The 228,794-nt window shown below is 44.6% G+C and overlaps 8 protein-coding genes across 12 annotated transcripts in view; 6 read left to right on the top strand and 2 right to left on the bottom strand.

Annotated features, from left to right (window-relative positions):
- Window positions 1-28,998: 28,998 nt before the first annotated feature.
- On the top strand, window positions 28,999-30,676 carry CLDN5 (claudin 5). The gene has a single exon (XM_077745857.1). The coding sequence runs from the start codon at window positions 29,339-29,341 to the stop codon at window positions 29,993-29,995; it is 657 nt and encodes a 218-aa protein (XP_077601983.1). The 5' UTR covers window positions 28,999-29,338; the 3' UTR covers window positions 29,996-30,676.
- A 2,580-nt stretch (window positions 30,677-33,256) lies between these two features.
- On the bottom strand, window positions 33,257-69,209 carry CDC45 (cell division cycle 45). Its single transcript, XM_077745852.1, has 19 exons — window positions 68,951-69,209; window positions 68,759-68,818; window positions 68,034-68,126; window positions 65,350-65,487; window positions 64,229-64,375; window positions 58,295-58,350; window positions 56,144-56,192; window positions 54,495-54,556; window positions 52,550-52,600; window positions 51,106-51,225; window positions 49,343-49,474; window positions 48,972-49,070; window positions 48,228-48,389; window positions 42,168-42,306; window positions 42,001-42,084; window positions 39,602-39,720; window positions 37,003-37,079; window positions 34,978-35,044; window positions 33,257-33,360 (listed from the first exon to the last, which is right to left on the bottom strand). The coding sequence occupies exons 1-18, from the start codon at window positions 68,999-69,001 to the stop codon at window positions 34,980-34,982; spliced, it is 1,704 nt and encodes a 567-aa protein (XP_077601978.1). The 5' UTR covers window positions 69,002-69,209; the 3' UTR covers window positions 33,257-33,360; window positions 34,978-34,979.
- Window positions 69,210-69,760: 551 nt separating this feature from the next.
- UFD1 (ubiquitin recognition factor in ER associated degradation 1) lies at window positions 69,761-92,974 on the top strand. The gene is made up of 12 exons (XM_077745875.1): window positions 69,761-69,895; window positions 73,115-73,247; window positions 73,631-73,663; window positions 76,406-76,527; window positions 78,595-78,725; window positions 81,056-81,128; window positions 84,488-84,556; window positions 86,099-86,164; window positions 86,431-86,478; window positions 87,234-87,322; window positions 89,088-89,169; window positions 92,855-92,974. Exons 1-12 carry the CDS (start codon window positions 69,893-69,895, stop codon window positions 92,927-92,929), a joined length of 924 nt encoding a protein of 307 aa, XP_077602001.1. The 5' UTR covers window positions 69,761-69,892; the 3' UTR covers window positions 92,930-92,974.
- Window positions 92,975-95,596: 2,622 nt separating this feature from the next.
- Window positions 95,597-100,815, top strand: CUNH22orf39 (chromosome unknown C22orf39 homolog). The gene is made up of 3 exons (XM_077745953.1): window positions 95,597-95,635; window positions 95,771-95,938; window positions 98,373-100,815. The coding sequence occupies exons 1-3, from the start codon at window positions 95,612-95,614 to the stop codon at window positions 98,499-98,501; spliced, it is 321 nt and encodes a 106-aa protein (XP_077602079.1). The 5' UTR covers window positions 95,597-95,611; the 3' UTR covers window positions 98,502-100,815.
- Window positions 100,816-102,674: 1,859 nt separating this feature from the next.
- MRPL40 (mitochondrial ribosomal protein L40) lies at window positions 102,675-105,643 on the bottom strand. Its single transcript, XM_077745904.1, has 4 exons — window positions 105,488-105,643; window positions 105,118-105,201; window positions 104,133-104,291; window positions 102,675-103,088 (listed from the first exon to the last, which is right to left on the bottom strand). Exons 1-4 carry the CDS (start codon window positions 105,538-105,540, stop codon window positions 102,764-102,766), a joined length of 621 nt encoding a protein of 206 aa, XP_077602030.1. The 5' UTR covers window positions 105,541-105,643; the 3' UTR covers window positions 102,675-102,763.
- A 798-nt stretch (window positions 105,644-106,441) lies between these two features.
- HIRA (histone cell cycle regulator) lies at window positions 106,442-186,310 on the top strand. Of its 5 annotated transcripts, XM_077745950.1 has the most exons (25): window positions 106,442-106,556; window positions 124,900-124,962; window positions 126,971-127,081; window positions 128,331-128,421; window positions 129,734-129,828; window positions 137,068-137,163; window positions 138,327-138,487; window positions 140,319-140,486; window positions 142,142-142,255; window positions 144,167-144,237; window positions 144,895-145,000; window positions 146,970-147,185; window positions 148,131-148,216; window positions 152,606-152,803; window positions 153,950-154,111; window positions 165,323-165,527; window positions 165,922-166,026; window positions 167,281-167,429; window positions 168,651-168,812; window positions 169,406-169,464; window positions 169,828-169,933; window positions 171,327-171,449; window positions 171,950-172,113; window positions 174,244-174,332; window positions 185,432-185,647. In XM_077745950.1, the coding sequence occupies exons 1-25, from the start codon at window positions 106,520-106,522 to the stop codon at window positions 185,546-185,548; spliced, it is 3,054 nt and encodes a 1,017-aa protein (XP_077602076.1). In that variant the 5' UTR covers window positions 106,442-106,519; the 3' UTR covers window positions 185,549-185,647. The 5 variants fall into 5 exon arrangements, with proteins under 5 accessions (XP_077602076.1, XP_077602073.1, XP_077602074.1 ...); XM_077745947.1 differs by lacking the exon at window positions 174,244-174,332 and having other exon boundaries at window positions 185,432-186,310; XM_077745948.1 differs by lacking the exons at window positions 124,900-124,962; window positions 174,244-174,332 and having other exon boundaries at window positions 185,432-186,310.
- A 16,713-nt stretch (window positions 186,311-203,023) lies between these two features.
- On the top strand, window positions 203,024-204,887 carry LOC144216516 (small ribosomal subunit protein uS12-like). Its single transcript, XM_077745905.1, is given in 2 exon segments — window positions 203,024-203,245; window positions 204,687-204,887. Coding segments are annotated over 2 exon segments (423 nt in total).
- Window positions 204,888-228,513: 23,626 nt separating this feature from the next.
- The window catches only part of CLTCL1 (clathrin heavy chain like 1), a 102,430-nt gene continuing 102,149 nt past the window's right edge, over window positions 228,514-228,794 (top strand). The window contains exon 1 of the mRNA XM_077745871.1: window positions 228,514-228,563. Within this exon, the coding sequence (XP_077601997.1) occupies window positions 228,522-228,563 (42 nt within the window). The 5' untranslated portion in view covers window positions 228,514-228,521. The remainder of the gene's footprint in view (window positions 228,564-228,794) is intronic.

The raw sequence follows: 228,794 nt of genomic DNA, 5'->3' as shown, positions 1-228,794 counted from the left end.
GCTGCGCATCCCCCACCTCCTCCCCCTGGGCGAAGGTTGTGGACCCACCAGGGGCTCTGAGCGCCCTTAACAGGATGGGCGATGCGCCCCTTGGGTGGGGGTGCTGGGCGGGAGGCGGGAGGCGAGCGGGCTCCTCAGCGGGAAGTGGACCGAATGCGGGTGGGTGGGGGAGGGGCTGTGGAGAGGGGAGAATGACGGAGGAGTGGCCGTCAGGATGCGCGGGGTCTCCCCCTCCCGCACCGTCGGCAAAGCAGAACGACGACGAACCGAGATTTGTACTTTGTTGCTCCTAACCATGGACTTCCATGTTCATATTTGACTTAGCCAAATACGCAGCTAAAACTTGAGCTTTGTGGGTACAGTGGCCTTCTGTCTTTTCTACGTGGAAGGCAGCACAGGTGGTTCCTGACATTGTGGACCTGAGCCAAACTCGCAGAGTCACATTGCAGCTCTGTGGTTCATCAGCCCTGAGCCGTTGGCCAGTTTACCTTACCTCTTCTGTGCCTCAGTTTCCTCAGCTGTAAAAACAAAGGAGGGGGGAGGGGTTAGGGATCTTACTTCACAGGCCAGGCTGTTGTGAAGATCAAATGAGTTAGTGTAAGAATGAGATTGGTGCCTGGAAGGCACTATATGAGCGTGTGGGTGTTATTATTACTGTTTTTTATTAGAGCTGTAACAGGATGTTTAATGGACCTTTTCCTGTTACCCTAGAATTTATGAGTCAGGGCACAAAGTTGACCCAGGGGTGTTTAGTATCCCACACAGTAAAGAGAATACCGGACATATAAGCAGAGCTTATTAAAGGGCAGTAGAACCAGACCTGCCAGAAGAGAATATGGGAGAGTTTGAGGAAGGTGATGGGAATGTTACATATCTTGATTGTTGTGGTAGATTTTGTAGAACTCTAAAGAGTGAGTGTCAGTTGTGCAAATTAAACGTCATTAAGCCTGAAGAAAATTAAATTTTTTAAAGACCTGTTAAGACAATGAAAGGCGAGCCACAGACTGGGGGGGAATCAAAACACATATCTGATAAAGAATACATAAAGAACTTAATCCTGTAATAAAACTACAGATAGAACAAATAGTCCAACAAAGAAGTTGTACAGATGGCAAGTAAGCACATGAGGGGTACTCCCTCATCATCGTTAGGGAAACACAAAGCCACAGTGAGACACCACTGAACTACCACACATCTACTCAAATGGCCAAAATTGAAAAGCCTGACAAATCAAGTGTTAATGAGGATGCAGAGCAACTAGAATTCTAATATGTTGTAGGTAAGAGTGCAAAATGGTACAATTTGGAAACACTTTGGTAGTTTCTTATAAAGTTGCCATACACCTTCCATTCAGCACACCAATCCTATACCTCATTTACCCTGCAGAGAAGAAACATGTCCACGCTAGACTTGTAGGTACTAAACATTCACAGAAGCAGTATTAATAGTCAAGGCTAGAAACAACCTAAATATTAATTAGTGAATAGGTTAATTTGTGATAGATCCAAACTATAGGCCACTTCTCAGCAGGAACAGACTACTGCAACATGCAACAACATGGACGAATCTAATTTGTGAGGCTAGATGCAAGAAGCCAGACACCAAAAGGCTACATACTGCAAAATTCCATTGATCATGAAATTTCTAAAGACAAAACTATAGTGACAGCAGATCAGCAGTTAAGGGTTGTGAATCAAGAGGAGACGATTCTCTGCAAAGGAGCACAAGGTGAACTCTGGGAGTGGTAGGAATATTCTACATCATAATTGTAGTGGTGGTGTTTATTGGACTTCATTCGTCAAAACTCATTGAATTACACACCTAAAATTGGTTAACTTTGTTTGTAAACAAAGTATACCTGAATTTTTTTAAAAAGCCAGTTAGTGTTGGCCTGAGAGGAAACTACAAACTGTGGCCTTTAGGTAGAGAGAGCTTTACTCTTTTCTGTAATTCATTCTCCATGACAAGAGAAGCAAGATCCTAAGGCAAGTGGGGGGTAGAGATGGGTAATCAAGAGGCAGCTACATTCTACTCTTCCTCTTAAGGTTCTAAGCCATAAACCCAGCTGACAGAGTGGGCAAAAGTTTACCTTGTATTCAAGATCGAAATAGCTGGACTTTACATAACTGCTAGGCATTGGAAAGTTATACATTCTGCCCAAAATATGATTAAGGGGAAATGTGGGAAATTTAATAGGGATTGATTGAAGGCAACACTTAGAGAAAGCAATTTATATACCTCGGGAGATGAGAGAGTTCAGTCATTGGATTGCATACATCATTAAGTTAGTATAATAAACTACAGAACATATAATGTGTGACTCATCATACATAATAATGTATCGTTAAATAACAAGGTTCAATAGAGTAAATTTTGAAAATCTAATTGGCTTTATTAAGTGATTCAAAATTGAGCACAATCTCAGCTAGCAAGTAGAGGGGGGCTCCAACGGGCCACAGAAAGGGAAAGGTTTTTAAAGGCAGGACGAGGAAGTCATAAACAGAAAAAAGGATTATTTCAAGTGAGATCACCTTCCTTTGGGGAAAAAAAGGGTCTTAGTTGGATTACTTCATCTTCCTTTGGGGGATGGAGAGGGCCGATAGGACTGGTTACCTTACTGGTGCTGCAGAAAATTCCTGATGGACCAGTGAAGACTACATTTCTGGGAGAGGATGCAACTGCAGTTTGGTTAGGTATGTAAGCCCTGGTTTGGTGATGCGGCCTAGCATAAGTGACTCCATTTTGGGCCTGTGGTTTTCTTTTTAATAGTTTTTTTCAAGTGTATGTAGGCACTGTTGCTGTTAATAAATACAGAATCACTTAAAATATTACTGAACTCATCCTTTTGTCATTATTTTCTTGATCAACAGGTACTCAAAGTATAACTGCTATAAGGAGGAGCCCACCTCCCTCAATTTTGTCTGTAAAAAGGAGTCCTTGTCCTTGGGAGCACTGGTACAGGAAAGCCATCCCAGTCCTTTGGGAACAAGAATGAGAATGAGAATGAGAACAAGAATGAGAATGAGAATGAGAATGGATCCAGCTGGACACTGGAGATATCAAGCAGGAGAAAAGAACGAGGATAGTGTCATGTGGACATTATAAATGAAGAACTTTTCAAGAAATTGGGAGTTTGGGAGCCTAGCTGTGATTCTGAGCACAGCCTGACCTTCCATCCTACCCATGGGGCCCAACATGTTGACCAGTCTCTGTGGCCATACAACTGTATCACCATGCCTAGAACACCAGAAAGTGCTTGGTAAATATTTGCAGGTAAATAAACAATGTTATGAGGTGGGCACTACCATCCCTATCTTGCATGTAAAGAGACATGCTCACCAAGGCAAAGAGAATTGCACATAGCTAATAAATGGTAGACTTGAGGGTGGAGTTGAACCTAGGTTGAGAACTTGAGAGCCCAAGTTCGTAACTACTGTGCTAGCGGCCTCTGAAACATGCGAGGTACTGAGATGAGAGGCACACAGCAGTGTGGCTGCTGCTCTGTGGTCAATGATACGCTTAATGTAGAAGTGGCAAGGACCCAGGGTGGGAGGGTTCCCTTAGAGCCAGGCTCCTAGCGGGCAGCCATGTGATGATGGCGGGTGTCTGGGGCCAGGATACAGAAAAGGAAGATGACTCGCCATCACCAGGGCCACACACAAGCTTGGAGAGGAGGTTGAGTGGCAAAGGTTTGCAGCTGTCAGTATTCCAAGACCACAGGGCAGCTGCAGACCTGGTTCTACAAGGACTCTAAGGGGAAACCAAGGCTGTACATCCATCCACCAAGCACAGGACAAAAGCTGGCTCCTCCGATACAACCCAAAGACCACTTCCCAGCCAGTCTCCACTCTCCCTGCAGGCTGTGTGGCTGGGTTCCCCACTCGGAGCCACTGTGAGGCACACGTGCCACTTTTTAAATGAGATGAAAAGGTCGGCCATGACTTTGGGCATACTTACCCATAACAGTTTGTAGAATGTTTGCTCTAACTTGCCCCAGGGACACTCTTTAAGAGGGTTATACAGTTTTGAACAACACAGGTTCAAACTGCATGGTTCCACTTATATGCAGACTTTTTACAAAGCAGTGCTGTAAATGTATTTGCTCTTCCTTAGGATTTTCTTAATAACATTTTCTTTCCTCTAGCTTACTTTATTGTAAGAATGCAGTATCTGCTATGTATAACATATACAATATGTGTTGATCAACTGTTCATGTTATCATCAAGGCTTTCAGTCAACAGTAGACTATTAGTAGTTAAGTTTTGGGGGGAGTCAAAAGTTATATGTGGATTTTCGACTGCACAGGGGTCAGTGCCCCAACTCTTGCCTTGTTAAAGGGCCCACTGTATATGAGAAAGAAAAATGAGCAATTATAAAAATATGCTTTTACTTCTACTTTCTTTGCTAATTCCCCAGCACATGGTTCACCAAAATGGACTTAACTGAAATTTAAAACTTTTAAAATTAAGACTTGAAAATATGATACAATGAAGACAAAATCTTGAATCTGAGAGCATCCTACTTTTGCCTTTAATTTTCCAGGACTCCCCCATTCTTCTTTACTATGGATGCTAATCTGCTCCCTCCACCTTCTGAAGGCAACCCCTCAGGCATGTTTCTCTTCGGTATTGCTGAGATACAGCTCCCTTTGTTCTAGTGGAGGCAGTGATGTTGGGAGATGGCAGCCATGCCCTACCTCCACACTTCCAAATCGCTACACCACTCGGAATACCCTGCTCTTTCCCATTGTTAGGAAAGACTTATGCCACCTTCGTGCCCAGTGCTGGTTTTCTCTTTTGGGTGGACAGCAACAAGGAAAGAGAGCTCCTACTTGAGATAACTTTTTATCTGAAAGACCAATTTGTTTGGCAGGACACGCATCTAATTACCAAACGTCTGCTCTTCTTACAGTCCTGCGAATTACCCTCCTCCCTTTTTTAATATATGTATATGAAAAAATTTTTTTTACTTTGAGAGAGAGTGTGTATGAGGAGAGCAGGGGAGAGGTGCACAGGGAGAGAAAGAGAATCTTAAGCAGGGTCCATGCTCAGAGCAGAGCCTGACACAAGGTTTGATCCCATGTCTCTGGGATCATGACCTGAACTGAAATCAAGAGTCAGATGTTCATGGGGCGCCTGGGTGGCTTAGTCGGTTAAGCGTCCGACTTTCGCTTAGGTCATGATCTCGCGGTTCGTGGGTTCGAGCCCCGCGTCGGGCTCTGTGCTGACTGCCAGCTCAGAGCCTGGAGCCTGTTTCAGAGTCTGTGATTCCCTCTCTCTCTGACCCTCCCCTGCTCACGCTGTCTCTCTCTCTCTACTAGAAATAAATAAAAACATTAAAAAAAAAAAAGAGTCAGATGTTCAACTGAATGAGCCATCCAGGCGCCCCTACCCTCCTCCCATTTGAAACCAGGCCACTATACCATTCTTTAGCTCAGGATGGCAAATAAGCCTCAATTGTGCTACTTGCCATTGAGTCTTGTGCCTGTGGGGCTCCTGTACGTATGAAATTAAGTTTGTTTTTCTTTTGTTAGTCTGCCTTATACCAACTTAATTACTAGACCACCCAATGAACCTAGAAAGGAAGAAGGGAAAATTTTTCCACCTTTGCAGTGTACACATTGTTTCCAACTATCTGACATTTTTATTCAGATCTCCAATTATGATATGACAGTTGTAGTTGGTCACATTGACTCAAGCACTTGTTACCATTTGTTTTTATTGTGGCTCCTGAGGACACGTTGGTATCTTTCTATTAATTTCACTTGTTTCCCTTGCCATTATAGTAACAGTCTATTTTGTGCACTGGAGGTTTGTGGATACTCATTTCCCTTCTTTGGTTAGATCCTGACAGTGCCATTCCCTAGCCCCATGTCATGTCACTGTGTCCTCCTCTCAGTGGGTGTGCTGATAGCTGTGCCCAAGGGTTAGAGAGTCTGTGATATTGTGATTTATAATAAATGTTTATTTGGTCTTCACCTTCTTCCCAGCACAGAGCTCCTAAAACTCTTGGAATTTTGTAAATAAGAAGAGTACCAAAGATGTCTTTTGTTATGTTACGGAGGTGACTTTTGGAAGCACCTAAGGATGGGAGCTGGTTGCCAAGGGAACCAACCCTGTAATTAGAGGGTTGGAACTTTTATCCCCACCCCCCCTGACCTCCAGGGAGAGGAGAGGGATTGAAGATTGAGCTCAAGCACCAATAGCCAATGATTTAATCAGTCGTGCCTGTGTAATAAAGCCACCATAAAACCCCAGAAAGACAGGTTTCAAAGAACTTCAAGGTTGGTGAACACAAGGAGATTTGGGGGAAGTGGTGCATACGGAAGGCATGGAAACTCCATACCCTTTCTCCAGACCTTGCTCTGTGCATCTCTTCCCATCTGGCAGTTCCTGATTTATATCCTTTTATAACAAACTGATAATCTAGTAAGTATAATGTTTCTCTGAGTTCAGTGAGCCACTCTAGCAAAATAATCAAACCTCGAAAGGGGGTCATGGGGACCTCTGATTTATAGCCAGTGGGTCAGAAGCATAGGTGACAATGTGGATGTGTGGTTGACATCTAAGATGGGGGCAGTCTTGTAGGACTGAACCCCCAGCCTGAGGAATCCACCTGTCTCCAGGTGGATAACGTCGGAATTGAGTTAAACTGTAGGACACCTAGGAGAATTGCTTGGTGGTGGGGGAAACTTCATGTGTCAAAATTGAGAGCAGAACCAGAGAATTGAATATATGCATCGCTCGGAACAGTGCCTGGTGCATCGTATATGCCAGGTGAGTATGCTTGTGGCTACTGTCATCATTAAGTCACTGGCCAGTCAGCTCAGATGGGTTTTGGCACTGTGCTGTGCTAATGAAACCTGGGATACACCTATAGGTCCATTTTGCAGGCATATAGAGAAGCAGGAGGTGGAAGATGCCGACTACAACTTCTGAGAATTGAGGAAGAGCCAGAGCTGTTCTCACCATCCTCAAAGCCAGGGGGGGAGAGCAGAAGAACTAACATCAACAAAGACATGAATTCTTCTTAAAAAGCATAGCATTCAACTTCTTACTCAACACATCCCCAAAAGCAAGGGAATCAAGAGCAAAAATAAAGGATTGGGACCTCATCAAGATTAAAAGCTTCTGCACGGCAAAGGAAACAACCCACAAAACTAATAGGCAACCAACGGAATGGGAAAAGATAGTTGCAAATGACATATCAGATAAAGGGTTAATATCCAAAATCTATAAGGAACTCACCAAACTCCACACCCGAAAAACAAACAACCCAGTGAAGAAATGGGCAGAAGATATGAACAGACACTTCTCCCAAGAGGACATCCAGATGGCCAACAGACACATGAAACGATGCTCAGCATCCCTCCTCATCAGGGAAATACAAATCAAAACCACACTGAGATATCACCTCACGCCAGTCAGAGTGGCTAAAATGAGCAAATCAGAGAACTCTAGATGCTGGCGAGGATGTGGAGAAACGGGCACCGTCCTACCCTGTTGGTGGGAATGCAAACTGGTGCAGACCCTCTGGAAAACAGTAGAACTCCCCTATGACCCAGCAATAGCACTGCTAGGAATTGACCCAAGGGATACAGAAATGCTGATGCATAGGGGCACATANGGGTGTTATATGGAAACCAATTTGACAATAAACTATTTGTAAAAAAAAAAAAAAACAACACAAAAAAAGCATAGCTTTTGGGGGCACCTGACTGGCTCAGTTGGTAGAGCTTATGACTCTTGATCTCAGCGTCATGAGTTCAAGCCTCACATTGGGCATGGAGCCTACCTTAAAAAGGGGATGTGGGGTGCCTGCCTGGCTCAGGAGGAAGAGCATGGAACTCTTGATTTCAGGATCCTGTGAGTTCAAGCCCCATGTTGGGTGTAGAGATTACTTAAATAAATAAATAAACTGAAATCTTTTAAAAAATGCTTTAAAAAGAGAAAAAGAGAATTTGCCTTGTGGACTGGGAGCTGGCAGGGGCCTCTAGTAGGGGCCCTATCTGTTGTTGCCTGTGGGGTTCCCCTGGCCTCCCTGAGCTCAATTCAGGAGGCCTGTAGAGCAAGAGTCAAGGTTGGCCTGAATGGCAAGCCACGTCATGTCACTATATACCTTCCTGCCGGTTAAAGTAGAAACATTCCTCTCCCTTCCTGCATCCAGAGCTTGGCTGCCAGGCTCAGTTTATGTGGTGTTTCTTCTGAGAAGCCTCTCTGCTCCAGTGACCCTGCCCGACTTCTCACGGCACTATGGGAAACCTCCAACACTAACTCCTCAAATCTGTTGCTTAGCTCATCAGAGCACAGCGTCACCCTGGCTGGGAGTACCGGAAGGCTCTGGTCCCAGTCTCACCTCCCATTGATCCCTCCCTCCCCATCCCCGCTCCTGAGTGGACTGTAGGCTCCATCAAAAAGAGCTTTTGACTTTTCTGTTTGGAGGCACTTCCCACGCTAGCACAGGATGTTTGGGAAGGGAGAAACACCTCCACCATGGAAAGGACAACGAGTCTCTGGCATTTGCTTTGGACCGGAGGGCTTTGGGCTGGATAGTCTAGATAACCTTCACCCTGAAAACAACTCTGCAGAGCAGGGGTGCTGAGGGAGCCACATCCCTCCGCTGTGCAGGGGCACAGCTGTCATCGCCCATCCCTTCCCCAGAAGCAGCCATCCCACTTGGCTCCCCAGTGTATCCTGTCAGGTGGCCCCCTGCCCAGGCCTCTGAAACAGTTGGCTGGTGAATTCATGGTGTAAGCTAAGCCAACTGCCCACGGCAGCTTCCAAGCAAAGTTTGTTTTTGATTTTATGCTTATGTTTTTAAGCTCAGAGGCGACTGGTTCTGGGAAGGACTGGGTCACAATGTGACTTTGGGAAGGTCCTTTGTAGCCTCTGTGACTCTAGGTTGTAACTCTTGGCTTCCTTGAATCATGGTGTTCTCATCTTGTTGGCACGCACTTGCCAGCACCGTTTTCTCTGAAGCGAAGTGGTGAGGGCATGGCCCGTGCTAAAAGAGAGGAACCCTACTTCATGGCACTCTGTCTACGGTGCCAGGGCAGATGGTGCAGCTGCAGCCCCTGGCCGAGGGATCGTGGGCAAGACTGGGCTGGTCAAGGCACCAAGAAGGCAAGGCAGAGGTGTTGGCCAGTAAGTAGCCCCCTTCTACTGACTTCCCTGTCACTTTTGTTTGTATCTGTTTTATTATAAAGAATGGCAGCTGCATTTGAAAAAGGAAGATCAGGGGCACCTCGGTGCACTTATTCATTCGGTAAGTGTCAACTTCAGCTCAGGGCATGATCTCACGGTCTGTGAGTTTGAGCCCCGCATTGGGCTCTCTGCTGTCAGCACAGGGTCTGCTTCAGATCCTCTGTTCCCCTCTTCTTTGCCCCTATCCTGCTTGAGTGTTCTCTCTCTCTCAAAAATAAATAAACATTTTTAAAAAGTTCAAACTGTAAGGGAAAAAGTCAAAGTTGTCCTGTTTCACTCCAGCCCCTCCCTGAAAGCCGCCTCCCTTCACCATTTCTGTTTCCAGTTCTTACTATGGTTACCTCCGAAACTCTAACAGTACACCCATTTCTTGATTTCTCAACTTTAGATCCTTTCTCTTGGCTGTGATCTATGAAAAATATGAAATGAACACATTTACATGACCCCTCTTCCTCTTTATCTTCCAACTTGTTTGTTATTACTTTTCATTCTTTGAATCCAGTGCTTCCCAAGGACCCATTGAATGCCTGCCTAAAATGCAGACTCCGAGGCCTGGGGCAAAATTATCTCAATGTGTGATGGAACCTGAGAATACACATTTATAATCATCACCTCTAGTTAATTCTTATGTACGTTACAGTTTGAGAGCCATCATCCTAATGCCTACCTCTATTACTAAATACATCTCTTGTCAGTTGGGATGCTTTTGTCTACTCTCTCAGAAACCCAACTAAGAAGTGACATCAGCAAAAATGGAGAAGTAGGGAACTCCACATTCCTTCATGCCATAAAACAATGATAACATAGGCAGAATTTCAGGATCAACTTTTTTGGAATTCTGAAGATTAACCAAAGGCTTGCAGAAACCTTGGAAAAACTTATTCCAGAAGAATAGCTGATGGAATGAATAAGTCACAAGGATGAAAGGAACAGCATACGAAATATAGTCAATGGTACTATAATAGCATGGTTTGGTGCAGATGGTAGCTACACTTGTGGTGAGCACAGCATAATATATAGAGTAGTTGAATCTCTATGTTGTACACCTGACACTAATGCAACATTGCATGTTAACTATACTTCGATGAAAAAAATCAAGGCTGAACTCTTCCCAAATTTGATGAATTTTAGTTAGTAATCAAAAATGTCTAACCACAAAAAAAGTCCAGAGCCAAATGATTCTAGTAGTGAATTCTACCAAATGGCAGTACTTACCAAATTGATCTTTAGATTCAGTGCACTCCTATCCAAACTCAACCTTAAAAACAAAACAAAACAAAACAAAACAGACTGATTCTAAAATTCATTTGGAATTGTAAGGGATACAAAAGAGTCAAAACAGTCTTGAACAATGTTAGAAGAGTCATACTTTCTGATTCCAAAACTTAATACAAAACTACAGTAATCAAGACTGTGTGGTACTGGCATTTAGACATATAGACTAAGGAACAGAATTGAAAGTGTAAAAATAAATCCATACATATCTGGTCAGTTGATTTTTAACAAGGCTTTTAATGGGGAAAAAAAGAGTCTTTCTAACTAACAGTGCTGGAACAATTGGATATCCACATACCAAAGGATGAACCTGGACCCCTACCTCATACCATATACGAAAATTAACTCAAAATGGACTACATACCTAAATGTAAAAGCTAAATGATAAAACTCTCGTAAGAAAACAGGTGAAAATCTGCATGGCCTTTGATTAGACAGCAGCTCCTTAGACATGACATCAAGAAACATAAAGCCATCAAAGAAAAAATAGATGAATTGCACTTCACCAAAATCAAAAACTTTCTGTGCACCAAAGGACATTATCCAAAAAAAGTGAAAAAACAATTCACAGAATGGGAAAAATATTTATAAATCACGTATCTGGTAAGTGTCAAGTGTACAGAATATAAAAAGGTACACTTCCGGGGCACCTGGTGGCTCAGTCGGTTAAGCGTCTGACTTCAGCTCAGGTCATGATCTCACGGTTCGTGGGTTTGAGCCCCGCGCTGGGCTCTCTGCTGATAGCTAGATCAGAGCTTGGAGTCTGTTTCGGATTCTGTGTCTCCCTCTCTCTCTGACCCTCCCCTGATCAAGCTCTCTCTCTCTCAGAAATAAATAAAAAAAATTTTTTTTAAACTTAAAACAAAGGTACACTTCCAACTCAGTAGAAAAAGACAAGTCAATTAAAAATGGGCAAGGAGCTTGAATTGACAGTTCTCCAAAGAAGAAATGCAAATGACCAATAAACACATGTAAAGATGCTCAACATCATTGATCATCAGGGAAAGGCAAATCAAAGCCATGAGACACCACTTTACACCCACTTGACCAGGTAAAATAAAAAAGTAATGACAATAACAAGTGTCGATGAGGATGTGGAGAAATTGGAACCTTTATACATAGCTAGTGGGACTGCAAAAGGTGCAGCTGCTTTGGAAAAGTTTAGCAGGTCCACAAAAAGTTAAACATAGAATTACCATATGACCAAGCAATTTCTCATCTAGTTATTTGAGAGAAATGAAAACATATATCCACACAAAGACTTGTACACAAATGTTTATAGCAACTTTATTCATAATAGCCAAAGTGTAAACAAACCAAATTTTCATCAACTGATGAATGGATAACAAAACATGGTATAGAAGTCCCCCATTATCTGTGGTTTTGCTTTCTATGGTTTCAGTTACCACAGTCATTTGCATCTAGAAGCAGTAGTGTCAGAGGGGCAATAGTTGCCTAATGCTACGTCACAATACCTACATCATTCACTTCACTTCATCTGGCCACACAAGCATTTTATCAGCTTATATCATCACAAGAAGAAAAGAGGTGAGCATAGTACAATAAGATATTTGGAGAGAAACCACATTCATGTAATTTTTATTATAGTATATTGTTATGATTGTTATATTTAATTATTAGTTACTGTTATTAATCTCTTACAGCATCTAATTTATAAATTAAACTCTATCATAGGTATGTATAGGAAAAACCATAGTGTTTATAGGGTTTGGTATCTTCCACAGTTTCAAGCATCCACAGGGGGTCTTGGAACATTTCCCCCATGGATAAGGGAAAACTACTGTATTTCCAGAGGGTAGAACATTTTTCAGCCATAAAAAGAAATAGATTATGGACACAGGCTACACGGTGGATGAACCTGGAAAACATGACGCTAAGTGAAAGAAGCCACACACAAAAGGCCACAGAGTATATGATACCACTCATATGAAATGTCCAGAACAGGGAAATTCATAAGAGACAGAAAGTAGATTAGTGGCTGCCAGGGCTTTACTAGTATTTCATGTTGTCAAGCTTTCTAGTGTTTGCCTTTGTTCTCTCATCCGGCTTCCATCTGAGACTTCCACATTGGCTGTACAGTCATTGCGGTGGCTGGCATGGGTTTCCCTCGTGGTTTTGCTGGTCTACCACTCTCAGCGGCTTGGGCCCTGGGTGGGAGGGTGGCCATGCGATGTGGGGATCCTGGGTAGGGCCAGGCTGCTCTGTAGGATGCATGGTGGGGCTCTGCCCTACATCATCTAAGCCCAGAGAATCTTTCTTTTATCCTTTTTTTCTGAATGTTTATTTTTGAGAGAGAGAGAGAAAGAGAGAGAGAGAGACAGAGCATGAATGGGGGAGGGGCAGAGAGAGGGGAGATAGAGAATCCCAAGCAGGCTCTATACTGTCTTGCAGAGCCTGACAAGGGGCTCAAACTCAGAAACCATGAGATCATGATCTGAGCCGAAATCAGATGCTTAACTGACTGAGCAACCCAGGCGCCCCTTGCCTTTCTTTAAAAAAAAAAAAAATGCTTTTTTATTCTGAAAGATAACATTTAACATAAACAAACAGCTTCACAATTTATTATAAAACAGACATTCATGTAGTCACTCCCCAGGTATCACCTCAGGGTCTCCAATGTCCTTCCACTCACCTTTCCCCAGAGGTAAAGGCTATCCTCACTTTCATGGTAATCATTTCCTTGTTCCTTATAGTTTCACCATGTGTATATGCATTCCTAAACAATATGGTTTAATTTTGCCTGCTTTTAAACTTCAGAAATATAATCTGGTTATCTATCCCTGTGGAGCAAGTATCTCAAATCTCAGGGGCCTGAAACAGGGATAATTCTATTATTCTCTCTCAAGAGCTAGAGTTGATTGAGCTCAGGGTGGATGATTCCTGCTCAAGGCCTCGCATATGGTCATGGGGGCTTGGGGCACCTTTGGAATGCCCTTCCTCTATCCCTGGTAGTTCATGCTGGCTGTTGGCTGGGTCATTCACACATGGCCTCTATGTCTGGTCTGAGTTTGTGAAACACACAGCACCTGGGTTCCAAGAAGGAGCTGCTGAAGGGGACTGGAAGGAAGCTGTGTCACCCTTTGAGACCTAGCTTGGAAGTCACACAGCATCATTCCTGGTGTGGCCTTCCCAGATCCTAGGGGAAGAAACATAGACGCCCCATCATTTAATGTCGGGGGGGGGGGGGGGGAAGTCAACACCCTGTACAGGAGCATGTGTGTGTACACACATGTGCATACTGGCATATTTCAATAGCCTAACGATGGAGGCAGCCCAAGTGTCCATTGATGGATGAATGGGTGGACATAATATGATCCATCTATACACTGGAATATTATTCAGCCTTAAAGAGGAAGGAAATTCTGACACATGCTACAACGTGGATGAACCTGAGGGCATTATGATCAGTGAACTAAGCCAGTCACAAAAGGTCAAATACTGTCTGATTCCATGCATATGAGGGACCTGGAGTCAAAGTCATAGAGACAGAAAGCAGAATGGTGGTTGCCAGGGGCTGGAGGAGGAAGGAATGGGGAGTTATTGTTTAATAGGTATAGAGTTTTGGTTTGAGAGGATGAAAAAGTTCTGGAGATGGGTGGTGGTGATGGATGCACAATGTGAATGTACTTAACTTTGCTGAAATGCACACCCCAAAATTTAAGATGGTATGTTCTATGTGGATTTTACCACAATTTTTTAAAAACTAAGTTAAATTTCAGGGTGCCTGAGTGGTTCAGTTGGTTAAGCATCTGACCTCAGCTCAGGTCATGATCTCATGGTTCATGAGTTCGAGCCCCACATTGGGCTCTGTGCTGACAGCTCAGAGCCTGGAGTCTGCTTCATATTCTGTGTCTCCCTCTCTCTCTCTGCCCCTTCCCTATTTGCACTCTGTTTCTCTCTCTCAAAAAATAAATGCATTAAAAATGTTATTAAAAAATTAAGTTAAAGTTGAAAAAGGAGAGAAGTGTGATAAACTATATCTTTGGATATCCCTGCATTTATGGCATCTTTGGAAAATATAGTCTGGCACAGAACATATAACTTACAGTTTGGGGTCTTGTATCTCTTACCCAACATTGAGTCTATAAAATTCCCATGATTGTGTGTTGCTAAGTTTTTGAGGCTGCATACGATTCCCTCATGTGGATATGCCACAATATTTATCTCATTTCCTGTGGATGGACATTTGGGGGCACTCTAGCTTGGGGCTAATAAAAACAGTGCTGCTACAGATATTCCTGCATGTGGGCACTTGTTTCTCTGGCTCATGGGATAGGTGCTCATTTAACTTTTTGAAATAGTAGCAAACTATTTGCTGAGGTGATTGTACCAACTCACACCTCCACCAGCTATGCAAGAGGGTCTGTTTCTTCATCTCCTCCCTGACACCCTAGGGGTGCCAGGAGACATTTAACTGACCCCACTTGGTTTCTTTCTTGGCAGCGCCTGCTTTTCTCACCCCAGCTGCTCAGGGTGCATGTACCTTACAGAGGTGCATATCTGCATCCTTCCCAGCCACAGCCCACCCTGGGGGGGTGTGCTCCCAGGACAAATTGGGATACACCTGGGTACCGCAGGCCTCTTTCCTGGCTCATGGCTCCTGACTGCACATGGGGTTGGCATTTACTTCCATTGTAGTTTTATCCCTCCATCTGATCCCATCTCCTTCCTCTCTTCCAAAAATTTTTCAAAGTTCCTCAAAATTTCTGGTTCACTGATGGAATTTTAAATTATTTTGCATATTGCCGTTTGTTTATTAGCTCTCAATATCATGACTGTTGTACACAATGGGACACTATATCATGGGAGGGAGGGGAGTACGTGGGTGGGTTCTGTCTGCTGTTTTGACCCCCATCCTCAGCCTAGGCCCTCTGATTCACCCCTGCCTCTTGGGCTCTGAGCTTGGGAGCACTCAGAGCCCAGCATTCAATGGGGATGGTCGCTGCCCCCTGGGAATTGGAGGTCTACTGAGTTTGCATCTACTCTGCTGAAAGACTACATCTCACCTTTTCTGGCAGCTAGATGTGACCATGTGACTATCGTGGAGCGGAAGCTTCTGAAACCCTGGGTCCTTGGCTTTATTCCCTTGAGTTCTCTTCCAGGCACCACCCAAGCCAAGTCCAGCCACGCAGGTTCTTCCATTATTCTACTGCTGTTTCTCCTAGCCCACCTCAGTGGTGCTTGTTACTTCTCTGTCTCAGGGTCTCCCCTTGCCCAGAAAGCTTATTCCCATCTTCAACCTAGCAAGCTCCTACTCATTCCTCTAAACCCATGTAAAGGGTAGCTCCAGCTTCCCAGGTAGGTGCTGCGTCTCCTCTGCCCAGCACTTCTCCACCCACTGTTGCTCAGTTTATGGGGTCTGGGGCAGTGTCCTTGACTTGTGGATGTTCGCTAGGCCAGCATGTGCTGTAGGGATCAGGCCCAGCTAAGGCCATTCACAAGACAGAGAATCCCCAGCTCTGCTTCTTGGGTGAGAGTATGCAGAGAAATGGGTTGGCAGGGGGCAAACAAGGGCAAATGAGGGGTTAATTTGCATGCTCCAGGCCCTATCAGACTCCCTGGGCATGCTGGGTAGCAGGCAGGCTGGGAGGCACCACATCCTCCCAATCCTGGGAAGGCGGCAGGCTGGGAGAGTGTCCCCATGTCCTTGGCATGGTCAGCATGGCCCTGGATGTCCAGCTCTGACTCACTCCTTGTTTGGGCAAAACGCTGGCTTGGGTGCCAAGTCCCGAGAGCTTGACAAAGGCAAAGGGAGTAACAAGATAGGATCTGAGGGCCAGCTCCTGGGAACAGTGTGGGTACCCAGCCTGTGTTTACAGCTGCTTCCTGCTCTGGCTCTCTGTCTGGTGAGCTGGGTGCGGCCACTGTCTGAGGAGGTGGGGGACCCTCTTCCAGCCCTCCGGGTGGACCCCGCATGCCAGTCCTGAGTGTATGAAACAGTCACAGGGCAGCGAGGACAATAGCATGAGAGCTGGTGGCAGTAACAGGGTTAAAACATTCTAAGGTTTTGGTGTTTGTTGGTGGGAGGAGAGCAAAGATAGCAAAGATACTAAGTTTATTCCCTTCAGAAGGTGATTGCTGAAATAGGCAAAGAAGGTATCATTTGCAAACAAGTAAAGGAAAAAGTATGAAAAAGACAAAAACAATTACCTCAAAAGAAGACAGAAAGGAGGAGTAGAGAGGGGGATCTGGACATAAGCTGTTACAAATAAATCCAAATATACCTGTAATCACAAAAAATGTAAAGGGACCAAATGCTCCAGATACAGAAAAAGATTGTCACATTATATGAAAAACAATCCAGCTTTCGGCAATTATAGGAGAGCCTCCTGAAGCACAAAGAAATACAATATTGAAGGTCAAAGGAGAGAAAGATACACCATGCAAAAACTAACCAAGAGTGGACCTGTGAGCTATGTCAATATCAGATGAAATATAATTTAAGGCAGCAAAGCCCAAAGTTGCTTTGTTGGAAATAAATACATAAAGCTAAACTTCTGGTAATATTAACAACAAAAAGAGAAGGCACTGATTAATAATAATAATAATAATAATAATAATAATACTAGTAGCAAAGAAAAGGAGACAACCATAGATGCTCCAGCAAGTAACAAAAATAATAAGGGGCTACTTGTCAACTATATGGCAAAGCATTTGAAAACAGATGAACTGAATAATTTCTTGGAAAACACCATTTTCCAGAATGGAATCCAAAAGAAATAAAAAACTTGAATTGTCTTAAAATTAAAGAAATGTAATCAGTAATTTAAAAGCTACCCCTTTGCCCTAAATATTTCAATAGCTTTATAAGCAAATTCTAACTTTCAAGAAATGGATCATTTCAATCTTGTACAAACTACTTCAGAGAATAGAAAAATAGGAAATGCTCTCACCTCATTTTTACAAGGAGAATATAAGCTTGTTACACAAAATTAATAAGATTAGGATGAGAAAAAATTACTAATGATTTACAGTAATCACTCATGAATACTAATACAAACTTAATCTAATGATGTATCAAAAAGATAAATCATTGGGCACCTGGATGGCTTAATCAGTTGAGCATCCTTCTTCAGCACAGGTCATGATCTCACGGTTTGTGAGTTTGAGCCCTGCTTTGGGCTTGCTACTGTCAGCCTGTCGGGGCAGAGACTGCTCCTGGCCTCTATTGTGGTTCATTCCCATATGGTGTGGGCCACTCCAACTATGGGTCCCACAAGCCCTCCTCAAGGCCCAGGCAACCTTCACCCTAAATTCTCTCAAGTCTAATCATTGAGTGATGAGACTCTGGCCAATGGGATAAGACTTTCTTTGGCTTGATGTTGCTTCAAGTAAACGAATTCAAAATAAAAAATTTTCTCCACTTTACTACTATAAGACATACTCCCTTGTCCTCAAAGAGGTTTCCTGGGCCAGGCTGCTTGTTGTGGCGAAGTCCTCCCTGCCAAAGGCCCCCAGCTGCCTGCTATCTTTCGGCAGAGAAAGAGAGCTCTCCTCCTCCTGTGAGAAGAACCAACTAATCTCCTTTGATGGTGTTATGAATGTGCCAGGTGTTATCAGAGGACCTCCCATTAGCTCCAGTGAATGAGCTCACCTTAGTTGTCTTCTGTTGCTATGTTGGGGGCTGGGAAACACCAGATGTGTGTCACCTACTTCTGGTGGGCGGGGGACATACAATTCCTGCCATTATGCTGCTCTTTCAGTTCTGGATCCCCAAACCACTTTCCTCTTACTACCTTTTGGAGTTCTCCTTTGGGTGTCTCTTGAATTATTTCCAGAGTTTATCATTGTACTTGGTGGAGAAGAGTAGGGAGAGATGAATCTATGCCATCTTGTCCAGATCAGAAGCATCTTTTTACTTTGACCTATTTGCATTTTCTATTAAAAATTTTTTTAACCTCAAAAATAAATAATTGAGAAGGGATAGGGCAGAAAGAGAGGGAAACACAGAATCTGAAGCAGACGCCAGGCTCTGACTGTCAGCACAGAACCCGATGTGGGGCTTGAACTCACAAACCTTGAGATCATGAACTGAGCTGAAGTCAGATGCTCAACTGACTGAGCCATCCAGGTGCCCCATGTATTTTCTACTTAGAATTAGTTTCTTGTAAAATGTTCTTTTAAAAACATTTTATTTTTGAACTAATTATATCTTCTTAAGAACTTACAAATAAAATATAATAGAAAGGTCCTGTGTACCCTTCACTTAGTTATCCCCTGTGATTACATATTCCATAATTATAGTGCGGTAGCAAAATCAGAAATTTGACAGTGGTACAATGTGTGTGTATGATCCTATATCACTATGTATACCCAATGTGTATATATAATTTTATACATGTAATTTATCAGATGTGTAGATTCATGTAACCACTGCTGAAATCAAGATATAGACTACTGCAGGGGCGCCTGGATGGCTCATCCGGTTAAGCATCTGACTTCAGCTCAGGTCATAATCTCACCGTTCATGAGTTCCAGCCCCACTCTGGGCTCTGCACTCTCTCTCCCTCTCTTTCTGTACCTCATGGGATTCTCTCTTCTCCCTCTCTCTCTGCCCTTCACTCACTCATGTGCCCTCTCTCTCAAAAACACACACACACACACACACACACACAAACAGAGAGAGAGAGAATACTCCATCACCACAAAGATCTGCCTTGTACTGGGGCACCTGGGTGGCTTAGTCGGTTAAGCGTCCGACTTTCGCTTAGGTCATGATCTTGCGGTTCGTGGGTTCGGGCCCCGCGTCGGGCTCTGTGCTGACTGCCAGCTCAGAGCCTGGAGCCTGTTTCGGTCTGTGACTCCCTCTCTCTCTGACCCTCTCCTGCTCACGCTGTCTCTCTCTCTCTCTCCTAGAAAGAAATAAAACATAAAAATAAATAAATAAATACAAAAAAAAAAAAAAAAGATCTGCCTTGTACTATCCCTTTATAGCCATATCTACCCTCTCTCTCTGCCACAATCCTAACCCCTAGGAAACACTAATCTGTTTCCAGATCCATATTTTTGTCTTCTTATAGAAGTGGAATCAGAGTATGTAGCAAATTGGGGTTGGCCTTTTTTCACTTAATACCCTTGAGATCAAAGTTGTGTGTATCAGTGGTTTGTTGGTCTCTTATTGCTGAGTACTATTCCATACCATGGTTGTGCCATAGTTTTTTAGCTACTAACCTATTAAGGGACTTCTGTGTTGTTTCCAGTTTGGGGCTATTACAAATAAAGCTGCTATTAACAATTCTGTACGGGTTTTTATGCATTCATAAATTTTTGTTTCTTTGGAATAAATGCTCAGAAGTGCAATTGCTGGACTATATGGTACACATTACCATATAGTCCATGTTCAGTTTTTTAGGAAACTGCCAAACTGTTTGCCAGGGTGGCTGTACCATTTTATGTTCCCACCAGCAACATGTGAGAGATTCAGATTCCCTCCATCCTCACTAGCATTTGGTGTTGTCATTATTTTTTTTTAATTTTGGCTGTTTTAATAATTGTAATGATATCCTTAAATAAGTAATGATCATGCCATACTTAAAATTTTAACTTTAATTTAATTTAATTTTAATTTCCCTAATAGTGATTTGAACATCTTTTCATTTGTTCACTTGTCATCCTTTTTGGCAAAGGTTTCTCTGTGTCTTTTGACCTATTTTTTTAATGTTGAGAGAGAGCACATCAGTAGGAGAAGGGCAGAGGGAGAGGGAGAGAGAGAATCCCAAGCGAGCTCTGCGCTGTTAGCACAGAGCCTGATGCGGGGGTTGATCCCACAAACTGTGAGCTCAAATCAACTGTGAACTGAAATCAAGAATCAGAGGCATAACTGACTGAGCCACCCAGGTGCCTCTGCCCCATTTCTAATTTTATTGCTTGGGTTTTTTTTTTTTAATTAAGTGTTTCCATTTTAAGAGAGAGAAAGGGCACAAGTAAGCAAAGGGCAGAGACAGAGAGAGAGGTGAAAGAATCCCAAGAGGGGCAGGAAGAGAGAGAGAGAGAGAGAGAGAAAGTGGGACTCACCTGAATGTGGGGCTCAAGCTCACTCTTTGTGGGACTTGAGCTCATGAATGGTGAAATCATGACCTGAGCTGAAGTCAGATGCTTAAAGACTAAACTACCCAGATGTCCTTTTTAAAATTTATTTTAGAGCAAGAGAGATAGACCATGCACGAGTGGGGGAGAGTGGCAAAGAGAGAGAGAATCTTCAGCAGGCTCCATACTCAGCACAGAGCCCAAGATGGGGCTCAGTCCCACAATGTTGGGATCATGACCTGAGCTGAAATCCAGTCCAGTGTTCAACTGACTGAGCCACCTGGGCACCCCTGGATTGCTTGGCTTTTTAAATGATGAATTTTCAGTTCTTGACACATTGTAGATATTAGCCCTTTGTTGAATATGTGGAATGCAAATATTTTCTCCCACTGTGTAGCTTGTTTTTCATCCTTTTAAACATATCTCCAGGTGCCTGGGTGGTTCAGTCAGTTAAGCATCTGACTCTTGATTTTGGATCAGGTCATGACAGCAGAGAGCAGCATGGTATTCTCTCTCTCTCTCTCTCTCTCTCTCTCACTCTCTCTCACCCCCTCCCATATGTGTGCATATGTTCTCTCTCTCTCAAAATAAATAATTTTTAAAAAGTGTCTCAGAAAGAAAAAGTTAATGTTGATAAAGTTAATTGATCATTTTCTCCATTTAGGAGCATACTTTTGGTATCATGTCTCAAAGATTTTTTCCTGAGTTACTTTCTTTTTTCCCCCTGAGTTACCTTCTAAAAGTTCTTTAGTTTTACATTTTACATTTAAATTGGGATTCATTTTGAGATTTTCTTTTTTATGGTTTGAGGTTTAGGTTGACGTTGGATCCCTGCCCCCTATTGATATCTAATTGCTTTGGCATATTGTTGAAAAGATTCCTCCATTGAGTTCCTTTTTATTTTATGGTGGTAAAATTTACAGTCACATAAAATTCATAATTTTAACAATTTTTACAGTTCAGTGGCATTAAGTACATTCATATTGCTGTGTAACTATCTCCACAATCCATCTCCAGAACTTTTTCAACTTCTCAAACTGAAACTCTGTCCCCATTAAATAACTCCCCATTCCTCCCTCCCCCTGCCCCTGGCAACCACCATTCGGCTCTCTGTCTCTGTGAATCTGGCTATACTAGATACTTCCTGTTAGTGGAATCATAGAATATTCTCCTCTTGTGTCTGGCTTAGTTCACTTAATGTAATGTCCTCAGCCATGCTGCAGCATGTTTCAGAATTTCCACATTTTGGCTAATAATGCTGCTATGAATAATGCTGCTATGAATATTTATTTGTGTACAAATATCTGTTCAAGCCCCTGCTTTCAATTATTTTGGGCCATTGAATTGCTTTTGCATGCTTGTCAAAAATCAGCTAACTGTACTTGTGTGAGGCTGTTTCTGGGTTTTCTGTTCTCTTCCAATAAGCAATGTCTCTGTCCCCTAATAAACTATATATATATATATATTTTAAATGTTTTATTTATTTCTAGGAGAGAGAGAGAGAGAGAGAGAGAGCGTGAACAGGGGAGGGTCAGAGAGAGAGGGAGTCACAGACTGAAACAGGCTCCAGGCTCTGAGCTGGCAGTCAGCACAGAGCCCGACGCGGGGCTCGAACCCACGAACCGCGAGATCATGACCTAAGCGAAAGTCGGACGCTTAACCGACTAAGCCACCCAGGCGCCCCCCTAATAAACAATATATTAACATCTATATCTTAAGTCTTGAAATCAAGTAGAGTGATTCTTCCTGCTTTATTCTTATTTTTCAGAATTGCTTTAGCTCTTTTAATTTCCTTTCAAGTTTTAGAACAATCTTGTCTATATCTATAAGGAATTTTTCTGGGATTCTGAAAGGAATTGCATTATAACCATCTTTATCATATTGAGCCTTCCAATCAATGAACACAGAATGTCTTTCCGTGTATTTAGATCTTTGATTCTTTTCACCAGTGTTTTGCTGTTTCCAGCGTACAACTTTTGTACATATTTTGTTAGATTTACATCTCTGTGTTTTGGTTTTGGAGTCATTGTAAATGATGTTGTATTTTTAATTTTGGTTTTCATGTGCTCATTGCTAGTGCATAGAAGTGGTAATTGATTTTTATACTTTGATCTTGAATCTTTGTATTTTTCCGAGTTCATTTATTAGTTCTAAGGCCTTTTTTTAAAAGTTTGTTTATTTTGAGAGAGAGCGAGCACATGCAAGAGCAGGGAAGAGGCAGACAAAGAAGGGGAGAGAGCCATGAGCACAGAGCCTGATGGGGGGCTCAAGACCACAACCATGAGGTCATGACCTGAGCCAAAACTGAGACTCAGATGCTTAACTGACTGAGTCATTCAGGCACCCCTAGGTCTTTTTCTTTTTTTAAGTTTATTTATCTTGAGAGAGAGTGCATGCATAGCAAACGCAAGCTAGGGAGGAAGAGAGAGAATTTCAAGCAGGCTCTGTGCTGTCAGTGCAGAGCGTGAGGTGGGGCTCGATCCCACGATCGAGCTGGAGCTGAAATCAAGAGTGGGAGGCCCAACCAACAAAGCCACTCAGGCATCCTTATCTAGGACTTCCCTAGCTAGAGAGGAGGTTGTTGCTTTTTTTTTTTAATGACTCAGAATATGGTCTGTCCTGACATAGGTTCTCTGAGCACTTAAAAAGAATGTATATTCTGCTTTGTTGGGTAGTGCTATATCAATGTTGATAAGATCCTATTGTTTAATAGAGCAGTTGAGTTCTTCTATCTTCTTTCTGATTTTCTGTCCATTTGTTCTATCAATTGTTGAGAGAGGAGTTTTGAGGCTTCAACTATAATTATCAATTTGTCTATTCCTCCACTCAGTTTTATCAATTTCACATTATTTTCCAGCTCTTTTATTTGGTGCAAATGCATTTGTGGTTGCTATGTCTTCTTGACACATTGGTCCTTTCATAAGTAGGTAATATTTTTCTCGGTTTTTGGTAATTTTCTTAATGAAGTCTACTTTATCTGATATTAATATGGCCACTCTGCATTTATTGGATTGATGTTTGCTTAGTATATCCTTTTCTATCCTTTTGCTTTCAACCCACACATGGGATTGTACTTGAAATGAGTTAATTTTAAATAGCATATATTTAGGTCATATATTTTTGTCTGCTCTACCAATCTCTGTTGTTTGATTGTATTTAGACCATATACATTTAAAGTAATGTAATTAGAGGGGCGCATGGGTGGCTCAGTCAGTTAAGCCTGTGATTTCAGCTCAGGTTAAGATCTTGTGGTTCGTGGGTTTGAGCCCCACATCAGGCTCTGTGCTGATGGCTTGGAGCCTGGAGCCTGCTTCAGACTCTGTGTCTCCCTCTCTCTTTGTCCCTTCCCTGCTCGGACTCTGTCTCTCTCTCTCTCTCAAAAATAAATAAACATTAAAAAAATTTTAAATAAAGTAATGTAATTATTGATATGATAAAGGTTAAGTCTGCCACTTGATATTTGTTTCTGTTTGCACTCTCTTTTTGTTTCTGTTTACTTTTCCTGCCTTCCTGTGCTTTACTTAAATATCTTTTAGAATTCTATTTTTAATTATCTATAGTGGGTTTTTTTTTTTTTGAGAGAGACAGAGACAGAGAATGCAAGTGGGGAAGAGGGGTAGAGGGAGAAGGAGAGGGAGAGAGAAAATCTTAAGCAGGCTCCATGTCCAATGCAGAGCTTGACACGGAGCTCAGCCTCATGACCCATGAGATCATGACCTGAGCCAAAATCAAGAGTTGGACACAACCAACTGAGCCACCCAGGGGCCCCTGTAGTATTTTTGCCTGTATCTCTCTGTATAGTTTTTTAATGGTTGATCTAAGATTACATATTATACACATAACTCATCTAGACACCAGTCTATTGGTGTCAATATTTACCAGTTGGAATGAAGTATAGAAACCTACCTCCCTTTACATCCCTTTATCCTCCCCTAATTATAGTATAAATATCTAGATATCTCTTTCTACATAGACCGAAAACCACTTTAGGCAGTGCAAAAATTTTTGCTTCAAGCGTCAAACACAGCTTAGGAAATTCAAGAGGAGAAGGAATCTATTACATTTATCAGGATTTTGCTGATCATCTTCTTCTTTCCTGATATTTCAAGATTCCTCCTTTTATAATTTCCTTTCTGTTTAAAGAATACCCTTTAGCCATTCTTTTAGGGTACATCTGCTGGTGATACATTTCTTAGTTTTCTGCATCTGAGAATATACTCATTTCCCTTGCATTCCTGATGAATATATTCTGATATCGAATTCTGGGTTGACCTTGTTTTTCTTCCGGCATTCAAAAAAAAAAAAAAAAATTACTACTTATCCTGTTCTCCATGGTTTCCAATGAGAAATCTTTGGTCATTTGATTTGTTTTCACCCTATAGGTGAAGGTGTCCTTTTTCTCTGATTCCTCTTAATATTTTTCTTTGTCTTTAGTTTTCAGAAATTTAATTATGATGTGTCTTGGTGTTAATTTCTTTGCGTTTAAATCCTGTTTGGAATTCGGGCAACATCTTGAATCTGTAGGATTTTTGGTTTTGTTTGTTACATTTAGGAAGTTTTAGCTATTATTTCTTTGAGTACTTTTTTTTTTTTTAAAGCCCTACCCTCTTTCTCTACCCCTTTTGGAACTACAATGGCATGGATGTTAAATCTTCAGTTATCATCATACATTTCCCTAAGGCCTTTTTAAAAATTTTTTTCCAGGGGCGCCTGGGTGGCTCAGACGGTTAAGCATCCAACTTCAGCTCAGGTCATGATCTCACGGTTTGTGGGTTTGAGCATCAGGCTCTGTGCTGACAGCTCAGTGCCTGGAGCCTGCTTCAGATTCTGTACTCCCTCTCTCTCTGACCCTCCCCTGCTCATGCTGTCTCTCTCTCTCTCAGAAATAAATAAAACATTTAAAAAATTTTTTTCCATTCTACATTCTCTCTCTCTTGTTCAGATGAAATAATCTTATTGTTCAAATTTACTTATTCTTTCTTCTATCCCCTCCATTTTGCTGTTGAGCAAAACTCTAATCTCCCCTCCAAAGTTGCAACCTCTATTGTGAGGGCTTTGTTACCAATGCGGAAAGTAAGACGAGGAGAGGCCAATTCACTAGTCTGAATTGTGAATTCACTAGCTGTTTGTCAAAGGGTGCTCTGCACATCATCACAGGCCCCTCTGCCCCTTGTAGGCCCCCAGAGCAGGGCCGGATGACGTAGACATTCATGCCACTTCTGGAAGCACCCAGAAAGGGCACCAGGAGGTGTTATGTGATCTGACACTCTACAAACATCTGCTGCACCGGAGGAAAACATCCTTAACTATTTCAAAGCCAAAAGATAGAAGGAAGGTTGTTTTTCACTTCCTCTGCAGTTAAATTGGCTACTAGGAGCTTCCCAAACCCCAGTCCCCAGGAATCGGGAGCCTAAATTTAGACTGTCCTTGGAAGGTCACCAGATCACCCCTGGCGCTGGGTCAGTCGGCAGCTGCTCAAGATAAACTTTGCTTTCTGCTGACTCAGGCCTTTCCCTCATACAATTAATGAGATCCTGCCTCACTTCCCCTGGGAAAGCAGAACAATAGCTGTAGATGAGCAGGTGGCCTTGGCTGACGCGCTGGCCTGGGAGCCCCTCTCCAGAGATCTGGGATTCATGGCCCTGCCTAGGCCTGGACCCCTCTGACCTCAGCCTTCAGGCCCTGGCTCACTGTCTTGCCCCAGCCTCACCGTGCTCCATCTGCCCTCCAGTTACTGTGTCCCTTCCCACCTCTAGACTATTGCATGGAACTTCTTTCCTGGATCTTAGCTGAACTGTCACCTCCTCAGAGAGGACTTTATCACTCTGCATCACACTGCCATCTCTTTATCCCATGGCTATGGGCACACCTACAGTAACCACAGTTACTGGTTGAGGGCAGGACCTTGCTGGGTATGTTCTCCACCCAGAGACAGTGCTCGGGTTGCAGCAGGTGGTCAGATGACCATGAGTGGAAGGAAGGGCAAGGTGCATCCTCATGCCCCTTCTAGGTCTGGGCTGGGTCTCTCTCTGGTGGCTCTGGTTTCACTGAAGGCCTAGGCCACAACCAACACAATGGTGTTGGGATAGAAATCAGACTGCGATAGGCAGAGACTGAAGCTTTTCCAGCAAGTGGAAGCTATCCTCAGAGAAACAAGGGTTCGCTGGGGCCGCCCTGGGATGCCAGGCCGGAGGTGGACCCTGGGATAGCCCCATGGTGAGGGAGGCAGGTTGGCAGGCAAAGAGAGGGGAGATCCTCATGCCGGCTGCAGCTCCAAGCTGGCTGGAGGGGGCGGCCATGGCCAGAGGTTAGCCACAGATCACAGGAAGCACCTTGCCATGGACAGATGCATGAAGATGGCCACTGTGTGCAGGCTCAGTCCTGGATTCTGATGGGAATACCAATAAGCAGATGGACAGTTCCAACTTGGGCCTCTGAGAGTAAGGCTAGGGGACAAGGGTAGAAAGGCATCCAAGACCAAGTGATCTCAGCAGCACAACTTAGAAGATGAGCAGCCCTTACCTGAGGGACAGACATTGCAGACAGAAGAGGCCACGAGTGAGAGCAAGACCAGCCTGAGAGCCCAGAGAAAGGCAAGTGTGGATGGAGCATGGAATATGTGCAGCTGGACTGGCCAGGCCCAAGGGAGGCAGGCAGGCACGCATCATCCAGGAGTCAGCACTTTGTCTGTGGGTAGTGTGAGCCGTGATGCAGGTTTCAGGCAGAATGCGACCCAGGAGAGGGGCCTGCAAGCATGGTCTGCCCTGAGGAGAACAGACTGAGTGGGCAAGATTGGGGCCCAGAGGGCCTGAGGAGGCCACAGCAGTCACCCTGGGAGAGTAGCGTGGAGCATGTTGGGGGACCTTGGGCAAAGTCCCTGGACTCAGGCCCAGAAGGAGTGGGATCGGGAGGGTGGGATGGGTGGTGCAGCTGGGCCCCCTGGAGTGGACAAAAGGAGAGGATGTCCAGGAAGGTCTGCAGGGAGAGACGGGAATGGCCAGGGAGTCTGCAGGGGGAGGAAGCAGTGAGGTGATGGCTGGGAAGAGGCAGTGGTCCTCAGAGCCGCATCCTGTGCAGAGATAAGGAGGTTGGGGGGTGTGGAAGGGGGTAAAACTCCTCCCCTCCCCCCACCTTCATACACAGAGCCCAGGAAACTTGCTTTGGGTGTCTCTCCATGCTGGCGGAACAGGGTATTGGTCTTATCTCAGAGCCATATGAGGAGGGAGAAGGAACAAGGTCCCAGGAAGGACAGATTTATCAAAACTCCTAGGCTGTAGCTGACCTCAATGTCAGGCCTTCTCTGTGGAGGGCCCTGTCCAGCAGAGCCAAGCACCTTGGACCAAAGGAAAGAACCCAGGTCTCAGCCACCTCAGTCCAAGACAGATTTTGCTGGAAATAAAAGAGCTGATGGGATGGGGAGGGAGCTGCCAGAAAAGGGCCCCATGGGGTTCTGGGCCGCAGGGTCTGGTGCCCCCACCTGAGTCTCAGGGGGGCCCAGAGTCCATCCCAGCGGGCCTTTCGAGAAACGGCTGGGCCATTGTGCAGAAGAATGCCCGGAAATCCCGAGCCTCCCGCCTCCAGCGAGGATGGGGGCTCTTCCTCCTGGCCAGGAAACTCCAAGTTAGCTTCCGGAGGGTGGCCTGGGGCCTGGGGTGCCAGGGGTACCACTGCCACTGGTGAGAGGGCAGAGCGCAGCACTTCTATGTCTCTTGTGTTTCTCCTCTCTGAGGGCTAGAGGACGCCCCCAAGCCTGGGGCTATAGGCTGCTCCGAAGAGGACAGTATGTTTGTTGAGTCACTGGAGAATACCGGGGACTTCCTGAAAATGGTGTCGCCTGAGCTGGGCCTCAAAGGATGGGGGATGGGAAACATCTCAGGAAGAGCAGCAGCCAGCACAAAGGTTGGGAGGTCCGGGAATCCCCGGCGGTAGGGGCAGAGTGGGGGTCTCCGGAGGCGGTGGAAAGGCCCCCGTTCCACCTGCTTCATACAGGGGGAGGTGAGAGGGTGGGCAGTGGCGCTGGGCAGGACCTTGGGCTGGCGACCCACACACGCCTGCCTGGACTCTTGGCTTCTGGGAGACAGTGCCAGGACGGAGAGAGGGACTGCACAGTAAAGGTGCGGAGAAGGGGCTGGGGATGCGACTGAACTCCAGGGCGAGCTTCCTGGAGTAAGAGAGCGAGCTGTCGGTGGACAAGAGTCCCCCCCCACAAGCCTCTGCAAGGCGGTGATGGTGAAGGGTAGAGTGGAGCTGGCTTGGGTGGTAGAGACCTTCAGGCTCATTCCTGGATGTAGCGGGAGAAGTTGGTGCAGTCACGCAGCTCCCTGAAATGGAGAGGCTGGGACACAGGGAGTGGGTGCCCGCAGAGAGCGAGCCCAGCTACCTCAGGTCAGTCCGGAACAAGCTCTGGACAAGAGCGGGTAAAAGGCTCGGGGGCGGCGGCCTGGAGAGGAGTGTTCCCTCGCCCTCAGCTACCCCCGGGGGCTGTTGTTTCCCTAACTCCGGCTGCCGGGGGCGCCTGTGATTGGCTGAGGGTCGATGGCCGGCGCACGGATTGGCTACTCGAGGACGAGGGGCCGGGCCCGCGGGGTAGAGTCCGTCCCCGAACCTTCAAATGGGAAGCCCCCACAGAGGCGCCCGCAGTTCTGAGGCGGTGCTGTAGACTTGCTGGAGTTGTGGACTGGAGGTGGTGAGCCGGCAGTGAGCCGGGCGTAGAGGCACCAGGGCCCTCTCAGGGCACAAAGCCGCTCCACCAAGGCATCGCCGCGCCCTCCTGGAGGCCCGGGTGCCGTCTGGCGTCCATCTCGCCTCTAGCCATGGGGTCGGCTGCGCTGGAGATCCTCGGCCTGGTGCTGTGCCTGGTGGGCTGGGTGGGCCTGATCCTGGCGTGCGGGCTGCCCATGTGGCAGGTGACTGCCTTCCTGGACCACAACATCGTGACGGCGCAGACCACCTGGAAGGGGCTGTGGATGTCGTGCGTGGTGCAGAGCACCGGGCACATGCAATGCAAGGTGTACGATTCGGTGCTGGCGCTGAGCACCGAGGTGCAGGCGGCGCGGGCGCTCACCGTGGGCGCAGTGCTGCTGGCGCTCGTCGCGCTCTTCGTGACCCTGGCGGGCGCGCAGTGCACTACCTGCGTGGCCCCCGGTCCGGCCAAGGCGCGCGTGGCCCTCACCGGCGGCGCGCTCTACGCGCTCTGCGGGCTGCTGGCGCTCGTTCCGCTCTGTTGGTTCGCCAACATCGTGGTCCGTGAGTTCTACGATCCGACCGTGCCCATGTCGCAGAAGTACGAGCTGGGCGCGGCGCTTTACATCGGCTGGGCGGCTTCCGCGCTGCTCATGTGCGGCGGCGGCCTCGTGTGCTGCGGCGCCTGGGTCTGTGCTGGCCGCCCCGACTTCAGCTTCCCGGTCAAGTACTCCGCTCCGCGGCGGCCCACGGCCAGCGGCGACTATGACAAGAAGAACTACGTCTGAAGGCGCCAGACTCGGCGGGACCCCTTACGCCGGCCACTCCTGCAAGCGGGACGAGTGCCCAGGGGAGCCCCGCATGGGCGGCAGCCTATGCTAGGTGGCGCGGCGCACAGTCTCTGCGGAATGGTCGGCTCAGTGCCTGGACACGGCGCACCGACCGACTGAGACTTCACGCGCCCGCAGCCCGTTCTCTTCTACAGCCACTAGCCGGGCCCTGGGCCGCGCCCTGCCCTGAACAGGAGCCACGCACTTGGGGAGGACTTGCTCAGTTTCTTTTTCGTTGTGCAGAAATTGCTCCGATGTGAGTTGGGCGTGGGTTCCTTAGGCTGAATGGACAATGGACCGAAATGCCACTTTCCTCCCCGACCCTCAGGGTCTTGGATGCCGCCATCCTCCCCAGCGGCTCCTGCTGATTCCAGCCGGGCAGATGGAAAGCCCAGGGACCCCAGCCTGGACTGCCGGAGGGATGTATACAACCTGCCTTTACCCTAACAGCGGGGCCTGAGCCGAAAGACTCAGGGGGGGGGGCTCGAAAGACTTGGCCTGGACCTCCCTGTCTCACCCCAGCAGTTCCCCAGGAGAGGCTAATGGGCACCAGATCCTGCGCGGGGAGCTAGGGCCCTGCCCTCCTTTAAGCTTGTGGGGAGGGTAAGAATTTGCTTAGTAAATGGTTTGAATACCCTCCCACCTGTGTCCTGTCCTCTGTCCAGTCACTGCCAGTGCCCAGCAGCACCCCTCATCCACCCACCAACTCCTCCCTGAAAGGCTTTTTTGGAAGACCTCCAGGGCTGTCCCTGGGACCCAGAAGATGGATGGCCTTATCCCTCCTCCTCCCTGCCACTCAATCACCTTCCCACTGGGTGGGAAACACTCAGCTACAGCTCACCGCAACCCAGGAAGGTGAGATCTGTAGTCAGAAGAGCCTGGGGCAGGAGGCTGATGCAGACCCCAGAAGAGGATGCAGGTTGGAAATCACTCCCCCACCCCAGGTCCCCCAGCCACTAGCCAGAGAGTGGCATTTTCAGATGCAGGAAGTGCTGAGGGTGGGCTGCCAGGCTACTGGCTTTGAGAAGAGGCTGGGCTCCATGCACCACCACAGGTTGGGTGTTTTCCACCTGCCTTCTCAGGGCTCACCTGTGGATCACAGCAAATGACCAGACATCTGTAAAATACAGACTGGGACCTTTCCAGCCAACAGTGTAGCAGGAACTGGAGAATTCAGGATGTGTGCTGGGCTCCAGCAGAGCTAGCTGTAGGTCCACAAGCACGTTGCTATGGGGAGGAGGCACTTGTGCAGGTTGCCCAGAGAGTGCCCGGGCCAGGCTCCAGCCCCTTGTCTTGGCTCTTCTGCCAATCTGTGCAGGGTCTATGCTCATGTAGCTGGCCTGGCGGCCAGCCCAGACTTGTGCTGACCATTAGCACAAGTGCCAGCCCCTGCTGGGAGCACCCTGTGTAACCTTCCTCCTGTGAGTGGGACCCCCTGGAAGCCAGTGCTGGCCTGGCCCAGGAAGCCAGGGATTGGGGGTCACAGGAGAACAGAGCACACCAGAGTTATCTGTTACAGTCACTGAGAGCTCCTTGTTTCCAGCCCCACTCTAGGTGCTTTGAATGAATGCAGTTTTACTTCTGCCAAAGGCCAGGGCAAAAGAGAGCGGTGGATGGGGGTGGGGACTGTAGGGAGGAGCTCCAAGCCTAGCAGCAGGAAGGCTTGGCATCTGCCCCCAACCCTGGCCTTGGAGACCCTGTCCAGAAATGCTTGGGCCAAATCCAGTGGCAAGGCGTCTCTCGGGCCTGGCCAGACTCCCCACTGTGGGGAAGGGGAAGAACCCAAGGATATGGGCTCAAGATAGCTGTGACGGAACACTGCCCTGAAACCCAGGGTTTGCAGCAGAGCCAGTGAGTTGAGTTTCCAGGGAGAATGAACTACTAGGTGGCCTAAGCTCCTTGCAGTGGGATGAGCTGCAGTAGAATGGGTCCCATGGCATAGAGGTCCTCAGCAGCCCCCCTGGGCCTGGGCAGCCAGAACCACAAACAACCCCCAAATGCAAGAGTGTGTGATCCTGGGGTCTTGGCTATTGGTGGGGCTGCTGGAACAAAGGTCCTTAAGTCCTGGAGCCAGCCAGGCTGGTGTTTAGCCAGTACAGGCCCAAGGCTACATCCCACACAAGCCCAGAGCTTTCTGACTCCTTTGGGCCCCAGGCATCAGCACAGTCCCAATGAGGTGAATGGCCAAGGTGGGCAGCTTGAGGGCCCTGGGGAGTCAGGCTGCTGCAGCCGGCCTCCAAAGCAGCCAACCCCAATGTGCCCACTACCCCTTCCCAAGGTTAACCCTTAGACCTAGCCCCACCCATGTCCTCAGTTCCAGGCCACTAGGACTTTCTACCAGCTTGAAGCCTACCCAAACCACTCTGCTTCCTCCTGCCCAGGGCCCCAGGCACCGCACCCAGGTGGCTGTGTCACTCCAGCCAGGCGCTTTCCTGGCACCCTCGCTCCAGGTAGAGCAGCCAGATGGCCTCAGCCACTTATATCAACAGCTCTCTCCCCTCCCAAGGGCAGGAATGGCATCCTTGCCTCCAAATTCCTTCAACCCTCACCAGGGCTCTGGGGACATCTGGGAGACTGGGACCCCAGCTGATCCCACAGCTCTCCGGACTGAAAATTCTTGGTGTTCTGAAGACTCTAAAAGTTGCCAATGTCCTGTCCAGCTCGAACCTTCTGTGACCTGGATGCCAGTAAAGCCATCTCCATCTAGGGCCCCTCAGCCAGCACCACCCTTCCCAAGTAGGGACTGTGCCCCTGGTATCTGCTTGACTTTCAGCAGCCTAGGGGTGCTGTGTGCCTGTGGGGGTAGGCGGGGTGCCGGGATAGGAGGTGCTGGAGGGTGAGATGATGGCTGTGGGAGGGTGGGTCTGGGAGGGGGACACAGTCAAGAGATGCTGCCAAGGCCAGTAGACAGGAAGAAGCGGTGGGAGAGCAGAGTGAGGTCCTAGCTGGCATTGCTGGGCAGTGGTCAGCGCAGGAAGTGTGTAGAGGCCAGGAAGTGTGTAGAGGCCCAGGTGCCAAGGCACCGACATCCACCCCCCTGCTGTCCAGGAAGTCTGTAGGCCACCCCCCATGCTGATTTACTTCTGGGCCTTGAGGTTGCCCAGGGCACAGGAAAAGGCGCCTCTGAATCCAAAGAAGGCTCAGGATAAAAACAAGTGCTAGCCCTGTTACCAGAGCCAAGATTGAGGCACCAAAGCTAAAACAAACATTTTATTCCATTAAAAACCAACTGTGGGCATCTAAAACCATGGCCATAATTTAGTCTAGTAAAACCCAGTTAATATAAATAAGGAGAAGGAGGTCACATCGGAAGAAATCAAACTCTAGAAAAGAAAAAAAAAAAAAGTAAATTTCAAACAATTCTGATCTCTCTCCAAATTAAGCGAACAAAGTGCTCAGGCTTTGCCTCCGACATGCTGGTCTTGCTTCTGAGTCGCCTCCACCACTCACACAGGTGAGGAGTGGGGACCATGGGTGGAGGGCCACCCTGGAATGACCGAGGTACCCACTGGCTGCTCCAGGCTGTCATTTGCTTGAGCACCTCCATGGCCTCAAGGCCCTCCACCACCATATCGCTGTGGGCATCTAACTACCCTGCCAGGGCCCTGTCCAGCCTCAGCCCTGTGGTGCCTTCACAAGGCTTCTCCCCTGGCCTGGAATGCCTCCTCATACTGTCCCCCCACCCACCTTCCCTTCCTGGCTGGCTCACCGCACACACTGTCATGGTGGCAGGGCAAACAGCAGCACTGGCGTCATCACTGAGCAGGCTACAGGGGAGGGGTATGTCTCAAACACCAGCCCCCGCCCAAGAGTCCCCACGTGTAGCCTTTGATTTGTGTCATAAACATACACCCTGCCCCTATTTGAAGGCTCAGTGCTCACTATCCAAGGGGTGTTAGCCCCGTTTCTGATGAGGAAACCACCATAGCCTGGTGAGGTACCCAACAGACCTTGCTGAAGACCCAAAGGGTCTAAGCCCAAAGCTCTTCCCCAACATGAGCCCCTTTATGCCCTAGCCTACCCTGAAAGAGGGGCTGTGGGGTCCCTGAGACCCCCTATATCATTCTTAGCAGAGCCCACTGGATCCCTGACACAGGAAGGACACCTGCCTTCCACAGCTTCCAGCTCACTATGGATGGTGGGGGAGTAGGAAGACTCTGGGCCGGAACAAGGGGACCCCCTACCTCAGAGCCTTGACAAGGCCTGTCTACCCCAGCAGTGGCTCCAGCCCAGGGCTCAAGGAGATGCGGGACTGGGTGTGGGCATCTACTGTGCAGGGGGCCCTTCAAGAGAGATGGCATGAGTGGCAGTGGGGAGAGTCCCGGTTGGTGAGCATCACTGTGAACTTCCAGTGACAGCCTCACATGGGTGTAGGCCCACACAGACGACATTTTATAGTTACCGATGAGTGGCTGCCAACAGCTTTGTTTTCTCCTAAGTCAAGCACACAAGAGACTGGATAGAAGCCTCCGTGGGCTCTTGCCTAGGGCCTGATACAAAGCTGCAAAGGCAGCAAGGCTCCAGGTGCCCCCCACCAAGCGGTCACCCTCTTTTCTGGCAGTGCCAGGAGGCCTGCGTTTTGCTCACTGATGTCTAGCCCACTGTGTGATCAGGAGAGGGTAAATGCCAGCTCCTGCTGAAAGAGTCCCAGGAGCTTAATGAAATTAGCTCCTTCAAAAATGCCCCATTGTGGCACTGCCGCCAGCAGACAGACATCCTCGGGAAAAATGTGTTGGTCCCAAATCTCGGGAACACTGGTTGGGTCTGAAACCCAAGCAGAAAAGCCTGGCTTAAGGCAAAGAGCAGACAACTCAAAGCAGGGAATGAGGGGCCCTCTTTACACTTCAACAGGGCTGGCTTTGTGGCAGGGCCACCCCCCCAGCCTCCTCCTCTGAGCCCCCCTGAACTCTCCAGCACCCCACTCCACCCCCACATCTCACCGTCAGGACAGGAGGGAAACAAGTGCATCCAGAAACTTGCTCCGATCCTCTGCTTTCAGTTCAATTACTGAAGTAATGAAAGAAAAACACCTTGTGAGGTGGAGGAGTAGGGCTGAGGGTGAGGGAGCATTAGGAAAAACAAGTCAGGGTGTTGACCTCCCTCTTCCCAGTCATCCAAGATGGGACCCACCCTCCAGCACATTTCAAAATGTACTCAGCTCCTTGGTGGCCTGGAAAATTTTGAACTCAGAGGTTGTACTTCTGTGTATTTAATCCTCAGAAACTGCTGGCTGCCCTGTTAGTGAGGCTGAGATTATAGTCTATGGGGATGACTCTGGGCAGCTAGGGGATCGGCACTGACCGCTAATAAAGGGGACATGGGATGTGACGGTTTAGAACAGATCTAGGCAGAAACAGGCCTTCCCATCCTGCTGGATACAGAGCCCTGCCCCATCATGGGTTGCAGGAGGCCCTGCCCACCTGCAGTCTTGTTCTGACCAGTCTCTCTGCTTCAGGAACAGTGTTCTCTTCTGTACAAGGGGGACATGATGTGAACTGCCTCCATTTCTCGGGGGCTATCAGACACAAACAGGTGGACCCTCATCAAACAGGGCAAAACTTGGCCAGCCTGGTCCTATGAGCCATCTGGAACCGCCGGCCCAGAGTACCCAGGGGGGTGATGGCCTGGCTCCCTCTGCCGTGCCCCTCCCCTCTGCTTTCCACCCACGGGGGAAGCCGAGCAACTCCCAGTCCACAAATCTGTGTGAGAAGCTGGGACATCCTGCAGGCCAGCCAGCACCAACCTCTTCCACACCGTGGGTGCTGCTCCTGGCGGTGAACCCCACCCCACACTGAGCTGCAGTCCGAGTGGGCCCAGCATGAAAGAGCTGGGGTGACTGCTGGGTCTCTGATGGCAGGGACTCGTAACAAATCAGCTGATGGTGATGAATGACACTGTTCTTTCTAACAGATGGGGGTTATGAAATATATTCTCCCCCAAGTTCTTACATGGAAGGTCTAGCCACCAGCGCCTCAGACAGCATGTGCTATATTTGAAGAGGAGGCTCTTGAAGGTGTTTAGGTTCAGTGAGGTCATGTGGGGGAGCCCTAATGAGTCTAACTGGGGCCCTTGTAAGGAGACTAGGACACAGATGCAGAGGGACGACCATGTGAGGGCACAGCCAGAAGACAGCCATCTGCAAACCAAGGAGAAAGGCCTCAAAAGAAACCGACCCTGTGTACACTTTGATCTTGGACTCCAGCCTCTAGAATGGTGAGAAATACATTTCTGTTGTTTAAACTCCCTAGTCTACGTATGTTGTTGCAGCAGCCTGAGCACACTAATACAGAGTGTGAGGGGTCGCTATGTGTTTTACTTAAAAATCTGTCAGTGAGAATAAAAAGCAAATATGGCCAGATGTGACCCATGTTCCATGCTGGCCTGTGGAGAAACCGTGCGGTGTTGTGGGGAGCACTGGCCAGGCTGCAAAGCCACCACCTGGACTGCGCTCTTCCATTCTCTGGGTTCATGCAACCTAAGGGTGGAGCCAGTACCTGGGTTGTCACAGGACAACGTGGTCCACGTGGCAACCGCAGGCAGGACCCTTCACAATAACACAGACAAGAGCTGCTGGCCGGCAGTAGTGGCCGGCACAGTCTTGCAGGCAGTACACTTGGGTTGCCATAGGCCCTGCTGTTTCCATACCCACAGAAGGGGCAGGTGACCCTGATGGGTAAGGCTGGCCCAGGAGACTCTAGAGGCCAGTCCTCAGGACTCCTTGGTGAAGTGGTCTCAAGGGCTGGACTGTAAGGCCAAAGCCTGGCCTATGGCTCTGTGAGCAATACCTGTTCCCTCTCCACCCCGGGAGCCCACCAGGGGCATCCTAGAGCTCCCTGGGCCGCCTCGTCCGGGGATGGCTCCAGGACAATGAGAGGGCTGCCGGCAAGGTATTTCTAGCAATGCCAGCTTCCCTAGTTCAAGGCCAGCACTGACCTTGAAAGGGCCCCAGTGCAGCAAACTCTTACCTGAAAGGTCAAAATGGTTGTGAAGCGTCCGAGAGTTGGTGCCCTCTGCCGCCTTCTCAAACGCCCGCCCAAAAAAGCTGCAGACATATAAGAGGCCTGTTGGGCACCCATCCACTGTAATGGACCTTCCTAAGTCCCCGGGGACAGACATTAGTGTTGACCCAGACTCTTCCCTGGCTGTGGGTTCTGCCTGTTGGCACTCATACTCCTTCCTGAGCCACTGTCTTCTGAGGTCTCACCCACACTCACTAGACAGTCACCTTTTCTCACTGCTATTCAGCAGCCAGTTGGACTCTGCTCAGTCCTCAGGGCACAAGTGTCCCTGGGCACCTCCCAGGGTATGCCCTGACTGTAGCCTTTCTCGTACCTGCCACCATGCTGGCAGCTAGGACAGGAGAAGCAGAGGCTGAACGGGAGCTGTGCTGGGATGGGAGTCTCAGGCCGAGACTGGGTCACACACAGCAGGGTGGGGATGGAAGGAGCCTGTAGGGCCAGGCTGCAGTGTGCAGCTGCAACTCAGGGGGCAGGAGCATCCCAGGGTGTGGCCTAGCTGGGCTGCCAAGGGCACAGGTGTGGGGCAGGGAGGCACACCCACCCCCTGGGGGCTCAGGGCTGCTGCAGGTAGTAAGGGCTGGCAATGGAGGGAGAGCACCATAGGGAAGGGACTCGTGGGCTGGTCTCAGTCACGGAGAACAGATAGAGGGATGTGTGCTTCAAACCTCTATGGAGACTCTCACCGAAGACTGCATACCAGCCAGAGTGAACCATTGACCACAGCCACATACAGCAATAAATGGATGGCTAGAGTGAGGACGCAGGCAGCTATGGTGGCCCGTAGGAGAAGTGCTTGCTGGCTGCCTTGGGAACATGGGCCAGGAGCCCCTCGCCAGCTCCACCCCATATGACTGAATCCAAGACCCACGGCATAGCTTTGGAAAGCAGCCCAGCAACATGGAAGCGCTTGTCTTAAAAAAGTCCATTGTCTCTCCCAACTTGCTACCTAAATGACCTTTGCAGACACAGAAGGAGGTCAAAGCTCACAAACCAGAACCAAGTGATCAAGATCCAAGACCAGTGTCTTCATTAGCAGAGGCCAGTAAGAGCTAACTGGGAAAACTGAGGGGCACAGACACTAAGTGGTCCTTGGCCTCCAAGCTGCTGCACTGGGAAGCTAGGTGTCTTGCTGCCAGCTGTCACTCAGTGTCTGACTAAGGTCACCTCTTGGGATGTGTTGGGGAGCACAGAGACTCTGCCAGGGAGGCAAAGGATGGTGATACACTGCCTTGGAATTAGTCACAGGGCTCTCTGGCCATGCAAAGCATGAAGGGGGCAGCAGGGAGAACCGGGGAGCCCCTCAAGGTCCTGCCTGCTGGCCGACACAGGTGTAGATGGGGTGGAAAGGAGAAAACCTGCCCTTGCTGCAGGAGAAGGGTGAGAACCCAGTCCAACAGACGCAGGGAAGACATTTAGAAGATGGTGGGAAAAGTTTCTTAAAAGTGCAGGTTGAGCCTATGCATTCACAAACCCACTGGTACATTGTCCATAATAACAAAAAGTTAAAAACAGCCTGAATGTCCAATAGGAGATGACAGGTAACCTGTCACCTTCATTTAACAGGTTTCCTACTGCTAGAAGTCACTTTCAAAAAAAAGGGCATAAAGGACTGATACTCAGTGAGAAAACAAAATGCGGAAGTACACCACTGACGAAAGTCTAAAACGTTTCCTAGACGATAAAGGAAGAAAAGGTTGAGGGAGGACAAGGAGCCACCGTCCCACAGTCTGGTTAACTACAGCAGTTCTGCAGGCTTCTGCCAGGGAAGGGGTGGGTGCTGGATTCTCCACCTGCTGCCCAAACCATGGGGGTGTAAGTGAGCTCAGCTTTGGAACGGCAACCCACTAGGCAGTCTGGGTGTGCACGCCCCTGCACACACACTCTAGTCAATGGTCTTTGGTATTTCAGCTCTTATAACTAAACCTTTAAATGTATTTGGCAAATGCCTGAATTTGGGATTTAGTGAGCAGTCAATCTGACTCACTGGGGTGGGAGTAGGGATGGGAGACACTGCCTGGCTCTCCTCAAAGTTTAGTGAGAAGCCCAAACAAGATGGTGATCATTCATGAGGGCTTCGAAGGCACTGCACAGAGCTGGTCTCAAGGAACCTTACAGATGAAGCCTAATTTCTGGGGTGGCTAACCTGAAACCCCTCAGATTTTCAGTATAAACTGCTTGCACCTCAGAAGAGGGTTCAGGCCCAGAGAGGGCTGGGGATCCCCCCCAAGGCCACACAGAGCCAGGATACCTTATCACACCTCACTGTGGGTGTGGAGCCCATTCTGGCTCCTGGAGAAGCCAGACACCCTTGCTTGGGAGGCCTTGAACAAACTAAAAGAATTCAAAAGTCCAGTCAAGGGGTAAGGCAGAGGCTCAGTGGCTAACCTGTAGCCCACATATTTAAACCCTCATAGTCCTACCAGATGGTGGAAAAGGCTGTCCTTGGTGTAGTGTTGAGGGCAAAGATGACCCAACTCAGCAGAGCCCATGGGCCAATGACACCCCTTGGACTCCCAACTCCCAGGACATGCAGAACCCGGCTCACTTCTTTCTGTCTGAGCTGTCGGTCTCTGGGGGGATGCCCACCACAGTCACTGTGCCCTGCTCCACACTCAGGGGTGCAGCCATCACCAAGGGCAGCAGCTTGCAGCGCCGGTTCTTTGTCTGCGGAGGTAAAATGCACCCTTAGTCATGGCCCCATAGGGTGAGCACACCACTCGGTGCCTAAAAGTCCTAACAGGGCCAGCCACCCAACTTCCCAAAAACCTCCAGGGGCTTTCTCTCACCACAGATGCTCAAATCCCCATGCAACTGTCCCCCAGGCTGTGATACCCTATTCCCAGCCTCCTTCTGTGTGAGCGTCCCTTGGCTGTTCCCCCCATTACTTCCTTTAGGTCCTGAAGCAGTTGTCACCTTCTCTAAGAGGACCCCCTGCCCCCAACCAACCCCTCTCCATCATCCTGCTTCAGCTTCTCCATGGCTGTGTCACCATCTGACATCACACATAAACTTTCCTCATCTGTGCCCTTGCCAGCATGCATCCGCCTTCAACATGGACTCAAGTGTTTACTTTACTGCTGTACTCATTGCACCCACACCCTATGACAAAGGTGACCAAATGTCCTGATTTGTCCAGGACTGAAGGGCATCCGAGGACACAAACTAGGGCTGTCGGTCATCCTATAATATCAGAGCCTGGCTGGTGGTGGTTGCTTAAGGAATGTCTGATAAATGACAGATCCTGCAAAGTGGATATTCATTCACCCATTTTAAGATGACGAAACTGAGACTAGAGGTCAAATAACTGACCTCACATCACAAAACTGGTAAACAAGAAGGCTGAGATTTAAAAGAAGCCTAGACAGGGGTGTCTGAGCGGCTCAGTGGGTTAAGCGTCCGACTTTGGCTCAGGTCATGATCTCGTGCGTTTGTGGGTTCAAACCCTGCGCTGGGCTCTGGGCTGACACCTCAGAGCCTGGAGTCTGCTTCAGATTCTGTGTCTCCCTCTCTCTCTCTGCCCCTCTGCCACTCATGCTCTGCCTCTCTCTCTCTCAAAAATAAAAAAACATCAAAAAAAAAAAAATAAAAGAAGCTTAGAAGACTTTAGAGGTCATGTTTTATCCCTAGTCCAACTTTTGTCATTATTTGACTGTCTTCAGATAATATTCAGATAATCATTTTATAGTTCAGTTCAGTGTTATGAGATAATGTTAACCTCCTATAAACGTTTTGTTTAAAGTAGCCCCCAGTGGCACCCTCCTACACTGTTGGTGGGAATGTAAACTGGTACAGCCCCTCTGGAAAACAGTGTGGAGGTTCCTCAGGAAACTAACAATAGAACTCCCCTATGACCCAGCAATAGCACTGCTAGGAATTTACCCAAGGGATACAGAAATGCTGAGGCATAGGAGCACATGTACCCCAATGTTCATAGCAGCACTCTCCACAATAGCTAAAACATGGAAAGAGCCTAAGTGTCCATCAACAGATGAATGGATCAAGAAGATGTGGTTTATCTATACCATGGAATACTACATGGCAATGAGAAACAATGAAATCTGGCCATGTGTAGCAACATGGATGGACCTTGAGGGTGTTATGCTGAGCGAAATAAGTCAGGCAGAGAAGGACAAATATCATATGTTTGCACGTATAGGAGGATTAGGAGGAACTTGACGGAGGAACAAGGGGGAGAAGAAGGGCGGAAATGGTGGGGGAAAGGGAGAGAGGCAAACCATGAGAGACTCTTGAATGCTGACAAAAACTGAGGACTGATGGATGTGGGGGGGAGGGGGGATGGGCATGGAGGAGGACACTTGTGGGGATGAGCACTGAGTGTTTGTGGAAACTAATTTGACAATAAATTATTTGTAAAAAATAAAAAAATAAAAAAATAAAGTAGCCCCCGGTGTAAACTGTCATCCAGGAAGCACAGTAAGACTTTGATTGTGGATATGTGTGGGATCACCCCTTTTGTGATCATATCCAGGGGATATGTTAGCCTGATGTTAGCTGGGTAGGGGTGGGTGTCCCAGGCCAGAGCAAAGAAGGATGTTAGGACATACAAAAGATGGAACCACACATGGAAAAGGGAAAGCCAGCCCAGAAAACAAACTTTTACTGGGAAGCAACTCTGTGTTACAACCAACTTCATCTCTCCCTGATCTGTCACAGCTGAACATAAGCCCTAGCCTCACATTCTCCATGAGGTCCCTTCCTGCTTGTCCAAGTGACCAGGATGGCCAAGTAACAAAATCAGAGCTTGTAGGAACTGGAAGATCCTAAGGGTCAGCTGAGGAAAACACAGATCAGTAAAAGTGAGAGTTTTTCCCAGACCCCACAGCTGGTGCATGGCCACCAGCACCTTAAGGCCAGCCTCTAAGGCCTAGTCTAAGCTCTGCTCTGGGCATCTACCTTCTGGCACCCAGCCACCCAGCTCCTCACCGAACACACAAAGGACTTGAGCAGGTGTCTGCTGAGCAGGCTCAGGGATGCTGGCTTGGAAAACAGCACAATATCCGGAGTGCCCTGCAGGAGGAGGACACAGAGACGGTCAGACAGGGCTGCTGGCAGGCATGGCCTGGTGCCCAGCCGTCCACAGGAAGCCTGACCTCCATGAGGGAGCAGTAGAGGAAGGGCCCCTGGGAGATGACAAGGTTGGTGCAGAGGCAGCTGGCAATAATCTGCTGTGTGGCTCGCAGCTGCTTCTTGGCGAGTTCCAGGCCATGGTAGAGCTTATCCAGGTTACTCCTGTAACACGGCAGACACACAGCTTCAGCACAGAGTCACAAACAGAACACTTGGTTCCTGGGAGGGTCTATGGGGATGAGAGTTTCTTTCTTTCCCTCCCGAGTTCCCTTTCATACGAAAGGAAGGAATTAAACATTTATAAACCCACAGTAACAAACACAAGATGTGGGAGGGGTTGCTGGCATCAGAAGACAGGAAACTGAAAGCCAACAGAGGGAAGACACTGCACAGCAGGCCCTTAAAGGTGCCTAGAGGGCTCTGCCAGAGCGGCCACGGCAAGGGCCACCTGACCCCCCCCAACCTGACAGATGGACTTTTACCCTTCCCTTCCAGAAAGGAGGGTTTTCCTCTAAATATATTAAAATGAACTCTCTGTGGAGAAGTGTACCCAGAAGTTAAAGGTCCCAAAGTGTTATATTGGCTCTCCACCTGCCAAGATGAAGCAATGCCTTCTAGCCTATAGGCTACGCCCAAAGACCCACAGCCTCACCAGGCTTCCACACAGGCCCCCTCTTGATCATGAGGACCACCAGATATTTAAGAAATGCCCGTGCCCTGAAAAAATGACCCTAGATGAAACACAGATAATTTGAAAAACAAAAGAAAACTTAAATTCTAATTACAATCTTCAAAGAAATCTGGGTAACTAAGGTATTTATAAACCAGGAACAGGGTGCCATGAAAAAGGAACAGTCAGAAACTCAAGATGTTTATGGAAAGTAAAGTGATTGCAAAAAAATTAAAAATTCATTCAGAAGCTAGAGGATAAAGTCAAGAAGCTTCCTTAACACCAAGAACAAGACAAACATGGAAAACATAGGGCAAAAATCAGAGACAGAGCACTATTTCAGGAAATAAAGAATTAAAAGACACTTATGTATGTATGGGAGGAGTAATAAAGAAAGAGTACAAAAGCATTCCCAAGCTGAAAAGCTCTGGATCGAAAGGGCTCTCCTAAGAACACAGTAAAATTCATGAAGCAAGATCTACCCTAGACGCATCACTATGAAATCATAGAACACTGAAAATAGAAGAAAAAATCCTGCCAGCTTCTTTAGGTGGGGCAGGGGTACACTGATAAAGAAACAAGAACTAAGATGGCTCAGACCTCAATTAGCACCACTGGCTGCTGGAAGACAGGGGAGCAATAGAATCTACATTTTACAGGAAATTACCTTCAACCTTGAATTGTATATAAGCTATACCAGGGACCAGATGAGGGTAAAATAAAGATATTGTCAGATGTGCAAGAACTCAGAACATTTACCTCACATGTGCTCTTTCTTTAAAGAAAGAGGGGCACCTGGGTGGCTTAGTCGGTTAAGCCTCTGACTTTCGCTTAGGTCATGATCTCGCGGTTCATGGGTTCGAGCCCCGCGTCAGGCTCTGTGCTGACTGCCAGCTCAGAGCCTGGAGCCTATTTCAGAGTCTGTGTCTCCCTCTCTCTCTGACCCTCCCCTGCTCACGTTCTCGCTCTCTCTTCTAGAAATAAATAAAAATATTAAAAAATAATAAAAATAAAGAAAGAGAATTGTGCTCTAGCAAAATGAAAGAGTGAAAAAACTAAAGACCAGGATCCTAAGAAACACTGGCTCTACCCCAGGGCACAGTCAGTGCCTGTGATTGGCATAGTCAGTGCCAAAGATCAATGGTGGCAGCAAATAGGCCTAGAGAGCTGCAGAGCCAGGCTGGTGTCAGAAGACAGAACCTCAGTCTCTCTTAGACAAAAGGAACTCAAGGAATACCTCCTGGAAATAGAGCTGGAAAAAACTGGATATGATAAAGCAATAAGAGCTCCAGGAAAAACAAAGAGCAGTATCAGAAAGTAATATAATCACTGTACATGAGTGCTTCTGGAACATTGATTTTCATCTTTTAGAATCAATCTATAGTCAAGGATGAGATGACTTGCAGTCTATTCTCTAACCAAGATTAAGTGTTATTAACCCTAAAAATGTAAAAGCATAGATTTCACAAAGTAGAAATATGGGGGAAGAGAAAAGTAAAAATGCTAATAAAACTTTTTCTTACAAAATAGGGAGATAAGTGACAATGGTGATAGAACAAGATGTAAGTATGTTACAGTTACAAAGGAGCTAAAAATAGTGGCACAGGAGAGGAAAAGAACACAAAAGAGGAATAAATGTTCTGTCATAGCAGGAAGTCAGTAAACAATGTCTAAAACGGCTCCATCAACTCTGGGATGAGGGCATCAACAGTTGATACTATAGTTTTGGGATTTCCTCATATTTCTAGATAAAAATAGATAGAGCAACCACATTGTAAAACCAAAAGTCTAGGACTCTTCACTTACACCAAGAGAATGAGGGAACACTATAGACCTCAAAATATAAGCAGGGGGAACAGACCATAAGACTGGGTATCATTGAGAGTCAGTGAGGGAGGAAGCAGAGAAACAGCGAGAGCTAAGAATGATTAAAAACTCCAGGCAACTGGGGAACAGTGGTTCAAAGTGAGAGTTTTGCCCTGTTCAAGAACAGGTGAGTGCAAGGAGCTGCGATAAAGTGCTAGGGGCCATGGTAAAGAATAGGGGGCCAGAGCAGTCTAGCTCTGACCAGCCAGAGCTCCTTTCCACACTGGGTCCCTCACTGAGGAGAAACTGCCAAGAATGGAATAAAAATTGAGTAAGACAGAGACAATATGAAAAAGATAAAAGAAGGTAGAGATAAAAACGCACCTGGGTTTGAGTGGAGGTTCTAGCAATTAGGTTGGAAAGGAAGAAGTAAAACCATCTCTATTTGCAGATAACATAATCTTGCATGTAAGAAATCCTAAGGAATACACTAAAATCTATTACATCTAAAAAGAAAAAAAAACCTTTAGAGCTAATAAACAAGTTCAATACTGCTGCAAGACATAAGATCAATACACAAAAAAACAACTGTATCTCCATGCAATAGAAATCAGTAAACAAAAATAAAATTAAGAAAACAAGTTCATTTACAATACTGTCAAAAATAATAAAATATTTAAGAATAAATTTAACAGGGGCACCTGGGTGGCTCAGTCAGTTAAGCACCTGACACTTGATCTCAGCTCAGGTGATGATCTCAAAGTTCATGAGATTGAGCCCCACATCAGGCTGATGGTGTGGAGTCTGCTTGGGATTCTCTCTCTCCCCCTTTCTGTTCCTCCCTTGCTTGTGCATGCATCTCTTAAAATAAACAAACATTTTTTAATAAAGAATAAATTTAACAAAAGAAGCACAAGAAGAATTTATTCTCTGAAAAATATAAAACATTCTTGAAAAAAATTAAAGAGGATCTGGGTTAATGGGAAAACATCCCATGTTCATGGACTGGAAGACTTCATATTGTTGAGACAACAATACTCTCCCAAATTATCTATAGGTTCAAAGCAATCTGACTTCTTTGCAGTATCTGACAAGCTGATTCTAAAATTCATATGGAGCTTCAAGGAACACAGAAAAGCTAAAACTTGCTATAAAGCTACAGTATTCAAAACCATGTGGTACTGTCACAAGGACAGACATAGCAATTGATGGAACAGAACTGACAGTCTAGAAATAAATTTCCATATTTATCGTCCACTGATATTCAACATGGGTGCCAAAATGATTCAGTGGGGGAAAGGAGTCTTTTCCACAAATGGTAATAAGAACAATTTAGATGTCCACATGCAAAAGAATTAAGTTGGAGCTGTTCCTTGCACCAGACACTAAAATTAACCTCAAATGAATCATACACCTAATGTAAAGGCAAAAACTATAAAACTCTGAAGTGGTTTCTGAGATATGACATAGAAAACATAAGAAACAAAAGAAAAAAGATAACCTGGATATGACTGAAATTAAAACCTTGTGCTTCAATGTGGTTTATCTATACCATGGAATACTACATGGCAATGAGAAACAATGAAATCTGGCCATGTGTAGCAACATGGATGGACCTTGAGGCTGTTATGCTGAGCGAAATAAGTCAGGCAGAGAAGGACAAATATCATATGTTTGCACGTATAGGAGGATTAGGAGGAACTTGATGGAGGAACAAGGGAGAGAAGAAGGGGGGAAATGTCGGGGGAAAGGGAGAGAGGCAAACTATGAGAGACGCTTGAATGTTGACAAAAACTGAGGACTGATGGATGTGGGGGGGAGGAGGGATGGGCATGGAGGAGGGCACTTGTGGGGATGAGCACTGAGTGTTATGTGGAAACTAATTTGACAATAAACTATTAAAAAAAAAAAAACAACCTTGTGCTTCAAAGAACTGTGTCAAGAAAGTGAAAAGATACCCCACAGGATGGGAGAAAATATTTGCAAACCGTGTATTTGGTAAGGGATTTATATTTAGAACATAAAAAACAATTCTTACAGCTCCATAATAAAAAAGACAATTTAAAAATGGACAAAGGACTTAAATAGACAGCTCTCCAAATGAGATCTACGAATAGCCAGCAAGCACATGAAAAGCTGCTCAATATCATTAGCCATGAGGGAAATACAAAGCAAAAACCTCAATGAGATCCCACGTCACACCACTTCACACTAGGATGGCTGTCAATGAAAAAAGATTGACAACAAGTTTTGTTGAGGGTGTGGAGAAATTCAAACTCATACACTCTGATGGGATAAAAAATGATATAATCGCTTTGGAAAACAATTTAGCCGTTATTCAAAAGATAAAACAGACTTACCATATGTCCCAGAAATTCCATTCCTAGGCATATATGCAAGAGCAATGAAAACATGTCCACAGACTTATGTATGTGTATTTATGGCAGCATTATTCATAACAGTCAAAAGGTAGAAACTACCACTGATCAATCGATGAATAAAAAAGTGGTATGTCCATACAACAGAGTCTTATTTGCAATAAAAAGGAAGGAAATTCCTTCATGTTGCAACATGGATGAACCTTGAGAAGATCAGTCTAAGTGAAAGGAGCCAGTCATAAAAGGACCATGTATTGTCTGATTCAGTTTATATGAAAGGTCCAAAATAGCAAAACTATGAAGACAGAAAGTAGATTAGTGGTTGCCTAGGGCTTGGAGAGATGGGAGATTTGGGAGGTGATGGCTAAGGGGAACAGGGCTTCTTTCTGAGGCAACAAATATGTTCTAAAATTAGGTAGTGGTGATATTTGCACAACCTTGTAAATATACTAAAAGCCATTGAACTGCACATTTTAAATGGGTGAATTATATGGTGTACAAATTATAGCTCAGTAAAGCTGTTTAGAAAAAGGATGCCAGAGAACAGGGCAAGAAACCCCAGAAGGCAGACCCCTACGTTTTTTAACACTGCATAGCAACAGAAGGGACAGTTCTCTGAAGTTAGAAAGCTGTCTGAATCATGCCTCTTCTGAAAAAGTCAAGGAAGCTAAATTTACACACACATACACAAATGAGCAACAGACAAGGCCCAAGGTCAAATCCTCTCAAAGTTACTATCAGAACAAAGGGAATAGGGGGCAGAATAGCATCCCTACTGACAATGAAAGTACTCTAGAAAGATGTGCCTCCAGAAGGTCAACACTGCAATGTTCTGTTTCAAAGCAAGCTTAGAGACATTAAAAACAAAAAATGGAATGAGATATCTCAGGAAATAAGAAAAGACAAATAATAAAAGGCAAATAACTGATAAATGAAGATTAAACTAGGAAAAAACACACAAGAATGAATAAACACCACAAATAATGCCTGAAGAGGTAAAGGTGAAAAATGATGATTAAAAATCAAAAAGAAAAGAGAAGGAAAGGGTTTGGGAGGAAGTGACACAAACTGAAGATGGACAGGAAATGTGTCACATGCTCCACAGGCTCTGGCAGACTGTGATTACTTTCTGCAGGACACAGTCACCCCCATGCCCCTGGGGTCTCTCTGACTTGCCTCCTTGAAGAGTGTTAGGATGAGGGACAGTGGTTCACAGTCACACCCACTACCTGGAGAGACTGTCCAAAGCCTGGATGAAGTTATCTGTCCCTGAGCCATCCTTCTCAGGGCTCTCCATCAGTGACATGGTGGCAAAGACCACATCGCTGGCCAGGAACTTATGCTTGAACCCGAAGTGAATGCTGAAAGTCTGCACGCGCATGTCCTTCATCCTGCATCGGGAGGAAGCAACATTGCTGACATCTCTGTGTGCATGTGGGAGTGCTCTCAAGTTGTGAGTAAGTCCTCACTGCCTGGTCTGGCTAGGCCAGCAGATGTACTGCTGTCCCTCCCTGCCCCTGCTAATGCTCATGGCAAGACCACTGTGGTTCAAGAATGGAGGGGGGAAGAAGACCTGACATACTAGCCTTGTAACCTGGGGCACTGAGCACCTTGTCCAAAGTTGTTCCAATTGTTGGGGGGAAGAGCAGGGATGTGTGCACGGCCCCTCCGGCACCCCAGGATGCTGGAAGCAGCCATGGGATCCTCTACGCTGAGTGTGCCTGAACCTGGACTCAGTGGGCCCTTCCCTTGGCTGTTTCCTGTGTCCAGTCAGGGATTGACCAGGTCGACCTAGAGGTCTGCACCTCAGCCCCAGGATGTAAGGACCTGGACCTACTTTTAACCCAAAGAAAACTCAAAACTTTGGGAAAGGCTAGACAGGTCACATTTGTTTCTTCATTCTTCTTTTTGCATTATTTTAGGTTAAAGCTGAAGACTGAATGAAGCTTAACCCCGAAAAAACACGCGTTTACCCAAATTTATTTGCAGACTCTTCGATCATCTCCCGCAAATTCTCCTTCAAGGAGACGTCCATGGACTGGAACTTCTGCTTCACCTGTTTCAAGGGGAGGCTAGAAAGATGACAAGCACCAGTCACATGAGTGATCTGGCTTCAGATGACCTGGCCAAGCACCAGTGGGATGGAGAGCACCCTACAATGGGTCCCAGTGTGCACAAGAAAGGGGCCTTCAGATGTGGGCCTTTGGACAATATTCTGGGGTCTCCAAGTGAGACACTTCAGGTAGACACAGGCAGCCTCTGGATGTTGGTCACAACAAAGGGGAGGGAACTTTCCCCTGCTGGGAAGAGGAGTAGGGGCCTCTGGGCCAAAGTGGTCACTCACCCCACATCTGCGAGGAACTCCTGGAGCCGCTTCTGCCCGTGCACAGACCAGAGCTTGAACCTGGCTGCGGTGTAGCATGTGTTGCACAGGCTGTCGTGGAGGGACCAATGCTGGTAGAGTGCCAGGCGGAGGCTGGGTGTAGTCAAGGAGGCCGTGGCTGGGCAGTGACCCGTGGCTGGGCAGTGCACGGCCCCACCCATCCCCAGACAGCCTGCGTACATGACCGGTTATCCCATGAGCAACCTGGGGTTCTTTGACCTCCTTAGCTTCATTTGACCCATATAAAGAGCTTATAAGGGGGTGTGCGCACACCATTATCACCGTAGGACACACAGGGAAACTGAGGCGCAGGGGTTCTGAAAGTCTAGGTACTGTGGTGACAGGGAGTCCTCATGGAAACACAGGGCAGTCCAAGCTGTCACAGCATCTCTCCCTGTGTGCTACACCTAGTTTGGCCCTCCCCCGCACCCGTCACTCTGCTGGGCCCCCCTGAACAAAATCCCTTCTTCTTAAACACACTCTATCACTGGTAGGGCTATAAGGACAGCTGTGTGTGAGGGCAATCCTGTCCCCAGCCCCTGCATGCTTCTTCTTCCCCATCCCAAGAGTCTAAGCAGGATGCCAGGCTGGTTCTGCCCGCCTCCCAGTGTCATGCTGGTGCCCTGACACCACTTCTGCCAGCACACCTGCCCCTGAGGCTCGGCCTCTGGGCACATGATGGGCTCTGTCCTCAGTGCTGCCCTGCCTGATGGGTGAGCCCTGATCCCTGGACGTCCTGTGTCAGGTCCTGGAGGGCTCCCCAATCCTGGGAGCTCAGATGCCTCACATTTAGTACCCCTTCCTAGACGTGACCTCCTACTCACTTGTCCAAACCCATGTTTATTGGTCCCTATCCATCCCAGCAGGCACAGGACAGCATCATTCCTGCCATCACTACCTACCACTGAAGCAGCAGGTCCCAGCCACACCTTGTGCCTACGGTTGCCCGTCTGTCTCCCTGCAATCAGCAGCCCAGGGACCTTTTAAGCATAAAGAACTGAACTCCCCAACCTCCTCAACCTCCCACTGCCCTGGGCTCTCTGACCTTCAGACCCCACTTATCTCTCCAGCTCCTTCCTCAGGGTCTTTGCACAGCCATAGCCTTGGTCTAGGCTGTCCTCCCTCCCATTCAGTGTGTTTGAGTCTCAATCTGAGATGTGGCCTCCCAAAGGTCTTTCCTGAGTCCTGCCACCCAACAACCCCCTGGTTACTCCATCAATGCCCCACCTTCTTCTCATGAAACATTTGTGCTCTGTCATCACATGCTGGCTTAGTGCTTCCTGAATGGCTTGGCAAGAGTCTGTGCTCATCATTAAATTGCCTGCACTGCACAGGTAGGCCCTGCAGTGCACTTGCCCACATGCACCAGGCCTACAGTGAGCCATAAATAAACAGATAATGCTTCTAAACATAGAACTGGCATTTAGGAGCCAAAGCCACACAGAAGAGCCAGGACAGAGCCTGCTCCCCAGTACTTGGTGCTTTGCCCAGCCTGGAGAGCATACCAGGGCCCCTTTCTCAAAACCTCTTGTTTCCTCTACTGCCTGCCTGGAGACACAGTAGCCACAGCAGTAAGATCCAGGCCTGCAGCGCCTCAGCCACAACCACACCACCCCCAGGGGGATGTGGGCTGGGCCTGCAGAGGTGGTAAAATGGTGTGTGGCTGAGCAAAACTGAGGGCAGGCGTGCTGTCTGCGCCTGGCAGGCCTGAACCACAAGGATACTCATACTCGAAGGAGATCCGTGTACAGTCCACGGAGAGGGAGTTCTCCTCGTCCTCATTTCGGTGGTTGTGCCGGGACACGTGGCGTTGCAGGATGCCGACGTCGGTCACGTACTTCATCCTGGAATAAAAGCACTGCCAGCTGGCTGGGTGGGTGCCTTCCTCCCTCACGTGCAGCCAGGCCACGTCCCTCCTTCCCTCGGGGGTCCCCCCTCACAGGCTAAGGGGCTAGTCCACCAGACAGGCTGTTCCTGTCAGGACTAAGGAAGGTACACCACTTCTGCAAAAGTGGGCCGGTCAGGGGCATGTGAGTAGACAGAGCTGGGAGGGGTGGGCTCTGGCCATAGCCCCTGCCACCTTGCACTCTCCTCTGGGTGGCAGCTGTCCTCCCTTTACTTATTTGAGGCCTCCTTAGGGCAGGCACCGCGGGAGGCCACAGCCCTGTCCAGCAGTCATGGCCAAGTGGACAGACTATGTAGTGACAGTAATCCACAGCAGGGGGTGTGGATCCTCTCAAGCACACCAGGAGAGGGAAGAGCCCAGTACAGGTCCACCTGCAAGTGGCCACTGAGCAGGATAGTGACAGTGGAGCCTCATGTGAGGGGCTGCTACAGGCCAGGGACAGTGCCTGGCACTGCACATAACCCATGCCATCTTTAATAGAGAAGGGGGAACAAGGGCCAGCAAGGCATCCATGCCTGTGACACTCAGAACCGGCTTGGTCCCTAGGCTGTACCACAGGACTCAGGCGGCCACAGTGGGGTAGAAAGGCAGGAAATGGGGGTACAGGGGCCTCTGTAAACTGCACAAGGAGTCCAGTGACACAGAGAAGCTGTGCCAGGTGACAGGCTAAGGTGTCCTTGGACAGAGTTAGGGTAGGGGTTCCTGTCAATTCTTAGAGTCCCCACCTGATGGCCACCAGAATGGGGATGAGAGGGGGTGCCAGCACCCCATGCCTCCCAGGTATCTGTATTCTGGGGGAGCCCTTCAGCTCTCCATCAGGAGTGATGGGGAGCACTAAAGCCCATTCACCAAGGGGCAAAAGAGAATTCGGCTCCATGCCAGCCCTCCTGACAGTCCTTGCCAGCCTTCCCATTGCCTTTGAGGTCACATCTACTCTCCCTGGCAGGACTCCTAGGGTCCTCACCTCCTCCTCCCAGAGACCCCATGTCTACTGTGCAATGACCACATGGAGAGCCAGGAGACTGAGCTCCCTCCTCTCACCTCTGGCTCCACCTGCTGGGCTCCCTGAGGGTGGACAAAGCATCCACACAAGGCCTAGTTCTAAGCCCTTCCTGGGTGACAAGGATCCAGGCCCAAGGCCAGCACCCTCCTCAACAGGGCTCTGCCACCCATCTTCCCCAGCAAAACTGGGCTGTGGCCAGGCTATGCGTATGGCCATAGCACAGGCCAACCTTCAACGGCCTGAGAAAGTGCATCCTTACTGGGTGATCTTGTCTTGTACCCACTGGTCCGTCAGTCCAACGATGGCCCACCTGAAAGACAAGAGGGCAACAAAGCTCACAAGACCATCCTGCCAGGTGTGGCCTGGCCCAGGCCCACCACCCAACAGTCAGTCTCTCCTCTGCAGGGTAGAAGGTTACAGGCCAACTCAGGGCTCCCAGCATAGCATCACTGTAGTGGGAGCTTTTGGTCCACAGGAGGGAGATCTCCCAGGGCAAGGATGAGAGGCCTGCCGTGGTCTCTGTGAAGTGGCTGACCCCAACACTCTCCACCCTCATCTTTTGGGAGTAGAGCTGCAGCTGACTCCATGCTCAGGTGCTGGTGGATCCTGGCATGTCACTCCACTTCTGAGGCCCTCATGTCACCTGCCCCTCTGCATTACGCCTTGTAGTACAAAAGGCCCTCATCATGTCTGTGTCTGTTGTTCTGGTATAAAATGACAGGACAAAGAGTCACAGAATTTAGGCTTCTTAAGAGCCTTCCAAGGTCCTGTCTCTAAGCTCATCTTTTGTGGATGAAATGACGGAGGCCCAGGCTGGCCTGACCTCCCAAGGACCACAGCCAGATGATGGCAAGAGGAACCAGGACCTCAGGCAAGTATCCTGTCAGTCCCCAGGCAGTGTCCTTTAAGAATCCCCTCTGGGGTCAGAGCCAAGAATAGCCAGAGATTCTGGGAACAGTGAGTTGGAGGAGGCCCTGGAAGGTTCATGTGGGGGAAGGGCATTCAAGCATACCACCATATCTGTCAGGGCAGTGAGCCCCTCATCAGAGGGTCCTCTTCAAAAAATGCCACCCTGGGGCATCTTCCCCAGCCTACCCTTTCCTCCTTCCAACCTTCCCGTACATATATTTTGTATCAGATTCTTTTGTATTTGTTCTTGTGCCATTTCTGGAGTTTTCTGGAGGCATTTCAAGGGGGCATATTCTGACATCAATGATAAACTGGAGGTGCTTGTGAGTGGGCCATCAAGGGTGCCCCCAAGCACACAGCAGGTGCACACCAAAGGCTCCCTGATGCTGACGTGGCAGTCACATGCTGTGGCTACAGGGCACAGTACAGGGTTCCCACCTGGCCTCCCACGATCTCTTGATGCATAGCTGGCCCCTGTGCTAGGGAATGGGAATGTCAGTCCACACCACACAGGGGGACCTGAGGCTAAGAGAGCTGAGCCAATTGCCTGAGGGTGGCAGGTGGGCATCTGCTTGGGGTGATGACAGAGCACCCTGGGGCCTAGGTATGGCCAGGGCTGTGGTCCTGCTCCAGCCCCTGGCTGTCATAAAACCCTGATTCAGCAAAGACCATTACAATCCTCACCATGGGCTCAGGGTTTGAAAGAACATCCCCTCCTCATCTCATAGAGGAGAACCCAGAACAGAGCAGAGGATCAGGGGGGTGGTAGAGGCCAGACCTATACTTTCTTTCCTCAGAAACTGGGTTTAGGTTTTAAACCAACCTGCATACTGCACCCTAGTATGTTGAGTGTTCCCGCTTGCAGCCAGTGCAGTAAACTCAGAGGTGGGCTAACAGTTATTCCTGTACCAGATTTCATGGCACACCAGGGAGGTCAAGCTGCCTGGCGAGAGCTGCCTTATTCAAATCTCACGCTCCTACTGTTACCTGAATTCATCAGGCAGCAAGGCTGAGTGGCAGGGTGGGAAGGGTAGAGCTGCAGTCAGCCCCCATCCTCTGACGCTCTGCACCCAACAATGCTCCCTACATTTCCCCTAGGAGTTTGTATGCAGACATAAGCCTCATAGGAAGAAAATCAGGGCTATGCCCATTCCCAGAAAGGGGTTATGTCCAATGTTCCTGGCGGGGACCACACAGTGATGTCTTCTTCCAGACCCTGTTCTCACTGTGGCAGGACAGAGCTACTGGGAGAAGGAAGCCCCACACAGCACAGGTCTTGACTAGGACATACATACCACAGCATGTCGTTCAAGTCCTTGGACATCATCCATGCCAGGTCGAACATCACCATGGCTGACTGAAAGAAAGAAAGAAAGAAAGAAAGAAAGAAAGAAAGAAAGAAAGAAAGAAAGAAAGAAAGAAAGAAAGAAAGAAAGAAAGAAGCCTGAGGTCCAAGGCAACTGTGCTCCTAGGAAGGGTGCACACTGAGGCTGGGCTGCCCAGCCCAGGATCCCAGCCAAGCCCCTGAAGAATGAAGGTTTTCCCAGCTAGGGAAGGAAACATGGGTGGATTCCAGGCCAAACCAAGGGAGGAAGACAGAGTAACTCAAGTGATCTTCACTGTCTGCTCTGCTAACTAGTCATTTCTACGTGTGTACTTCATCATGCAAGGGAGAACATCTGAGAACAGCATTGTGCTAAGGTCTCTACACATCTCACTGGGTCCCTTGGTGATACTAGGGAGGCACTAAGCCAGAAGGTTAGGGACCTACATCCACACACTCCTCCTGGCTGGCTGGCAGGCTTACACACTCTCAGGAAGGCTGGATGAGGTAGGGCCTTGGATCCTGTTACCTGGACATTAAAAAGGAAGGGTGCCTCAGGACCTCTGTGAGAAAGATCTTTCTAATAGGGCTGTCTGCTTTCCCTGTGGGCAGAGAGTCTGGGTTTTGGTAGGAGACAACAAGGGGTATTAGCGTCTGACCAGAAGGCTCTAACGTCCCATTGGCTGTGCAATGCTGGGCTGCCCACCAGAGATTGCCAAGAGAATGGTTCACAAATCTGGAGGGAGCTGGGCACCCGCTGCCCCACCCACCTCCTACTGCTTAGAATTTCCCATGTGCTGGGGCAGAGCAGAGAGGGCAAAAAATGATCCTTCAAAGGGCAATGAGACCTTGAGAGTAAAAGGGATGCTGGCAATATGGCACTCAGAGTTCAAGGCCCCAGGGCCAAATGCTAATACTGAACACATGATATATAACTGGAAATTTATTTTCTAGGGATCCTTAAAGCCTTGAGCTCTGCTCAACACTATCAGAGTCAGGGGCAGCTGGGTGGCACAGTTGTTAAGCATCTGACTCTTGATCTCAGCTCAGGTCATAATGTCACAGTTCATAAGTTCCAGCCCCACATCAAGCTCTGCACTGATGGCGCAGAGCCTGCTGAGGATTCTCTCTCCCCTCTGCCCCTTCCCTGCTTGTGCGTACTCTCTCAAAATAAATAAACCTAAAAATTTTTTCTTTACGTTTTCTTTAATTTTTCTTTAAAACCCTACCAGAGTCAACACAGTAGGTTTTCCATGTGAAATCCTGTTCTGTAACACATGCAGTGATGGGTCTCTGTAATTACAAGTACAGATTTGTTCTGTATTTTTGATGGTGAACAAAAATAATAGCTTCTGTCCTTTGGACATCTACTGGGTGTGCAGGACCATCCTAACAACTGCCTATGAAGTGAGGGTTGTTCTCTTCCTTTTATGGAGGAGTAGAAGTTTAACTTTCAGAGAGGCTGCCCCACCTGCCCTAGGTCACACAGCAGAAGTTGAGAGGTTCAGATTCAAACCAGGCTTTTGTGGTTCTAAAACCTACATTCATTCCTCCTCACGTTTTAGGACACTGACTCCTAGATTCAGAACTTTATGGTAAAGTACACCTTCCCATACATACCGATGTCCCATGATATTCATACTGTTCATAATCAAAGAGGATGTCTCTTCTGTAACGACATAAAATGCAGTTCTTCATCAGGAAGCAGTGCAGGGAACACAAACATTTGGAAAATGCTAAAACTTGACAGTTCTCAAAGAAACACTTTAAGTGCCAGTACTCCTTATATTCGCTTATAGGGTGTTTCAGAGTGCACATGTGCAATGCAGGAAAGGGAATATTGACATAAAAGGCTGTAGCAATGGAAGATGTAAAATGACATAGAACAGTCTTAGAATCCCACTTCTATCCTAAGACAACAATTCAAAGGGATAAGCAAGACAACACTATGTGCACAAACAAGGTTGTTCATTGCAGCCTTATTTGTCATGGCAAAATACCAGAAGTAACCTCCAGTTCAAAAAAAAGGAGATTGACCATGTAAGTATAATGCAGGTCATAAAAGTGGTTTGGAACTATAAAAAATTGGTTAGATTCAGGGCACCTGGGTGGCTCAGTTGGCTGAGCATCCGACTTCGGCTCAGGTCATGATCTCACGGTTCATGGGTTTGAGCCCTGCGTCAGGTTCTGTGCTGACAGCTCAGAGCCTGGAGCCTGTTTCAGATTCTGTGTCTTCCTCTATCTCTGCCCCTCCCCTGCTCATGCTATCTCTCTCTCAGAAATAAATAAGACATTCAAAACAATGGTTAGATTAAGTAAAAACAATGCAAAATTAGGTGCGTGTTATGATCACATAAAATACGCACAAGTACAGATACCCCAGGAAGATTGATTCAAAGCCAGAATGTCTTCCGATCAGTGAATATGGATTATATTCACCTTCCTTTTCCTTACACTTCCTGAAATGGTTTTTCATTGTCCTTCCATGAGGGGGTGGCCAAGTACAACACCCTCAGCTGGAACAGCAGAGATTTTCAGGGACTGGATGGAATAAGGAATATTCAGCTCAATGGCACTGCTACACGGTCACCTCAAGGTACAATAATCTTTCCATTTTTTTTATTTCAGAGTGCTTCGATTTTTTTTTTAATATTTTTATTTATTTCTAGGAGAGAGAGAGAGAGAGAGACAGTGTGAGCAGGGGAGTGTGAGCAGGGGAGGGTCAGAGAGACAGGGAGATACAGACTCTGAAATAGGCTCCAGGCTCTGAGCTGGCAGTCAGCACAGAGCCCGACGCGGGGCTTGAACCCACGAACCGTGAGATCATGACCTAAGCGAAAGTCGGACACTTAACTGACTAAGCCACCTAGACGCCCCTGCTTCAATTTTTTTTAATGTTTATTCATTTTTAAGAGAGAGAGAGGGAGTCAGAGCGTGAGCGAGGGAGGGGCAGAGAGAGAGACATAGAATCTGAAGGAAGCTCCAGGCTCTGAGCTCTCAGCACAGAGCCCAATGCAGAGCTCAAACCCACGAATGGTGAGATCATGACCTGAGCTGAAGTTGGACACTTACCAACTGAGCCACGCAGGTGCCCCTAGAGCACTTCAATTTTTTAATTTGCAATATGAAGAGGAATTTTGGATAATTCAGTTTCCTTCTCATACGCATTTTTTTCTATGAAAACTTTTATACAATTAGCATCTATCTTATTTAGAAAGAACTTACACATAAAACTATATTTGGAAAAACAACAAAAATAAAAGACACACGGCTGTCATCCCTAACAGAGAATATGTATTTAGAAGACCTCTGGGCCCAGTCCTGCCACTTATGAGACCACAGCATGATACAGAGGGTATCCAGAGGTCTTCTCGGATACAGGGAACACATGCTCACTCCTGGAGCCACCAGCCCAGAGACTCTAAACTATATGAACTGGGGTGATTGGGTGGCTCAGTCGGTTAAGCCTCCGACTCTTGATTTTGGCTCAGGTCACAATCTCACAATTCGTGAGGCTGAGCCCCGTGCTGGCTCTGCACTAACAGCAAGGAACCTGCTTGGGATTCTCCCTCTCTTTCTGCCCCTCCCCTGCTCGAACTCGTTCTCAATCTCTCTCTCTCAAAATAAACGTTTAAAAAAAACCAAACTAAATGTATTGTCTTCAAATGGGGAAAAAAAAACAAAAAGTACCCAGTCATCGTGGAAAACATAGGTAACCCAGAGGGATTATGGGCTCTGTGGCACAGGGTGCTGCCTGAAGTACACACTCACCTCCGGGCCTCCCACTCTCTCCGCTGCCTCCTCTTCATGGTTTGTGCCACTATCTCCTGATATAGGGACAAAAAGAACAAAAGGTTGAGCAAGTAGGGGAGCCTCGGTGGCTCAGTTGGTTAAGCATCTGACTTCGGCTCAGGTCACGATCTCTTAGTTTGTGAGTTCAAGCCCTGAGTTGGGCTTTGTGCTGACAGCTCAGAGCCTGGAACCTGTTTCAGATTCTGCGTCTCCTTTGTTCTCTGCCCCTCCCCCTCTCACGCACTGTCTCTCTGTCTCTCTCCTTCAAAAATAAACATAAAAAAAAAAAAAAAGAGGTTGAGCAAATAAGCCAAGAATGTACCCCTGTAGCCTGAGAAGTTTCGAATCAGGCAGAAGCCACTGGGCATGGACCCCTGAGGGAAAACATCAGTTATTCATACCCATGTCCTAAGCTCAGTCTGGTCCTAGAAGAGAAGAAGTGAGATGGGGGATGGTCAGGACCCTATACAGACACGATATCATGGACAGGAGCAGATGTTTCCCCAGTGCCTGCTCAGGGTACACTCTGTCCATCTGTTCCATCTGTCCACTTCAGCCTTCCATCGTCCCCACCACTGTGTGATCCAGAAGTGCACAGCCACTTCATACTGGCTTCCCCACCAGATCAATAGCACTAATGTTACCTATGTCCTTCCCTGTGCCAGCTGCTATTCTAATTTTACAGGCACAATCTGTTTAGTTCTCACAGCAAAGGTATGAGGTAGTGTGGCGGTTTTAAAAATCCATGGTCCCAAGGATTTTTGCTTCCAGAAAAATGGAAATTTCCCATCTAATTTTCCATATGTGTCCACTAAATACACTTAAACACACTGTCTATATGTAAAGCAAACAAAATAAAACTCTGAAAGGTGGAAAGAAAGGCCAACCAGCTGGGGACCCTGGGATCTAAGAAGCGACAGGGTGATGAGTTCCCTGGGGTTTTTTTGGTTTTTTGGGTTATTTTGACTTATAGATCCCAGACGTGAAGATGAAGAAGCCAGCAACCTGGAAACACCCACAGGCACAGAGAAAAAAGTCCTCAACAAAAGCCAAAGGTCCCTAAGGAGCAGCCCTGAAAGAAGAAAACTTTTAGACAATAATTGGTTTAATCCAGGCACCACCACCACCAAAAACAGTGGCCCCACTCCTATCAACCCAGCAAAGATGAAGCAGAAGCCTAGATTGCCACCCTGGTGAACACCTCCCACCTGTAACACTTCACCTTTCACCTGTAATGTCTCCCAACATGCTCACTGGGGTGGTATCAGAGGGGCCAAGCAGTGAGCCTGGACCTTCCTTGCCCAGTGGTAACAAGGAGCCACTTCTCTTGGTGGTTAATGGAGGTCTAATATCTTTAACTTCTATCTCCACCTGGCTATAAAGAGACATGATGCCCACCTTCTCTCCTTTGTCAGAGTGATGTCAGAGAAAGCAGATTAACACAGAAGGCTTAAATAAGACCCAGAATATCAAAACATAATATAAAAATGTCCAAGTTTCATTTGAAAAGCACTCATCATACCAAGAGCCAGGAAGATCTCAAACTGAACACTAAAATAGGAAATCTATAAGTGCTAACACCAAAATGACAAAGATGTGAAAATTACCCAACAAATATTTTTAAAGCCGCCATCACAAAAATGCTTCAATGAGCAATTAAAAACACAGTTGAAACAAATGAAAAAAAATAGGAAGTTTTAGCAAATAAATAGAAAAATGAAGAAGAAACAAAATGAAATTTAAAACTGAAAATGACAACTGAAATAGAAACTCAGTAGAGGGGCTCAAGAGCAGAATGGAGGGACAGAGGAAAGAACCAGCAGATAGAATGATAGAAATTATCCAGTCTGATTAACAGAGGGGTAAATGGACTGGAAAAACAAACAAACAAACAAACAAGCAGTAGCATGTGAGCCTACAACAAAAGACCTAACCTTCGTGTGATTGGTGCCTTGGAAGGAGGAGGGGAAAGGGTAAAAACACCCTGGAAGAAATACGGCTCAAATTCTGGCAAGAGACAGAAACTTACAGATTCAAGAAGCTGACTGAAACCCAATAGGTTAAACCCAAAGATATCCACACCAAGACACATTGTAATTAAATTTATGAACAGTAGAGCCCCCATTTTTTTTTAAATCTCAAAAAAAGCAAAAGAAAAATGACATCTTATGTACAGGATAAAACAGTATGAATGGAAGCAGATTTCTCAGTAGAAACTACAAAGGCCAGAAGAAGTAGCATAACATTTTCAAGCACTGACAGAAAAAAGCTGTTAACTCCAAATCCCACACCCTGTGAAAATATCTTTCAGGAATGAGGGGAAAAGTCAAAAAATTCTCAGGAAAAGGAACACTAAGAGAATTTACTGCCAGCAGATTGTCTCTAAAAAAAAAGTTAAAGGACTTCAGGAAACAAAAAGAAAATGACAAAAGAAAAAACCTTGGAACGTCAGGATGGAAGGAAGAACGTGCTGAGTAAAAATTGGGTAAATACAATAGGCTTTCCTTATGCTCTTGAGTTTTAGAATAGAATCATGTTTGTTGAAGCCAAATTTATACCATTGTAGACGTAGATCTAAATGTACACAGAGAATATAATTAAGAAACTCGCATAAACAGAGGAGAGTAAGGGAAGTAAAGTAAGGTAATGTTTCCACATTTATAGCCTATTGTCTCTAAATCTCTTTGAGTGTACACTCTTATTAATAAAAATGTTTCTGAGACTATACCTTGAATCCACGTAGATTTACAAATCATGAAGATATAATTACCACTGAAGTATTCTCAAAGGGCTAACTCTTACCAAAATCAAGTATGTAGTCCTAAACCTGGATTACATAAAATGCAAGGATAGAGGTGCAAGTAAAAGTACTCCACGAACAAGTGATAAATACTAGAGAACTGGACTGGCCTCCAATGTCATTCCAAACAAAACAGAAAAAAAAAGAAAAAACAAAAAGAGGTAGGGTCCTGGTCTAGGTTAAAAGACAATTAAGAGCGGGGCGCCTGGGTGGCTTAGTCGGTTAAGCGTCCGACTTTCGCTTAGGTCATGATCTCGCGGTTCGTGGGTTCGAGCCCCACGTCGGGCTCTGTGCTGACTGCCAGCTCAGAGCCTGGAGCCTATTTCAGAGTCTGTATCTCCCTGTCTCTCTGACCTTCCCCTGCTCATGCTGTCTCTCTCTCTCCTAGAAACAAATAAAAATATTAAAAAAAAAAAAAAAAGACAAGAGGGATGCCTGGCTGGCTCAATCAGAGAAGCATGCGACTCTTGATCTCGGAGTCATGAGTTCTAGCCCCATATCAGGTGCAGAGATCACCTAAATAAATAAATATTAAAAAAAGAGAGACAAGAGAAATAGCTAAACACAAATGTGCCAGCCCTGGTTGGATGACATTTCAGAAACAAAAGCAGCTACAAAATCTATTTTGGGGGACAAATGAAATTTGAATATGGGTTGAATATTAGATGATGCTCTTAACTGCTTATGTATGATAATAGTATTGCATTTACATAGAAGAATGCTCTTAGAAGATGCATTTTAAAGTTTATTTATTTAGGGGCATCTGGGTGACTCAGTCAGTTAAGCGTCCAACTCTTGATTTCATCTAAGGTCATGATCTCACAGTTTGTGGGATCAAGCCCCACATCAGGGTCTGTGCTGACAGTGTGTGGCCTGCTTCGGGTTCTCTCTCTCTCTCCTTCTGACCCTCCTCTGCTTGCATGCATGCATGTTTGCTCACGCTCTCTCTCTCAAAATAAAAACATTTTAAAAAGTAAAGCTTATTTATTTATTTTGAGAGAGAGAGAGAGAGAGTGTGTGTGTGCATGGGAGGGAGGGGCAGAGAGAGAGGAAAAGAGAGAGAATTCCAAGCAGGCTCCACACTGTCAGCACAGAGCCCAATAAATAAAGGTTTGAACCCATGAACTGTGAGATCATGACCTGAGCTGAAATCAAGAGTCAGATGTTTAAACGACTGAGCAACCTAGGTGCCCCTGCAACTTCGTCTCAAATGATTTAGCATAAAACAAACACAACAACAAAAATATATAGAAAGAAGGCAAATGTGCAAAATTGCTGAATACAAGGTATATGGGTATTAATTGTACAATCCTTTCAACTGTTGTATACGTCAACATTTTTTTCAAAATAAAACGGTGGGAAATTATGCATGTTACATATGCATAATTATGCATGTGAATACTACAGAAAGCATTCACAAACAGAGACTCTAAATAGATGCATTAAGCATGTCAATGGAGGCTCTGACATGTTCTGACACCTTGTCAAGACCAATGACATTCTCTTTACTGCCAAACCCTCCCATTAGTTCTAGCCTGACTCCACCTCCCTAAGAGCTCTCGTGTCTGTGGACACTGCGCTGGATGTACCTCCTGGGGATCCTTCTGCCTCTTTGCTTCCTCATCAGGTCAAGTGTCCATGGCCATCTTCATAAAAGCAGCCCATTCCCTGTCCAGCCTGTTACCTTGCTTTATTTTTGATAGGACATAGCTCTCCATCTGAAACCATCCTTGACCTGCTCATATTCCTTATGTCTCCCCCACTGGAAAGGAAGCACAGAGTAGGTGCTGAAATATATTTATTAGTCAGGATGGAGAATTCCAAGACTCTTATCTGCAGAACATGAATGTTTCCAGGGAAAATCCCACCAAATACCGATATATGGAGCCTGATGGAAAGCAGTTCATCAATAGTTAAAAGAATGCTACAAAAATAGGAGCATCAGATAACAAAATGAGAGCTCTTAGAAATCAAAGATTAGAAGATAAAGACCAGAAGTTGGCCAGAGAGTGGAACAGATAAAGAGCTGGACAAGAGGAAAGGGAATCTAAGAATGTGTCTGAGGTCCCTGATCAGACTGCCCAAAACTCTAGAGAAATAATTGCCCAAAGGCAGGGATGGTAAGGAGAAAACACTCCTACCTTAACAGGACACATTCCCAGATGGACAGTGTCCTGAATGTCTGGAAAATGGCTCAAAAGAGCTCTGCTAAAGCACCTTATTGGGAAATGTCAGGCCAAGGATGAAACATTCCAGAAGCAAATTTCAGCATGTTCACCCAGCACTGGGAATCAGAGGGCATCAACTTCTTTCACACCACTGAACACTAGAATAAAACTTGGCCCTCCTATTAGAGGAACAACCACCTCCCACATTTAATTTTTCATGTAGTAGGAGCCACCAGCGTTGGGCCCCAAATCGGGTAACCATCTCAGACCCAAGACTCACCAGGCTTAAACAACTCTAATCTCTGCACACAAGATGCTTCCTCTGGAGTGACCACTGAGGACTGAGCCTGCCTGAGGGCTATGGACCTATGTTGTTCCTTCACAGTGACTGCAGAGAGTGAGTCTGGAGGGGAGTGGGGCAGGGAGGGGATGTTTATGCTATTTATTGTTTCTCTGTATTGCTTTTTTTTTTTTAATGTTTATTTACTTTGAGAGAGAGAGCACATGAGCAGGGAAAGGGCAGAGAGAGGGAGAGAGAATCCTAGGCAGGCTCTGTGCCATCAGCGCAGAGCCCAACATGGGGCTTGAACCCACAAACTGTGACATCATGACCTGAGCCGAAATCAAGAGTTGGATGCTTAACCAACTGAGCCACCCACGTGCCCCTTTCTGTACTGCTTTTTAAAAATGCCTGCTGTCTAAGCGAAGAACTGAGCTATCCTAAGTTTCAGTTCATCTGATGAAATTCTACTGTACAGACAAGGATGTCAAAGCTCAGAGAAGTTCAGTAACCTGCCTGAGGCCATGCAGCCAAGGGATACCAGAGTCCAGAATCAATGCCCATGCCTGCTGAATCCCAGCTACCCCTGGGCCCCGAAGGCTCCAGTCTAAGCTCGGACTTCTGGGAATGACGTTACTCAAGACTTAGGTGAGGCCGAAACCCACCTCTTCTAACCGTGTGCGCTTTGCAGAAGGCTCTGACGCATTGTCACTTTCATCCTCCAAATGCTCTTCATCCTCTTCTTCATCCCTGAAGATATCATCATAGGCAGGAACTTCGAGGTCATCATCTTGTTTAATGAGGAGTTTGATCTAAGATTAAAACAAAAAGCAATCAAGGCTCTTCTCTCTCATTGACAGAAAGCTCTCCATTACACGTTTTCTCTTGCAGAATCTTAGTTCCCAAAGAGCTAACTCATTAAGGTTTCTGTACAAAGAGCCACCTGTTTGAGAATTTTTCAGACTTTTTCTCAAACATTTTCTTGTTTTCATCTCCTCTCACTGAGGCATTGGAGTTGTACCATGTGATATGCGAAAATTCTGAAAATTAAAAACCTTCCACAGTCCTTTAAGTCTGGGAAAAAAGATTTCCTCTCATGCCACACTCCAAGCAAACAAAATGAACACCCTGCAACTTGGACTCTGACAGAAGACAGGGAAGTGTGTGACCCCTACGGAAGTTAAACTGCTGTCTCTAAAAGCAATTCCAGGCTGACTTCACTTAGAGCCGTCCTTCACATGAGAACTTTGAGGCCTACACTTTGATAACATGAGTGGGATCAACTCAGAGAATGCTTAGGTGGCTGCCCTGTGCCAGGCTCCATGCTTGCTGCCGGGGGTTCAAAGAGGAAGCACAGCATAGCAATTTTAGGCTAACAGTGGTCTCTTACACTGTACATTGTCTTACAGGTCCTCACACTACCCTTTGGATGGGCAGGGAAGGCCCTTGGCCCACTTATAGGGCTAAGGCCTCTAGATCTCCTGATATACAATGACACCAGGCTGCGCCTGAGCTCTAAGGGCAGGCTTGGTACAGGGTTCTGGTCCCTATACTTTTAGGTTAAGTGAATTCCAAAATGCATTCTGAGCACCTTCAAGACTTAGGTGCTGCATTTCTCACCACAGATAAGCAAGACCAGATTCTTGCCCTCAGGCTGGTCCAACTCCTATAGGAGAGGTAGATATATGCCTTGCTTAGAACATCAGGTGCGATGTTGCCCATAGCATAAAAGGTACAAATCGATAGGAGAACTCGGAGGAGACACGGGCCCCAAAGGCCAGGTTACCTGGGTGTCGTTATAGACATTCACGACGTTAACTGGCCTGTGGGTGTCACATACAAAAAATATGGCATCTTCATCGGGCTGAAGGATATCCAATAGGTCTACATTAGCTCCACAGTTTATGAGGATAAAATAATGGAACTGAAACAAAGAGAGAGACGTTGGGAAGTAAGTGCCTTGAGTAGGTCCTTTACCTTCAGCACACTAGGCCTCTGAGTCCTTCTGCTGAGACACTTCAAACCCCTGACATCAGTGAGGCCCTGATGGCAAGGGGCTTTACACAGCTGGCCTGGGTAAAGTACTTTGATGTACTCCATATGCTATTTCATTTCCATTGATGACACCTTGAGATAGGGCCCATGGTTGGCCCTGTGGCGGTCTCTGCTTTACCAAGGAGCACATGAAGACTCAGCATGGCTCGGGGTCATGACGCACAAGGTCAAGAAGCTGATGGGGAGCAGAATAAGACTTCAAATGCATAAATGGGCCTTGGCAGGGGCACGTGGGTGGCTCAGTTGGTTAAGTGTTCAACTTCTATGTCTGTCTGTCTCTCTCTCTCTCTGCCCCTCCCCAACTCTTGCTCTCTCAAAAATAAACATTAAAAAATAATAATAATATGGGGCATCTAGGTCGCTCAGTTGGTTAAGTGTCTGACTTCAGCTCAGGTCATGATCTCACTGTTCATGAGTTCGAGCCCCGCGTCAGGCTCTGTGCTGACAGTTCAGAGCCTGGAGGCTACTTCAGATTCTTTTTTTTTTCTTACAAATAGTTTATTGTCAAATTAGTTTCCACATAACACTCAGTGCTCATCCCCACAAGTGCCCTCCTCCATGCCCATCCCTCCTCCCCCCCACATCCATCAGTCCTCAGTTTTTGTCAGCATTCAAGAGTCTCTCATGGTTTGCCTCTCTCCCTTTCCCCCACCATTTCCCCCCTTCTTCTCCCCCTTGTTCCTCTGTCAAGTGCCTCCTAATCCTCCTATACGTGTAAACATATGATATTTGTCTTTCTCTGCCTACTTCAGATTCTAGGTCTCCCTATCTGTCTGCCTTCCGCTGCTCATGCTCTGTCTCTCTCAAAAATAAATAAACATTAAAAAAAGTTTTTTAAATAACAATAAATAAATAAATAAATAAATAGGCCTCTGCAGATCTCAGTCACTCTACTGTGTTGTGCTGCTTCTCTGTACTAACAGGTCGTACAGGTTTAAATTTGTAACAAGTCTTGGGCACCCCATACTTAATGAGCACCTAAATATTAATTTAAGCCTTACTATATCCTATCACTATAGAAAACTTTTTCCTTATAAATATCGAGGTGGCACAAGTAGTCCCTTCCATGATGACAGGAGCTCCAGGTAAGGATTTCTCTCTGCTGTACAGTCCTAAATGTTGCCACAGACTCGAGACCCTCTTCCCTACTCCAGTCCCACCCAGTGGGATCTAAAATGTCCCATCCGTCAGCATAGCCCCATACAGAGGGGGTAAGAGTCCTGGCCTCTACTGTTTAAGGAAGATATGTTCCTGGATTACCAGTTGGAACCGGGATGCTTTTTCTTGGAGAGATAATGTAAAATAGCCACCTTGTCTAACATAATTTTAACTAGGCCATATCAAAATTGAACTGCTAAGACACATGAAACGATGCTCAGCATCCCTCCTCATCAGGGAAATACAAATCAAAACCACACTGAGATATCACCTCACGCCAGTCAGAGTGGCTAAAATGAGCAAATCAGAGAACTCTAGATGCTGGCGAGGATGTGGAGAAACGGGCACCCTCCCACACTGTTGGTGGGAATGTAAACTGGTACAGCCCCTCTGGAAAACAGTGTGGAGGTTCCTCAGGAAACTAACAATAGAACTCCCCTAGGACCCAGCAATAGCACTGCTAGGAATTTACCCAAGGGATACAGAAATGCTGAGGCATAGGAGCACATGTACCCCAATGTTCATAGCAGCACTCTCCACAATAGCTAAAACATGGAAAGAGCCTAAGTGTCCATCAACAGATGAATGGATCAAGAAGATGTGGTTTATCTATACCATGGAATACTATATGGCAATGAGAAACAGTGAAATCTGGCCATGTGTAGCAACATGGATGGACCTTGAGGGTGTTATGCTGAGCGAAATAAGTCAGGCAGAGAAGGACAAATATCATATGTTTGCACATATAGGAGGATTAGGAGGAACTTGACGGAGGACCAAGGGGGAGAAGAAGGGGGGAAATGGTGGGGGAAAGGGAGCGAGGCAAACCATGAGAGACTCTTGAATGCTGACAAAAACTGAGGACTGATGGATGTGGGGGGGGAGGGGGGATGGGCATGGAGGAGGGCACTAGTGGGGATGAGCACTGGGTGTTATGTGGAAACTAATTTAACAATAAACTATTTGTAAAAAAAAAATTGAACTGCTAAACTCTAAGCATCTTACATTGAAATATCTGTAACACAAATTCAAAGTTAGAGAGTGTCCACATTCACTACCATTTTTGGTTATCAATTCTGTCTCTACAACTTGAGGACAAGCCACTCTGTGTATATCTCATTTTTTCTCTATCATATTGGCTAATACAGTTGATACTTACACATACATGCAACCTACTGAGGACCTAGAAAGAATGCTAGTGTTAAGAAATTGCACCTGAATAAAAAGACTAATTACTTTAAAATGTTTCTTTCATACCTGTTCTTTATGCTCAAGAAATGCAGTTTCAAGTTCTTGCCACCCAGAAACTGGAATCAGCGTATACTGCACGTGATCACATTGGAACAGAGCCTGAGAGAGTATTTTTGAAAACTATCATATTTAGGCCGTCACTATAACATTCTGTGAACTTTAATGAATTTTTGAAAATCACCAAAAGAAAACATTGTGGGGGGAGGGAGCTTATCTTATTTCTAGGTCTTCTGAGAAGTAGTTCCTGACCCAACAGCCTAACCAAAGGTCATGTAAAAATTGCACCATATTCAAAACCAAGCCAATGATCTTCCCTAATAGAGAAAAGAATTCTGTATTTTTTATATTGCTTATGACACCACTGTGCCCTCAGTTGCCACAGACTCCTCTGTCTGAAACCCCACATTTGAGAATCCACTCCAGGTCTAAGGGTCTCTCCAATGCAACCATTTTTTTGGCCTAAGTTATTGCAACTGCCTTTTGTCGAATCGTTCTCTAAACCACCCAATACTATTGCCAGACAAGCGACCTCTCAGAGTCCCTCTCCCCAGATTTCAGTTGCTCCAGCCCCTATCCTAGCCTGCGCTCTCACCAGGGGGGTGGGGAGAGGGGCGGTTCCCGACAGAGCTCCTGCCCGACTCCCAGCCCATCTTGCACTCCCAAACTCCTCCCGAGGCCCCACCAGCACCCTTTGGCCCCGGCCCTTCCCTCCCAAACTACGCAAGGCTTACCTGAAGGATCTTGCAAGCGCACAGAGCGTCCACGTCCGAGGCCACAAAGAGAAGGACCCTCTGTCAGGAAAAGAGAGGGCCAGTTGAACGCAGAGAAACGAACACTAGCCGCTCATGCCCTCCCAGGGCCGCTCCCCCTCATCCCTCCCCCTCCCCCCTGACAAGGCCACGAGATCTTAAAAAAAGGGTCACCTGGTTCTGAACCACCTCGTAGAACTCCTTGCGGAATTCGGATACAAACATGGCCCCGGCGGCCGGACCAGAGCTAGCGCTGAAGATCCTAGAGCTTTGGCTGCGGTCAAGACTCCCGCCAAACCAGGACTCTTCCGATTGGCCCAGGAGCCAACCAATACCTACTTAGTTCTCAGCCTTTCCACCTTTCCGATTGGGCCATATTGGAGGCGGGCATAGCGCTCCGCCATCCGGGTTGGAAAAGTTAGGCCCGCTCCTAAAGGAGCGTCATCCACAGGTAAGACGCAAACACTGTTGCTCGCTTCAATGCTGACTCCCATTTACCCACAAATCCAACGTTTGGTGGACATCTTTACTTTGGGAAGAGAAGCCTATTGCCTCCCACTGGGCCCTCCAGGAAAAGAAAATCTTAACGTAAATTCAGTTCCCTTATACATCGAACGAAGTTGTCAGTTTACGATTTCAATAAACTCTCCGCGCAGTTCGAAGAAGAATGTGTAGCTTACTTCCGCCAGCATCCTCGATGGCTGACGCAAAGGCCGGAAGGTCTACATGCATTCTGGGTAGTGTAGTCGATAAAGAGAGTGGGCCTCCACTGAATTGGTCTAGAGGGGGGTACCATAAAAAATGTAATTTAAAGCAATTACCCAAATTACTCTAGAGTGAACAAAACTTAGTAAAGAGTATTTTAGTAGATACTACAGGGAAATTTTAGGCCCTAGATACATTGCTTGGCCTTTTCTCCTTTGCAGCCAACCCTTATCCTCCGCACCTACCCCCGGGTCTCTGGTCCGGCACTTCCGGTGAGCCTCCCGGGGCGTCTGAGCGGAAGCGGCTGCGGCGGCTGGGGCGGCTGCGGCGACTGTGAGCTGAGCGGGTCGGCGGGCACCCGTCCTAACGTTCTCTGGGCGAAGCGGCATCTGCCAGGCAGAGGTGTCCACCATGGTGAGTGTGGCCTGTCAGGGGCTGGGAGCTGGGGCTGGGGGCTGGAGCCAGGGGCCGAGGCTGGGCCCGGCTGGGCGGACGGGACGGCCACGGAGATGCCGAGTCACCCCGGCCAGGCGAGTGCCGGACCCTTGACCACGAACGGCCTCGGCTTATCTCTGGTGGTCCTGGGCGTGGTTCGAATTTCCTCTCAGTTGGACTTGAACTCTTTGAGGGTGAAAAGGAGTCCTCTACGTTAGTGTCCACTCACGGGTCTCACAAGTGCCATACAGGTGACAAATTTCCATACCACTAAATTACTTGAAAGGTTGTTTGGGAGTGAAGAGCAGAGTCAGCCCCCGTCCCCCCCGGGAGAATGCTTGGGGGTCATTCCCGTGGGCGGGAACACTCAGCCCTTGCCCCACTTCCTCCAGCGCAGTACTTCTTGGTCTTGGCTGGGTTGTAATGATGCCTTTGGCTTGTTTAAGCGATTCCGTGAAGATGACAGTAGTAGCTAGTTTTTTCTGGCGCTTTTTCTCTTACACTTCTTTTGACACCCACAGTCCTTTATTACACTTTATCCCAGTTAATCCCCACAATGCTCTTGGAGGCAAGGACGATTACTATCATTTCAACCCTGAAAAAAAACAAGGTTTAGAGAAGTAGTTTACTTCTGATCACAGAAGTGGGTAGTGGAAATTTAAAGCCAAGTCTGTCTGGCTGTAAAGCTTAGTCTCATTACTGTTGCACAGCATGGCCTCGGTGTCACTTCTTTATTTTGGCAAAAAGAATTAATGACTATTGGGTTTTGTCCTGAGTATTTCATTGTTGAATCATATTTCCATTCTCAAGTGCATCATCCACTTAAAGACCTTGAATACCTGATAGGTCTAGGCAGTATACTAGACATTGGGATTGTAAAGGAAAGTAGGACTTGGGGGTAGGAAGCAGCGGAGAGGGGCAGAAGACCAGGCTCATGGGTGGATTGAAGGCAGATTATTAAGGGTATTAAATACTTTATGAGGATTTTCCGATTTAATGAGGAACGAAAGCAAAGAGAAAAAATGGCTTGGATGGGGTGGTGTAGTGAAAGCCTCAGGGAATCCCCACTACTCTGCCACCACATATGTTATGCTTCTGGCCAAGACTTCGCTGAACAGAGTTCTGCTTAAAGGAAGGAGAGAAAAAGGTTTGAAAACGACTGATAAAGCCCCAGGGATTGAAGAGCCATTTGGGAATTTAAGTAGTAACATGCAGTGTTTGCATTTTAAGAAGACTGCAGATTCATCTTGCTAATTTTGGAATTGTTAGTAAACTACCTAATCGGGCTTTGCCTTTACTTAATGTATATTTGGAATCAAGTCAAGAAATATTTGTCTATTGTAAAATATTTTTTAAAACTTGTAGTGTTAAGTATAGTCACATTGTCACATACTGGATCTCCAGAAGTTTTTTATCTTGTAAAACTGAAACTCTACCTGTTAAACAATTCCCCCCATTTCCCCTCACTTACATGCTGGCAACCAACATTTTAATTCTTGTTTCTATGAATTTGATGACTCTAGGGACCTTCTTGGATTGTTTCTACCTCTTAGCTAGTATGAGTAGTGCCACTATGAGTATGCGAACTTCATACAAATACCTTTTCAAGACCCTGCCTTTGATTCTTTTGGGTTTATGCCCTATTGTGCAATTTTATATTTGGTTGGGAGGACCTCATGGTAATTGCAGTACTTTGAGAAGACTCCAAATTGCTGTGTAACATGTTTTCTAAGCCTCACAATAGTCTACAAGATAAGAGCTGGGATATTACCTTTTTGGTGGCATCATGTCTTGGTTCTACTTATTAACAGGAGGGAGTACCATGGCGTGACATCATGAGAACACATTGGAGGGACACCATTCCAAACCCTGGCAAAGCAGGGAAGGTTCCTAGAACCAGGAAAGGATTGTCATGGAAGCCAGGGGAAGGGGTTGGAGTGCAAACACTGGTGCCTGCTCTTGTTGTCTGGAATGCCATTCCCTGATTTTTGCCTGGCTCCTTCCTGGCACTCAAGTGTCTGCAGAGTCCCTTCCTGACCACCCATTTAAAATAACATTCTCAGGAGCTCTCTGTCCCTTACCCTGTCTTGTCCTCAGAACATCTATCAACATTGGACATGGAAACATTTTCTCTTACTTGATTCCCTTGTTTTTTTTTTTTTTTAATGTTTATTTTTGAGAGACAGAGCATGAGTGGAGGAAACGTAGAGAGAGAGAGAGAGAGGGAGACACAGAATCCAAAGCAGGCTCCAAGCTCTGACCTGTTAGCACAGAGCCCGACGTGGGGCTTGAACCCACAGACTGTGAGATCATGAGCTGAGCTGAAGTCAGACGCTTAACCGACTGAGCTACCTGGGCGCCCCGGATTCCCTTGTCTTGAATGTTGGCTCCTCCAGGGCAGATGTACCTGCTTTGTTAGTGAGCAGACATCATTAGAGTGATGTTTTGCTAGTGCCTGACAGAGCCTGGCAGATAGTGAACACTCAATAAATAGATGTTTTGGGGGGCATCTGGGTGACTCAAGTCTGTTCAGCATCTGACTTCAGCTCAAGTCATGCATAATCTGACGGTTTGTGAGTTCGAGCCCACGTACGGTGAGCTCACGCCCCACTCCGAGATTTGCACTCTCTTCCTCTCTCTGTATCTTGTGGGATTCTCTCTCTTTCTCTGTCTGCCCCTTGCTCATTCTCTCATAAATAAACAAACAAACATATTTCTTTAAATTAACGAGAAGAGGATAAGTGTTCCGGTTGGAGAAACGAGGTATGCCTGGTATAGGAGACTGTAGGGCCGTCAGTAGCCAGTCCCTGAGGTATATGTGAGGTCTGGCCTGGATCCTTGGGGAGCAGAGGCCTGGGAGACTGAAAGAAGGTAATGACAGGCTTGATCTGGCCAATCATATATTTTAGTAAGATTGCATTTACTAAGAAAGCGGTGGACTGTAGACTGGAGAGATGATCCTGGCCATGGCAGAATGCTTAGAAACAGATTTGAAATTCACTGTGCCCCCGGAGAGTGCTTCAGGCAGACGACTCTGGGCCATCAGAATTGCGGTGTGTCTTGCCCTTTACAGACATGCCGCAGCATCAACTACCCTGGCCTGTTTGGGCTTTGGAGGTGAAGAAATGTACTTTTCTTAGAATGTACCTAGTTAGAAATGTTCTGTTCTAACTTCAGCATCTCTTTCCTTCCTTGTAGTTCTCCTTCAACATGTTTGACCACCCGATTCCCCGGGTCTTCCAGAACCGCTTCTCCACGCAGTACCGCTGCTTCTCTGTGTCCATGCTCGCAGGGCCTAATGACAGGTCAGATGTGGAGAAAGGAGGGAAGAGTATGTGCTCGTTTTTATTTTGAATAGTAACCTTTCCTGCCCTCAGCATACAGTGCTTGCAGTCTTTAGTGGCCCTTGTTTTGCATGTGTAACCAGAAGCTAGTTACAGTGAGAGTTTTGCTTGCCCCAGACTTGCCAAGGGGGGGCCCTGGGGATGGGAGGGAGAGTTCTAATTATGATTAGATTTATGGCTAATAGCCGTCTGGTGCCCCACAATGAATTACAGCAAGTAAAATCCCTTAAGAAAGATCATTATGAAATTCTGGCTACTTTACAAGTTTTGTGTAGTACATTTTAAAGATATGACAGCAACCAAATTTTGGCTTTTGTGCTGACTTTTTAATTTTTACTTTCTTAATGTTTCTTAAATGTTCTTTCCACAGTAATTATGCCGCCCTCAGCCCTCGATCAACTCAGTAAGTATTTTCTCCGTGACTTAGGAACTGAGGTCATTTAAATATGGACATCAGAAACTTGGGTACATGTTCTTTAGTATGTCCAGACAGAGGCAACCTTTATTGTGTCTCGTTGGGAATTGTCCCTGGAAGGTGCACACTGGGCTGGAGTGCTGGGCCTGCGGATGCTCTGGTGAGGTGGTGGCTGATGGCGGCCAGCTGTCCAGGTTGGGGGACTGTCTAGGTTCCTCTCCTGTGAAGGAGGGTCTAATCTCCTAATGGCAACTCCCCACTGTCACACATACACTTTATCCAGATCCCATCAGGACTGAAGGAAGTTTGAGCCCCAGTGCTTTTCTCCCTGCTGAGGCAGCTGATGCTGTTGGCTGGGTTCCCTAGGTTTTTTTCCTAAAGCAGACTGTCAGCTCCTAAGAGGATGCTGTGCGGCAGGCTTCTCATCTTCTCCCCAAACATGTTTCCTCAGCTCCAGGCCCAAATTTCTAGCCTCGTCTGCCCCATTGCATCTACAGCACATTATCTTCTGCCCCAGAACCTGCCTCTCTCATCAGGTTCTGTGTCTTACAGCCAGAGCCAGAAAGTCCCATGGGTTGTGAGAATGGCCACACTTCCTCTTTCCTCATTCCCTGAGAACAGCCCATGGAGACCTCATGCCCCTGACCACAAGTACAGTCACTGCCTTTTGAGATTCGGTAGTGTTTCTGGTGTGAATTCCTCCCACCTGAGGGAGGACGGTGGAGGCCACCAGAGGGCAGATCCACACTTGGTGTCTGCTGCCTCGCTTGGCTGACCTCGCTTGGCCTCTGAACTTCAGTGTTCTCATCTTTAAACAGAGGCAAACGGCACCTATCCATCAGAGCTGCTATGTGGCAAGAGTGCCGCCTCCTAGCTGGTGCCCTGTGGTGCGAGTGCATAAACAGTCCAAGCCCATGTGATGCCAGTCAGAAAGCAGGAGGTGGCCTTTAGCCAGCATGGCTTAACCAATGCCAACAGTGGCAGTGGCCACACCCATTGGAGGCCTTTAATTCTGGCATTTGCTTAGCCAGCGTGTAGATAGAACCCTCTGGGGTTCATAGCCCTCAGGCTGTCATCATAGAGGAGGGAACAGGCCCCCCGAGAGCCTGCCCTTCTATTTGAGCTGACCCAGGAGCTGACTGCCAGGAGTGACATTTGGTACAAATGTCTAAGAAGTGACTTGGATTGGAACAGTAGGATTTAGTTCAGTGTTCAGATCTTTTAAGTCATGGAAGAAATTTTGTCCAATGAAATCTTACAGGGAGTCTTAATTTATAAAAGGGTCACTGCTCAATTTGGAGGAGGTGAGGGGCGGCAGAGGGCTCAGAGCCTCAAGGTACTTCTCTAAATCAGGAAATGCAGTTTGAAAACTGCTAGACTGAGGAGCACAGAGGTTTCCTCCAACCACAAGAATCTTGGATTCTTGGCTAGAGCCTGATCCACTTCACCCAGACTGACCACGGTTCTGCTTCACGACTCCACAGCTGAGAGGTGCCCTGGGGACAGAGAGCCTGGCCTCTGGGCTCTTAGCCGTTGTACTCCAGCATCCAAGTCAGCCTTGGTGATGGGGAGGGGAGAGAGACCTACACCCACTGCTGCCACCTCTAGCCACTTCTAAAGGTTCTTCTCCCCCATCTGTGGCTTCCTCCCCAAGCTTCTTATTTGATCTGCATCACCAGAATTTTCAGGAAGATCCTAGGCAGAGTCTACCACACCTCCTGCTGCTGAATGGAACTTCTGTTGCCATGTTTGCTCAAACCGACAGGCCAAAGTGGGCTTTAGTGGTTAAGCCCCAGACTCGGGCCAGCAGCCTGGGTTGAATCCCAGCATGGTCACCCCTGCTGTGTGATCCCTGGCTTGTTGCTGACTGGGCACATTATTTCCCCACAGATGAAAGGGGTAATGATTGTCCCTACCTCGCTGCTCTGGGAAGAGTAAGTGAGAGCCTGGCACGTGGCAGACAGTGTTGCTTGTCACTGCATCAGTCTGTCCCAGAGTCCTCCCACAGGTCCCCAGCTCCTGGGTTCTCCTGCTTCACATTGCCCGCACCTCCTGCATTCCTGGGTCAGCCTACCAGGTCCTATTCGTCTGCCTCTGGCCGTCCATGTGGCCTCATTTCAGGACCACTAGAATGAGGGGACAGATGGACTGTGGCGGGGCCTTGCAGAGAGCCCACATTGCTGAATGCTCCCACCCTGCATACTGTCTGGCCCAGCCTCCCTCTCCCCCTGACCGCACTCACGCCCTGTTCTCGTGCCCCAGCCTCACCCGATTGCCAGTCACTCGCAAACTGGCTGGGCTCTATCCCTTTGCTCAGGCTGCTGCCTCTCTGGCATCCGCTCCCTGGCCCACCTGCCCATGACCCTCATGGAGCACTGAAACATTGGGTGTGCGTGTTTTTTTCTTTTCTACCCTTCTAACTAGAAACCTTTGCAGGCAGGGATTTTTGTCAGCACATGGGTGGCACTTAAATATTTATGAATGCATTAGTTAACATCGCTTTTTAAAATTGTGTACCTGGGTCACCAAACATTCCTGAGCTCTGGGCCGAGTGATATGTGTCGGGAGTATGGGGTTTGCTGGGTGGGTAGGCACCCAGAGGCCTAAGCACCATGTGGGTTCAAGTTCCTGCTCTGGGGAGCACCCAGGGAGGCTGATTTTCAGAGGAGCGCGTTTGGGGAATAGAACTCCCTCACAAAAGCTTGGCCTTGGCCTCTTTCTCCTTTTCAGGCCGACTCAACATTACCTACCCCATGCTCTTCAAACTGACCAACAAGAACTCAGACCGCATGACACACTGTGGTGTGTTGGAGTTTGTGGCCGATGAGGGCATCTGCTACCTCCCTCACTGGGTGAGTGGGACTACGCCAGTCTCTGAGAGTCTCAGGGTTGGGGCTTCGAAGTACGGCAGCCCCCAGCACGCGGGAGAGCCTTGCCCCTGGAACAGTGACACGGCTGTAGGGAAGGGTTTTGGAACAAGGTTCTGCATGCTGAGGGGTGGCCTTCCTTTGACAGTAGACCAAATGGTAGCCTAGAAACCACAGCCATGCTGCTTACCTGCCGTTTCCTCGGCAAGGCTTTTGTAAAAACAATGAAGCAGGAGTATTTTTGTTTTGTTTTGTTTTGTTTTTTAAATGTTTTGTTTATTTCTAGGAGAGAGAGAGACAGCGTGAGCAGGGAAGGGTCAGAGAGAGAGGGAGTCACAGACTGAAACAGGCTCCAGGCTCTGAGCTGGCAGGCAGCACAGAGCCCGACGCGGGGCTCGAACCCACGAACCGCGAGATCATGACCTAAGTGAAAATCGGACGCTTAACCGACTAAGCCACCCAGGCGCCCCGAAACAGGAGTATTTTTGAAGTGGTCTGCATACAGAGTTTTAGGTTTTTATTTTTATTTATTTTTTTCAAAGTTCATTTATTTAGAAAAAGAGAGAGCACAAGTGGGGGAGGTACAGAGAAGGAAGAAGAGAGAATCCCAAACAGGCTCTGCACTGTCAGCACAAAACCCGATGAAGGGCTCAAACTCACAAACCATGCATGACCTGGGCTGAAATTAAGAGTTGGATGCTTAACTGACTGAGCCACTAGGGCACCCCTGGAATTTTAGCTTTTTTTTTTTTTTTTTTTTTAATGTTTTATTTATTTCTGAGAGAGAGAGGCAGTGTGAGCAGGGGAGGGTCAGAGAGAGAGGGAGATACAGAATCCGAAGCAGGCTCCAGGCTCTGAGCTAGCTGTCAGCAAAGAGCCAGACGCAGGGCTCGAACCCACGAACCATGAGATCATGACCTGAGCTGAAGTCGGACACTTAACCGACTGGGCCACCTAGGCGCCCTGAATTTTAGGTTTTTAAACGTTTGTTCCCCAAGTCTAATTTCTCCCCCAGTTTGTCACATCATCGTGTGTCTATACGTCTTTCCAAAGTCTCTCTTTTTTGCATTCAGACTTTCTCTTGAGTCTGGGTCCTTCCTTAGGCCCAGGTAGCCTCTTCCCCACAGGAGCCTTGCACTCCCATCTCGCCTGCTGCCTGGCCCCTCTTGTGTTGTTTCTCAGCCTTAGTCCCAAAGGAGCTCTTACTCATGCCTCAAAGCCCATACTCAACTTGCTTCCTTGCTCAGTTGCCCTTCCCAACACTTGCCACTTGATACCTTATTGTCCTGTGGGTCTGCGGGTACCCCTCCTGGGCAGGAGGCCTTGTCTCACTCATCAGATAGAGTGATGTGGGTGGCTGAAATGTTGGGCACTGACAACTTCCCAGGGCCGCTCTGTACTCACAGGCCTTTGTTCATATCTCTCTGCCTTGTTCCTCACCCAGCATCCACCACCCTGTGTGGATAGAGGTGTAGGGTTGTCTTATCAGTTGTATGTGACCCCCTGTAGCAGACACCTCTGGGGACTTGTCACCACCCTGTGCCTGCCTCAACCATAGAGCCATTCCACATGAGGTAAGCCCACCTAGTGCCCTCATTACCCTTCCCGCGTTGTAGCCCTGTTGGCCCCGAGGCCTTGTAAGTTGGGTGTGGGATAACTCAAAGGTATGGAGCATAAGCTTCCCTGGGGAAACACTTTGTCCCTAGGCGACCTGGAGCTGGTGGCCATTCCTTTCAGGGGACCCTTGCAGTGGACCATCTTTTCTCAGAGGCTGACAGAGACACATTGCCAGCTGCAGCCACCTAGGTAGCACCCCGAGGCCTTCCTTTCATGCCTTTGACTCGCTTGCTGGCTTGCTTTTTTTCTCTTTCCTGACATCAAATCACAATTAAATTAGTGTCCCCAAGTCCTCATCTCAGGCTCCTCTTCCCGGAACCCAAGGAAGAGGCCATCAGAGTGCCAGACTTTGGCCTGCCGAGTGTGGTTAGATGGTGCTCATGCTGGTGGCCACTTGATTTCTAGGGGCTTCATGTTCCCTTCTTCTTCCTTTAGATGATGCAGAATTTGCTGTTGGAAGAAGGGGGCTTGGTCCAGGTGGAGAGTGTCAACCTTCAAGTAGCCACGTACTCCAAATTCCAGCCTCAGAGCCCCGACTTCCTGGACATCACCAACCCCAAAGCAGTGTATCCTTTTGAGATAAGGGTTCTTCTGGACAAGGGAGGGGTGTGCTGGCAGTCTGTAAACAGCGAGCTCCTTGTTGAGCATGTGCCTACTTTGGGGACCACACATACTTGTTTGTGATTGGAGTTGTGATTGAGAATAATCGTGTTTAGCATGTCCGCCCTGGCCTGGACCTGGACAAGCACAGTGGGCACTCTGTGGGCTTCTTCTGGACGCTCTCCAGACACTTCCTCATGAGGAAAGTGGAACCCTTCTTCCAGGTAGACTGGGGCACCTGGCACAAAGCTCAGGGTATTTGGTGGAAGGAGGCTGGCTCGTCTGCCTCTGAGCCCTAACCCCTCATGGGCCCCTGGTGCCCCAGCTCAGCCATGAACGCTACTCAACCTCACCTTTTACCCAGGGTTAAAGGTTTCACTCCAAACCAGTGGGGAACACTGACACAGTCCATAGCAAGAGGAAAGAAGAGGTTTTAGGTTTTAATAGTTTTGACATATTCTCTGACTGTAAGCCAGACATGAGTGTTGATAATTTAAAGAGCAACTGGTGTGGGCAAGGAGCATGCTGTGTGTGCTCTGTAGCCTAGACCTCTAGCATGGAGGCCCTGGCTAGGCTTGTTGATATCTTGTTATAGGGCAGCCACTCCACTGCTTTTAAAATGCTTAAAAAAACACAGTTGAACAATACAGACAGGTAGATAGTTTAAAAAAAAAAAGAAAGAAAAGCTGCTCTACCCTCCCTACTTGCACACTGTCCCCAAGCCCAGAGCAGGTTGATGCTGGCCATGTCCTGGACATGTGGGCTGTGTTAAGTCTCCTGCTGACTGTGTCTGTGGACCAGTGTATTGAATCCCCTGTGACTTGGTCCTGGACACGGTGGGGGCTTGGGGAGCACCGTCCTCATTGTTGGAGGCTTCCTCTCTTGCAGGCAGGGTGACATTCCGTGACCAGGTCTGCTCATCTCATGGCTCAGAGCGCTGCCTTGGAGGTGCTTGTCTGGTGGTCAGTGCCCAGGCGTGTCTGCCTTGGTGATACACCCCCTTTTGATCTAGAATTTTCATGTGTTGCTGTGCAGACTTTCCAGATTGTTTTCAGAGACTGTTCTGTTGGCATGGTTAACTTGTTAGTTCGTGGAGAAAGTGTCAGTTTCGTCAGCGGAGAGGCAGCCTGGTGCTCCCAGGTCTGGCTGACAGGCACGATAAAGGCATTCTTAGTAAAGGCAGACTCAGCATAGGGCCGAGAATGGTGGTCACGCGGAGCTGTGATGCAGAAGCCAGCTACACCCCCAGAAGCCGAGTGAGCTGGCTCTGACAGCTGGGTTGGCACTAAGGGAAGGGCATCCCAACAGCATGGCATGTCATGCAAGGAGGTGGAGACAGTGTGCACACAACGCCCTTTTCACAAAGCTGTTCTCACCTTGGAAGGCTGTCTGGCCGAGAGAAGGGATCCTAAACAGGCTGAGTCTTCTCCCCTCAGACTCTTGAGAGCCTCACCTGTGTGCAATGTTCACAGTGCTGGGTTCTGGAGTTACGTCATTTGTGCGATCATTCTATTTAAAATAATTCTCTGAGTTGACAAGGATGATGTGGTTAAAATATTTCCTGTGATTAGGCATAGCTCCCTTGCCTGGGCATTTGGGTTATTCAGTGTTAAAGAAACTTATTATTTATAATTAGGAAAAGGGTTTACAGGTTATCTTTTCCTCTTTAATTTTAATTTTTTTAGTTTTTATTTGGGAATATGCTGCCCTAAAGTTGGGTTACCGAGTTACCACCCAAAAGATAGCAAGAACAAAAGTATCAGTGAGAATGTCTTTGTTTTTTGAGGAACTTTTGAGGGGACCTATTTATAATTTGTTCAGTCTTTTTTTCTTCCATGTTCCCATAGGATTTTTAAGATCAACTTGTTGAGGTGTAACTTACATACAATAAAATGCACTGTTTGATGAGTTGACAAACGTGAATGCCCATGTAACTAGAACATTTCCATCTTCCCAAAAGGTCCTCTGTGTCCTTGCCTGCCCATCCTTACCTGACATCCAGCCCCAGGAACCTCCCTGCTGCTTCCCACCCCTCGGGGAGCTGCCTTTCTTGAGGGAACACTCAGTGTCAGGGTCTTTCCCTTGGCAGTGTTGGCAAAATTTGTCCATCTAACAAGTTCACCCTCTCTTATTGCTGAGTAATATCTCACTGTATCAAAGCCATGTGTTTTAGCACCAGCCCAGTATATGCCTGTCTGCTCTACTTTATGACAGTGACCATCTAAACCCTTATGGAACTTGTTTCAGATTTAAGGTATCCATCTTGCCATGTTGCCTTAACAGTGTGTGTCTGCAGATTAGAAAACGCATTAAGAAACTTTGCCTGCCTGACCACAGGGGATGTGATTGCCATCAACTACAATGAGAAGGTGAGTGTCTCGACCATGGGGCCAGTAGGGCTGGGAGCCCAGGACAGTGTAGGTCATANGGGTCTTTATTTATTATTATTATTTTTTAAATATTTTTATTTATTTTTGAGAGAGAGAGACAGCAGGGAAGGAGCAGAGAGAGAGATACAGAATGCCCCAATCATGAGATCATGACCTGAGCCGAAGTCGGTTGCTTAACTGACTGAGCCACCCAGGGACCCCCATTTTTTTTAAGTTTACTAATTTATTTTGGGAGAGAGAGAGCATGTGGAGCATATACACATGAGTGGGGAAGGGGCTGAGAGGGGGAGAGAGAATCCCAAGCAGGCTCCCTGCTGTGAGGCTGTCAGCACAAAATGAATGGGGGTTCTTTTTAGGCAGGGTATGCATGGCTTTTATTGTGATTGCTGCCTACCATTTGCTTTTTAAAATCCACCGAAACAAAGTAGCCTGGGTCCTTGTGATTCCCTCCCTTGGACGGGCCCTCCAGGAGCTGGCCGTGCACGGTGCTCCAAGAGCAATGGGACACAGGGGAAGCAGAGCCTGTCTTTGTCTGGGGACAGTGTTGCCAGACACCCAAGCAGAGTCAGAAAGGCAGATATAGACCCTTAAGGAAATCAGTATTGGCATTTTCAGATGCAAACATAAAGTACTTACGTATAAAATGTTCAAAGAAATTTTTAAAAATGGAATCATAAAATTTAGCAAATAAAAGACTACCAAAAATAACCAGGAAGTTTTAATAAATAGTAAAAAGAGTTAAATAACAGCTGACAAAGAATTAATGAAGTGAAAGCTAAATCTGGAGAAATGCCTTAGAATTCTACACAGAGGGCCATCTGGATTGCTCAGTCGTCCGATTCTTGGTTTCAGCTCCAGTCATGATCTGGACACTGACAGTATGGAGCCGCTTGGGATTCTCTCTCCCTCTTTCTGCCCCTCCCCTGCTCACTCTCTTTGTTTCTCTCTCTCAAATATAAATAAGTTAAAAAAAAAGTCTACACAGAGAATCAAGACACTGAGCATAGGGGGAACTGAATTATTGGGGATACTGAGAAAGTCACACACAGTCAGTGAAAATTCCAGCAGGAGAGAATGAAGGAGCGACAATATTGTGAAGAGATAGTGAATGAAATTGTTTTAGAGCTGGCTTTCAGCCCACAGTAACAGGGAGTATAGTGTGTATCAAACAGGGTGAGTTGCAAATACCAAATAAGCAGAGAGAAGGTACTTACAAAAGAACGATAAATAGCAAGCCTTTAAACAGCAACTGTTACAGCCCAAAATAGCAGAATACAGTTGGCCTTTGAAGAATATGGGGTTAGGGTCACCGAACCCATGTATAACTTTTCACTCCCCGAAACTTAACTACTGATAGCCTACTCTTGGCTGGAAGCCTTACCAAGAACATAAACAGTCTATTAACATAAGTAGCATATGTTATATGTATCATATAATGTACTGTTGCAGTATAAAGTAAGCTAGAGAAAAGGAAATGTTGTTAAGAGAGTCCAGAGAAGGGGCGCCTGCATTGCTCAGTCGGTTGAGCATCTGACTTCGGCTCAGGTCATGATCTCATGGTCCATGATTTCAAGTCCCTCATCAGGCTCTGTGTTGGAGCCTAGAGCCTGCTTTAGATTCTGTGTCTCCCTCTCTCTCTGCCCCTTCCCCGCTCACAGTGTGTGTGTGTGTGTGTGTGTGTGTGTGTGTGTGTCAAAAATAATAAACATGAATAAAAAAGTCACAAGGAAGAGAACATACATTTAAAGTATTTTACTGTAAAAAATCTGCATGTAAGCAGGCCATCAGCAGTTCAAACCCGTGTTGTTCAAGGAGCAACTGTATCTTCAAAGGCTAGCAGAAAATAACTGTCATCAAAATCTTTAAAGAATGCAGGTGAAATCAAAATATTTTCAGATAAACCAAATCCCAGAGAGATTATTTATTAATTGAACTTCGAAAGCATGTGCTTTAGGAGTAAGCATTCACCTAGAAGGAAAGATCAGCATGCCAGAAGAAATGGTGAACAAATAAACTAGCAAATATGAAGTAAAGTTTTGGTAAACATCACCATATAAAGCTGTAATAATATTTAATATGAGAGCTTTGAGCAAGGACATATAAAATACTGGAAAAGAATAATTCTGAACAGTTGTTCAGAGTGAAAGTATTCTCTTGTCTGTAATCCAAGAAAAAGTTTAGTCAATAAAACTAACTGGAAACTCCACATACATGTTGAATGTTTTAAGAATAGTGAAAAATTAATTGTTTTAGATATAGCATGACAATACGAAACAGTAGAAAATGTCACAGAAGTATTTAACCTTACCACACACAACATATTCTAGTATTTCTATGGGGCTTCTTCCAAGATTTTTCTATCCCAGCTCTGGTGGCAACACAGTTGGTTTTTTAGTCTACTAATCTGATGTGACCTGCAGTCTGAAAGAGCTACTGTAGCAAAATGAGAACATGTTCCTCCAGAGACAGGGGCACATATACAGATTTCATAATAGTTTTGGTGATAGTACAGTGATGCCAAAACCATTGGAGTCAGCCCAGATCTTGACTGGAGAAATCGGTTACAGCCATACAGTAGCTTGTATTCATTTCTGTTCATCTTCTATAAAATAATGAGGAAACTTTAAAAATAGACTGGATGGGCACACGAAACCTTCTCACTTTACTTTGGGGATCCTCCCCATAATTTTGAGACTTTTGTTTAATAGTGGGATTCTCCAGACTGTTCCAGGACATCTCCAGGTAAACAGAAAACCAAAAATAATGCAGGAAAAAGCAGATTCTGTCACTTTCCGTCCTTCCCCTTCTGGATGTCCTTATGTACGTTTTGGACACACACTTGAGATCATCTTGGACACACAGCAATATGATTTTTTAACTTCTACTGGCTGCATAATATTCCGCTGGTGTCTATAATTTATATATATGGGAACAAATATTAATCCTTTAACCAATCTATTGATAGGTGTTTTGAGAATGCACTATTATTAGCAATGTTGGAGTGAACATCCTCAGAATTTTCTCTTTGGGTATTTAGATAGTGATTTACTTAGAATAAATTCCTAGAAGTGAATTTCTTGGGAAAAAGGTTGTGTCTTTTGCAATTTGAGACATAACTACCCTGTCTGATTTGAAACATTAATGGGCATGGGCATCAAAGCTGCCTACCCCCACAAAGGCAGCCCACTTGTCATAGCAAGAAGTGCAGCTGGGGAAGAGTGTCATGGAGGTGAACGATGGGTCTGTGAGCCTGGTAGGGAGCTGCAGTAACAAGAATAGTGACAGCTCCCAATGCTGCCATGAAGCTGTGAAACTGATTTTTGTGTTTTTCCCCACAGATTTATGAACTGCGGGTGATGGAGACCAAGCCTGATAAAGCTGTGTCCATCATCGAGTGTGACATGAACGTTAGTACCTTTGCTGCTTATGGTGCGCTTGGGGTGGGGGAAGATGGGCAGTTGATGGCCCCTGTAGGCCAGGTCCCCTCGAGGGTGTCATGCAGCCCCTGGGACTGTTTGAGTGAAAGAGGAAGAAGATGATGCCAGAACTTTGTAAGGAGGCTGCTGACCTCATGGATCCTTCTCAGGCCAAGGGAAGTGGCAGAGTTGTAGCCAGTTCTGAGATGGCTGCACCTACCAGCATCTGAGACATGCTAAAGGGTGAATATTCTTTTTCTCTAATGTTTGTTTCTTTTTGAGAGAGAGTGTGTGAGTAGGGGAGGGGCAGAGAGAGAGGGAGACAGAAGATCTGAAGTGGGCTCTGTGCTGATGGCAGAGAACCGAATACACAGCTTGAACTCATGAACGGTGAGATCATTACCCTGAGCCCAAGTCGGATGCTTAACCAACTGAGCCACCCCAGCGCCCTTAAAGAATGAATATTCATAAAAGCTAAGGAAACTTGGGGCACCTGGGTGGCTCAGTCTGTTAAGCATCTGACTCTTGATTTCAGCTCAGGTTGTGATCCCACAGCTTCATGGGTTCAGGCCCTGTGTTGGGCTCCGTGCTGGCAGTGGCAGGGAGCCTGCTTGGGACTCTCTCTCTATCCCCCACCCCCCACTTGCACTGTCTCTGTCTCTCAAAATAAATAAGTAAATAAATAAACTTTTAAAAAAAATACTAAGGGGGCGCCTGGGTGACTCAGTCAGTTAATTGTCCAACTTTGACTTGGATCATGATCTCATGGTTTGTGGGTTTGAACCCTGCATTGGACTCTGTGCTGACAGCTCAGAGCCTGGAGCCTGCTTTGGATTCTGTGTCACCTTCTCTCTCTGCCCCTCCCCAACTTGTGCTCTATCTTTGTCTCTCAAAAATAAATAAATGTAAAACAACAACAACAAAGCTAAAGAAACGTAGCTCCTGTGTAGGAAGCAACTCCTGGTACACACAGCAGCCTGGTGGGTCTCCAGGGAATGCTGCCAAGCAAGAGGGGCCAGTCCCAAAAGTTTATATTCTGTCTGGTTCCATGTGTATTACATTCTTGAAACCAGCAAGACTTTAGATGTGGAAGGCAGAGTAATGGTTTCTGGGAGTTAGGAGAGGAGAAGGCCAGGAGGGGGCCGTGTATGGTTGTAACAGGACAACCCGAGGGGTCCCTGTGATGTTGGAACAGTCCAGTGTCTCATCTGTGGAGGTGGAGACATTGCCCTACCCTTGTCATAAAATTGTGAGGCCTTAACATACAAACCAGTCAGCCAGTGTAAAACTGGGAAACCTGAACAGGAGAGCGGGATCATGTCACCGTTACTATAACAATGGTGACACTATATGTAATTTTTCTAAAATGTTACCATTGGGAAAACTGGGCAAAGTATACAGGGTGCATTTCTGTAGCATTTTTACAGCCACGTATGAACCTACAGTGGTCTCAGTTAAAACCAGAAAAGCTAAGGAAGTGAAGCCTAAGTGCTGTCACGTCTCAAAACTCTGCTTTTCATCTTGGCACCACAGGTAGACTTCGATGCCCCACTGGGCTACAAGGAGCCCGAAAGACAAGTCCAGCATGAGGAGTCTGCTGTAAGTTGTTTTTCCAGCATCCCTCTCCAGCCCCAGTACCATTGGGTAACGGGGCTTCTGTGGGAGGGCGTTTGTCCTGGGTTTGTCCTGACAGCTGACTCGCATTTGGCCTCTGTCAGTGCTGATATGGCCACGTGCCCTGCTCCCATGGAATAATGTGTCCCAGCTGTTGGGGTGCAGGGCTGGCAGTAGCAATGAGAGGCCCAAGAGAAAAGCTGGGGTATCCGTGTTGAGAGGCTCATCGCCTGTTTCCCTGTCCCTGTCAGGAAGGCGAAGCTGACCACAGTGGCTACGCTGGAGAGCTGGGCTTCCGTGTGAGTACCAGGCCACACATTTTATTTTCTGTGCTCCCACCGTGCCATCTAGGGACCTCCACAGGGACTGGGCCTCGGGTATCCATGCATGCACATATCTGGCATTTTATACCCACTTTTTCCTGGAATCCTCCTAACAGTTCTATAAGGCAGACCCCAGTTTTTCTTCGTTTTGAAAATTTCTAACTTACCAAAAAGTTAAAATAGGACACACATACTCTTCTCTTAGATTCACCAGATGTGACCACATTTGCTCTATCCCTAAGAACATGACCTCTGTGAAAGGAAGTTGCAGCGTGACCTCCCTGCTTTGCTGCCAGCCAGCCTCCCTTGGGAAGCAGGAGGAGATGGCCAGTGTTGGCACCAGGGTTCTGGGAGCAGCAGAGGAGACAGGACTAGAAAGTAGAGCTGTGGAGCATTGCAACAGAGGCCTTAGCCCACCCCAGCCCTGGGGCCCTGGGCTGGGTGGCCCTGCAGAGGCTGGGGCCACACCTTTCAACCTGTCATTAGCTACTGGCTGCCCCCATAGGGTGGCTGTGTTTGGGCCAGGAGGTTCCTTTCATCTCACTGTAGTCCCTTGAGGGCCCAGGTGGAAAGTTCTTGGCTGTCTGTACTCCAGCAGCTAGGGAGTGAGGGCCTCAGTCCTTAAGGGGTCTGGGCAGCCCACCCCCAGCATACATCCCTGCAGCGATCTCTGGGCAAAGGGCATGTGTGTGCTCATTAGCTCTTGCGCACTTTCCTGCTCACCTGTCTAGGCCTTCTCCGGCTCTGGAAATAGACTGGATGGGAAGAAGAAAGGTGTAGAGCCCAGTCCCTCCCCAATCAAGCCTGGAGACATTAAAAGGTGGGTCTGCCCTGGCTCTGCTCCTGCCAATGCTTTGTCATCCTCTGGGGATACTCTGCGCCAGATTCCTGGGGCGGGGCCCCTTCACTGGAGCTCTAGAGACAGCCCTGGACCAAGAAGCCTGGGGTATGGATGGATGGCCCCTGCCTGCGCTCCTCAGTGGGCCAGAGCATCACCAGAGCCAGTGTTTCTGGGGGATGGGGATCAGGGAGGGTGGGTATTGGTGCCCTTCCTCAACTGCCCAGCCTCTCCCACAGCCTCCACTGGTGCCTCCAGTTCAGCCTCCACCTGTTCCCAAGTGGTTCCTGATCAGCTTGCTTTCCTGTTTCAGATCATTGTGCTACCTGTTTAGTAATCTCCCTGTTTTCCTGTTTTGTGACTTCAAATAATTGATCAAGTCACATTAGGTAAACTTCCCTCAAACAGGAGGCAGGAGGTACCTTACTTTCTGTGTTTCTGTTGTTTGGCCCAGGGACTCTCAGAGCAGTTTCCCTGCTCTGGTGGCCATCATGGAGGTGGCAGGGATATGCCACTTGTCTACTCTGTGTGTTAGAGCAGGAGGAGAATGCTGGCGGTGTTTTTACCTGGTCTCTTAAGAGAGCTTAAAGAGTGCAGTGTGAATGTAGCCCTTGCAGGGTCTGTGAGGCTAGAGGACAGAGATGATGAGGCCCCCAAGCCTCTAGGTGACCCCTCCCTGCAGGCCAGGCCCCAAGTCTACAGGTTGCTGCCCCAGTTGCCTTCTGGTTACTTCAGGAAGGATGCTGGGGAGCACCAGAGGGCTGGCCCAAGGCCAGAGTGGGTACAGTGGAGTACCCTAGAATGAGAGTCGCCGGGAGGACACTTGTCTCTTCTGCTTGCCTTTCTCTTGATTGTCAAAAATGAATTTTAGGGGTGCCTGGGTGTCTCAGTCAGTTGAGCATCTGGCTCTTGATTTTGGCTCAGGTCATGATCTCGCAGTTTTGAGATGAAGCCCCATGTGGGGCTGAGCTTGAAGCCTGCTTCGGATTCGCGCGCTCTCTCTCTCTCTCTCTCTCTCTCTCTCTCTCTNGCGCGCTCTCTCTCTCTCTCTCTCTCTCTCTCTCTCTCTCTCTCTCTCTCCCTCTCTCTCCTCTCTCTCTCTCTCTCTCCCTGCCCCACTAGTGCACATGCTTTCTCTCTCTCAAAATAAAAAAATAAACATTAAAAAAAAAAAGAACGGGGGCACCTAGGTGGCTCAATCAGTTAAGTGTCTGACTCTGGATTTTGGCTTAGGTCATGATCTCATGGTTTGTGAGATTGAGCCACACGCTGGGCTGTGCACTGACAGTGCAGGGTCTGCTTGGGATTCTCTCTCTCCCCTCTCTGCCTCTTCCCTGCTTGTGCGTGCACACACAATCTCTCTCTCTCAAAATAAATAAACTTAAAAAGAATGTATTTTAATGCAGGGCACCTGGGTGGCTCAGTCAGTAAGTGACTGAGTGTTAAGTGTTAAGTCGGTTAAGTGACTGAGTGATTAACAGTTAAGTGACTCTTGGTTTTGGCTCAGGTCATGATCTCACAGTTTGTGAGTTTGAGCCCCATGTTGGACTCTGTATGGACAGCATGGAGCCTGCTTGAGATTCTCTCTCCCTCTCTGCCCCTGCCTCACTTGTGTGTGTGCGTGCTCACTCACTCTCTCTCTCTCTCAAAAAATAAATAAATACATAAATAAACATTTTAAAAAAAAGAATGAATTTTAATGCTTTTTTCTTTTGGAACTAACACTTCTCCTCGCTCTCCTTCACAGGGGAATTCCCAATTATGAATTTAAACTCGGTAAGATCACTTTCATCAGAAATTCACGTCCACTGGTCAAAAAGGTTGAAGAGGTGAGTTTATTTCACTGGTAATGAAAAGTTTTGTTTGTTAATGATGACTAGAGAGTTCTTTCCATTCTGAATAAGGATGTTTTCTGTCATATTTTCCCCCACGCCTGGGGCCCTCCTCTCCCTGGCAGCCTGATTGTCCCGATGAGACTGTGTGGGGTGTGTGTAGGCCACACCTCTGTTGTCACCTGGCACCAGATCGGTGCAATACCAGCTCACAGAGCCTTGACCAAGTGCCAGGCCCCATGTTGGGTGCTTTATACTTAACTATTTAATTCCCAGCCCTATCCCTTGAGGTGGCTGCCGTGATTATCTGCATTTTTACGGATGTGAGCGTGAAGATATGTGGAGGTGAGGGCACCCAGGGGCAATTTGTGTTAATTCTAGAACACCAGCACTTCAGACTCACCACTCTCCGTGTTCCTTTTCCAAAAGGCTCAGTGTCTTGGGGATCTAGAGTAGGCAAGAGGCAGATATTCTGTGAGCCCACTTAGGATCCTGGCTGCAGGGCTATCACCAGCCCCTTGGCCACTGAACTCTTCCCCTCTTCTTGTGGGGTGGTTGGAGATAGAGACCACTACACCATTTACACATTTCCTACCCCTTTACATCACACCCTGGTCTTAATGTTCCTTGAATTAACACAGTGTTGGGAAACTTCCAGGCTCAGAGAAACAAGTGTGGTTGGTTCCCAATGAGACCTCACCCTCTGACTCCTCCTTGAGTGCCTTTCCAGGCCTTTGCCTGCTATACTCTGGGGCTTGCTGCCTCCGGCCTGGAGGCCTCTGCAGGGGCCATCCTCAGGCTGACTTGTGACTTGATTGCTGAGGATACAGGAAAGGGAGGGTGAGCTGTTTAATTCATAAGTATTTGAGAAGTATATGGCTGACGATGGGCTTGAAGGCACATGCTTAGCTCTACCCCATCCTGAACCCTCATGAAAGCTGTGGCACAAGGTAATAAGGTGATAAAGACATTGAGAAGAGGATGCAGCTGCTACAGAACTTTGAAAGCCCCAGAACAGAAGGGGGAATAGTAACTAACCTCACAGGCCATGGGAAGCTGCATTGTGAGCCATCTGTGGGGAAAGCCAAGAGGCAGATTGGTTTGGATAATAGAGCTCTGAAAGGCATCTCTGGAAATGGGGAGCCTAAGATGGAATGTACGTCACAAAGAACTGAACCACAGCACTTCCCCTCCCCCCCCCCCCCCCCCGCCATGTCCCCTCATCCTGCTGGGGCCACGCCTGCCTGAGCCCAGGAGAAAGCTGGAGGTTCATCTTCTGGAAAGGGCATCATGGCAGGTCCCTAGACTGGGGCTATCAGCATAGTGGATCCTAGGACTGAACTAAAAGAACAAGTGACAGTTTGCATCCTGAATGTTGTCACCCTTGATATCCTTCCCTTGCTTGGCTTACACACTGGCTGCCAGGTTTGCTCATTGCAGTTGGAGGAGGTTTCTCTGTACAGTCTGATGAGCCCTGAGGAAAGTGCCAGCCAGCTCACCCCAGGGTGGAGACTGCAGTCAGAAAGCTTCTACTGCCAACCTCTAAATCAGAAGAGTTCTGAAAAGAGATTAGAGAAATGAAAGAGGCAGGAACCATCAGGGAAGTAATGTCCCTAGATGGAAAGGCACAGAGTTTACAGATTGGAGAGCCCTCTGAGTGTCCAACAATGTGAATGAAAATAGCTCCCTATTGAGGCAAAGAAGAGATCCTAAAGCTTTCGGAAGGAGGAAAGTGGCTGTACCACAGATCAAAAATGGTATCATCTTAGCAGGCACAGGAAGCTAGGAGATCACGGAACAGTGTCTTCAAAATCCTGAGGGAAATTTTCTAAAAAATTCTGTACCCAACTCTTACGGGCTGAATTGTGTTCCCCCAAATCCTGTGTTGAAGCTTTAACCCCCAGCACCTCAGAATATGACTGTATTTGGAGATAAAGGTTTTTACAGAGGCAGTTAAGTTAAAATGAGGCCATTAGGGTAGCTCCCAACCCAATCTGACTGTTGCCCTTATGAATTTTTTTTTATAGTTTATTTATTTTTGAGACAGAGACAGAGCATGAGGGGGGGAGGGGCAGAGGGAGAGGGAAACACAGAATCCAAAACAGGCTCCAGGCTCTGAGCTGCCCGCACAGAACCTGATGCGGAGCTCGAACCCACGAATCGTGAGATTGTGACCTGAGCCGAAGTCGGACGCTTAACCAACTGAGCCACCCAGGCACCCCTGGTGCCCTTATAAAAAGAGAAAAGTTAGATGTACAAAGGAAAGACCACGTGAGGACATTGCAAGAAGGCAGACATCTGTAAGCCAAGGAGTGAAGCCTCAGAAGAAACCAAACCTGTCAGCACTTTGATCTTGGACTTCCAGTCTCCAGAACCATGAGAAAATAACTGTATGTTGTTTAAGCCACCCAGGCTGTGGTATTCTGTTATGGCAGCCCTACTAATCTAACACCAAGCAAACCTATCAAGGAAACGTGAGAGCAAAAAAAGCTAATTTCAGACATGTAAGATCTCACAAGAAGGTATTCCTCAAGCACCCTTTCTCAGGAAGCATTTGGAGGATGTACCCTACCAAAATGAAGGAATAAAGTAGAAATAAGAAAGCCTTAGATCCAGAAAACAGGGAGCCCTGAAGCCATTCGCAGCATCAAGAGGATAGCCAGTCCAGGTAGGGCAGCTTAAAGGCCCTATGAGAGGCACCTTCAAACAGACAAAAGCTGCGGGATGCCTGATGTGATTGAATGTATGCAGAAGAGAGAAGCCAGACACAGGGACAGCAGGACAGAGAGAAGGCTCTGTGGGAAAGGAAGGCTGAATGGTTCAGCTATGACTCAAATTGACATGGTCGTCAACCACACAAGCGTGTACAGGCCCCGCCAGGGATACACTCCTGCATGGAGGTCAGGAGGGGCTGGGCCACGTGCTGTGGGGTGTGAAGTCCTCTTGCACAGATTATGCCTCCAAGTGACTAGCAATACAAGCTGATGAGAAGATCCCTGCTGTTTTCAGGAGTTCAGAAAAAAACAAGCACTCTTTTTTTTGGTGGGAAAATAGCTTGACTGAGTGTTTCTGAGGGCTGGTTAGTAACCATAATATTAAAAGCCTTAAAAATACATGCAGTCCTTTTATGGAAGAACAATACTTATAAAAAAAAAAAATCAAGAGTGTGTGCAAACACTAAGTTGCTCACCACAGGGGTTTACAATACCACAGACCTGGTAGTAACAACTAATGGTGGAAGACTGCCTCTCCCACAGGATGGAATTCCTCTGTAGCCCGTACTAGAAAAGAAATTCATTGACTTGAGACTCAGGAAGTATGAGAATAGGTCACATAGGCATATATAATAAAGTGGCTGGAAATTTTTTGGGTGGTGGTATTACAGATGACTTTTGGGGGGTGTATTTTATATTTTTTACATTTTTACGGTTTGAAAATGTGATGCTTCTGCAAAAGGATGTACATTCAACCTGAGAATAAAGGCTGTGGTAGAGGCATAGCAGTGATTCTGTGGCTTTGTTTCTCGGTGCAGTCGATTATGATTTGTATTTCCATTTCAAAGACATTTCTTATTGCGTATCAAGTGGAAGTGAGGAAAATGGGGGTGGCTGGCACATGAATAAAGCATTTATTCTAAGCCTCCAAGGAGTTTCTGAAAATAGTATTTTATCTTCACACTCAGGATGAAGCTGGAGGCAGATTCGTCGCTTTCTCTGGAGAAGGACAGTCGTTGCGTAAAAAGGGAAGAAAGCCATAAGTCGGGACTGTTGGCTGATTGGAAAATAAAATAATTGCAACATGATGGCTTTTAGTTAATGGCTCTGATGGGATGAGACTGTTGCAGAGGATGCTCTGTCACTTTGTGTTTTGTTTAGAGTTACCTAAGAATTACTGAGTCTGACCTGGAAGTGGAACAGTCAGACTTGGTGGTTGATTTTGGGAAGGAGAAAGCTCACTCTGAGGCCCCATAGGCAGCCTCCTCCTTGCCCCTTCTCGCTTTCAGCCCATGGGGGGAGGTGCTCCCACTGCCTTAGCCAAAGCAGAGTTCCCCAATTCCTGATAAAAACCAATGGAGGGGATTGGGTTGCTCTAACTTGAGTTGTCGTTTCTCTATTTTCACTTATCCTCTCTTTTTCCAGGTGGATAGCTTAGAACATTGCCTTTGGCCTAGAAAAAAATGGCTAGATATGTGCTCTATAGATAGTGGTTATCCCAATACTCTGGCTGCAGTTTAAGTATATGAGGAAAGGTGTTTCTATTTTTATTTTACTTATTGACTCTTTGTTTCAAAAGAACCATCCTTCAGAAGGTGGATTCCTGATCTGATTACGTTTCCACTTGTATTTTGATTTCATATGAAAATAACTAGCTCCTAAATGAATCTGTTCTACAGTAAAACAACTTCATGATGAAGCACAAATACAAATATTAGAATAAATACGTGCTAAAGGTACATTCCTCTTTCTCCTTTCCTACCTCCCACTCCCAGTTTTAATGTATTAAGTTATCCAAGGTTCTGCGGGCCTTTTATTAGTGTTAATTTGGTATCAGATCACTTTATATAATGTGAGATCTTTTGACATGTTAACCTAATTTAATCTCTTTTGTTCTTGAAAATAATTTTACATCAAGAATTTCAAATAAAAACGGGCAATGACTAAAACCTGGATTGCCTCCAAATGTTTGATTAGGTACCAACATGGGCTGGTTGGACTCCAGAAGTTGGAGGAAGACTTGCTTGCAGGTGTCCCTTGTTCCATCCTGCCATTAGAAAAGAGCTTCTCTGTGGGGCTCCTGGAGAATGTAGGGAGAAGTGAAGCTCTCTGACCCGTGTTAGGATGGCCAGCCCGAGAAGGGTCTCCTCTTGTACCAGGACTCCTGCTTGAAAACAGAAGGGCCCATCTCTGGACAGAGCTCCTTCAACACTCAGGAGAGGATCCCCCTTCAGGATGGTCACCCCAGGGTCCACCCACATGTCATCAGATCAGTAAAAATAGATGATTGTCATGAAGACCAGGACTGGGCTATTGCCCAAACTGTTACCACTGATGATGGACAAGATATTAAGAGGCAGGAAGCACTGCTGTAACGTCCCTGACCCTCCACTTAACGAGGTCTCTCTTTCACTAGCTGAAGTAGAAGCCCTCCTTGGTGGGTAGGCAGCCCCCATTTGCAGGATCACATTGGCTGTGTCATTTGATGCATAATGAATGTTACAGTAAGGCTCTGGCCTTGGGATTTTGTCTTTCCTAAGCAACAACTATGGTGTATGCATTGAAACCACTCCTGGTCCTTTGCTGGAGCCACACTTCTTCACCTGGGCCAGGGGTGGACTCTGTTGGTGGATCTTCTGGTGATACAGAGGGGAGGGGTCACCAGGGGGTCACCTTGTCATTACTGCTGCACCTTGGCCTGCAGGCTTCTCTGTCTTCAAGCTTGGTTTATGAGCCATTTTGGCAGGACCCCTGGTAAAATTGCAGCGTTCTGGCACACCGCCAGAGCCTGACCCAGTCTTATTCCTGGGGTGGGCCCAGCAACCGCGTTGTAAGGGGCTCTCCGGCAGATGATTAAGTTTTCTACAGTTGGAGAACCACTGTATAGGTATTGCAGGGCTCCTCCTCTGATTCACTAGCCTCTTTGCTTTTATTGCTTCTTGTGCACCTCTTTTGTTTATAAACGTTCCATGTCTTCCCATGTCTCAGAGTAAAGCCTTTGTTCCTAATCAGACATACAAGCTGCCCCACACTTGCAAGGCTTCTCTGCCCCTTGTCACACACAGACAGCCTCCATGGCTTCGACCAGCCTGCCACTATGCTGGAAACATCCTCCACTTGTCTCCACTACCAGCCTGGGTTTCCTCGGGAGATCATCTGACTCCCCAGACCCCCGTCCAATCAATCCAGGTTATTTTGTGAGTTCACCCTCACCCTCAAGTTGGACACTCAGGCGACACTACTGTAGCCTCAGTCTTGGCAGCTTCGCCACGTGGAGTTGATGCTCAGTATGTGGTTATGAAAATGAGCCCTATCTTTTGAGATTTATGAAAATAATAAAACTGCTAAAACCTGGCCTGGAACCCGTGGTTTCAGAAATAGGTAACTTAAGGTGGCTGTGCAGCCTGGGTTGCCGGCCAGGCACCAGACATCTGTCATCCCATTGGCTTCCCAGGCTGGACTCAAGACTTTCTTACCCGCGGGACACGCCCCCTACCGCGCCGCCCCCTTGGCCCTCATGGGCCTCTCCTTTCCACGTGCCACCGCCTCTGGGTGTTACTGGCTGTTCAGCCCGATGTTTACTGGCTCGTGTCAAGGAGGTGGGTGAGGAGTTATCGGCATATCTCAGTTCATTGATTCGTCAACCCGTCAATCACACGGTGCCGGCTTTCTTCAATCTTCATTGGCCTGCGAGTTCAGAGGCGGGATTCGGCAGTCGCCTGGAAATGGCGGACGGTGGCAGCTGGCGGGTAAGTGCTAGGGACGCCCGGGAAGTGGGGGAACCTCCTCGGACCTTGTGACCGGATTATCCGAGCTTTCTTCCAGGGAGGAGGCGGGATGGGACTCTGGTCCGGCCTCCCACTCAGGCGAGCTTCTCGCTCTAGCCGCCGCGCCCTTGCGAGGCCTACCGCGCTGAGTGGAAGCTCTGCCGCAGCGCCCGGCACTTCCTGCACCACTACTACGTCCACGGCGAGCGGCCAGCCTGCGAGCAGTGGCGGCGCGACCTGGCCAGCTGCCGCGAGTGGGAGGAGCGCCGGAGCGCGGAGGCCCAGGTGTGTCAGGGAGCCAGGGGTGGCGCTGGGCCGCGAGGGTGCATTGCCGGGGCGTCTGAGTGCACAGATCACCACCCTTCCACTTTCCAGTCCCTGGGACGCTGGAGAGGAGTACTGACTGGGTTCTCCTCTTTTTGTGCTTCCTTTCTTTTGAGAAATATCAAAAATCAGTATGCCCACGGGGCTTTCATACATTGAAGAGAAAGGAGAGTTTAGAATTTGGAGGGCGAGGAGTGGTCCCCTAACAGCAGGCTTGCAGAGAAGGGGATATTGGTGAGGCCTGAAAAACCAGAAACCAGCCTTAAGACCCTTCACCCAGGCCCAGGCGGGTCACGTCTGAGGAACCGAAAGAAGGTCCAGGTGCTTGGAGCAGAAGGAAAGTGGGCTGTAGAGAGGTAGGGGATGAGGCTGGAGAGGTACTGGGAACCTGGTGGGCCTTAAAAAAGGGTTTAGATTCTAGCGTAAACGTGTGGCTTGATTTATATCTTTAAAAGATGAGTCTGACTGCCGGGCCGGGAGAATGTATTATGGAGGGGCAAAATGACCAGTGAGGAGGTAGTTCTAGTTTTCCATTCATTCAGCAGATATTTATCATGGTGGGAGATCTTAGAGATACAAGAGTGCTGAAAATCTGCCCCTGCCCTTCTGGCACCTTTCCCGCGTTGGAGCTGTTGGTTGGGGAGATGGAGAGAAGCTTGAAAGTACAGTGCTCATGGGGAAGGGGGAGGAGGCCCAGCAGGAAGGGGGACTGCTTCAGCAATGTTAAATGTATGTGATTATTGAAACAGATAAATAGATGTGGAAACTAAGCTCCTGTATAAAAGAAAATGATGACAAATCCATAAGTGGAAATAAAAAAATTGAGAACAATAGCTTATAGCCTATATAGGAAGAGATTAATGACTTTTTTTTTTTTCCCCCGTAGAGAGAGTTAATGTATCAGAAAAAGGGGGAGTGCCTGGGTGGCTCAGTTAAGTGGCCGACTCTTGGTTTAGACTCAGGTCATGATCTCACGGTGTGGGTTTGAGCCCCAGGTTGGACTCTGTGCTGACAGTGTGGAGCCTGCTTCAGATTCTCTCTCCTACCCCATCTCTGCCCCTCCCCTGCTCGCTCTCCATCTCTGTCTCTGTCTCTCTCTCAAATTAAATAAAGAAAGAAAAATAGGGGTTAGTTCAGAATACAAAAGTTTGGCAAAGGGCAGGAAGAAGGAATTCATTCAAAAAGAAAATAAAATGGCCTGGTATACAAGGTCAGATGACCAGTGGTTTCTGTCCAGTAAAAAATCTGAAGTGTCTGTAAGGATTTGGAGAATCAGGGGTACTTGTGCAAGTGTTTGTGGAGTGTTATGTGTTCTGATTATCCAACTGTCAGATGAATACCTTTTGACCCCCTAGTTTTACTTCTGAAAGTTCATCCTAGGGAAGTAATTGGGTAACAGTGCACAGTTAAAAGTTTAAAATATCCATTGCATTACTGTTTGTGATCGCACAAAAACCAAAAGCATCCTAAATGCCTCTAATAGACATTTAACCAAATAACTTCCTCCAAACAGTGGGGTATTACATAGCCATTAAAAAGAATAGATAGCGAATCTGTCTGGGCAGGGAAAGGAACCTGTAGTATATTGTTTAGTAAAGAAACCAAGGAAGTACACTAGCCCGTAGATTATGCCATCATCAGGGAAATGTGTAGCACTAAAATTTGGGTCTAAAATTGTGTTAGGGAAGCTGTTAATTTCACCTTAGGGACAGAAGTCTGGGAGATTTTCCATGTTCTTTGCATTTCTGATTTCTTATTAAACAAGAACAAAAACATTGAGACAGCTGAGCTCGAGCAAAGACAATTAGAGAAGGTGAAATTATATGTGTAAAAAAAGCCAGTAGAACACCTGGTGCCTACCAAGTGCACCTTTCTTGGTGGTACGGTACTGACTTGTGTTTATTTGAGGGAGAGAGGGAGAGTGGCAGAGAAAAACCCGCTGGTTGAGTGGCACCTATTGTCTTTCATCTGGATTCCTCTTTGCCTGTCCAGGGCTCCCTGCTCATGTGGCTCTTACCTTACCCTCCCCACTCTAGCCACTCTTTTGAACTCTTATCTCTGCTCTAAGCTCAGCCTCATCATGGTCTCAGCAGGTAAACCTGATTAGGTCGACCAAAAGCATCAAGTCCTGAAGCTCAGAAGACATTTTAAAATTTACTCAAACTATGGTGAACTGCACAATAGTTTTTCACAGTAGCTTGGGAGAAAGAATGATCTATATCTTTGTGTTCTAATACGGAACAATCACCAGGGTTTATTAGGTGGAAGCAGTCAAATTTTGGAGTAGTAGGTGTCATATGCTTCATTTGTCTGACTTGTGTTTGGGAGGGTGCTGAGGAGGAGGGCGGTTCAAGGGCCATATGAGCCAGAAGTGACTGGGGTCTCCTTTGCACAGCGGTCCCTCTGTGAGAGTGAGCGTGCGAGAGTCCAGGCTGCACGGAAACACGCGCTGGTGTGGGCCCTGAGGCAGAGCCCTCCTGCAGACTGGCACCTCCCTCTGCCACAGGAGGAGAAAGACCAGTGATGAACACTCCTGAATGGCTTTCCCTGATCTGTTTCAAGTGGAGCTGTTGCAGGACCCTAAGGACAGTGACTGGCCCAAAGAGTCTAGTGGGTCCCTGAGAGCTTCCATCGCTTAGAACACAGAGCCTGAGGTCTCCAGCCCTATTTGTGCACCCTCTCCAGCATTCAGAGTGCCCTGCCGCTGCCGTGCTCTGAAGGACAGTGTCACCCACTGCACAGTTTCCAGGATGCCAGACCCCACTGCCGATCCCAGTGAGCAGCCGGGTCAGGCTGGTTCATGTTCCCCTCTGGGGACAGGAGCATTCTCAGGTAAACTCTTGAGTGGTAGCCCTGACCCAAGTGGTCATGTAGGGGGATCAGAATGAGGCAGATAAATGGTTGTGCTGTGGTGAATGCCTTTCCTGGTCCTGGCCTGGTGAAACTGCATTGCCAGCCCCTGGTGCCTACAGAGAGCTGCAGCCCACTCACTCAGTTCCTCTGTAGATCCAGGGAGGGTGTTTCTCCTCCTAGGAGATAAGCCTCTTGAAGACTCTAGGTTTTAAGAAACGCACACAGGTACAAAATACACAGGCTTGCACTAAAAGGGTTCATAGACTCTTGGCTAAGAAACCCAAGCCCAAGACACATGGAATTTTGGTCTCTTTCCTTCAAAATATCCCTTGGTTGTTTTTAGAAAATGTAGATTATATATCAAAAGCCATTTCATACATTTGATTCCAAACAAAAGCTGAACATTAAATCCACAATTTAATAGTTGAGATTGTTAGATTTAGCACCTGACGTTGTACTGGGAGAGTTTTGGAATTTTGTGTGTTTATACTCTTGTAAATGTTTTTAAAATACATGCATATGAACCAAGAACTCTAGTTCTTGAAGAGGTCTTTTTATTACTAATGATAACAATTTCCCATCTTGTGGCTGCATAGTAGGCCTGATTGTATGGTGCTGAGGGGGAGGCTGGCTGTGTGCCCAGCACTCTCCCTCCTCCTTCCTGGCCAGTGCGGCCCACTGCATTTTAGTACCTCCCTCACAACTGGGCCCCAACTCAAGACATCTTTTAACACATTCTTTGGGGCAAAATAATCCCATCACTTCAGAAGGGCATACATTAAAGAATAAACTTTGCCTTTTCATGTGCATTTTCTCCTATGCTATGCCAAGAGTCCCTGTGACTGCATGTACGTGTAAATGTTGGGGGATCAGCACATAGGTCCCCAATAGCCTTTCCCTGTGTGTGTATGTAACTGAGTGGTGGTGGGGAGGTGCACACAGGTCCGCAGCGGTCCTTCCTTGTGACTGTGTGCCTGGGAGTGCCTGTGTGAGGGGAGTGCACATAGGTCCCAGTAGCCTCTCCCTGTATGTTTATACCTGTGAGGTAATGTGGGGGTGGGTGGTGTGCACATAGGGTCCCAATAGCCCCTTCTATGTGTGTATGTACCTGTTGAGTGGTGGGGACGTGTGTGCACAGGTTCCCTATGGACCCTCCCTGTGTGTATGTCCCTGTGAGTGGTGTAGGTATGCACATAGGAGCCTAGGAGCAGATGTAAGTATAAAGAGCCCATCCCAGGATGGGGTGCCTTCATATCTGAGTCAACCAGAGTATCTTTTTTGTGGCTGTGGCTACTTTCTGGAGCATTTCAGGCCAAGGAGGGAAGGCTGCTGGGGATCTACAGGCATTCTCTTCACTCTGAAACACAAGACGGGACATTTGAATTTTGCAATCTGCCTGTGATCCCTTGGGGTTCCTGGGGCAGAGCTGCAGTAGCAGCCAGCAGTCCTGAGGGGCTCACCTCAAGGAATCCATGCTCTATGTGGTTCTTTAGGGTCAGGGGCTGCCTGCCACAGACTGCTCTGTTAGGATGTCTTATTCCTTCTCTGTTACTCAATGAGTCCCACACTGACAGAAATCATCATTGCACAGAATGTTCCTACATCTGGTCCTGTGTTCACCCTTCACAACATCTGAGCACCTGCTACATGCCAGGGCCAGGAGGGCTCTGAGGCTCTAGGATTGCAGTCTTGAAATGGGCAAGTTACTTCAAAGAGTTACAGTTACATTTAGGAGACAGACCTAAACATTTAAACATCATTAAGTCTAAAGTGCTGTGAAGACAATAGAGCAGTATCTCTTAAATTTCTTGCATGAACTCTGTAATAACAAGGGTTTTATGATCTATACATACTTTATATATGCTGCATATATGGTTGAAACGTTTCACAGAACAGTCCTTGTATAGTGTATGGTACAGTGACATTTTCAGTTCTGTGCCACTGAAAATAAACTGCTGCACATGCAGCAACTTGGGTGGGTGAAACTTAGGGAAGCTATGTGCAGAGTTAAATGGATACATATGATAGTTCTATTTATGTAACATTGGTGATATGATGTAATTATAGATGGAGAGTGGTGACTGCTGCCAAGGGTGAGGGATGGGAGGAGGACGTGGATGTGGCTATTAAGGGACACACAAGGACATCCTGTGGTAATGGAACCTTGACTTATACAGAGCTGAATGTGTGATGACATTTTGTAGTGCTAGACATACACACAGGTGAGGGCAGACATAGTGGGAAACCTAAATACACTCTAGGCTGTACCTGTTAGTCTCTGGGTACACACTACTTGGTGTGTAAGATGTTAACACTTGTGGAGGCTGGGAGAACCACACACAGCCCCTCCCTGCAGCTTTATTTCCAACCTCCTGTGAATCTGTAACTACTTCAAAATAAAAAGTTAAAACTGCTGGCTGTGACCCTATGAATTGACTATACAACCTAATGGACAAAAACTACTGTTTGAAAAGCACTGCTACAAAGCACCTGCAGTGGGCAAGGAGGTGGGGAAGGCCTCGGCATCAGAGCCCAGACTTGGATGAAGAGGCCTGAGCCTTGTAGAGAAAGGGGCACACAGGCCACAAGGAACAAGTAAGTGCCATGTGCTAATGGGGAGGTTGGTTGGGGGGCGCTGTAAGGTGTGATCATGAGTGGTCAGGAGCCAAATGCCTGACTCAGCTTGTGCTTCACAGAGCCCTCTGGTTGCCCTGCATAGGAGCTTGGCAGGGGCAGGGGGAGTGCCCACATGGCGGGATGAGCTGGCTGCCCCAAAAGGCAGCAATGGCGTGGACCTCAGTGGTAGCAGTGAAGTGAAAAGTGGCTGGATTCAGTGTTGGCTCATAAGTAGAGCCAAAGAACTTAGAATTGTTAGTGTTCTTATCCAGTGAAAACATTTATCTAAGTAAACCAAAAGTGAACCACACACTAGGAAAACAACCTGAAGTCTTTCTCAAATGTTTCCCTGGTTTATCTGCACTAAGATGGTGAAGAACTCAAAGCCTTTCTGAGGTAGCAGTGTAAGTCACTAATAGGCTCTCTTTGTTTACTTGACCTTCACTATGGGCTGAATTGTGCCTGCCACCCCCCGCCCCCATTCCTATGTTGAAGCTTTAACTCCAAGTACCTCGGAATGGGACTTTACAGACAGAGTGCTAAAAGAGGTAATTAAAAGTGAGGTCGTTATAAGTGAGCCCTAATCCAGTCTGACTGGTATCATTAAGAGAGGCACAGGGATGATGACCCTATGAGGACATGGGGGCGGCAGCTCTGCAAGCAAAGGAGAGGTTTCAGAAGAAACCAATGCTGCCAACCCCTTTGATCTTGGAGTTCTAGCCTCCAGAACAACTCTATTCAAGTCCCGCAGTCTCTGGTACTTTGTTCTCTCAGCCCCAGCACATTAATACGTTTACTGTTCCAGACAAAGAGCACTTCAGTAAGAGAGGTCCACGCGCTCCTAGGGGACACAGCAACTTTAGTGTGTCCCAGGCTTGCTCCACTCTCTTCAGCCTCCCTCCCTAGCCTAAAACCCAAAGCTGACCCTACCAAAGATAGGAGGAAACTCAAGTGCTCCATCTGCCCCAGTGAGAAGGCCCTGCCTCTCCTGTCTCCACAGACATCCCTTACAGAGTACACAGCCTGCACATCTTTCACTTCTCCTTGAGGTACTTTGTGCCTCTTGCTGGTGGCGTCTGCCCCACAGGATTGGAATCTTCCTTTTTACTGGGGAGCAGTGGTCGAAGTCTTGGCCATTCATTCCCCAATACCAGACAAGGAAGGGCAGCATCTCTCACCCCCATCCATTCTCAGGTGAATTAATTTGGACTCTAACATAAAACAGAGACACTGATTAAACACATTTATTCACAACATGCTTGAGCCCTGTTCTGGCTCTAAAGGCAGAGTGTGTTCTGTGGACAGCTGCCTGCAGCTCTACCTCTTAAACTCCACCTGTGTATATACCTTGGTGATGTCATGGTACCTGCCTTCAGGGGGCTGGTAGTTAGAAACTGGTGGTGTGTAATCTGGCCCTTCTTTTTCAAAGGGGAACAAACTGGGGTCCCGCTTGGTGGCCTCCGCATGTAACTCTGGGGACAGGAGTTGCAGCTCCCGCAGAGCTTCCTGTTGAGCCTCAAGCAGGGACCTAATGGCATCTCTTTCCATCTCATGCTCTCGATGCTTGTACAAGGACCATTTTTTCAGAAGTAGAGCTCTCCGCTCGCTCTCCTCAAAGGGTAGGTCCATGTGAGGCCGCTGTCTGGGAACACACAAATCCAAAGGTGTGAATCTGGGGAGCACCAGCCTCACTGGCCAAGTAGTCTGGGTGACTGCATATGACCCAGTCCCCTCCCACTGCCAGACACAGATGAGACTCAGAAAAAAGCGGAAGTCAGGGACAAATTAAAGAATGGAATGTTGATGTAACAGCTGCAACTGAAAGCCATTGCTATTTTCTTTACGTGGATGCAAGAAACAGTGGTGCTCTAAGAAACCTGGTTGCACTTCCTCTGCCCCAGGCTGAGTCTACCTTTGGTGAGAGGTGACTTTTCAGTGAAGTTGTGTTATGAAAAGACAACCAAATCCCAAGGAGTCAAGAGCCCAGATCAGCCCCTAGCATACCAAAAAAGCACCTGCCATGTCCCACTTGTACAGCAAAGTGTGACTTTATAAATGGTATACCCTTTTTACAAGGCAGCACACAACATGTGCCAACTATGAGCATTTGTATCAAAAAGCTAGAAGCTAAGGGTCGAGATGGGGCAAGGACTGCAGACCCAAGACCCAAGTCATCAGTCACAGCTAAAACTCCGCTTGCAAAAAAAGGCAACAACATGAACTGGCTTACCAAAGCCAGTTATTCTGAGTTTCTTTCCCATTTCAGCCATTCAAGAGCACCACCCAAGAATGCTTTTGCCAACTGAGGCACCTGCGTGGCTCATTTGGCGGGGCATCCAACTTCAGCGCAGATCATGATCTCGCGGTTCGCCAGTTCAAGCCCTGCGTTGGGCTCTCTTCTGTCCCCACGGAGCCGCTTGGATCCTCTGTGCCCTTCTTTCTCTGCCCCACTTATGCATGTGCTCCCTCGTGCTCTCTCTCTCTCTCTCAGAAATAAATATTTTAAAAAATAGGGAATGCTTTTGCCAACTCCCACAAGACAGTCAAGGAGAAAAGGACTCAGACTAGGACCTAGTTATCCCACACCGACTCACCCTTCCTGTCACAGGCATGAAATGCAGACAAAACTAGCCAAAGATGATGGAACTCTTTTGTCCTGAGAACCGCAACCCTAGAGAACCCTTACCTTGCTTTATCCAAGAGCTTCACAGGTGTTATAAAATCCTCAATGGGGATTAGCTCCTGGCTAGCTTTCTCCAGTCGTCTGATCCTCTTTTTCAAACGGTCCTTTGCTGCTTGGTCTTTTTTAGGATCTACTCTTTTCTTCTTTCTCAGAGGTTCTGCTCTAATGGATAAAGCAAACATTAGACGTTTTCCTCTTCGGTCTCACAAACATGCTGAGAGGCATGACACTAGGTAAAGTGCCCTGAACTTGCACTGAGCTCTCCACTGGGGAAGGAACTATGCATGGGTCTAAACTCACCAGTGGAACGTGAAAGGGACACATGGCCTCCAATCCAGTATCCTTGTGAGAACTATGGGCACTGTCAACCCAGGAAGGGCTAGAAAAACTTCATAGGACATCAGGATATAAATTAAAAGTACTCATCTTTAGTGTTGGATTCAGGTGTGCCTTGGGGTTGTCCCTATTTACTTTTCAGGATTTCTTAACAAATTTCCCCACCATAGAGCATTAACAGAAGTCTGATGTACTCCTGAGGACACATATCCTATGGTGAGACTATACTATTAGAAACAATTAAATTCTCTAGCATCAAGACCGAGCTTTGTGAACCAAGTCCCTAGAAAGCATCCCAACTCCTAGGTGGAAAATCTAATCCTCATGCCTCTCCCGACCTCTCCAGAGAACCAGAAATGGAAAGCCCATGGAGAAACAAGTCTGTGCTGTGTCCTTTAAAACATACAAGAATCCCTCTAAAACTAATTTTTATTTAAACCATTTTTAAGTTAAACCTTAGTTTTCTGATTACAGACAGCAGTACCTCACATACAGAATGCTGAAAGAAAAGCATTTGCCTACGTTTTACTGAGAAATTTTGCAGGCAATTAATTTTGCAAACAAAATGTCCAGTGGTCTTGCTTTCTTCTGTTCATATACACAACAATCTCCCGCTAACACCCTCAAAGAGGTCAGGCCCACGGTAGTTTACCTCATGGGAATGAGGTCCCAGAAGGACAATAATGAAGCTCGTTGGTGGGTGTCTCTAATCTGTGTCTGCCAGGTTCCCAGAAGCCTGAAAGAGATATGAAGATATATAAATGTCTGATTCTCCCCACTGAACAGGAAAAGAGGAAAAAATATGATACTCTCAAAATCTGGGGCTCTTGTGACTGTTGGGAGTGAATCCCCCATTCACACTAGAAAGCACTTGGGCAGGGTCCCTGCTCGCCAAGGTCCTTGGTTTTCCATCCGCAGGAAGAGGCGCCATCATCTAGCTCCTCCCGAAGATAAAGTGGTCAAGAGCGGTCACGGAGGGAGCGCGGACGAGGCACCCCGAGACTGCTGAGGTCCGCACTCACCAGCTCTGCGAGCGCAGAGCGCGGGCGGAAGCTCCCAGCGCCGCGACAGCCATGACCCCTCCGGCAGCCGACCGGCAGCTTCCGGGCGCACGCCGCTTGGCTGTCCGGCCAGCCGTGCCCCAAGCAAAGGTCCGACCTTCCCGGCGCTCCGCGTTCCCGCGTTCCGGCTGAGGAGGGCTGGGCTGAACCGGGCCCGCCCCCGACGTGGCCCCGCCCCGAACGTCCCGGCGACGCGTGGGCAACCCCCGAGCGCCTAGCACCTCAAGTGACGTCTTCCCTTCCTTCTTTGCTTGCCGCTGAGAGCCCTCCCCAGTAGAGGGCATGACCCCGCCACGGGTTCCCCTAGTTAGTCGGCCTGCGCCTGTGCGAGGGCCAAGACCCCACGGTGCAGCCGGAGTAGCCGAGACGGTGTTCTTCTGGGTCCAAGTGCCCACGTCTGTGAAAACGGCCCCGATCTTCCGTATACGCGTTCGTCTCGGCATCCCCTGTGACCCTTCCCCCACATTCGTCCGGGGCCGCGGCCCCTGTCTGCAACAGCATCCCGGCTCTGGCACGTGGCCTGGCGCTCTCGAGGTGCCCAATAAACGCGTGTTGATGAATGACGGAAGCTAGCTAATTAGTCGGACTCGGAACCAGCGAGGTAGATAGCTGGAGAGAGGCCGTTCACGTCATCCCGACCCCGCCTGACTCCGCTGGCCCGGTTTGCAACTCGAGGCCCCGTTCGTCCGCCTCATTCCCAGCCGACCCCCTCGGTGGCAGCCGCGCCAGGGCGGAGCCACCCTGCCTTGCCCCTGCCCAAGAAGGAGCCTGGCGGCCCCGTCCGCGCGGGGAGCGGTTTCCCGCCGAGGCGATTTGGCAGGTGCGCGCCGTGACTTCCGGCGTTGCCCGGGAGCCGCCAGAGGAGGAGCGGCGCAGGGGATGCGGCTGTGGCGGCGGCGGCGGTGGCCNGGAAGCAGCAGCGGTGGCTCCATGGCCCGGGCGCGCTGAGGGACACGGCTCTCGCCTCAGCCCGGCGGCGGCGGCGGCCGAACAATGAAGCTCCTGAAGCCGACCTGGGTCAACCACAATGGTGAGTGCACGCAGTGGTCGCGGAAGGCCGAGCCCGGAGTTGGGTCGGGGTCTAGAGTAAGGTCAGCGCCGCGCGCAGGCCGTGCCCCCCTCGCCTCCGACGCGCCCGGTGTCCGGTACCCAAACCGCGGGGTCGGCGAGGGCGGACTTTGTCCTCGGCACGGGGAAGCCGGCGAGCACGGGCACGTGCTCCGCTTGTCCTCGGCAAATCCGCCTTCACCCCTGGCACTTGCACTGAGCCCTCGGTCGCCCACCCGTGGTCCGTGAAGGAGCCGCGGCCTGCCTCCGGGGAGCGGCCCTGGGCGCCAGCCAGCTCCTGCCACTCGTCTGCATCAGCCAGGATGTGCTCGGATGGTCCAGCGTGTGAAACTGTGGCCCAGTCCCCCTTGTGGCCTTTCAGTGGCAGGGTGAACATCTGAAATATGCACGTCTCTGCCCTGGTGAAGGGGCTGTTCTGCCCGAATCTGGTGACAGTGCCCCCTTTTGCGGGACTGTGTCTCGGGCCCCATGGTCCCACAACTGAACGAACCACGTTTATCCTGTACTGGGACATCAGGGTGACTTGAGTTGGAGTTCATAGGGCAAGGGGTGATCCAGGAGAGGGCTTTCCTTAGCCTTGTGGCAGAGTGGCTCCAGAGCACACCCTGGGGGAACAGTCCTCCAGTCCTTTGGTTGAGTACAGATAAGCTCCCAAAACCGGTAGCACAGTTTGTCATAGTTGTACTTTGTTGGCACAGCTGCTCCAGGANCCCCCCCCCCCCCCCCAATCTCCCTGCTGACAGCACTGAAGCCCAGGGAGCACTTCTCCAGCCAGAGGCCTGAAGCCCTGATTCCAGCCTATCTCTACTGACAGGAAAAGGGTCACCCTGATTCTGTCCTGTTCCTCATTTCTACTTTGCGATGCGACTAGAGGGAGCTAGTGTTTTCTTTGAGAGCAAGTAGAGGCCCCTTTTTAATACATGAGTAGCTCTTTAGTTTTGAACTTAATCCCAGGATGTTTTCTACTATGGCAGCTGAACTGAACTGATTCTGTGTTCTTACAGTCAGAAGTGCTCTCTCCTTCCATCTTCTTATGTGACATCTTTCTCATTTTTCAGTGTCCACAAGAGGTCACCTTTTTTGTTGTTGTTGCCATTCCTCCTGTTTTATTCCACTAGTGCCCTGCCCCTGTGGGTGTACTTTTCGTATTACCCCCACCAGACCCCCACCCCTGCTCAGGACCTCATTCCCTTCTGTATTCCCTGCTACACTCAGGAGTACCTCCCACACAAAGGGTATATGGTAAATATTGGCTACACGAGGTATGCTGAGGTTTCCATAATTTACAAAGACACAATTAGGTTTACTGTGCATGAAAGCAAAAGTGGTGAACTTTAGTTTCATTTCTCCTGTGCTGATCTCCAAGAGCATTTCCAGGTGTGTAGTGCGTAGATCTTTACCTGGAGAATTGGACAAATATTCAGCAATTATAAAGTATGGTGCTTGTGAGTCAGGAAAGGAAGAATTTTGTTATGACCTAGTTTGCTGTGTAAGTGAAGATCTGAAGGAATTTTTATTTTAAAACCTTTTATCTAGATCAATTTTTGTGTACAGTCTACCCTTGAGTCTCTTCTTCTGCCTCTTGCCATATAATTTCTAACTTTGTGATAAGCTCCTTTGTAGGACACAAGTTTTATGCTATGTAAGCATAAGTATGTCAAGATGTTTAAGCGATTAGGTACAAATGAGTGAGAGTCTGCAACCAGGCCAGCAGCCAAACATCCCAGCCTGGCAGAGTGGGCAGAGCAGTGGGCTCTGGCCTCTTTTGCTATATAGTCTCTCTCTCCATGGTCCTAGAATGGAACAGGATGATATCTGCTCAGCTTTCTTCACAGTACAAATGTGATCTTTGGTTGCAAGGGTAGACACAAAGGTAGACTATAAAATGCTTTAGAAATCTAAGAGATAAAAGAAATTGAGACCAGCAGGATAGGATATAACTTTCTTTTAAAATACCCTGAACTCAACCTCTGTCTTTTCAACTGTTCAGGACTGTCAGGGTAGATTACCACTATCTGAAGGACATGATAGTGATCCAGATCACTAGTGAGCAGTCTTTTAAAGACTAGTGAATAGTAGTTGCTGCTGGAAGACTAGTGAATAGTAGTTGCTGCTGGGAACAGGGGCTGCTTAGCCAGAAGCCAAAGTTGTGGGTGTTGCCAGTAAAATCACGCTTACTTTGGATTAACAAACCCAAAAGACCATCGTGCTTTGGAGAGTGCATCATTGCACTTTCTGCCTTCCTGACACTGCATTCATGTCTCCTGACTCATTATGTGGCTTGAACATACTTTTTCTGGTGTCTGAGAGTCCAAAGAGGGAAGGAGCAGAGAGCCCAGCATATTCCCTGTAGTGGCAGAGTCCATTCAGACATGGTGGAGAGGACAGCTAGAATAGAGCAGGTTAAAGGCAAAGGAAGAAATATCTGTTGGAATGTAAGCATACTTTCGGTCTCCATTTTCTGCCTAATAATACTAGTAAGACCTTTCCTCTAAGCTAGGTTTCTCAGCCTCAACACTATTGACACTTCGGGCCACATCATTGTTGTGAGGACCATACTGTGTGTTGTAGGATGTTAACATCCCTGGCCTCAATCCGTCAGATACCAGTACCACCACTACCCCCAAACACACACACTTCACTTGTGACAACCAAAAATGTCTCCAGACATTGCCAGTATCACTCGGTGGCCAGAATCACCCCCAGTTGAAAATCACTGCTCTGAAGTGATTAATTGATAACTAATAAATCTTGAAGTTTGTCATATCACAGTGAAATGAGCCTTGAACATGGAATCAGACTGGATTCAAGATGCCATCGTTTATTACCAGTAAATTTTTAGGCTTGTGACTCCACTTCTAGGCCTTGAGGAAATGTAAAGATTTGTTCTTGTTATTTCATCCTGTACTCAAATACGAAAGACTGTCTTAATTTAAGGTATATAATAAAAGCTAATAGTATTTATCACTTATATCAGCCACTCTTTACACACATACCTGTTTTACTCTTTGTTCTTGGATATAGTTTTCCATATATATTTAATTTTATTTTAGGCTTGGCCAAAATAAGATTCATGTCTAAGTTAGGTTAGTTTATGTTTTAGAAAATTTCACTGAAATTCATGGTTCTTGGGGTGACTGGGGGCGCTCAGTCAGTTAAGCATCCAGCTTTTGATCTTGCCTGAGATCATCATCTCATGGTTCATGGGATTGGGCCCTGGATCTGGCTCTGCGCTGACAGCACAGAGTCTGCTTGGGCTTCTTTCTCTCCCTCTCTGTCTGCCCCTCTCCCCACTTGTGCACACTTTCTCTCTCTCTCTCTCAAAATAAATAAACTGAAAAAGAAAAAACGAAATTCATGGTTCTTCCCCATCCCTGGGCCTTTGTTCCTGAGAGTTTGTGGAATTTTTCATTCCTGAGCAGACATCATTCATTCTTAGCTCTCCAGGGAAGCCTATTCTAACCAGAAGGGCCAGAACTGAAAGAACTCTTGTCCTCCCTTGGCCTCTGCCTCACACTTCAATGGCATTGTTGTAAAAAGACATTTGGCAAATTTTCAATACTGGGATAATTTGTCAGTTAATCACATTGCTTTATGGTGTGTGTTTTTCCTCCTGCCCTTTAATTGGATTATCTTTCCCCCTATCTTATGTCCTTTCAGAAAGGATTTCAAAACATCTTCCTGAGACATATACTGCATCTGGGTGAAAATAAATAAGTCAACTTGAAGGAGAAATGCAGGCAGGATAGTATAGTAATGCAATCAGCAGTGGGTGTGGAAAGACCCAGCACAGCTGCTAGAGGAGCACTGCAGACTTATCTCTAAGAACAGCCTGGGAGGGATCCTAATGGTGATATTATATGATTGCAGTGGTCATTAAGATAAGTTTTGCAGTTTGTTTACATCAGGGGTCCTCAAATGGGCCAATGTCTGGAAACACTTTTGGTTTTTACAACTGAAGTGGGGGTGCTACTGGCATCTAGTAGGTAGAGTACAGGACTGCTGCTGAACACCGTACAGCATGCAGGACATTCCCCATAGTAAAGAATCATCTGGCCCAAAATGTTAGTGGTGCTAAGGTTGAGAAACCCTACTCTAGATAAGAACTTTTTTTTTTAATATGAGAGAGAGCATGCAAGTGGGAGAGAAAGGCAGAAGGGAGGGGAGAGAGAGAGAATCTTAAGCAGGCTCCATGCTCAGCATTTAGCCTGATGCAGGGCTTGATCCCATGACCCTGGGGTCATGACCTAAGCCAAAATCAAGAGTTAGTCACTCAACCAACTGAGCTACCCAGGCACCCCTAGGTAGAACATCTTTATTGTTACTTGCCTTTTCATGTATTTGTCTCATGGTTCCAACTGGATTGTAAGCTTCATGAAGACAAGAATTTTACCATTTATTTTGGAGTCAGATAGTCTTGTTCTTGAATCTCTGTGCTCTGCTGCTCACCAAATATGTGTTACAGAAGGTTCTTTTTATCTCATTTCCTGATTTATTAAATGAAGCCAGTAACACTTGCCTCATCTGCTACCTGTGAAGGCTCGGGAAACCCAAGCTCTCTCCGTGCTGGCTCTCACTGCGTTATTCCTTAAGATAGTAGGTTGATTCTAAAAAAAGAACTAGAATACATTTGAAGAAGATTCAGAAGAAAACAGAGTGAGAGTTTGCCTTAGATAATAACACATGGATCTTTCACTTATTTATGGATGAAACTTTGAACCATTCATGGAAAGTAGGTCCATGGTGATCAGAGGTAAATAAAGCTACCCCTGTATATGGAATGCTGTGTAGCAGATGGGAGAGAAAGACGTACGGACCACATTCTAGAATACAGGTGGAAACCAGAGCTACATGAATAAACCACAGTAGTGCTAGGGACGAGGGCCTTGTTTGTGGGTAAGCCTTGATGGGATTGGATTGTGGTGGTGGAAAAGGCACTACTGCTGTGGAAATGTCAGAAAGAAAGGCCTGGGGAGAGTTAAGGCATTTAGGAAAGGGAGTGGTTGAAATGAACAGATAGCAAGTGGTTCAGAACACCTCTGGCGAAAAGAAAACCCATTTAGGTCAAACCTTGCTGCTTTTCTTTTCTTTTCTTTTTTTTTTTTTTTCAAACCTTGCTGCTTTTGAAAGCAATACATGCTTTGATGCATTAACTAACCTAGGACAGACCAAGTCACAGGAAGCTGCCCTGGCCAGAGCTACTGTAATGAAGGACAAACAAGAGAGAGTGAGCCCCATTTGAAGGTCAGGAACAGACCTTCATAGGAGCAGTCTCCAGGTCTGCTGCATCATCCATCAGAAGGTCCTGCACATAGGGGTACCTGGGTGGCTTAGCTGATTAAGCGTCTGACTTTGGCTCAGGTCATGATCTCATAGTTTGTGAGTTCTAGCCCTGCATTGGGCCCTGTGCTAACAGCTCAGAGCCTGGAGCCTGTTTCAGATTCTGTGTCTCCCTCTCTCTCCTCCCCTCCCCTGCTTACTCTCTGTCTCTCAAAAATAAATAAATATTAAGGGGAAAAAAAGGTCCTACAGAGAGGCACTCAATGAATTCATCCATTCAGCAAATAATGAGCACAGATTGTGTGCCAGGGGCTACGTGCTGGAAACGTAGCAGTGAACCAAGCAGCATAGCAGGATCTTTTGAGGAGCAGAATGTGATGCATTTTAGCCAGAGAGACCAGGAGGGCTATCTGCTGGGGGCGTCCTGTCTAAGCATATAGGGAGAGGGAGGAGAGGAGCGCACGGGGGAGACAGCAGACATCATAAACAAGAGCAGTTGCAGAGAACATTAGATGGGTGAGTGTGTGGAGAAGCAAGCTGACAGATGAGGAGCGCTGTGATGGGGTGGAGGGTGGGAGATTTTTTTTTTTTTAACGTTTTTATTCATTTTTGAGAGACAGAGAGAGACAGAACACTAGCAAGGTAAGGGCAGAGAGAGAGGGAAACACAGAATCTGAAGTAGGCTTCAGGCCCTGAGCTGGTAGCACAGAGCCTGACGTGGGGCTCAAACCTAAGAACTGCGAGATCATGACCTGAGCCAAAGTCGGACACTTAACCAACTGAGCCACCCAAGCGCCCCGATAATTTTTTTTTTAAGTTCCTTTATTTATTTTGAGAGAGCAAGCACCAGCCGACAAGAGGCAGGGGTGGGTGGTGGGGGGAGAGAGAGAATCCCAAGCAGACTCCGTGCTGACAGCACAGAACTCAGGGCTCAAACTCATGAGGTGTGAAATCATGACCTGAGCCAAAGTCAAGAGTGGGATGTTTAACTGACTGAGCTAATTAGGCGCCCTAATGGTGGGAGAATTTTAAGTAGGGTGCTTTGGGAAAGCCTTAGTGCAAAGGTAATGTGAGCAGACTGTCGCAAGAAATAGACTCTGAGGGGAAAAGGCTTGCATGCAAAATTATTAAGGAAGGGCATAAGCACTTAAGCATCTGGCTTTGCTTCAGGTTGCGATCTCGCAGTTCATGGGTTCAGGCCCCCCATCGGGCTCTGTGCTAACAACTCAAAGCCTGGAGCCTGCTTTGGATTCTGTGTCTCCCTCTCTCTCTGCCCCTCCCCTGCTCACAGTGTCTCTCAAAAATGAATAAACATTTAAAACAGTTTAAAAAAAGAATTTTGGGGGAGTGCTGGAAGCAGGACTGGACAGGGAGAAGGTGAGCTGAGATGCAAGTGCAGTAAAAGCTGCAGCTGATCCTTGTCAGCTCTGCAGCTAGTCCTTGTGAATTGTCCTGAATTGAGACAAAGTGCCATGTCTATTGCCACATCCACAGTCATTGGGCACAGGCTCTCTTGAGGAGGGGACCTGACCTTGGTCAAAGCAGTTCTTCCACTGAGGTCAGGTACCCCTTGGAGAAGGTCTCAGCTGGGAGCTTTCACAGGCTGCCAACACTCCCACAGCTGGGGGCAGGTGCTTCAATCCTGAAGGGAGGGGGCCTAGCCAGGTACCACTGCATCTGTGACAGGCCTGTTGGAGGTGAGGAAGGCAGCTATCTGAGGGAGGAATATTCCAGACAGACAGTACTTGCCTGGCAGGTTTGCGGAATAGTATGGATGTCTTATGATTGGAGCTGCACATGGGCAAGAGCACCAAGGAATGAGGCCAGAGAGAGCAGTGGGCTGACTGGGAGGGCCTGCTGGCTGCCGGGTCTCAGTTCACAGTGCCTTGTAAGCAGAGAAGTAACATGGTCTGACTTGGGTCTTAGAGATCCTCCCTATTGCTGCAAGGGGACTAGGAGGGATATGGGGGCAAGGGAGGGAGCTGAGAGACCCATTAAAAGGCAGTTGCAATGATCCAGGTAAGGGATGACTGGTTTGGACCAGGGTGATGATTGAGCGGTGAGGATGGAGGTAATAGTGCTGATGAGAAACGGTTGGATTTTATGTGAGTGTACATGTATGTTTTTTGGTATAATTTATATACATTGTTTTATAAAATTATAGTGAAGTGTACAGACTATTTGTATACAGACAATTGGATGAATTTCAGCAAATAAATACTCTCTCTAACTCATTCCCAGCTCAAGATATGGAACACTTGCACCTTCCTAGAAAGTTTGAGTTACAGATATATTGTGAAGGTAGTCACCAGGGCACAATGTGGGATGTGAGATGGGGTGACTCCCAGGCGAAGGGCAGGGCTGTTGTCCACTGAGATCAGTAAGGCTGTGAACAAGGCAGAGAGGAAGAGCCAGGATTCAATTAGACGAGGTGGACCAAATGAGGCCACCACACAGGGCCTTCTCCAAGCACCCGTTTAAGTAGCTTCTTTATCTCCTCCCCCTCCCCCTTTTTTTTAATGTTTTATATATTTCTGAGAGAGAGAGCGCGAGCAGGGGAGGGTCAGAGAGAGAGGGAGACACAGAATATGAAACAGGCTTCAGGCTCTGAGCTAGCTGTCAGTACAGGGCCCGACGCGGGGCTCGAACCCACGAACCATGGAATCATGACCTGAGCCAAAGCCAGACGCTCAATGACTGAGCCACCCAAGCGCCCCTATCTTCTCCCTTTTGAAAACACTGGAGTTCCATTCTAGAGCTATTATTAAGGAATAGGACAAACACCTATATCTTTGGCTAGTTGCCATATATAATTATACTAGGATACATCTTATGGTATATTAGTGTTTCTAGATAATGACGCATTTTGTGATTGGGTACTTTTAATTTGTAAAATTACTTTTTATCACAGGTTCAATTTAGGAAAAATTAGAAAATGCTTTTACATTGCTGCAACTTTTTAAATGGTCTTTGAGACCATTTAGAAAAAAATAACTGGGTGGCTTGGTGCTTTTTAAAAAAAACACACATTTTATTTAGTATACATACCACATTGTAAAAGTGTCTGCATTCTTTAGGACCTTAGCCAAATCCCTGATACCACAGCAAATTCAGTATTTTTATTGTGTAGCCTCCATTCAGACCTTGCATTGCACATATAACTGGAATAGTTAAAATGTTGCTGTGCATTTTCTACTTAAATAATTTGTAGGTTTGTTATTGTTATTTTTATTTTCCTTTTTTAAATGGAGGTATAATTAACATATGGTGTTAATGTTTCAGGTATACAATGTAATGATTCCATATTTGTATATATCACAAAATTATAGCCATAATAAGTCTAGTTAACATCCATCACCATACATAATTACACAATTTTTTTCTTGCAAAGAAAACTTTTAAGATTTACTCTCTTAGCACTGGGTGTTATATGGAAACCAATTTGACAATAAACTATTTGTAAAAAAGAGAAAAAAAGAAAAAATACTGCTACATAAAAAAAAAAAGAAATAGACATCTTACTATCTATGTGGGCAAAAAAAGGGAGAAGCCAAGATCATTACTGTTCATATTCTTGGAATAATTAAACTTTTATTTCAAAAAAAAAAAAGATTTACTCTCTTAGCAACTTTCAACTATGGGATACAGTAGTAACTGTAGTGTTATTTTCTTTTTTTTTAATATTTATTCATTTTTGAGAGACAGGGTGCAAGTGGGGGAGGAGCAGAGAGCAAGGGAGAGACAGAATCTGAAGCAGGCTCCAGGTTCTGAGCTGTCAGCACAGAGCCCGACGTGGAGCTCAAACCCACGAAGTGTGAGATCATGACCTGAGCCGAAGTCAGACGCTTAACCGACTGAGCCACCCAGGTGCCCCTGTAGTGTTACTTTACTGTTAAAGCTAATGTTTTCCACCCTATGGGAACATTGTTTTTAATTGCTTTTAATTTTCTGATGGAACTGTGTAGAAGAGATGATTATGTTTATAGAAATCCATTTTGCAGATAACTTTTAAGGAATAACTGTTCTGCATAAGTAGAGAAGAGTATGAAGAAATAGATAATGACTGTTACCAAAACTTCCTTGACTGTGCATTGGCAAATGGTACAGAAGTGAATGAAATACCTGTCACACTTTTCTTTAGTTTGTGGCAAACACACGGGTGCGCGCGCGCACACACACACACACACACACACACACACACCAGTTACATGATTGCTACAGCTTCCTTCCTGTGCTGTGTTTTGAATCTTTCAGCCACCTGATACCTATGAGATGTCATTATGGTAGTGCTTGCTTAAGGAGACTGGTGAAGTTTTTGTGGTCAAAAACGGTAGAGATAACAGCAGCAGATGGCTTTGTGAGCCAGCCAAAACTGTACTTCCACTTGCAGGTGCTTGTTGACATCTGAGTCCCCACTTCAGAAGATGAAGAGCCTGCCTTTCAAAGATTGGGATTCTAGTGATACTGAACGTGTTTTTGAATTTTGGGCCTCTGCTGTAGGCTCTCTCCAGCCATTAACAAGTACTCATTGAGTGCCTACTGTGTGCCAAGCTATAGCTCTAGGTACCACGGTGACTCTGAAACAGACAAAAATCGCTGAGCTCTTGGTGTTTACATTCTGGTGGTTGGGGTGAACAAACATGCAATAAAGGAAATTATACACTATATTTAAAATTGCTAAGAAAAAGATGAGAATTGGGATTGGTTGTGCCAAGTTGAGGAGTAATACTTTCAAGTAGGGTGTTTGGGGCAGGCCTCAGTGAGAGGGCACCATTGAGCAAAGACTAAAAAAAAAAAGGTGAGAAAGGATTGTGTGTGTGTCTGGGAGAAGAGATTCCAGCTGAGGAAGGAACCAGTGCAGGGTGCTGAGTGGAAGCACGCACTTCACAGTCTAGGAACAGAAGGGAGGCCATGGCACTGGGCCAGCGACTGGGGGAGGAGGCAAAAGATGAGGCCAGAAAAGTCGCGGGGGTGATGGGACCATTGTGTTGGGCCTCTTGGTTCCCCTGTCCCAGGCATGGTCTTAGCCGATGGGCAGATGACAGAGCGGGTTTGAGCCAGAAGATCAGGAGTTCCCTTGTGGAGAAGGTGAAGATGTGATGTCTGTAGACAGCTGGATAGAGGAGCTAGCTGCATATTATGAGTGCTTAGGGGCAGAGACATGGCTGGTTGCCGATGTAAATGTGAACATTATCACCTGCACAGGGAGTCAGTTTTATTGACAACCACTGATGTTTTGATATTTTACTTTTATTACTTTTATATTGCTACACACACACTTTTAAAAATATACCATATATATGTTTATTTATTTATTGTTGAGATAGTTGTAGATTCCCACACACTCAAATGAAATAATACTAAGAGATTCTTTGTACACTTTGCCCCGTTTCTCCCACTTTTGTAAAACAACAGTATAATATCACATTGACATTGATATTGACACAGTCCACCCCTTAATCAGACTTTTCTACTTGTATTTGTATTCATTTGGAGTGGGGAAGAGGGGCTTAGTTCTATACAGTTTTCCACCTGTATGGGTTCATGTATCCACTGCCATAGTAGTGTTCATAGTAGACACTGAGCAGTTATAATTAATACCTATTTTAACCCTCTCATGCCCCTGTGCCTTACAGATAGGTACATAGGTAGGCAGGCAGGTAGAGTTATACAGATATATAGATACATAGGTTGATTTGATTTGGTTTGGTTTTAGTTAGCATTTTTTTAAGTTGTGGTAAAATACACATAGCCAAATTTACCATCTTAACCATCTTTCAAGTGTATAATTCAGTAGTGTTATGTATGTTCACGCCATTGAGTAATAATCTCCAGAACTATTTCATCTTGCCAAACTAAAACTATATACCCATGAAGCAACTACCCCATTTTCCCTTCTCCAGCCCCTGACAACCGTCTTTCTGTCTTTATAAATTTGACTGCTTTAGAGACCTCATATAATTGACATCGTACATTATTTGTGTTTTTGTGACTAGCATATGTTAATTAGCATAATATTGTCAGGGTTCATCCACCTTGTACAATCCATCAGAAACTCTTTCCTTTAGGCTGAATAATATTCCATTATATATGTACACCACAGTTTCCTTATCCATTTACCCATCACTGGACACTTATATTGCTTCTTAGCTATTGTGAATATTGCTGCTATGAACATGGGTGTACAATATCTCTTCAAGACCATGCTTTTAGTTCTTTTGGATAAATACTCAGAAGTAGAATTGCTAGATCGTGGGTAGTTCTAGTTTTAATTTTTTAAGGAAATGTCCATACTGTCTTGAAAGTGGCTGTACCATTTTACATTCCCACCATCAATGCACAGGATTACAATTTCTATGAGCACTTGTTGTTTTCTCTCTCTCTTTTTTAATAGTAGTTAGCCTAATAGATGTAAGGTGTTAATCTCGTTCTGGTTTTGATATGCATTTTCGTAGTAGCTAATGATGTTGAGCATCTTTTTATATGCTTATCGGCCGTTTGTATATCATCTTTGGAGAAATGTCTCTTCAAGTCTTTTGCCCATTTTTCAATGGGTTTTTCTGTTTTCTGTCTTTGAGCTTTCTCTATATTTCTGGACATTTAATCCCTCATCAGCTATGTGGTTTACAAATATTTTCTCCCATTGTGTGGATTGCCTTTTTATTCTGTTGATGGTATCCTTTGGTGGGCAGAAAGGTCTTAATTTTCAAGAAGTCCAGTTTGTCTGTTTTTTTCCTCTTAATTCCTGTGTCTTTGGTATCATGTCTAAGAAAACATTGCCATATCCAGTGTCATGAAGCTTTCCCCCATGTTTTATTCTAAGAGTCTTATAGCGTTAGGTTTTACATTTGAGTCCTTGATCCATTTTGAGTTAATTTCTGTATATGGTGTAAGGTTCCAGCTTCATTCTTTTGCATACAGATGTTCATTTTTCCCAGCACCATTTGTTGATAAAACTGTCCCTTTCCCATTGACTGGTCTTGGTGCCCGTGTTGAAAATCACTTGACCACAAACGCAAGTGTTTATTTCTAGGCTCTCTATTCTGCCGCACTGGTCTATATATGTCTTCATGCCAGTAACACGCTGTTCTGCTTACTGTAGCTTTGTAGTTGGTTTTGAGATGAGGAAGCATTAAGACTCCAACTTTGTTCTTTTCCAAGATTCCTTTGGCTATTTGGCATCCCATGATATTCCATAAGAATTGTAGGATGGGTTTTTCTATTTCTGCAAAAATGTCATTGCAATTTTTTGTTTTGTGTTGTTGTTGTTGTGTTGTTGTTGTTTTTTTCCAAGTAAACTACCCCCAGTGCAGGGCTGAAACTCAAAACCTCAAGATCAAAAGTTGCACACTCGACCAACTGAGCCAGCCAGGCACCCCTGTCATCGCAGTTTTGATAGGGACTGAATTAAGTCTGTAGAACTTTGGGTATTGTTGACATCTTAATGGAATTAAGTCTTTCAGTTTATGAACACAATATGTCTTTACATTTATTTCTGTCTTTAATTTCTTTCAGCACTGTTTTCTAGTTTTCATTGTACAGGTCTTGTCGCCTCCTTGGTTATGTTTATTTCTAAGTACTTTTTTATTCTATTTTAAATGGAATTGTTTCTTGGTTTCTATTTTGTATTTTTCACTGTTAATGTATAGAAATGCAACTAAGTTTGTTGATTTTATGTCATTCAATTTTACTAAATTCATTTATTCTGTGGAATCTGCAAGGTTTTCTATATAGATGATCATGACTTTTGCACCTACCTTATATTTTAATATTGTTTTGTAACTTTTTTCACTTAATAAATGTTTCAAACATTTCCCCATGTTTTGTTTTTAGTTACAAATTTACCAGAATTTGTTAAAACCAGGTATTAATGGGTATGCAGGAAAGAAGTGCTTCCAGGAACAATGTGCATTGGGCAAAAGCCTGAACTTCCCCCAAGCTTCCATTCCAGCAGGACATGCTCACCGATGTTACATTGGATCTACACAGTGAGCTGTCAGAGCATAAAGGCCCAAAGACAGGAGCCTAAACCAAAAGTCTGAAGGCCACCCAAGAGGGCCAGCTACTCTCGTTTGAGCCCTCCCTGCTTCTCTCTGACCATTGCTTTTTGTTTGGACTTTAAGTTGCACATGTGGGCTCCTCCAAGAATCTTTTCCTCTGATACGAGGGAGGAAGATTCTACCTGACCACACCCGGTCAAAATCCAGCTTCTGAAATTAACTCTCTATTCCTGCCAGATGGAGAGTATTTGTGCTGTAGTCTTCAGATCAGCAACCCCCAGGCAGGGAACAGTGCCCAACTGCCGTGGCTCTGTGAAGAGAGTAACAGCAAGGTGCTGTGTGTTGTCTGAGAAGGCATGCAAGGTGTCCAGGAGGGGTGACCTGGAAGCAGAGTCCCAAGGAGAATGGACTTTGGTGGGTGTGCAGGAATAGGATGCTGGCCATTGTCGTTCAGAGCATGTGAGACTGCTTGGCAGCTCTAGGAACCAGGGAATGGATTAATTTCTCTTTTGTCTCTGTCTCAGTACAAAGAAAAATCGAATGCAGGAGGCAGTTGGGAGTTCATCTTTATCATTGTGCTGTGCCACAGGGTTTTCTAACTAGTCAAGCCATAGGTCCTTTTCCTCAGCTGTACCTCAAAGAGGCTTATAGAAAAAAGGAGGTCTATTTCTACTGAGGGAATGTGAACCACTGTTTTCCTTGGAGTGAAGAACCTAGTGCTAAAAGGAGGTAGGGAGCCAGCACTATGCTGGTGGCTTTATGTAGGTGCACTACTGTATTTCATCTGCTTTGTGGCAGATCTCTACAAAAGGAAACATGGTGCCCATTACCCCAGTCACACCTTTCACCAAAGCACATCATGATCTCAGAAATGTTCACATATGAAATCTGTGTGTCTTCGAAGCAATGTGACATGGCATCTTAATCTCTCTTAGAAGATGCTTCTAAGGGTGACTGTGTCTTCCCCATTGTTCAGATTAAATAATTGATGAGTGACAGGGCTGAGAATTCCACCCAGGTGCATTCATTGCTCTAACCCAGGCCTATTCCCAGCCCTTAGTTGTTGTCTTCCCCTGGAGACTTAAGGCTCTTCCAGCTTACCAGTTCCCTTCCAGTCTTAAAAGCCCATGTTCCACACAGTTTTGTGTGGCTGAAATGTGAATCTGGTCGTGGCATTCCTTTGCTTCAGAGATAGCTATAGAGGAAGGTCTGCTTTCCACAGTGGTGCCTTGCTGGGCCCTGCCCATCTCCCGAGCCTCCTCTCTCCCCACACCCTGCAGCAGCTTGTCAGGCTTATTCTGTATTCCGTGTCATGTCCCGTCTACCTTACATTCCCTTCCTTTCTCTTCTGGCTAAAGACTTGTCAACCTTTAGGACTCAGTTGAATTGCGGTTTCCGTAATTGCACTTAAGTGATTTTGATGTATTTCTTGAGGGGACATACAATGTCTCACAGACTTAAGGAACTGAAAAGCACTCCTATAGTCCGATGGATATTCCTTCCTGATGGCCTTCTCAAGACTGATGCTGAATCAGCTAGAACTTTTTTGGTGAAAATGACAACTATGCAGATCCAGTTACCTTAGGCATAAAAGTGAATGAAGTGGCATTTTGAGTGCTCTCTCGTATAAAAAACTATACAAAAACCTGCTGGCTTAAAACAGTAACTTTTATTATTTATTTTTGATTGTGAAACCTGGCCAGGCTCAGCAGGGACAGCTCATCTTAGTTCTGCACAGAATCTGCTAGGATGGCTAGAGTAGCTTGGGACCAGTACATTTCACCCTGGGTCCTGTGTCAAGGCCCTGATTCTCATTGTTGTCTGGGTTCTTTGACCCTTTTCATGTGGCCAGCTTGGGGGTCTCAACATGTGGTCTTAGGGAACTTTAACTTCTCACATGGCAATAAGCTTTCTCCAGAGGGCAAAAGTTGAACTGCTTGGACCTGTTTGAGGCTTAAGCTCAGAACTAGAGCAGCATCACTTCAGTTGCATTCTTTTAAAACATCAGAGAGCCAACCCAAATTCAAGGAGAGGAAAACACACAGGGGCAGGAGTCCTGGGAAATGTGATTCACTGGAGCCTTACCAGATAGCTGTCTCCCCCATCCTGTGGGTCTGAGGTGTCCGGGGCGATCAGTGCTCAGTATAGCAAGTCCAAGGCTAAGCTCAGGTCATCAGGACTAGTTGCACACATGTGCATAGCTCTCACTCTGGCTTCCTACTTCACCTTTCACTTGTAGGCTTTGAATCAGTTCTCTCCAGGCAGCGTCATCCCAGCATCTCCAGAAGTATTCCCCGTGGAGGGGAAGTACATTTCCATACTTCAAGCTCAGGCTCTGGAGAAGGCAGCTGTGTGGCCTTGGGCAACTTTCCTAACTTGTGTGCCTCAGTTTCCCCCTCTGTCAAATAAGGATGTTAGAACTATCTACTTCAGAGGGCAGTGTGAGAGTTAGAGAATATCCTGGGCTGTGCTGCCTGCAGGGTTTGAGCAGCACATCAGATGCTCATTAGAGCATGTCATGGACTGGGAAGAAGAACTCCACAGGGCTTACCTCAGTGTGACTCTGCCTCTCCTGGAAGGAGTAGCTGGCTGGCACTTCCAAGGACTGGCCCATTGCAGCTTCTTGGGAGGTTCTGAATAGAGAATGTTGCTAATGGGGTTGACACTTCTCGCTGCTGTCCTCCCCATACTGGGAGACATCTGCCCTTCTGAATTTCACAAGGCTCTTAGTGGTGCTAATCGGTCACCTTCCTCTGGTGTCTGTCAGGACACTGAACCTCAGTCTCAGCACTAGGTACCATGGTCTGTGCAGTTCAGGCCTGGGCCCAGAGCCCCAACTGTCCTTTCTTGTGTCTTGAGGCCTCCCCGTTAGGCACTTGTCAGGCCCAGATGGGCAAGAAACCCACCTTCTTGCTACTCCTTCCCTCCCAGGTCCTCAGACTATGGGAAAGTGTGGCACATTCTCAGCACCAGCACGTCAGGCTCTCTGGCTTAGCACACATGGCAGCCACCTCACCCAGGAAGGGTGTGGTGTGCCATTGTAGGTGTGAGTGCACAGGCACAGGGGCACCAGTTTGAGCACCCCCAGTTCTTCTCACCAGTGTTCTCAGCACCTGAAGATGAAGATGGGGCTAATTAATTAGGGTCTGCCCATCTGGACTATGGAAGAATAACTTGCAATAGCCCTCTCTCCTCATGCCCCCCTGAGTGTGCTCCACTGCTGGTTCTGGTTCCTTCAAAGCTATAAGAGTGCCGAGCTGTGTTGGGGCTTTTCTTGAGAACCCTTGAAGTGAAGGCTCAGAGCAGACCAGGACTGAATTTCCTGTATGTTTGGGACAGCTTTGAGTATCCATGTGCTCTATCTAGGAAGGTGATCAGTAGCCACTTGGCTAAATTTCACCTTTCACTGTAGAGCTCTGGCTCTAGCGTGTGTACCTGGAGGTGACCGAGGGTCTCAGGGACCAGGCTGGAGCTGCCAATATGATGTCAGAGGCTTGTTGTAGCAGCCTGTGTTGTTTTGAATTTCAGTAAGTAGTAGAGATGAACTAATATGTGATTTCCAACTTTCCTAGGTTTCTCCTTGTTCTCTGATACAAAATAGGGCCCTTGCACTTGGGACACCTGCTTGCTACTGGCCTTGCACAGCTGTTTCCCCCACTACCACATAATGACAAGTAAGAAGGAGAGCACATTTCCCTTTGTTTTGTAGAAGCTCAGGCTCAATTTGCCTGTAGGGGTATGGCTCTCCAGAAGAAAGTAAGGTGAGCTGGCTGTTGCTTGGGGCTCATGCTGGCCATTGCCTTTTTTGAGTACCAATATTTGATTTCCCATACTTGGACACTAGCCCTAGCAGGACTTTCAGCTCTTAGGCAGCCATCACCTGCCCCTGCCCCACCCCACCCTGTCTGCACTTGCCACCATGTGATTCTAGAGTGGTAACCCTCGTTCTGGTGTCCATGCCAGCTCCTCTTGGGTTAGAGAGACAGCGCATCCTCAACTAAGAGACTCCTCAGCAATAGCACCTTCAGTGTATCAGTGATTGCTGGTATTCATTATGCATCTAATTTGTCACTAAACAAATGTTACTGACCTATGCTAGAAGCTGAGGATGTGGTGATGAACACAACAACAATGACATGCCACTCTTAGCATGGAAGCAGATGAGGGAGCTAGACAAATGCCTACAGGGCCCAGACCCCGGGAATACTTCTAGTCTGCTGGGTTTAAAGCGGTCATGACACCTTTGCCAGTCTGGTCCACCAAGCTATAGCTAGCTATCTAGCTTCATGAGCTCCTGGTGTGGGTGTGCACCCTACACTCTAGGAGCTAGTAGCTACAGTCTTTGCCCCTAGAAAGACTGAACATCCGGTTAAAAGGGCACATCCTGTGGAGGAAGTTCAGCCAGAGGAGATGCTGAGAATGCTGACTCTCCACGGACTTCGATGTAGCACGAATATAGAGGAGGGCTTTGGGAAACAGAAGCATGATGAGGGAAGTGATGCCTGTGATTACAGTCAGCTACTAGTCCTACCCAGCTGTCAGCCAGGCAGAAAGGCCAGGGTGCTTATGTGTCCAAGGCTGCCAGCCAAGTGCAGATCCATGGGATGGGGAGATGGCTGGAGGTATAGCTGCTGTGACTCAGCTGTTGTCATGACCTGCTCATAGCCTTTACAACTGTGTTCTCAGAAGGTGGCCAGCTCTTATCCGCTGGACATCTGTACAAGTGCCCAGGCAATCTGTGGACTCAGTTGTTCTAGTGACAGAATGCTTTGTGCCACTTTTAGACTAAGCTATTTAATGTCACTTGGAGAGCCTTCCAGCAGTTTATACTTTAACTGAAACTGTTAGATCACTCTGCTCTTACAGTTAATTTATCAGCAGCCTATTATTTTTTCCTAGGAGCAGTGATTAAAGATTACTCAAATAACCACTATTTCAAAATTTTTTACTTTGTTGCTTTTGTCCAATGAATATAAGCCAAGGTAGATGTTGTGTGTGTGTGTTTTTTTTTCCCTTTATTTCCAGGCAAGCCAATTTTTTCAGTTGATATTCACCCTGACGGGACCAAGTTCGCAACTGGAGGACAAGGTACGTTCACAGAGTAACAGAGGGAGCACTCACAGCCCTGCCACCTTACTCTGCTTCTGATTGCCCACTGAGCTGAAGATAAAATACTTCTGTTTTTCAGTATGGATAAGTTTCCATTTAAAATGTATAATTATAATCTGTTATCTGAACAACTTAAGTGAAAATTCTTTTTTGGCCCTAGTGCACTTGCTCTGTATAAATAGTTTGGTAGTGGGTGTATCTTTTTAATTCCAATTCATTGGGCTAATAATTAAAATCAGTTTGCATCCCCAAGCCCCAGCTTATTGAACGTGGAGAGTGACAGGCAGGTGGTCCCATGGAAAGAGCCCCAGCCCCAAAGGCTAAGGTTGGTTCCTCATCTTTGTTCTGGCAGCACTTGGTCATCTGAAAAGGGGGAGGAGGTGAACTGAACTATAGAAGTAGTTGTGTAGTTATTAGGCCCGTTTTCTGGGTTCAGAGAAATTTGGCTGAGAGAACACTGGGCAAGTAAAATGCCCATGCCATTTGAAAATACAGTCCGTAACATTGTCAGTATATTTCACCCAGTATTGCAGTGCCACAATAATAGCCCTGCTTAGAAAGACAGTCCTTTATCAGGCCAGTACACCAAGATGTATATGTGATGCCATAAAATAGCATTCTCATAACCCAGTCCCTGATAGCTTCACCAGGACACTGTTTTTGTCTGGCAGGCGACTCCCTGCATAAGAGTGTTCTCTGAATTCCAGGTTCTCAGGCCAGGTGCTGCAGGGTGGGTTTCTGCTGCAGGGGTATGCAGGGAGGTCTTGATCTCCTTCCTGCATGCTGTGGGCTACACCCAGGAGGTGCCCACTGATGTCACTTACAGGCGCTGGACTAAGCTGAGGGACTGGGTTTTTTCCTCATCCATAAGAAAGGGCATACCTTCCTCCCCTTCTCAATGTAGTAAGGTCAAGAAGAGCTGTTTAGAAAATATTTTTACATACTGGCCAATAGGCAGTTTTAGGTATGCCTTATGTAATTCTGATCTGTCCATTTGTAGGTGCTTAATGGTTTTTTGATTCTCTAAAATAGTTAAATGAGGGACTAGACTTTTGTTAGTTATCAGCAATGGAAAGCTTAGAAAAATCTTTGCCAAAAGGCATATATAAATTTTTTAGCAGAATACTGTATCACCTTATAACCCCAGGAACAGTAAATGCCCTCTTTTCAGTTGATCTCCCCATCTGTAGGTGACGGCAAAGGGCAGATAAGGTAATGAACCTTTTTTCTTATGTTCAGGGCACATTTCATTCAGCCACAGACTCAGGCAGCACCTAGAAACGGACTGAAGTACCGGCAGGGATGTGCTGTTACCCTTGGTTGCTAGGATTCTTGTGTACAAACCTGAAAGTATCCTGGGACATCAGCTTTTCTAGCTTTTCATCTTACAGATGAGGAATCTGAGTCTTGGACAGGGATGAGGACCTTCTATGGGTCTGGAGAGATCTGTGTTAGAGGCCATACCAGAGCTCGGTGCCCTCCTGTTTTTTAGTGCAGAGTTCTTTTCTTTTTTCTTTTTTTTTAATTTAAAAAAAATTTTTAAATGTTTATTTTTGAGAGACAGAACATGAGTTGGGGAAGGGCAGAGAGAGAGAGGGGGAGACACAGAATCCAAAGCAGGCTTCAGGCTCTGAGCTGTCAGCACAGAGCCCAATGTAGGGCTCAAATACATGAACTGCGAGATCATGACCTGAGCTGAAGTTGGACACTTAACCTACTGAGCCACTCAGGCAGAGTGGCTTTTCAAAGTCAGAGTTCTTTTCAAAGTCAGGTTGGCCTCAGCCTACTACTAAATTCACGTGGGTTTTGATCCCCCATAAACACTTATTTTCTTCATCTTTTCTGTAATTTATATTAGTAATGCAAATTTAGTCTCCTCACATCTAGTCCATTATGGTTTATGAAAGCTAAATGAGAACTATGTCTCAGAGTTAATATCAAATTTCTACTTCTTGAGCATTGAATTATTTTTGCTCCTTCATTCCAGGACAGGATTCTGGGAAGGTTGTGATCTGGAATATGTCTCCAGTCCTCCAGGAGGATGACGAGAAGGATGAAAATATTCCCAAGATGCTTTGCCAGATGGACAATCACTTAGGTATTACAGAGTGGCCCTTTGCAGGCTTTGCGTGTTGGCACAGTGCCCAAGGTTAGCACATGTGTTTGTAATTAGAAAGATAAGGCCCCGTGCGGCGGTAACTCCCCTCGGCCTGCTGTCTGAAGGCACAGATGTTGGCTGCACACCTGGGTGAGTTATTCGGCAGAAGACTCGGCCCGCCCACAGAACCATCTTTGGACAGTCTGCAGGTACCTCTGGTGATTTCCTGCTCATGAGTCGTTAACTGCCTGATTCCATGGGGCTTTGGGGCCAGCAACCTGGAAGCAGTAGGGTTCTGGGGAAGGGTGTATTAATATTAAAGACAACTCACCAAAATGTCTCAGATTGCCACTGTGTCACTCTGAGGCCCCCTGCCACGACCCTTTTGTTGGTCGGACAGTGTTGTAGTTTCGTTTCCTACGTTTAGTGCCTTAGTTTCCTGCCTCTGAGCATCAGGATTGTACGTGGCTCTGGTTTCCAACCTAGTTGCCTCCCCTGAGATGCTCCATTAACAGCTATGTCCCCTTCCTTAGCTCTCTTGTGTTCTTGCCCTCCCACCATGTCTCTCCCTGCCCTCCGACCTTGAGCACAAGTCACAGGCAAGCCATTTGTGGGCTAAACTTGGATAGTGTCCCTGGTATTGCAGGGCTTCCAAAGGTCCAGCTGTGAGTTGCTCCCAGAGGCTCTAACCCATCAGGGGCCAAGGAGGCATTTCTGCTGGTCTTAATTTATAAGTGCAGAACCAGTCAACCTGCAGTGCTGACAAGTTTGGAAAGTCCAAATTTAAAAGGGCTACAGATGGAATGAAGTGAGAGTTTTATGCTTTAACAAGCTGCCCCCCCGAAAGTTTTGGGAAGGGCATCTCAGCCTTTCTAGTACTTGCCCTCATTTTAAAAATTCTCCCCGTTCAAAAACATTATCTCATCATGAGACAGCCCTTTTGAAATAATGAGATTTAGTTATAGTTTTCATGGAAATTTACCTCCTCCTATTGACTGTTTGATCCAGCACTAACACTTCTCAGATTGTGTACAGTGTCCCCCACCAAACTATCCTGGTCATTTGTTACTACAACATAAGTAGGATAGTATTTGAACTGTATTGTTCTTCTGGGGCTCACCCACAGTGGATGCCTTGAATAGTTGAGAGAGAGTAGGTTTTATAAACCCTTTGCATCTTGCCAGACTCTGCATAAAGCAAATGGGCATGACTATTGGATTTTCATCACCCTATTTTTTTTTCTTCCCAGCATGTGTGAACTGTGTGCGGTGGTCAAACAGTGGGATGTATTTAGCTTCTGGGGGAGATGACAAACTGATTATGGTGTGGAAACGGGCTACGTAAGCATCATTTTCCTTTCTTCACGTTTTATTTTTAGAAGCTTCTTTGCTGGTCTTAATCATAGTCACCTTTTCCTACTTTGGCACTGAAGTCCCTAGAGCTCCAACTTCCTGAGTAGCAGGAAGCACATGTAGGCCAGGAGCAGCTGGGGCCTGACCAGGGACGGCATCAGGAGGCCACCTACCCGCTTGGAGACCTACTCAGTTGACCCTCTTACAGAGCTGCAGAGTTTCTACCTGAAAAGCTAATCCTTTCCGTTGCTGACATTGGTGGCTCTGTTTGTTTTGTTTTCCAAATGAAATTTTCCAACATGCAACATAGGTAAATGTCAAGGTGCTCTGATGGAATTTGGGGGAGGGGACCCAGAGCCCACCCTCCTTGCCATTCACCTCATTCTCTGTCAGCCTCACCCTAGGACTCTAAGGAGCACCCCTTCAAAGTCCTGCTCTGTACCCATAATGAACTAACCATCATCTAGAAAACTTTTTCTTTAAACCTAGGCTGTCTCTCAGGGTGGGTCCTGGGACTCTGCTTCATAACCAGCCCCACAGATAACTCTGAGGGCTAGTTAGACTAGGGAACCAGACCCTAGTCTGCTGCTTAGCCAGAGGGATCCCACGGACATGGCCATGGCCATGAGAGCAAAGGCATGCTGTCTCCTTTTTCTCTGTGTCTGTAAGAATTCTGTGGGAGCAAAGGATGTTGACAGAGGCTCTGTGCATCAGTGGTGTTAATACCACCTCCATGGGGACCCACCCAAGTGCTCACGTGATAGGAGCTAGTACCCCTGCTTTAAGTCTTTTGCAAAAGGGCTTTAAAAAGACGGTTGGTTTTGCTGCTTTAGTCAACATAAACAACATACATAATTTGGAAATCTGAAAAAAACATATAAAAGAAAATCACCATCCCACCACCCGAAGAAAGCCATGGTTAATATTTTGGTTTTGTGTGTGTCTTATCCATTTTCCATGCATAGATGATATCCATGTTACATGTATTTTTTTTTCTTTACATGGTGGTATCTATCGTTGTATAAGATCTGCTTCTTTCACTTCATTATATATGGTGAACATTTCCCCATGGAGCAGATAAGTCTTTTACCACAAGATTTGTGATGGCTATTTAGTATTTCATAAAGTGCATGGAACATACTTACCCAATCAGCCCCTGCTATTCAACAATTCAGTGCTTTCCAGCCATTGTCTGGTTTTGCTTTGTTCTGTCTGCCATGATAAGCTGTGCTGCAGTGAGCATCTCTGTGCAGTGCCTAGAGCATGCCTGGAGTGCCTTTCTGACTCCTCTTTCACACAGGTACATCGGCCCCAGCACCGTGTTCGGCTCCAGTGGTAAGCTTGCCAACGTGGAGCAGTGGCGATGTGTCTCTATCCTCCGGAGTCACTCAGGCGGTGAGTGGGGCTGCCTGTTGGGGTGGGCAGCCCTGGCAGCTGTCTGAGGTCAGCAGCAGCACCTCCATGGCCCCTGTGAACTGTTTTGGTCCTTAAAGCAGCCTTGCATCTGGGCTGTCCTTCCCCGTCACCATCAGTCACACCCTGCCTGTCCCTCAAGGTCTGTGTAGTCACCGTCCCCACTGCCTGCCTCCAGCTGCATTCAGTGCCCCCACTCCTGCCCTCATGGGGTATATGTTTATATCTTCAATGTAGAATCCCCACGTTCTGCTGTTTATCCTGGTGAACTGAATCACTACCTTCATCAGTGGATCACTAAGTCCGTAAGCACACTTTATTTATTCCACAGAAACCAGCACACATGAAAGGGGGCTCAAGGAAAAGTTTTTTATTTGACCTTGAGTAATTTCGCAAAGTGTTTAATAGATTTGCAATGAAAAGGGACACGTTTTACAGATTTGGACTGAAGAGGAAGAAGGACGGTCAATAGCTGTCAAAAGCCATGTGCTGTATACACTCAGATGCCAGGGATACTAGAGTGACCATACCTCAGAAAACCTGTGGTCTTGCCCAAGAATGGCCTGAAGTGGGGGAACAGTAGAAGCCAGAAACACGTGGCATGCATGGTGGGGGCGACCGCTGGATCTTTACATACAAGGCAAGGGAGCACCGTGGGGTAGGACTGGCTGAGTGTCAGGAACCAGGACACGGAAGGTTCATGCTCCCTGTTAACGAAGGTGCCCTTTATCATGGAAGAGACAGGAGCCATTAAAAGCTTTGAGGCGTAAGAGAGGAATCATTCTGACAGGTATAGAGAAGAACCTGTTTTAGGGGTTCAGATGAAAACTGCAAGGGCCTGACCCAGGCCTGGGATAATTGAGAGAGAGGGGGAGAATAACTTAGGAATTTCTTAGGACAAAGCAAGTGAGGAATGAAGGAGATTCCTAGCTGGTGCCTACATTGCCGGTGGTGTCTTCTCTAAGACCATAATGATAGTGGGCTTACAGGGATGGATACCAGTTCAATGTAGGATATGCTCTTTGGGGTACAGGGATGGAGAAGAATGTCACAAGGCTCATTGGAATTGAGCCTGGAACTCTGGGAGAAGATGGGACAAGAGTGAGAGGTTTGGAAGGCATCAGCTATCTACTAACAGTATATGTTCTGCAAATACTCAACAGACATGTTAAAGGTGAACAAAGGTGAACACCTACCTCTAGGTGACCATAGATTAATTCTGCATTTTTGAAAGCTGACAGAGTAGCATTGTGTAATTGTTGATAGCCATAAAAACGTGTAACTTAACCTCACTTATTCAGTTGCTCACAGCAAGGTCTGTCTAGTTGGGCTCCTCTGGAACTTGGAGAAAGTGTCCATGTGAGTGTTCAAGTGTGGGATAAGGCCTAAAGCCTTTGATGGCTTTCCTAACCTGAGACTTGGGTTGAGCCATAATCTCGACTTCTCTCCAGGCCCACCACCCCAGAGCTCTCCTTTACCAGGCAAGTAGGGTTGCCCACTTTCAGCAGGGTACCCACTGCTTATTCAGTGGTCCTGATAGCAGCTGTGGACAGAACTGTTAAAGAAGAAAAATCAGTGAAAAAGCAGAAGTAAATAGAAAGCACTGGATTTTAACATAGAAAGCATGAAAAACATACACTTGGCATATTTAATAGGGGGATAGGAAGAAAAAAACTAGATGAAGTTAGAAGTAAAGGGTCTAGAAAAACATTTAACCTAGAAGGGAAAAAAATCATCAGAGTACAACATAATGTTTTTTAAACTAAAAAAAAAAAAATAGAAAATATAAGTTTTCAGAATTGGTACCATAAGGTTAGGAAAACTTACTAAAGTAGTAACCAGTGAAGAAGTTGGAGTCTTCAGAAATGATGTCTAATCCTAAATTACTTGTTGACTTGTTAATGCATTGTTTCAAACTTTTAAGAAAAATTATTCCAGAATGTAGAAATATTTATTCTTCAAAGGAGGCTGTAACTCTGGGTTTCTAAAATTTAAGAGCACACACAAACTCACAAAGCATAGCTGAATATGATAAAAGAAAAATCAGAAACATAATGCAGGTGAATTTGGTAACTTTTGAAAACAGTAGTTCATTTTGACTAAGTATGATTTATATTGGAAGAATTCTATGTAAAGGGAATCTATTAATCTAACATACTAGGAGATTAAGAAAAGATAGTCAGGGAACCTGGCTAGTTCAGTCTGTAGAGCATGTGACTCTTAATCTCAGAGTTGTGAGTTCAAGCCTCACATTGAGCATGGAGCCTACTTTTTTTTTTTTTTTAAATTTTTTTTTTAATGTTTTATTTATTTCTAGGAGAGAGAGAGACAGCGTGAGCAGGGGAGGGTCAGAGAGAGAGGAAGTCACAGACTGAAACAGGCTCCAGGCTCTGAGCTGGCAGTCAGCACAGAGCCCGACGCGGGGCTCGAACCCACGAACCGCGAGATCATGACCTAAGTGAAAGTCGGACGCTTAACCAACTAAGCCACCCAGGCGCCCCTAGCATGGAGCCTACTTTTAAAAAGACAGTCATCTTAGGAGATGTTCTGAAAGGAGCATCAGTTTCTAAAAACTTTTTTAAATGATGATAGGAAATTATTTCCTTAACCTGAAGTATCCTACTTATGTCTTTCTCAAACCAATGGCAAATATAGCTCACAGTTATTAGAACTTAAAAAGCATTTAAAAGCACTTAGAACTAATAAAAATTAGTCATTGAATTGGTCTCATGTAAGAAAATTTTTAATTATTCATCTTTCATTAGTAATGGCCAATTAGAATATCTAATCATGAAAAGAGAACTCTTATATAGCAGAAACAAAAATTGTAAATACCCAGGAATAATCTTACCAAGAAATATATGAGGTCTGTAAGACTTAAACTACAAACCTTTTTTGAGAGAGATAAAATGACTACTTGATAAATGGAAAGACTGAATAAAATAAAGACGCTATTTTTCCCCAAATTCATTTAACAGATATTTATTGAGCACTCAGTACATTCTGGGTACTATTCTATCCTCAGAGAGTTTACGTTCTTTTAAATGAGTCAGACAATAAACTAGTCATGTCAGAAACTAGAAGATAAGTGCTGGGGAGAAAAATAAGGGTTCCCCAGTAGGCCTTGCTGAGAAAGTGACATGCAAAGAGAGGGAAGGGTAAGGGACAATTGTATGTACATCCAAAGAGCTTTCCAAGCTAAAGGAATAGCCAGGGCAACAGCCTTGGAGTATGGATGTATGTGCTTGGTGTATTCAGAGAACCACCTGAAGCTAGGACACAAAGAGTGAACAGGGCAGGAAGGCAGGGGCAGGCCTTCTAGGCCATTGGGAGGGGCCCTTCTCTGAGTGAGAAGGGAAAGGTCAGTAGAGTTTTGAGCAGAGAAGTGAGGCCTGTGGCAGCTGCATGGACTATGGGTGGCACTGGAGAGACCACTGAGGAGGCTGCTCACATCTTGGTGAGAGACAGTGGACCTGGGTTGTAGCAGTAGAAGTCAGGAGGAGGAGGAGGAGGCAGAGTCCCTGGTGGATGGGATGTAGGGTGTGTGAGATAAACAAAGGAATCAGGACGGCTTCCTCCGACTGCGGCCTGGAGGGTGGTGAGGATGCAGTTGCCATCACTCTATAGAAAGTGTGTAGGTGGGACCGGAAATGTTTGCTAGGGGGAATGTTTAGAAGTTGGCTTTGGGGCATGTTTGGTTTGCATTGCCTAGCAGGGGTGTAAGTGAACCGTGAGCTTTGATATGTGAGAGTTGAGTACACAGGAGAAGTATAGGTGGGACTGGAGACCAAGGGTAGAGGTTGGGCTTCGGGGTATTGAGGAACCAGTGAAACAGGCTGAGTCGGAGAGGAAGCCAGTTTGACAGTGGAGAGAGCATTCAAAGGAAAAGCGATCAAGCAGTGCATCACATGTTGCCTGGGGTCGGGTGAGGATTGAGGATATTGACCATTGGACTTGATGGCATGGAGGCTCCCCATGGCCTTGGCTAGTGCTGTTTGTTTTGGTGTTGTTGGATGGAAGACTAGAGCTAGATTGAACCAGGCTGGGTTTTGTCAGGCACCTGTGAAAACCCAGAAGAGCAAAGGGTTATGGTGAACTCTAAGCTGAGTAAGGAGACAGCAGAAGGCCCGTAGCACCTGGAAGCCCTGTTGGAGTTGAGAGGGAGCTGGAAGCACTGGGTTGGTGGTACGAGTGTGCGAGGAATGGAATTAGACCAGGGAAGAGTTGCAGTGATCTGTCACGAAGGGTCTCTAGGCATGACTGGGAATGAGTGCCTGAGGTGGTAGAAGCCAAGGTTACTGGAGGAGTCTGTGAAGTTTAAGGACCCAAGAGCCTTGTGTTAAAAAACAAAACAAAACAAAAAACAGATTATTCCTCCTAGAATCAGCAAGAATGATGATGAGAGTTTCCAGAATGACAGTGACCAGAAACTTAACTCTTCAAGTGCAAGAGGGTGTCAGATATGTGTAGATGTGCAATGAGAAGGAGAGGGAGTGGTATAGTCTGAAGACTGAAGCTCCAAAACTGGAAACCCAGGAGAAAATTATATCACGTATGTGGATTTATGGCATAACTCAGCAGTGACTCCAAAGGGCATTTGGAAGAATAAGGAAGGTTGTTGAAGAAAACAAAGCTGCAGTGACTTAAAGCGTCATGGGTTTGAGGACAAAACTTGCCAACATTGAAGTCAGGTACATGTACCTAAGAACTTGGTGTGTTGTGGGGCGCCTGGGTGGCTTAGTCGGTTAAGTGTCTGACTTTGGCTCAGGTCATGATCTTGCGGTTCATGGGTTCGAGTCCCGCATCGGGCTCTGTGCTGACAGCCAGCTCAGAGCCTGGAGCCTGTTTCAGATTCTGTGTCTCCTCTCTCCAACCCTCCCCTGCTCACGCTGTCTCTCTTTCTCTCTCAGAAATAAATGAAACATTTTTTAGAAAAAGAACTTGGTGTATTGTGAAGGAGGCACCAGTTATCACTGTGATAGAATAACCATTATACAGTTTGTAGATGAGGAGAGAGTAATATAGAGCTTCACTAAATACAGCATGCACTGAAATAAATTCCAGATGTTAAAGAGAGAAACATTCTAAATAATTAAAGCAGAATAAAACAGAATAGAGTATTTACCAATCCTCCAGCAGAGGGAATATTTTTTAAGGTTAACAGGCAATAAAAGACATTACTAAGGAGAATAACAGACTTTACTTCATAAATCGCCTGCAGTATTAAACTGACAGAGTTTGCAACTAATGCCTGTATTATCAATAGTCTATGGAAATTGCTAAGAAAATGACATCTCCTTTCTGGAATTCTCAGCTGACTACTTCTCTGCTCTAAGACTTAGGTACAACAGTGAAATATGCCTAAAGGTCTGCCCCTCCTGGCCTCTCAGTTCCTAGAGGAGGTTTTTATTCCTCATTTTTATAGGCACTACATTTGTGTTTATTAGACCCGCTGCACAAAAAAACTCCCAACAGACAAGATAGGAGGAAAATTGTCTCAGAAGACAACTTTAGACAAACGTGAAAAGTCTTCACTTTCATTATTAATCAAAGTGACGTTAAAATATAAAAATGGACTTTATAAGTTAGAAGGGAACAAAATCATAACCCTCTAGCTAATAAGAGAATTTGCAATGGACATTCTGCTTATAAAAGTGTAAAGTTCTAGAGGTCTTTGGAAAGCAGTCCACAGAGTCAGGAAAGACTTGGGGAAACCTTTAGGCATTCTGCCCAGAGTCCCACTTTGTGGTATCAGTCACAAGAAACCAGGGTGTAGAGAGTGGTATACACCTGTGTGTTCATTAACATGAAAGTCTGTTTATGGTAGTGAATGCTCTCAAAGACCAAGGATGCAGAGCAAAGCAAGAGAAGCCCTCAGGATCCCAAGGGTATTAGAATACTAAATGCATGGGGCGCCTGGGTGGCTCAGTCAGGTAAACATCTGACTTGATTTCGGCTCAGGTCATGATTCAGGAGATTGAGCCCCTCATTGAGCTCTGCTGTGACAGCGCAGAGCCTCCTTGGGATTCTCTCTCTCTCTCTCTCTCTCTCTCTCTCTCTCTGCCTCTGTCCCTCTCGCCTATGCGCACTCTATCTCTTTCAAAATAAATAAACATTTTTTTAATTAAGAAAAGAATACTAAATGCAGCACACTAATGTGTATGCTATGTGAAATACAAAGTACAATACCATGTGGAAAAAAATTCATTAAGCTATCCCTAAAGATTTTTTAAAAATAGAAAAAACAAAATAGAACTTTTGAATATTTTACTTACACATTTTAAAAAGCCCTGTGAGCACTGGGTGTTATATGGAAACCAACGTGATAATAAACTATTTGTAAAAAAAAAAAAAAAAAACTGCTGTGAGGAGACTAGAAAGCTGTTAACTTGCTGCCATGTTTCTTTTTCTTCACCTCTCACCAGCCATTCTCTGTACACCTAGCACTGCACCAGGCACAAAGGTTAGGAAAAAATTACAACTGCACAGCAAGATGGGCCTGGTCATTGTCACTGTCACAGCTGATCTTTACCGATGCCTTGGTGTGTGCCTGGCACTGTGCTATAACAGTTTCTTACATTTGATCCTCGTAATAACCCTCTGAGCCTAGTTTGTGGGGTTTTTTTTAATCTGCATTTTACAGATGAGAAAACTGAGTCACAAAGAAATGAATATGAGTCGTTGTGTTTGGGGGCTCTGGAGGGGAGGGATACTCTTGTGGGGTCTCAGAGATGAGGTCCAATTGGTGAGAAGGGCCTAAAGATGGCCTCCCACTTATTTGGCAGCTATTGAGCTGTTGAGCTCTGTGTGCCAGGCATTCTGCCACGTGCTGTACCTGTAGTGCTCAAAGGGCTCTCAGGCCCATTTGGGGTCAGAAAAGCAACCTTGGTGAGCCTGAGGCCACAGACCTAGCAGGTGTAAGAACCAGGATTCTTATACTTAGTCCCAAGCTTTCAGCTATGATCCTCAGTTGCCTCATCTGTCAGAGGGGTTGAGCAAGGTCACATAGATACTTCAAATGTCATGACCAGTTCAAAAACATTAGCAGGGGAGTTTTGCAGATTGGTTTTTAAGAAATAGTCTAGTTATGATCTCAAGTTTCCTCTGACATGAGATGCTAGGGGCTACTGGCCCACCTGGCACACAGGTGTTGCTGAGTGCCCCCCTAGCCAAGTCTGTACACCAGGTAAGAGACTTAACTACCAGCCCTCTGTCTTCCAGATGTAATGGATGTAGCATGGTCTCCCCATGATGCCTGGCTGGCCTCGTGCAGCGTGGATAACACTGTCGTCATCTGGAACGCTGTGAAGTTCCCAGGTCTGGGCCTCTGACTGGGTGGTGGCAGAAATGGGCCGCTCATCTGGAGCATGGTGGGCTCTTGGTCTCCTTAGGCTGATGGCAACAGTGTCTCATAGTAGATGAGGATCCATGTGTCTTGTCTGAGACTCCGTTCTTTTTTTCTTCATCATTGACGTTTGTTTAAGATTTTAAAAGAGGTTTGTGTTACAGAAAATAGTAAATGAGTGCTAGCATGGATGTGCCACAGATCATGAAGCTGGTAGGGTGGCATTGCATGCACTTGGGCACCTGACACTCCCACATACACATATGCCCTGAGGGTACACCTTCTCGCCACTGGGTTCTAGCCTTCGCTCAGTTGCCATCCACTCTCTGAAGCCCTTGAACACAGGCTAACAAATCCAGTTTTGCAAAAGATTGTTTCTCTTTATTAACATGTTTAAAGTCACAACAGGTGGCATAACCTGGCGTATCACTACAGTTCATAACTAGTAAGATACTTCTTCTCTTTCTGCTGGTATCTGGAATATGTTTTCTTCATGGGCTAAAAAGCATCCTCCATGAACTTGATCCAAGTCATTTTCTCTTTATAAGCCACCAGGATGTGTAGGTCCATTTTCATCCTGGTCACAGAGGGCTGGGGTTGTATTTAGATTACAGATCCCTAGGACGTGCTATCGCACACACCTTTGTCTCAGTGATGACTTACAAAGGACTTCAACACAGTGCCCTCTACCCCGAGCTGTCAGGCCTGCTCTTTATTGGGGAGCTGCCAGGGAGGTTCACATCAGAAATGCTCATGTTACAGCCCAGGTGCACATGGTTTTCTGTTCAGAAAGGGAAACCACTGGCAGAGATACCAACTGCAGACAAGTTGAAGGGACAGAATTTGGCTCTACCCCAAGCCTTTGTCCCTGCTTGCCTACCCTTTAGGGGGCTTATGCATAGTGACTGCCTCCTGGGTACAGTCCTTCCTTCAAGTTGTTTTGCCTTGAAGCAAAGACATCAGATTAGGGGGCTCTTCTGCTTGTGCCCAGGGGTGGGAACTGATGAAGGTAGACTCCTGAGGTCCCCTCTCTTGGCTAGCCATTCCATAGCCCATGGATTGCAGCTCATGTTTTAGATAGACTCATCATTTTCCCCTAGCTAATGCCTTTCTAATCTCTTCTTTTCCTCCACAGAAATTCTAGCTACTCTGAGAGGCCATTCTGGCTTGGTAAAGGGGTTGACCTGGGACCCTGTTGGGAAATACATTGCCTCTCAAGCTGATGACCGCAGCCTGAAGGTGTGGAGAACGCTGGACTGGCAGTTGGAGACCAGCATCACCAAACCTTTTGATGAGGTAAGGAGACAGTCCAGGGAGCTTGGTCCGTCAGCCCCCCTGGCCTCAGTGTACAGAGGAGGAACTGGCTGGGGTCCAGACCTCATGGTGAATGCAGAGTTCCAGGGGCCTGAGCAGACTGGTTAGGGTTCTCTGGGGCAGGCCCTCTGCCCCAAAGAGTCAAATGTTGAAAATCTTTCATTTCTCAGATGGTATTAAATGTCCAACTTTGAAGTGAGAAAAAGTGAAGAAAACCTTAGCGATGCTCCCACACCGTTGTGCCACACAGGTGGAGGAGGCCCTCTCTTTCATTTTTCCTGACTGTGCTGTGGCTTTACTCATTGACTTGCACTCTGCAGGCCAGCCAACGTCTTTCTAGGGTAATGTTACCAGTACAGTGTGCAGAATGTCTCGAGGTCGAACTGCAGTGACTTGAGGATTTTACTGTCTCTTCCTTCATTTGGGTTCTCATTTCATATGGAATCAGAGCCCAAGGTCTCCATTATTCATTAGATATTTCTTAAGTGTCTACTATGAGAAGGGCAGCACTAAGTAAAGGAAATGAAAGTGGACTGAGATGGAGTCTCTCCCTTGAAGCTTAGAGTCTGGTGGGAAAGATAGACTTTCACATTAGTTTGAACATAGTGACGAAGTTGTCCGGAATGTGCAGAAATAGCCCAGGAGTGATGATTGCATCAGGAAAGGCTTTTCAGAGGAAGGGCTGTGAGCCGAGTTTTGCAGGAGGAATACACGTTCACCCACACCTCAGGCCTGGCTGCAGAAGGAAGGTGGAAATCATGTATTCCATTTTCTCCAAACCAACAGCACCACATTAGTACTGTTATTCACCCTACTTAATCTTGCCCTCCTTGGCTATAGCCCGGAAAAGGGGACATGGGCCTTCATGCCTTGTGGAGCTCCTCCTCAGGGTTCCAGTGACTAGTCAGTGGAGTCCCACTAACAGGGCTCCTGGGGGCAGTTGTGGGAGATGGGGAGGGGTATTTGGAATCCCAGTGGGAGCTGGCGGGACTCCTCAGCCTCTGGGGTCGAGCTGTCCTGTCTAAGTATATGGAAGTTGAGGCAAGTGTGTCACTACCCTCAGGCCCCACCTTGTCTTGCCTCCTCTGGGGCCATGAGGCCAAGATCCTGACTCTTAAGTCTTTAAAACTGCCCTGGGTCAACCTTGAGCTTTAGGGGGTTGGTTTTCTGGCCCATTTCATCTTACTTTGCAGGAATAATAATGTGGAGACATGCCTTGCTTCAGCCCTAGACCAGGTCAGGGGAACATTTCCTTTCTGCTATGTATTTTATGATTTATATGGACTTTATGAAGCTCTTCTTCTTTGCTAGTAGCACCACCAGGCTTCAGTTGAGGAGGCAGGCTCAAGAGAGCACATAGTGGCTCATGGTTACTGGCTGCATCATAGAGACCGGCTCCTGAGGGTCCATAGGACTCTTCTTCCACGGAAGTGAATGTTCTGCAGACCTCATGTGGCAGGGTTAACATGCTTGGCAGAAGACAGAGGTCAGTGACCAGATAAATTTGGCCCATGCAGAATTGACAGTTAAAAGAGGTAGTCCTCTTGCAGATCCCCTCAGGCCTGTGCCTCTGTGTTATGTTCAGCTCCCATAGGGGAGTGTAGGATGCTGCAGCTCCCAGTCTCATCTAACAGCACCTTTTTGTTAGATCATCTGGAGAAGCTGGAGTTACTCCTGTTTGTGTAGCCAGAAGCTTGGGTACATGCTCTACTATCATACGTTTATAGATCAAAATTCAACTCTATTCTTGAGGTCACAGTTTGAGTCACACAATTGGCTTTGAGCACCTTCCAAGTGCAGATGTTTCTTTCAGTGTGGAGGGACAACCCATGTGTTGCGGCTCAGCTGGTCACCTGACGGGCACTACCTGGTGTCTGCCCACGCCATGAACAACTCTGGCCCTACTGCCCAGATCATTGAACGGGAGGGCTGGAAGACCAACATGGACTTTGTCGGGCACCGGAAAGCTGTGACTGTCGTTGTGAGTGTGCTTAGCCTCAGGCTGGGAGGTGCCTTGTCTCAAGGCTGGGTCACGTGGTGGACTGAGGTGGTGGGCTCTGAGAGTCAGCACATGCCACATCCCTGTTTCATTTTAAATACTTAGGTTTTTACAGTTTTTAAAGTGATTTTTCAAAGCCATATATATTCACATTTTAATGAGTATCCCCCAAATCAGTCTGTGACATTGGTCAGATCACAGTGTTCAAGTATGGTGGTCCCGACAAGTGCTTCCTCACTAGCCAGACTCTAGAGCACAGGTGCAGTCCATGTGCCTGCTGAGCATGTGTGACTGCACCCTAGCCCTGGCCATCATAGCTGTGAGGCTCTGCTGTGGATCACCTGAGTCTAGAGCTGTCCCACCCAGTCTTGACAAGGAGGATAAAGGGAGCCAGCAGATAGGGGCCACTGTTAACGAGGATTTTCTTAGCACTGGGCAACCAAAACAAAGTAAATACGTTGGTGGGCTAAGGTTGATAAAAGTAAAGGATCATCCAGGACTCTGATCTCAGTTTTTTGCATTCCTTAAAATGGCCTTATCCTTACCATTGTTTAAATTAATGATATATATTGTGATTTAAAATATATATAACTTTTATATAAATAAAATATTACTTAATTTTTTTTATATTGGAGCCTATGTAGAGGACTTTGTTCAAAGCCAGTCCTTGTTACTAAAATGTTTGAAAATCACTGCTTCAGATTAGCATAGTGCTTCCACATGACACTGTCAAGTGGTCCTCACGGTCACTGTAAAAGGGGTTTTGTGAGATCATGGTACTGAGTCCTCTCAGCCAACCCAGGGTAGCCAAGACTCAAGCCCAGGATGCACGCCTCCAGGTTCTGTGTTTCCCGTCTCTGTGCACCTGGCCATTCCTGCCTGCCCTCTGGAATTAGAACCCCTGTGAGCCAGGCCAGCTGACACCAGGCTCCCAGGAGCCACCCTTCCTCTTCGATTGTCCTGGCATGGGGATCCCAGCTCTGACTCTAGAGTTCCCACCCCTTTCAGTCCAGAAACGTGGCAGGGAGCTGTCTCTGTGCTTCCAACCTTGCCAAAAGTGGCACCTGGGTTACACTGAGGATAAACCCCAGAGTGCATTTTAGCATGACTTAGCCATCGTCCTGGCCAACTGAGATCATGCAGGGATGATCAGTATCCTCTATTTTGACTCTGAGCAACAACTACAGTGAAGGGGAAGGGATTAATGGAGTAGACACCTCACAGTCCCATTGACCTCTGTCAGGACTTTGCCCCTAAAGCCAGGTCCTGGAACTGGCCTTGCCCAGGCCATGAGAAATTCAGAGAGGAAGTCTCAGTAGCTCCCATGCCATCAACCTGGCCACAAGCCCAGAAATGAAAAGTTGGTAGAGCCAACTTCAAATCCTTGTCTCACTACTTACTCATTGGGTGACTTGGCCCACATTTCCTGACCTCTTTGAGACTCCATTGCATCCTCAGCAAAATGACTCCTGGGTAGTTAGGAAGATGAAATAAAGTATGCCGAGTGCCTGGGGCTGGGAGAATGTCAGTGTGGTTTCCCACCAATACGCTGGAATTGTGCTATGTTTCTGATACGGGGCCTGGGGTTTGTGCTTGATGCTTGATTAATTATTTTAACATTTGTTATTTGGCTTTAGAAATTCAATCCAAAAATCTTCAAAAAGAAGCAGAAGAATGGGAGTTCTGCAAAGCCCAGCTGCCCATATTGCTGCTGTGCTGTTGGCAGCAAGGACCGTTCTCTGTCTGTCTGGGTGAGCCCCTCTTCTCCCCCAAAGAGCTTTCATGGCTCCAGCAGGGTGAAGGAGAAGGAACTGATGAAGGAGGGAGAGACTCCCCTACCCCCCAACTTTCAATGGTGCTCAGTGTGTGGTTCCACCCCATATCTGGGGTCAGGCCCTCTCATTACCCCAGGAGGAAGGAAGTGCTGAAGACTAGACTTGGGGCCAGCTAGGAGAGGCCACCCTGAGCCCTAGTCAGAGCAACTCTAATGTCCAGATTCAGGGAACACCTTCAGTTGGCATGCTGTGTTTGCTTCCTTTTAGAAAACCTTTGTATCCATATATAATTTACAGCAGATATATTCACCTGAAGTATACAGCTCAGTGCATTGTCATACATGTTTACACCAGTGTAACCACCACCCCAGAACCCCTCATCCCTGCCCAGTCAAGACTCCACTTTCCACCACCCCTTGGCCAAGGCAGCCACTCCAACGATGTCTGTCACATTGATGCGCTGTGCAGTGTTTACTTTTTTGTGTCTTGCATTGTTTTCACTTGGCATAATATTGTTGAGATTCATGTGTGTTGTTGTATTTAGCATTAGCATTTAGCTAATTTAGCTAATTAGTTTATTCCTAATTAATTATCAAGCTCCCCATAAGCAGAGTGGACTAAATAGTTGTAGATTTGAGGTTATCCTTTGGTTGCCTTTATTACAATTCTTTGTCACAGAGAAATTGATTGCAGTGTGTAAACTGATTTTTTTTTTCAGGCCCGTATTCATGTGACATTTCAGAACCTGAATCCCAGTGCCATCATGGGCAGTTCCAGGCATGTTCTTCCTGGACTCCTTCTGGCCTGGAGTTTCATTTGTGATGCTTTACCCAAAACATCACTGATCATGTACTCATTTTCTTAGAATGCTGAGGTCAGATGTTCATAAAGTTTCCAGATTTCTGAGTGGTCTGTAGGCACATTTTTGGGAGGAGACAATGGAGATCCCAAAAATATAGGAGACTATATTTTTCTGGAAGTGGAATTAGAGTAAGGGCAAGATTCTTCTTGTGGATTCCAGGTAGCTCAGACTCCCTTTCCTCAGGACTAGGGTGGCCACAGCAACTCTTCCCCTATAGACACAGCACCTGATAGGAGCCATGTAGAAGGTTTTCCCTCCCACCCGCCACACTGTGGCCCCAGGACCTTGTCAGCAGTGTGGCCAGACACTAGCATGTGAGCTGTAGGAACATGGAGACGGCACATAGCCCAACCTTTGAATGATTAGATATAAGTATGCACAGGGTAAATGTTGTACAGCCATCAAAGACAGGTTTTTTACAGGGTGTTTAATGACATAATGTATAAATGAAAAAGTAATCCTGTATCAAAGAATGAAATAGTGGTTAACTCTGGATCTGGAATCAGGGCAACTTAAACTGTTTTTGGTGTTTCTGGACTATCTGCACACACTTTGTAGAATGAGAGCCCATGTGATGTATGTAACCGGTTATACCCAGCTTTGCTTACATATGTACCAGAACTCCTTGGGCCCAGAGGACATGTGCTGGCTTCTGTCTGAGGCTGCTTTCCTGTCCTGGGCACTACTTTTGCTGCCTCATCTCTGCCTAGGCCTCAGCATCCCATCTTTTGCTTGTAGATTTCTGCTCAGGTCGTGGCCTTTCTAGAACCCCATTCTCCATTCTTGATTGTCCGTGTATAAAGCCACCTCCCCAGCCAGACCACAGCAAGCCCTTCAGGCAGAGACCATGCTAAAATGCATATTTTGTCAGGTTTTTATTTCCATTGGTTTGGATCTTGCTGGTTGCTATTTGAATAGAGTCGAATATGCCTTGTATGTCAGCAAAAACTCAGACTCAGCTTCTAGGACTTAATACACAAAAAGCAGTTTTTGTTCATTTTTTTTTGCTGCTTCTTTCCTTCCAGCTCACATGTCTGAAACGGCCTTTGGTTGTCATCCATGAGCTATTTGACAAATCCATCATGGATATTTCCTGGTAAGATGGATTCTTTATTACAGTGCACAGGTTAGAAGAAGAGAAGCTACACATAGGAACATGAGGCCTCCCAGATGTGATTAGGGTCAGCCAGCCAGGGCCACCCCCTCTCCCCAGGTGTGATAGCCAGAGCAGATGATTCAGGAAAGGTCAGCTTTGGCCTGCCATTGGGAGAGTGTCAGCTGCTATGCTTCTTGCTCTGTTGGCATTTGCCCCTGGAAAATACTTCCTCAGGCAAACTGACGTTTGGGGAAAAAAGAGTACTGTGATCCTGGTTTCATTTCACTCTGTCATTGCATGAACCAGATTAGCATAAGTATGGAGACGTATTTTCTGCTTCTCAATGACCTCGTTTAGATGTATATTCCCTCATATTTTTTTAAAAAATGGTTTCAAAAATAAATAAAAGTGAAATTCTTACAAAATACATGGTGAAAGATACTTTGTACATGTGCATAGGACTAAAAGGCACCAGAACCTTCTGCAGCATGGTTGTCTCCCCTGCCCCCACCCCACCAAGGAATGCTATAGAAGGAAACGAGGGGTTTCTGGCATCTGCAAAGAACCCTGCATGCTTCCCTCCCGGTCCAGCCTTGGAGGTGTAGGTAAGCCCCACAGGCACTTGCTCCCAGACTGCTAATAGCTGTCGTTTTCCAGGACTCTGAACGGGCTGGGCATCTTGGTGTGCTCCATGGATGGCTCTGTGGCGTTTCTCGATTTCTCCCAGGATGAGCTTGGAGACCCCCTGAGCGAGGAGGAGAAGGTAGGAGAACAGTACACCTCCAACTGGTGGGCTGAGTGCTGCGCTTCCTCTTGGGCCACAGAAATGGCTACCACAGCTCTGAGAGGCCCCTTTGATTGGACCCTCCCCTTAGGACATACATGGACACATTGTTTCTTAAAGTATTCTTGGGTATTGGTCTCTTACAGATTATAATCTTTATTATTTTACAAAATAGATTAAAGATGAGGCTCTCATTCATGTCAGAAATCAGTTCTAGAATGAAGAATAAAACAGCTTTGGGCATCTGTTCTTGAGTGCTAATTAGCCACACACTGGGAGGTTTTCACCATGGGAGATAGCAAGTGTGACTTCTAAGGGTCCCTGCTCACATCACTTTCTCCATGGTCTCATACAGACACAGTTGCCACAAAGCAGTAACATTGGTCATTTCTTAGCACATGCTGCATGCCAGACTCTGAGCCATGTATTTTGCATGTATTATTTCATTTGAATTCTATAAAACCCTTCAAGGGAAGGCTCATTCATTCATTTTATTAACGAGGTAACTAAGCCTCAGAAAAAAAGCGTGGCCCTTTGCCAAAACCATACACAACCCTTAGGTATGAGAACAGAACCATGGGCCAGGCCCATAGGCTTCCTGCCCTTTGTGTTCTCTGCCCAGGACAGGCAGGACCCATGTGCCCTTCAAGGACTTTGGGAAAAGCCTACTTTATGGCACCATAGACTTTGAAGGCAGACATTTCTACTGATGGGCCTTCGCCACCACTCAAGTCTTCTGAAAGAAGACTTGTGAAAGCCCAGAGCAGGTGGGTGGCCCTCCCCTTCGAGCTGCAGTTACTGGTAGAGGCTCCCTCATAAGCTACTGTGTGGACCTCCCACTATGAAGTAAACCCCTTGGGCGTCTGCCTTAATGACAGCACCTAAAATGGCCTGGCACCCCAAGAGTCACTTGTCAATGAAGGGGTGAGTGTCTCAGTGGCCTCAGGTCTTTCTACCTTGTCACTGTCGTCAGGTAACCTGGGATCCCTGTGCACTCCCCTCCGCCTTGGAGACTCGGGGGCGGGGGTACAAAATAATGTTATCTAGTTTACCTTTTCCCAGATGGCAGGCAGAGACCCCATGTTTGAGAAATACAGGTAAACATCTATCAAACTCTGAATTCTGCCTCTAGATTCCAGGGGACAGATTGACCTCCCCCTGCCCAGCATCCTCTGCTATGAGGCTTATGTCCTGCTGGCCTCCCTGTTGGTTATTAGCACATCCTTGTGAGTCTACTTCTCATAACACCAGTCACTCTAATGTGCTGGGGGTGGTATCCCTGCCAATGTGGGGTCCTGTCTGGCTTGTTGTAGCATTGAATTAATGAAACCTGGGAAGGTGAAGGGAGGAACCCTGTTCAGAAGGGTCAGGACATGTTGGGGAATAGGAGAGACAGAGAAAGATATCCCCAGTTTGCTGTGCCAGGCCTTCCCTTACTCTGAGACACTATTAGCAGCTTCATGGCAACTTCCATTCACCTGGAACTAATGGTGGCGAATAAGAATGGTGTGACAAGGCTCTAGACTTCAGCATCTGATTCCCAAAAAGTGTTTGGGGTCCTTGGAGTGATTTAAGAACCTTAAATTAGCAATTTGAGTGTCTTAATTTCAGTTCAGCACCTGTTTATTGCCCTTCTTTCTGTACCACACCATGCATGTGGTAGGTGTTTGGTCAGTTACTCATTTACTTTCATCGCCAACTCTAGATACACAAGAGGCTCTGAACGTCTAGAGAGGGTGTAAGACTTCTCCAGAGACATCTAGTCAGCCATAGGCAGGAAAGGGTGAGACTTGAGGGCAAGCTGGCACCCAGGACCCTGGGAACACTGCCCAAGACCTTTTCTACCCTCAGAACTAAGAGAGTCAACACTCAGCTCACCCACTGGTGGGCACTAGCCACCACTTTGCTACTCAAGCTGGTCTGTTGAACTTCTCTCTGCTTCCCTTAGAGCCGCATTCACCAGTCTACCTATGGTAAGAGCTTGGCCATCATGACTGAGGCCCAGCTCTCCACAGCCGTCATCGAGAACCCAGAGATGCTCAAATACCAGCGCAGGCAGCAACAACAACAGCTGGACCAGAAGAGTGCCTCGGCTAGAGAGACAAGTTCAGCTACCTCAGTTGCTGGTGTTGTCAATGGGGAGAGTCTGGAAGACATTAGGAAGGTGAGGGCTTGTCTCCATAACCCTAAGGACATGGGTACACACCCAGGGACAGAGCAGGCGGAACAAGCAGTCTGAACAGAGCACAGACACAAGTAGTAGGTAAGCAGGTGTATGCTGTGCCCTAGAACAGGACCCGTGGGTAAGCCAGCTTGGGGCCACGTGGCCCCATTGCTATCAGCTGCATGAGGGAGTAATGGGGCCTAAGGTTCTTTATCAAAGGCCTCTTTGTCCCAAGGAGTTCTAGAGGATGTCATCTCTTATAGGAGCTTCCAAACCTCACTTCTAGCCTTTCTAGGAAATTCTAGATACTGAAAACAGTGGGTGTCAGGTTCTATCTTTCAGAGATCTCTGTGAGTTCTCCCTTCTTCCTCTGGAAGCCCATGTCTCACTGGGGGGAGGGGGTGGAGATGGGGCAGAAACGGGAGGAAATGTCGGAATCACCTGGGGAGTTTAAATGATCTCTAGGGGCTACAGAGGGTGACAAATCTGTGATTTCGACACAGTGTGTGACTGGGAACCTTCGTTTTATGACCCTTCAGTGGAATAAATGACTTCGATGAAAGAAGATTTGCAAATCACAACTTAGAGAAAGAGTGGCTTACGGGTGCAGGTTTCATTCATTTGTGCCCTCATTGTGCCCCATGGCTGCTGGTTCAGAGTAGCAAATGTTCACTGCTCAGGAAACCTGGCCAGGCCTGCAGTGCTGGTGATAGAGAGCAAGGTGCTGGAGCCAGTTCAACTGGGAGCTTTCTGTCCTTGCTGCTTTACTGTGCAGGAAGTTGAACACACAGCCTGACAAATACGCTTGCTCAGTGGCTAAGTTTAGTTGGACCAGCAGGCCATAGAAAAGGAAGTTAAAATTCGTTTCCTTAGAAGCCTTATTTTTTTAAATGTGGAGGTGCTTGGCAGAAACTTGTCCATTCATATATGTCACTATTTTGCCAGAATCTTTTGAAGAAACAAGTTGAGACTCGGACGGCAGATGGTCGCAGAAGAATCACACCTCTCTGCATAGCACAGCTGGACACCGGGTACTTGTTCACTCATCGAACTTTCTGTGGCTTTATCTGGAGAGTTCTTCTTCTCTCCTTTCACCAGTTAGCACTTTCATAATCAGGATCTTCACAGGCTCTTGGTCAGTCTGACCCCTAGAATCTGGAAATGGGAGAGTAGAGCCCAGTTTCCCACCAGGCTCAAAGCCTTGTGCTTCCTACAAAGCCCTTATGCACATTTGACTCATGCAGAAGGAGGGCTGGGAGGAGCCTGTGACACGCAGGAGGGCAAGGGCACCTTCACAGGGCCAGTGTGTCCACATGGCCAGCACTGCTTCATTGTTGGTGGGGCATTGAAGACACCAGGGAGAGAAGTTGGATTGATTTTTTTCTATTTCATTTTGCCCTTATATACACATTGTTGAATAGTAAAAACTCAAAGAAGGATATAAACATTACCCGTAATGTAGCCTTTCAGATATAATTACTGTTAACATTTTGGTATCTGTATCTCCAGTCTTTTTTCCCCCCACTTGTTCCTGTATCTTGACCTTGCATCCATTTTAATAAATAGTCCTCTGAAGCATTGGCTTGCTTATTGTCCAGGTTCCCAGGCTGTGAATGCACCATGATTTCCTTGACCAGCCCCTTAACTGTAGACTTGTAGTTTGTGTCCAGTGTTTTGTGATTGTAAATTAATCTTTGAGCACACCTATGACTGTTACCACAGGATACTTCCCAGAAGTGGAATTACTGGACAGAGAGTAGGGCTCTGAGGTACATTTCCTTGAGGAGGCAAAGTAGGGGGAAAGTGGACTCAGTCACCATTTGCTATCGTCTCAGTGTCTGTTGTCAGGCTTGCTGTGGTATCAGTCATCCTCCACAAAACAACATACATTGATTCAAAGGATGATAAGGCCCTGTGTGAAAGAAATAGACCCCCACTGTTAAGGTGATTCATTCAGGTTTTATACTCATTCAGCCAGTCTGCTCAGGACACCATACACAGTAGCCCTCTGCACTTTGCAGTTGTTCATCCATAAGCTGTTCTAAATCTTCCTTGAAGTCTGAAGAGACCTTCTGTCATATGATGTGCTGACCTGTTAGGGGGTGTGGGCTTTGAGTCCCTAGAGGTCAGAGACCTGACCAAATGGAACCAAGTCTCCTGATTCCTCCCAGAGAGTGATTTTCCTTTGATTAAGCCTTTTTCCCATTGTTAATCTACCAGTGGGTAATGCCACATGCTTACTTTATTTTAGGACCAAATAAGACAGGTATATGTGATTGTGCTTTGCACATTGTGAAAGGCTTGTGGAAGTGAGGGTCGTGGAGGTGGTGGTGATGGTGCCACTTTTCTTCCAGGCATCCTTTCACGCCCTACCTGATGAGGAGATAGAAGTGGTAGGTGGCTTTCCTCCTGGTCTTAAACCAGCTTTCTGCCACACAGCACATATTTCTGGTACCAGAACTTGATTCTTTTGGTCTTAAAGGCTTTTTTGCCCTTTTGATTCTCATGTTAAAACAAGTAGCAACAGAATAAGTAATGATTAGCTTTGCTAATCAAGCAAGAAAAGAAAAGGCACAAATATTTGAAGTAGAAATAATCACAGATAAAGAATAAAAGGACAAGACTTCTTTACTGAATTCTATGTGAATAAATTTGAAAGTCGATTTTGAGGAAAATAAAATTATTAAAGCTAAAGAAAGTCTATACAAATGAATTATTATAGAAGAAATAGAGGGCACTGTCCCAGAACTAACTTACCAAAAGCCATCAGACTAAGAAGGTCTCACAGAGAAATCCTAAGAAAGTTTCATTCTCAAAATTAGAGGAACAGATCATTCTAATACCATTGAAAGTAACACTAGTGCATAGGAAAATAAGGAAAACTTGCAAAACCTTTTTTGAAATGGACACGGTATTTATATGAAAAACATGACATAGGTGGAACATAATAAATTACTGATCAATTTCATTTCTGAATGCCAATGCAAAAATGCTAAATAATAACAGAAACTTGCAGTGTGTTAAAATGTTAATATGCTATGACCAAGTAAGATTTGTTTCAGGAAAGCAAAGTGGTTCAAATTTGGGAAACTTAATTTGCTTCTGCATATCAAAAGATCAAAAGAAATAAATATGTGGTCATCTCCATAGATGCCTAAGAGACATTTTATTAAATTCAACATTGTTCTTATTTAAAACTTAGTTAAATAGATGGGTACTTCTTTAACTTGATAAAAACTACCTTATTTTAAAGTAAATTCAAAAACTAAACAACCATCTACTCTGGTAACTATAATTTAACATTGTCCTGGAATGTCTTAGCTCATACAGGTAGTCAAGAGAAAGAATAAATTGGAAAGAAGGTGGTAAGATGTATCATTATTTAAAAGGTGGTGTGATCTACAAGAGAATCAACTGGGAAGACTGCCATAGATACTAAAAGACAATAAAGTGACTGGATACAATCAAAACAATGAGATCCAAGTAGCAGCAACTACTTTTAGAAGATCACTTTCACAAATGCAATACCTAGAACATAACAAGAAATGTAGAAGATCTTTGTGAAGAAAAATTTAAAAATCCTACTGAGAGACCTAAAAGAAAATTCAAATAACTAGAAATAACTAGAAATGCATATCCAGTTCATCCCTAGGATGATCCAACATCATAAAGATGATAGATCTCTCTCAACATCAGCCCATACAAATAACCAAAAGGAGTTTTCAGAATCAGACAGGCTGGTTCTAAGCTTACGTGGAAAAATCACTGAAAATATTTCTGAAAAGGGAAATTAATCAGGGAAGACTAGCTGCACCATAAAGTAAAACTTACAAACTATAATAAAATGGGTACTAACATATGAATAGACAGAGTGGTAGAATACAATAGAAAACGCAAAAGTAAGCCCAAACATTTGTGGGAATTTATGTAGCATTTTGCATCAGTGATGAAACGTCAGCTAATGTAATAAATAAGAATCAGGACTACTTACCTTTAGAAACGAAGTTAGGTCCCTGCCTTACAACTTAAAATTAGATACATTCCGAACAACTGAGGATTTTTAAAATTTTTTTGTTGTTTAAAATTTTAGAAGATTCCCTAAAAGAATATTTTTATGATCTATGGCACAAAAGTTAGTCCACTCAAAAACAACATTTTGGGGGCAAGGAAAATTGTGCTATAAAGAGTCAAAACAGCATTATGGGGACACCTGGTTGGCTCAGTTGGAAGAACATGGGGCTCTTGAGGTTGTGAGTATAAGCCCTCTGTTGGGTACAGAGATTAGTTAAAAATAAAATCTTTAAAAAAAGACAGCATTCAGGGGAAAATACATCCTGCTCATGTAAGGAATTTATTAGATATGTAAATAGGTCTTGAAATCAATAATAAAGACAAGTAATCAGGACAATAAATAAAGAATATAAACAGTTCACCAAAAAAGAAAATCAGATGCTTCCACATGAAAAACTTTCAACCTCATATCAAAGTAATTACAAATTATTAAAACTATAGTAAGGTACCATTTTTCATCAGATTGTCAAGTATCAAGAAATTAGGTAAAACTGTTGGTGAGGGTTTGGGGAAGTAAGCCCTCTCATACACAGCTGGAATTTAAACTTCCAAGGAAGGCAGTTTAGAAGTTTATCAAAACTCATCAATGAACATTCCATCTGCTTCTGAAATTCCACTTCTAGGGATTTATCCCATGTAATATGTGAAACCGTTGTACTGATGATTCTGACAAGGTGCACCTTTGAGCAGCTACTATGCCTTCTAAGTGTGTGCTACACTAACCACGTTAGTCCGGGCCTCAGCCTTGGGAGGGTTCTGTCACTTTCAGTTTTGCAGATAGGAACCTGAAGCACAGAGTGGTTGAAGTGCCCAAGGTCCCAGAGTTTGTGCATGGCAAAGAAGTGAAACCTAGCCGCATTGGCCCAGGGACCTTAGCCTTAACACTGCAGTATCTTGCCTCCTCTGACAGCAGTGTCTCTTACAGAAAAAGCTGGGAGACAGCCCTGGCATTCCGCAGTAGAGGCTGGTTAGGTAAATGATGCTATATCCATACAGCCTATAATGAAAGAGAGCCCTGCTCTGTGTGCTGCATTTCATGAGTTCTGAGACACGTGTCTGTACATTTTAACATCTGTGAGATTAAGGTACATCTTATAATCAGGGGCTTCTGACAATTACATTTGGTAGTAATCTCTTCTTTCTTAGTGGCACATAAAGTACCAGTTCATCTTAGATTTAGTTACATGTAGTGTATGATATAATTTTAGTTTTCTTTTTACTTTTCTGTGACTTTGCACATTTTCTTCCATGAAAATACTTCACCTTTGGACCCAGAAAAAAATCACTTCGAACATAGAAAGTACGTGATGTGTCTGATTTCCCAGGCTAATTTTTGTTCTTAACAACAGGGACTTCTCCACGGCATTCTTTAACAGCATCCCACTCTCGGGCTCCCTGGCGGGCACCATGCTCTCCTCTCATAGCAATCCACAGCTACTGCCACTCGACTCCAGTACCCCCAACTCTTTTGGCGCCTCAAAACCCTCCACAGAGCCTGTGGCAACAGCTGGTGCCAGGCCGGCTGGTGATACTGTCAGTAAGGACAGGTGAGTGGGCATGCCAAGGCTTGTTCCTTTCCCTGGGGAAATTGGACACAGTTACACAGACACTTTGTGGCTCCTTCAATAAAAAAAAGAGGTGCTTGATTTTTGATGAGGGCCAGTTTGTGGGGGAGACCTTGTTCAGGTGAGTCTCTGATGCACAGGGCCATGAGGACTTCACCTCCTGGGCAAGATGCTGTCCCAAGATGCACTCCTCACTCCTAAGGGTGCAGACCAGCCAGGGATGCATTGCCTACCACAGGATCAGCCCCACCTTCCAGCAGTTCTACACTGGAAGTGGCTTAGGCCCCCACTGCACAGTCAAGATCATTGCCACACCAGTCATCTTAGGAAGGGTGTCTGAGGAAGGACAGACAGCTCCAGATCTGTTAGACATTTTAACAGTTGGCCTTGCAGGTCCTGGGAGAGGAGGAGGGAACTCCAGGATGCCTGCCCAGTATCTGGTGTGGGGTCCAGGTGGGTGGTTGTGGTTAGTAGGAGGCCCAGTGGCTTTGGGACTCAGCATGTGTGGTTGTGCTGGGCATGAGGGGAAGCTTACAGGCTCATGCCTAGGCCTCTTCTCTGTGGAGAAGACAAGGGCTATGGGATGACCACTCGGAGGAGAGTATGAAGATTGCGTATTACTGACATGAGATGAGAAGGCCTGCTCAGGCCACAGTGTGTTTGGCTGAGCATGAAGGCCAGGAAGACAGTGGCTTCAGGACCCTGGGCGGGGGCTTTTCTCACTAGACCATTAGTCAAAGCAGTAAGAGCTGATTTGGTTTGGAGTGGTTTGGGTTGGAGATGTTGTATTCAAGTTGTAGAGGTAGGGCTGTATGGTGAGAAAAAAAGGTTTTAAAAGCCACTTTCTAGGCATCATGCTACCCCTAGAATCTCTCAGAACAATACAGTGGGGCAATTGTGAGTGCGTTTGCTCATGACCTTCTCAGATAGCCAAACTTTCTGATTTTTACAGATGAAACTATTGGAGTAGTAAATAGGAGTAGTAGATTACATCTTGGAATTGTATTTATAGAAGTTTGATATTTGTGGCCCTTTTATTTGGCTCCAAGTAACACAAATATAGGACTCCCAAATGTTTGATAGATTGTACTTGACATACTCTCTCATCTTCTTACTCCCCACCCCCAGTGTGAATGCTACCTCTACTCCTGCTGCATCGTCACCCTCCGTGTTAACAACCCCGTCCAAGATCGAACCCATGAAAGCATTTGACTCCCGATTCACGGAACGGTCCAAAGCCACGCCAGGTGCTCCTGCCTTGACCAGTGTGACTCCAACAACCGTGGAAAGGTAGGTGGTGGCTCTGTGGGCCCCTGAGAGACCAGGGAGGATACAGTCTCAGCCAGCAGTGCAGCATCCACTTTCCCACCAAGCAGCCTGCCTTCCCATGCAGGAGCACACTCTGGTTCCCCTGGACTCAAGAACCCCCAGGTCCAAAGAGAAAGGAGCAGGTTTTCCAACTGGGAAAATGGTTGGAAGAAGCCATGGGGGGTACAGAACAGGCATAAAGGACATCAAGGGCCATGACACCACAAGGGCTAGTCAGTGCAGAAGCTATGTGGAGTTCAAGGTCATTGTTTGAACGGAGCCGAGTTTACCCAAAAGAGGAATGGGAGATTGGGTGGGGAAATAGAAGGCTCTGATACTGTGATACCATGGAAGTAATGGCCTGCTCAGACACTGACCAGGTGTTTGGGAGCTGAGATAAAAACAATAGAGAAGAGGTCTTTATGCAATTATATAAGCTTCTGAGGTCTCACAAGCTCTGTGGTACTCTCCCCATTCTCTGCATTTCTCTTTGCACACAGCAACCAAGTCACATGGGATATAGCCTATTTCTTGGAATTACAGTCTTCCTAAAGTGTCCAGAGCAAGTGTGTTTGTTGGCACAGAGCTTTTCTGATTCCTGGAGAGTGTGTCGCCAGCTCCATGACCACAAGTCCAGCACAACACAGAGCTCACTGCATAGCCCAGTGAGGTAGGGGCTAGGGAAGTTAGAGGAAGGCTGGGCCAGCTTTCTACAGAGGTGTCAGGGTCTTAAGTGATATCCTCTTGAGGTTGCACCCCACCTTGACACGACAGACTCAAGAGCCCTAGGCAGATGCACCCTAGCCTTTATCACTATCAGCTAAATGCAAGGACATTTGTCATAGACTCTTGCAGTTACCACACAACCAGCAGATGCTCAATGAAGGGAGCATTTGTGATAAGACCTGACCTTGCAATAGACTATGTCTTGGAGCTAAAGCTCTAGTATGGTGTCCCCAGGACTTGACTCATGATCTCAAAATTGCTTGTCTAATCTGAATTTGTTTTCCTTGGAGAACAGCTTCTAGAAACCAGCATGGGTTCTCAGGTCCTGTCAGCTATTGCATCGATGACCTTGGTGCAGGACGTTGTATTTTACTCTATAGTGTGATCATGCCTGTTTTAGTATACAGATATTCCACACAGTCTTTTCATCTAGCAGCTTCTCTGTCCAGCAATATGGAGGATCTGAAAACCTTCCTGCTACTCAGTACTTTGAAATGTGGATGAACTGCAATACCTATTTCTAAAACATGTAACCAGTTCATAAGAAAGTAAGGGAAGTCCCCAAGGAGCCAAAATCTGAGAGTAAATAAAACAACCAGCACAGTGGGCAGGACCATACTGTGGGTGTTGGGCTGGTGACCTTAAGTTTTAATGGTCACATAGATTCAAGACAGGGCCTTGGGCCTGTTCCATGTAGTGGGTTGGAACTAAGACACTAACAATAAGTCAAACTGCTTGACAAAGTACACCTCCAGTGAGGGAGAGGACAGAAAAAACCTGAAGGGCAGCATGAGAATATGGCCGAGAAGTTGAAAATGTCTCAGCCAGTCCTCAGGGTTAGGAAAACAGACTGTATAGCCACAGGCCTACCCTCCTCTGGATTGTGTTTAACACTACCTGGGTCATCTCAAAACCACCAAGCAAAGAAATGAACACAAAAGGAAATTTTGGACTAATTAACACCCAGAGGCCCTTGGCAAAACCAATGCAAATCCCCACTGCCAGCAACATTTCCCTAACCCAGGATGTACAGCATTCCCACTGACCAAGCACTGCCAAAGAGGGACTCAAAATCCAAAGTAACAAAACACATGAAGAAACAGTGCATTACACACTAATGTCAGGAGACATAATGAAAAGGTTTAGACTTTTTTATAAATTTGATCATAGAATAGATCAGAGAATTGCCAGATAAAGACTATAAAATAAATATACTTAAAGACATGAAAGATAAAACAAAATGTGAGGAATGGTTAATAAACACCCCATATACAAAAATTAACTTAAAATGAGTCAATGAACTAAATGTAAGAGCTAAAACTTTAAAACTCTTAGAAGAATAAAGATGTAAATCTATATGACCCTGGATTAGGCAACTGTTTCTTAGATAGAACACGGAAGGCACAAGCAACTAAAGAAAAAATAGATTGGACTTCATCAAAATTTAAAGCTTTTGTGATTCAAAGATCATGATCATCAGAGTGAAAAGACAGTCTACAGGATGGGAGAAAATGTTTGTAAATCACATCTGATAAAGATCTAGGATCCAAAATGTATGGGACTCCTGGGTGGATCAGTCAGTTAAGCATCCAACTTCAGCTCAGGTCATGATCTCATGGTTCGTGAGTTCGAGCCCCATGTCGGGCTCTGTGCTGACAGCTAGCTCAGAGCCTGGAGCCTGTTTCGGATTCTGTATCTCCCTCTTTCTCTGACCCTCCCCTGTTCACGCTCTCTCTCTCTCACAAAATGTATGAAGAACTCAACACTCAACAATAAAAAGACTAATAACCAAATTTAAAAATAAAGGATTTGAATAGAAATTTTCCCAAAGATACGTAAATGACCAATAAGCACAAAAAAGACTCTCAACCTCATTAGTCATCAAGGAAATGCAAATCAAAACCACAATGAGATACCACTTTCATACGCACTAATATTATTGATGACAATAATCAAAAAGTCACATAGTAAGAAGTATTGGTGAGGATGGCAAGAAATCAGAACCCTTATCAATTGCTGATGGAATTATAAAATGGTTCAGCTCCTTTGGAACACAATCTGGTGGTTTCTGAAATGGTTCAACATAGAGTCCCCATGTGACCCAACAATTCCACACCTACATACATACCCAAGAGAACTGAAAACCTATATTTTAAAATTTATAGACAAATGTTCATATCAGTATTACTCCTAATAGCCACAAAGTGGAAACAACTGATGAATGGATAAACAAAATGTGGTATATCTGTACAATAATACAAATAATAATTTCTATAATAATAATTGTACAAATAATAATTTGGCAATAATAAGGAATAGCTGTTAAATGTTATTCCACACAGACAGACCTTGAAAACATTATGCTAAATGAAAGGAGCCATTCAGAAAGGACCACATATTGTCTGATTCGATTGCTATGAAGTGTCCAGAACAGACAAATCTGGACATCTGTAGAGACAGAAAGTAGGCTAGTAGCTGGGGAGAGAGGAGGCTGGGATGATTACTGGTGGATACAGAGTTTTTGTGTTATGAAATTACTTTGCTAAGTTAGATAGAAAAAAACTATTGAATTCTATACCTTAAAATGATGAAATTTTGTGATATGTGAATTATGGCTCAAAAGGAATAATGTGCCATCAAAACAGACCAGATAGACTTAGAAATAAACCAAAAATTACTTTTAGCAAAGAAAAAGAAAAATCATCCCAATTGAAAAGCCACAGTAAGCATGTTAAACAGCAGATGAGACCCAACTGAGCAGAGCATTACATCTTAGGAACTGACTGGTACAGAGGTGAGAAAGTGGAATGTAAGGAGGAGAGACTAGAGATAGGAGGGCAGACAGAAAAAAGTGTGCCCTAGCAAGAGTTCTCCCAAAGAGGGCATGCTGTGGGGCAGTTTTGTCAAGAGGGAGTGTCTGGTGTTTCACAGGCTTAACTAAAATGTTGAAACCTCAGTTTAGAAATTGAGTGAGTTCTGAATGGCATAGTAAAACTAAATCCCTACCTTAGAGAAACTAAGAGCACCATAGACAAATTCCTTCTTTTCATTGAGGAAGGCACCCCACATTTGTCTTGCAGGTTTCCATGACCTTTGTCATACTGTTTTCCATCTCTTAGTACAAACCCTGATAGAATAACCCTTGAAACAGGCTACTTAGAAAACAGAGTCCTGACTGCATGATCTGGGCCCTGAGACCACCACGATTGGTCTCTCAGCACCTGTGTACCAGAGGTCTCACAAGACCTTTAACTATACCTCCAGCTCCAGGAAAAATTATCAAATAGAATAAGGTAGCATCAAGTTTGTCATCTCAGCTTCTCACTTGACAATGGCAGTGAGTGAGCATTTACTTAGGGCTGAGTTTCCTGCCTCCAAGGCAGCAGGAATGTCTGGTGAGACTCCCAAGAGCTTGGTACTAAATCCTAAGGACTTATGGTTGGATCCTTATATGAGGAAAACAGAATAAAATAAAGTACAAAGTACAGTATCTTTAATAAAAGCTTTACAGAAAAGTTAACTTTCTTGATATGGCTGTTTATTGTATTGGTTCTCAGTAAAAGCCAAGAGGAACCCTTTCTGTCACCCATCAGTGGAGGTCATCCTTGGGGGCACAGTGTAATGCATGGTAAGGAGCGCACTCAGAACCATACACCCCGAGGTTAAGTCCCAACTCCCCACTTTCTGATGGGGTGATCTTAAGCAAGACACATGATCTTTCTCAGCCTATCTCCTCCTAAGCAGAGTGGCTCTCTGAGGAGCATTACCTCATAGGAGATCTATCTTGAGAACTGAAGAGGGAGGGAGTGCCTATAAAACATGTCTTAATCCTGGTCTCATAGTGAGCAGCACATATCAGCTTCTGCTAATATTCCTGCATTATACTTCATGGTGGCTTGGCAGTTTGGTCACTGCATCCTGCCTGGCACTTCTTTGTCAGGAGGGTTTGGTGAGTCTTGGGGCCTAATGCTTGCCTCCCAGGTACAGGATGGCAGTCCTAACTGAACCTGTGGGCCCTCCACTTCACCCTGCCTTAAGTCTGTTTGTCAGTCAAAGGTACAGAGGGGGTCCAAGTTGGCCTGTGCAGGCAGAACTTGGGATGGAGCCCATGTTTAAGTGGGGCAGCTCTAGCCAGCTGTGCTCCTCTTCAGCAGATACCTTAATCTAGGATTTATCTTGCTGTAGATCTATAGCCTGGTGTTCCTAAGGGTACTGGGTAACCAGTGGTAGCGGCCCATGTAGGCTGGGAGGTCCTGAGGTCAGGGGCCCTGAATGGGGTATCAGGCAGAGGCAGGAGATGGGAAGACTACCCAGGGCTCTCATAGAATCCCAGCCATAGAGAGTGGGACAACCTGAGCTAGGGTAGTGGTAAGCAAAGTGAGGTTCATCAGTGTAGTCAATAGTATAACTTTGTGTGAGCTCTTTGTAATGTAAAACCCAAGCTCATCTAGACTTTCTACTGTGTTTTCTTCTAAGTTCTTGTTTTATAGTTTTGCATTTTCCACTTAGATCTGTGATCCATTTTGAGTTAATTTTTGTGGAAGATGTAAGGTATGTGTCTAGATTCAGTTTTTGCATGTGATTGTTCCAGCATCATTTGTTGAAAAGACTATCCTTTCTATGTCTTTGACTTAATCAAAGGTGAGTTGACTATATTTGTATTGATCTATTTCTAGGTCTTTTGCCTTTCCATATAAACTTTAGAATCCGTTTGTCAATATATATAAAAAATTTCCTGGGATTTCTTATTAAGATTCCATTTAATCTCTAGATCAAGTTATGGAAAATTGACATCTTAACAATAATCAGTCTTCTTATCCATGAACATAGAATATCTCCATTTTTTAGTTCTTAGATTTCTTCCATCAGAGTTTTGTAGTTTTCCTCATTTAGAATTTAGACATATTTTGTTAGATTTATATCAAATTACTTCATTTTTTATGCTAATGTAAATAGTATTGTAATTAGAATTTCAAATACCAGTTGCTCATTACTGCAATGGATTTTTGTATGTTAACTTTGTATCCTGAACCCTTGCTATAATTGCTTATTCCATTTTTATTATTTTTGATTCTTGGAGATTTTCTACAGACAGTTATGTCATCTGCAAATAAAAGCAGCTTTATTTCTCCTTCCCAATCTATATGTCTTTTATTTCTCTCTCTTACCTTATTGCATTAGCTAGGACTTCTACTACAATATTGGAAATAATGAGAGGGTATATCCTTACTGCCTTCTCAGTCTTATGGAGAAAGCATCTAGTGTCTTACTATCAAGTATGATGTTAGCTATAAGGGGTTTTTTTGGATATACTGTATCAAATTGAGGAAGTTCTCTAATCCTGGTTTGCTAAGAGTTTGGGTTGTTGTTGTTTTGTTTGGTTTTTTAAATTTTTTTTAATGTTTATTTTTGTGAGAGAGATAAAGACGGAGACACAGAATCCAAAGTAGGCTCCAAGCTCTGAGCTGTCAGCACAGAGCCTGACATGGGGCTTGAACCCACAAACTGTAAGATCGTGACCTGAGCCAAAGTCAGACACTCAAACAGCTGAGCCACCCACGTGCCCTTAAGAGTCTTTTTTATCATGACTGGATGTTGGGTTTTTTCAAATGCCTTTTCTGCATCTATTTATATGATCATAAGATTTTTCTTCTTCAGCTTTGTTGGGTGGGATGGTTACATTAATCACTTTGAATGTTGAGCTAGTATACATATCTGGAGTAAATTCCATTTGGTCATTGTATATAATTCTTATAGATTGTTGGATTCAATATGCCAATATTTTGTTGAAGATTTTTACATCTATGTTCATGAGTGATACTGGCCTATAGTTTTGTTTGTTTCTTTGTTTTCTTGTAATATCAGTATCTGGTTTTTATATTTAGGTAATGTTAGCCTTATAAGTCTTAGGATCTAGTTCCTCTTCTTCTCTTTTCTAGAATGTATTGTAAAGAATTGGTATAATTCTTTCCTTAAATATTTGGTAGAATTCACCAGTAAGACTGTGTAGGCCTGGTACTTTTTTTTCTTGGAAAGTTACTAATTCTTTATTCAATTTCTTTGATAGGCCTATTCAGATTAGTTATTTTTCCTTGTGTGAGTTTTAGTGGATTTTTTTTCAAGGAACTGGCCCATTTCCCCCAAGTTATCCAATCTGTAGGTTTAGAGTTATTCATAATATTCCTTTATGTTCCCTTTATTGTCCATGGGATCAGTAGTGAAGACCCCTTTGCATTTCTGACATTAGTGGTTTGTGTCTCCTCTCTTTTTTTCTTGTTTAGCCTACCTACAAGTTTATTCATTTTATTGCTCTTTTCAAAGAATCAGTTATTTATTTCATTGATTTTCCCTCTGTTTTCCTGTTTTCGATTTTTTGGATTTCTCCTCTAATTTTTTATTATTTATTTCTTCTCTTTGCTTTATATTATTTTTCTTATTATTGCCTTAATATATTATTATATTGCTATTTATTATTTCTTTGCTTCTGCTTACTCATCTTTTTCTAGTTCCTAAAGATAAAGTTTAGATTTTTTATTTCAGGTCTTTCTTCTTTTCTAAAATGTGCATTCTCTGCTGTAAATTTCCTTTTAAGCACTGCTTTGACTGTATACCACAAATTTTGATAAATTGCTCTTTTTCATTTAATTAAATGTTTTTTAATTTCTCTTGAGACTTTGACTCATTGTTTAGAAGTCTGGTTTAATCTCTATTTGGGATTTTTCTGGTATCTTTCTGTTATTATTGTCTAGTTTAATTCCGTTGTGAACTTGAAGCATACTTTGTATGATTTTTAACCTTTTAAATTTGTTAAAATATTTTTTATGTCACAGAATGTGGTCTACCTTAGTGAATATTCTTAGTGCTCTGGAGAAGAATGTGTATAGTATTGTTGAATGAAGTGTTTTATAAACATCAACTAAATTCAAGTGATAGTACTGTTCATTTCATTATTTCCTTATTGATTTTCTGTCTCCTGGATCTTTCAATTACTGATAGAGGTAAATTGAAATCTCTACTTGTAATTGTGGATTTGTCTACTTCTTCTTGAGGGTCTATCAGTTTTTGCCACATATATTTTGACGCTCTCTTGTTAGGCGTGTATACATTTAGAGCCCTTTTATCATTATGTACTGCTCCTCTTTATCCTTAATAATTTTCCTTACTCTGGTGTCTACTTTGTCTGAAATTAATATAGCTTCTCCAGTTTTCTTTTAATTAGAGTTAGAATGGCATACAGGTAAATATTGGAGATGTTGCAGGTTCCAGACTACCACAATAAAGCAAATATTGTAGTGAAGCAAGCTAAATGAATATTTTGGTTTCCTATTACCTGTAAAAGTTGCTTATACTCAATGGTAGTCTATTAAGCGTGCAGTAATAGCATTATATCTAAGAAAACCATGTACATACCTTAAGGGAAAAAATACTTCATTGCTCAAAAATGCTAACCATCATCTGCACTTTCAGCAAGTCATAATCTTTTTGCTGGGGGAGGATCCTGCCTCAGTGTTAATGGCTCTTGACTGATCACTGATTGATTGCTGAAGGCTGAGGTGGCTGTGGAAGCTTCTCTAAATTAGACCATGAAGTTTGCTACATTGATTGACTCTTCCTTTTATGAACAGTCTCTCTATAGCATATGATGCTGTTTGATAGCATTTTACACAAAGCAGAACTTCTTTCAAAATTGGAGACCATCTTCTCAAAGTCTGCTGTCTTATCAACTGAATTGTCATATTCTAAATCCTTTGTTGTCATTTCAACAGTCTTCACAGCATCTTCAGGTTCTAGATTCCATCTCAAGACACCACTTTCTCAGAGTGCCTGGGTGGCTTTATCAGTTGAGCATCTGACTTTGGCCCAGGTCATGATCTCATGGCTCTGAGTTTGAGCCCCACATCAGGCCTGCTGCTGTCAGTATGGAATTTGCTTCAGATCTTCTCTCCCCCTCTATCTGTCCTTCCCCTACTTGGGCTCTCTGTGTCTCTCTCAAAAATAAGTAAACATTAAAAAAATCACTTTCTCTCCTTATCCATGAGAACCAACTGTTCATCCGTTCGGGTTTGACTGAACTTAATCACATTTTCAGGCTCCTCTTCTAATTCTAGGTCTCTTGCTATTTCCACTACATCTGCAATTACTTCCTTCAATAAAGTCTTGAACCCCTGAGGGCTCCTAGGTGGCTCAGTCAGTTGAGCGCCTGACTTTGGCTTAGGTCATGATCTCACAGTTTGTCGGTTCGAGCCCCGCATCAGGCTCTGTGCTGACAGCTAGCTCAGAGCCTGGAGCCTGTCTTCAGATTCTATATCTCCCTCTCTCTGACCCTTCTCTGCTCACGCCGTCTGTATCTCTCTCTCAAAAATAAATCAAACATTTAAAAAAAAAATTTTTTTAAAGTCTTGAACCCCTGAAAGTTATCCATGAGGGTTGGAATTATTTCTTCCAAACTCCTGTTTATGTTGCTATTTTGACCTCTTCTCATGAATCTTGAATGTTCTTAATGGCATCTAGATGATGAAGGCTTTCCATTTACTTTGTCCGTATCCATCACAGGAATCACTGTCTATGGCAGCTATAGTCTTACAAAATGTATTTCCTTAATAATAAGATTTGAAAGTCAAAACTACTTTTTGATCTAGGCCTGCAGAACAGATATTGTGCTAGCAAGCATGAAAATAACATTAATTTCATGTATCTCTAGCAGAGTTCTTGGGTGACCAGGTATATTGTCAATGAACCAGTAATATTTTTAAAGGAATCTTTTTATCTGAGCAGTAGGTCTCAACAGTAAGTTTAAAATATGTAGTAAGCCATGTTGTAAACAGATATGCTCTCTCTAGACTTCGTTCTGTTTATAAGCAGTGTAGATTTAGCATAATTCTTAATGATTTTTGGAATGGTAAATGAGCATTGGCTTCTACTTAAAGTCACCAGCTTCATTGGCCCCTAACAATAGAGTTAGCCTGTCCTTTGAAGCCACGCATTGGCTTTTCCTCTCCAACTATGGAAGTCCTAGATAGAGATGCCTGGGTGGCTTAGTTGGTTGGGTGTCTGGCTCTTGATTTCGGCTCAGGTCATGATCTCATGGTTTGTGGGAAGATTGAGCCCTGCATCAGGCTTTGCGCTGAAAGCACAGAGCCAGCTTGGGAGTCTCCCTATCTCTATCTCACCCTCTCTCTCTCTCTCTCAAGATAAATAAACTTTTGTTTAAAAGTCTTAGAGGTGCTTGGGTGGCTCAGTCAGTTAAACATCCACCTCTTGATTTCAGCTTAGATCATGATCTCACAGTTTGTGAGTTCAAGTCCCACATCCAGCTGTGTGCTGACAGTGTGGAGCCTTCTTGGGGTTCTCTCTCTCTCCACCCCTCCCCTGCTCATGCGGTCTCTTACCTCTCTCAGAATAAGTAAATAAACTTTAAAAAATAAAGTAAAAGTCCTAGATGGCATCTACTTTCAGTACAAGGCTGTATATTGAAAATCTGTTGTTTGATGCAGTGACCTTCGCTAATTATCTTAGTTAGATCTTCTGGATAATTTCCTGTAGATTCTACATCAGCACTTGAAGCATCCTTGCCCTTTAGTTATGGAGCTGGCTCCTTTCCTAAACTCATGAACTAACCTTTGCTAGCTTCAAACTAGTTATTCTACCCTTATTATACCTGAGCCCTGTCGAATTGGTGGTGAGGTTTTGGGGAGGATACGTATTCTCTTATCTCATGATTAAATCTTTTGTTTTTTGCTGGACCAGAGGCTCTGGGCTATGACCTTCAGATGAGTTCCTTAGCCTCTATGTGTATGTGTATGTGTATGTATGTGTGTGTATGTAAGGCTACTCTGTAGTTAGTTAATTGCCCTGCTCCCAAGTTATATAGGACTCTAATATAGTAGTTCCCCTTAAAGGCAGGCTTTTGTTAAGGAGACAGGAACTCTGGGTGTGTTTCAAATGGTTCTTTTTCCCCTCTGCTGGCCCATAGCACAAAGGGGATTTTTCCTTCACTGATCTTCACCCATGAGAGCCTGTTGGAGCTCCTAGAGGTAAAGCTAACATAAATGTGGATACCCTTCTGCCACTGGACCCCCAAGAATTTTAACTCACAAGCCAGCCCACACTCAGCCTCTAGCAGTATACCAGTTATTTTAAGTTTTCCTACCAATTAGGGCTCCAGGGGCTTTGGCTGCAGGTGAGCTGTAGCTTTCTGTCTTCACATGCTGTCTCCAGTGTTCAGGGTGGGAGTTTGCCTTGTGACGTTACTTCTCTGTTGTTTTCAGTTTTTGATTTTCAGTTTTTCAGTTTCCCTCTCTGATGATGGGAAAGACAGCTTCCAAGCCCTTTGCATGTTGGAGCAGAAACCAGAAGTTCTTTCTTACAGTTTTTATTATTAACTTTTGGCGATGAGTATGGATTTTATTAATCATTATAAATGTAATAGTCACATGGAGAAAGCCATGGAGGTCTGTGTTTGGACAGGTTGAAAGAACAGAACCTTGTGAAAGAGCTGAGGCCCCGGGACCTCCTGGAGAGCAGCAGTGACAGCGACGAAAAGGTCCCTGTGGCCAAGCCGTCCTCACTGTCCAAGCGAAAACTGGAGCTTGAGGTGGAAACGGTGGAGAAGAAAAAGAAAGGGCGACCTCGGAAGGAGTCTCGGCTCATGCCTGTGTCTCTGTCTGTCCAGGTGAGGCCAGCGGGCCCATGCTGCCTCGCCCAGCCTACCTTGTAACCTCAGTGCTGGAGTCCCCATGTGCCCAAGTGGCATAAGAGAGGCCATGCATGCCACAATGCGCCTTATCAGTGTGGGAACAGTTGGCAAGACATGCATACCCCCAGGGCTAGCATGGAGGCCATGCTCCCCCACACCTGCACCACTCAGAGTCCTTGAGCAGTTCCCTGAGACCAGCTACTCATCTGGAAAGTGAGGGTCTTTAGAGCATTCATCTGCACTTTCACCCTCACGGAGTGGGTGGAAATGCCTGGGGAACCAGCCTGGTGTCACCTGTGGGTGACTCACCTTTACCTGACGTTGCCCTACAGTGCTGGGGCGGGGCTCAGGGACATTTCTGCTCTTGCAGTCCCCAGCTGCCCTGACCGCAGAGAAGGACGCCGTGTGTTTGTCTGTACCAGCACCTGCACTGAAGCTGCCCATGCCAGGCCCACAGAGAGCATTCACCCTCCAGGTGAGCAGGCTTCCTGCCTCCCCCAACAAGCATGCACATTCTCTCCACTATTCCCCTGTGTAAATCCTTAATTGTCACTAACTTAGGGCTGCTTTCCAGTGGCTCTCCATCACTTTCTGGGGGAAGTTGTAGCTAAGCAAGGCCCATGACTAGCCTCTTTCCCAAGGGCCCCCCTGCTGCCCGCCCACCCCCCCCACACACAACATTTCTCTTCTCTGTGCTTTTCTCTTACAGTCCTGCTGCCGTCTTCTGGATGGCCAGCTCCTTCAAGACTTGTCTATGGTGTTCCTTTTGGTAGCCTCCTTGAGCTCCACATTCAGCCTTGGGTAGCCTCAGAGTTGATGTAGTTGGACTGCGTGGTAGTGGCCTCCCAACCACCTCACTGGCCCTGTCCTCTTCCCAGGACCCAGCAGAGTCATCGTCAGAGCTGTTTGAGCTCTTGGAGTAGAAGCTTGTGACCTTGTGCTTATTCAAAACACAGCTCTAGAGCAAAGAATCCTTTATACCTAGAGCCCTTCCATTCACTCAGTCTAGCACCTGACCTTGGACATGCCATAGGTTTATGCCTTTTGTTCCTCAGCTCAGATGCACGTCCTCAAGAAACCTTGTAGGACCCCACATGCAGGTCACTTTCTACTGAGCATACACTGCCCCACCCAAGCTGGTCCTTGTGGGACACCAGAGGTGTCAGCCCTTCCCACCACAAGGCTTTCTGGGCCTGAGGGTAGGGACCCATGTGGTTTGTTGCTGATGTATGCAGAGACAGGGCACACAAAACCTTTTCCATACTCTAGCTACCCCACTCCATAACCCAGGGGCTTTACCACTGAGTGCTGCCGCTTGGGGCTCTTCTTGGTTTCTGGGGGTCTATGAAGGGACTCGTTTCCCAGCAGCATCCAGCCCTCTGCCCCACCTCACCTAGTTGTTTGGCCATATGAGTGCAAACTGTTCAGCCATTCTCCCTTGGGTTTCCATATGGGCTATCCATCCATCAACTCCCTGGGTATGAGAGATGAGGCTAAGCCAGCGCCCAGCCCTTTCCCTGCCCTGGGTGCCATACATCTGGACCTCTGACCTTGTCCCACCCTGTTACTACACATACCACCACCATCCCATAGGCTAGCCAGCTCTGTCTACTTCTCTGTGTCTTTTTCCTGCTGTGGGGTCTCTGAACATCTCACCTGTCACATGACCCAAATCTCAGTGGGCCCACCATTACCTGAAAAGACATTTTGTTTGCTTTCCTCCACCCAGGTGAGCTCCGACCCCTCCATGTACATTGAGGTGGAGAATGAAGTGACTGCTGTGGGGGGCGTGAAGCTAAGTCGTTTGAAGTGTAACCGGGAAGGGAAGGAGTGGGAGACAGTGCTCACCAGCCGGATCCTCACTGCTGCCGGCAGCTGGTAAGGGTGAGGGTCTTTGCCCAGCCCAGCTTTTAATGTCATGCAAGCACCACGTGCTATGCTGTGTGGCACTGTTACTATCTGAGACAGAGTGCATTGCCCTATGTGCTAGCTCCCACAGAGGCCTGTACCATGCCTTGCCCTGGGCTAAGGACGTGCATCTGTCATCTTAGTCCCCACAAGACCTAATAAAACCAGCATCATTATCACCATGTTACACTTGGGGAGGCTGTCTTAGAGGGTCACCCAGGGCAGGATTTCAAATCAGGGTTGAAATCCCAGATGTTGTGATTCGCTTATCTGGCCAAATTCCTAAAGTCTCAGGTTCCAGGCTGAGCTCTGCCTGGCTCTCTCTGACATGGAATGGCTCTTTCTTTGGACCCCAGATTTTCATCCAGGGAGATCAGGATGGATTTCTGATTGTCCTGTGAGTTTTCAGCCCAGCCCTTTCCATATTCTGTATGAGGGGAGACCTTAATTCAGTGGTTAGTCATCCTGTGCCTTCCCTTGAGCTTCCAGGACACAGTCCCCTGGATTTGTTTTGCATGTGCTTGATCTGAAAAGAGGACCAGGGTTTTCCTCAAGTGTCTGTTGAGGTGTAGGATCTGTATTCAGGACCATGTATTTGGTACTCATAAGGATTTTACAAAAATAATTGGCTTAGATACAGTCATTTTAACTAAGTCCTTAATTAGTTATCATGAGGCTGCATGTAAAATGCTTTTATGGTGTCTGCAAGTACTTGACCTTCCATCTTAGGCAAGGGTTCCCATGGGCCATGAGCAGCTGCATGGTCTTGCGCCTAGGAGGAACCATCATTCTGTACCTCCTTTTCATTCTCTGCCAAGATGAGCAGACTGAGCTTCCTAATCCCAGAGACCCGTGAAGGACTAAGAGGCCTGTGTGGTGGGTACTGCTGTGGGCTCCCCCTGAGTCAACATTAGTCTGAGCTCAGAAAACTCAAGCAGCCCCTGAAAGGAAAGAGAACACATTCTCTTTAATCAGGTCTCATTTCGGCTAGGCTCCCATGAGCAGCTCCCTGCTGCCCTGGTCCTTGCTGCAAGCCCTTGGCCCACCTCTCCCTCTGCTGCTTCTGCTCAGAGGAACGCCACAGCAGGTACAGGGTGGGCACAGAAAGAGGAAAAGTTCTGCATTTCAGGGCTGCTGCCTCTGCCACAGCTCCCAGTCATCATGACACCTGTCCCTTCTCTGCCGTTTCAGTGACGTGGTATGTGTTGCCTGTGAAAAGAGGATGCTGTCAGTGTTCTCCGCCTGTGGTCGCCGTCTCCTCCCTCCCATCCTCCTGCCGTCCCCAATCTCCACTTTGCACTGCACGGGCTTCTACGTCATGGCACTCACAGCTGCAGCCACGTTGTCTGTCTGGTGAGAGGCAGGTCTAGGGTAGGATGGGCTCCAAGCAAGATAGGGTTGTGTAGGTCCCCTCTCACTGCAAGGACAGAGAAGGAAGCAAAGGAGGCCACTCAGCAGACCTGTCCTCGGACCCTGTAGGCCTGGGGATCTTAACGCCTGAGGAGCGCTAAGCAGTCACACACTGCTTGTGATAGCCAACCCGTGTTGGGGGAGGGAGGATGTGCAAGTAGAAGTGGGACAGGCTGCCTGCCCCTGCCGCCATCTTACAGGAGTAAACCTCATGACAAATCATAGTGCCTGATTACATGTGCGAGGATCCAAAAATGGGATCTCAGCTGCCAGAGCTTGGCCTGCTTCTCCCAGAGTTGGCATGGTGTTGGTGGCAGACCCCACAGCTCTGTTGCCTAGGCCCTCTGCTGTAATCTTGTGCAGAAGTAGTGTAGTGACACATGGGGAGTGGAAGCCACTTGTGGCACAGAGCCCCTCTCGGGGGAAGCAAGGGCTGGCTCTGCACCAGGGACTGTAGAGTGGGGTCTGACCACCAAGGCACACTCTGATGCATTTACCCCAACTGGAGAGTAAGCTGTTCCCTGTCTCTCTCCTAGGGATGTTCACAGACAGGTAGTTGTGGTGAAAGAAGAATCTCTACACTCCATCCTGGCAGGTAACCTCAGCAGTGGACCACTCCTTCTTCTCTGGGGTGGGGCAGGCGATACCAGGACAAGGCAGTTTGAATTCCTGACATGAACCAGGCGCTGGGCCCAGCCTGAGGCATTCAGTGTTGGAGGGAATGCATTCTCCCCAGGAGCACATTTGAATGGGTCCCTGAAAGGTGACAAACAGCCTGGTGGGTGGCAGTGAGACCAGCATGTTTGGAGCAGAGCAGCAACTGCCTAGTTGCTGAGTCAGTGTGAAGGCATGTGTTGCTAGGACAATGGGAGCCATGGTTTGCGTTTCTCCTTAGGTCATATGCAGGCAACTGCTGATCAGAACACACCCAGAACCCATTCTTGTGCTGTCTCCCTAGGAAGTGACATGACAGTGTCACAGATCTTGCTGACACAGCATGGAATCCCAGTGATGAACCTATCTGATGGGAAGGCATACTGCTTTAATCCATCACTTTCTACATGGTAAGTAAGCCAGCCCCTGACCCTGTCCTTCTGGGAGAGTGTCCGTCTGAGCTGGAATAGACTCCTGGTCCTGGCAGTCAGGTCTTCCTGGCCTGGCTTTTCCTGACAGTCAAGCCCTATGGTTGGGGCAACAGTGGCAGCACTACTGGGCTCTATCCACCCTATCCAAGGAAAGAGAGAGCTTAAAGCCACCAGTAAGGCCCCACAGTCCCTGAGCAGGGGTGCTTTCCTTTTTCTGCATTGTTCTCTGGAGTCACTTTGGAATGAGCATTTGAAAATTCTTATGGTTGCCAATACACATTTCCAGCCTGGCATTAGAGCATAGGTGAGTGGGCTTCACAACAATGTTGTCCACATTCATCAATTTTTGTAGTTTAGCAGGAGCCAAGTAGCAAGCAGTTCAGCTGACTTGTGAATTAGTAAGTTTGCACCGTCACTTACCATGTGTCATGGTCTGTCTTTCCTCAGCCCATTTTGGAGTTTAGAGTTCTTTTCTGTATTTGTAAAATCTCTATTCCTCCAAGATCTTAATCCAGACATGTGAAGCATGTACATTGTATACCAGCCACTCTCTTCTTCTGCCTGCACCTTTGGTCCTTCATACCCAAGCCAGCTGTCCTCCAGCCCTTATTTGTCAAGGGTTGCCAGGCACAAGTTTATCCTCCCACTGAGATTTCTTTCTTGAGTTAAAAACACAAAAACAGGTGCCTGGCTAGCTCAGTTGGTAAAACACGTGATCTTGAGGTTGTGAGTGTGAGCCCCACATTAGGTGTAGATTAGGAGATTACTTAAAAATAAAACATTTTTTTAAAAAATTGGAACTCCCCATTCCTAGCTCTTCCAATTTGCAAACTCTTGTGTATTATATTTACTGTAATTATGGAAATAGGCTATTTCTTTAAGAAGAGAAGTGTTGGCTCTGTATTTTGGACACATTTTTATAAAGACATCCAACTATTTTAAAAGTGTGCATAGAAATTTTTCTTAGCAAAGATGTGAAAGGTCCCAAGAAGCTGACTGCTTGGGATGCTATAGAAGCTCAAGAAGGCTAGGGCCTGGCATTCCTGGAAGCTTCCAAGGACTGGGCCAGGTGGGCCCTAGTCAGGTGGGCATCTGATGCACACTTCACACACAGGCCTCTGTCCTCCAGTTCTGAGACCATGGAGCTTAAGTGGTCCCAACGAGAGCCTTGTTGGTGACCTTCACCATCATCGATTTTGCCTCATAATGAAACCTGTCCATGAACAGTCTATGGAAAGAATGCAGTGACACTCAGCCTCTGCTGGCACTCTCACCACAAGTCATGTGGTGTTTGCTCGTCGGGGCCTCGCTGCCAACCTTTCTGGTGGACCTTCTGTTTTCCTGACCTCTGCTCCTACTGTTGCCTCCCCAGGAACCTGGTGTCTGACAAGCAGGACTCCCTGGCCCAATGTGCAGACTTCAGGAGCAGCCTGCCTCCCCAGGACGCCATGCTGTGCTCCGGACCTTTAGCCATAGTCCAGGGCCGTGCCTCCACGTAGGTGACCCAATTTGCTGGGGGAGGTGGCTGGGTCACACAAGCACAGTCCCACCCAGGCCTGCACTCTGACTGCCATTCCCCTGTGCCTAGCTACTACTTAACACAGGCAGGTTGGAGGGTGCCAAGGATTGTGGGCCCACATTATGTAATAACACGTGGTGCTGGATCACAAGCCCTGTCACTTCAGGGCACAGATGGTGGCCTGAGGTGCTATGGGTCATGAACACAATGATGCGCAGTATTTTGAGGAGCAGGGGGGAATGGGCTGCTGGCCTGTCACCTCAGGGGCCTTGATAGGAGGCATAGGGTGGGTGCACCCGGGATGCTAGACAGACCAGGAGGCCTGTGGCTGGGACATGGGGACGGTTTGGCCAGTGTGGAGTCTGACACCTGCCTCTTTACTGGCTCCTCATTGGTGTCCAGGGGCACAAGGTGGCAGCCTCCTGCCCCATGCATTGCTCACTGCCTCATGATGCTTGCTCTGACGGTCTCTGCAGTTCAGGAAGACAGGCAGCCCGACTCTTCTCCGTGCCTCATGTAGTGCAGCAGGAGACCACCCTGGCCTACTTGGAGAATCAGGTTGCGGCGGCACTCACACTGCAGTCCAGCCATGAGTACCGTCATTGGCTCCTCCTCTACGCTCGGTACCTTGTGAATGAAGGTGAGGTTTCTGGTGGCCCCTCCATCTTCCTGGGTCTGGCTCAGTTTCTACCCCCACATGACCTTCCTGAAAGCCCATGAATAAAGGCAGAAATGCAGTGGCCTAGGGTTCTCTACACTCTCCTTCCTCCCTGTCTCCTGTGTTTACCCCCAGAGGCCCTGGCCTCCAACTCCCCCATCAGCAAGGTGGCCCTCAGCACCCATCTATTAGCCTGAGCTGTAATCAAGGCAGCTTAGCAGGCATCCAGACCTATTACAGGCTCTGAGGCCCTGAATCAGGTAAGCCCTGAGGACCAGGAAGATTGGCAGCGGGAGGGGTGCCGGGGGCATAGGATGCTTGGATAAACAGGCTCCAGAAGAGCAGATGAGACACTCAGACTCCTGCCTTCCCTCATACCCTGGAGCTTCAGTGATAGCTGGTCACCCCAGACAAGGGCTTCTTCTGGCAACATCCATTGAGCCTGCATTTCTCTTCTTCCAAGCCCCTCCTGCCCTGGAAGGGCCTGCCCGCTGTCTAGTACCTCTCCTTGGCCTTCTAGCCCAGCTTTTCCTGCCAAGACTTCTGTTCCCTTCCTGGTATCTCTCCTACCACCCCTTTTTCCCTTTTCGGTCAAGCAGAAGCTAGGTATGTTGAAAGAGATGGACATCCTGTTCTCAGGGCGCCCTCCAGTAAATAGCCTTTCATCTTTCTGCTGGGCAAGTGTGGTGTTGTTTCTTACCACCTTCCTCCCACTTGAGCTTGTCCTCCAGGTTTATAGCTTGGGGACAAGCACTCTCAAAACTCCTGTGTGACCACACATCTCCAGGCCTGGTCACATAACATCGTTCCCCACAGCCTCTCCTGGTCTTCTTGGTTTGCTTTTAACATCACCCTCCCTATTTTGTTTATAATTTAGAGTACAGAAAAGAGAAAAAAAATGCCGATCCTCTACAGTTGTCACTCCTAGAACTCACATTGCCTCTGATAACATAATTGTGTGTATATATACACCTCTGATGACAACAAATATGGCTGACCAACTCAAAGCCCCTCACCCCTCCCCAGCCTACTCCAATGATGAGTTTAATTTTTCTCTTCCCGCCCAGTCTGCATGGTTGCACAGCCTATGTGGTCACTGAGTCTTCTAAATAATCAATCTTCCCAAGCCCACACCTTTGCTGGGGTGTTCCTATCACATCTGGGCCTCACACCTCAATCCCCTGAGGATACCTGTCCTCTGACTCCTCTGATTTACTTCATCCTGGGTGTTGATCAGGACTCATCCTGATGCCCTACACAAAGCCGCTGCCTCCTCTGGGGCCTGCACCTACTTGTGGGATCACTTCTGCTTGCTTCTCTTTCTCCACCTTTCACAACATATGTTCTTACATCCAATAACACAAGTCACCTCCGTTCTGTTTCTTGCTTCGACTATAAAAGGACTCAAATTTTAAACGGAGACCCCTCTCACTTCTATAATTCCTCAGATTCCAGCATCACCTTCTTATTCTCCACCCTCATCTTTGGGTGATTTCATCATACCCTATGGCTTCAGCTGCCGCCAGTGCTAACAGGCCCCCAGATTCTGCCACCAGCATTTGTGGCACTCCATGTGGCTCCATAAGCCATGAGGTGACGGGCCTGTGACTGCTTCTCCTATCTTCTCTGCTCCGTCACCACCTCCTTACTCTAAATTCATATCTTTGCCATCTCTTACTTCCCGAAGGTACCTCCTGACCCTGCTGATCTCCTCTCACTGTCAGCACATCTTCTCTGAAACAAATCTGACCAGCCCACTCCCCTCCTTCTACAATTCCCACATTTTCCCATCACCTTGGGGAGTTTGTCCCAGAGCTGGCCACATCTTGTTTTTCCCATGGGCCCAGCACATAGAGGGGCTACTGTATATGTTGTCAAGGGAGTGGGTTCATGAGTGAGTCTGGCAATATGGGTCTCGGTGCCCCAAACTGAGAGTCGTGCAGGAGGCTTTTTGCCCAAAGCAGCCAATAAAATAAACATTTGTTCAATCTATTTTGATATACACAACAACTTAGCATATTCTTGATTTTTTATTTCTTTTTGTAATGTGTTCCTATTTCTGTTTTGTTTTGTTTTGTTGTTTTGTTTTGTTTTGTTTTTTCCCGTAATTAGGGTTTGAATACCGACTCCGAGAAATATGCAAGGACTTACTGGGTCCGGTTCACTACTCCACTGGAAGCCAGTGGGAGTCAACGGTAGTGGTAGGTGCTGCTTTCATTCTTGCCACAAGAATTCTGTCTTGAAAAGTGAAGGTAGAAATGAAAAATAAGTCAAAGTGCTTTGAAGTTCTTCCCCATTAGACTTCTTCAGCATACCGCCTTGGGCCCCAGCATCAGTGAGAGACTGAGATGCCAGTACTTCCCTACTGGGCAGGAGCTGGGCCCTTGGTTTCAGGGGCCTAGGGAGTGCTCAGTCACGCATGCACCTGTGCTAAGGAAAGCTGCCTGCCAGGGGCTGTGGGTTTGTTCAGTAGAGAAGATGAAAGATCCTTCCCTGCCTTTGTGGAGCTCCCAGTCTGGTAGCGAGGCAGACAAGAGCAAGTAAGCAATTCATTCAACAAGATAGTTTTAGACTATATATTATGCTAAGAAGGAAATAAGCAGAGCAATAAGCCAAGGGTTAAAAATGAGCCAGCTCTGCTGAGACCTGGGAGCCTCCTGGTAGAGGTGATAGTGAATGCAAAGAAGGCATGGTACATGGGGGGCCGCTGTGACTGGAGTATAGTAGGCAAAGGAGAAGAAGGTGGTGTGAGATTAGGTGAGACAGATGAGCAGGAAGGAGATGATTGAGACCTTGTGAGGAGCTAGAGCTGTTGGAGGAGTTTGTGCAGAAGTGACATGAAGTGACCTAGATCAGTCAGCAGAAGTGATATGAACTGATGTAGCAAAGCAATAAGGAATTGTTTTTTGCAGCAGTCTTGGCAATAGGTGAAGGTGACTTGGATTGGCATGATGGCCATGGAAAGGGGGAAAGGAGAAAGATTCAAGTTGTATTTTGGAGGCAGATCCAACCAGACTTGGTGGGTGGATGGGTGGATATGGAATAGATTAAGAGACAGAGAATAATGAGTATGCATACAGTTGCCTCCAGATTTTTTGGCTTACACACACAGCTGTCAGTTCATTGAAAGGAACAGGTTGGTAAGGGATGGGGTTGTAGATGTAAGCCCCCAGCTTCATTCAGTCACTGAGCAAATACTGATGGAGCACCTGCTCAGGCCAGGCACGGGACAGTGAGCAGTGAACAAAGCCGACAAGCCCCACCTTCAAAGGTCTACATTCTTGTGCAGAGAAGCAGATTCTAAACAACAGAGCAAATGTATTGTGTTGGGTAGGGGTGGATGCTGTGAACAAACATAAAGAAGGCAAGGGGATACTTTCAGGATGCTATTTTATATTGGGTAATCAAGGAAGCCTTAACTAACTGAGCGGAGACCAGAAAAGGTGAGGGGCAAAGCCCCACAGATAACTGGATGAAGAACATCCAGGTAAAGGGAACAGCAAGTCCAGAGGCCCTAAGGTGGCAGGGCTTGCAATGTGGAAGGAATAGCTGAGCAGATAGCAATGGGAGGGTGAAAGGGGTTGCAGTCAGAAAGGCTGGAGGGTCGGACCACACAGGCTCTATAGGCCGTGGTGTGTGCTTGGCCTATGTGTTTTATTTGATTTTTATTTTGTTGTAATAGATCCTAGTCTGGTTGGTTAATAGAATCCTACCTTCAAAGTCAATTCCCCTTACACTTTTGAAGGTATGGTGCCACAGTCTTAACATCCACTTTTGTTGCTAAAACTCTGCTGCAAATCTGATTTCCATTGCTTTGTAAGTTCTTTTGGGATCCTCTCTTATTGTCTTGAAGTTTTACAAAGCCCATAGTCTATTTCTTTCATTCATTCTGCAGATTTTTCTTGGTTCTTTTCTTCAGTTATATCTTCCTTTCCATTTTCCCCAACATTAGAGAAATGTAATGTCTTCTCTTTTTAAAATCTTCTGTATAATTTTTTATAGTTTCAGTTTTCTCCCCAGATTTTCTATTTAGTCTTTTATCTGCTTGAGCATAGTAAGCTTAATTATTTTGAAGTTTTATACCTGAAAATTCTGGTATCGGGAGCCCTTGTGGATCTGTTTCTTTTGCCTATAGAGGTGTCTGCAGTTTCTCATTTATATGCCTATTTCCTTACACGTCTGATTATTTTTAACTGTCTCCTGAACATGTTATTTGAAAAATTATTTGTAGGAATGATTTGAGGACTTAAGTAATGTTACTTTCTTTCATGGAGTACTTTTATTTGCTGCTGCCAGTTCTTGAGGCACCAGCACTGCAGGGTCCCCTCAACCTGGTTCAGGGATTTAGGTTTTCTGGGCTGTCTTGGAATTCAAATCCAGACATTTATTTGTGCAGGGGCTGGTTTACTTCCAGTTTACCCTTATTCTAGGGTACATCCCCTTGGGGTGGCACCATAAGGGGGGATGACTTACCAGGGACTCCTACTTTTTATTTTGGCCCCTGCTTTGATCCCCTTAGGCCCTCAAATCTGGCAGAAGCTTGCTTAGCCTCTTTCTCATCAGTAAATGTTCCTAAGGCAAAGGCGTCCTTCTCTGGCCTTCTATCTTCTCCACATCCCAGCTCAATCCTTTGTCACTAGCACATTAGGTCTCTAAGTTCTGTTTCTGTTTGTGTAGCTTCCCTGTCCTCAACTGGAAAGGTTGTGAATTACCAGTAAGAGTAAAGCTGTTTCTTTACCACGCATCACCTCCGGAACACCCTGACAGGACATCTTGGGTGAGAGATAGGCTGGCATGTGCCTTACCAACCCTTCCCCAGGCCAAGTTGTAGAGCTTCAGTCTGTGATCCAGTGGCCACTCTGGGAACCTTAGCCCAGTCAGCTGGAGCTCTACATAGCAGTTTTCTCTCAGCCTCATGGTAAGCATGCTTGGCCAATATGGTACAGATGGAAGAGAGCTCTAGCAGGCCACCAATTTTAGCCATGTGCTCTTTTCTCCCACTCCTTCCTGCTGCTTGTTCGTGCTAGCTCCAGGGAGGATACCTCATTGGAGCTTTGCCCAGGAGAGCCTGGGGCTCCCTTCCGGGGAGGGAAGATGTAGTTCTACCTGCTTTTTACCTTCTGTAAATTACCTAGTATAGCTGGTCTGCTCATGGTCTCTGGTATCCATGACAAATGCTTTCAGCTGCAAGTAAATGATACTCCTTGTAATGGTGCTGAAATCTTTATGGTTTTTTTTTCTCCCTTTCTCTTCTCTAAATAAGTCATCTGGAAGTAGGTGGCACCCTCTGTCTCTGTGATTCTCTTGGACTTTACCTCATGGTCGTAAGGTGACTTTCATACCCAAGTCCAAGGAAGGAGGATAGTAGGAAGCCAGTACCAGCAACATCTATTCCTCAGAAAAAGAAAAACTCCCAGAAGTTAGTCCATGCCTCACAGGCAACCAGCAAATAACTTGAGCACCCTCACTGGGGAAGTGAGCAGTAAAGAGTATGTAGAAGAGTCTTAGAGCAGGTGTAGACCTAGCCAACTCCTGATGTCTGCTGCATTGATTCCCTCCTGATCTTAGCACTATGCTGAATTTATTCCTTTTTTACAAACAAAACAAGGGGTGCCTGAGTGGCTCAGTCGGTTAAGCATCCAACTTCGGCTCAGGTCATGATCTCACAGTTCGTGGCTTTTAGCCCTGCCTCGGGCTCTGCTGACAGCCAGCTCAGAGCCTGGAGCCTGCGTCAGATTCTGTGTCTTTCTCTCTGTCCCTCCCCTGCTCATGCTGTCTCTCTCACTCTCTCAGAAATAAAAACATTTAAAAAAATTTTTTTAAAAACTGCTGTTTCTCACTCTCTCAGAAATAAATAAAAACATTTTTAAAAAATTAAAAAAAAACCTGTGTTACAGTCTCTTTATCATGATAGTGAGAGCATATTTGAGCATGAGCACTGTGCTCTCTTGTTGAGTTTCTTTCTGAGTACTTTTATGGCAAGAATTGATCATTGAAATGGAACTGGTTCTCAAGGTAGCTGGGAAAATGGAGCTGTGGATGGAAGGTAGGCTTAAAAGCAGCAATAGTGACTCAGTAGTCCTCCAAAGAGGCTCAGTAGAAAGCATCATTTAATATATTTAAGAGCCACGTATACTCCCTCTTTTAAACTATCTGTTGAAATACTTTGTTGCCATGTGTTTTTCTTATTGGTAAAAGGTGAAAGATTTATGCGATCTGAAGAGAAACCAGAGTACGTGTGTTTTTCTTATTGGGTTTCTAGGAACTCTTTATATACTGGGAAATTATTCTTTGTGATATGAGCTACCAGTTTGCTTCAGGAGACCCCAAAGGTCCAGGCTTCTTTCTCTCAAAGATCATTGTTCAATGTTGAAGGGTTAGACCAGTCTTCAGTATAGGAGCTGTGACAATGCCCAGACAGGTAGTGATGAGCGGTGTCCCAGGCTGCTGCCTTTAAATAGTAGAGAGACATACTGAGAGCCCAGAGTGTGAGGTGGTACTTAGTTGCAGTTGGTATAGACACCAGCCTTCAGGCCAAAAGGCACATTCTCTTGCAGCTCGCCTCTGGTTCCACAGGCAGGCAGTATGTTCTGCTTTTTTTATGGCAGTTTACTTCATCCCCTTTTATCATTTTTTAATTAAAATACTCAGTTTTTTAATTTAAAATTTTATTTTGGATGGTAATATAGTCACATAGTTCAAAATTTAAAGGGCACAATAGTTTTGAAATTAGCTTTGTTGTTTTAGAGGGTGATTGTCTTTTGGTTTATTGTTCTACTTTTACTTGCATTTATTTTATGCGGAATTTATCCCCAGACCATAAGTTTTTGTTCAGTTTCTTCTTTGATATCCTTTTCTTCTGTGCAACCTCCTCTTCTGGTTTAGGAAAAATCTACTCCTTTTATTTATTTATTTATTTAATGTTTTATTTATTTCTAGGAGAGAGAGAGAGAGAGACAGCGTGAGCAGGGGAGGGTCAGAGAGAGAGGGAGTCACAGACTGAAACAGGCTCCAGGCTCTGAGCTGGCAGTCAGCACAGAGCCCGACGCGGGGCTCGAACCCACGAACCGCAAGATCATGACCTAAGCGAAAGTCGGACGCCCAACCGACTAAGCCACCCAGGTGCCCCTCTACTCCTTTTAAATAAAGATCCTCTCAGTGTGGCAGGAAGAGCTCATATATGGGTCAGTCCAAACATGACCTCTGTAAGTTCACTGCATCTTGGGAGTTTTGTTCACCTGAATGTGCTGCTCAATGACCAGAAAATCTACATCTAAACCCTTAAGCTCAGCGTTCCTCTTAGCATTTTTAAGCATGTGTAGTAAAAATTGAGCACTCTGTTTGAGCCACTGACCCTGTATCCAGCCCCACTTTTTGGCCTGGGTGTACCTACCAACACCATTGTAGTGACAGAATGGACACATTGCTTCTATAAAGTGACAATCTTCATATACTTGGTGGCTTTTCAGATATGCATACCCTTGATGCCTGTGCAGTTTCACGTGCATTCAGAAAGTGAGCATGAAGCCTTGAACCTCTTGATTTGCTTGATTTTGTAGAGCTTTCTGGGTCAAGTGAATAGTGACCACTTGCAGAGATCGCCTCAAATCACTTATAGGAAGAGCAAAAATAAGTTTTGAAGTCAGAAACTATGAGGCCTCCCTACCTTTCATTTTCTTTTTCAAAATTCTTGTGGCTATTTAGGTTCCCTTGAGATTCCATATGAATTTTAGGATGAATTATTCTACTTCCGTGAAAAACACCATTAGGATTTTGATACTGAATACATTAAATCTATAGATTCTTTTTGGTGTTATTGACATCTTAACAATATTGTATCTTCCAATCCATGAACAGAAGATGTCCTACTATTTACATTTAATTTCTTTCAGCACTATTCTTACAAACTACTAGTTTTCAGTGTACTAGTCTTTTACTTCCTTGGTTATGTTTATTTTTAAGTATTTTATTCTTCAGAGGCTATTGTAAATGGAATTGTTTTCTTAGTTTCCTTTTCAGAATGTTTGCTGTTGGTGTACAAAAATGCAACTGATTTTTGTGTATTAATTTCTTAATGTGCAAATTTGCACATTATTCTAACAGATTTTTTTATAGAGCCTTTGGAGTTTTCTACATATAAGATGTTTTTGTCTACAAACAAAAAAGGTTTACTTCTTGCTTTCCAACTTGGATGCCTTTTATTTCATTTTCTTGCCTCATTGCTCTGGTTAGAACTACTAGTACTCTGGTGAAAGCTGGCATCTTTGCCTTGTTCCTGACGTTGGAGCAACAACTTTCAGTCTTTTAATATTGAATGTGATACTTTCTTATATGGCCTTTGTTATATTGAGGTGGTTTACTTCTGTTACTAGTCTTTGGAGTGTTTTTGCAATGAGTGTTAAACTTTGTCAGAAAAAAGTTTGCATCAATTGAAGATTGTTAATAATTCTTTAACTGTTTGGTGAAATTCACCAATGAAGCCAATTGGTCAGTTATAGGCTCTTTTTTGTTGAGATTTGTGATTACTGATTCAATCTCTTTGCTAGTTATAGATCTGTTCAGATTTTCTGTTTCTTCATGATTCAATCTTGGTAGGCTGTGTGTTTCTAGAAAGTTGTCCATATTGTGTAGGTTGTCCAGTTCATTGATGTACAATTGTTTGTTTACAGTTGTTTCTTTATAATTTTTACTTTTGTGGCATCAGTTGTAATGCTCCTGTTTCATTTCTTATTGTGATTTGAGTCTTCTCTCTTTTTTCCTTAGTCCATCTAGCTAAAAGTTTATTAATTTTGATGATCTTTTCAAATAATGTTTTGGTTTCATTATTTTCTCTATTTTTCTATTCTCCATTTTATTTTCACTCATGTGTGATTTTCTTGCTTCTGCTTGATTTGGGTTAGCTTGCTTTTATTTTTCTAGTTTCAAAGGACAGAAGGTTATGTTATTGATTTGAGGTCTTTCTTTGTAGATTCTTAAAGCTATGAATTTCTGTCTAATGAGCACTTTTGCTGCATCCTGTCATTCTTGGTATATGGTTTTCATTTTCATTAGTCTCAAGATATTCTCTAATTTCCCTTGGGATTTCTTCTTTGAATCATTGATCTTTCTACACATTTTTGTTATGTTTTTATCATTATTATTATTATTTTATCAATAGTTGTGTGTTTTCTGTGTAGAGTAAGCAATCAAATCATCTCAAATAGATGTTTTATTTCCTGTTTTCCAATTCTTGTGCATTTTTTCCATAATATTAAAATCTATTAGAGTAAATCATAAGTTTTCTAAGATTAAATTATCTTCAATTTCTTGGAGAAACAATAACTTAGACATAGTATATTTTTAATTCACTGTTATAATTAATTTGCTAATAATTTATTAGAGGATTTGTACACTTGATTTCATGGGTAAAACTGGCCTGGGCTCTTTCATTTGTCTGGTTTTAGAATCAAGGTTATTTTGTCTCATAGAATGTATTGGGAGTTGTTCCTCTTTTTTTGTTCTTTGAGTTTATTTAAGTTTGGAAAAAACTGTTCCTTGGAAGTTTCTTAAGCATCAGGTTACAAAACTAATATACCTGATATTTTCCTTGTGGTAAGATTTAACTCCTACTTTCTATTTATTTTTTAATTGCCTTAGATTCTAGGTGTTAGTCTATTTTCTTTAAATGTTCAGTTTTGTTGGCATAAAGTTGTTGATCAGTACTCATTTCTTTTTGTATTGTCTATATCCATAGTTATGTTCCTATTTTATTCCTAATATTTGGGGGGGGGGGAGATTTCTCCCTTTCTTGATTAATCTTGTGAGAGGTTTTTTTTTAGTCTTTTAAAAAAAATGATTTGTCTTTATTCATCTTTTGTATCAAAAGTTTTTAATTTATTGGTTTCAATTCTTTATTATCTCATTTTCTTTTTAAAAATGTTTTTTTGGGGGAGGGTGCCTGGGTGGCTCAGTCAGTTAAACATCTGACTTTGGATTAGGTCATGGTCTCATGGTTTGCGAGTTTGAGCACCACATCAGGCTATAGGTACTGTCAGCGCAGAACCCACTTCAGATCATCTCTCCCCCTCTTTCTCTGCCTCTCTATCTCTCTCTCCCTCTCTCTCTCAAATAAAATAAAATAAAATAAATAAATAAAAATTTCTTTTCTGAGGTCTTTTTTTCTATATTTGTTTTCTTATTTGTTTTGTGTATGTGTGTGTTTTTTTGTTGTTATTTTTGTTTTTGTTTTTCTAATACCTTAATTGGACTCGGGTAATTGGTTGTCATTCTTTTATGTACTCTGATAGAATATGTTTTATGTTTTCAAATATCCTTGTAAGAGCCCCACTTCTGCTGCATTTCACCAGTTTTGCAGTATGTAGTGTTTTTATTACCATTCACTTGTAAGTCATTTTTAGTTTCAATTAACTCACATTAATTTCATTAATTAACTTAACTGATTAATTATATTCATGAGTTCTATTTGATTGTGTCTTCTTGGTTAGAGAACATGAGCTATATCAGAGATTGGCAAACTACTTCTTTCAGAGACCAGAGAGTAAACATGTCAGGCTTTGCAAATCCATGCAGTCTCTGTACAACTACTCAACTCTGCTGTTGTAGCATGATATATAAACAAAAGGGCGGGCGTGGCTGCATTTTGATAAAATTATTTACAAAAACATATATTATGCTGTATTTGACCATGCCAATCTGCAGTCTAAATGATTGATGCCTGCTGTTTTGTTGAGGTTTACTTTTAGAGCAATTTTCTTATATTTCCATGCGTGCCAAAGAATGTGTGTTTTCATTTTGTATATATTCATTAAGTCTTGTTTATGTAGCATTCAGTTCAGATTACCTGAGTCTGCAGATTTTTGCCTTTCTGACCCATTACTAGTTGGTTGTATATTAAAATCTCCCTGGGGATGGTTTTTGTCCCTGTCTTTGACTTTCTCTTTCCTCAGCGATGTTTTTGTCATGAAGTCCTCCTTGGTAATTATAAAATAGTAGCTCTCTTTTACTCTTTACTAACTGACGTATCTTTCTCCAACTTTTAACCCTTCTGCATCCATGTTTATATGTTTCTTACTAACATCAGATGGCTGGCTTTTTTTTTTTTTTTATCTAATCTGAAAAGCTTTTTTTTCCCCATCACCAAGCTCAAGCCATTTACACTTTTTGTTTTCATGATTTGCTTAAGGCTAACATAAACTTTAGCCAGAGTTGATCACACTTCTTTTCATGTCTCTTTTAGCATTGTCTGGATTTATCTCTTCTTACTTCAAGTATTTCCTCCAAAACATTTTCACAGTGGATCTTGTGGCAAACCTTTTGAGGTCTTATAAGCCTAAGAATACTTTTTATTACACCCTTTTATATGAATATCTATTTGGGTAAAAAAGTTTAAGTTATGAGGTTTTTTCCAGTATATTATAAGCACTACTTTATTGTGTATCTTGGTATCTCTCCTTTTGTAGATAATATGCTCTTGTTTTTTAGAAACTTTCAGAATTTTTCTGTCTTTGATATCTTCAAATTCTGTATATTTCATCCTAACATGTCTAGATATCAGCTTTTCCAATATCTTACTTTTCTCCCTTAGTTTTGTGAAAAATGTTGTTGGTATTGTAGTAGGGATTACATTAAATTTGTAGATTGCTTCAGGTGATCCGTACATTTTCACAATATTGGTCCTTCCAATCCTTGAACATGAAATATCTTTCCATTTATTTGTGTCATCTTCAGTTTCTTTCATCAATGTTTTACAGTTTTTGAAGTACAGGTCTTCCTAGGTATTTTATTATAGTTGGTGGGGTTGTGAATGGGATTGTTTTCTTATTTTCTATTCTGCTACTTCATTATTAGTGTGAAGAAATACAAGATTTCTATATATTAATTTTTTCTTGTGATTTTAGTGAATTCATTTATCAGTATTAGTAGCTTTTTGGTGGAGTCATTAGGGTTTTATACATATAGTATAATAGTGTCATCCCATCTGCAAATGATGAAAGTTTTGCTTCTTACCAATTTTGACGCCTATTTCTTTTTCTTATCTGATTGCTGTGGCTTTACTTCCAGTATTATATTGAATAAAAGTAATGGGAGTGGATACCCTTGTCTTACTCCTGATCTTAAAGGAAAAGCTCTGTTTCTCACCATTGAGAATGATGTCACTTGTGTGGTTTTCATATATGGCCTTTATTATGTTTCCATATCTTACATGATGAGCACTTGTGGAGGCTTTCAACCTAAGGCCATTTGATTTTATTTAATTATGTGAAATCGACCTGTATTATTTCCTGAAATATTTCCTACTCTCCTCTTTCTCTCTCTCTTCTGGGACCCATTATGTAGATCTTGGGCCCATCTGCTGCCTCCATCTGCCTTTACTTTTCCTATACAGTTACTCCTCTTACATTTTCCCCTCTCTTGCCTCCCTCCTCAAGCATAGTCTGTGGTCCTCCATCTGACTCTACTCCAAATTTGTTTTCAGCAGTGTCTATTCTCCTGCAAATCCCTTCTCCTTCAATGACTATGTTGCTTATACTACATATCTACACTTAGTTCTTTTCTATGATTCCCTATCTTGTTACCATGCTTATTTTAACATCTTGGGCTTCCTTCCTTTCCACTGGTCAGTGTTGTTGGTTGGTAGTTTTTTCTTTGCAGCAGATGTGCTCCTCAGGGTTCTGTGCAGTGGAGACCCCTCCTTGTAGTACATGTTGCAGGAGAACCCAGGGAGACCATGGTGCCAGTGTACCCAGGCATGAAAGATTCCTGGGCAAGGCCCAAGGGCAGAGGCCCCAGGATTGTAAAACCAAGGCCAGCCTCTGCTTCCTGGGTGCTTCTTCCCTGGATTTGACCTCAGGCCCCTAGAGAGCATCCACATACGGGAACAGTCATTCCTGGATGGCCATCCACCTTCCCCTCTACCCTAATATCCTATTTCCATCCTGGTCTGGAAGGGCAAACTACCGTGGCCACTAATCAGTGCAGTTGAAGGCCAGTGGTGACTGTGCCAGCCGACTTAGGGGACACAGAAGAACAGAACCTACCCTGCTTTCTTTGCTGCATCTTTGCACTGTGTCCTTTCCCTGCTCCCTGTCATTCCATCCCACATGTCCCGGCTTAGGCTTTTAGCTTGCCCGGGACTTGCCAGCATGTAGAGAAGTTGTTCTCATCCATCTGTAGTTTCTCCAGGGGGTCCCTGAGGGTCAGTTGGGCAGACATAAGGTTTTCTGCCAGGCCAGGGAAGTTCCCCACCTTCCAGGTCTCCTCACTGACACTTGCACTCAACTGCCACTTCTTGTGTCCACAGGGTCTACGGAAGAGGGAGCTGTTGAAGGAGCTACTGCCGGTCATCGGGCAGAATCTTCGCTTTCAGCGCCTCTTCACCGAGTGTCAGGAGCAGCTCGATATTCTGAGGGACAAGTAGCCTGCCTAGGCCTCCTCTGGCTACAGCAAGGGCAGGACCACACCCTCGCCACTGACGATGCGCAGGACCACCTCTCACCTCGTCAGGCTACAGAAGAACGAGGAGACACTGGCAGGAGGTGGGCTGTCCTGCGCCAGCACCGGCCCAGCTCCCTGGGCAGAATTCCCCTATTTCCTGGGCCTGTTGCTCCCTCAGCAGGAGGAAGCTCTGCCTGCCACTCATCCCTCCCTCCAGGACCCCTGTGCGGAGCTGGGGCTGGGACCCTGCCCTGCTGCCCTTGGGTCAGTGAGGCACTCCCAGGCCTGGCGTCTCCAGCACGGTCCCGAGGTGGACACTAGTCCCTGCCAGTGCAGGCACCGTGCTGCTTCAGCTATGACGAATGAGCCATTTGTGAAAGAGAGAGAACCCTGAAACATCAGTGTATTATGCGGTCAGTAGACTGACTCTGAGACCTATGTAAAAGGAAAGGCTATTCCAACACGGACTATTTTTGTACTAGAATTTGCTAACTTGTAATATGGAACTTTCCTTTTGGCCAATAATCAGGATTTCCCTATAAGTCACTTGGACATTGGTCACTTGTAGGAAATTTAAACTCTTAATTATGACAGCTACATTGAAAAATAATTGTACTGAAATTAACTTGTCTATCTTCATTTGGTTTTAATTTTTAAATGTTTGTAAAAAGAGACTGTTTTTTGGGGAATGGGGCAGAGGGGTGGGCGATTTCTTTTGTAAGTGTAAAATAAATGAACACGCATTGGATACCAAATCATCCTGGCTTCCCCTGCCTTTTCCTTCTAACTTCCACTTTCCCCCCCACTATGGATCCTTCTCCTGAAATGGGCAATTATGGAACATCAGAACCAGAAAGGATCTTTGATGTCATCTATTGGCCCCATCCTCTCCGTGCAGAAATTCTTTCCCAGTGTGGAGGTCACTTCCTTTGAAGCATCTGAGGCTGAGCCAGGGGAACCGATAGGCCACCTCACATAAGTCTCTTCCCAAGCCATGCCTCAGGGTCCTACCTTCTGGCAATGGTACCTCTTGATCTCTGATCATGCTGGGCACCAAAAGCTATAGCTGACTTGCCAATTTCATGGAAGGAAATCAGTAAGTACAGACTTGAGTTTTCCGAAGAATTACCTGAAAGCTGGGATTTTCTTAGAAAGTGGTCCAGAAGCTGACCCACAGAAGAGGAAATAGCTAAAATCACAGGAACCTCAAGCATGGTAAGGACTGAGCACCTTTACCTCTGTGTTATGCACCTCACGGTTGCTTCCCTGCCAGCTGTGTGGGATCTCAAGTCTGGAGACAGAGACCTGGATTCAGAATTAGAAGGCCTGGGTGACTTTGGCCACTGATACCCCGCTCTGGATGCTTCCCTACTTAGTGTCCATCTTACTGCCTTCTCATTCATCTCAAGTGGCTGGATGAGATACTGGCATACATGCGTGCCTGACAAAGTGCATGTGGGTATGAATACCTCAAAAGCCAGGCTGCAAGTATGAGCTTTCCTTTAAGGAATGAGAAGCCAGAGATGCTCTGTGGGTCAGGCAACTCCTCTGGCAACTCTGCAGCGAAGCATTAAAAACTTTTTGGAACCACAGAATGCACATGGCGTCGGGACTGACAGGCTTGCTCAAGTCTAAACCAGCAAAACTCTGGGCCTTACTTTTCAGCTGTCAAATGGAGATGAGGTTAAGAAAACCTGCATGGTCATGAGGACTAACTGGGATCACACAGTTAAAGTCCTGACATTTAACAAATGCCTCCTTAAAGAAAACTTTGACAATCAGTGTTTTAACACTATTATTTGGAAAGGAGAAGAAGATAAGCAAAAAGATGTCACTTCCACTTCCAGCCAAGATGGAGTAACAGGAACCAAATCGATCCTCCTGCCTGAACCAACCAAAAACGCCAGTCAACATACACAAAAAAATGATCTCAAGACACTGAGTATGAGAAAACAAGGGACAGTAATCCTGGGAGATGGAAGAAACAAACAAGATGAGCCCTTTGACTGCCTCAGCTTATTGCCCAGAGAGAGAGTTTCCAGTCTGCAGCAAAGGGAGGGAAATCTGCCCAGCAGAATACTGAGGTGAAGGAATAAGGTTTAGAGCTCAGGGAGACCAAGGCAGCTAGAGTTCATGGGACAGAACACCAGAAAGGAGAAAACTCCATAGAGAATCCTGGAGCTCAGCAGAGGAAGCCCTACCCTATCAATGCATATTCAACTGAACACATCAGTGTGTGCAAATGAGGAAAGAGCCAAGACTAGGCAAAGAACCACCTGAATGGATTAGAGTGAAAATTGCCTAGGTATCACTCAGGGCTAAGAACAGTACTTGTTCCTACCAATCAGACTAGAAAAACGTAACTCACAGGCTTGGGGTAGAGTACTTGGGAAGTATTGCCTCAATATTGAAGAATAATTAGAACAGTGCTCCAGATTCATCTAACAAAAATAAAAGCAAGACCCAAAAGGATCAAACTGTGTCCAGCTAATTAATTACATTGCAAAGCAAAGTTCAAGAGGATTTATAACAATACTAAAGTATGCATCCAAAGTAGAGTTCAACAAAGTAGAACTCAACAAAGTAGAGTTCACAATGTCTGGCATCCAAACGAAAACTACCAGGCACGCAAAGAAGCAGGGACATGATCCAAAATGAATTACAGCATTATTCGTTATGTTCAAAAAATTGAATACAACCATAGAAGACCATAACAAGAAAGTCACAAACTTCTGGAGATGAAAAAGATTAGACATTGCAGAAGATTTGTGAATGTAAAGCCATAGCAATAAAAATATTCCGAAACAGCAAAAGTCCATAAGAGGAAAGAGAAAAAAATAGCATCAATAAGCCGTGAGACAACTTCAAGTGGCCCAATATATAAGTAATTGAAGTCTTCAAAGTACAGGATAGAAAAGTGGGTGACAGAAAAAAATATTTGGAGAAATAATGATCAAACACTTGCCCTACCCTTATCCTTTGGTGCTCCTCCTGGTGACCCCTGTGCCACTGTCCCTTTTCTCCTCACACCTTCACCTAGTGCCTGATAACCTCCCTACTCCATCCACTGATGCCCCACACTTTCCCACAGACCTTGTTTGTAAGCAGAACACTGGGGCCCTGTATTGTCCAGGCCTGGGACTCCTTGCCTCTCAAAATTCTGACCTGATTATCTTGGGCACCCCCCAACTTTAGCCTCCAGGGGAAGAGTCAGAGCACTTTACAAACTAGGTTGGTGCAATAAGAGGTTATATACACACACAACAGGTCCAATCAAGAGAAAGCAAAGTCCATCATCTCTTCCCATATATCTCTTCTCCTTGTCCTTTCACGTACATGGCAAATACTGTTCTCCAGTTTGTTCTACATGTTTAAATGTTATTTCTGTTTTGGTTTTAAGTTTCTAATTTTTGTGAAAATTACTATTCTTTTGTAACAAATTTAACTTAATTACTTTTGTAATTTTTTAAAGTTTATTCTTGAGAGAGAGTGTGTGCACATGAGCAGGGGAGAGAGAGAAAAAATCCCAAGCAGGCTCTGCACTGTCAGTGTGGAACCCGATGTGGGGCTCAAACTCATTAACTGAAAGATCATGACCTGAGCCAAAATCAAGAGTGGACGCTTAACCAACTGAGCCACCCAGGTGCCCCTTTAATTATTTTAAACTTAGGAAACTTCACTAAAGATACATGGATAGCAACTAAAGTACATGAGAAGATATTCAACATCATTAGTCATTCAGAAAATGTGATAGATGATAAAACCACAATGATATAACAACATATACCTGTTAGAATGGTTTAAAATTTTCAAAATTATATATAATACTGAGTCTTCATGAGAATGTGCAGCAACTGGAACTTTTGTATATTGCTGGCAGGAAGACAAAGTAGTCACTTTGATAAAGTTTGACAGTTCCTTATAAAGTTAAAAATGTACACTTACCATAGGATTCACATATTCCATTGCTAGGTTTTTGGTTTGGTTTTGTTTTTAAAAATACAGAGTGTTTTCATCAACTCAGAATGCCTCATGTTGCCCTTTAAAGAATTTTACTGAGATAAATAATTCACATAACATGCAGTTCACCTATTTAAAGTATACAATTCAATGTATACTTTAGTATACATTGTATACTTTAGTAGAGTCACACATATGTGCAATCATCACTATAGTCACTATCAGAACATTTTCATCACCTCAAAAAACAAAACAAAACTCCATACCTTTTATTATGCCCCATTCCCATAATCCCTAAGCAACCATCAATCTACTCTTTGTCTCTATAATTTGCCTATTCTGGATATTTCATATAAATGGAATCACAGATTATGTAGTATTTTGTAACTAGCTTCTTTCACTTAGCATAATATTTTCAAGATTCAACCATGTTGTATCCTGTATTAGTGCTTCACTCATTATGGCCGAATAATACTCCATTGTTCGGATGTCCCATATTTGGTTTGTCCGTTCATCAATTGATAGACACTTGAGCTGATTTCATCTTTTGACGATTACATGTAATGCTGCTATCAACATTTGTTTACAAGTTTCTGTATGGGCATGTTTTCATTTCCCAAGAATATACATATAGGAATAGAATTACTAGATCATATGGTGACTCTATAATTAACTGTTTGAGGAACTTCAAGACTGCCGTCCATTTTACATTTATACCAACAATATATGAGGGTTCTGATTTCTCCACATTCTCACTGATTCTTATTACCTAACCATCCAAATGAATGTGAAAAGATATCTCACTGTGGTTTTCATTTGTATTTCCCTAGTGACTAAATATGTTGAGCATCTTTTAATGTACTTACTGACCATTTAAATATCATTTGGAGAAATGTCTATTCAGTTATTTTGCCCATTTTTAAATTGAGTTATTTGTCTTTATTTTTAAGTTGTAGTTTTTTATACATTCTAATACAAGTTCCTTACTAGATATAAGGTTTACAAATATCTCTTCCCATTCTGTAGGTTGTACATTTACTTTCTTGATAGTGTCTTTGAAGCATAGAAGTTTTCAGTTTTGATGAAATCCAATTTGTTTTTTCACTTGTTACTTGTGTTTCTCATCTCATATGTAAGAAACCACTGCTAAAATCTGAGGTTATGCAAATTTACCCGTGTTTTCTACCAAGAATTTTATAGTTTGGGCTCTTATATTTAGGACTTTGCTCCATTTGGCATAAACTTTTTTTTTATTTTTTTTAAATGTTTTATTTATTTCTGAAAGAGAGAGAGACCGCATGAGCAGGGGAGGGTCAGAGAGAGAGGGAGACACAGAATCTGAATCAGGCCCCAGGCTCTGAGCTGTCAGCACAGAGCCCGACGCGGGGCTCAAACCCATGAACCCGAACCGTGAGATCATGACCTGAGCCAAAGTCGGACGCTTAACCAACTGAGCCTTCCAGTTGCCCCATTTGATGTAAAGTTTTATATATGATGTGAGTTAAGAAGCCAGCTTCACTGCTTTGCATGTGGCATTCCAATGTCCCAGCACCATTTATTGAAAAAACTATTTCCTCCATTGAATGGTCTTGGCCCTTTTGTTGAAAATCAGTTGGTCATAAACATATTAGTTGTTTCTAGACTCTCAGTTCTATTCCATTGATCTATATTTCTTTATACCAACATTGCACTGTCTTGATTAGCGTTGCTTTATAGTAAGTTTTGAAATCAAGAAGTGTGACTCTTCCAACTTAATTGTTCTTTTTCAAGATTGTTTTGGCTATTCTGAAGCCTTTGAGTTTCCATATCAATTGTAGAATCAGCTTGTCAACTTCTATAAAGAAGTCAGCTGCAATTCTAATAGGGATTACAACAAATCTGTGTAATCAATCTATGTAACAGTTTGAGGAATATTTCCATTTTAATATCAAGCTTTCCAATTAACAAACACAAACATCTTAACATTTATTTAGGTTTAATTTCTTTTTTAATTGCAATACAATTGACACAATGTCGCATTAGTTTAAGTACTCAACATATAGATTCAACAAGTTTATACATTATGCTGTGCTCACCACAAGTATAGCTACCATCTGTCACCATACAATGCTATTATAATACCATTGACTATGCTATACCTTTTATTCGTATGACTTACTCATTCCATAACTGGAAGCTTGTATTTCTCCTTCACTATTTTGTCCATTTCCCCATCTGGCAAACATCAGTTTGTTCTCTGAACTTATGGGTCTGTTCCTGCTTTTTATTTGTTTTGTTTTTTAGAGTCCACATTAAATGAAATCATATGGTATTTGTCTTTCTCTCTTAGCATAATACTCCTAGGTCCATTGCTGTTGTCACAGATCACAAGATTTCATCCTTTTTTATAACTAAGTAGTATTCTATTACACACACACACACACACACACACACACGCCACATCTTTATCCATTCATCTATCAATGGACACCAAGTTTGCTCACAAATTTTGGCTCTATAAATAATGCTGGAATAAACATAGGGTGCATGTGTTTTGAATTAGTGTTTTCATTTTCTTTGGGCAAATACCTAGTAGTGGAATTACTGGTTCATATGATAGTTCTATTTTTTAATTTTGGGGGGAAACTGCATATTGTTTTCTGCAGTGGCTGAATCTATCCCCACCAGCAGTACACACGGGTTCCTTTTTCTCCACATCCTCATCAACACTTGTTATTTCTTGCTTTTTAATTCTCTTTACATTCTGACAGATGTAAAGTGATACCTCATTGTAATTTTGGTTTGCATTTTCCTGATGATTAGTTACATTGAACATCTTTTCATGTGTCTATTGGCCATCAGTATGTCTTATTTGGAAAAATGTCTTTTCAGGTCCTCTGCCCAATTTTTGATTGGATTATTTATTTTTTGGGTGTTGAGTTATATAAGTTCTTTATATTTTTTATATATTAACCCCTTATCAGATGTATCATTTGCAAATATATTCTCCCATTCAGTAGATTGCCTTCTCATTTTGTGGATGGTGTCCTTAACTGTGCAAAACCTTTTTATTTTGGTATAATGACAATAGCTGATTTTTGCTTTTGTTTCCTTTGCCTGAGGGGACATATATAGAAAAATGTTGCTATAACCAATGTCAGAAATCACTGCCTATGTTTTCTTCTGAGAGTTTTATGGTTTCAGTTCTCACATTTGGATCTTTAAATCATTTTGAGTTTATTTTTGTGTATGTTTTAAGATACTATTTTTAAGTAATCTCTATACCAAATTTGGGACTCAAACTCACAAACCCAAGATCAAGAGTTGCATGCTACACTGACTGAGCCAGCTAGGAGCCCCTATCTTTGTGTACATTTAAGACATGGTCCAGTTTCATTCTTTTGCATGTAGCTATCCAGTTTTTCCCAGCACTACTCATTGAAGAGACTATCTTTTCCCTATTGTATGTCCTTTATCACAGACTAATTGACCATAAAAGCATGGGTTTATTTCTGGGCTTTATATTCTGTTCTATTAATCTATGTGTCTATTTTTATGCCAGTACCATACTGCTTAGATTATTACAGCTTTGTAGTATATCTTGAAATCTGGAATAGTGGTAACTCCATCTTTATTCTTTCTAAAGACTGCTCTGACTATTCAGGGCCTTTTGCAGTTCCGTTCAAATTTTAGTATTATTTGTTCTAGTTCTGGGGGGAAGGCCATTGGTATTTAGATACAGTTTGTGTTGAATGTGCAGATTGCTTTGGGTAATGTGGACACTTTAACAATATTAACTCTTCCAATCCATGAACATAGAGTATCTTTTCATTTGTGTCGTCTTTGATTTCTTTCATCAGTGTTTTATAGTTTTCAGAGTATAGGTCTTTCACCTCCTTGGTTAAGTTTATTCCTAGGTATTTTATTCTTTTTTTTAAAAGATTTTTTTAAAGTTTTTTTTAATGGTTATTTATTTTTGAGAGAGAGAGTTCACAAGCAGGAGAGGGGAAGAGAGAGGGGGGAACAGAGGATCCAAAGTGGGATCCGTGCTGACAGCAGAGAGCCTGATGCAGGGCTTGAACTCACCAACCATGAGATCATGACCTGATCCAAAGTCAGATGCTTAATTGACTGAGCCACCCAGGTGCCCCCTATGTATTTTATTCTTCTAGTGCAATTGTAAATGTTTTCTTAATTTCTCTTAATTTCTTAAGAGAAATCTCTTAAGAAATTTTCTTAATTTTCTTAATTTCTTTTTCTGCTACTGTATTGTTAGTGTATAGTAACATAACCAATTTCTGTGTGTTAATTTTATATCCTGCAAATTTACTGAACTCATTTATTACTTCTAATAGTTTTTTGGTGGAGTCTTTAGGGCTTTATACGTATGGTATCATGTCATCTGCAAATATAGTGACAGTTTCATTTCTTCCTACCAATATATATGCCTTTTATTTCTTTTTCTTGTCTGATTGGTGTGGTTGGGACATCTAGTACTATATTGAATAAAAGTGTGAAAGTAGACATCCTTGTCTTGTCCCTGATCTTAAGGGAAAGGCTCTCATTTTTTCACTCTTTAGGGTGATGTTAGCTGTGGGGTTTTCGTAAATGGCCTTTATAATGTTGATGTATTTTCCTCTAAACCCCCTTGGTTGAGAAGGTATCCCTTAATTTCTTTCAATAATGTTTTGTTGCTTCCAGTATATAAACTTTTCAGTTATTTTATAACATTTACTCCCAATTATTTTATTCTTTTTGATGCTATTATAAATGGAAGTGTTTTTTGGTTTTGTTTTTTGAGAGAGAGAGATAGAGAAAGCACGTGAACAGGGGAAGGAAGTGTTGGGCTGGGGGGCAAGAACAGGGGCTCTGAAGCAGGCTCTGTGCTGACAGCAGAGAGCCCGATGTGATCATGATCTGAGCTGAAGTTGGACATTTAACCAATCAAGGCACCCCTATAAATGAAAGCGTTTTTAAAATTTTCCTTCCAGATGGTTCACTGCAAGCGTACAGAAATACAATTGATTTTTACCTGTTAATCTTTTATCTTGGAATCTTGCTGAACTCATTTATTAGTTTTAATACTTTTTACGGAACTCCTTAGGATTTTCTACATACCAGATTATGTCATCTGTGATTAGAAATAGTTTCACTTCTTTTTCTATCTAAATGCCTTTTATTTCTTTTTCTTGCCTAGTTGCTCTGGCTAGAACCTCTGGTACAAAGTTGAATAGAGTGGCAAGAGAGGATACCTTTGCTTATCACTGATCTTAGAGTGAACGTATCCAAGTCTCTCACCATTAAGTATTATATACTAATTGTAGATTTTTAAGGTGCTTTAAGATCCAATTGAGAAAGTTCTCATCTAATTATAATTGATTGTTTTATATATTGAACCATCCTTGGATTCCTAAGATAAATCCCACATGGCCATGGTATATAATTTTATTTACATGTCACTATATTTTTGAGGAGTTTTGTGCCCATATTCAAAAGATACATTGGTTATAAGTTTATTTGTGAGATCTTTTCTTGTTTTAGAGACAGATGTCACAGAATGAGTGAATAAGTTGGGAAGTATTCCCTACTGTTCTATTTCTTTGGAGAATTTGTGAAGAATTTATATTAATTTTTTAATGTTTCATAGAATTCAGCAGTAAAGCCACCTAGGCCTGTGCTTTTTATGAAAATAGTTTTTTTCTATTCAGTCTTTTTATTGCTATAGGTCTATTTAGATTGTCTATTTCTACCTGAGTTGATTATAATAGTTTGTCTTTCTAGAAATTTGTTCACTTTATCTAAGTTATCTTAATTTATTGGCATACAGTTGTTCATAGTATTGCCTTATAATCTTTTTTATTTTTGTAAGATGGTAATGTTTCTCTTTTTTCTGATTCTAATAATCAAGTTTTCTCTGTTATTTTCTTGATCAGTATAGCTAAACACTCATTAGGTTTTTTTAACCTTTACAAAGAAACAGTTTTTTATTACCTTTATTTTCTCTATGGCTTTCCTATTCTCTTTTTCATAAATTACTGCTCTGATCTTTACTACTTCCTTCCTTCTGCTTGATTTAGGTTTAGTGTATTCTTTTCCACTTTATGTAATTAAAGCTATAAAATTTCCCTGTAAGCACCGTCCTAGTAGCATTCTATGAATTTTAATATGTTGTGTCCTTGTTTTCATTTATCTCAAATTATTTTCTAATTTCCCTTTTGATTTCTTCTTTGACTCACTGGTCATTTAGAGGTGTGGTTTAATTTCCACATATTTATGAGTTTCCCAATTTTATTTCTGTTGTTGATGTGATTTCATTCCACTGTGGTCATAAAATGTACTTTGTATTATTTCTATACTTTAAATTTATTGAAATTTGTTTTATAGTTTATCTAACTTAATAATGTACATTCTACAGTTATTAAGTGGAGTAATTTTGCTCTTTTATAGCCACACAAGTTGCCTTTCACCCCATCATCTCTCTAATCTGTTCTCCCTTTCTGCAATTTTTTCATTGCAAGAATGTAAAATAAATGGAATCATATAGTATGTAACCTATTGGAATTGGTTTTCCTCACTCAGGATACTTGGAGACTAATTCAAGTTGTTATATATCAATATTTTCATTTCTGTTGCTAAATACTAGTTTGTGGTTTTGCTACATAGCTTTTATGATCATTCACCTGTTAAAGGACAACAGAGGTGATTCCAGTTTTTTACTATTATAGTTTAAACTACTATTAAATTTTTTGTATAAACCTACGTCTTTGTTTTTCTTTTTTCATTTTTATAATGTCTGTTTTTAAGACAGAGAGAGAACACAAGCAGGGAAGACCCAGAGAGAGAGGGAGACACAGAATCCAAAGCAGACTCCGGGTTCTGAGCTGTTAGTACAGAGCCCAACATGGGGCTCAAACCCATGAACCATGAGATCATGGCATGAGCCAAAGTCGGACACTTAATTGACTGAGCCACCCAGGTGCCCCATCTTTGTTTTTCTTAAAATAATGCCTAGGAGGACAGTTGCTGGTTTTTAGAATAGATGCTTGTGTCATTTTTTCAATAAACTGATAAAGACAATTCAGTGAAGAAAGACTAGCCTTTTCAGCAAGTGGTGTTGGCTACAAGAAAACACAAAGACAATTAATGGAATCAGGAAAATATACACAAACAAAATGAGAAGTTTAAAAAAGACAGAAATAGGGGCATCTGGGTGGCTCAGTCGGTTAAGTGTCCGACTTTGGCTCAGGTCATGGTCTCACAGTCCATGGGTTCGAGCCCTGCATCCGGCTCTGTGCTGACAGCTAGCTCAGAGCCTGGAGCCTGTTTCGGATTCTGTGTCTACCTCTCTCTCTGACCCTCCCCTGCTCGTGCTGTCTCTCAAAAATAAATAAATAAATTTTTTTAAAAAAGACAGAAATTGGGGCCACTGCCTGGCTCAGTCAGAAGAGCATGTGACTCTTGACCTAAGGATTGTGAGTTTGAGCCTTATGTTGAGTGTAGCTATTACTTTAAATAATGAAACCTTTTAAAAAGAGAGATAGAAATAATAAAAAGTAGCTGCACAAAAATTCTGCAGCTAAAGAATATGATAAATGAAATAAAAAATGAACTAGCATCAACAGCAGAATGGATCAAGCAGAAGAAAGAATCTGTGAGTTCAAGACAGGAACTTTGAAATTATCTGGTCAGAATACAAGTCTTAAAAAATGATAGAGTGAAGAGAGCCTACATGATATATAGGATATCACCCAAAACAAGAATTTGTGGCTGATGGGGTGCCACATGGGAAAAAAAAAAAAAAGAATCTAGACTTTAAAAAATTCTGCTCTAAGTCAATGTTTTTTAATGCAATTTTATCATTTCTTAAATATTTACTTATTTTGAGAGAGAGAGAGCCCAAGCAGGGAATGGGCAGAGAGAAAGGGAGGCAGAGAATCCCAAGTAGGTGCTGCTGTCAACACAGAGCCCAATGTGGGGCTTGAACACCATGAACTGTGAGATCATGACCTGAGCCAAAACTGAGAGTCAGACGCTTAACCAACTGAGTTACCCAGGTGCCCAAAAGTCAGGGTTAAAAGATTAAAACAGCTATTTTTAATTCTTTATTAGTAAATCTCAGATCTACATGTCTTTGGAATTGGTTATTAGTAGATTATAGTGATCCCTGGGTGGTGTTATGTTTCTTTGACATAGTTCTTGAAGTTTTGTGTTGTCTTTGCATTTGAAGTAGCAGCCACTTCCTCCACTCTTACTAACTGCACTCAGGAGAGAAATACCTCTGTCAACTCTGCTAGTGATTCTGAGGCTTTCTCGGTCCTTCTAGGGACATGCTTACTGCACACTTTTTGCTCCCTCTGATGGCAAAATTTTTAAGTTTGTATGCTTTTTCCCAATCCTGCAATGCACCAGGGTGGGTACTGACAGTCTCTTTCTCTTTCCGAAGGATGGTGGAAAAAACTTATGTTTGTTGACTCTCCCTAGCCTGCAGCTTGGGGCTGGCTTTCTTTGCACACTCACAAGCCATCTGCCAGACCTTGCTCTTTCTACCACCACTGAGAACAAACACAGGGAGCGAGCCATAGAATGTGCCATGTGGGTGAGGTACATGGAGTGCTGGGGGTGCCTATGGACCAGGTGGGGGCATCTGCAGGTGTGACATCCTTAGCAGCTTGTGGGTGGCGTTTTGATGGAGTCTGCAATGTGGTTGATAGGATCTTCATTTCTTTAATGTCCTCCAGGTGTCCTATCTGCCACATTCCCAACCTCTTCCTGGCTGTCCAGTCATGCAGCTCATGATTCAGTACTCCAGCTGGTGTGAGAGATAAATAGGCCCCTTTGGCAGCATTCAAAGGATGCACAGCTAGGAAAGTCAGGTGCTCACTCAACACTCTCACTTTCCCCTGCAGGAGAAACCACAAGCTGAGAAAATATCTTGGCCCTGAACTGTGCCACCTTGGAGAAGGGGTGATGCAGGTAAGTTAAACTGTTCCTCTTACCCTCTCCAATACATCCAAACTCATATTTTTTTTCTTCGGTGGTATGATGGAACTTCTCCATTAGAAACTTGGACTTCCACAGAGACTCTTGTCTATAAGTGATTGTGTAAGACAGCATTCTCCAGGGACTCTTGGACCATGACCAAGAGGGGCTGGAGTCAGTTTTTGGACCACTGCAGAATCTACAGCCAGGACTAAAGTCCACATGCCTATTACCTGATGCACAGTGGGTAAGATCCATTGATATATGGTACTGGATTCCATTAGACTCTAAATGAATCCCAAATTGTTATACTCTGGTTTCTCTTCAGATCGAATAAATCTTTTGCCTTTTACCAAATTGTTGTTGAGGAGGGTCACAGATGAGGGGAATATTATTAAGCCATGTTTCTGATGTCACTCTTTCATTTCTAATATAAGCATTTATTGCTAAAATCCCCCTCTCAACATTGCTTTGACTACATTCCACAAATTTTGTTATGTTTAATTTTATTTTTCTTCAGTTAATTATATTTTTAAAAATTTCCCTTGAGACTTTGTCTTTCACCCATGGATTATTTGGAAGTATATTGTTTAGTTCCAAGTATTTGGGGATATCCTGTTATCTTTATACTGTTGATTTCTAGTTACTCAACAAATTTTAAATTTGTTGAGGTTGTTTTATGACCTAGCATATGGTCAATTTGATTTATATTCCATAGGTGCTTGAAAAAAATGTGCATTTTGTTGTCAAATGGAGTATTCTACACAACTCTATGAGATCCTGTTTGTTCCTCTTTTCTTGTCTTAGCTGATTTTAAAAACAATTATTTGAAACAATATGTATATAATGTATTATTGGGTATATAACTTATAAAAATATAAAATACTTGTCAATAATAACACAAAACAGATGGGTGCAGCAAAACTGTATTGAGTTAAAGAAATTACTCCAAGTGCCAATTCAAACACACAGGAACAAATAAAAAGAACCAGAAATGATAATAAAGAAGGTAAATATTTTTTAAAGCTATAGATATATATTTGCTCTCTTTCATTGTCTTATCTTCTTTAAAAGCCATTAAATTATATAAAGTAATAATTACAACAATGTATTTTGAGCTTAACATGTGTGAGGTGTAATATATAACAGTAATGTCATAAAAAGAGGGAAAGGAATAGTGCTATATAGTAGTGTTTATGTATCTTACTGGAATTAAGTTAGTATAAATCTGAACCTGCCTCTGATAAGTTGAAATGTGTATAGTAAACCCTAGAGTGACCCCTAGTGATATAACTTTAATATGTGTGTATATATATATATATGTATATGTATATGTATGTATGTATGTATGTGTGTGTGTGTGTGTATACATATAAAATTAGAAATCATTGAAGATGTTCTTCAAAAAGTTAAACATAGACTTGTCATATGATCCATTAATTCTACTCCAAGGCATAAACCCTAAAGAATTGAAAATAGGGTATGTCGGTGTTCATAGCAGCATAGTTCACAATAGCCAAAAAGTGGAAGTAACCCAAGTATCCTATAGATTTTTTTAATGTGGTATATACATACAATGGACTATGCAAGTATTATCATTCTGATACTAAAACCAGACAAAGACATCACAAGATTTCAACAAGGTGTCAAGACAGTTAAATGGAAGAAGGAAGTTTTTTTTCAACGAATGGTATGGGGACAACTGGATAGTGAATCATAATTTGCCGTCTTCTGGCTGACAGCAAAAATAATAATATATTGTGGGATTTAATAACCTATGTACAAGTAAAATGTATGACAACAATAGCACAGACTACAAGGGGATAAATTTGAAGTATATTTTAAATTCTTATGCTATATTGAAATGCTATTATATTACTTGAAGATAAACAGTGACAAGTTAAATATGTATAAAGTCTAGGGCAACCACTAAAAATAAAACAAAACAGTTACAGTTATTAAAGCCACAATGACATTATAAAAATACACTGTTAATTCCAAACAAGGCAGAACAAAAATAGGTAAACAAGGCAGAAAAATGTAGTAAAAAATACAGATGAAATGTATTAAGATGTAATAAAAAATACAAATGAAAAGTAGCAAGGTGGTAGACTTAAATCCAAGCTAACCCATAATCAAATATAAATGGTATAAAAATATAAATGGTATAAACAGTCTAAATTAAAAGGCATAGATTTTCACTTTGGATAAAAAGTGACAAACTGCTATAAATACTGCCTATGAGAAACCCACTTTATACATAAAACAAATAGGTTAAAAGTGAATGGATGTTATACAACATTGTGAATATAATTAATGGCACTGAATTGTGCACTTAAAAATGGAGAAAAAATACATTACACGTATTTTAACACAATAAAATAACTAGTAAAGTTAAAAATGAAAGATGAGAAGAAAATAAATTATGGTAACAGTGTAGAAAACCATCTGATGTAAGTATTTTGGAACTCAAGTCTATATGAATGATTACAGCTTCCTGGGGAAACCTTGGCTAGTAAATTGAAGCTCATTTTTATTAATTTCCATTTTAGCACAGTAATGGGTACCCATTTTTCATCCACGAAGTCTATAGCAAGCAGGCATATCTACGTTCCTGGTGTGGGTTTCTGGAACCACCATGGACGACAATTAGTACCTTGTCCCCAAATATTGGTGTTTGGTATTCTGATATTTTTAAGGCAAGTATTTTTGTTTTGTTTTTATTTTAGAGAAAGAGAGCATATGCATGTGCTGGGGAGAAGGGCAGAGGGAGAGAGAGAAAGAAAGAGAATCTCAAGCAGGCTCTACACTCAGCAATGAGCCTGATGCGGGGCTTAGTCCCATGATCTTGGGATCATGACCTGAGCTGAAACCAGGTAGGATGCTCAACTGACTTAGCCACCCAGGTGCCCCAGTATCCTGATTTTTGACTGCTGCTTTTGACCACTTAGATGCAGCCCAGAGGCTGACTACTGTTGTTTTAACTTGCAACAGTTGAAATTTCTTCCAGGGGACTGAAGAACAACCCGAGGTATTTTTTCTCTATGTTTCTTTTTACCTTTTTTCCCCCTTTGAGAGTCAGACATTTAAGGATTATTATATTCAAAATCAGACATGTATACAGGGAAATTTAGAAAGCTTCTATGTATACCCACAGAAACGAAGTATCAGAAAAGAACTGAGAAGATCTCGAGCTTTCATCTCAGGCTAATCTCAAGCAAAGAACACCCTTGAACAACTTGACAGAGAGACAGAGAGAGAGAGAGAGAGGAAATTCTGGGGAAGAGGAACAATCTGATTCCAGAGTTACCACATTATGAAATTCAAATGTCCAGTTTCAACAACAACAAAAAGTCACAGACATACAAAAGGAAAAAAAAAACAGTAAAGTATAGCCCATTTAAAGGAACAAAATAAATCACCATGACCTGTCTCTGAGGAACCACTGACATCAGACTTACTAGACAAAACAATAAATACAACTTTCTTGGATCACGTAGGTGTCTCAGTCAATTGAGTGTCCAACTGTTGATCTCAGCTCAGGTCTTGATCTCAGGGTCATGAATTCAAGCCCTATGTTGGGCACTGCACTGGGCATGGAGTCTACTTAAAAGCTTTCTTAAAGATGCTCAAAGAGCTAAAGGAAAACATGGGAAAAGACAGGAAAATGATGTATTAACAAAACGAGAATATCAATATCAAAAAGAGATAGAAATTTATAGAAAAGAAGTTCTTGAACTGAAAAGTACAATAAGTGAAATAAAAATAAACTGGAATGCTTTAAAAGTATATTGGAGCAAGCAGAAAAATGAATTGGCAAACTTTAAGATAAGGCTATTGAAATTATTTAGTTTAAGGACTAGAAAGAAAAAGGAATGGAGAAACGTGAACTGAGCCTACCTGAACTGTGGGACACTATAAAACAGTCCAACATATATCTTGTGGGATCACATGTCTAGAAAATAGTGAGAAAGGAGCAGAAAGAATATTTGAGGAAATAATGACTGAGAACTTCCCAAATTTGATGTAAGACATGAATCTACAAATCTAAGAAATTCAACAAATTCCAACTAGGATAAACAAATGAACAAAAAACCCCACACATTATAGTCAGACTATGAAAATCCAAAGACATTCATGAAAGTAGCAAAAGGGAAGCAGCTCCTCACAAAAAGGAATCTCAATAAGGTTATCAAGTGATTTCTCATAAGAAATCTTGGAGGCTAGAATGTAGTGGGCTGATGTATTTAAAGTGCTGAAAGCAAAAAAAAAAAAAAAGGAAAGTCCATTATGATGTCTATATTCAGCAAAACTGTCCTTCAAATATGAGGGAGAAATTATGACATTCTTGAATAAACACAGAGGGAATGTGTTACCACTAGAGCTGTTCCACAAGAAATGCTAAAGGGAATCCTTCAAGTTGAAATGAAAGAATGCTAGACAGTAACTCAAAACTATATGAAGAAATAAAGATTGGTAGAGCTTGTGGATCCTTCCTATGCTGCTTCTCATTTTTGTTCAGGTCTGTAGTGCTGGCAAGATGGGCAAGTGCTGTGGTTGTCATACTGCCAGGAAGCTCCATAGCCAATGACAAGATCAAAAGTGATAAACGTGCTAGAAGGCCCATTTTGGCACACCCCTGAAGGCCAAACCTTTTGGTGGCACTTCCCATGCAAAAGGAATTGTGCTGGAAAAAGTAGGCTTTGAAGCCAAAGAGCCAAATTCTGCCATTAGGAAGTGTGTCAGGTTCCAGCTGATCAAGAATAATAATAAATAATAATAATAATATCAAGATTTAAAAAAATCTTCTGCACAGTAAAGGAAACCATCAGCAAAACTAAAAGGCAACCAACGGAATGGGAGAAGATATTTGCAAATGACATATCAGATAAAGGGTTAGTATCCAAAATCTATAAAGAACTTATCAAGCTCAATACCCCAAAAAAACCAATGATCCAGTGAAGAAATGGGCAAAAGACATGAATAGATACTTTTCCAAAGAAGACATCCAGATGGCTAACAGACACATGAAAAAATGCTCAACATCACTCGTCAAGGAAATACAAATTAAAACCACAATGAGATACCACCTTATACCAGTCAGAATGGCTAAAATTAACAACTCAGGCAACAACAGATGTCAGCAAGGATGTGGAGAAAGAGGATCTCTTGTACTGCTAGTGGGAATGCAAATTGGTGCAGCCACTCTGGAAAACAGTATGGAGATTCCTCAAAAAGTTAAAAATAGAACTACCCTACAATCAAGCAATTGCACTACTAGATATTTATCCAAGGGATACAAGTGTGCTGTTTCGAAGGGGCAGATGCACCCCAATGTTTATAGCAGTGTTATTGACAATTGCCAAAGTATGGAAAGAGGCCAAATGTCCAGCCCAGAAGATGTGGGGTATGTGTGTGTGTGTGTATGTGTGTATACATATGTATAATGGAGTATTACTTGGCAATCAAAAAGAATGAAATCTTGCAATATGCAACTACATGGGTGGAAATGGAGGATATTATGCTAAGCAAAATTAGTCAAAGACAAATATCATATGCCTTTACTCATATGTGGAATTAAGATACAAAACAGATGGACATAAGGGAAGGGAAGCAAAAATAATATAAAAACAGAGAGGGAGACTCTTAAGTTCAGAGAACAAACTGAGGGTTGCTGGAGAGGTTGTGGGAGGAGGGATAGGCTAAATGGGTAAGGGGCATTAAGGAAGACACTAGTTGGGATGAGCACTGGGTGTTATACATAGGGGACGAATCACTGCAATCTACTCTTTTTTTTTTCCCGAGTAAATTCTTTTTATTTATTTATTATTATTTTTTTTTTTACAAATAGTTTATTGTCAAATTGGTTTCCATATAACACCCAGTGCTCATCCCCACAAGTGCCCTCCTCCATGCCCATCTTCCCCCTCCCCCCCACATCCATCAGTCCTCAGTTTGTTTCTCAGCATTCAAGAGTCTCTCATGGTTTGCCTCCTCCCTTTCCCCCACCATTTCCCCCCTTCTTCTCCCCCATGGTCCTCAGTTAAGTTCCTCCTAATCCTCCTATACGTCACTGCAATCTACTCCTGAAATCATTATTGTACTATACGCTAACTAACTTGGATGTGAGTTAAAAAATAAGAAGAAGAAAGAAAGAAAGAAAGAAAGAAAGAAAGAAAGAAAGAAAGAAAACTTTAAAAAATAATGGCAAAAAAATCACAGCCTTTGTACCCAGTGATGGTTGTTTGACTTTTATTGAGGAAAATGATGAAGTTTTGGTTGCTGGATTTGGTTGCAAAGGTCATGCTGTCAGTGACATTCCTGGAGTTCACTTTAAGGTTATCAAAATAGCCAATGTCTCTCTTTTGGCCCTATACCAAGGCAAGAAGGAAAGACCAAGATAATTAAGTTTTGCTGGTGAAAACATGGCAATAATAAATTTTCATTTACCAAAAAAAAAAAGGAAATAAAGATTAGTAAATGTGACAATTATAAAAACTAGTGCTATTGCAATTATTTCTTGTAACTCCATTTTTTATTTTCCACATTATTTAAAAGACAAATGCATAAAAAGAGTTCCTAATCTATGGCATTGAGCACCAAAAATACAAACATGTAACTGGTGGCATTAGTAACTAAAAGGAGGGAGAATGAGCTGTATAGGAACAGAGTTAAGTTGGTATAAATTCAAATTAGATTGTTATAACTTTAGGATATTAAATTTAATCCCCATAGTAATAACAAAAATGTATATACAACATATACAAAAGTAAATAATGGAATAAAAACTTTACTACAGAAATAATCAACTAAACACAAAAAAAGGCAATAACAGAATGAGATACATGAGAGGCCTATAAAGCATATAAGAAAGCAGTTGTAAAATAGCAGAATTCCTTCCTTATTAGTTACTACTTTTTGTAACTAAATTAAACTCTGCAGTCAAATGACAGAGATTAACACAATGGATTAATACACATGATTCAACTATATGCTTCCTGTAAGTGGTTCACTTTCAATCCAAAACTTCAAATAGGTTGAAAGTGAAAGGACAGAAAAGGATATTTCATGCAAATAGTAAATAAAAGAGAACTGGAATGATTATTCTAATATCAGATTAATAGACATTAAAGAAAAAAGATTATAGTAGACAAAGATATTGTATGTTAATAAAGGTTACTACAGAAAAAAAGATATACTATTTATAAACCTAGTAACAGACCCTCAAAGTATATGAAGCAAAAGTTGATAGTACTCAAGAAGGAAGTTGTACTACAAAAGTGATTGGAGACTTTAATAGCTAACTTTTAAAAAGAGATAGAACAACCAGACAGCCGATAATAAGGAAGTAAAGCAATTGAACAACACAAGAAACCAACTAGACCTAACAGACATAAACCAACATTCCACCCCAAACAGCAGAATATACATTCTTCTAAAGAGCACTTGGAAAATTCCTAAATAAATTAGGTCACAAAACAAGTTCTGATAGATTCNGGAGTCACAGACTGAAACAGGCTCCAGGCTCTGAGCTGGCAGTCAGCACAGAGCCCGACGCGGGGCTCGAACCCACGAACCGTGAGATCATGACCTAAGCGAAAGTCGGACGCTTAACCGACTAAGCCACCCAGGCGCCCCCTTTTTTTTCTTTTTTTTAAATTTTGTTAGTTTATTTTGAGAAAAAGAGAGAGCATGAGCAGGGGAAGAGCAGAGAGGAACAGAGGATCCCATGCAGGCTCCACAGTATCAGCACAGAGCCTGACATAAGGCTCAAACCTACAAACTGTGAGATCATGACCTAAGCCAAAGTAGAAATCTCAATCAACTGAGCCACCCAGGTGTCCTCCCAAAAGATCTTTTAAAATAGATATCATACAATGTATTTTCACTTATAATAAGGAGATGAAGTTAGAAATCAATGATAGAAGGAAAAGAAAAAAATCACATACAACACACTCTTAAGCAACAAATAGGTGAGAAAATCATGAGGGAATAAAGAATACTTGGAGTCAAATGAAAAAGAAAACACAACATATCGAAACTTATGGGATACCACAAAACCGGTTCTCAAGGGAAATTTATAGCTGTAAATACCTACATTAAAAAGGAAGAAAGATTGAAGATTGGATGCCTGGGTGGCTCAGTCGATTAAGCAACTCTGTCTCTCTCTCTCTCTCTCTCTTTCTGCCCCTCATAGGATTATCTTTCTTTTCCATACTCTGCCCTTTTTTCAGTTGTGCCCTCTCTCTCAAAAAAAGGGGGTGGAAGATCTCAAATTGATAACCTAACTTCTCCAACTCAAGAACTAGAAAAAGAGGAGCAAATTAAATCCAAAGCCAATGGAAGCTAATAGTGAAACAATAAAGATTAGAATGAATTTAAAATAAATAGAAAAATAAAACCAATGAAACCAAAAGTTGGCTCTCTGAAAAGATCAGCAAAACTGACAAAGCTTTAGAGTGAGAAAGAAGATGCAAATAACTAAAATCATTAAACTGGGGACATTACTAACAATCTTACAGAGAAAAAAATTCTAACTATATAACCATAAACAATTGTATATCAACAGATTATATAATTCAGAATAAATGGGCAAATTCCTTGAAACACACAGCTAACCTGACTCAGAGAAAATCTCAACAGACCTATTCTAAGAGGTTTAATTAACAATTTAAAACCTCCCAAATTTCACAATGAATGAAATCATATGGTATTTGTCTTTCTCCAATTTATTTTGCATAGGATTATACTCTTCTAGCTCCATCCATGCCATTGCAAACGTCAAGATTTCATTCTTTTTTATGGCTGAGTATTATTCCTCTGTGTGTGTGTGTGTGTGTGTGTGTGTGTGTATGCTACATCTTCTTTATCCATTCATCAGTCTATGGACACTTGGGCTATTTCCATAGTTTGGCTATTGTAGATAATAGCTATAACTGCTATAAACATCAGGATGAACATATCTCTTTGAATCAGTATTTTTGTATTCTTTGGGTAAATAGTAGTACAGTTAATGGATCATAGAGTATTTCTATTTTTAACTTTTTGAGGAACCTCCATACTGTTTTCCAGAGTGGCTGCACTGGTTTGCATTCCCATCAGCAGTGTAAGAGGGTTCTTCTTTCTGCACGTACTCACCAACACCTGTTGTTTCTTTTGTTGATAACCATAGCCATTCTGACAAGTGTAAGGTGATGTCTCATTGTAGTTTTATTTTTTTTATTAAAATAATTTTTAATGTTTTATTTATTTTTGAGAGAGAATGGGAGATAGCATGAGCAGGGGAGGGTCAGAGAGAGATGGAGACACAGAATCGGAAGCAGTCTCCATGCTCTGAGCTAGCTGTCAGCAAAGAGCCCGAAGCGGGGCTCGAACCCAGGAACCGCGATATCATGACCTGAGCCGAGGTCTGGCGCCCAACCGACTAAGCCACCCAGGTGCTCCCCCCTCCTTTTTTCAAAAATTTTTAATGTTTTTATTTACTTTTGAGAGCGAGAGCAAGCATAAGCAGGGGAGGAGCAGAGAGACACAGAATCTGAAGCAGGCTCCAGGCTCTGAGCTATCTGCACAGAGCCCAATGCGGGGCTTGAACCCACGAACTGTGGGATCATGACCTGAGCCGAGGTCAGACGCTTAACCTACTGAGCCACCCAGGCGCCCCTTAATGTTTATTTATTTATTTTGAGAGTCGGGAAGCATGAGTTGGAAAGGGTCAAAGAGAGAGGGGGAGAGAGGGGGAGAGAGAGAGAGAGAGAGAGAGAGAGAGAGAATCCCAAGCAGGCTTTGTGCTGACAGCACAGATGTGGGACTTGATTCCACAAACCATGAGATCATGACCTGAGCAGAAATCAAGGGTCAGACGCTTAACGACTGAGCCACCCAGGTGCCCCAGATTGTAGTTTTAATCTTTATTTCGCTGGTGATGAGTGATGTTGAGCATCTTTTCATGGGTCTGTTGGCCATATGGATGTCCTCTTTGGAAAAGTGTCTATTCATGTCTTCTGCCCACTTTTTGATTGAATCATTTGATTTTTGGTTGTTGAGTTTTATGTTTTTTTAATTTTTTAAAGTTTTTTAATGTTTTATTTATTTCTTAAAGAGAGAGAGACAGCGTGAGCAGGGGAGGGGCAAAGAGAGAGAGGGAGATACAGACTCTGAAACAGGCTCCAGTCTCTGAGCTGTCAGCACAGAGCCCGATGCGGGGCTCGAACCCACGAACCATGAGATCATGACCTGAGCCAAAGTCAGACGCTTAACTGACTGAGCCACCCAGTTGCCCCGAGTTTTATGTTTTTTTAAATATATTTAGGATACTAATCCTTTATCAGATATGTCATTTGCAACTATCTTCTCCTATTCCGTGGGTTGACTTTTAGTTTTGTTGATTATTTCCTTCACTATCCAGAAGCTTTTTATTGTGATAAAGTTCCAGTACTTTATTTTTGCTTTTGTTTCCCTTACCTATCTGGTAAAAAAATTGCTATGGCTGATATCAAAGAGGTTACTGCCTGTATTCTCCTCTAGGATTTTAATGGTTTCCTGTCTCACAATTAAATCTTTAATCCATTTTGAATACTTTTTCTGTATGGTATAATAAAGTGGTCTAGTTTCATTCCTTGGAATGTTGCTGTCCAGTTTTACCAATACTACTTTTTAAAGAGACTGTCTTTTTTCCTTTGAACATTCTCTTCTGCTTTGTCAAAGATTAATTGACCATATAGTTGTGGGTTCATTGCTGTGTTTTCTATTCTGTTCCATTGATCTGTTTCTACTTTTGTGCTAGTACCACGCTGTCTTGATCACTACAGCTTTGTAATATAACTTGAAGTCTGGAATTGTCATGCCTCCAGATTTTCTTTTCTTTTCTTCTTTTTTTTTTATTTTCAAGTTTTAAAATTAGTTTCAGGAGTAGAATTTAGTGATTCAGCCCTTACATACAACACCCAGTGCTCATCACATGTGTCTTCCTTAATCCCCATCACCCATTTAACCCATTCTCCCACCCACCTTCCCTCCAGGAACTGCAGTTTGTTCTCTCATAGTTTTTTGTTTTTGTTTTTGTTTTATGTTTTTATTTATTTCTAGGAGAGAGAGAGAGAGACAGCGTGAGCAGGGGAGGGTCAGAGAGAGAGGGAGTCACAGACTGAAACAGGCTCCAGGCTCTGAGCTGGCAGTCAGCACAGAGCCCGACGCGGGGCTCGAACCCACGAACCGCGAGATCATGACCTAAGCGAAAGTCGGACGCTTAACCGACTAAGCCACCCAGGCGCCCCTGTTCTCTTATAGTTAAGAGTCTGTTTGCCTCTCTCTTCCCCCACTGCCCCATGCTCATTTGTTTTATTTCTTAAATTCCACATATGAGTGAAATCATGTTATTTGTCTTTCTCTGACTGACTTATTTCACTTAGCATAATACTCTCTAGCTCCATTCATATCATTGCATGTGACAAATGACAAGATTTCATTCTTTTTTACAGCTAATATTACATTTGATAGCTAGATCTATACACACACACACATACATACACCATATCTTCTCTACCCATTAAAATCAGTGGATGGACATTTTAGCTCTTTCCATAATTTGGCTATTGTTGATAATGCTGATATACATCAGGGTGCATGTATATCCCTTCATATCATTATTTTTGTATCCTTTGCATAAATACATAGTAGTGCAATTGCTGGATCATAGGGTAGTTCTATTTTTAACTTTTGAGAACCCTCCTTTTTGAGGACTGGTACAGAGTGGCTATACCAGTTTATATTCCCACCAACAGTGTAAGAGGGTTACCCTTTCTCTGCACCCTCACCAACATCATAGGGGAAAAAAAGAGACAGGCAAACCAAGAAACACACTCTTAACTATACAGAACAAACTGATGGTTACCAGAGGGAAGATGGATGAGACGATGGATTAAATAGGTGATGGGAATTAAGGAATGCATTTGAGATGAGCACTGGGTGTTGTATATAGGTGCTGAATCACTAAATTGCACACCTTAAATTAATATTATACTGTATGTTAACTAATGGAATTCAAAAAAAGACTTAAAAAATAATTTAAAACTTCCCAACAGAGACAAGTACTGGCCCAGATGGCTTTACCTAGTGAATTCTATCATTTAAAGAAGAATTTAAAAAATCCTTCTCAAAACTTTCCAAATAAATTGAAGAAGCAATACCACTTCCTAACTCACTCTATGAGGTCAGCCTTACCTTTACACCAAACCCAGATAAATATATCACAAGAAAAGAAAATTGTAGACCAATGTTCTTTATGCATACAGATGCAAGAACCCTCGACAAAATATTACCAAATCAAATCCAACAGCATGATCAAGAGGAATTTATCCAAGGAATGCAAGAGTGAGTCAAAATAAGAAAACCAATGTAATACATACCGTAACAAAAATAGGGGGAAAAAACCAACAAATCCCAGTTGATGCAGAAAAGATATTTGACAAAATCCAGCACCTTTTCATGATAAAAAAAAAAACTCTCAGAAAACTAAGAATAGAAGGAAAATTACCCAATATGATATAGGATATCCATGAAAAATCCACAGCTAATGTCATACTCAATGGTTGAAAATTAAAGCTTTCCCCCTGTAAGATCAAATTCAGGATGTGTACTTCCACCACTGTTATTCACATTGTAGAGGAAGTTCTAGCCAGTGCTATTAAACAAGAAAAATAAATAAAAAGCATCCAAATTGAAAGAAAAGAGTAAAACTATATTTGCCAATGACATGATCCTATATATAGAAAATGCCAAGTGATCCACAAGAATGCTACTGAAGTGAATATACAAACCTAGTAAAGCTGCAGGATAGGAGACTAATTCTCAAAACCTTTTTGTGTTTATAGTACACCAGCAATAAACAATCCAAAAGGAAAATTAAGAGATTCTGTTTTTCTCTAATTTCCTGCTTGTTTGTTCAAAATTTTTTTAAAAAAATGTTTTTTATTTATTTCTGAGAGAGAGAGACAGCGTGAGCAGGGGAGGGTCAGAGAGACAGGGAGAAACAGAATATGAAACAGGCTCCAGGCTCTGAACTAGCTATCAGCACAGAGCCTGACATGGGGCTCGAACCCACGAACCATGAGATCATGACCTGAGCCAAAGTCAGACGCCTAACCAACTGAGCCACCCAGGTAGCCCTAAAATTTTTATTTAAATTCTGGTTAGTTAACATATATTTTAATATAGTTCTCAGGAGTAGAATTTAGTAATTCACCACTTACATTAACACTCAGTGCTCAGCAAGAAAGCGCCCTTCTTAATACCCATCACCCATTTAGCCCACCCCCCACCCACCTCACTCCATCAACCCTCAGTTTGTTCTCTGCCTTTTAAAAGAGTCTCTTATGATTTGTATCCTTCTCTTTTTTTTTCCTTTTCCCTTATGTTCATCTGTTTTGTTTCTTAAATTCCACATGAGTGAAATCATATGGTATTTGTCTTTCTCTCCCTGCCTTATTTCACTTAGCATAATTTCACTCTAACTCCATCCACATTGTTGTAAATGGCAAGATTTCATCCNAACTATTTAAGAAAAAAATGGCAAGATTTCATTCCTTTTGATGACTGAGTAATATTCCATTATATATACATATACATAGACATATACATATATATGTACATAGACATATATACGTATATATACACATACACACACACACACACACACACCACCTTCTTTATTTATCAGTCGATGGACATTTGAGCTCTTTCCACAGTTTGTCTATTGTTGATAATGATGCTATAAACATCAGGGTGCATGTAACCCTTCATCTGTACTTTTGTAGATACTTAACCAAAATACCTAGTAGTGCAATTGCTGGGTCATAAGGAAGTTCTATTTTTTAACTTTTTGAGGAACCTCCATACTGTTTTCCAGAGTGGCTGCACCAATCTGCATTCCTACCAATAGTACAAGAGGGTTCTCATTCTCTAAATCTCCACCAATATTTGTTGTTTCTTGTGTTGTTAATTTTAGCCATTCTAACAGGTATAAAGTGGTATCTCATTATGGTTTTGATTTGTATTTCTCTAATGGTAAGTGATGGTTGAGCATCTTTTCATGTTTCTTTTTTTTTTTTTTAATGTTTTATTTATTTCTAGGAGAGAGAGTGACCCAAGCGAAAGTCGGACGCTTAACCGACTAAGCCACCCAGGCGCCCCCATCTTTTCATGTTTCTATTAGTCATCTGGATATCTTCTTTTAGCCATCTGGATGTCTTCTTTGTGAGGTGTTCTCTCATCATGATTTTGATTTTCTAATAGCATTCCCCCAAATCAATATTTAGGAATAAGTCTAACCAAGGAGGTAGAAAACTTGTACACTACAAAACACAAAATGCATTGCATCTGTAAATCACTTTAACTAGTATTGACATCTTAACAATATTAAGTCTTTTGATCCATGAACATGGGTTGTTTTTTCCCAGGATTTATGTGTTCTCTAATTTCCTTCAGCAATGTTTTCATAGTATTCAATTTACAAGTCTTTTACCTCCTAGGTTAACTTAATTCCTCAATGTTTTTGTTGTTGTTGTTGTTGATATTATTGTAAGTGGGATTGTTTTCTTAATTTCTTTTTCAGATTGTTCGCTGTTAGTGAATAGAAATGCAGTTAGGGGCGCCTGGGTGGCTCAGTCGGTTGAGCGTCCGACTTCAGCTCAGGTCATGATTTCACAATCTGTGGGTTCGAGCCTTGCAATGGGCTCTGTGCTGGCAGCTCAGAGCCTGGAGCCGGCTTCAGATTTTGTCTCCCTCCCTCTCTGCCCCTCCCCCGCTTGCTCTCTGTCTCTCTCTCTCAAAAATAATGAACATTAAAAATTTTTAAATGTAATTAATTTGTTTATTGATTTTGTATCCTGCTACTTTGCTGAATGTATTAGTTAAAATAATTTTTGCCCAATCTTTAGGGTTTTCTACCTATAACATCATGTCACCTACAGAAATAATTTTCTTTCTTTCCAATTTGGATTCAATAGACTAGAATTCAATCATGAAAGGAATGAAACTTTGAAATATGCTACAACATGGAAAGACCTTCAAAATACTATGGTAAATGAAAAAAATCAGATACCGAATGGCAAATACTGTATTATTCCACTTGTATAAGGTACCTAGAATTAAATTCATAAAGACAAAAAATTAAGTGGTTTCCGGGGCTAGAGGAGGAGAGAATATGGAGTTATTTTTTAATGGGTTCAGAATTTATGTTAGGAATGATGAAAAATTCTTGGGTATACATAGTCATGATACATAGTCATGTTACATAACATTGTGAATACATTTAATGCCACTGAAATGGTTAAATGATAAATATTAAGCTATGTACGTTTAACTACAAAATAAATTAAGACATTTTGTTCTTCACAACATTGTAGAGAAAACAAAAAGGCAATCCCCAGCTTGGGAGAAGATAATTGTAAAATGTATAATCAACACAAGACTTATATCTAGAATATTAAAAGATATTTTACTATTGAGGTACCTGGGTAGCTCAGTCGGTTGAGTGTTGGCCTTCGGCTCAGGTCAAGATCTCAAGACTAGCTAATGAGTTTGAGCCCTACATCAAGCTCCCTGCTGTCAGCGCAGAGCCTGCCTTGGATCTTCTGTCCCCAACTCTCTCTGCCCCTTCCCTGCTTGCACACCCTCTCTCAAAAACAAATCTTAAAAAAACAAAAAAGATACTTTACTAGTTAAAAAAATTGGTGGGGGAAGGAGCTTTGGTAGCTCAGTCAGTTAAGTGTCTGACTCTTTTTTAATGTTTATTTTTGAGAGGGATTGAGAGAGAGAGAGAGAATGCGAGCAAGTGGGGGAGGGACAGAGAGAGGAAGACAGAATCCAGGAAGACAGGTTCCAACCTCCAAGCTATCAGCACAGAGCCTGATGCAGGCCCCTAACTCATGAACTGCGAGATCATGACCTGAGCCAAAGTCGAATGCTCAACTAACTAACCACCCCCGTGCCCCATGTGTCTGATTCTTGATTTTCACTCAGGTCATGCTCTCAGTTTGTGGAGTCTGCCCTAGGTATGGAGCTGGTTTGGGATTCTCTCTCTCCCCCTCTCTCTCGGCCCCTCCCTATCTCTCTCCCTCTCTAAATTAATTAATTTTGTATTCAAATGTTTATTTATTGAGAGAGAGAGAGAGAGAGAGAGCCCCTGCCCATGCAAGTGTGGGAGGGGCAGGCAGAGAGGGAGAGAGAATCCCAAACAGGCTCTGAGCTGTCAGTGCAGGGCCCCACATGGTGCTGGATCTCAAGGATCTTAAGATCATGACCTGAGTTGGATGCTTAACTGACTGAGCCACCCAGGCGCCCCAAAGATATTTTACTATTCAGTAAGAAGACAAGCCAATTAAAAATGGGCAAATATGGGGCGCCTGAGTGGCTCAGTCGGCTAAGCAACCAACTTCAGCTCAGGTCATGATCTTGTGGTTTGTGAGTCCAAGACCCATGTCAGGCTCTGTGCTGACAGCTCAGAGCCTGGAGTCCANAACCGCGAGATCATGACCTAAGCGAAAGTCGGACGCTTAACCGACTAAGCCACCCAGGCGCCCCTAAATATTTTTAAAAAATTTTTAATGGGCAAGTAAGCTGAGCAGATATTTCACCAAAGAACATACACAGATGATAAATAAGCACCTGAGAAGATGTTCAGCGTCATTATTATGGAAATGCATATTAAACACATTCTTAAAATTAAAACCACAATAAGATACCTTCACATANGAAGGTGTGGCAGGGGAACAGTGATCCAATCATAATTATTCAACATTATTGACAGCGGTCTTAACCATACACATTGTCTAGAGTATTCGTTACTTTTGGCGGGATCCAATTACAATATTTAGAGTACCTTGAAATTCAACCAATCACAGAGCGAGCCTAGGGTCTTACTCGGCGACTAACGGGTTAACTTTAACATTGGGTAACAGGGTCCTATCTATAGTTTCTATCTCTAGGCCTCTCCCCCGACAATGTGGAGGGTGGTCGCTGGCCTTTCCTGATTGGGTGTTGCAAGGGTGGTTACTCCTGCCTTGGGCAATGTGTAACTACCTGATAGTTTCGGGGAAGCTGAAACTTAGGCCTTCTAGTTTAGAGGGGAAACTTAAAGCCTGTCGTGGAGTCAGTTTGGTTTAGACGTTTAGACTTGTGTGCTTACACTAGAATGGTTAAAATCAAAAAGAGTGACCATATCAAGTATCAATGAACATGTAGGGGAAACAGAACCCTCACACACTGCTGGCAGATGTAAATGACAAAACCCTTTTGGAAAACAGGTTGGGCTTGGAAGTTTCTAAAAAAGTAGAAGGTACAATTACTGTATGACCCATCTGTTCCACTTCTAGGTTTTTACCCAAGAGAGATAAAAGCATAACGTCCAAACGCCTGTACAGAAATGTTCCATAGCAGTTTCATTGGTAGTAGTCAAAAACTTGGAAACAACCACAATGTCCATCAACAGATGAGTGGATAAACACACTGTGGCCTATCTATATAATGGAATGTAATCAGCAATAAAAATAATACACGAATGATACATGCATCAAAATGGGTGAATCTCAAAATAATGATGCTGAGTGAAGGAAGCCAGACAAAAAATAGTATATGGTATATGCTTCCATTTATATAAAACCCTTGGAGCACCAGGGCGGCTCAGTCAGTGGGCATCTGGCTTTGGCTCAGGTCATAATCTCATGCCTCTTGTGGTGCTCTCTGCTGTCAGCACAGAGTCTGCTTCAGATCCTCTGTTTCCCTCTCTCTCTGCCCCTTCCCTGCTTGCACGTGCATGTGCGCACTCTCTCTCAAAAATTAATAAACATTCAAAAAACATTTAAAAAAGGGTCACAAGAAAACTTCTGGGAATTATGGATAGATTCATCACCTTGACTATGCTGTGGGTTTCATGGATATATTTATATGTCTGAAACTTACCAAATTGTACTTTAAATATGTCCAGTTTGAGATATTTCAATAAAGCTGTAAAAAAAAACTTGTTGGGTTGTTTCTTTTAGCTTATTGTTCCATGCAGATATTTTCTAGCCTCTTTTATTACAGCAATTTTAATGAAATATTGTGTATATATGTGTTTATATATATATGCATATATTATATATATGAAGATGCATACATACATACATTTTGTAGTGTTTCTGAAACTATGTTCACAAATCCTTTGATTTTTGTGATGGTTAATTTTATGTGTCAACTTGCCTGGGTCATAAGGTGACCAGATCTCTGATTAAACATTATTCTGGGTGTGTCTGTGAGGGTTTTTCCGGATGAGATTAACATTTGAATTGATAGACTGAGTAAAGCAGAATTCCTTCCCCCAATTTGGGCAGACCTCATCCAATCCATTGAAGGCCTGAATAGAACAAAAGAGAACTTTCTCTCTCTACCTGACTGTCTTCAGCCTAGAGACTAGTCTTTTTTTTTTCTTTTTTAAGAGCAGTCTTCTTCTGCCTTTGGACTTAGACTGGAACTTACACAATTGGCTGTCCTGGTTCTCATGCCTTTAGACTAAAATCTTGGGACTTCCTTGCCTCCTTAATTGTATGAAACAATTCCTTATTATAAATGTGTGTGCATGTGCATATTCGTGTGTGTGTGTGTGTGTGTGTGTGTGTGTGTGTGTGTATGGGAGCCCTTGGGATGCAATTAGATTTAAAACTTTTTTTAAATGTTCATTTATTTTTGAGAGAGAAAAAGAGCATGAGCAGGAGAGGGGCAAAGAGAGAGGGAGACCCAGAATCGGAAGCAGGCTCCAGGCTCTGAGCTGTCAGCACAGAGCCCAATGTGTGGTTCAAACCCATGAACAATGAGATCATGACTCTGGCCAAAGTCGGACACCCAACCAACTGAATCAACCAAGGTGCCCCAGGAGGCAGTTAGGTTTAGATGAAGTCATAAGGGTGAAGTGCTCATGATGAGATTAGTGCCCTTATAAGAGGAAACCAGAGAGCACATCACATGCTCTACCTCTTGCTTTCCGTCTCTCTCTTTCCCCATCCATCTCTGCCAGGTGAGGACACAGCAGAAAGACAGCTATCTGCAAGCTAGGAAGAGGGCCTCACCAGGAACTGAATCAGTGGCACCTTGATCTTGGACTTTCCAGCCTCCAGAATGGTGAGAAATAAATTTCTGTTGTTAAAGCCACCCATTCAATCTATGGTATTTTGTTACAGCAAAACTGACTAATACAATACTCCTCCCTTCACAAACTGACGGTTAGTTTCCCAGCCCATGACTGGTAATTTAAGTCCAAATTACTAGACTTAGTAACTCACTTTTTATAATATAGTATGGCAAAATAACAGTGTGCCAGTCTGATACCTTGTTTAAAAAGACTTTGGGATTTTCTCCTCCCTCTCCTCTTCCCCCTCCTCTCCTTCACCTTTTCCTTCTCCCTCTCATCACTCGCTCTAGGACAAGACAGCTACCAAGTCATGGGGACCCTCAGGCACTCTTTGGAGAGGCCCATTTGAGAAACTGAGGCTTCCAGCTAAGAGCCAGTGACACCCACATGAATTAGCACAGAATGCTTCAACTCCGGCTGAGCCTTCTGATCAATGCAGCTCCTACTGACAGTTTGACAACAACCTTATGAGAGATCCCGAGACAGCCTTATTCAGATTCTTTTTTTTTTTAAATGTTTTTATTTATTTCTGAGACTGAGAGAAAGCACAAGCTGGGGTGGGGGGTAGAGAGAGAGAGGGAGACAGGAACTGAAGTGGGCTTTATTTACACTGATAGCAGAGAGCCCGATGCTGGGGCTCAAACTCACGAGCCATGAGATCATGACCAGAGCTGAAGTCGGACACTTAGCTGACTGAGCCATCCAGATGCCCCTCACTCAGCTTCTTGTACAAAATTCAAGATTCTTGTACAAAACTGAGATTCTTGATACAAAAATTGCATGAGGTAATTATTTGTCATTTTAAGGTGCTTAGTTGAGGAAATTTGTTATGTAGCCATACAAAATACAATTGAATAACTCGTTGAATTTTCACACAAAAAAACCACTCATATAATCAACACTCAGAAAAGGAAAGAGAACATTAACAGCATCCCTGACCTATCTTGCCTTCCTTTTCCAGTCACAGAACTTACCAAACAGAAGTACCAACCTATTTTTTACACATAAATTAGTTTTGTCTGTTTTTCTCTTTAAAGAACAGCATCATACAAAATGTCCTCTTTTGTGTCTAATTTCTTTTACTCAACATTATATCTGTGAACTTCCTCCATAACATTGTGTGTAGCTTTAGATCATTTATTCCCATTGCTTTATAATATTCCATTGTGTGATCACACTACAGTTTATCCTATTCTGTTGTCAATTGGCATTTGGATTCTTTGAATTTTGGGGGTGTTTTAAATAGTACTACAATGAATGTTCTAGTTTTAATGCATATCTTCTAATTAATACATCTATGTATTTTTGTTGGGCATGTACCTGGGAGTAGAATTACTGGATCACAAAGTAGTCCTCTTTCTTTTTAATTCTTGAGATATTGTAATTTTTTTTTCTCAATCTGAATGATCATTCCAATACCTGAGTTATCTATGGATCTGTTTCTGCTCTGTATTTCTTCTTGTTCTACAACATTGTACCTTATTTCCTTGTGTGATTAGTTGATTGTGAGCTACTAATGTCTTTGGAATAGTATCAGTGAGACATTTTTGAGGGGTAGGATGAAGATGACTCTCTCTGCAGGTCACTAGAATTGCTCCGGCCAGGCCCCTAGGTGGCACTATCAGTCTAGGAGCACCACAAACTAAAGTCATGGCTTGGGGTATAATGGACAAACTAAACGATACAAATTTGGCCTCTCAGTGTACATAAGGTCTGGCTTATGGTTACAACTTCTTAGAAAGGGCTCTGTCCTCCCTACCTTGCCCTGTTAGACCACCTAAGCAACTTTCTTTGACATGCCCTCAGGGTGGGGCTGGCTTGCTGGTAAGTCATCCTGACCCTGAGGGCAATATCTGTGGTTCCACTTTTATGTTATTAGATTCCTAACCTTGGGCAGGTTCTAGTTTTGTCTTTTGCCCATACGCTTCTTTTGGGAGCTCAGACAGGAGACACATTGGCTACCTGAGGCATGTTTTGCTCATGATGGAGCAGGAAGCTCTCAGAAGTGTAACTGATATCTTGAAAGGACCAGCTATAGAACTCATGCCGTGTCATCTCCATCTATATTCCATCGGCCCAAATAAGTCATATGGCTAAGCCTAAAATTGTCGCAGTAAAGTTGTACTTCATCTCAATAGTGAGATTGGGTAGAAAATAAATATTACTTGAATAATAATCCAAAAAATCTCGACCCACACTTTTGTTCTTAAATATTTATTATAATTTAGCATGAAAAATATGCTCATCCCATCCTAAGACCTCAAAACTTCCATTAATCACAGCATGAGGCTTGAAGTCCAGGATTTCAAGATCTACATCAGCTGAGATATAGATGTACACACTAAAATTTTACACAAGTTACCTTCCCCTTCTCCCTGTCCCATCCACCCAACATACAGTGGTGGGAAAGGGACAGGAAAATTGCAATAAATACTCCTAGCAGCAAAGTAGAAGAATGAGAGGCAAACTGAAGTCACTGGCCCTTAAAAATTACAAAATCTCTCTGGGCACAAGTTGCCAGGCATCCCTACCCTGTGGGTAGGAAATAGTTCTTATGAACAGTTCCCCAGTTCACCACTGTACACTGTTCTTGGCTCCACCCTCTGGGAGAGCATTGCTTTTCCATCATTCTCCTTGGCTATTTCTTTTTTTTTTTTAATTTTTTTTATGTTTTATTTATTTCTAGGGGAGAGAGAGAGAGACAGCATGAGCAGGGGAGGGTCAGAAAGAGAGGGAGTCACAGACTGAAACAGGCTCCAGGCTCCGAGCCGGCAGTCAGCACAGAGCCCGACGCGGGGCTCGAACCCACGAACCGCGAGATCATGACCTAAGCGAAAGTCGGACGCTTAACCGACTAAGCCACCCAGGCGCCCCTCTCCTTGGCTATTTCTGAAGAAAACAGCAAAGAAAATGCACTTATAGTGGTTGATAGCTTCTCAGCATACTCAGCCTGCACAAAGTTCAGGGCTCAGATACCTTTTTCATCTCTAACAGCATCACTGTCTTTTAGTCTAGTGTGGTGGTGCTTTTACCAATACCACTCCAAAAATTTTGTGGTAGTCTTGGTCTTTCAGGCTGCTATAATAAAATACCACAGACCAGGTGGTTTATAAAGGACAAAAATATATTCTCACAGTTCTGGAGGATGGAAGTCCAAGCTTTGGGTTCTGGTGATGCCCCTCTTTCAAGTTGCAGACTGCCAACTTCTCATGGAGTTCTTGCAAGGTAGAAAAGTCAAGGGAGTTTTCTCAGGCCTCTTTTTTAAGGTCACTAATCCTACTATTCATGAAGGCTCCACCTTTATAACCTAATTAACCCCAACTATCTACCTCCTAATACCATCATCTTGGGATTAGGATTTCAACGTATGAATCTGGGTAGGACACAAACATGCATACCTTACAATGGGCTTTCCATGTATTTGATTCCATGTGTCAAAGTCATGAGTCAACTCTATGTGCCAAAAACCATACCCAGAATTCTTTTTAAAACATGCCTCAATGGGGCGCCTGGGTGGCTTAGTTGGTTAAGCATCCAACTTTCGCTTAGGTCATGATCTCGTGGTTCGTGGGTTCGAGCCCCGCGTCAGGCTCTGTGCTGACTGCCAGCTCAGAGCCTGGAGCCTGTTTCAGAGTCTGTCACTCCCTCTATCTCTGACCCTCCCCTGCTCAAGCTCTCTCTCTCCTAGAAATAAATAAAACATTTTAAAAAAAAACATGCCTCTGAATTTACTTTGAGCACATTAGGCTTCTACAGAAACATAATCTTTATAGGAGTGCTCTTATCCAGCTGAAAGGCTCTACCAGGTGCCACCCTAACAAAGTGTGTCAAAGCTACACCTTTATTTGATATTTACCCTGAGTCCATGTCTTACTGGCCAAGTTTTAGATATGGTCTTCTTCCTGAGGTTCCGTGGTTCACATTTGATTGATTTAGAAACAGTCTCATTTTCCATTGCTGCAACTTTGGCACTCTCACCATTGCTTTTACATTCAACTTGCAAACTGGTCATTTTCTTTTTCTTTTTTTTTAAATGTTTTATTTATTTCTAGGAGAGAGAGAGAGACAGCGTGAGCAGGGGAAGGTCAGAGAGAGAGGGAGTCACAGACTGAAACAGGTTCCAGGCTCTGAGCTGGCAGTCAGCACAGAGCCCGACGCAGGGCTCGAACCCACGAACCGCGAGATCATGACCTAAGCGAAAGTCAGATGCTTAACTGACTAAGCCACCCAGGCGCCCCAAACTGGTCATTTTCTAAGTGCACTTTGTGTGTGTGTGGTAGAACTTTATTGAGTGAAGCTAGAAGCAACCCATGTTTTCAACATTTGCCTTATTTTCACCCGATGATGCAAAGTTCATTAGATATATTTGCTTTCTCATAAGATAGTCAGTCTACTAAGGCTGCCATAACAAAGTATCAAAGACTGGAAGGCTTAAACATCAGAAATTTATTTTCTCACAATTCTGAAAGTTCAAAATAAAAACAAAAATAAAACCCGTCAACAAGGTCTTTCTCCTGAGGTCTCTTTCTCTTTGGTTTGTAGATGGCCTTTATTTCCCTGTGTTCTCACATGGTCATTTCTGTGTGTGTGTGTGTGTGTGTCCTAATCCTCTCTTTTCATAAGGACCAGTCAGATTGGATTAGGACCACCCATATGACATCATTTTAACTTAATCACATTTTTAAAAACCCTATATTCAAATACAGTCACATTCTGAGATTCTGGAGGTTAGGACTTCAACATACGAATTTTGGAGGAGCATAATCTAACATGTAACAGTTACCAGAGGCAATTTTGTCAGTTAATAACACAGATCATCATTTTTTCAGTTTTGTTAAACAGTTCCTTACTACGGCATCACCTAGTCCCAAAGTAATGCCACATATTTCTGGGTTTTGTTATGTAAGTACATCATTTCCAAGTACCAATTTCTGTATCCATCAATAATACCACAGTAATGCAATTACCACATTGCCACAATAATGTACCAGCCTCAACCTCTCTGTGGCTTATTCTTACAACCACATGTACTTTTTTTTTTTTTTTTAAACTCATTCTAGGTCTGTGGGTTGGATGGGGTTTGGGTGATCTTGACTAATCTTGCATCTGGGCTTCAGATTGGGGTTGGCTCTTCTCCACATAATCCATTCTGAGCTTTAAGCTGAAAAGGCAGGGGCTACTGGGGACATTTTGTACTCATGGATGCAGCAGAAGTTCAAGAGCGCAAGCCAAACAATGGAGGGTATTTAAACCTCTGTTTCAGTCATGACTGCTAGCATCCAATCAGCCAAAGAAAGTCACAGGGGCACACCTGAAACCAAGGGGTGAAGAGGCACTTTAGTTCATGACAAAACCATGGCAAGGGTATGGATGAATCCTACTACAGAGAATTAAGACATGGGACCAGTCATTCAATCTACTACAAATCTAACCTCTCTGCACCCTTTTCTCAGATGATGCTTGGATTTTGATATGAGAATACCTTGTATCTACTTATTTCACTCCTAAGGTACATACTATGATTTCATACATTTTAATTTTAATTCTGATGTTTTTTCATCCCAGAAGGCATTATTATTATTATTTTATCCTGTACAGTCAAGTTTCAATCAGATTTACCAATACATTCTTCTTAGTGAATTTTTTAAAAAATATTTTATTTATTTCTAGGAGAGAGAGAGAGAGACAGCGTGAGTAGGGGAGGGTCAGAGAGAGAGAGGGAGTCATAGACTGAAACAGGCTCCAGGCTCTGAGCTGGCAGTCTGCACAGAGCCCGACGCGGGGCTCGAACCCACGAACCGCGAGATCATGACCTAAGCGAAAGTCGGACGCTTAACCAACTAAGCCACCCAGGCGCCCCATCTTCTTAGCGAATTTTATTCTTCCTTTATCTCTGATTCTCCATTTGAGGTCATTTTATTTTTGCCTGAAGAAAATCTAGTAGTGTTTTGTTTTGGTTCAGGTCTATTGGTAATGATCCAGATCTCATTTGTCTGCAAATATCATTTCTCATTCTTTCCTAAAGGGTTTCAAATATAAAATCGGGGTTAACAAGACTTTTTTTCCTTCATATTTTGAAGATATGGTTCTTCTGTATTCTGGCTTCTACTGTTTGAGAAGTCAGTTCTCAGCTTAATTACTGCTCCTTAGAAAGTAATCTGTCTTTTCACTCTGGCTGTTTTTAATATAAATATTTTTAATTTTTTTAATGTTTTATTCATTTCTGAGAGAGAGAGAGAGAGAGAGAGTATGAGCAAGGGAGGGTCAGAGAGAGAGGGAGACACAGAATCTGAAACAGGCTCCATGCTCTGAGCTGGCTGTCAGCACAGAGCCCGATGCACGGCTCAAACCCATGAACCGTGAGATCATGACCTAAGCTGAAGTCAGATGCTTAACCAACTGAGCCACCCGGGTGCCCCTTAATATATATTTTTTGAGTTTTTTAGCAAGTTTACTATGATACACCTAAGTGTGATTTGCTTTTTCTGACTGAATTCTGTTAATGTTTCTGGAACTTGAGGCTTAATCTATTTCACCAATTAGAAAAAAAACAAAACTCCGGAGGGTGCAAGATGGCGGAGAAGTAAGGAGCTCCGTACTTGCACTCNGGAAAAAAATTTGAAAAAAAAAAATTTTTAAAAAAAAAAAAAAAAAGAAAAAAAACAAAACTCCAAGCCATTAGTTTTTCAGACATTCCTTCTGCCTCATCCTCTCCACTTCAAGGATTCCAATGACATGTTTGTATCCTCTTACTGTATCCTCTCTATTCATTAATATTGTGTATTTTCTATCCTATTCTCTCTGTGCTTTGATTGGATATGTACTCTGACCCAACTCTAACTTCATTAGTTTCCTCTTTTCAGCTATGTACAACTCGCTAACAAACATTATCTGCTGAATTTTTAATTTCAGTTATATTTTTCAGTTATGGAATTTCCATTTGGTTTTTCTTTTCATTTTTTAATGTTTATTTATTTGTGAGAGACAGAGGGTGAGTGGGGAAGAGGCAGATAGAGGGAGACACAAAATCCGAAGCAGGCTCCAGGCTCTGAGCTGTCAGCACAGAGCCTGATGCAGGGATGGAACCCACAAAACATGAGATCATGACCTGAGCTGAAGTCAGATGCCTAACTGACTGAGCCAGCCAGGTGCTCCCATTTGGTTATTTTTATAGTTCACAGGTCTGATAAAATTAAGTACAGCCCTTAAAAAGTCTTTGGGAAAACTGCATTATCCAGATCCTTTCTAGATCTGCTTTTCTCTTATTTCTCTCGTTTTACAATGGTTTGTCTTGTGTCCTTGGGTGTCTACTTATTTCTGATTGTGCATGATCACTGCATATAAATAATGGCAGAAACAATGTGAGGCCTGTCATGAGGTTATCTGTCTCCCAAGAGAATTTATGTTTGCTGCTGGAAAGGACTGAGATGATTTGAATGGAATCCCAAATAATTTGTGGTGCCCAAACAATATATTAGGGTGCCTCCTTCTTGGTTTGCAGACTTTGTCCACCCAGGGTTCTGAGCGTGACAAAAATGCTGCTCAGAGTCCTAGCTTCTCAGTCATTCCTCTGGGCTTGGCAGATGTTCCTCGGGAAAAAGCATCCCAAATGGCCAGCCAACGTCTCTAATTTCTTTTTTTTTCTTGGGTATTGGCTTCATAATCATTCATTCCCTTGTTAGTTTTCTGATGCTTTCTGGAAACAAAAGTCCTCCATGGGCTTTTTAATTTCACTTATCTGAAAGCCCCATGAGAATTTTAATTGGGATACAACATGTGGTTTCCTGTGCCAGTTATTAAGTTTTGTCTTTCAGCTCTATCTTCCCTACCCCCTCATGTCCCCCACTTATATAAACTTCCTTCTGGTGCCAGGACTCAGACTCTGGAAACCGCATTTCTGTGCTGGCAGATATTCTGTTAGACTCTGCCCATAAGGACACTGGAGAGTGATTGCAGAATCTGTTCCCATGAGCATCACCTCAGCTATACTTCTTCAACAAGACAGCAAATTATTCTCACAGAAGAGGCTGCATCCAGTCTGAAGTTTTTCCAAGACGTACAGAAGCAGCCTCAGTGCATCTCTTTCTCAGAGGTCTGGGTCTTGGCTCCACTGCCCCTCACTAGCAGTTTATGTACTGGTCCTGTTGAGACCCTTCCTCTAGGCTTAGAGACCCTGGTCCCAGCTGACCAACCTTTCTCCCCAGAGGCCCAAGATCCAGCTCTGCTGAGGCCTTCCTCTAAGCTGGAATATTTCCAAGTTCTTCCTATTCATCTTTGAGCTCTAGGAATGGTAGCTAATTCCTACTACACTTGTAACTCCATGATAACTTGGAGTTCTTATTTTACCCTTGCAGTTATTTAATTAATAATTCAATTTCATGTTAACTCTTATTTATATTCAATTCCCTCTGTTCAAATAACTAGTGTGGTTTCTGTCTCCTGACTGGATTCTTTTTTTTTTTTTAATGTGTTTTTTGTTTTTGTTTTTGTTTTTTTTTTCTGAGAGAGAGAGAGAGAGCATGAGCAGGGGAGGGTCAGAGAGAGAGTGGGAGACACAGAATCTGAAGCAGGCTCCAGTCTCTAAGCTGGCTGTCAGCACAGAGCCCAACGCGGACTCGAACCCATGAATGGTGAGATCATGACCTGAGCCGAAGTCGGACGCTTAACCGACTGAGACACCCAGGCGCCCCTCTCCTGACTGGCTTCTGACTGACACAGTTCACATCTTTGTCCTTCCTCTATTTTCATTTTACTTACTTCACAACACAATTAGAAAATTTTGGGCACACTTACAAGGCTTTACTGTAGTCTATAACATTTTGCATTTCTAGAATTTCTATTTGGTTCTTTTTCAAATCTGCTTGTTCATTCTTTGTAGTTTCAGGTTTCCTGCCTGTATTTTTTTCCCACAAGTATTTTTAAGCTGTTGCTTAGCTCTTTTAACATATTGAATCTAGTAATGTAAAAGCTGTTTGTGATCATTTCATTTTCTCAACCTTTGTGAGCCTGTATCTCCTTCTTGGTCTTCCTGGTTCTTTCTTGTGGTGGCTAGTTTCCCTGGGTGGTTATGTGTCTGCCTGCCTGCCTATCTATCTATCTATCTATCTATCTACCCTACCTACCTATTTTTAGAATAGTTGAACTGCCAATATTCCTTGGAATTTTATTTGTAGAATGAAGGTCTGCAAGAGTAACTATAATAGATACACTCGGTAGGACACTAAAGTGTACATGCATAAATATCCCCAAATTGCCCTCCTCATACACTTCCATCACAGCATAATCCAAGTTTTTGACCTGCTGATAAACAATTTACATACATAAATATATATATACTACATATAAATTCATATATGTAAGTATATAATATGCAAGTCAGTCACCAGCAGTGAGAGTACTAGAATTCTTCTCAAATCAGAATGTTTAGTTCCTTTAGAAGTACAGACACACAGAGAGGTCCGGACTTAACAATCCTATCATTTTGCTTAACCATAATTTTCTTGAAATTCTTCTAGGATGTAAGTTTTTAGTTTTGACCCTAACCCCCACCCTCTTGGGGGAGATAGTCGTTTAGGGAATGATACTATTAATGCTAAAGCATTTACATATTTTGTGTACAGGGTACTTGGGGTTACAGGCATTATTACCAACGTGGAAATATTTGAGCTGTACTATCCTTGGCAAAAGTCGGCTCTATAGTTAGATGATGAGGCTACATAGATGATGAAAGGGCAGTCTGCAAAGGTTTTGGCTGATACTGGAAAAGAGATTTAATTTGAAAGTGAGCAGTTTATAATAATTGCACAATCACTATTTTGGATAACTAGATTATAAAGCCATTGTGCAAATAATTGCACAATCACTATTTTTCACGGTGGACTATTAAATTCTTAAAATTACCAGTGAGCAACATGAAGCATACAGGGTATCGATTACACTGTGGGAATGCGTATACAGAATGCCAAAGGCTTCCCTTCCCTGACAAACCTCTTTTATGCAGCTGAGCCATCTGCATGCAAAACACATCCCCAAATGGTGCCTCAGAAAACAACTGACCGCTGGGCAAAGCAGGTGTGGACTCTAGTTCCGGAACTGCTACTACTATTGCGCGACCACAGACAATCCAGGTGACCCTCAGTAGCCTGCGGTTGGTCATCTGCTGCTAGATGTGATCTTTGCAGGCTCTCCGCACTGATATTCTCATATAGCACTGTCTAGAAATTGCATGAGCCAGGAAAGGTTCCCTACAAGAGTGGGGCACACATACTTCTGAGTCTCCTTTCGCGGTGTTTTTGGGACATCTGTGCCTGAATAAAAAAGTGTCTCAACTGTCCAGAGCTTGAGGTGGAACTTCCCCCAATGCCCGCTACCCCCTACACCTGGAAGGCTCTAGGAAAGGGCAGTCTGGAGTCTTGGTTTACCAATCCTGAAAACTCCATTCCTCAGGAAATTTGCTGAGGCCATCCCACGCCCAGTCCCCGTCCGCGCACACCTGCCCTGAGCACTGGCTTACTGCAGCCAGAGACTTGGTCCACCTTTCCGCACACCCCCGTCGTGGGGATCCGCCGGCAGCAGCCCTGGATGGGGTTCATCTTCCCGCGCACATCCTCCTGGGCACTGGCCAGGGGTTAGCCCGGAACCCCTTGACTTTCCCGCGCACACCTGCCTAGGCCCTCGGCCAGGCGTTAGTTTGCGACTCCACCACCCTCCCGCGCGCACCAGCCGTGGGGACCTCCCCAGGGAAGGGCAGATCGGGTCTTACTCCCGGGTGCCGGAAGTGCGGCTACGAGCGGAACTATTTTTCGCGGACCCTCAGGCGGCGGGCGGAGTGATCCCGCGCAAGGGCCATGCGACAGGGCGCGCGTGCNCCGCGCCCGCCATGGCTCAGATCCTCCCCATCCGCTTCCAGGAGCACTTCCAGGTGAGGCCCGGGCTCTGGCGCCGGGACCTGGCAGGCTCCAGCGCCGGTCGCGCGCTCCGTCCTGTCAGCCGCGCCCCCCGCCGCCCCACGTCCCCAGGGACCCGTGAGGAGCCGCTGACTGGCCCCCTGCCCAGACCTCCAGCCCCTGGCCCTCGACCCTTACTCGGGTGGAGGCGGCGCCGCGCGCAGACCCGGGCCGGCCGGGGCGGGGGGGTGGGGGGGTTAGTCTGG

Source organism: Crocuta crocuta, unplaced genomic scaffold (genome assembly GCF_008692635.1).
Source record: "Crocuta crocuta isolate KB4526 unplaced genomic scaffold, BGI_CrCroc_1.0 scaffold344, whole genome shotgun sequence".
Classification (NCBI taxonomy): Eukaryota; Metazoa; Chordata; class Mammalia; order Carnivora; family Hyaenidae; genus Crocuta; species Crocuta crocuta.
Note: the sequence above shows the minus strand (reverse complement) of the source record. Positions and strands in the feature narration are given on the sequence as shown.

Excerpts from the sequence above, each read along its gene's own strand:
- CLDN5 (XM_077745857.1), top strand. The coding sequence starts at position 29,339 with ATGGGGTCGGCTGCGCTGGAGATCCTCGGCCTGGTGCTGTGCCTGGTG.
- CUNH22orf39 (XM_077745953.1), top strand. The coding sequence starts at position 95,612 with ATGGCGGACGGTGGCAGCTGGCGG. Across the intron at positions 95,636-95,770 it reads CGGACGGTGGCAGCTGGCGG|CCGCCGCGCCCTTGCGAGGC; the intron begins GTAAGTGCTAGG and ends TTCTCGCTCTAG. Across the intron at positions 95,939-98,372 it reads GCCGGAGCGCGGAGGCCCAG|CGGTCCCTCTGTGAGAGTGA; the intron begins GTGTGTCAGGGA and ends TCCTTTGCACAG.
- UFD1 (XM_077745875.1), top strand. Across the intron at positions 76,528-78,594 it reads TCTGCTACCTCCCTCACTGG|ATGATGCAGAATTTGCTGTT; the intron begins GTGAGTGGGACT and ends TTCTTCCTTTAG. Across the intron at positions 89,170-92,854 it reads TGGTCAAAAAGGTTGAAGAG|GATGAAGCTGGAGGCAGATT; the intron begins GTGAGTTTATTT and ends CTTCACACTCAG.
- HIRA (XM_077745947.1), top strand. The coding sequence starts at position 106,520 with ATGAAGCTCCTGAAGCCGACCTGGGTCAACCACAATG. Across the intron at positions 124,963-126,970 it reads GTTCGCAACTGGAGGACAAG|GACAGGATTCTGGGAAGGTT; the intron begins GTACGTTCACAG and ends CCTTCATTCCAG. Across the intron at positions 169,934-171,326 it reads AATCCATCACTTTCTACATG|GAACCTGGTGTCTGACAAGC; the intron begins GTAAGTAAGCCA and ends TTGCCTCCCCAG.
- MRPL40 (XM_077745904.1), bottom strand. The coding sequence starts at position 105,540 with ATGGCTGTCGCGGCGCTGGGAGCTTCCGCCCGCGCTCTGCGCTCGCAG. Across the intron at positions 105,202-105,487 it reads GCTCTGCGCTCGCAGAGCTG|GCTTCTGGGAACCTGGCAGA; the intron begins GTGAGTGCGGAC and ends TATCTCTTTCAG. Across the intron at positions 103,089-104,132 it reads AAGCTCTTGGATAAAGCAAG|ACAGCGGCCTCACATGGACC; the intron begins GTAAGGGTTCTC and ends GTGTGTTCCCAG.
- CDC45 (XM_077745852.1), bottom strand. The coding sequence starts at position 69,001 with ATGTTTGTATCCGAATTCCGCAAGGAGTTCTACGAGGTGGTTCAGAAC. Across the intron at positions 51,226-52,549 it reads GTACAAGACAAGATCACCCA|GATGAAGTACGTGACCGACG; the intron begins GTAAGGATGCAC and ends CTTTTATTCCAG. Across the intron at positions 39,721-42,000 it reads TCAAGTCCTTTGTGTGTTCG|ACAAAGAACCGGCGCTGCAA; the intron begins GTGAGGAGCTGG and ends TTACCTCCGCAG.